The sequence below is a fragment of the Aplidium turbinatum genome, chromosome 4 (genome assembly GCF_918807975.1).
Source record: "Aplidium turbinatum chromosome 4, kaAplTurb1.1, whole genome shotgun sequence".
Lineage (NCBI taxonomy): Eukaryota > Metazoa > Chordata > Ascidiacea > Aplousobranchia > Polyclinidae > Aplidium > Aplidium turbinatum.
In genome coordinates this window covers 15019480-15232414 of record NC_137475.1, presented here as the reverse complement: position 1 = coordinate 15232414, position 212935 = coordinate 15019480, and the positions used below count along the sequence as shown (strand labels likewise).

At 37.6% G+C, this 212935-nt stretch overlaps 4 protein-coding genes and 1 non-coding gene across 6 annotated transcripts; all 5 read right to left on the bottom strand.

Moving 5' to 3' along the window:
• Window positions 1-12743: 12743 nt before the first annotated feature.
• On the bottom strand, window positions 12744-19810 carry LOC145768227 (uncharacterized). Its single transcript, XM_082579711.1, has 9 exons — window positions 19560-19810; window positions 18809-18923; window positions 18141-18236; window positions 18008-18065; window positions 15425-16792; window positions 14982-15152; window positions 14305-14475; window positions 13997-14149; window positions 12744-13838 (listed from the first exon to the last, which is right to left on the bottom strand). Exons 1-9 carry the CDS (start codon window positions 19808-19810, stop codon window positions 13462-13464), a joined length of 2760 nt encoding a protein of 919 aa, XP_082435837.1. The 3' UTR covers window positions 12744-13461.
• Window positions 19811-28169: 8359 nt separating this feature from the next.
• Window positions 28170-41223, bottom strand: LOC145768934 (uncharacterized). The gene is made up of 7 exons (XM_082580536.1): window positions 40992-41223; window positions 39758-39905; window positions 35397-35506; window positions 34923-35040; window positions 34561-34663; window positions 33442-33589; window positions 28170-29821 (listed from the first exon to the last, which is right to left on the bottom strand). The coding sequence occupies exons 1-7, from the start codon at window positions 41221-41223 to the stop codon at window positions 29658-29660; spliced, it is 1023 nt and encodes a 340-aa protein (XP_082436662.1). The 3' UTR covers window positions 28170-29657.
• A 21634-nt stretch (window positions 41224-62857) lies between these two features.
• On the bottom strand, window positions 62858-133831 carry LOC145768607 (uncharacterized). 2 transcript variants are annotated; one of them, XM_082580142.1, is made up of 8 exons: window positions 133509-133831; window positions 121624-121771; window positions 121543-121548; window positions 105857-105966; window positions 104450-104567; window positions 104083-104185; window positions 66223-66370; window positions 62858-65546 (listed from the first exon to the last, which is right to left on the bottom strand). In XM_082580142.1, exons 1-8 carry the CDS (start codon window positions 133741-133743, stop codon window positions 65368-65370), a joined length of 1047 nt encoding a protein of 348 aa, XP_082436268.1. In that variant the 5' UTR covers window positions 133744-133831; the 3' UTR covers window positions 62858-65367. The 2 variants fall into 2 exon arrangements, with proteins under 2 accessions (XP_082436268.1, XP_082436267.1); XM_082580141.1 differs by lacking the exon at window positions 121543-121548.
• A 45421-nt stretch (window positions 133832-179252) lies between these two features.
• LOC145768933 (adenosine receptor A3-like) lies at window positions 179253-192046 on the bottom strand. Its single transcript, XM_082580535.1, has 9 exons — window positions 191992-192046; window positions 190863-191024; window positions 189809-190046; window positions 186579-186760; window positions 186223-186314; window positions 185403-185621; window positions 184833-185021; window positions 183720-183819; window positions 179253-180205 (listed from the first exon to the last, which is right to left on the bottom strand). The coding sequence occupies exons 1-9, from the start codon at window positions 192044-192046 to the stop codon at window positions 179949-179951; spliced, it is 1494 nt and encodes a 497-aa protein (XP_082436661.1). The 3' UTR covers window positions 179253-179948.
• Window positions 192047-206754: 14708 nt separating this feature from the next.
• On the bottom strand, window positions 206755-206861 carry LOC145769717 (U6 spliceosomal RNA). The gene has a single exon (XR_014289043.1). It is a non-coding gene; the product is annotated as a U6 spliceosomal RNA (small nuclear RNA).
• Window positions 206862-212935: the final 6074 nt, after the last annotated feature.

Genomic DNA, 212935 nt, shown 5'->3' with positions numbered 1-212935 from the left:
TTCTGGAATGGCTGGAAGAGCCCTTCTTAGAACTACGCCGGGAGCCCAACTCTGATCGATATTCAGCTAAAACTACCTCTTTACGTTGTTCAGCCCTCAACTGAGCGTCTTTGAGTGCGAACTCAGCAGCTCTCGCTTCGGCTTTCGCGGCAGCCTCAGCTCGTACGGCCTCAGCTCTCGCGGCAGCCTCAGCTCTCGCCGCGGCCTCAGCTCGTATGGCCTCAGCTCTCGTGGCAGCCTCAGCAGCTCTTGCTTCGGCTTGTATCTGGAGCTCCTCTCGTCTTAGCTGTAGGTTAATTTGTGCAACTATCCGTGACGAGCTCTTAGACATCCTAGTGCTTACATTTGAGGCATTATCCTCAGGATGTATGTCAGCATCCAACATATCTGAAAACTCACTTTCTTTTTGTTCGAAGTTATTTTTTAACGATGTAAATTCGGGATCTACCCTATCACGAAGTTCTGCCAAAATTGCAATTTGAAAATTTTACTGAAAAGAGCATGGAAATGCCGTAATTCCTCTTCTAAAGTAGATAAGTTAGATCGAAAAATTAACAATTCCTGCTTACTCAAAGAACCTAGGGCTACAAAAAGTTCCCCAATTTGAGTCAAAATATCCCTTCTAAGATGCCGGGCCTCTCGAACTGACTTAGCTTCATTGTTACTGGATCCCTCCTCAAAATGGCCTGCCCGACCACAAAGAACATCATCAGGCTTAAACTCAGTCGAGTCGACGGCGGTCGAGTCCCTGTCGCTACCGAGTGTAGACATATTAAATGTTGGGGCTAAATTTAACAATTAAAAAATTAAGTTACACAAACACACAAAATATTACAGTAGTTATAAAAAACTTAACTGCAAAGACCGTAAAAATACAAAAAAAATTTAAATGCACAATACCGTAGTTGTAGGGAATGTAGGGGTATATGAAGTCCTACCACTTCTGGAGACTTCCAATCTAGGTTATTGAAAGTTCCACAAAACTTGCTTGGATTCGCCACTTCAATCTTCAAGCACAGGTCGATCTTTCTTGCCAAAGAATGTCAATGTTGTTTTTCTTCAGAACCAACAAAGAAACGTCTGTAATTTTTAGCTTGAAGTTCTTCTGTACCAACTGAGAAGAAACGTCTTTAATTTTCTTTTGTGCTTCTGGAACTGACAACAACACGTCTTTATTATTTCTTGTGCTTTAAGTTCTTCTGTAGCCCACCAACCAATAAGAAACCGTTTTTATTATTTATGGTCACAACGGTAAACCATAGGCTAATCTCTTCGCGGGAACATTGTAACATAAATTTCTCGGATCCGTTCGTCTGTATACAATGACCGAAAGAAACACTCTTCTGAAAACGTTTATTCAAGAATTGTATTTCTGTAAAAATAGCCCCAAGGCTGTCGAAGAATGGAAGAAACACCGTACCCACTAAAACTTGTCACTGCAATACAAATTACTGAGATAAAGACGGAAATTTCGTCCAGTTGGCAAGCACAAATAAAACCGTTTTAATATGCGACCAACTTTTCAAGCAACAATTTTAAGAATATGAGAATAGATTGAAATATTCCAAACGCACGTAACCATCTTCTGTGACGTAATAATGATAAGCATTATGAAGCTATTCAAGCACCTGTTAAATTTGGCTTACACCATATCTTGTAATTCAAGATTTAACGATTATGTAATGTTTCACAGGTGTGACAAAGGTGATGCAATCTTTGCTTATTTCTAGCAACAGTCCATGACGTAAGACGTCAGGTTCAGTAGACAACGGTTCTATGTGATGTTTGATTTGAAGATTGTCCGTAACAAACTCAAAACCTGCCATGCAAGCAGGCAAAATATTTGCTTTGCAAGATTTTCTGTGAAACATGGCAGCTCCACTTTTTTCATTAATATCTTGACTTCTGTTCTGTGGAGACAGATCCAGTTGTTTGCATTAACTTGACCTGCTTTTTCTGGTTGCAAAAAAATGTTGGCAAGCTCCATGCATAGAAAGTTTTTCTTGTGATGATGTAGAAAGCATATGTTTATAGTTTTTAGCTCAAGCATTCAACAAATGGTTGAAATCAATGCTAACACCTGGTGGTTGAAGATTTAGATTAAGTGGACGGAAGGCAAGGAAGCCAATCTTCATGTCCACCTTCAGGCATGCCTTTAAGTGTCCTGCCAAATACACAGCTGCATGCTCTTGAGCGGTGTCGAACCGGCGCCCTTTCGATTGCCGTTCCAGGGCTCTCACCACTCGGCTATGCAGCCGACTAGCCGATTATTCTGTCAAACCAGTTGATAAATAAGGCAGTGGAGAAGACTATCGTGTCCTGGTCATTCTTCGCCAGTTCTGACCCCGGTTCTGTCCAGGAATGTCGCCGTCAGCATGGACGGCTGCATATGAGCGCGCGAGTTAACTGCCGCGTCCGCTACATATTTATGGTGACCCCGACGTGATTTTGCTAAACTGTGAATTAATAACGTGATTTAACTGTGAATTGACTGACTGTGAACTGATCATTGGTTGCACTGGATTATTCTGGAGTACATCACGGATTACAACAAGCCTTGCCCTTCATCGGACGCTCCTTCAACGACGACGCCGTGGAACTCAAGTTAAGTGACACTAATTAATGATGGTTGAATATTCTTTTTACATTATCGTAGTGGTCATACGCCTTTTAATCTCTCTCGCCGTTGCCGTCCTTGGTCGTCGTCTCACTCGTAGCTCGCGATCGGGGCGTCTTGACAACAGTGATGACAACGTGTTTCGTCCCCGTCTGGATGACTCTCCCCAGACACTGGACTGTGATGCCTGTAGGTACCCCAAGCTTTTCTGCCCATTCACTAATTAACTCACCGTCCTGGGCACGACGTAAAACTGCATCCATCCATTCCATCTTTCATTAGCTAGGCGCCGTTCTTGCATACAGTTATCGTATTAATTACAGTAGTCTCCGTCCTGGGCACGACGTGAAACTGCATCCATCTTTCCAATCTTTCCTTTAAACGCCTTCATCATCGTTTTCGTGAGTTTGCTAAGTCGGATTTCATCGGATTTTCAACTACTGCTTCCACTGGACTTAGCTTAAGTGTTATAGTTATCTGTAGCTTAACATGTCTAATCGCACCCTTACCTGTGGCCCTTGTGCCCGACCATTGCGGTCACTGTAGAAATTTTTCTACCATAGACGTTCACTGACTTTAGGCTTTACTGACGTTAGTCTGATGTAAGTCGACATGCTGCTTGCGACTAGCTTGCCCGTCGCTTTCTGCCTTTTTGGCCTTGTCCTTCCACTGCTATCGTTATCTAGCTGTCATAGATATAAGCCGACATGTTGCTTGCGACTATAGCTTACCCGTCGCTTTCTGCCCTAATGACCTTGTCTTGTTATAGCTGCTCGCATTCACTTGTCCACCGCTTCCTGCCCTGTTGGACCGGTTCCCCGTGCAGTCGCTTCGCATAGCTATCATGCTTTCAGTCTATCTATCTTTCAATTCCTGTATTTGCAGGTTGTCGTGAGGCTGGGCAGTGGGCACTTCAAGTCTCGTCGCTTCCCCTGGTTGTCTGCTGGCACTACAGTCCTGGTTTGGTTTCATTTAAAACGTTTGTCCTTTTTTTCACCTTCCCCGTTTAGTTAGTTTCCTCATCCTGCTGTCACGACGCTTTGCTCTCGCGCCGCGCGGTGTGGCAGTTTGGGTAGTTGCTTCGTCCGGCCGCTGTGCGATTTGCTTCCCCGTGTCGCAGAGGGAGGACGCTCTGTGCCCTCTGACATGCTCCGTCAATTTTCACAACTTAAGCCTCGTGCACTGTACTTAGACATTATCTGTTTCCGCAGTATCAACCTGTGATAACATTGGATTGTCATTGCGTAGCATTTAGATTGTGTTTCTCATTGTCTATAATTGTAACCTCCCACATTTTTTGTGCTGTTTAGGAATCATCGTGGCCGGATGTCCACTGCACGAGACCTCTGCTTCAACCGACCGTCAGAGCCGACCAGCCGCTCTTCAAGGACAGAGGGACTGTTAGCGCTCGCGCCGTGCGGAGGGGATCCGACCCCGTTCTTGTTTTCAGTGCATACCGTGTTATCGATTTAATTTAGACATCACCCTGTTATATATATACATACTGTGGCTTGTACTTGCACGTTTCTTCCGCCTCACATGTTTTTGCGTCAGGCACCTTCATCAGAAGCCAAACGGTTCGCCCCGTTTTCTTTCTTGCGGGGGTGTCTGTGGCACCCGAGAGCTAATTTTCTCTGACGCAACGCGCGTCACTTCTATGATGTCAAGCCGTATTCTAGAACATTGTCTGTGGCGCTAGAGAGCCATTTTCTCTGACGTAGCGCGCGTCATTTCCATGACGTCATGTCGAATTCTAGAACTTTCCTTTCCAATTAACAAATACCGCGTGCTCTAGGAATGCAGTCTTGTAATCAATTTTTGCATTGTGCCTGAATCGCAGTCCCACCGTAATTCATCGACACGTAAGTCCACCGTTATATGAAGTTAGATGGTCGCATGTAGAATTGGCAATGCCTGTGGATGCGCCTGTCCAATTAAAGCTAGAGTTCTTTTTAAGAAACTGCAACTATTCACTATTCACTATTCAAACTATTCGGGCTACTATCCCATTTTGTAACCAAGCTGGTTGGTTGGTTTCTGCGGCTTCTAGAATGTAGCCTAATTTGTAAAAGGTAATATGTAGAATTCTATTCTCTGGAAGATGCAGTTGTAAACGAAGTTCCTTTTTACCCCGAAGTTGAAGTTCTTTTCGTTGTGATGGAGTTTATAATGTAATACGCCAGCATGCTAGTGTTTTGGTAGTGGGATTGTCAGTGGTTCGGTGTTTTCATTTTGATGTGTGCGGATTCTGTTCTTGTGAAGCTAGAAGTCGAGCTAATAAATAACGCAGTCTTAAAGAATTCTACCTTGCGGTCAAGTAGCCTATTATTCTGTCAAACCAGTTGATAAATAAGGCAGTGAAGACTATCGTGTCCTGGTCATTCCTCGCCAGTTCTGACCCCGGTTCTGCCAGGAATGTCGCCGTCAGCATGGACGGCTGCATATGAGCGCGCGTGTTAACTGCCGCGTCCGGTGTAGCAGTCCAAGAGTTACTGCATGCCAAAAGTTACAAGAGTTGCCAAATATTTCATTTAAATTTTATTTAATTTTGTTTCAAAAAAAATAATTAAATTTTAACCTCTCAAAAGGTCAGATTAATAAATACAAGTATTTTGTAATGTTAACTGAAAAGCTTGCATTAGTTTGAGAGCAATGAATTCATTAAATTCAGTTAAAACAATTTTCGCTTTTCTATCGATTGTGAAAACGCCTGGCACCGCTGGTAACTTTTGGACTGACAGTAACTTCCAGACTGCAACGCCGCAGAAGCAGTCCAAAAGTTACTGCTATTGTAAGTGGGTGTGCTTTTTCGAAATTCTTTTGGAAAAACTTGTAAATGGACTGAAACTTCAATTGGTCAGTAGATTAAACCCTCTGCAAGTGTGCGAAAGATGAATCCCAAGGATAAATATTCTCACCACGAAACCATAATTCTAGACTTTTAAGTTTCGTGCCACGTGTTTTCGATGGGAGTCCAACGGAAATTCATTGGAATCTCAAAGTGTTCAACACTTTCGTAAAAGCTAAAGCCTTCCCCGCGTGTGAGACTGTGATAGCCTACTCACTGAAGGTTGATGGCGTTTTGACTACTGGTTGGCCTACATGTAGCCTAAGTTACTTTATATTTCTTCAAAACGGTAGTTATGAAAAACCAGACCAAAAATAGGCTCAGTGCTTTATTCACTAGAAAACTTTGGTTTTAACTTTCATGAAATAGGCCTGCATAAAATATAGTCAAAGACTATGTTCGTCAACTACAACTCAAGATCAGCGGCTAACAAGTCAGCCTTCAAATGCAAACTTTGTACGATATATAAATGCCACCGATTCACGTATAGCCCGATTTAAACTTTGAAATGTTTGGAGCGATGATCAATTAAATTATTTGTTTCAACAGAGCCATATAGCCTACAATGAGTCAATAAAACACTCATAATACTACATTGTGAATCGTAGGTTGCATTATAGCACAATCAGGATGACAGCAAAAGACTATAGGCTAAGTGGTCATCTAGTCAATCACCTCCTCATGCAAATTTATTTGCCAACGCACGTAAAGCTGGGTTTAGACTACGTGCGTTTTCCGTGCGTAAGCACTCCGACAATACGCATCGCTCGATCCATCACACACAAGTGATTGGGACCGTTTACATTGCGCACGTATTTCGTACGTTCGGTCTCAGACAATCGCAAGCCGTCGCAAGCGATCCGAACTGAGTGGAAGCTGAAGCTGTCGCAACGGATCCTAGGTCGCGTATTTGCTAAGTCAGTCTAGGTAGTTTGCGAAAAAACACCGAGGTAGCAGGCGCGGATTTATGGGGGGGGGGCCCAGGGGGCCCGGGCCCCCCCCGAAATTTTGTGAGGAATTGTTGAAATTGTATGTTTCCGCAACAAATGGTTTGATATGCTTCTAAACAGCTGATGTTAGTCCCACGGCAGACTTAACTTACCCCGGGGGGATAGGTTTTTGTTATTATAGTTGAAATTATCCATCGATCAGACTCCGTTATTTTCTTTCATACAACTTCAAATACATTTTAATAGTAACATTTGTTGGAGCTGAAACCAACGCTGAACCAAATGGCGTCAGTTGCAACAATCTGAAACCCCTGAATGGCCCAGTGGCGTAGCCAGGGGGGGGGTTGAGAGTTTCAACCCCCCCCTTTTGGCACGCGTGTGACGTCACGATATTGAGAATGATGCTTTCAGTCTCTTTATGTCTCTAAAACAAAGTTTATTTAACTTTAAATGAAACTGCATTAAATGAGCGAGTTTTGCCAATACCAAACATTCAAATATCTCAGCCAGGAATTAGCAACAAGAAAACATAGAGACTTAGCTTTATTTCCGAAAAATGCCGAAGAAAACATGATCTTATCCTTTTGTTATGCCACCGGACAGCACCATTTTATAGGAATATTCATACCTACATTTTTGTTGAAAATGCTCTCAGAATGCACAAAATTTAAAGTAAATTTTCAAAATTTTCTGGGGGAGGCCCCCCAGACCTCCGCTGCTGGGTGTCGTCTTAGGCGAACACGCAGGCGGGCTTTGCCCGCCCGACGTCATAAAAAAAACTTTCAAAATTTCTAGCCACGCCACTGGAATGCCTGTTTTATAGTTTTTAGTCTTCTTTATAATTTCAATCAATTACGTATACTGTATGCCTGCAAACATAAAATATATCCAATTGGTCATGGATACTCCATGCAGGGTTGTAAACCAGATTTCAAGTTTACTTTGCATGCTTAGCAATTTTTATTGAAGCAACATTTATTTTTTAAACATTCACAATTGATGAAAATGGCTATTTTAATGTCTATTTTATATCATATCTAGGCTATATGTCGTAGTATCATTATTGTTCATATGTGCTTTATCTTTTTCTTTCTTTTTAATTGATTTTCAAATTTTCTGGCCCCCCCCGAAAAAAACTCCTAGATCCGCGCCTGCGAGGTAGGTTAGTTTTTTGTGAAGTATTGATAGAAAAATTGCTTTTTACATCAAAAGTGACTTGTTGGGCAGATTTTGCTGAAGTTTAGACTTTTTGAAAGGGTTTTATTGTATTTTAAGCAAGATAGATGCCTCTCAGTAGTGTTTTTCTTGGTCAAACTTAATTAATTTTTCATTCTTCAAGGTTTAGGCCACCGTTTTGAACTTTATTTTCGATAGATTGTTGCACATAAAAAAAATCTAGGCTATGATTATGAAACTTATGAAGTAAAACCAACCAATCAACCAGTGATCACCATGCTTATGTCATTATGAGAGGCTATCATAACCAGAAGGTGGGTAAAATGACTAGTTGACTATCAAGTTCCTACTACCTAAATGTTATTTTAAAGTATGAAGCTAATGATCATACCAAATAGCCTGCCTATTCTATATTTGGAAGTGCTGATTATTTCACTGTAAACCATTATGGTTTTGCCACCTTTTCTTTTTGCTGGCTTTATTGCTGTTTGGTTTGGTTTTTGAATCTTTATCCTCTGACTGAAAAATCCTTGATAGGTTGTTCCTGGTAGTTTCGCATGCCGGTGCTTGTAGAGGCTTTTGACACAATATCGCTTGATTTGCGTTTCAACAAAGAAAAATGAATTCAATTGAAGGCATAAAGTCATCGAACATTTAAAAGTCATCGCAAACACACAAACATGCTAGGTATGTCCAGTGGCAGATCTATAAAAATATTTGGGGGGGGACACCAAAATTTAAAACAAATGAAAATTTGTAATACAACATAGACAATGCAAAAGTTCTGGGATGCTTGCCCTCCATAAAAGTTTACCTTGCTTTGGTGACGTTTCGTGCACTTTAAGACCTAATAATGTATATTTTGTATCAAGACACACACTTTATTATATACGGTATTTGACGAAGTTCATTAAAACTGGACTTCTGTAGAAGTTTGTATCACAAATCTTGATTTTAAATTGAAGCTTTGTTTTAAACATTATATTTTTATCATGGCCACAAAGAATGATTGGTGTTTTGAAAGTTTGTATTGTGCTGTGTTGGCTTTCAATAGGCTATTCTTACAAGCACCACTCAAGCATTACGTTTGACATCAATATGCGCTCATGCGTGATCTGGAGCTGGTATACAAGTCGCCAACCTGGTTAAAAAGGCGATGACGTCACAGAGGAGGAATCCACCAAAAAATGGTGTAAAAGTGGGGTGAAATCAGTCAACTATGACAAAAAAAAGCATGCAGGTGTCCGCCTTTACTTAGAAAAGAGTTAAACTTGACCAAGTTTAACTATTTATCCGAAGAATACTTCTAAAGATACCAGCATTTAATCAAGAACATATCTCTGTCGTTTCTGCTTCGATTTTTACAATTGAACCATTGCTGGAAAGCACAAGCTATCGTTTATCCAAATGAAGGTCAGCCAGACTCTAAAAGTTAAAAATATTTCCTAGGTAAAGAGTTAAACTTGACCGAGTTTAACCATTTATCCCAAAAATACATTTAGAGATACCAGCATTTAATAAACGCTAATCTAAAGAACATATCTCTGTCTATTTACAAGCAAAAGTTGAGGTTGATAGCTTTTTCACAAAGCGAGCAACCGGGCTTCAAACACAAGCAAATAGCGCCCGATGACTCGTTGCATTTCCGAATCGAAGCAAGTATACAAGTCTCCCCGGTCTGCAATCATTATATGTCTTTATTAAATTAGTTGTAAGTTGCTTGTTTCTGCTTCGATTTTAACAATTGAACCGTTGCTGGAAAGCACAAGCTATCGTCTACCCAGATAAAGGTAAGCCAGACTCTAAAAGTTAAAAATATTTCTTAGGTAAAGAGTTGAACTTGACCGACTTTAACCATTTATTCCAAAAATACCTTTTAAATATACCAGCATTTAATAAACGCTAATCTAAAGAACACATCTCTGTCTATTGACAAGTAAAAGTTGAGGTTGATAGCTTTTTCACAAAGCGAGCAACCGGGCTTCAAACACAAGCAAATAGCGCCCGATGACTCGTTGCATTTCCGAATCGAAGCAAGTATACAAGTCTCCCCGGTCTGCGATGATTATATGTCTTTATTAAATTAGTTGTAAGTTGCTTGTTTCATCTTCGATTTTAACAATTGAACCATTGCTGGAAAGCACAAGCTATCGTCTACCCAGATAAAGGTAAGCCAGACTCTTAAATAACCAATGCACTATGGTATTTCCACTATAATAGTGGAAGTACCATAGTGCATTGACTATTTACAAAAAGTGAATACCGCACATGTTAAACAAAAACTGTACATATTTTGAGCACAGCACAGTAATTGTTAGGCCAGATCATCACCCATGTGTCCCTCCTCTCCTTGCCTAGATGAGACCTGCCATTTGTCCTCGCAACCCTTTTTGTTTCCCGACCAAACTGAGAAGTTTAGAGTTTCGTTATTTGTTGGATGCAAATAGACGCATGCTTACATTTTTGACCACCTTAAAACACTAAACCAGTTTCTGCTCGACATAGCCTACAGTGTTCAATTTTTGTCCCAGGAATCAACTTTTCAAGCAATACTTTCCCTACTTTGTGTGCACTAACATCCTAATTTATATGCCATTGTTAACAATTGCGATATTCGTGAATTCATTTGAGGCTTTGGGTACCGGAATCAATATATTTGAACTAGCAAATTCAATCCACAACACTTTCCACAAGGCTGTTACTTAACACTAAGCACGCATATGCGCTGCGATTTGTGGTCGTGTTAGAAACTGAAAAAAACCTTGGTGTGAAGATCACAGAATTGTTCAAAATGTGAGCTCAGTAGCCTATTAGGGCAAAGTGGGGCGTGTTGTCACAATTTTTACAAATCAGCATATATCTCGTTCTGTAGGCTACCAATAGTATCGAGATGCTAGATAGTGCAATTGAGAGAGGTATCATTCGACTTCTTTTTGCTACAGCTAAAGTTTTTCTGGATTATTTCGTTTTTACGTAAATGCATGTTTAATGCAAGTGAATGGGCTGTGACAACACGCCCCACCCCGGGGCGTGTTGTCACAGAGCATGGGGCGTGTTGTCACAAAATTTCTGCACATGCTTTATGACTAAAATATGACAGAAACCAACAAAAAATGGTTTTAATACAGGCTGAACGAATAAAAAAATATACGAAATGCAAAAAAATTTAATTTCAACATATTGGTAAAAATTTTATGCCCATTGTCAAAAACAATAAAAATGTCATCTTGAGAATTATTTGTCACTATCGAATATATGTGTGTATCATTATCTAATATTAATTTTTATTACCTAAAAAAGCGTTGTATTTTAACAAATACGCATATTACCTCGTTGTATAAGCATAAATAATTTTTATGTTTCTTAATATTAAAAATGCACACCACGGGGCGTGTAGTCACAGCTGTGACAACACGCCCCGTGGTATGAAATCACGTGGTTTCAACAACCATGTGTACATCTCTACTTGCATGTCTTATCTGTTTGGTATGATGAAAAGAACAGGCTTAAAGCTAACGAATGGTACCTTTTCTGATCAGTTATGATCATAGCCCTTAGTTTGCCAGACCATTTTTTAGTTTAGTTATAAAACCTGATTTTGCCCAAAATTCAATGGTACTCCTCATAATTTCTGCTGTGGTGACAAATTTATTAACCTTCACTGCTTGTACGAAAGAGAACTGAAAACTATGCCTTCCATTGAAAACTTGTGGTTATACGCTTAGCTTATCACATGGAAATCGTGCTGTGACAACACGCCCCTGTGACAACACGCCCCACTTTGCTTGCAACTGCATGGTGCTATCAACGTGCAAAACAACTCGGCTCCAGGTCCCCTGCGGTCACAGACACGCATATTATCCCTGAATAGGGGGGTATCGCGTTTGCCAATCGCTCATTGTCGCCTGGTTTGATTGCAAACAAGTCTGTTCTATGTAGTTGCTTTCTTCATTGCGTCCAGTATGTCAGCACAATTGCTTTATCATCGCGAACGCCATTGTCACTTTTCCTCATCCACCTTTCCCAGGCTTGTTCGCGATGAAAGGCACAGAGTAACACGTAGCAATCTGCGGAACAAGAAGTCGTGGGCACTGAGTGGTAAAGTACAGTAGCAACTTAACAGTGACGACACAAATGCATGAGCAATGGAGACAGCACACAAGCAACGAAAATGTTAATGCAATTCACTAACTTGAAAAAACGCTTTCGATGGCCTTGATTTCCGCCTCACATTTATCGGTCATGAAAAACGAAGAGTTCCAGTTTTCTGACCACCCTTTTACAACAGAAAGTGCTTCTGCTATGTCCGAAGCTTGTTCATTTTGGATAATAAACGTAGCAACAACCTGGTAACCAACATTCGTTCTGACGCAAAGAAAAAATAGAGGAAGGGAATACTTGGACGTCTTGTAAGTTGCATCCAAGAGGCAAATGCCTTGGCCGTAACGATGCAACAATCGTATTCTCTTCATCTAAGATGAGTTACAATCAACTAAATTTTCATCTTATGATAGTAGCCTACAGAAATAATATACGGTACTGTAGGCTACGTAACATTGAAAACCACCAAGCCTACTACGTGAATATGGTAAAAAATAAATTGTCTCAAAACAAACATTGGTTGTGACCCAAACCCTGCCTTTGGTTACTGCTGGACATGTCACTTGGTCCAATCAATAACACCACATAGGCGTATGGATTTGGCAAACTAGATGGAAAAAATACAAAAGAGGTCAGTGAAGTAGGCTAGGCTAACTTTGAATCAACAAAGCTTTTACACCTGAAAACTGCGTGTCTTTAAGAAACGAGATGAAAAGTTGATGAAACAGAACACATTTACATATGTTTATAGCATTTTTTGCAGTTAGTAAACCGTTTCCTCTTTTATGATGCCTAACCTCTACTTTGGTGAAAACACTGTGCTTTGCAGAAACCTTTTCAGAATCTTTGTCAACAAAGAAAAGGCTTATTATTGTAGTATGAATATCAACACTTATTACACTAGTGAATTACAATGACAGGATGTTAAAAATCAACATTAACAGCGTATGCTCGTTTCTGAACAACAAGCTTCGTTCCTGCTTTTGCTTCGTACTCTTCAATGGATCTCATGGCATCTTCAACTGAAGCCAACCACTTCAACAATAAACAATTGATTTTTTATTGTTATAAACTTATGGATCTTCATCACCCATTTTTTGCCATAAGAAATCAAAGCATTTATGCCATAGCCTAAGATTACAGTGAAGAAATGTAAATACTACACACATGCAACAAATCTGGATTTAGCGAGTATAAGGTAGCTGATAGTTTGAAGCTCCAGTTTTTCTTCTTTCCTTCTACTATAAATAGACTATTTCACCACATTTAGGTTTGTTTTATTCTGATGACAGCTCCTGGTGAGTCAGTCAAAAAAAAAAACTGCAGCTTCGAGCTACCTTTTACTTGCTATTTTCAAGTTCTGTATCACCATTTGCTATGAAAGAGTTCAACATATACTAATTGTGTGAAGTTGGAAACAGTAAAATAGTTGAATATTGGTGAACTGTTGAAGGTCTTGTTGGACCGTAGTATATTGCAGCAACTACATTACAAACCTGTACTAGTCCATGACTTTCAGCCAGCTCTCCCAAAGAATGTTAAATGTCCTAATGAATCAGAACTTTTAATGCCAGGATTGGACTCATTAGTCATTCAAGAACACATCGTTAGCGTTTTATGTGAGGACCATTGAAGAAACGATTTTTATCAAATGTTACAAGTTTCAAGCATAACGCGTCAAGGCCAATAAGTCTTTTCGTAGGTCACGGTTTACATATCCTTGGTTTGATTGACAAACCGAGATTGCAGTATCACCTGAACATTCAATGTCACTTCTCCATAAGGTTGCATTTCCTGCAGAACCAAGACTTCGTTTTTGGCGGCATTGTTCTACCAAGACATCTCAGATGGTGCCAATCCAGACACGAGTCGCACATGCTGCTGTCGCCTGCATCAAGATCTAAAAAACAGGAGGTGCACAACCAGCGGCCTTTATTTCGCAAAGTGGTCAGTAGGTTCTCCATCAACTTCCAACCGTCAAAAGAAAAATGTCTTCGCACAGAAGCAATGGCAATGTTTTCATCTAAACACTTCATTGGAATTCTTTCGGGCAATGTTTCAATTTCATTTTCTTCGATCAGTCGATCGCTGAATGGACGCAAGACCTCTTCTATTACCTCAGAATCGACAAACCAACTGAGTATTGCTGAAAAATATGACCATGGGTGACTTTGTTTGATGTAGCCTACGTACGCTTTGACGTAGCCTATCGGCTAGGCAGGCCCACAGAAGTCAAAGTGTAGTTTTTTAAACTAACGTAGGCTATAACAAAAATGAAGTCACACAAACATAAATGCAACAAACCTGCTTCTTTCTGAAAAGACGACTTCAGTCTGAATGGAATTGGTCCGCTCTTTTTTTGTCTCTTGCGTGGTAACCCAATGACTGTCAATCCAGCTCCTTTTGGCCTGCCACGTTTCGTCATCTTTGGTGGAAATTTAATTGATCCTGCATCATCTGTTAATAAACACAACGAGAATCGAATATAAGCTACAACGTAGAAAACATCACTATTTCAACGTTTTTATTAAAAAATTAATAAACATAGTGCATTATGCAATGCAAGAAAAAAACAACTAATCAGAAATGAATGTTTCAGAAACAGCACATACTTGTAAAAGACTGAATAGAACTGGACGGTGTCTGCATCATAATCGCACTGGTATCAACGGTCGACAAGACGTCACCGGGTGTGTGCTGTGAACTACTACTTGAGACTGTAGGAAGTGCAATTCCAGGATCATTGCTGGAAGATGTTGCAGCAGCACTTCCAGTATCAGTGCCTGAAAAGGATCACCTCTGAGCAATGAAGAAACAATAGAAGCGTTGCACGAGTCTTTACTGGACAATTATTGGATATGTTGCACTGTTGCAATGGGGACCAAACTGACGAGGTTACGGTCCTGGGCGGAACATAATGTCGTATAATCGTAAATACGTGCACTGGCAGTAGATATTGTGGTATACCGTATTTTGAGTTGGAAGCGAGCACTTGAGGTGTCAACAAATCTACATTAACCTTTTGAAAACAAGATTTTGTTGCAGCCAAAACATGCTTCTGGCGTGGTTACCGAATGCCAACCAATCCAGTATCTATCAAAATCTGCTAGGTGTTTCTCGATGATTATTTGCAGAATGCTGCATCACCTGTCAATAAACTTATTAGTTATCAAATAATGCAGACCGTGCTATAATCTTAAGAAACATGAAACGTAGTGTAAGCGCAGCATGCAATGCAAGAAAAAAAAGACAACTAATCAGAAATGAAGCTTTCAGAAACAGCACATACTTGTAAAAGACTGAACAGAACTGGACGGAGTCTGCATCATAATCGCACTGGTATCAACGGTCGACAAGACGTCACCGGGTGTGTGCTGTAAAGTACTGTTTGAGACCGTAGGAAATGCAATTCCAGGATCATTGCTGGAAGATGTTGCAGCAGCACTTCCAGTATCAGTGCCTGAAAAGGATCATGCAGTTGTTCACAAAAGCAGAATTACTGAGCATCTGCAACCTTGTATAATCGTAAATTAGTGCGCATGCAGTACATATTAGCCCACCTATTGGATAGCTCAACGCCATAAAAATCATTGCTCAAAAAAGAATTGACTGCAAAAGTGCAAAATCACGACGCAAGTTGCAGTAACTAACCCATATCTCTTCAGATATTTGAAAAAGTAGTCTAGCTTTTCTGATTTAGTAAATAGTGCTAGCATATAATTATAGGCCTACCTTTCTGAGTTTGACCCAAAAAGTTCACAACTTGGAATTTCTTTCCTTCCTGCAAGAACTCTGCAATTTGTCGTAAATTATCCAGGTTGTATTGGAATTCATCCATTCCTTGTTCAGATATCATTAACGCAATCTTCTGGGAAATATCTTGAACCCGGCGATACTTTTGCTGTTCTGATAAAACACATCTTCTTTGAGGCTTGTTAAGAATCTCAACAGCTGGTAATGTGGATGCAGGACCGTTGTCCAGTGAGTTTCTTGTCAGGCGATGGGATTTAAGAAAATATTGCATTGTCCACCGTTCTGAACAAAGATTGGGATTGTACTCTGACATATGGAGCTGCCTTCTAACTGCCAAGACATGCCTACAAGGTAGCAGCATTGATGATGTGAATCCACAAGGACATGCTGTTGTTGTGACTGCCAATTCCCCATGGACACGAGATTTTACTATGGCAGAATCATTCAAAATCTCTGACATGACAACCTTTTCCGCTAACTTGAATTGTTGTTGCACATGAATATATGCAAATGGTGTCAGTAGCTGTTGGTATTGTCTCTCTGCCACACTTGAAATCGCATCCATTGGAACCTTAAGGAAAGCATTTGACGCTTTGTGGTCACGTTCGGTGGAAAGAGATTGGATACATGCCATCAGATCTTTAAAAAACATGGTCATTCCTGAGTATCTTGTTATGACACTTTTCAACTTTCCATTGATGGATTCCAGTCGATTATTAGTTATGTTCAAAAAATTAGCTTTCAAGTTGCTCAGTCCATCCACCCATTGATGTCGAATAGCATGCCAGTTATCGTTATAATATGTTGTGACAGCAATTGGGACTGTTTCAACGAATTGGTTATACATTAACTTATAAGCTGACTCATTTTTGGCATTTGCCAGTTTTCCTAAAATTTCAAGTGATACCTGCCTTTGGGCTGAAGAAATGCCTAATTTTTCCATGGAAACTTCTGTACGAAAAGTGCAAAGGGTATGAAAATAGCAAATTAAAATTTTTGCAGTAGGTAGCATTTTCATCATGGCATCCCGCTCTGTCATGTCTTTGTCAGCCATTACAACCTCCACTTTATCCCAAGCTGGATTGTGGAGTTTAAACTGAGTTAACAGCTTGCTGATAGTCAGTTTGTCTTCAGTGGCTACAAGCCACAGACACACAATTTCCCTCTGACCTAAGCCATCAACATTCAGCATAACATATAATGGCATTCTCAAGTCATTAAGTTTGTAGGTTGCATCAATCAGCAGCATTTCGGGATATGCCGCAAAGGTTTCCCGCATGTCTTTCGTTTGAAAGTATATCGCCTGCAATTGTTTGTCATCATCTGCAAACACATCTACTGCGACACCTAAAATGAAAATAAACTGAGGATTAGTATACCCTACAAAGCAAGAATCTTGGCAATCCTGGGCCAGACTACATCAGATTTAAAAGCAAAAACATCAACTTTTAGTGAAATTTGTTTTCTATTCTATGTTATTCTAATTATTGGCCAGAGGAAGGATGTTTATGCCTTTGGTAATATTTACATCATATAATCAATGTTCCAACTGAGCGGTTGTATACCACTCTCACCCAATTCTCTAAAAGATGCGGCAGATGCCACATGGCAATGCTTAGGGTCCGTTAAAAGGATCCATTAGGAGTAAACTTTTACGTAGATTTCAAATTTAGCAATGTTTTCTATTTCTATCCACTCAATGTAGAATTGTTTCAAGATATTGAAGACCTTTGATTGAATTCCTTGATCCCGCTTTCAATCTTACAATCCCCATAGCGCCTTATGTTGCAACAAAAATTTTTGGAGCATGAGGTTGGGAAAGTAGAATGAATTCTTGTGAAGAAAATGAAGCAAAAAATACTCTCAATTGACCCTTTATAGCTCAATGTTGCAAATTTTCCACACGTTGTAGGGTTCTGTGTTGGTTATACTAGACAAACGTTTTCTGAATAGAAAAACGTCTGAAAATTAGATATTTTTCTTGTGTAGCCTACTATGATGTGCGTACTGGTAATCCGCAGTTCGCTGCAGTAGACGAAGTCTATTGACCGGTAAACCAGGCGGTCAACACTTTAAATTGAACTAGCAATGGGGGGAATTGAACCCACGTCATCGAAATAATTCATCTGCAGTCTAAACCATTACAGCGAGAGGTCAATCGCGAATTGCTTAATTGACATTATATCTGAAATGGTTCAAGAAGAATGCTCACACACAATATCATGTGACAATCAATCTGCAGCAGCGACCTATAGATTGCAAATACGCCTGCGGTGTTGACCAATGTTACAGGCAACCTGGTAGCCTATTCTTGCATTGCTGCAGTACTACAATGATGCAAAAAAAAAAGATTTATCCAAGGTCATGACCCTGACCACAGCTTGCACACACACCTCCGGCTCTAGGCCGGAGTCACATCACCTCCAGCACGGAGCCAGAATTTGACCGGAACCGGAGCTCATTCTATCACTACTTATCATACTGCACATGGAAAGTCATCTCTACTATTTAGCATGAACATATCTTGTATAACAGACAAAAAAGTTTTGTCTGTCGACTAACCTTTTTCTTTCTTCATTTCATTAATAAGTTCATCATAGGTGTTTTCATACAAAGGTCTCTGTTTTGCGGCAATATTATGCAGATCTTTAAGAATAACTGTTTTTCCTGTAGAAGCTGCAATGTGCTTTTGTACCAACTTTTTATTTGCTTTGGTGGCAAGCATTTCTCCGATCACACTGCTTTCTGTTTCATTTAATCTTCGTTGTTTAGGCATCAAATTAAATGCATTCTGAAAAATAATTTATATGCACATAATCAAGAAAACGACATATCATTTGACAGGTGTCCAACCCACAGAGATGGGCAAGATCACCAGGTTCGGTGAATCGACGGCTTGAATATGACCAGTTTCGCACAAACTGGTCATATTCAGCATGTGCGTAGTAATGCGCGCAAAGTGAAATGACCACTTTACCGTGTCTTACGATGAAGTCAAGATCAGAAAATCTGTCTTGCAACATTTTTAACGTGTTTTAGTACAGTAGCAAACAATATTTGAACTTCAAGTGTCATAATCAAAATGCAATTGTACACGGAAAGTAATTTTTTGGATAGAGGGGGGTTTTGGACGGAAATTTCAAATTTTTTTTACTAGAGTTCTTAGAATGTACTGTTGTATCCTAAAACCTCGGTTAAAATTGAATTTGAAAAAAAAAGCCGATTAACCCCCCCCCCCCTAATGTTATTGCTCTTTTTTATCCTTCACATAATTTCTGATGAAAGCCTCATCATATACAGAGCTAGTGTGACCATAGCTCAAAGGCTATGACTACTACCGTACAAAGGGTTATTTCCACTTACTTCATTGAAATCATGATTATGATCATTGACATTACTAATCTCAGTGATGCATAGCGCTTTTCCATCTGACGTCGCATTTACTTTGATTCCAAATGGACAACCTTTTATAAAAGTACTGAAAAACAACAAAGATGAGGTGACATAGGCCGTGTTGAATCACCCATAAGTACACTTGAATTAGCCATAACTCACGTTGAAGTAGCCTACCTGCAAGTCATGTCGAATTGCCCATAAGTTGCATCCAATTACCTATAAGCCCACCTGAATTACCCATAAGTCCGGCTGGATTACCCATAAAGTCACGTTGAATTACCACAAGTTCAGCCAAGCATTCTCATAAATCTAGTCGATTTACCCACAAGTCACGTCAAATTGCCAAAAAGCTGCGTTGAAGACCCATAAGACATGTCTTTATGGATAATTCCATGAGACTTACGGGTAATTCGACAAATTGTGCTGATGAGAAATTCGACGTAACTTATGGGGAAATTGACAAAACTAATGGGTAGCCTACGGTAATTCAATGCAACTTAGGAATAATTCTGGGCATGACAATTCAATGGAAATTACAATAGACAGCATGCGGGAATGGTTCAGCAGAATATATGCATTTTGCTAAGTTCTCAGCATTCATAAGGAATGTAGGCAATTTGCACTTATGCAAAACTCAATCTATTAGCAAAACTTATGCATATAGGCTACATGAGTAGCTCAACCTATGGGCACCAAGGACAAAACCATCATTACTTACCTTTGATTTGGTCTTTTTCCTTGACTACATGATTTGGGTGTTCTTCCTCCATGCACACAAGCATACTGTATTGTACGATACTTCAACTGTTCATTCCAGGTTTTTGTGGATGTAAGTGCTAGACGTCGTTTTGCGCGTTCAATTGTTATGGAATTTCTCACATAAACATTGACAAAGTTTTCTTTTTCCCATTGCTTAATAGCCGAAGAAAGTGTCTCAAAACTGTAATATAATGCTCCCTTCGTAATCATGATGACGATGGATTCAGTTCAGTTCAGTTCAGTTCAGTTGTTTTTTTATTTCTGACCATCATATCAGCAACTACCGCGGTCCACTCTGCGATCAAGTGTGCAGCACAAGCCAATACGCATGCGCGCGAAATTACGTATGAGCGTCGTCGGATGAAACGCCTGAGCGCATTAAGGTCTTGCTCGAGTAAACAACGTCTTGCTTGAGTGGTGCTTGTAAGAATAGCTTCAGAGGCTAGTTTTACAATATGTTGTAAGAATAGCCACTTCGATATTTTTATCATGGCCACAAAGAATGATTGGTGTTTTGAAAGTTTGTATTGTGCTGTGTTGGCTTTCAATAGAATTTTGAAAATTTGCTAAGTGGTCCAAACTTCCCTTATAGTGTAGGCCTGCATGGCACATTTCACCTCATACATTGAAATAGGCCAAATTAATTGTCAACTAGTTGAGTGAGCAATGTGTTTGTAGATTACTGCTATGCCGTACCTAATTATACAACCTAGTTTATATTGGTTTGTTGTAGGATGATACTTCGGCCCCAGAACCTCATACAATGATGATCTTATTCCAAATGCATATATATCTTGAGCATACTGCATAAAAACAAAGTGTAGCTGATAGTTGATACAACTGCCATTATTACCAAACAGTGTGAACGCTATTTTGGCTTGTCCATTGTTCTTTGTAGACAAAATAAAGTAATGTTCCTTCTCAGAGGTTTATAGGCTATGTCTCTCAGTCACATTTTGCTATGAACATAAAAACTGCATTTATGTGTATCTTCGTTGATTGTAATTTCATTTGTTTTGCAGATATGTTTGTGGTCTTATCGGACTCATGATGATTCTTCTGCTGTTGAAAGTTGAAGTCTTGCACTTTCTACATCAATATAAAGTCCATGATAAAGAATTTGAACTGCATAATCATTGTACTGTCATAGACATATACTATATCAGAATTAATACATTACACCTATTCTAGTATGATACAATATTTCAAAAGTATACATGTAGACTTGAGGTGTATATTTGCTTATAGCCTATTTCATTTTGTTTTTGTATTTCAGTTTTGAAGTTATGGGTTTTTATGGTTACTTTGACTATGTGTTTTATTACAATCACTTTTAAAATTAAGTATTCTGAAGTCATTTGTTCTTATGATTACTTTGGCTGTGAATTTCATTACAATCACCCTTAAAGGAATTTGGTGGTAAGAACACACACATAACATATCATGTTATAGTATGTGTTCTTAGGCATTACAATTGATTTGACAAAAGTGTAATATTAACTGACATTATTCCATACATGTGTGACACAAACATGTCAATATAGAATATTGTAATTGCCATCATTATGCAGATTAACACAAGAGAATTTGTTTACTGAAAATTATTTGTTGTGATGAATAACTGGCATTGCTGGCCTATAGATTTGTTGATAAACAGCCAAAAATTGTCAACTATAATGGTGATTTATTATTATCAACATTGCTATTACAAAGAATTCTTTGTCCATATTTGTCATTGTTGTGACTTTGCAACCTTTTTAATTCTGTTAGTGCTATTTTTATTTGCTTCTACCAAATTTGTAGCATCTACTTTTTTCATTATTTGTGCATAGCCTATAAACAAGTATAGCCTACAGAAAACTGCCAACATGCAAAAATACTATGTAAGTTTTGATTCGCTGGTGACAAATAAAGTTGAATTGCATTCAGTTTTTTTTTGTTTTAGCCTATTAATAGTTATGAAAGCAGAAAATAAACAGCTATTAAACTATAGCCTGTCATAATATCAGAAAATTTAGTCCATCACAAATGGTAGTGATCTGTGAGATCTCATACACCCTGTATTGTATAGTGTATATTTACACAAATATGCAATTGCATTGCTCAGTGGTTTACATTGCTGGCATTTTTAGTGCTCTTTATGCTGAGTGCATATAGGAAAGCAATTTTTAGCAATAGACTTGTGGTATAGTTTCAACTTTTAACATTTAAATAAAGAAACCAATCTACTAAAAAGCCAACAAAGAATTCAAAGTTATTCCTCAAAGGTTATAAAACAAGAAAGGTTGTTGAACAAAGATACCAAGGTCAAGGGGCAAAATGGTTGGAATGCAAGGTCAATGTAATCAAAAAATATATAGCCCAGAAATAGACAGTTTAGTTTTCGAAGTGTTTGCTAAACATGAGTTTAGAATCCAAGGTTATTCTAAAAACATAGCCTGTCTAAAAATTCCAGTGGTACACTCTTGGTGTTGGTCCACATGTAACAAAGTTTATTTTAACACAAGAACCCACTCGGTGCAATCAAATGTATCTGGCATTGCTTTAAAAATCTGGATGCCACTCTGCACTCCATATTGATAAGTAATTTTTTTTTGGCTTTTTCATTCGCAATATATGACCCTCAAAAGTGTTCTACTTTGATATCATTGTGTGCTAATAGCTAGTGTAGTCTAGAGTTCAATTACTTGTGTTATGAGCTTGTTTCTTTCTGTGAAAGTCATTTGTGCAGAGGAAGTAAAACTCAACATGTATTGTAATGATCGCATTGACAGAACTGAAGTGATGTCAACTAGATCAGCTGATTGACATCAATGTAGGGGAATAACCTATATTTTCAAAATGACGTAACACTGTACGCATGAAAACCGCAAGTAGTGTAAACGCGAGCTGTTTGAGACAACACGCACGTAAATCGCAACGCAACAAAACCGCACGTAAAACGCACGTAGTCTAAACCCAGCTTAAGGCACGGACACAACTTCAAATGGTATAATACAAACAAATCAGGTTAAAATGATATCCTACGTAAATTGTTAGGTTACAAATTCAAATTTCATTCCAAAACAGCAACAATTTCTGGTACAAAACTCATCTTTTAACTTTCATCTTATTTTCGCTTCATTCCCAATTACGTTTCTGCTGTAAATCATTTAAGATGCAATGGTGGATAAGTCTTCAAGTTCAACATGTTTCCAATGTTGAAATCATTTATACAAATCTGCTGCAAGCGTCAAATCTGAAAACCCTGTTTTAGTAACTTCTGAACTGGCAGTAACTTTCAGACCGCGTATACGCGGTCCAGAAGTTACGGTAACTTTCAGACCGCAGTAACTCCTGGACCGTTACACCGGTACAGCTCCTTTATCATAAAGATAATAATGATAGGCTAGTTCTTAGAAACTCCGCTTTGTTTCGAAATGTTTTTCTTGTTTTAGATATGGTAGTAGTTAAGCTAAATTTCTTCTAATAAAAGTTAAAGCTTGTAAACTTTTTGGCAGGTTATTTAAACTATTTACCAAAAATCCAAAAATAAGATTTATAAACAATTTGCAATCCTTCGGGCTTGAACAAATTCTGCTGCAAAAAATTGGATATAATTAGGCCATCATTGCTAGGTGTAGAAGTCGGCTTATACAACAATATCCACAATTAAACTTCCCATTCCTTTTTCCTGCTTTTTGTAAGAAAACAAATCAATAGATTTTTTTGTAAAGTCTGAACTTGCATTTGACCAGGCTAACACTCACAATAGTATTACAATAAAATTTAATTTATTGACACGTTGACACAGTTGACACGACACCTGACTTCGCCCGACGGACTTACTTACATCATTTACATGTGTTGCTTGTGAATCGAATTGAATTTTTTTCATTGAAAATGACAAAAATTACTGCATTTTCTGAGTAAATTGCGGGCCCTGTGCGATCGCACACCCCAAAGACCGGCGCTGCTGAAAGCGAGTAGCCTGCTAGCAGGAGCGCCGTTCTTTTGGTATGTTGTAGAGCAGGGGTTCTTAACCCGGGGTCCATGAACCTCTAAGGGGTACGCGAGACGTGTTTTTAGGGGGTCCGCGAAATTTTCCGAATTTGCAGCATGATTGATAAATTACGACATTAAAAAATTAGTTGTGCTTTATTTGTGTATTTACAATGATTTTCAAACTGTACCACGCAACGGTGTGGTGCGTCGTTTGAAATTTCAAAGGGCGTCGCACTAAGTCTCGGCTTTCCAACTAAAAAAAATTCATAAAAAAGACTAAAATATTTTCATAAGGCTGTGCAGGTGTGCATGTTCAACTTAATTCTTTTGTGACAGCAGGTTGTTGATCAATGCTTAATTTAGAAATGAAAACGTTAGTCTGTAGCCTATTAGCACTCACGGTGTTTCTATGGCTGTGATTACAACGAAATATTGGTAACAAATAAAAAAAAAGAGAGAAATTCTTTGTAAAAATCGCAAAAACTCTATTCATCTGCGATTAAAATTTGTAGAAAAGCATTTAATCAGCATATAGAATAAAGATTTTTGATCTTGAGCTCACAACATAACTTCGTTAATGTCATCATTCGTCATAAGTGCGTCGCGAATTCAGCAGATTCTTCTAAGTGTGTCGTTTCAAAACTTACGAAAAACGAGACGCGATATGCTATAATTTTTTTAGGGGTTCGCGACCGCTTCGAGGAAACCAAAGTGGTCTGCCAAGACAAAAAGGTTAAGAACCACTGATGTAGAGGAATCGTGAGCGCGTTACTTTCAAAATAGCGGATGCCCACGTCTATTACCGTACTATTCAAAACAATTACGGTAGTTATAGTTGACCATAAGCTGTGCTCTTGTTGATTCTTGACATGATAATGACAAAATACAAAGTGGTAATGATAAATACGCTTGGACTGAGGATAAAGATTCGCAGTCAATTGCTATTGTAAACCTCACATCCACTTGATGCCATAAAATTGTAGCCCAGTGCTCGACATATGCTAAGCCAGACACGAGCGCTGCTGAAACTCACAAGCAACTGACCCAGGCCCGTAGCCAACCGGGGGCCAGGGGGGGCCTCGCCCTCCCTGAAAAAAATTTCGCCCCTCCCTGGCAAAATTCCAACATTCTCGAGCAACAGCTACAATTGTAATGATTTTGCCCATCTTTCCCGTTGCAGAGCTCCAACCTAGGCCCAATTAACTACAATTGTTTTGTTTAGTTAACAGCTAAGATGATTATACAATTTCGCCCCCCCCCCCCCACCCCCTCCTTTGGCAACCTCAACATGTTCAATTCAACCAAGGCCAACACGTGTTAGGTTGGTAGAAAAATTGTCAGAAACTGTGCAAAATAAAAATGTTTTGAGAAAGAATGATAACCTAACAAAGAGGGAATGGTTTTCCAGCAGGCCTACAAACCGGTACAAATTAGGCTATTTGATATCAGCTGTCGCTATTCTCGGTACCATATTCTAAGGGTCAGTGATAACCAATTTGTGCACTGATAAACCAAATTTGTGCAGAGATAAATCGCAAAATGTGCAGAGGTAAAGCAAGTGGTTTTTGAAGACAACGCATACAAAATATAAACCGTAATCTTTTAAGCAGTGTTTATTTTTTCTCTTCAATCAGTGTAAATAAATTTTGTTTCTAGTTTTCTAATCTGTAAAGTGTTCAACCTTGCAGCAGATATTGCTACATTTGGATCTAGCACTGCCGTTTGTGAGTGTGGATTCTCAGTGTTAACAAGGGTTGACGCTCCCACTAGACCAGTGGTTCTCAAACTTTTTCAAAAAACTTGTTAAACGGTCCCCTTTCGATTTTATCAACGACTCACGGTCCCCTCCAAAAACTTATGGCAAATTAGCGCAAAACCGGTTCATCCTTCGAAACGGTAGGCTACCCTTCGAAAGCCATCTCACATGAGAGTACAACAAGAGAGTTACAAATTCGGAATCACTTTCAATGCACAAATAGGCCTACACGAGAATTGAGTGCATTTGCTTTGATAAAGTTCACTGCCTTAATCAGCTGAAAATTGTCAAGGACATTTTTCAGCTGATCAGGCAAAGTTTTTGCTATGAGGGCTTGGTGACGAATAATGCAATGCGTACCAGCAACATCAGGAGATTGTTCGTTTTCCAAAGTCTGAAAACCGGAGCGGCAGCCAAGCATAGTTAGAGCACTGTCTGTGCAAACACCGATAACATGTTTCCATTTAAGGTTGTGTTCGTCGAAAAACTGGTTCACGAAATTGAAAATTTCTGGAGCAGTTGTTCTTGTGGTGAGTGGACTACAAAACAAAAATTTCCTCCAAATACCTTTTGTGTATGTAGCGTTCATAAACACATAGTTCAGCTAAATTTGCAACATCCGTTGTTTCATCAAGCTGAATTGCAAAGAAGCCAAACATTGACTATGTATCTTTGACACTACCTGCGACAAAATGCTTTCCGATAGCTCAGATATTCTCTTACTCTAAGTGTCGTTTGACAGAGAGACTTGCTTAAAGGCATACTAAATGAAAATATCAAACCGGAATTAAGCATTAAAATGAGTAAACTGAACATTCAAGAATACATTTCAAAAACAATTACCGAAAAAAATTTGTTTTCAATGGCGCTGGCAAGGCCCAAAGTCCAGTATTTCATTTATTTTCATTTTTTTCAAAATGACCAAAACGTGCAAACACTGCTCGAGAATACGTAATAAAAGACAGCAATAACAAAAGCCACGTTACCACATCTGATGTTTTGAGCAAACTGTCTGCTGTTGTGATGTTGATATGTGCTGTTTTGATGTACATACATACATAGCCTACAGTCAAATCGCCCGTAGTAACAATTATTGCGTGATCGGTTGATTGCTAGTCTTTTGTTACGTAGACTGTACAGTCGCACGCTTCGTTGCTCAGGCCCAATCTCGTTTTGAAAGCTCTGACAAAAGCACCCGCACAATCGCACAATGGTGGTCAGACCGCAATGGGGCAAAATTTTATTGAAAATCGTTTTATGGTAGCATGTTAAACACAAAGAACGTGGAAAATCACCAAGTCAGGTTTTTCCTTTAGTATCCCTTTAAGCTTTTGAACTTCAGAGTTCAGATTCTCCCAAAATGCCTGAAAATTTTTACTTTGCACAGTTTTTTTCTTCGGGATCGTGTTAATTTTTTTGAAAGGTGCCTCGCGGTCCCAGAAAATTGTCTCGCGGACCCCAAAAGGACCGCGGACCCCAGTTTGAGAACCACTGCACTAGACGGAGCATGTTACAACCAAAACAGGCAAACTTGGTGCTTATGGCCTTTGAACATTCTGTATCGAAATCTATCGATTTAGACTTGTTTGTGAGACGGTTTGCATCCAAACATCCGCGACTGCAATAGACTAGCTCACGGGTGTATAGGCGGAATGTAATCATATCTATCAAAATCCTCGGCACTAGCTTCTTCGAGCCAGTTAAAGTTTTTGCTCATAACCAATGGCGTAGCCAAAGGGGGGGTCTCTAAAACAAAGTTTGCCTAACTTTAAACGAAACTGCAAAGAGCGAGTTTTGCCATTACCAAACATTCAAATATCTTAGCCTGGAATTAGCAACAAGAAAACATAGAGACTTGTAGCTTTATTTCCGAAAAATGCCGAAGAAAACATGATCTTATCCTTTTGCTATGCCACCGGACAGCACCATTTTACAGGAATATTCATACCCACATTTTTGTTGAAAATACTCTCAGAATGCACCAAATTCAAAGCAATTTTTCAAAATTTTCTGGGGGAGGCCCCCAGACCCTCCGCCGCTGGGTGTCGCGACAAGCGAAACTCGCCGTCAACCACACCCCGTTTCAAAACTCCTGGCTACGCTACTGCTCATAACAAGTAGCCTAACGCTATTTAAACAACAAGTCAACAATTGCTGTGTTATGTTGGTCATTGTAATATGGTTGCCGTGATTTAACTAGCGGATAAAATAAGAGACCAGTGTTGGGCTTAACACTAATCTGATATATTGCAATTTTTGTGGATACCGGTATTTAAGAGGTTAAAATGCCAAAATCATTTAAATTTTTTTGGCCCCCCCTAACAAAAAGTTGGCCCCCCCTAGCTCTGCGGTCTGGCTACGGCCCTGAACTGACCAGTTACAGAGTTTTATTTAACCAATAAATGGTACGCCCATTTGTATTTAGCCTTAAAACAGCTAGTGATAATTATTTTCATGTCATAAGCACAATTTAAGACCAGTGCAATCAGGTAGTCAACTATACAACGTATAGATTTAAGTCGACAGCATACTTTGTCATTGCAATGATTCACTACATATATATTAGTCCATTTGCTTTGATTTTGTGTCACAGTCAATTTTACCAAATAGCCTCGGTCAGAACGCGCGGAATCGATTGTGATTTGTGAAGAATTCTTCGATCCCTAATACTGTAGTAGGTTAATGCTTGTCCCGTCGGCCTGGGCTTTTTTTAGAGCCTTCACGTGGTAACATAATCTGTCAACCAAACTAGCATCCGAATGATATTGAAGTATAACACTTCCTTCCTAAAATATTTGGATTTATTGGAAAGGTCAAAATTTTGCAGGTTATAGTAATTTTAATGATCGTTTCTTGTAGAAGCAACAATGAATTGAAGTTACAATTTATTAACTAAAAAATGCAGCTAATGTGCAGTGTTGAAATATGTAACGCATGCGACATGCCTGAAAAACATAGGTTATACTGTACTGAGACCACGACAGATTATAAACGACAGATCACCAGACCGACAATAATCAAACAAAAAAATAGCCTACTCAAAATTGTACTCCGTGAAAATTGCACAAAAACAACCACCCCGTAATTTTTTTTCCTTTTTTAAGACATTCAGTTCTTCTACGATAAAACCTTGCTCCGAAAACCTTAAAATCAAACGTCATTTTCGATAAATTATGATTCGCTGAACTGTCGTTTTATAAGCTGCTAGGTCACGACTGCATTGATGACTCATCACATCAAACACAACTATAAAAACACACAACTGTAAATAGTGATGATAAACATCATGGTGCCAGCGTTGTACAAATGAGATTCACTTCGCCAAAAGAACTGTCCACCGTTTACCATAGTCGATTGCCTCATATCGTGTTTCAAACATCAAGTTACTTTTCTAATCATTCAAGCAAAGAATCTTCTCAGCTGTGGGTGTGAGCTGGTGTGGATGTAAACATATAAATTGTGCAAACATCTTCAAAAGAAATTAAGCTAAAGTACGTAGGCAGACGTTTCAAGCAAAGCAATTTGTACAAGAGAATTAAATGTCGGATCGTTTCTGCAGCAAAATCAACGCAAAAAATAATAAAAGAAGTTGAATGACCAATTCAGTCAAGACAACGTAACGCAACTCATTGCAAAAAGCAGAAGCAAGATAACACCGCTTTTGGCAGTTTTATAATAAGCAACGTTATACCAACGTTCGACACCATTTCTAAGTTACAAGCAGTTTGCCAACGTAAAAATGGCATGTTTCATTGTAATTCACTTTCTGACAGATTTAAAATATACTGCATTGGCAAGGTTGTTCCTTCCTGGACAGCAAATCAGTCATTTTTACATTGATTCAACGTCTGTAGACGTTTCTGTTGAATTCGTTTGAATCTGAAGTTTCTGTTGAATAGGTCTGCAGACGTTGAATCAATGTAAAACTGACATATTTTGCTGTCTGGGTTGTTCGCACTTGTTTGATAGGTCTACATTTCTTTCTAGTTAACAAGCAATAACAAGATACAAAAAGGTCCCATGTAATTCAAACAAGCGCAGACAAATATCGACATAACATGCTTAAAAATGGTTTTGCCTCCGAAGAAAGCATATGGGCTAAATTGTGTAACTGATGTGGCAACTAGCAACAATAAAACAGAGGAAACTTTGAAAAGAAATATATTGTAATTTACTTTATTCTTCCATTAATTGGCTTAACTTTTATATAACACCAGAATAGCAATTTCTAGTGCTTGACGTTAAGATTAATTCAAAATCGTAGCCAACACAATAATCCAACTTCAACTCGACACCAACTTTAAAGTATATTGAATTTTATTTTCGAACTGTGCGAGTTTCTGTCGTTCGTGTTACTTTCACTCGTCCGGATCCTCCGGCAGGTGGCGCTGATGTGCGGACAAACCACACGGGGCGATGTGATCGCATCTGGTAAGCATCCAAAGCAAATAAGATGGCTGCCACAAACCCGCATATGTCACCTGCAACATTGAACAATAATGTACAGCTAAACACAGGGCCGGATTTACCAATAGGCTAGGCAGGCTGAAGCCTAGGGCCTCAACACCCAGGGGCCTCGAAGTTCGGTTTCGAAGTTTGTAATTCTTTTAAAAACTTGACAAGGTTAAACCCTATCTAAAGTATATATATATCAAGCTTTTTAGAGTAGAAAATTCTATGCACAACTGGTTTCAACCACGTTGTAAATTATCATTATCGGGATATTTCAGCTTTTCTGTGGATTCTACTCCCGACAGTTCACATACCGATCAGTTAACTTTGATTTAATTATCAGATACGTGTCTCCTGTAAACGCTTTACCAAGTGAGAAATTTATAACTTTCCTTGAGCTGAAAGACCACTCTGGGGTAGGCATGGCAGATTCAGTTCATAAATATCTCACTACTGAGCTTCAGCTTGATTTTAATAAATACCGAGGGCAGTCTTATGACAATGCTGCAAACATGACTGGTAGGTAGGCTACAATGGTATGCAGCAACAAATCCTAGAAATAAATAAATTTGCAAAATTTATTCCAAGCGCAGGTCACTCCTTAAATTTGGTAGGCCGCTCAGCTGTTGATTGCTGTCTTGATGCAGTGAACTGTTTTGGCATTCATGGCAATGAAATTTACACCTTTTTTCAGCTTTCACAAAAAGGTGGGCAGTTATAAAATAATTTTTGCAACCTCAATCAAAAGTGCCAAAACATTTGTCAGATACTAGGTGGGATGCACATGCAAAAGCCACGGAAGCTATTTTAGAAAGTTACAGTGCCAATACCAATGCTCTCAGTCATTTGCACTCCAATGTAAGTGAAAAGGGTTACACCAGACTTCATGCTAACAACCTTTTGCAAAAAATGGAAAAATTGGAATTTGTGTTTAGCCTATGTTGCATTTTTGGTCCACAGTGCTAGGTCGTTTTCAAAGGGTTAGCAAAGCCCTTCGAAATCTGAATTGTTATTAAGTACTTGTGCCGAATTGTACAGTTCACTTGTAGACTTTCCAAGTGAAATTAGAGATGCGTTTGACGAGTTTGATCAGCAAGCAAAAGCAACCTTGCCGAATATTAACTACAGAGCCGTCACTAGGAAACAAAGAAATGCACCTTACGCTTTAAGTGAACTCTCTTCAAAGGAAAGGTTTGAAATAAATTCCTTTATCCCTCCTATGCTCGACGCACTTGAAGTCAATTTAAGAAGAAGAGCTAATGTGTACAGTGACATTGCAGAAATGTTCCTCTTTCTTGCTAATCTGAAAGCAACTAAGGTAGAAATTGTAACTTACGAGGCGTAGAACTTTTAAAGGAAGTGTATCCGGAAGATGTTGATTGGAAACTTACTGATGAATTTCTACATTTTCATTTGTAGCCTACGTGGGACAAACACAAAACCAAGGGCTTACCGGTACAGAAGAGCAATCTATTTCCTTGTCTCATGGAGACCTTTATGAAATTATGTGCAAGGAAAAAATTAACACTGCCTTTCCTAATGTGAAAGCAATAGTAAGAGTGTTTCTAGGCTTAAATGGTCACTAACTGCTCAGGAGAGAGATCTTTCTCAAGGCTCAAAAGCATCAAAAATAAACTGAGATCGACAATGTCTCAAGAAAGGTTGTCCGCACTGAGCTCTGTGCATTGAGAGTGACAAACTTAAACAGATAAATTTTGATGAACTTTTGCATGATTTTGCTTTGACCAAAGCTAGAAACAAAATTTGGTAGCCTAGTCTTAGGCTACTCTATTTCATGGCTGTAATGTAACTAGGCTATTTCTTATGTCTTCGTACATAAACTTTACAATTATTGTAACGGTTGTTTGATCAAAGAAATTAAAATTAAAAGCAAAACTGCCTTAATTAAATTTTTATTCTTTTAATAAACAATTTCCACCCATAATGTGGAAAATGAAAAGAACGAAGAGTTTAATGCACTTTTAACACTAAGCAATGACATGTGATGTTGTTTAGAGAGAAATTCCGAGCTCAAAAATAGAGAGGGGCCTCACAAATTGAATAGCCTAGGGCCTCTCATGGTCTAAATCCGGCCCTGGCTAAACATAAGAACAAGTAAGGAAGCTGAAGAACATCCAGCATGGATGATTTATCTGGAGGAAGACCATTGTGAACATGTTTAGAGCGGGGGTGTGGAGTCAGATGACAAACATCGGGTAAAGCGGGCAAGTCAGGTCACATTTCGGTATTATCATCGATATCTTTACAAAAAGGTTAAAATATCTAAACCCTCCAATTCCTGGGCCATAAAATTATTGGTCACTTAGCAGCGATAAAATATCGGTCTGAGAAAGTTGTGCTAACAACTCTAACGATACAGTGCCAAAAAAAGCTTCCATTGAACAGAGATGTCAAATGTTAATATTCATGTAAATTCGCATGCAATGATATCCATTCCAAACTATTTCTTTGATATGATAATAAAAGTAATAACTTTTAACCTCGAGAAAACAATCCTATAGGCTAGGCACAAAAGCAAGTCATAATCGAGTTTAGCCTACCTAGTTTCAATTTTTTACTGCTGGAAGACTGTAGTCTCATGTGTATGCTATTGTAATATTTTTATTATTTTTTCCCTCGTTAGTGAAGTTATACTTGTGTCAGACGGTGAGGAGCTAAATAAGTGCAAGGAACAAATGTCATAAAAATTAAATTGTATGAACAAGCTTGGCAGGGTTTCATTCTATGCAGAATTATCCATAAAGCTAAACAAGCTAAAGCTTTACGCCCACGAAAATTCAGCCCGCCTAGATAAGAAAGTTAGGCTAGGCTACTCATGAAAAAATGGTTAAATATTTGACAATGATGTGCTTAATCTGGTGTAACCACTCGTCGTTTCAACAATGTTGATTGTTGAGGTAACACTTCATGGTTACGAACTGCGTATGAAAACGTTCATTTTCGGTTTTGATAAAAATTGGACACTATTAAAGATCAAGCGTGGGTCAAAGCCGTTTGGCAGATTTGGGAGAGCTTAGAATAGAAAGTGGTTGCAAAATTGCTTGATCTTGACAATATTTGTTACGATTTTGCCACTGCTTAAAAATCGAGAAAGTTCACCGTCTTGAAATTTTTTAGGCTGTAATTTGTGGGTATGCATATGAATTGTAATTGAAAGTACAGTATTAAAGACTTATTTAACTTGTAGGCTAAATCACTTTGATGACTTATTTCGCTGCGATGAGAGTAGACTACCAATACTTTGTGAAAACTAACTGCTTGTTCGAGTCAACTAAACAGAGATAACTGTCAGTGTTTTGTACAGTTTCTTCAATAGAAAAGTAGGCTACCTTGTCTTGCATAGGAGTTGAACTAAGATTGGAACCACGGAAGAAAACGGAACTTGAATCAAGTACAAAACTTATGTCCATTCACATAGCTTAATAGCGGTCGAATAGCTTGTCAGCGGTTTGGTTAAAATAAGTTTAATACTTCCATAATCCATTGCAAGCCAAAATACGTTTTGGAAGTTTTACGCACATAAAAATAAGCCAACAAGTGATTTAAGCTTTAGGCCTACAATACCGATAATCTGGCACTGGTTACATTCACTGAAAACACAAAAGAACGCAGTGAAACAGCTGGCTACCTGCTAAACGCGCTCTACATCTGAACCTTCGAAACTGCGAACATGACAAGAACCCGGCCAGCACTGCAGCTCCAACCAGATAAAGCAGAGATGAGAATGCTGACCAGAAAAACTCTATCGCACTGAATCTGTATTGGCCATTTGCGCTCTGAAAATAATATAATTAAACCGCATAAAAAATGTAAAGATTTCATGTGAGAGAAACATCATGAAAACGCTTGGACTACACTTGGTGCAATATTCGCAAGGGTGTTGAGGTTTGTAAATGTTGATAATGTAGTAGTCTGATAGCCTATAGCCTACTTACTCTATGCACATCGACTCAATCTCGGCACCATTAATTTGGAGATTGATCGAGGACGTTCAAGTTTTGGCTGCTCTCATGCAAAAAAGTGACAATTTCGAGTTTCATTTTGAGAATAACTATCGTGCAGTTGAGATAAATTATAACTAGCTTATATGCATAGCTGTATTCAACTTTCTGATGATAGAAGACGGGTGCCCAGTTGACATAAGCAAGCTGCTCCAGAGTTTTAATTTTACATGTGAGGTAAACTCCTATACTTAGCTGCAGGACTGGGGCGTCAGTATTAGTCCGAAGCAGAGGCTGAATTTTTCGTAGTTTCCTATGACTGTGCCGTACAGTGAAGGCTCTACATTTGTAAGTTTCGTTTCGCATTTATAGTTCAGTTGTAGATGCTACACACAGGATGGGGCACGGTGAGTTATTTTCCGTCAACGATCCTAATTCCTCTTATTATTGTGGAAAGTGGTTCGATATAGCGTGTGCAGTTAACTTTACAGTGCATAGTACCAGCAACTAACAAACAATCAAACCATTAAGTGTACTCCTTTGAGATCCAAGTGATAAAAAAGATCATGAAAAAGCTAAATATTTGCTTTGATAAAAGAACCCTACTCGTAGTCTGGAAAACCACATTAATATCACCAGTTCGTGCAAACCACGTCTTAAAATACAATTGAAGCTATGCGAACCGGTTGTTGGATCATAACTGGTTGTTGTTGCAGCCTACCTAGAGTAAGTTCTTATACTATATTATATTTCATGAGAATACAAAGAGAGGACATTTTGGCTCATACTATAAACAAAACACTTACTGTTTTGGCTTGAATTCCGCAGATATGTAAGAGATAGAACAATGCGGACACAGACCAGGCTACAGTCCAAGCAATAAGCACAAAGGTACGAGCATTTGCACAGCTGGAATAATAAATAATTTAACTGTAAACAACATTGAAATCATGAACAAAGACTCTCGATGAAATTCTTTATTACATGTCGTTCTTGTAACGTTTAAATTAACGTTTGTTTTAAACAAAAGCTTGCTGCTAATGTTTGTGTTGGAATATTCAACAAACTTCACCACCACTTAGCCACTTCTATTCGAGTAGATCAAAAACATCAGTTATGTCCTGAAATTTCTTTAAACGTGAATCTTCTGCAATGCTGCAACCGGTACCCTCTCTTAGAGCCCCTTTCACAAATAGAATATCCAGTTTCCACAAGAAGTCCAAAAGCTGCTCCTCCGATCACAAGCACAAACATTCGCCAAATACCTCGCCAAGATGTTCCATAACCTGGATTAAAAAAATTCGATTTAAAACAAAATTAAATTAAATTTAAGTTTTACAATTTCAAATCCTCTTTTCAACCAAGCTTTATTTTTCCTGTTGAGGAAAAGCTGTTAAGCCAAGAACTATAAACTATTCTACTATCTTGTAGCTATTTAGATCTATTACAAATCAAAAAAGAGATAAGTTATACGTAAATTATTTCAGTGGCAAACATATGATATACCGCACTTTACTGTACCGTACTTTGTTAAATTACTGAAACTTTTTTTTAACACGGGAGGCACAGTGCAATGTCTCCCTGCGTACGCTACTGAATACTTTTCTATTGGGTATTACTGCATTTATCTATACGCACATACTTGTCCCGATTGGAGCGTATAGTCGCAAGTGTTGCGCCTCAAACACATACACGATAGCGGTCAACAATCCGATTAGAAGAGCTGTTAGTTCTTGGACACACGGGCAAAAGCTAAATAAAAACATTAACACATATTTGGTGAGGTTGATGACGTTTAGTTCAACACAACTGTTGAAGGCTTAATCAACTAACGATATACAATATGTAGACCATTGATTTTCACCCGGTGTTGCGTAAGAAATTTATTAGTTTGACTGGTGTTACATGGAACTCCGGTCGACAATCAAAATCACAAGAGCTTCGCGTTTGTCTTTATGCAATTTCTGCCCCAATATCAACTTTGTGCTCATCTAAGCAGGCTTATTTATTGCACTGAGAAAAACTGAAAGCGAATTGTTATGCTGTTTGTTTTATTGCATCATTATAAAATTTCGCTTGGTGTTCTGCAAGATTATTTTAATGCATAAAGTGTTCCGTGGCTTAATAGAGGTTGAAAAACACTGATGTTGGCTGCGCTGGCTGTGGCCTAGCGGTGAGAACTTCTGCGAAGCACTTGAAAGGACGTCGGTTCTACACCACTCGAGCTAACGGCTGTGTTTCGACAAGACACTTTTAAAGAAGATAAAACATAGCCCATCTTAAACGCCGGTGAAAAATGTGGTAATTTCCATACCAGGCAGTGACGATCAGTGAGGGAAAGCAAGGAAAGCAGTGCTTACCTGAGCGAAAACTATGCAAAATATAATGACTGAATTCTAGGTTTAATTTCTTCTTATTTTTATCACGTCTATTTTAACTTGCAAATTACTGTGTTCGTGACTAGAATTACTCGTAACGCTTGTGAGTAGTCTAAGTCCTCACCAAACCGCATGTCTTGCCTATAAATGCCAATTAACGCAAACGCTCCTGTCAGAAACAATCACTGAGGCTCCAGTATACGTTTTTGTACGTGGGGAAAGCAACTTGGAAAGTTGATTTCCCCACGTACAAAAACGTCAAAAAACGCCTTCGTTTTATCCAATCCTCACTCGTTTTGCAAAACGTCACCAGCTGCTTAGCCAATCAGATGTGTTGTGGTTAGAGTTGCTTTCCCAGTGACGTCAATGCGTACAATGGCTAGACTAACTCGTCATACGCACAGAATGGTCTCTCGTCACGGTACACAGCACAGCATCATAAAGGCGAAAAGATTGTTGCTGTTTTTTGATGTCTCCTCGCCATGTACTTTAGCCTACTAGCTTTCATAGTCATGCCTTTGCCCTTTTTACAGCGTTGATATAACGTTACTTCGCCAATGAACGTTCAGGTGCGGATGCAATATTTAGTTCGTTAAGCTTCTATACGCAGGAGGCAAACTTATCCAGCTTTTTGTACAAATTGCTTGCGGTTGTAATGTTTAGGCCTAAGTGCTAGTTTTTGTAGTGTAGGCCTAACTGAATATCTGAGAATGAACACTCATGACGAATTAAATATTTAGAAAACTATTATTCCATGTCTAACACTGGATTTTGGTCCTGCAACGTTAAAATTAAGATTGTTCATGACTTCTAAACGTTAAATGGATGTATGATCACGACATAGGCGAAGCACAATTTTACAGATTTTTATTTTTGATTTGTTTTGGAAATGCTCTCAGAGCGCACCAAATTGGAAGCGTTTTTCAAAAATTTCTGGGGAGGCCCCCCAGACCCCCTGCTGGATGTGTTGCCTTCGGCTGGAAGTGTTGGAAGTGTTGCCCCCCGCTGGAAGTGTTGCCTTCGGGCTTCGCCCGACGATTACGCCCTTCGTGCCTACTACCTTGCTGCAGCATATTTCCAAGTTGCTTTCCCAACGGTTTAAGCCACCGAACGTCACTGATACCAGGTAGTCAATTGCAACAAAGCAGAGTTGCGAAACAATACTGATTAAGCAATCATTTAGACAATAAGCAAGAAGCTGATCTATTGCACATCATTAACTCGTAACTCGTAGGATGACATGGGACATTTAGACCTCCACAAGATTATATCAAATTGTCATAAATGAGACACAGAATGTAGTGAGAAGTTCTTGAATCTTCCCCCACATATGTTAGTAAATAGTTAGTTCTTCTTGAACATAGGCACTTTTCATCTCAACAGTCCACCCCGCTAGCTCAGTGGTTACGCGCCCGGTTCAAGATTACGAGGCGCTGGTTCGACTCTCGGGGTGTGCGCTTGAGAAACGCATTTAAGGACTGCCCTCCATTCAGCAGCACCCAGTGAATGGAATAATTCTCCGCAAGACCACTTCAAAAATCGGAAAAACTTCACTCTGCCAATCTCGGTAACCGGCCCTGCGTCAAAGAGCCTCTACAGGTATGCGAAACTACCAAGAATAACCTATCAAGGCTTTGTCAGTCCGAGGATAAAGATTAAAAACCAAACCAACCAGCCAACCAGTCATGTATGATGATAGTCATTCACAGTCAATCTAAAACATTGCCGTATTGTTGGTCACAGCGGTAAACCATAATCTCTTCGTGGGAAAATTGTAACATAAGATTCTCGGATCCGTTCGTCTGTATGTAATGACCGAAGGAAACACTCTTTTGAAAACGTCTATTCAAAATTGCATTTCTGTAAAATTAGCCACCTGGCTGTCGAAATTGGGATGCAACACCGTACACCACTAAAAACTTGTCACTACGATACAAACTACTTAGATAAAGACGGAATTTTTGTCCAGCCGCCAAGCACTAAGCAAACAGTTAAATATGCGACTAACTTTCAAGCAACCATTTTACGAATGACTAGAATACATTGCTATATCTCAAACTCACGTACGCGGTTACTGTGACGTCATAGTGAAACATTGTGAAGCAATTCTCAACAGGTGTGATACAAGTCTTACGAACGATGGTGCAATCTTGGCTCATTTTTTAGGAAAAATTCCATGACGTAATACGCTAAGATTCAGTAGACCTGAACGGTTTTATATGACGTTTGATTTGGTGAACCATTGTCGGGAACAATTGTGTGCTGTAATTAAATGATTAGGGCCTTCTTTCGTTATGTTACTTGTGTCAAGTTAACCACCGCCATTTAGTTGGATATCTTGTCAAAATAAAAATAGACAAAATAAGAGAGCATTCAGGTATACCAGTAGGACCATAGTTAGTAGCAGTTTTCAAAGCTTTTACCACTGATAGCTGTGTGTGGGAGCTTTTATATTATCATATTGCACAGGTGCTCCAATACCAAACTGCATGTTCGATTGTAGTTTGTACGTTAGTTATTGCACTCATACAAACAAGCAGTAGCACGTAAGTTGTTATCATCTACCCAGCAATTATACGACAACAGATGAATACATTGATGTTAGGAGGGAGGGTTAATCGTTTTTTGTTTTTTTAATGGCAGTGGCTATTTGACCGGCTCCGGTCTTTGAATCTGAAACACTATTTGACCGGTCATGACGTCATTATACATGCACTTTTTTCTTTTTCTCTTTCAAAGCAAAAGACGAGAAAAGAAAAAAGTTCCTGTATAAGTTCTAAATTCGACAATCATATTCATTGACCACTGTCCGTCTTTTGCGATGAAACCAAAACCAGAAAAACTGTTTGCGGTTGTCTTGCAGCATTATTAACCCGTTAAGCTTAAGCTTAACAGGTTAATAAAGTTAAAAAAAAAATTAACAGATTAATAAAGTTTAAAAAAGTTAAGCTTACTACATTTTTTTTTTATTGAGTTTAAACGTTCACAGGCTGCTAAAGCAGATCAAGCCATTTGTCTTTAAGGAAAGATTTCAATAAAACACAATAGTGTAGGTCTACATTAAGCTGACCTTACAAATACACCGTGAATACGCCGGTCAGCTCCGATAGATCAGGTGGTTAGCGCGTGACTTCGTTCAAGATCAAGCGGCGCTGGTTCGAATCTCCGGATGTGAGCTTGAGCAACGCATTATAAGGACTACTCTCCATTCAGCGGCACCTAATGGATGGAATTGTTCCCCGACAACAACACTTCAACAATCGGAAAGCTTCACTCTGTCAATCTCGGTAACCGGCACTGCGTCAAAAGCCTCTGCAAGTATGTGAAACTACCAGGAATAACCTATCAAGGCTTTGTCAGTCCGAGGATAAGTGTTCGAAACCAACCAACGAACAAAGTTAATTTTCTGTGTTGTAAGGTAGGGCAAATCGCCCCCCACCCTCTTCTTGCATCCGCCACTGCTAGGCCCATTGAAAAAATTGTTAAATTATGAAAAATTACATCAAAAGAAATAATGGAATTTTCATAGGCAAACATTTTAATTAATTGCGGTAAAAAGACAACATTGGGTTCAGAGTTATCATAATCGAGTTCAATTCTATATTGTCGCAAACTGAGATCTTACCTTCCTCTACATATGGCTGGATCGCAATTGAAAAAGCAAGCCAGTATCACTGAGCAGGACAAGAAATTAAGACAGGAAATCCATGACCAGAAGTAATCAAAGGAATCAAACGACCAGCAACATGTCAGATTGAAGTGCATGTGAAGACCTGAAACAAGGATTTAAAACAATTTTTAGGATCGTACCAACCAGTAGTACTTGCGGACCCTTGCTTTACAATTGCCTATACGGTACTATTACTATATGTCGAATTATTGGTGTTTGTTCTACTTTGTATATTCGTCAACAAAACAAAATAAACTGAGCTGTGTAGCTACTATACTGTAACTATTATGGCTTTTGCTACCATTAGTATTGCTACTGTAGGCCATGATGATAATTTTTAGCAATGACTATAAGATGGATTTTGATAAAAGTATTAAAATGTGTTTTTCTGCAAAATAATTAAACCATTAAATATTAGATGAGTGACGGTAGGCTACAAGGAAAAAAGAAATATTGTTTTTGTACAAAGCCGACGAAAATAAGCCAATAGCGTACCAAAACAGCACTCAAAAATTAAGCTTTTGTTTTAGGCATGCGAGTTTTGCGACGCTTTATTCTTTATATTGTACAATTTAAAATGAGCAGAGGCACAGACTAAAATATTGGTTCCAATGCACTTAGCATCTGGAGTGAGAAGCAAAGCGCTATAAATAATTCAAAAAGGCCCAAGCGTTGTACTAAGTGCTTCGTAAAGAATCGAAAATACTTCATACTGCAGTGATTGCAAAACAGAAAACAGGAAAAACTCTTTTTAATAATTATAAATTTTGACTTGACTCCATTCAAATTACTCAGACTTATAGTCACTGGTAAAAACGTAAAGATTAAAAACATTTTTTTAAAACTTTAATGTGCTGCGTTTGATCTTTTATGTCGTAGGTAAATGCTATCATTTACGACACTCGCATGCGAAAATCACACCCTTAAAAGACAGGATATGACGTCACGTGGTGAGTGCTGGCCTACATGGTGCAAAACAAAATGATGTTTGGAAATAGCGCGCATAATTCTAAAATCAAACACCACGTTTTTAAGCCTATACAGTAGTTGTGTTTAGTTTTCGCTAACATTCACTTGACAAGCGCCAAGGTGAAGAAAAGTCAAACTGAAATTAAAAAACCATGCAAAGTAAAATCATTATAAAGTTTCAAATCTACAACTTGAAAAACTGCACAAACCAGTTACTTACCAGTTAATTTAAAAAAGAAAATTAGTAAACTCACACCCCATGATATGATTTGGGCTGCCAACACATAAGTCTTTACGTTAGGGCTGAGATATCTTTCACTGCTTGTATATATTGCAAAGGTAGCACAGCCACAAATCAGTACGACTATTTTCCAAATACCAGCTTTTGAACAAACGTAGTCGCCACACCCACGATTGGAAACTTCTACTCTCTCCACTCTTTCAGTTGGCATTTTTCTTATCACAGGAAAAAGCACAGTAATGAATAATTATGATAGCCTACTAGCACGCCAACTGTGTTAGATTGTCGTACAAAAATACAAAAAAAAAAACATTAAATTTCTTCACTTGCTTACAGTGCCAACTGCTTCGTACAAAAATTTCCATTTTTTGTTTCTCTGACAAAAAAGGTTGAAGTGAATGGATAATTTTGTTGACGGATATCTGACCAAACAGTCACTTATTTTTGACGAATACTGAATGAAACATTACATGCAGCCCAAATACAGCACTGACTAAGTTTGTTTTCACATTTTAAGGGTTTGTTTACTTTTCTCGACTTGCACCACACAAAACTGTTTCGACAGTTTTTGTCAAAATATGACTAGAGTTTATATTGGTTTCGATCTTTTACTGCACAATCTAAGAAATTTCGTTCAAACATTCCTAATACAGGGACACACCACTAGGGTGGCTTAAGCCCTGTAAAACTTTTCGATTTTCTTTTCAATTAAGATAGCAAAGAGTCTTTGCAAAAACGAGGAGACAAATCAAACATGCCCAATATGCCTTGATATCTAAAGTAACATGCTTAGGTAGTCCACTGACTCACTTGCACTTTCTACACACAGAATCTGAGTTCTTGCTTCTCAACAAATGCAACTTCAATTTACTTAACACCGCATTATTTAACAACTTTCATTATCCACAAATTAGTCAGATTCAAATCATTTAGTTTATTTAACAAGTTCAAGCACTTTCAGAAACGGTAGCGTATAACTAACTACTGTTCCTTTGTAATCTGGACTTAGAAATAAATTGCTTGAAAAGCTGCAACCTTACAATTTTGCAGTTCGCTACAACAATCATGTGGCTGACAGACACGCAGTTAACTGCTGCTGTTTTCCAAATGTTTCGGCAAGTTGCATTCTCTCGGTCCCACCCTATGCTGCAGCATGGTCTGGTGACGTAAGCCTTTTCTTCATAATTATGGTAGGCAAAGCACTTGCAATTTGGCGTAACCGACTGACGTATCCTGCCATTGCATTGAAGCCATGTATACAGTGGGAAAGCCCAGCTGGTATTTTATATAGATTTTAAGTACAAATGTTTGACAGTTGGAATTGTTAGATGTCGGCGATTTAATTAAAAAAGGTAATTTTTATTTTTTTGATGGCGCATTCAAATAAATTTTACCTCAAATAGCCTATATTCTAATATTGAAATAAAATGTGAATGGTTTTAAACCCACAACAAGAGCCGGGTCCAAGATTGGATGGACCTGTCCGGACCATGTAGTTTTTGCAAATTCCTTATTCAATATAGAATCTAACTTGGAAATGCAACCTGCTGATGTGCTGCTATAGTTCCATCATTCTCGTAGGTTAATGATCCGGCCCTGTTAAGAAAGTATAGGTTAATTCAGGGGTTCCCAAACTGTGTGCCGCGATAGAGTCGCAAGTGTTCGGCCAAAAACCCCCCAATTTCCCAGTCAACAAAATTTGCAGACATTGAGTCAATGTAAAAATGACAGATTTTGCAGTCTGGGTTGAATGTTGCAACCACAAGCGCAAACCTGCGAAGTGCGAAGTGTCAAATTAGTTTAGAAGAGAGTATCTTAAATAGCCTACAGGGTAATAAAACACATCTAGTTTAAGTTAATCTTTGTTAGGCTTTAATAAGCTGGTTGCAAACTTAACACTATGGAACATAAAATAGAACGATAATAAAAGTTGCGCTCATACTTCGCAGCATGCAACGCTGCCTAGCCACTTCACTACAATGTGAGTAGCAGGCTCATCGAGTGAAGCAAAGTCACGCATTAATCAGCCAGCGCAAGCAAAGTATGGGAAACGCAATAGCAATAATAGTAACGCAATAACAACGCCATTTCACAACATTCTCCCCTTCAAACAAATGAGAGCATAATTTGAATCACCGAACTAGGTATTTACATATAAAGTACAACTTCGAATTGATCCACTCTTTTTCGAAGTCTAGTAGATCGACGCGGTTCTTGAATGAATCTTTCGGAGCATGCCGGCTGAGAATTGTTGGAGGGTTGATCTGCTGATCGTTTCAACAAAAGCATTTGAGTGCTCTTAGGTAGGGCCGTTTTCAACAGGGTGATTGTGGCTTTGACCAACACTCGTACCGCTGGAGGAAACGCTTTCATTCAGAGCAGGCTCTTCCATTCTCGGAGGAATGTCACGTAAAAAAACAGTAGTATCCCGTCCACTTGGCAACCGGACAATCATAATTTGGCGTAGTGTGACATTTTTAAAGTCTTCGGTTTGACCCTACCTGGAATCGATCTTAGATCGACCAGCACCAGAGCCGAAGGCGATCACTCCGCCACTGTGCTGGTCGCACAAAGCACTTTTGCACAAAATTGCTAATGAAACTGATTTTTTTTCAAGCCGTATGACCATTTAAAAGTGTGTGTTGACGTAAAATTACCGTAGCCTACAATCAATTTTGAATCTTTAAAAGTAAAATCAACTACTTATACGTCGCCAGCTCAGTGGTCGAGTGGTCATTGCCTTCGATTCTAGTGCAGTAAGATCAAAGATACATTCCAGGTCGGGCACATCAAATACTTTTAAAAAATAGTACCGATTTTGAACCAGCCCAGTGGCCGGGGGATTTCGATTTCGGCTCTAGTGCTGGTAGATCTCAGAACGATTTCTGGTCGGGTTATACCGAAAACTTTAAAAACGGCACCGATTGTGTTCTTTCTGGCATAACGCAGTGAGTATAAGTCGGGTAATGCAGCGAGGAGTCAGGTAATGATGTGATTACACCTTATATCTGATATAAAAATTCGCCCAGTTGCAAAAAAACTTTAGCAGATGTGAAGCGACAATAAATAAATCACAGCAATATTATTATTATTGAGAAAGAGCGATCTTCCTAGCGTCAGCACTACTTGACTGACTGCGGTACGAGACGGCACTACCTGAACTGACTGACTGCCAGCGGTTGAGAAAAGGGGCTCCGAGAGGGGGGAAAGTCGGGCAACTTTTCTCCCCTAGCATAACATTGTAAAGGAAAAAAGAGTAGTTTTTCGTTTTTTTTAAGTTTGAGTAGGGGGCCATTTTTACCACTAAAATAATAGTGCACCAACAAAATAAATAAATTTTTAAATGAAATAGGCAGTTTCAAGTATTTTTTGATCATGGTAGATTCTAAAAACGCCGTGAAGTTTTTAGGCAATTCGCGTTGACGCTTAAGCCGTCAATTTATTTTATTGACGCGTACAACACTGTGCTGTTCTAACAACCCCATAAACATTGGTCGTGAAAAACACGTGAAAAACACATGAAATTCTGAGGAAACTCGTGTAATACACGTATATTTCTCGTGTTTTTACGAGCCAATGTTTATGGGGAATAGTAGCAACCACCACTAATTTGTATAGGCTACATGAGGCCTACGTCTGGACATGGCCTACAACGGAGCTTGTCATTAAGCTTTTCACAGTGTCTAAAAAAGTTTGGACAGAAATTTCAATTTTTTTCAGAGGTCTTAGAATGTCCTGTTGTTAGAGGCTCCGAGAGGGGAGGGGGGAGTCGGGCAACTTTCCCCCCTAGCATAACATTGTAAAGGAAAAATGGGTAGTTTTTCGTTTTTTCACGTTTGAAGGGGGCCCATTTTCGCCACTAAAATTATAGTGTACCAAAATAAAAAATAAACAAATTTTTGAATAAAATAAGCAGTTCCAAGTATTTTTCGATCATGGTAGATGCTACTTGAGCTGTTTCTCATCAAGAACAAATCATTCTCGTATTAAGGTAGGCTATGTTAAACAGCTTCAAGACGTAAAATTTGATGCTGTTAAGCCTACTGATGTCTGCATCATTAAAGCGCAACTGCACGATGACTTTGACCGCACTTTATCTGAAAAAGCATGTTTCAATCTATAAATACCAACCTCGCCCTTACTTTTTTAAAAGCTATATTTATCTCAATAAAAATTGTCAAAACTATGGTTTTCCACGCGCTTGTATTTTTGGCCACGTTCCTACAATGGCGGATCGCATTGCGCAACACGCGGATTATGACGTCAGTTGGAATCAAACCGAAGCGACAATCGTTTTTGCAAGTCCTTTAGTTGTGTTTGTCCTAGACCTAGAGGAAGGAGTTTTTTTTCGCTGCTTCGATCTTGTTGCACGTGCTTTTTATGTGAAGGCAGGTAGTATAGGCTCTTTGCAATCTCGAGTTTGAAAAAATAAGCTAGGTCTGTTGGCTTATCCATTAAATTGTTGGTTAAGGGACAGACCAAAGCTGTCGTAGGCCCATGCGAGGTAAGGTACGGTCAGTGTTGTACGCGTCAATGAAATAAATTGACGGCGTCAGCGTCAGCGCGAATAGCCTAAAAACTTTACGGCGTAAAGTACTGCGTAAGCTCTCAAAGAAATTGACGGCGTCAGCGCTAATTTCTAGCGCTATTTTAGCCGGGGCCTCACTAAACGGAAGTATTTCAACCAAGTTTAGGTTAACAATAGCTATGAATAAAGATCAGATATTATGTTTTAAGACTGTATTGTAAATAGCTGCTTAGTTTATTAGTTATTTCTTTGTAGAAACACAAGCATTTCAAAACGATTGTCTGACAATCTGCTGCGTTTGGGATGCATAATGTCCTTCCCAAGCGAAAACATGCGTTCCACAGCAGCGCTGGATGGTATTGGTGTGTTGTATTTCAAAAACAAGCCTTGAAAAGTTTCACTCGGAAATGTATCACTGTTCCAAGCGTGCTGTGATGGTTTAGCATATATAAATCTTTTAACGAGGTCCACTGCAACAAAATCGCTCTTTTCAGGGGCATAGAGCTCTTGAAATAAAGTATCTTCAACCTCCGCGATGACATTCATTGATTTTTTGCTTTCTCTCTCTGATCTCTCGTTCTCGATAGGCTACTGCTCACGATATGAGTGATCACCATTTGGCAAACTTCTTCCGCTTGTATTCCAAGTAGCCATTCCAACCAATGGGAAAGCGGGTAGCCTAATTCGGTTGCTAAATACATTGTGAAACTCTCATTGTGAAACGAGATAACAACAAATGACGCATAGCGCTTGACGCTTAAAATCGGCAAAATAGTTGACGGTGCTATCACTTCCGTCAATTAAAAACAAAAATGATGGCGCTAGCCTCAGCGTCAACAAAAAGTTGACGGCGTCAACGTACGACACTGGTACGGTACGTCGTAACCAATGTTATGTAACATTCTTGTAAGCTTCAAGTCTTTCGTTCAAATATATCTTTACAAACTTTTAAAACAAAACATTTCTCTTGCAACTTCGTTTCTTAGATTATTGTAGTTCTGAGCCAAACATTTAAAATGGTGAAAGTTTTCTCTATCTATCACACAAAATTTGTTTCTGGTGCCAAGGTGACATTTTTTGCCTTCCCTAACGATGAACGTTTGCGAATTAAGTGGTGCAAGTTTGCTCACATCAAGTCCGCAAATGGAATGGACCCTTCCCTACCAGTGTTATCTGCTCAAATCACTTTCTTAAGCAGGATTTTGAAAAATATTTTGAATTTAATATGGGATTTTGCAAACGTTACATTCTGGAGAAATCTGCTGTTCCCACCATAAAATGCATTTCTGCTACGTCTGATGCTTCTGCTTCTAAGCTGGATAGAGATCATCGAATGCAAAAGCGGAGAATGCGGGGGAATGTGTTTGCTGCCACGAAATCGAGCAGTGTGCAAGGGTGCTTAACGGCATGGCGGAGAGCATCTTTTGCATCACTGTGTTGGCCGACTTTAATGGAACGGTCAATCCAGCAGTCCTACAAACCTTCTTCAGGGTTGATAGGAAGAATTGGGAAAAAGATGGCAAGCCCAGAGGACGCGATGGAAAGTTGTCAAATGAGTGAGTTTACTTGAGCTTGTTTACTGTTCAACAGCCTTTCAAGAGCTGGTTGCGTAATTGTTCCATTCTTTATTAAACGAAGCTGTTATATCTCCCGGGCAATTCAAGCTGGTAGCTTATATAGGCACGTGCTAGAGTGGCTGTTGGATGGAGAAGTTCTGGGCAAGTCGAACAGAGTCGTGCTGCCATCCTGCTGTTACGGACAATTTTTAAATCAAACGTCACATAGAACCATTGTCTACTGAACCTGACGTCTTACGTCATATGGACTATTGCTAGAAATAAGCAAAGATTGCATCACCTTTGTCACACATGTTGAAACATTACATCATCGTTAAATCTTGAATTACGAGATATGGTGTAAGCCAAACTTAACAGGTGCTGGAATAGCTTCATAATGCTTATCATTATTACGTCACATAAGATGGTTACGTGCGTTTGGAAGATTGCAATTTATTCTCGTCATTTTAAAATTGTTGCTTGAAAGGTTGGTCGCATATTTAACTGTTTTGCTTAGTGCTTGCCAGCTGGACGAAATTTCCGTTTTATCTCAATAATCTGTATTGTAGTGACAAGTTTTAGTGGCGTATCGTGTTGCGTCCCAATTTCGACAGCTTTGAGGCTATTTTTACAGAAATACAATTCTTGAATAGACGTTTTCAGAAGAGTGTTTCTTTCGGTCATTACATAGGCTACAGACGAACGGATCCGGGAATCTTATGTTACAATTTTCCCACGAAGAGATTATGGTTTACCGTTGTGACCATAAATAATAGACGTGGTTTGTTAGTTGGTAGGCCAAGAAGAACTTAAAGCACAGAAATAATAAAGACGGTTTGTTGTTGGTTGGTGGGCTACAGAAGCACAAGAAATAATAAAGACGTGTTGTTGTCAGTTGGGACAGAAGCACAAAAGAAAATTAAAGACGTTTCTTCTCAGTTGGTACTGAAGAACTTCAAGCTGAAAATTAAAGACGTTTCTTTGTTGGTTATCAAGAAAAACAACATTGACAGTCATTGGCAAGAAAAAAGATTAAAGACAATCGATCTGTGCTTGAAGATTCAAGTGGACGAATCCAAGCAAGTTTTGTGAAACTTTCAATAGCCTAGATTGGAAGTCTCCAGAAGTGGTAGGACTTCATATACCCGTACAACTACGGTATTGTGCATTTAAATTCTTTTTGTATTTTTACGCTCTTTGCAGTTAAGTTTTTTATAACCACTGTAATATTTTGTGTGTTTGTGTAACTTAATTTTTTAATTGTTAGTTTAGCCCCAACATTTAATATGTCTACACTCGGTGGCGACAGGGACTCGACCGCCGTCGACTCGACTGAGTTTAAGCCTGATGATGTTCTTTGCGGTCGGGCAGGCCATTTTGGGGAGGGACCCAGTAACGATGAGGCTAAGTCAGTTTGAGAGGCCCGGCATCTTAGACGGGATATTTTGACTCAAATTGGGGAACTTTCTGTAGCCCTAGGTTTTTTGAGTGATAAGCAGGAATTGTTAATTTTTCGATCTAACGTATTTACTTTAGAAGAGGAATTACGGCATTTCCATGCACTTTTGAGTAAAATTTTCGACTCTGCAATTTTGGCGGAGCTTTGTGATAGGGTAGATCCCGAATTTACATCGTTAAAAAATAACTTCGAACAAAAAGTAAGTGAGTTCTCAGATATGTTGGATGCTGACATACATCCTGAGGATAGCGCCTCAAATGTAAGCACTAGGATGTCTAAGAGTTCGTCTCGGATAGTTGCACAAATTAACCTACAGCTAAGACGAGAGGAGCTCCAGATACAAGCTGAGGCCGAAGCAAGAGCTGCTGAGGCCATCGCGAGAGCTGAGGCTATACAAGCTGAGGCTGCCGCGAGAGCTGCTGAGGCCGTAAGAGCAGAGACCGCCGCGAGAGCTGAGACCGAAGCGAGAGCTGCTGAGTTTGCATTCAAAGACGCTCTGTTGAGGGCTAAACAACGTAAAGAGGTAGTTTTAGCTGAATATCGATCAGAGGTGGGCTCCCGGCGTAGCTCTAAGAAGGGATTTTCTAGGCATTCCAGAAGTGAACATCATTCGCGGTTTAATTTAGATAACCTTTTCCAGACGCCCGTTCAATCCGTAAGTGGACCAGTACAATCCACATGTTTTCAAGCTGTTTCAGGAGGTCTCGGGGCCGCGGCTAAAGGTCTTCCGAAGGCTTAGAGCCAAGGCCTGCGAATTATAACCTAACTCCGCCCCCAGAGCGTACAGGTCACGGGGCCGCCATCAGAAGTAATGTTTTGCCCTCTTCACAGTTTTCTGCGCCGTTAGTTTTTGATCGCCCTGCTACACGTAATTTGCGTGATTGTGAGAGGCGTATCGCGTCTACTGATTTTAACGTTTGTGAGGATCGTGATCGGGTTGTGCATGTGACTGAGCCCACTCAGCCCCTTAAGGGATATAGCTTGTCTTCTCCCGCTAAATCGAGTTCTCAACGGCAGGATTGCTTTTTTGAATACTAAAATAGTAGGACTTTTTTCGATAAGGCGGCCTTGATTGGTTACGATGATAATATGCCATTTATCTTCTTTAAAAATCTTATTACGGCCTTGATGGCAGCTTCGCCCTTTAACCCTTAGGCGGTTGGGCTCCTGGAGTCTTGCTCAGTTTGGGGGGGGGGGAGGGCTGTCGATTCTTCTTATGCTTTAGGAGTGATATCTCTGTTATTTTTTAAGGCACGGTTTCAAAATTTGGGATTCACTTTGTAAAACTATTCACGCAGAGCATATCCGAAAATTAAAACTATGTAAATTTTAGAACTGCTTATATATGTTGAAATGTTGATGTGACTTATGACGTTTGAATTATTTGGTATTTTTTGATAGAGTAATGAAAAACATGCATTGCAATGTTGTGATTAAATTTTTTTTACATAATCTCAATTTAAATCATTTGATTAACGAGACATGGGCCAAATTAATTGCTTTCATCCAGCTGGTGGAAAAATTTTGAACAATAGAATATGAAATATTTCAGAGGATGTGCTGAGAAATGCCTTATATCTCTCAATTTATAATCTTTATTCGCTCAAAATTTCAGCTCAATAGAGGTGAATAAAAGTTAGGAAAAGTCAAGAAATCTCGTAGTCGCAGCCTCAGTGGTTTTAGAGATACAACTGTTGATACAAAAAAGTTGAATTGACAGCCCCCCCAACCTTTAAAGGGTTAAAGGGACTCCTTTGACTTTGTTACAAGCAGCTTGTGTTAGAACAGCTGCACAAACGATTGCTAATTTGGTTTCTGACACTCCTGGCTTGTCAGAGGAAGACAGGATAGAAATGTCGTTAGATCGCTTGTCCCAACGTTTTGGAGTTCGTGGAGGTCTTTTCGCCGAACCAGAAATTAGAAAGTATCGCTATGGTAGCAAATTGACTTCGATCTCTTCTAGTGATTTGAAAGAGTTTAAAGATAAATTGCCGCAGTGTCTGCTTTACGCGCAAGCTTATGGTCAGCGCGATAAATTGGAAGGACGTTTTGTTTTGGATTTGGCTAAGCGACTCCCGTTTGACGCTTCTTCTTCTTCTTGCGTTTGAGGCCGCCACAGATCATGTTGTTACATCCAGGCGCAGCAGCCAATGGATTGTGTATTCATCGAGCGTTGTTAGGTCCACATGTCTATCTTGTGGTCGATATACAGGACATTGGTAGATAATGTGGTGTGCAGTTTGAAAATCTGAGCCACACGCACAAGATGGTGAATCGGCGAGGCCCCACTGGAACATGTTGCTGCTGAAACGGCCCACTCCAGTCCGCAGGCGATTGAGCTTCACCCATTCCTTCCGGGGTAGTTCTGCTCCAGGTGGTGTGTTGGTATTGGGAGGGACTGTGAATTGGGTTGGTCTCGCAACTTCTCTCCATTCACTGTTCCAAACTTCGGAAATGTGGAAATTGGATTTGCAGATAGCTGCAGCATGTCGGGAGAACGGGCGTCGAGATTTCAAGCGCTGGGGCTTTTGGGAGTGCGAGTTCAGGACAATCTGGTTGAGGAGGTGGTCATCCCTTGACATAGCTTGTAAGACCAGACTACGTACGTGGTTTTCCCTACGAAGTCTACTTGGGGCATTGCCTGATAGTACCGACAGAAAGTCAGTGGGAGTTGGAAGCAGGCAACCGGTGATTATTCTCATGGTGGTGTTGAGGGCAGTGTCAATTTTGGAAGTGTGTACGCTGCGGCACCAAGTGGGGGAAGCATATTCGGAGGTGCTGTAAACAAGTGCAAGAGCACTTGTACGGAGTGTGGATGTACTAGCACCCCAGGATGTTCCAGCTAGGCATCTCAGCAAGTTGTTGCGTGCTGATAGCTTAGCATGAAGGGCTTCAGCATGGTGTTTGTAGGTTAATTGTCGGTCGAGCTTCACTCCTAGGTAGGTGGGACACGGATTGTGTGGGAGTGGGTTTCCGTTCAGAGAAACTGACAATTGGCGCATAGATTCCATGTTGCAAAGGTGAAAAGGTGTGACGGTGGTCTTTGCCAGGCTCAGTTTCAACATCCACACCTTCAGGTAGTCTGCAATTTGGGCCATATCATCTGTAAGTGCTTCCTCTACCACATGCCAGGACTTGTCAGAATTGAGTAGTGCCAGATCATCAGCATAGCCGTACTGGCGTGACGTAGTCTCTGGCATGTCACTAATGTAGATGTTAAATAGTAGGGGTGATAAGCATGATCCTTGCGGAACACCGTTTTTTAAGCGGCGGGGCCGGCTGCACTGCCCGTCACTCGTCTTAAGCAAAAAGGTCCGATTTGCAAGAATATTTGCGAGAAATCGCACTACCTTTTTGTCTGGGATCATGCGGAGGAGCTTTAGAGTTAGCCCTTGGTGCCACAATGTGTCATAGGCAGCAGTGAGGTCCACCAAGATTACTCCTGCTTTGTTGCCCTTCTCGAAACTTTCCTCAATATCCTCGGTCAGCTTGACTGCTTGATGAGTCGTACAGCGTCCATGCCAAAATCCAGCTTGTTCTTTTGGTAGCTGGGGATCAACAACTGGCTCGAGTCTAGTTAGCAGGAGCCGTTCCAGGATCTTGTATGGGACGCAGAGTAGTGATATTGGGCGATAGCTCTTGAGATCATCAGCTGGCTTATTTGGTTTAGGTACTGCCACTACAGTTGCTTTTCGCCAGATTTTAGGTATGGCCTGGATGGTCAGGCAAGCAGAATAGAACCTTTTCAACCATGCCAGACATTTGGAGCCACAGTGCCTCAAGAATTCTGGAGGGATGTTATCGGGCCCTTGTGCTTTCCCGCTTTTAACTTGTTTGATGGCAGACGCAAGTTCTCTGGTGCTGAAGGGGGCTGACAGATGGCCATCTGCGCTTGGGGCGTTCCAGAGCCTGCTGCATTCCTGCTTTACTGCAAGGGCGTGCTTCTTGTTTGCCACTTTGCATTTGCCATTGGCTAGGAGCTGTTGTGCTATGGCGTTAGCGGTTACAGGGCATCGTTTAGGATTGGAGGTGCGGCCTGTAAGGCAATTGAAGGTTTTCCATGCAGCTCTGCTTGAGTGGGTGAAGTCAATGTCTTGCACTGTATCTTCCCAACGCTGCTTACGTTTCATGTTGAGGTGTTTCAACAGATCAGTGGCAGTCATGGATGTCTCTTCACTGGTTTTTGAGGCCAGGAACGCATCATAGCGTTTGTTGCATTCTTCGTCCCATGATGGTATAAAGTGACGACGGAATCCACGGGGGATGGACTTCTTTGCTGCCACTAGCAAGGTTTTGCAGAAGGCTTTATAAGACTTCTCCAGCCCATCAGAAGTTGGTTCTGGGAGGTGCCGGGTTTTCTTTTTAACCAGGAGTGTGAACTTGGTCCAGTTTGCCTTGCGAAAATTCCACCTCTTCACAGGTTTGCTTGGGACTGGGTTGAATGGGTTTTCAGGGGTGATGAGCGATGGTCAATGTTGGGACTTAGGAAAGGGGCTAAGGATGGTACGGTTTGGTAAAGTTTCTTTTAGGTTGGCAAAGGCCAGATCTGGATTGGTTGTTGTTTTCCATCTTCCTGACAAAAAACTGTCTGGTTGTTTTGGGTTGAACATTAATTGGATACCAGTGACAGCTGCCCATGATTCAAGCCCTATGCCGTCTGCATTTGAGTAACGGTAGCCCCAGGTTGTGCTGTGGGAATTGAAGTCTCCGGCATATATGCATGGTGGAGCAAAGGCGAGAATGGAGTTAGCTTGCAGACGTGTATTTGGTGGTTTATACACGTTCATCACAGCTGTGCCTTCGATTTCAGTGGCTGTCCATTCAACTTCACAGTCAGGGTTGGATGAAGCAATCGGTATCCACTTGGCAGAGTTCTTTACATATGTGGCTATTCCATAAATATTGCTATTGGTACATGCTGCCAGGGTATATCCACTGATCTTTGACTTCGATACTTTGGTGGTGTGGGTTTCTTGCAGGAGTAATGCTGTCACGTTATGCTTTTGTGTGAGATGTTCCAACATGTCGCATTTGGCTTTGGTAAGGCCTTCAACGTTTAGCTGCAAGATTGTTACTCCGACAGGAAGATGAATTTCTCTCATTGGACACTGGGGCCGAGGGTTTATCCTTTTACCACCCCAGGTGCCCTGTGAGTTGCGGTCTCTGATTGTTGCCATTCGCTTCAATAATTTGAATTACCAGGACTCACCACGAGGAGGTTGGCAACATGAGTCCGTTTGACGCTAAACAACGCTATCTTGACTTTTTAGGTGATCAGTATGGTAGCACTGATGAGCCTACTTTTCAGAGTTTGTTCGAATTTGTAGTACGGGAGGAAACGCGCAAGTCGACTGATTTTAGTATTATGCTAATGGGCGATTCTGGTGAGTCGCAGCAATTTAAAAAGTTTGTCAAAGGAAAATTGCCTTCATGTCCGGTTAGGCAGACGTCGGTGAAACCCCATGATAATGTCATGTCAGGGAGTTCGCAGTATTCGACTGCTGTTGGCGCACCGCGCGGTGATGTGGCCAGACGAAGAGACCTACCGACATGTATTTATTGTTCGTCACGTTGTCAAGTTGAATATCATTTTTTGTCTAATTGTAAAGATTTTTTGCGCTTGACAGCTAAAGATCGGAGAGATGTTATTGTGAAAGCTGGCAAATGTTTGAATTGTTTGCCCCAGCATATGGTTAAAGACTGTAATCATGCAAACAACTGTCGTCAATGTGGGCCTAACAACGATAGGAAACACTTTTTTCTTCTGCATGATTTTTATGTGACGTCACGTGATTCTCTGGATTCGATCGGCAAAGATGATGCTGATGCCAGAGTTCTTGTGCGTAATGTTAAGATTGGAAATGTTAAAGCAGCTTTTAACCGCGTTACTGCTGCTCGTGTTTTGAATCCAATGACTGGCAAATCGAAGTTGGTGTATTGTCAGCATGATCCTGGTTCACAGTTGACATTTGTTTCAAGTGATCTGGTGTGCGAACTTGGCCCTAAACCGTATGATAAAGCGTCGTTTAAAATGGATACTCTGGTTGGTCAGAAAGCTACTTGTGCTGACCTTGTTAAACTCAACATCCAGTCGTTAGAGACAGATGAATTGTTTTGTGATGTATCCTTGGTTGTTCACCCAGCTTGGGCTGACGATGTTAAAACTTTACCGCATAAGCAGAATTTAAGTGGTTTCCGTCATTTTCATGACGTGAATATGTTTCATTTGAATGATTGTAGTATTGTAGATGTACTGATTGGTAACGACAACGCTTATTTGATGTGGGCTAAAGAAGAGCGTGTTGGTGAAAATCGCAATGAACCACATGCTTTACTCACTCCTCTCGGTTGGTTGGCTTGTAGTGGTAAGTCACCCTTAGATGAAAGCGTTGCTAACGTGTGCAGAGTGCAGACGTCTTCAGAGTCGGATGTCATCTCTAGCTTTCAGCGTAAAATTGAGTCTCGTGATATGGAAATAGCAGACCTGAACAAAGTCATTCAGGATTTGACGTTTCAAAATGAAACCTGTGAATTGTCTCCCAATGACATTGTGGCTAGAGAACTTGTTGAACCGAATAGTAAGTTGAAAGATGGTCGATTTGAGATACCTGTACCGTTGAAGGAAGACATTGATCTACCTAAAAATTTTGTGTTGGCGTCAGATAGAGCTGCTGCTTTAAGGAAGAAGGCTTTAAAACAATCTGAACTTCGTGATTTCCTTACTGACACCACGAAAGATCTTAAATCTAATGGTTATATCGAGCGTGCTGGTGAAGCAGGAAATGTAAAGAGATTTGAATGGTATTTACCTTACTTTGTGACGTCACAATTAAAAAAGCACATTATTTACGATGGCAAGTCTGAATTCCGAGGAACTTGTGTTAATGATGTAATGTTTTCGTGCCCTGATTTGTTAAACCCTCTGGCATATCTTTTGGCTAGATTTCGGCTTAATAGATTTGGTTTCATGGCCGATGTGATTAAATACTTTTTTCACATTTTGGACGCTTCAATACGTAAGCCCAGTTTCATTGAACTGCTTACGTACACGAGCAGTGCCGTTCGGATCGTGAACGAACGCCCTTTGGTACCTTTGAGTGACGATCCTAGGGATTTTACTGTCATCACCCCTGCCTCACTTTTGACCCCATATTTAGACCCATACTGTGCTGTCGGGCAACCACATGATCGTGACCAACTAAAAAGGGATTATCGGTTCAATTTATCACTTTCTCAGCAGTTTTGGAGTAAATGGATCGATTTTTACTTGCCAGGGCTTCAGGGCCGGAAAAAATGGTTAAAAATGGCCGAGAATTTGGAGCCTGGTCAACTTGTAGTGGTGGGCTCTCTCCAAGACATTGGTAAACGTGAGAGGGTGCATGAGGTAGTCCAACAAATTAGGAAAGGGAAGCTTGTGGTTCGGAGAGCTAAAGTTGCCGTTTGCAACTATGATGACAGTACGGGGGAAGTGAAAGTAGACTACGTGTTGAGGGATATTTCGTGCCTCGCCGCCGTAAAGAACACCTAAGTGTTAGGGTTTGAGCCTGGTTCTGTCTGCGGTGGTCGACCCTTGTCTGAGCCCAGAACAGTCGGTTATTATTGCAACCATTGTATATAGCGTCATTTTAGCGTGTACCTATGGTACCAATTTCATGTATCGTCGCGTATTATTCTTATTGTTGTTCATTCTTTGCATGCTCTTTGTATTTGCGTATTAACTTAAACGTGAGTGATTCAAACAATTTGTGTATCGTGTGTTTTTATTTATTGGCTCAAAATTGTCCTTAAATTCTTTTTTAGTTTTGCCATGTTAGACTGTCATAACTAGGGTGCGCTATGTTACGGACAATTTTTAAATCAAACGTCACATAGAACCGTTGTCTACTAAACCTGACGTCTTACGTCATATGGACTATTGCTAGAAATAAGCAAAGATTGCATCACCTTTGTCACACATGTTGAAACATTACATCATCGTTAAATCTTGAATTACGAGATATGGTGTAAGCCAAACTTAACAGGTGCTGGAATAGCTTCATAATGCTTATCATTATTACGTCACATAAGATGGTTACGTGCGTTTGGAAGATTGCAATCTATTTTCGTCATTTTAAAATTGTTGCTTGAAAGGTTGGTCGCATATTTAACTGTTTTGCTTAGTGCTTGCCAGCTGGACGAAATTTCCGTCTTTATCTCAGTAATTTGTATTATAGTGACAAGTTTTAGTGGCGTATCGTATTGCGTCCCAATTTCGACAGCTTTGAGGCTATTTTTACAGAAATACAATTCTTGAATAGACGTTTTCAGAAGAGTGTTTCTTTCGGTCATTACATAGGCTACAGACGAACGGATCCGGGAATCTTATGTTACAATTTTCCCACGAAGAAATTATGGTTTACCGTTGTGTCCACCTGCATTGTCTCTTTCATCCGCAGAAAGTAGCCTACCCAGCGACGATGAAGGTTATGCTGGGTTCCGAAGACCAGTGTTACCATTTTAGTCTTTTTAAAACCAAATCTGGTTCATTTGCAACCGTTTGGTTTATTTTTTTCGATTTGGTGTGTTTTTTAGGTTTGTTTTCGATTTGTGTCTCGTAATGCGATTTGTCATCAGTATTGTATGTTGGTTTATTCTTTTAGTTTATTTCTGCTTCAATTTGGTTTATTCTGGTCTTTTTTGTTTAGCTTCATCTCTAGATTATATTAAAAAAACCTAGATGTCAACACTGCCGAAGACAGTCCCAATGAATGCTAAAGCGTTATCGCATTATAGTCGACTGTACTATGTCCTACAATACAATACAAAATGTTTTCAGTATAACCAAGTTTGGCTGTTGTATTTTACGAAACTAGCCTTCGGCGATGGGCTTCGCAAAACCACTCCTGGCACACAGGCATGAACAACTAAATTTGTATAATGCAGGCTGAAAGATGCGTCTTCATTATGGATGCCTTATAAATTTGCGCATTCACTCGCAACCAAGCCTATCTCGGCTAGTTTGGTCTCCACTAAGTTCGACTCCAACTGACGTCATATCACTAGGTGGCGTTGACGAGTTGAGAGTTGACGAGTTGAGAGAGAAGCGCTAGAGAACGTGGGAAAAGGGTCGGTTTCTCGGCTGTGGGCCTCAATTGTAAGGAAGTGAGTTTTTCAACAGGTACCAGCAGTGGTGCCGAAGTTAGTTGAGGATTGGGGGGGATAAATCAAAATTTTATCAAATTTTAGACGATTTTGAAAATTGGGGGATGCATATTTTGTACACAATTTTAGTGGTAGCCTACCGGTAGCCTATTAAGTTTATTAAACAATCACCAGACCTCGGTAAATTAGCTGATAACAGTACAATATACAGATAAGAAATCATGGAGATAAAAGTGATACCAGTGGTCTTGTGAATGACTGCTGCAAAATGAAGAAACAAGCAAAGAAAAATTGGTAGCTCACCTCTAGCGGGATTCGAACCTATGACCTTTCAATGAATACTTAGTTTTTTCAAAAAAACAGAAGTTATACTTTTCTTCTTGCCCCCTCCTTCACTAGAATCACTACAAAACTACTAAAGGACCATAGGACAAAGTCACTAGTCGCAGGAGACTGAAAACAACCGAAGCTACCGAAGAACATCTGCAAATTTACGACAAAAATAATAACTTTCAAACACATCACAAGAACTTGTTACAACCGAACATATTGCGTCTTATGGTAGTGCGCATTGAAAACTCATTAGCACTGTCATTTATGCTGATGTCATCAAGATTATTTTGGTGAATGTTGCAAACAATGCTAGCATTTAACTCTTCTTGTCCCAAAGTATTTCTCAGTCAGGTTTTCAATCTACAAAGATTGGAAAACGACCTCTCACAAGCAGCAGAGCTTACCGGCCAAATTAAGAGGATCTTAATCAGCTGAAGTATTTGAGAATAGAGAGGTTTTTCCAAGGACAATGCCTGGTAAGCTCTTTTAGCATCGTACAGAGATTTTGCTCCTGTTGCCTTTCTGAATGAATCAATTTGATAACTCATCGATTGTCTATTCAGCTCTGGATAAATTATGACCATTTCAGGAACTAAGCCGGTCTTGAAAATTCGTGCAAGTTCTTTATACTTTGCCGAATCGGAATTCAGGCTACTTTCAAACTGTTCGGTCGGTTCAGAGTTCGGTCACTCGGTCCATGAACTGATTGTAAAGTATTTTATAATGCAGTTGAGTGTCTGCAGTAGCTGCTATCGAGCCTCCACCCAATCTTTGAACTCTTCTTTGCCGTGGTGCTTGCAAAGGCGTGATAAAATTAGCAGCAAATTTTTTCCGGAAGTGAAACTGCATTTTTGTAATTGTTCTCAAACTTTAAATCACGATATTTTTCTAGAGTGATTTTCAGGGTCTGAAACAGCTCTTCACAAGAGTCAATGTCAAGCTTTTCTCCTTGCAACGTGATACTAAATTGCTCCATAAGTGCCAAAGGCTTCAAAATCAGCACATGTCCCAAATATGTTTCTGCAGTTTCTTCGTTGCCGCAGTGCCGTGACCAGTGGCCTAGTCCAACTCGTCCTTAATAGGCCTACCTTCAATAAAGGTCATTCATTGTCTAGCGTCAAATTCAAGACAATTTAGAACTGTGATCAAACATCAATAAAAGAAAAACAACAGCAATTCGAGATGCTTGCAAACAACTAAATCGAAGTAAGCTACAACTTCAGAGCAAATATTTTTTTCTAAATTATTGGGGGAGATGCTGCCAAAGTATTGGGGAGATATATCCCCCTCATCTCCCCCCTACTTCGGCATCACTGGGTACCGGATGTCTTGGCAATGGATTCTAGCCAGTGTTAATTCGATCGTGCAGTTGCACTTTAATGGATTTCCTTCGTTTTAATTTGAAAACTGGTGCTGCTACTTTTGGCTAAGTGTGTATTGTACTATTTTTGCTTGACCAACTGAACATTGACTTCAAAAACTGCGTTGGCCAGGCATATTGATCCAACGTGTCTGGAAAGATTAAAAATGTTAAAGCAAGATTCAATTTAATGAAAGTAAACCCTTTTTGCCTATTGTCTGCTTATGAATGTCATTGCTTGAATCTGGTTGGAGTTCATAGTGTTGTCCAGATCTTATATCTTTTTGGAGTAATTGATCGACTGTAGGCTAATCTTGTGTCATTTTCAATTGTAACCGGGCCAGACAGGAAATTCTAAAGAAAGCTATCTCATCCAAGCAGCCTAGCCTACTTGAGCAGTTTCAAATCTACGCTTCTCTGCATTTTGTGAATTAGGCCAGTAGTCCTACAGTTCTAAAGAATATTCACTCGACTAACCTACTCATACAGCAATAAAGAACTGTTCAATGGATAGATGTCCGCCCCAGTAGCTCAGTGCGTGTGCTTCGTGAACGAAGAAGCTTCATAGCAACTTTTCACATATAAATTAGATGGGCAATTACCTACCTAGTCCCTTTGCTTGCCCCCCTAGTTTGAAACTAGGTTGGCAATTTTTAAGACTTAATTTTTGTTTATGTTAGATCCAAGTTAAAGAATGAACAGCTAAATGGAAAGCTTCAGCATACATTTAGAACTTATATGAGCCTACCTTTGACCTCACTTATAATATCCTTAATGTTCCATTCAAGCAGATTAATTAGCAATTTATGTTGTGAGTAGGCCTACCTTAAATTTTGTGTGAGATTCTAAATGTCTGAATCACCGAAGTTTGTTTCCTGATTTTTATCAAAATAAAATACCAGCTCTTTAGAATCATCTAATTCTGCAAAGATTCAACTCATTATAATATCTTAACAGTTGTGTTTCATATATTACCATAGTTAATATTGTTTCTTTTTATTTTAGTAGGCTACGAGATACTTCTGCAACTAAATATTGCTAGATTAAATTTTATTACATTATTATTTATAAAATATTGTGGGCGGGGATGAATATAGGAATCAAGTAGGCCATGGGTCTCAAAAGTTTAGTCTAAGTATTAGGCTATGTCTTTTTATCCACAATTTGCCTGAGACATCTACATTTTTAAGCTTAGGCCTAGGCTACATGTTTTACGATCGAGACAAAAATGCCCTTTTTCCCATCATTTACGCTCGAAAAGTGCCCTTTTTAACATAACTCTCGCGCTAAAAGTTCCCTTTTTTGAAAATTTTCCCCCTTAGTCCCAATTTTTGAAAAGATGCTATGAGAAGCTTCGAGATCAAGTGGCGCTAGTCCGACTCTGTGAGTGTGCGCTTGAGCAACACATTCTGAGCTCTCAATTCAGCGGCACCTAATGGATGGAAAAATCAGGGACCTCAGAATCTACTTCAGAGATCCCTGGGAAAAATTCCCTGGCAACAACACTTCAATAACCGGAAACTTTACTCTGTCAATCTCGGTAACCGGCCCTGCGTCAATAGCTTCTACAAGAGCGCGAAACTACCAGGAATGATCTATCCAAGACTTTGTCAGTCCGAGAATAAAGATTCATGGGCGAAACACTTGCCTATCGCTGTCAATTCTTGCTACACTCGATTGCCGAGAAATATTATTATTGCCCCGACATTGCCACACTACGTTTATGTTGCGTCTTTTTTAACAAAAGCTTGTTATCATTTTTTAGTAAGTTCCGTAAAGAACTGCAGCCCAGTCAGCAAAAGTTGAGTTTAGGCTAGGCTATGTTGTTTCAACGTAGCCTATAGCTACACTGAAACACATTAAAATAATCTTTTTTTATGTTTGCAAAACAGTTTCCACAAAACGGATGATTAGAACCGTGTTACCTACTTCCAAAGAATGTGATCAAACTATTTTTTTAATAAGAAAATTATTTTTCAGATGAATAGCCTAAATGCAAAAAAATGATTTGCCACCTTGGTAGGCCCAAGCCATAGCTGCTGTATGTTTCATTCGTCTCGAGAAACATAGGCTACTACTCTGCATCTTCAGTGATTGCTCCCCAGTGGAGAAGCCATTAGTGCAATTTATCACAATAACCTCAAAACCGCTTTATGCAAAATGAATAGGCTATGAAAAATATTGTATTTATAGCAAGAAAAAATATTTTGTTTCAAAATATTGTTTTTGAATGTTTGCAGAGTATGAAAATTTGAACGAATAAAATAGTCCATAAAATGTTTAAATGACAGCAAAATTCGTGCTTTTGTGCAGCATATTGTTTCGAACATAAATGCATTGGACCATGTGCAGGTTAATTCTTTGAAATGTGCGATATAGCCTACCGGCTGAGTTAGAATTAGCAGGGAGGTATCGTCTCGTGCTTTTCGATTATTTTCTGAGCGAATGACAGATAGAGTTAAGTGACCGATGACCCCTCTACCCTTGATATTTCATAATTTACAAAAATAGTAAAAACTTTCAAAAAAATACTGTAACGTCAAAATGATTAAAGGGACAAGTGCCGCCCCGTGGCAAAATTTTTTTCCCACGAACTTCCTGTCTCATTTGCATATTTCTGTAAGTGCAGCCACTACTGGTTACCACGCGGCGCGCGTAGCTATTTTTACCGATTTTCGCCCTCCAGGTCCAAATCTAAACATTGAACTTGAAAAATACGTAGCCTGGAGACACACCTAGTCTAGTCAAGTTTAAAAAAGTTCAGAAAAGAAATTGATTGTGGTCACTAGGCTATAGTCTTAAAGTAAGATTTTCCAGAAATGATTAAGAATTAACCCTAACCCATTAGCCCTAACCTTAGTTTCTTTGAAAAGTTTTTGTGCACCGCAAAAAGTAATGTCGGCCTAAAGAAATAAAATGACTTCGATGGGCGTGGCGAAACCACTGAACCAAACGCACCAACGAAAAGTGATTGCATTCACACGGTATAAATACAAACTCTATGCGAAGTACAGTAGCAAAAAGTTCGTGGGAAAAAAAATTCGCTGCCCGGTGCCCCTTAGACATTACGCTACTGGATTTTAGTTGATATTCTACTTTGTTATTGCATTGTTTTATAAAAAAAAAAATTGTATTTTATTTGCTTTGATATTGTGCCAATTTTAAGTTTATCAAATAGCCTAGGTCAGAATGCACGGAATCGATTTTGATTAGGCTATTTGAAGACTCTTCAGATCGCTAATAGGCTACTCAATACTGTAATGCTTGATCGTTCGGGCTTGGCTTTTTCGTAAACCACTCCTTCTGGCAACATCATCTGGCAACCAATCAAGCAGCATCCCAATGAGCTTATACGCAGTTTTTCTTCTGGCAACATCATCTGGCAACCAAAGTTGGTTCCATTGAAAAAGCCAGAATCTTGCGAGCTTTAGTAACTTAGTGATTATTTCTTGCAGAAACAACATTGAAATTACAGTTTATTAACTAAAAACTTACTGCTATGATGTTTAACGCTTAACATATGCAACACATGCTTGAAAAACATACGTGTGCTGTATTGGTAAGCTACTATACGGCATATTTTAAACGACAGTTCATCGAAGCGATATAATTTATCGAACAAACAAATTACTCACAGTCGTATTTCATAAAAATTGTACAAAATAACGGTGCAATTATTTTTCATTCTTTCGCACCTTCATCATTTTATTTTTTGTGCTGTTTTCTTTCAGCTTAAATGAAGATGATCTAGCTGCTAGAGAATCCAAATCGATTTTTAGCTGTTTAATGTTTATGATTAAACTGATTCGTGTGAGAATAAACTCGTTTGTATTACAAGACATGTAACCGAGTCGTTCATATCAAGCATTGTTGTGGGTTTGAAGATATTTTATTTTTTTGATACACACTAACTAATAGCCTACTTAATTTTTTCCCTTTCTCTTGAATCTTAAAAATCGCCTTTTTTCCAACAAAACAAACTCGCTGGGATAAGTCTTCAATCAAACGTCATTTTCGATAAATTATGATTCGATGAACTGTCGTTTTATAAGCTGCTAGGTCACGACTGCACTGATAACTCATCACATTAAACACAACTATAAAAACATACAACTGTAAATAGTGATGATAAACATCATGGTCCCAGCGCTGTACAAATGAGGTTCACTTCGCGAAAACAACTGTCCACCGTTTACCGTAGTCGACTGCCTCATATCGTGTTTTAAACATCAACTTATTTTTCTGGTCATTCAAACAAAGCGTCTTCAAGTTGCAGGTGTGGTGGATGTAAGCTGACAAACTGTGAAGAAATCTTGAAGACAGAAGCAAAAAAAGACGTTTCTGACAAGTTGACATTAGTCAAGTTTATACAGTAGAATTCGCCTATAACGGCACCCCTAGGGGATTTGCAAAAACTGACGTTATAGCCGAACTACCGCAAACTATTTCAAAACTGTCTTTTGATTAAAGAAAGAGGTGCATAATCCAGTCAGGTTTACTGTGTACCACCAAACTGACAAAAGTCACGCAGAAAATACAGTAAACAAAGAAATTGTTTTAAAAAAATAACCTTCAGCGAAAGGTAGGCTACAGGAAATTTGCGCAATAGGCCTACAGCTCGTTACATACAGTAGTAGAGAAGTTCATTGTTTATTAGCAAAAAAGGCATTGATCTTCAGCTGTTTCGTTTTAACGCGGATTTCTCTACCACATAGCGTTCAGCTTTTGCTAAATAATGTAGGATTTGCTCGCTATCGTCGTGACTTCGGATTTTTTCACGCGGAAAAAAAAGTTAATTCAGTTAATTAGTTTATAGCCTACAGTACTGCACGTACAACTGTTGCTTTGAGTTGCTTAAAGGTCAGCTGTAAAGCTGCTTTTTACAGATGATAGTTTTTCCAGCGAGAAAAAAGTTAATTCAGTTAATTAAAGTCCCTGCTGCGAACGACGTAGCAAAATAAAGGGAATACATTTTGCAAGCAGCAGCGCTAACTGGATTAAAAGACTGACCGTTCCTGGTGAAGGTGATGGCTTAAAGTGACGTTATAAACGAACAAAAGACGTCTGGGGACCAATAAAGGGTGCTGTTACATGCGAATTGACGTTATAGGCGATGCTGTTGTAGCCGAACTACAATGTACGCAAAAGATAGGAATTCTGCCGGGACCGAGCAAAATGTGACGTAATAGGCCAATTGACGTTATAAACGAAGCCGTTATAGACGAATTCTACTGTACAAACGTTGAACACCTTTTTTAGGCTGCAAGCAGTTTACCAAAGTAAAAATGACATGTTTCATTGATGTATTTCACTTCATGGTATCCCTGTGGGGGTGGGGGTATTCCATGGGGAGCACAAGTTGCAAATACGGACAGGAGCAAACAATGCAACATCTACTCGAATGCCCTGACTTAAAAGCAAGATGCTCTGCACAGGATTTGGCCAAGTTCAACGATAGAGCAAGAGCTTGCGTGATGCTCTGGGCTACGACCGTGTGGCACACGATAAAGAAGAACTTCATGGCAGATTTAAAACACGCTGCATTCAAAACGTTGTTCCATGTTGGTACTTAATGGCAAGTCTCCATAAATTTCTTACCCGTTAACAAGCACCGGATAAAAATAAAGATTCCCGATAATTTAATCATGTTCGATGACAATGTGTAAGGAGTAAGGAGTAACATAGACAAATATGTATCGAAAATATAGTTTTGCTTCCGAAGAAAGCATATGGGCTAAATCGTGTTATTGGTGTTGCAACTGGCAATCCAGTAAATTTGGTCTATATTAGCCGATGAAAGCAATAAAATAAAGGAAACTTTGAAAACAAAACTATCTGACTTATTCTTCCATTAATTTTCTTCTCGTTTAAATAAAACCAGAAGAGCAATTTCTAGTGTTTAACGTGAGGATTAATGTAAAATGGCAACTTATACTTTAACCTAGACTAATCTAACTCGACACCAAATTTTAAACATGTTAATTTTTGCTGTGCTTTTGGACGATGCGAGTTTCTGTCGTTCGTCTAACATTGTGCACATGTTCAGATTGTGCGGGAGGTGGCACTGTTGTGCGGACTAACCACACAGGGCGATCTGCTCGCATCTGATGAGCATCTACAGCAAACAAGAGGGCGGAAACAAATCCGCATATGTCACCTGCAATATCGAAAAATAATGTAAAGCTAGAAAAAGAACAAGTAAGGAAGCTGAAGAACATCCATCACGGACGATTTATCCGGAGGAAGACCACGGATAAAAAATATACGACTCCAATTCCAGCAAAATTTCGGTCTCCAGTACTTCACCAGACTTGGATTTTAGCCACAGAAAGTAGGCAACTGGTTAATTAGAAAACGATAAAACATCGGTTAAAAAAAGTTGTGCGAGGAACTTTATAGTTTCTTATAACAAGACAATGCCATAAAGAAGCTACTGTGGAATAGAAATGTATGTTGTCAAAGGTTAATATTAATTCACATCGCATGCAATCACATTTATTTCAACCTATTTCCTGTATATCATACCAAATGGTTATGTTTTTTACCAAGAGAGAATAATAGGAAATAATCTTGCATGTACACAAAAGTCAAAATCGAGTTTATCTAGCTTCAATTTCTTAGTAGGCCTACTGTAGCCTCATACATATGCTATTGTAATATTTTTTTACTATTTTTCTCCTCATTATTGAAGTTATATGTGTGTCAGATTGTGTTAAGCTAAAGAAGCTCAACGGACAAGTCTCATAAGAATTAAATTATATGAACATTGAACAGGCTTGATAGGGTTGCATTCAACTCAAAACACAAAATAACGTAATAAAATAACTTGTTACTTGATAAACGCGCTCTACATCTGAATGTCTGAAACTGCGAACATGACAAGAACCCGGCCAGCACTGCAGCTCCAATCAGATAGATTAGAGATGAGAACGCTGACCAGAAAAACTCTATCGCACTGAACTTGTAATGTCCATTTTCTGTCTGAAAATAAAATGATTAATTAAATAATAGCCTACAAACAGGGGCTCCGAGAGGGGGGAAGTCGGGCTACTTTCCCCCCTAGCATAACATTGTAAAGAAAAAACGAGTAGTTTTTCGTTTCGTCACTTTTGAAGGGGGCCCATTTTTACCAATAAAATAAAAATTTATCAACATAAAAATAATTAAATTTTTGAATGAAATGCGTAGTAACAAGTCTTTTTCGATCATTGTGGATCAGGGGTTCCCAACCTGGGGGCCATTGACGCATTTGAAAAATAATTATTTTTTTAATTTATCATCTTTAAGTCCACTCCAACACTATGTAAGAAAAAAAAAAATCAATTTAAATAAAAATACTAGTAGGCTACATTTTGCCCAAATATGTGGGTTTTCAACAATGTTACTTCTGAAGACAAAGCAGCGCAGTGTCTTGGATGTTCACTATGACATCTGGCATGCTCTTTCCACCACCAAACCAGCAATTAAGACATTGTCCGAGCAAAAACAAGCTCAACCATCACATTAACTGCATATGTAATAACTAATTAATGTACTATCATGTTTATTGTGTGTTGTATTTATATCATTTTATCATTCTAACTACCGGTTACTCGGTACTACGGCAGTTTATCGAACGACTATTGATCGAACGACAGTTAATCGAAACGACAGTTTATCGAATGACAATTAATCGAACGACGGTTAATCGAAACGACTGTTTATCGAAACGGCTGTTCATCGAACGAAAATTAATCGAACGACTAACCCTAACCCTAGATAAAATTTGTTTCGGGAGATTTGTCGTCCGATAAACTGTCGTTTCGATAAACAGTCGGTTCGAATAACTGTCGTTTCGATGAATTGTCGGTAGATGAACTGTCTTTCGATAAACTGCCGTTCAATTAACAGTCGTTCGATAAATTGTTTTTCGATAAATGGTCGCGTCACGCAGTTACTCAGTAACCGTTACTGTACAAGTTCTTTTAATTAAAATGACGTTTCTTAATTTTTTCAAAAGGTTAGAAAAAATAGGGGGGCATTGATTTTTCAAAATTTTCAAAGGGGGCCACGGTGTAAAAAAGGTTGTGAACTCCTGTTGTAGATGCTACTTTAAATGTTTCTCATCAAGAACAAACTATTCTCGTATTGAGTCCGGCTATGTTAAACTGCTTCAACACGTGAAATCTGTTGCTGTTAAGCCTGCTGATCTCTGCATCAATGCACGTTTTATCTTGTTCAAACTTGAAAACTAGTGCTGCTTTGGCTAAGCGTGTATTATGTTTGCTTGACCAACTGTAGCCTACCTTGACATGAAACACTGCGTTTGCCAGGCATATAATAATGAATCCATCATATTTGAAAAAGTGTCCAAGCAAGATTGAAGGAAGTAAACCCTTCTTGCCTATTTTCTGCTTATGAATGTCACTGCTTAAATACACTAGAGTTGGAGTTCATGGTGTGCAGTGTTGTCCAAATATTATGTCATTTTTGAGTAGTCTGATTGATCGACTAAGCTTATGTTATTTTCAATTGCAGCCAAGCCAGATAGGAAATTCTAAAGAAAGCTTTACCATTTCCAAGCAGCCTACTTGAGCAGTTTCAAACCTGTGCTTCTCTGCATTATGTAGATCACAGTTCTAAGCGAGATTCACCCACTAACCTATTTATGCAGCGATAAAAAACTGTGCAATATTTTTCGTTCCCAGAGGAATGCTCACACGACGACGAGGAATGGACAATAAGCTGATGAAGTTAAAGGAAGATGTAATTAAAGTTACAGAAAGCTGAAAAGTAGGCTACTCGCAAGCTTAAGTTGTTATAGGAACTATGAATTTAAAAAAAGATTTTATTTTTCTGGGGACGGAACACTCCAACAACTCCGCTTCACCAGCTCAATCTTACAAACGAAATTTATTCTACTGTAGGCCTACGCTATGTTGCAAAGGATTCGCTAGCTGTTGGTAGTTTATTCACAAACGTATCAACAAACTCAAAGATATCGATAAGTTTGAAGTCCTATGGAAATATCATTGTATGTCTGATGTGTAGTTGCAGGCATGTGGAACAAATTTAAACAAGTTGTACAGCAATGACATTTTGGATGAGTTGGCAGGCTACTTTTGAAAGAAAGCTATCTAGCAAACTTGAGCTGCAAACCCTAACGCATCACCCCATGATATCTACTCAAGGAAATTATTGATTGCAGCTCTCGAAACACTTTTCCAAATATTTTTGTTGCTCTAAAAATTTGTTACGTAAACCAGTACCTTCAACATTTGCAACTTAAAAACGTGGTTTTAGCACACAGAAATTTGTAAGAATTGTTTACGCACCACCACGACTCAAACCGAGTGAACAGTTTATGCATGTTGTGCATCAAATTAGACCTTGCAAAATTTTTATTATTTGATGCTATGATCCGTAACTTTGCATTGCAAAAGGTTCGGAATCGATTGAATGCTTTGTTGAGCTATTTTCCTTGCCCGCATTGTGTGTTTACATTTGTCCTCTGTCTTACTATAGGTTATACTAAAATTGCCACCTATAACAATGTCGATTCTCAACATGACTGGAACCAATGCAGACGCAGACTTGTCAAAGGAGGAGACGTTATCACCGACCTGCGGCTCTTCCAGGATTCCACACAACAAACAGACAAGCACACAGCAAACACACCCACACTGCCCAAATACCAGAGAGTTTGCACAAACTACTGCATTCTTTGGATATGGTGCATTTTTCTTGGAAGTGTCTTTGTTTAGGGCCAGAGAATCATTATGGTACGGGACCTAAATTCTCCTCCCAACGGCCGTGGCCAAAGACACCATGAATGAGATGTGCATATCATATAACTTCACTGCAATTCTTTCAAGAAAAAATATTGAGCAACAATGGCAATTTTGCTGCAAGTGTAGTGGAGTGATTTTCATATTGAAAATAGAAAGTAGTTTTTTCATGTTTAAAATCGAAACTTTAAAGAAATTCAATTTCACGATGAGGAAAGTAGCCAAGTTCGTCTTAAGACACATGCTGAAAAATCTTTTTTTGGGGCCCACTTTTAGCATTGTTTCCCGACCAGTCATGATTTCTCTCAGAGGCCCTGCCTACAAACAACATATTTTTAAATATTATACTCATGGCGACCTATGTAGGCTACTTGAGCCATGCCAACGTGCACTTGAAGTTTGGCTGGATCTGCTACGCTTGATAGTGCTCAGCCAAAATCGCTAGCATAGTTGATAGTTGCGCTGTAATTCATTACATATAGTCTTTTGTATTGTGTGTGATTTGGAGCTACTTTAATACATACCATACAAATAATAGGCTAATTTTGGCATTTGTGCTGGAAATTCGAAGAGCATCTGGCAAGTCTAGTAACAAGAAAAAATGTTATTTTTAACGTGAAACTGGAAGGTTTGCAGTGATTTGCGATTAACCTATCAAACTTTGGACATTTGGATTCTCAAAACTATCATTTTAGTGATATTTTATTTATGTATTTGCTTCAGATATGCACGCATGTTGCACATCCATGTGGAGTTACAGGAGAGAGAAAAAAGAGAAAAATACACATAGGCCCACAGGGGAAAGTCTACAAACACCTTAATTTTCCTTGTACAACAATTTACAAGCAACATCATAACATTTCGACTTTAGATCAACATCAGTATTTTACACAGTAAGAATTAGGTTATTTTAGGAGTCTGAGAAACGTAACAGAAAATTTCACACATGTTCTTCTTTATAAAGCACCGATAGTTATCACAGGTAGTTAGAACATCACAACGAACTTAATGAGTGCTCACACTTTCCATGGTACTTATGTAGAACAAGGGTCTCAAACACGAAGCCCGCGATAACGTTTTGGTGGGCCAGTGATGCATTTTTGAAATTTCAAGTATTCAACAATTACAATTTAGGCTACTCTTATTCACTGTCACTTCTTTCTATTTCTTACCAGGAAAGAGACTTGGATCGATTGATGATGTAGTTTATTGGGATTAAAACAGTCAAATAAAGGATCGAATAATACATTGAATTATACATTGAGATGTAAAAAATCGTTTTTTTTTTGTTTCAAAAAAACGAGCTTGTTTTTTTTTGTTTTTTATCGTTTCTTTTTTTTTTTTTTTTTAATCGTTTTTGTTTACCTATTTTGACATGAAATGTCACAATATGCAGCTATTAGGGTAAACTCATTGCAATAGCGTCTCTTTCAACAAACAACCGGTTTCATAACTCGTATAACTTACTTCAAATCAGACTATAAGTCTGATATATATTTTTTCATTGCAATTTTGTAGATCTCAAATCTCGATACACGAGCCATAAAAATTTCTCATCGTCTCAAATAGTAGTGACAGTGTCCTATGGTTGGCACATCTCAAGATTTGTCTGTAATTTGGTCCAGCCAGTTGTTAAATGCAGTACCACACTCGTGTACAGTTTCGAAGCGACCTGGGATTTTGGTTAATGGGCAAGTTAGGACCAGGTGGTCAGTGTCATGTTTCTCTACTTCACAATGTGGGCATTCAAATGTCTTAAATAATATTGATTTGACCTATTGCCAGTATTTCACACATTCATGGTATGTAAGAACATGTACAGTGTACATGATTACTAATGTAATGTAATGAATCCAGTGTAATGTATTATTCATCAATCATTACTAATGTAATGAAGATTGATTAAAACTTCTGAAAAACAAAATCATCATAGCAGGATAGGAATATTATTACAACTCTTAAACCTACGAAAGGAAGTGGAGAGGCACCAAAACTCGTATTTGCAAGCCAGAACCTCAAACTGACGCAGTTGCTTATTTCCACCAGTGACAAAGGCACTTTTGACCAGCACTCCACACCTTTTCCAGTACAACGTCAAGAGGTCGTTCCAGTTGATGTGCATTTGCCAACAACCAGCAGAAGAAGCCCTTTAAAATCCAATAAAACATGCAGCAGTGATAGCGACAGTTCTGATATTGAGTCAGAGTCAGACTCCTTCACATCTTCTCACATTCCTTATGCTAACACAACAGATTATATTCACCTGAGGACTCTGATCTTGCATAACTACTTCGTAGCAAGCAAATAGACTCTTACAACATCAGATTTTTGTTAGTTTCATTAAATTTGTTCTTGTTCCCAAGCAAAATAATTTTTCTTTTTTTTATGTTTGTTTTGTATCTTTATCCTGCACTGAGGGAATATGGGTAAAGCTTTATACTTGTCAGTTGTCAGGAAAAGTATTATGAAGCATTAATTCACTATGTGAACACTGAGCAAAATATGCACACATAAAATTTACATTAAGCACTAGCAGAAAGCAGTAGGCTAACTTAAACTAAACTGCAGAGCTTCACAAGAATATACTCACCATTGAAAACAAAAGAAAACACAGTTCCCTGATCTGTTCTACAGTATCTGTATCAAAACAAACTGAATGTTGTGTACCCTAACTTGTGTTTGTTACTAAGACTATTTCTTACTGTGTCAGTTACAGTTACTGTAGCTTGAGAAGAAAGATCATTTTCTAAACTAAAGTTGATAAAAAATTACCTTCGCTCTATAATGAGCCACGAAGGCTTGGTTAGACTAGCTGTTGTTTCAATTGAGCACAACGTGGGCAAAACATTGGACAATGCTTCTCTTATTAAAGAGTTTGCCGCAATAAAAGGTAGAAAAGTGCATTTTGTGTAAGTGCTGCAGACGGGTGGTGTAGGACTCGGAGGGCACTGGGTGTGGTCAGGCCGGATTTAGGGGGACAGAGGGTGCAGGGGTCCGGCCCCCCTTTTGAAGGGCCCCCTTACGTGGAAAAAATGTGATTTTGTGTTGTTTTTTTCTTCTTTCAGCCTTTGAAGTTTTTGCAAAATGCTGGATTAATGCTACTGTAGTAGAGGTGATTTTTCGCAGCAAATATTTTTTTTACACGGGAGCCCCCCGATCTAAAAGTGCCCTGAGCCCCCTATCTGCTAAATCCGGCCCTGGGTGTGGTGGTAGGCCTACAACACAGCATCAGAGTGATGTGAAGAAGTCACAGCATGAAATACACCTGTCTCTCATACCATTGCTGTTTGTTGTTGTATCATGTTAATTCCTTTTTGCGTTATTGTGATTTATGGTTATTTGAGTTTACGTACTTTAAATTGTCGATACCGGACTGTAGGGGGCCCACATATTACTTCTTACCCAGAACCCACAAAACCTTAAGGCCAGTGCTGTATTCGAGGGTATATGGCGGTATGCGCAGTATACTCTATGCTGTTTCGAGCAACTAACAGTATATGCCTACCCTCTGGTTTTCCAAAGAGAGTGCCTATGCCATCCTTACTGATTCCTAATGTATGATGTTCTGCAAGAATTATCCATGTTATCCATTGAACTTTAGTCTCGAAGTACAACTTTACCTAGAACTGAACTTTTAATAAAAAAGACAATACGAATTATTGAGAGTTTCGAGAAAAATCCCGGAGAAAAAACACAGTTGGCTTTAGCAGCGAAGGATAGTTTAATGTTTAAAAATATTCCTCTGATACAGAATTCTAAAATGGTGCCAATTAACGCGAATCAATTCATTCAGAGCAGTGTTAACAGAATACAAATGAGACATTGCACTAATGCCGACACTGACAATGGTCACTATTGGTAGTTTACTCGCTGATATTGCTAACTTGCAACCTGATAAAATGATAGAAGGAAATTTGGTTTCACGGAGAATTTGTAAACGGAGAAGTAAAATCATGGAGAAGCAGAGGCAAGAAGAATTTGTAAACGCTTTGACATTGATGAAATACAGTACAGTCAATCCAAAGATTAAGAAACTTTAGTGAAAAAGTTGAAATTGTGCCCAATAATTTGAAGTCTTTCTTGACAGCTATTTCCACTTTACCTTATTCGACAGCAGAATTTGAAGGTTTCAGTTTAATGAACAATATTATTATTATCACAGGTTTAAAAGCATCTTTGCTCATTAATAATGTCAGCTGTTTGATGTTTATTAATTGCAATGGACCATCTGTGGCTCAATTTACCACCAATAATATGTAAGATCCTGGCTGCTAAACCACCTATATCAGCAGCTAAGGATACTAGATCCCAAATTTGTAAAGAGGATAAAAATGTATGTTCCTCTTGGCAGGTTGTTTGGAATATATTCATAGAAGAACAAACAATTTGGTACCTCTCGTCCAATTTTGATGCTGATAATTCATGTTATGGCAGAATAAAGATTAGTATTTTGTAAGTTGTGTATTATTTATCGTTTTGGCAAATCTGACAGTATATCCTGTGCTCTTTTTACGAATAGAGCACTGCTAAAGGCCACCACTGTTGGGCGTTGGCAATAGCTTGCATTAGTAAATTACCACAAACAAAGTAATGTGTGTTCTGAATACTGCCATCTTGTTTTTGCCAAAATTTTGTCAACCCATTGAGTGTGTACAAGAATAACCAGTACCGGTATACTAACATCGTAAGCTACCTTCCATAAAGGGCACTTCCATAAAAGGAAAAAGAAATTATCTCATCTACATTATGTCATGTATCAAATTGCATTAATTCATTGTTTGTCAGGTCTACTGCCACAAACATGCCTGAGAATGAAGAAGAAAGTGAAACAACGTAAGACTATGCAAAAAACATATGCTGCCAAACACAACACTTAAGACTTTCAGCAAACCAATAAAACCATTTTTACTAATTTAATGTTTTTCAAAAGCACTATAATGAAACTAAGCTGCAAATTGTAAAAAATTTGTAACTTTTCCAGAAAAAGGCTAAGGCCTAAGAAAAAGGCCCTCAGGCTAATTACAAGTATTCACTTGGCCCTCAGTGTAAATTGAGTTCAAGACCCTTGACGTAAACTCAGGCCCGGATTTAGGGGGCGAGGCAGAGGGTGCCCCGGGCCCCCTTTTGTAGGGCTCCCCAACATGAAAAAAATGTGATTTTGTGTTAGGCTATCATTTTTTTTCAGACTTTGAAGTTTCTGCAAAATGTTGTGCAGTGCTGGATTTAGTGCTACTGTAGACATATTGATTGATTGACATTTATTTTGTTGCGAGTACAAATACACATATTTTAGTCAGGTTCGTTATGTAATTTCGTTCAAAATTTTTGGAGATTAGCAAACCTATACATTTTCGGAAAGCTTAGACTATGAGGACTCTGAAAAACTTTGATTACATTTGCAGAGATGTCCCCATGGCCGCCATTTTGAATTTTCAAAATGGCCGCCGCAAAATATATATTTTGATATATCTTGGCTCCTAATAAACTTAGAAACTTTATCAAACATGCTAATTCTATGTTTTAAGGGTCAAGAAATCCATTAGAAGCATACCTAGATACCAAGCATTAACCACTTTGCAATTATCCGCCATATTGGTTTTCAAAATGACCGCCGAAATTAGCCTCTGAATCGGTTGGCATGGGTTCGATACCTTGTCTGGTCATACCAAAGACATTTTTTAAAATGGTACTGAATTTCATTCCTGCTAAGCACTGAGCAATGGAGTGGATTCGGGTAATAATGTACTCAGTTGCACATCTATACGGCTGCATTGACACTGTCTGCTTTGTAAAGCGCTGAGGAGCAACGCATTCGGCGTTGGATACAGCGCTATATAAAAACTAACATTATTATTATTATTACATTACTACTTATATACAGTGTTACGTCGTATTTGTCTGCCTACAAAAAAGTATTTGTCCGCAATTAAGTATAAAAAATGAAAATAATGAAATAAAAAAAGTGTTTATTCGTATTTGTTGTCCGCCTACTGGAAAGGCACCACACATGGAACAATCACTGCAGTGTATCAGAAAGCAAATGCTTCAGGAGAACTAGTCGCACCAAAGCTCGAACTTACTGCAGCTAAGAATTTATCAATCCTTCCATATCATGTGCCCATTAAGCCATGTGCCAAGCCAAAACCAGAACTTGACAACAGAGCGAGGAGATTTGAGGCCAACACAACAGGTGTTGCTCAGTCATATGAACTGACCCAGTTAGGGTAGGTCACAGCATCTACTTTGTCCAGAGCAAGAGAAAATTATGAACAGAGCAAGATCCCCGGATGGGCAGGATACAAGTCACTCATCGCATCTTGCCAACAACTCACTCGCGTTGGTGCACTACCCCTGCTACCTGAAGTTGCTCATGAGTGGCCTACTGTGCTGACTGTGATTCTACAAGTATCCCAGCTGAAGACGTTAGTCGTTGGTCAGGGGTACCCAACTGTGATAACCTTCGACATGGCCCTCTACGAAAAGGCAGTGCAGTTGCTAGACGCACGGGTCGACCTGAAAAGAGAAATTGTTTCCAGACTGGGTGAGCTGCATGCTGTGATGGCTGCACTAAGAGCTCTCGGAACTTCCATAGAGAACTCTGGGATTGATGATGCCTGGATCGAAGCCGATGTGTATGGATCTGCGACCACAAGACAAATTCTCAAGTGTGCGCACTACAAGAGAACTCTTCGTGCACACATTCACACTTACATAGCTTTGTATGAACTGGCCTTGGATTATTTTTTCACAGAGAAGTCACATCTGAAGATTATCTGCTCAAGATCAGCAGATAAGGTCCAGGAGGCATGTACATCGTTATCTGATAACAGAAACATTACTCCTGAATCCATCTCGACTGCTCGTGACCATCTGGAACGAATCCTCATAGATGAAGATGCGATGCAGCAATCGAAAGCATGGGAAACGGAGAAGTCCTCTAATGCGATGTTCAAGTCAATGATGAACTATGTTCACGGTGTGGAAACGATCTTATTCTTTGTCGAGGCATCCCGGAATGCAGATCTCAATCTCCATTTGCAAGCTGGTGAGGAACTGAATAAGCCCTAGATTGGAAAAGTACAAGCGCCTTTGGCCACGATATATTGCAGATATGCATGACCTGAAGATCAACCACCCAGAGACTTGGTGTGAACTTCAAGAAGGCAATGTGTCTGTTACCAAGGGTGAGATCTCATTTGTGTCCATTAGTGCAGATCGTGCATTAACAAGTAATATTCGACAATATTACTTGTTATTTTTCGGGCTACGTTTAGAAATATTTTTGCTACAATTTATCAAAATCCGCTACAAGTCATAAAATATCAAGAAATATGAATATTATAGACATTGCTTTAATAGAAACAGGTAAATATCCATTTGGCTTTTTTTATCTAATATTTTCCTTGTTTGGCTTTTTTTTTTAAGTTTGCCCCAATAGCTCAGTTGGTTAGCGCGTGACTTCATGAACGAAGAAGCTTCAAGATCAAGCGGCGCCGATTCGACTCTTAGGGTGTGAGTAGTAAGAGATGTGGTTCCATTGCCTCGTGTATTGACGGAAGTGGTATTGTCAGGTAGTGTCAGGTATTGACGGAAGTGGGTAGTGTCGCCTTACGGGTATTGACATCTTGTGGGTATTGACATATTATATAGGTATATTCGGCGCGTGACATCACTCTATGATAGTATTGGTTTATTAAATACGATAAATAATGATAGTTTTTGAAATACGTTTTCTGCAGTATGAATTCGATTGAGATTAAAACAATTTTAGAAAATGATGCGTTTGCAAATGCTTACTTCAAAGGAGTACTTGCTAGAGATGAGCTTTTAAATTTAGATATTGAACGTCATGAATTCTTAGCCAGTTAACATTATCCAGTTTCTCTCTTGTGGATGTACGGTATGAAGATATGACATAACTCAGCCTGCTTCCTGTACTGGATAGTGGATATGTTCAGAATAGCCTAGCAAGCAGCTGGTGCAATGCACTCTTAGTCAGTTAACATTATCCAGTTTTTTTTGTGTTGTTAGATTGTCAGAGTATGTTAGTAAAGTTTAGATGTAATAATTTGTACTGAAATATGTTAGCAAAGTTTAAGATTGAGTTGGATATGGAATAATTAAAGCTGAAACATGGCCCAAGTTGAATTTAATTAGACGTTGAATCATTATAAAAAAAACCAAGAAGGTTAAATAAAAGCAGTTTTGGTTACTTTAGCGGATTACACTAAAAAGTCAGCGAGTAATGTGATCGTCGGTGTTTCTATAACTGTAAAGGACGTAAAGTTTATAGATCGGTTAATATGCGGGGTTTATTTAAGTTTATTTTATAAAGGTTTTGTTAAATTTTTGTCGGTTTGGGTGTAGCCATGTTTTTCGCAAAGGTGTTTTCTTGTAAGAATAGGGTTTTCACTATTGATTCTAGTGGGTGGGTCTATTGGCTCGATTCCAGATCTTTCCAAATGCTGGGTTTTGTTCTTGGTGAATCTGTTATTTCGGTAAATCAATGAGGTTGCACTGTATTTTGGCTTGTATAGATTAGTTAATTTCGTTATACACTTACTTTGATTCTTTTAATAAGTGGCTAGCTTTTAGTTTATTGTAAAGTAAATGGTCAAAGGGGTGCTTAGTTGCTTATTAGTTAGTTATGTATATTATAATCTATGTCTTGCTCAAAAGCTTAATAATAATAATGCATTTTGGCATCTCCATTTTGGTTAATCTTTGTTTCGGTTTATGTTGGTTTTGATAAACCTTTATTTCTTTAGGTCTACGTTTCGCTAAAACAGTGGTTTAAGGTAATCATTGATAGTAATTTTGATAAATGTAACTAATCTGGAAAATTATTTGTGTTGATATACAGTATCGCTTAAAGATTGTAAGAAGAATGGCTTGGTTAAAACAACGTAACTTTAGCCTTTAGGTTTATCATGCAGGAATAAATTTTACATCTTTTTTTAGATGATGCTAATACCAGCTAAACAATCAACATTTCTTTTATACAATGAGAACACCCAACTGAACAGCTATAGAACAAATTGTTGCAACATATACTTCTACAATCTGAGGACTGGAAAAAAAAAATCAACAAACCTAGCGCAATCTACATCATAAATTGTTACCTTAAGACAAGCATGAAACAATGCAAACTCCAGCAGAATGAGAGCACAAATTTTGCAACACGTAATGACACCTACTGATAAAAGCACACAAACAAACCTCCAAACACAGATGTTAACGTTACAAATTATGCAACAGAAACTTGTGATATTTTGTTATAGTTTCTTAAGCTTGTAAAAATAAAATTGCAATTTGTTGAATATATTTTTTTAGTTTGTAAAGGAAAACTTAAGTTTGTGACTTAACATAATTTTTCATGTGTATGTTTTCAGAGGTAAACTTTCAGATTATAATTTGTTAAAACTATTTTTTTATGTTCAGTTTGTAAGTTATGGAACTTATAAGTTTGTAGTTTGTTAAAACTATTCTTTAAGTTGTAAATTATGGAACTTAAACGTTTGTTAAACCTAATTTTCAGTTGTAAATTATGGAACATAAAGTTTGCACCTCGTTAGTTAATGTTTTTTTTTTAATTTATCAATGATACAAACTGAAAGTTTGTAGCTTGTTAAAAATTATTTTTTATGTTCAGTTTGTAAGTTATGGAACTTATAAGTTTGTAGTTTGTTAAAACTATTTTTTAAGTTGTAAATTATGGAACTTAAACGTTTGTTAAACCTAATTTTCAGTTGTAAATTATGGAACATAAAGTTTGCACCTCGTTAGTTAATGTTTTTTTTAATTTATCAATCATACAAACTGAAAGTTTGTGGCTTGTTATTTTTTGGTTGTTGGTTTGTGCAATTAAAAAATTGTGATTTGTTAAAAAAACTATTTTTCAGTTTAATAAAAGTTAAGTTTGTGATTAATCTAATTTTCAGTTGTAAATTATGGAACATAAAGTTTGCACCTCGTTAGTTAATTTTTTTTTTAATTTATCAATCATACAAACTGAAAGTTTGTGGCTTGTTAATTTTTGGTTGTTGGTTTGTGCAATTAAAAAATTGTGATTTGTTAAAAAAACTATTTTTCAGTTTAATAAAAGTTAAGTTTGTGATTAATTTTTCGTGTTTATGTTATTAGAACAAAACTTTCAGTTTACAATTTGTCAAAACTACTATTTAGTTTGTAAAACAAAACTTAACTATTTTTTTTTATTTAAAATAATTTTTCGTGAATATGTTATTAGAATAAAACTTTTAGTTCACGATTTGTCAAAACTACTTTTTAGTTTGTAAAACAAAACTTAACTATTTTTTTTATTTGAAATAATTTTTCGTGTGTATGTTATTAGAATAAAACTTTATGATTTATTAAAATTATTTTTTCAGTTTTGTAAGTTGCAGAACTAACATTTTTAATTTCTTAAATTTATTTTTTTCGTGCTAATGTTTTAAAAAGTTTTAGTTTACAGTTTGTGGAAATAATTTTGTTTTCGGTTTTAAATTATGGAACTTAAAAGTTTGTAGTTTTTTAAAAGTATTTGTTAGTTGTTGGTTTTTGCAATGAAAAGTTTATGATTTATTAAAATTATTATTTCAGTTTTGTAAGTTACAGAACTAACATTTTTTAATTTCTTAAAATAATGTTGTTTTTTTTTGTTGTTTTTTTGTGTTAATGTTTTAAAAAAGTTTTAGTGTACAGTTTGTTGAAATAATTTTTTTATTTTTCTCAAGAATAATACATCTGCTTATTTTTTTAAAGATGAGGTATTTCCAGCAACCATAAGCTTACTCCCAGCAACCTTAAGCGTATTTCCAGCAACTTAAAGCACACTTATGATTTGCAAACTCTTAAATTGTTTTTATAATCTTAATCTAAAAAGCATAAAACACTTTTGATGTGTCACATGAGACTTTTAAATGACAACACTGTTTACTTAGGGTTTCACCTCCATTCGGTTCTGAAGGTTGTATTGTTGAGCTGTTGGATCCGTGATCAATCCCACGCTTACATTTATAAAACGTATTAGTGTCTTGTTTATACTATGGTCACAAGTATTTGTTTTCACATTTTCAACCCTTGTTATAAACACACGCATAGTTTACTTCGTAGATGCTAAAAATTTTATACTAGTAGTTTTATGAAGCATATATTACTTAAAGTGATTTATATTTTCTACCTAACTACAACTGCAATTTAATTTCACATTCATTCTTAGCGATTTAGAGATTACTTATGTATATTCTTCCTATTCCATATGTACAATTCATCTGTAAAGATAATGATTACATATAACTTACTGTTTTGAAGTAACAACACAATATTTTTTGAATCGTGGTAAGTTTTATTGCATAAATCAGTCTTAATGTTGTTTTATTAAAAACGTCTTTGGTAGGCTGCATATGCGTTGCATTTTGCAAACTCCAGAACCACTGCACAAGATTGTTTAAGAAACAGAGGAATTCACGAAGTTGTATTGTTTTGATGAAATGCTTTGAAGGGTAAAACTTTTGTAGTATTGACGTAAATTTACCATTCAAGGGTTGGTAGTTTATAAGTTTGTAACACAAGATTCACTTTATTTATAGCTTAAGATTCACTTTAGTTTCCTTGTTGACTTGCATAAGTAACTAATCAATGTTGTTTTATGAACTTTCATAACAGGTTGCTGTTTCGTTAGGGTTCTTCAGTTTTATAACGCTCAGTGCTTAAACTGTTTTGTAATTATATCTAACCTAATATTTAACCTCTAACAGATATACTAAACTATTTTATCACATTGAAAGATGCTTTTCTAGTAACCCATTGTTTTACTCGTTCTATGTGCTTCTAACTTTACGTAATGATTTTTCCACATCTACTTATAACCTAATTTCAGTGAGGTAGGGTATATTTAAACCAACAGCTTTCTATGAGTATCAAACCACAGCTAAATTTTTTTCACTTTAATTCATTGCTGGGTGAAAGCACAAAAAACAGGTCTTGGAAACAAAAATTATTTTATACCAGTACTAATACATTGTCTTGTATTGCATCCAAACTACAAAATTTATGTGTTACACTGATTGATTTGAATAAAAACGAACCCATATTTCCTTGAGTCCTATCAAATTTGCCTAACAAAGTGTATCTTACAACTTAATCGCTTCCCTTAATTGGATGACACCCTTTAATAAACTGCTATCAACTCCTGTTTGAATAGCTTAGACACCTGCTATAGCACATAATTTCATGATTACAAGTTTTCACAGTTGAATTATGACATGTCTTTGTTTTATCATAGTCAAAACATTTTTTAAATGAAATTGCAATAAACTGTTTTATGTTGTTTAAAACAGACGTAATGAAACAATTTTTAGTTTGGTCATGCGTACTGAGTACTTAGTTAAGGTCGTAAGTAAAAAAAAAAAAAAAAAAAAGTTAAGGTGTTGATCTTAAGAACCAATGAACTAGCGTCTGCATGGAGTCGAATCCCACATCTAGTATTTCGATTTCGGGTTAATGTTTAGCACTTAATTCTGTTTGATTTTTTTCTTAACCTCATGTCAGTTGCTTGTACACACGGTTGGGATTTTTCTTAATCACAACAAGATTCACTTTTTCACATAAAAACATAGAAATCTAAAAATTTTCCAACAAAGTTACCTTTTGTTTGCTCAGATTTCAACATAAATAGATGAAAAATCTCTTTGCCTTTGTTCTATTTTACTATTGTCTGGCAAGCATTCAGGTTTTGGTAACACTTTTGCAACCACTTATTAGGTTTTTACTTATTTTCTAGCTACAATTTACTTATCACGGGTTTACTTATAATCGTCGTCGTTGTCTGAGCTTCTGGGGCCGAGGGTCTATCCTTTCACCACCCCAGATTCACGATGTTCCCGAACTACACTGGAAGGTTGCTAGAGAGCAGCCAGTCTTTAGTTTCATCATCCATAACGCGCGGACCTTCCACTCCGTTAGGTGTCTTAAAGATGGTACAGTCATTGATGATGTGGTCTGCGGTCTGTTTCTCGGCACCACATTCACAGGAGGAGGAAGAAGCCATTCCCCATTGGTGCATGGTTGTTTTGGTACTTATAATAAAAACGGCGGATAAAAATAAAGAAACTCAAGTTAGAATGGTGTAACCTTCGTGATTTGCGATAAGTTTGTACCTATAAAATGTCAATTTTGAAACTGAACCAAAGTTAAACACATATTACGATAACATTTTACTTGTTTGTATACAGAAATGCCAAAAGTATTAATTATTCCCAACCATATAACACCACCCATTCGTTTAGAATCGACAAAACCCATTTTTTTAAACAAGCCTGAACACGATTTATATGAAATTAGCGGTTTATTTTAAATCGATCACAATATCGTTTCAAATTGATTTTGTGGCAATTAAGGTTTTATTTTAGTTTTCGGTAAATGTTTATTTATTTACATCATGTTAAAGAATCGAACAAGATTCTATTTGAATAAGAACTGAAGATGCTCATTATGTAGCGAAATATATATTCTTTTTAAACATGAGGCTGGTTGAACTTTATTTTAATAATTCTCAAACATCATGTTAAAGGTACGATTTTTTTTTTTTTCATTTCACTGGGTTATTGTTTTGTAAATTTTTGTTAATATCTCAGCCTTTTGTGTAACTTTAAGTGTTTTGTAAGATCTAAACAAAAACCAAGCAATATGATACATTTTATGGTAACTTTTAAACAGGTCTAAACCGGTTTTGATGAAAAGATGCTTGAAAACACATGATGGTGCTTTATTAAATGACCCACATGTATCACCACGAGCCAAACCAGTTGCAATAATTTTGTTTCACGACATCAAAAAGTTTTGTGTTCGTAGATTTTAATAATTGTTTGGTCTGTAAATGACTTAACCGGTTTGTTTACCATCAACTTACGTTTAAACATAAGAAAATTACTTGAACGTTCTACTTGGATACATAGTACCATAGCATTTACGCGTGATGATTACTTTTAACAACCGCAAACCAATGACGCCAATTTATTCAACAGATCCATTAAGTAAAGATTTGTTTATCATTATCCGCAACTATTTCTATTGTCTTTTCACCGTTGATTCAGTTCCTTGGACTTTCTTTTGTCGTATGTTGTGTAATGTTTAATTCTTAAAAATATGTTATTTGAAAAATTTTCCGCTTTTATGCTTATCCTCATCTCAAACAGATTGCTTGTGAAGACCGTATATTTTAATAGTTTCCATATTTTAGTAAAGATTTCCATGCTTCATTTAACTCTTTTATCTTGTTCCTACATCTAAACTTATTGTTTGGTTCCTCCTGAACTGTCTTTTGGTCACATGTTCCTGGTGCTTCATCTTTATTACCCTATCTCACTTAGAATACACTGGTTTGTGGTTAGTCTATGTAATTATGACGTATATATACACTTTGTACTAGCTTTTACTTCCAGACAGTAGATTCATCCTCTTTATCTTCACTTAATCTTACAGTACAACTGCTTTAATTTCTTCCAAACACCTCTTCTTTGGTCTTTCTCTGATCATATTGGATCAAAACTTAATAAGTTTACCAACTAGTTTTTCTGTCTTTACATATCCATCGTATTTTACCACCACTTGTATGTTTTTTCACAGATATTAATCCAAAGGTAAAGATTTAATTTTGTGTAACATTTTCAAAATAAACTCAAACGATTATTTAAGACATGTACGAAATATCATAAAATTATCTTTCAACCTAAACACAAGAAGAAAAAAAAAATGTATATCTATGCAATACTTTTCACTAAACACAGATGCAAAATTGTTAAATCACTCAGTTTTGATGATCACTGTCTGTTACACAATAACAATCTATCTTTTGCTTGAGAAAAACGTTTTTTTCTTTTAGATAAGTCACATATCTGTACACACCTTTCCACAGTGATTGTCTAACAAAGTGGTGCTCCTTCCACAACACTTACTCGAGAAGTTTGTGGTGACGTACTTGCATTTAATATGATTAGGTTATGCTAACTGTAAGCTATCAAAAAAAATCTAAGACACTGTAAATCTTTCACCAAAGCGCATTTGTCAAGAAAAATTAGAATATACTATATAGAAAAATACTTTAATATATTCTATATAATTTTTAATAGGTATAATATGATATATATATATAATAAGAATATAATAGAAAGATATAGTTTTATAGGATAATCTAGTTATAATATGCTTTTCTGCAAAGACGCTTCGGTGAAAGATTTACAGTGTCTTAGATTTTTTTTGATAGCTTACAGTTAGCATAACCTAATCATATTAAATGCAAGTACGTCACCACAAACTTCTCGAGTAAGTGTTGTGGAAGGAGCACCACTTTGTTAGACAATCACTGTGGAAAGGTGTGTACAGATATGTGACTTATCTAAAAGAAAAAAACGTTTTTCTCAAGCAAAAGATAGATTGTTATTGTGTAACAGACAGTGATCATCAAAACTGAGTGATTTAACAATTTTGCATCTGTGTTTAGTGAAAAGTATTGCATAGATATACATTTTTTTTTTCTTCTTGTGTTTAGGTTGAAAGATAATTTTATGATATTTCGTACATGTCTTAAATAATCGTTTGAGTTTATTTTGAAAATGTTACACAAAATTAAATCTTTACCTTTGGATTAATATCTGTGAAAAAACATACAAGTGGTGGTAAAATACGATGGATATGTAAAGACAGAAAAACTAGTTGGTAAACTTATTAAGTTTTGATCCAATATGATCAGAGAAAGACCAAAGAAGAGGTGTTTGGAAGAAATTAAAGCAGTTGTACTGTAAGATTAAGTGAAGATAAAGAGGATGAATCTACTGTCTGGAAGTAAAAGCTAGTACAAAGTGTATATATACGTCATAATTACATAGACTAACCACAAACCAGTGTATTCTAAGTGAGATAGGGTAATAAAGATGAAGCACCAGAAACATGTGACCAAAAGACAGTTCAGGAGGAACCAAACAATAAGTTTAGATGTAGGAACAAGATAAAAGAGTTAAATGAAGCATGGAAATCTTTACTAAAATATGGAAACTATTAAAATATACGGTCTTTACAAGCAATCTGTTTGAGATGAGGATAAGCATAAAAGCGGAAAATTTTTCAAATAACATATTTTTAAGAATTAAACATTACACAACATACGACAAAAGAAAGTCCAAGGAACTGAATCAACGGTGAAAAGACAATAGAAATAGTTGCGGATAATGATAAACAAATCTTTACTTAATGGATCTGTTGAATAAATTGGCGTCATTGGTTTGCGGTTGTTAAAAGTAATCATCACGCGTAAATGCTATGGTACTATGTATCCAAGTAGAACGTTCAAGTAATTTTCTTATGTTTAAACGTAAGTTGATGGTAAACAAACCGGTTAAGTCATTTACAGACCAAACAATTATTAAAATCTACGAACACAAAACTTTTTGATGTCGTGAAACAAAATTATTGCAACTGGTTTGGCTCGTGGTGATACATGTGGGTCATTTAATAAAGCACCATCATGTGTTTTCAAGCATCTTTTCATCAAAACCGGTTTAGACCTGTTTAAAAGTTACCATAAAATGTATCATATTGCTTGGTTTTTGTTTAGATCTTACAAAACACTTAAAGTTACACAAAAGGCTGAGATATTAACAAAAATTTACAAAACAATAACCCAGTGAAATGAAAAAAAAAAAAATCGTACCTTTAACATGATGTAAATAAATCAACATTTACCGAAAACTAAAATAAAACCTTAATTGCCACAAAATCAATTTGAAACGATATTGTGATCGATTTAAAATAAACCGCTAATTTCATATAAATCGTGTTCAGGCTTGTTTAAAAAAATGGGTTTTGTCGATTCTAAACGAATGGGTGGTGTTATATGGTTGGGAATAATTAATACTTTTGGCATTTCTGTATACAAACAAGTAAAATGTTATCGTAATATGTGTTTAACTTTGGTTCAGTTTCAAAATTGACATTTTATAGGTACAAACTTATCGCAAATCACGAAGGTTACACCATTCTAACTTGAGTTTCTTTATTTTTATCCGCCGTTTTTATTATAAGTACCAAAACAACCATGCACCAATGGGGAATGGCTTCTTCCTCCTCCTGTGAATGTGGTGCCGAGAAACAGACCGCAGACCACATCATCAATGACTGTACCATCTTTAAGACACCTAACGGAGTGGAAGGTCCGCGCGTTATGGATGATGAAACTAAAGACTGGCTGCTCTCTAGCAACCTTCCAGTGTAGTTCGGGAACATCGTGAATCTGGGGTGGTGAAAGGATAGACCCTCGGCCCCAGAAGCTCAGACAACGACGACGATTATAAGTAAACCCGTGATAAGTAAATTGTAGCTAGAAAATAAGTAAAAACCTAATAAGTGGTTGCAAAAGTGTTACCAAAACCTGAATGCTTGCCAGACAATAGTAAAATAGAACAAAGGCAAAGAGATTTTTCATCTATTTATGTTGAAATCTGAGCAAACAAAAGGTAACTTTGTTGGAAAATTTTTAGATTTCTATGTTTTTATGTGAAAAAGTGAATCTTGTTGTGATTAAGAAAAATCCCAACCGTGTGTACAAGCAACTGACATGAGGTTAAGAAAAAAAACAAACAGAATTAAGTGCTAAACATTAACCCAAAATCGAAATACTAGATGTGGGATTCGACTCCATGCAGACGCTAGTTCATTGGTTCTTAAGATCAACACCTTAACTAAGTACTCAGTACGCATGACCAAACTAAAAATTGTTTCATTACGTCTGTTTTAAACAACATAAAACAGTTTATTGCAATTTCATTTAAAAAATGTTTTGACTATGATAAAACAAAGACATGTCATAATTCAACTGTGAAAACTTGTAATCATGAAATTATGTGCTATAGCAGGTGTCTAAGCTATTCAAACAGGAGTTGATAGCAGTTTATTAACCCTTAGGCGGTTGGGCTCCTGGAGTCTTGCTCAGTTTGGGGGGGGGGGGGGTGTCGATTCTTCTTATGCTTTAGGAGTGATATCTCTGTTATTTTTTAAGGCACGGTTTCAAAATTTGGGATTCACTTTGTAAAACTATTCACGCAGAGCATATCCGAAAATTAAAACTATGTAAATTTTAGAACTGCTTATATACGTTGAAATGTTGATGTGACTTATGACGTTTGAATTATTTGGTATTTTTTAATAGAGTAATGAAAAACATGCATTGCAATGTTGTGATTAATTTTTTTTTACATAATCTCAATTGAAATCATTGGATTAACGAGACATGGGCCAAATTAATTGCTTTCATCCAGCTGGTGGGAAAATTTTGAACAATAGAATATGAAATATTTCAGAGGATGTGCTGAGAAATGCCTTATATCTCTCAATTTATAACCTTTATTCGCTCAAAATTTCAGCTCAATAGAGGTGAATAAAAGTTAGGAAAAGTCAAGAAATCTCGTAGTCGCAGCCTCAGTGGTTTTAGAAATACAACTGTTGATACAAAAAAGTTGAATTGACAGCCCCTCCCCAACCTTCAAAGGGTTAAAGGGTGTCATCCAATTAAGGGAAGCGATTAAGTTGTAAGATACACTTTGTTAGGCGAATTTGATAGGACTCAAGGAAATATGGGTTCGTTTTTATTCAAATCAATCAGTGTAACACATAAATTTTGTAGTTTGGATGCAATACAAGACAATGTATTAGTATTGGTATAAAATAATTTTTGTTTCCAAGACCTGTTTTTTGTGCTTTCACCCAGCAATGAATTAAAGTGAAAAAAATTTAGCTGTGGTTTGATACTCATAGAAAGCTGTTGGTTTAAATATACCCTACCTCACTGAAATTAGGTTATAAGTAGATGTGGAAAAATCATTACGTAAAGTTAGAAGCACATAGAACGAGTAAAACAATGGGTTACTAGAAAAGCATCTTTCAATGTGATAAAATAGTTTAGTATATCTGTTAGAGGTTAAATATTAGGTTAGATATAATTACAAAACAGTTTAAGCACTGAGCGTTATAAAACTGAAGAACCCTAACGAAACAGCAACCTGTTATGAAAGTTCATAAAACAACATTGATTAGTTACTTATGCAAGTCAACAAGGAAACTAAAGTGAATCTTAAGCTATAAATAAAGTGAATCTTGTGTTACAAACTTATAAACTACCAACCCTTGAATGGTAAATTTACGTCAATACTACAAAAGTTTTACCCTTCAAAGCATTTCATCAAAACAATACAACTTCGTGAATTCCTCTGTTTCTTAAACAATCTTGTGCAGTGGTTCTGGAGTTTGCAAAATGCAACGCATATGCAGCCTACCAAAGACGTTTTTAATAAAACAACATTAAGACTGATTTATGCAATAAAACTTACCACGATTCAAAAAATATTGTGTTGTTACTTCAAAACAGTAAGTTATATGTAATCATTATCTTTACAGATGAATTGTACATATGGAATAGGAAGAATATACATAAGTAATCTCTAAATCGCTAAGAATGAATGTGAAATTAAATTGCAGTTGTAGTTAGGTAGAAAATATAAATCACTTTAAGTAATATATGCTTCATAAAACTACTAGTATAAAATTTTTAGCATCTACGAAGTAAACTATGCGTGTGTTTATAACAAGGGTTGAAAATGTGAAAACAAATACTTGTGACCATAGTATAAACAAGACACTAATACGTTTTATAAATGTAAGCGTGGGATTGATCACGGATCCAACAGCTCAACAATACAACCTTCAGAACCGAATGGAGGTGAAACCCTAAGTAAACAGTGTTGTCATTTAAAAGTCTCATGTGACACATCAAAAGTGTTTTATGCTTTTTAGATTAAGATTATAAAAACAATTTAAGAGTTTGCAAATCATAAGTGTGCTTTAAGTTGCTGGAAATACGCTTAAGGTTGCTGGGAGTAAGCTTATGGTTGCTGGAAATACCTCATCTTTAAAAAAATAAGCAGATGTATTATTCTTGAGAAAAATAAAAAAATTATTTCAACAAACTGTACACTAAAACTTTTTTAAAACATTAACACAAAAAAACAACAAAAAAAAACAACATTATTTTAAGAAATTAAAAAATGTTAGTTCTGTAACTTACAAAACTGAAATAATAATTTTAATAAATCATAAACTTTTCATTGCAAAAACCAACAACTAACAAATACTTTTAAAAAACTACAAACTTTTAAGTTCCATAATTTAAAACCGAAAACAAAATTATTTCCACAAACTGTAAACTAAAACTTTTTAAAACATTAGCACGAAAAAAATAAATTTAAGAAATTAAAAATGTTAGTTCTGCAACTTACAAAACTGAAAAAATAATTTTAATAAATCATAAAGTTTTATTCTAATAACATACACACGAAAAATTATTTCAAATAAAAAAAATAGTTAAGTTTTGTTTTACAAACTAAAAAGTAGTTTTGACAAATCGTGAACTAAAAGTTTTATTCTAATAACATATTCACGAAAAATTATTTTAAATAAAAAAAAATAGTTAAGTTTTGTTTTACAAACTAAATAGTAGTTTTGACAAATTGTAAACTGAAAGTTTTGTTCTAATAACATAAACACGAAAAATTAATCACAAACTTAACTTTTATTAAACTGAAAAATAGTTTTTTTAACAAATCACAATTTTTTAATTGCACAAACCAACAACCAAAAAATAACAAGCCACAAACTTTCAGTTTGTATGATTGATAAATTAAAAAAAAAATTAACTAACGAGGTGCAAACTTTATGTTCCATAATTTACAACTGAAAATTAGATTAATCACAAACTTAACTTTTATTAAACTGAAAAATAGTTTTTTTAACAAATCACAATTTTTTAATTGCACAAACCAACAACCAAAAAATAACAAGCCACAAACTTTCAGTTTGTATGATTGATAAATTAAAAAAAACATTAACTAACGAGGTGCAAACTTTATGTTCCATAATTTACAACTGAAAATTAGGTTTAACAAACGTTTAAGTTCCATAATTTACAACTTAAAAAATAGTTTTAACAAACTACAAACTTATAAGTTCCATAACTTACAAACTGAACATAAAAAATAATTTTTAACAAGCTACAAACTTTCAGTTTGTATCATTGATAAATTAAAAAAAAAACATTAACTAACGAGGTGCAAACTTTATGTTCCATAATTTACAACTGAAAATTAGGTTTAACAAACGTTTAAGTTCCATAATTTACAACTTAAAGAATAGTTTTAACAAACTACAAACTTATAAGTTCCATAACTTACAAACTGAACATAAAAAAATAGTTTTAACAAATTATAATCTGAAAGTTTACCTCTGAAAACATACACATGAAAAATTATGTTAAGTCACAAACTTAAGTTTTCCTTTACAAACTAAAAAAATATATTCAACAAATTGCAATTTTATTTTTACAAGCTTAAGAAACTATAACAAAATATCACAAGTTTCTGTTGCATAATTTGTAACGTTAACATCTGTGTTTGGAGGTTTGTTTGTGTGCTTTTATCAGTAGGTGTCATTACGTGTTGCAAAATTTGTGCTCTCATTCTGCTGGAGTTTGCATTGTTTCATGCTTGTCTTAAGGTAACAATTTATGATGTAGATTGCGCTAGGTTTGTTGATTTTTTTTTTCCAGTCCTCAGATTGTAGAAGTATATGTTGCAACAATTTGTTCTATAGCTGTTCAGTTGGGTGTTCTCATTGTATAAAAGAAATGTTGATTGTTTAGCTGGTATTAGCATCATCTAAAAAAAGATGTAAAATTTATTCCTGCATGATAAACCTAAAGGCTAAAGTTACGTTGTTTTAACCAAGCCATTCTTCTTACAATCTTTAAGCGATACTGTATATCAACACAAATAATTTTCCAGATTAGTTACATTTATCAAAATTACTATCAATGATTACCTTAAACCACTGTTTTAGCGAAACGTAGACCTAAAGAAATAAAGGTTTATCAAAACCAACATAAACCGAAACAAAGATTAACCAAAATTGAGATGCCAAAATGCATTATTATTATTAAGCTTTTGAGCAAGACATAGATTATAATATACATAACTAACTAATAAGCAACTAAGCACCCCTTTGACCATTTACTTTACAATAAACTAAAAGCTAGCCACTTATTAAAAGAATCAAAGTAAGTGTATAACGAAATTAACTAATCTATACAAGCCAAAATACAGTGCAACCTCATTGATTTACCGAAATAACAGATTCACCAAGAACAAAACCCAGCATTTGGAAAGATCTGGAATCGAGCCAATAGACCCACCCACTAGAATCAATAGTGAAAACCCTATTCTTACAAGAAAACACCTTTGCGAAAAACATGGCTACACCCAAACCGACAAAAATTTAACAAAACCTTTATAAAATAAACTTAAATAAACCCCGCATATTAACCGATCTATAAACTTTACGTCCTTTACAGTTATAGAAACACCGACGATCACATTACTCGCTGACTTTTTAGTGTAATCCGCTAAAGTAACCAAAACTGCTTTTATTTAACCTTCTTGGTTTTTTTTATAATGATTCAACGTCTAATTAAATTCAACTTGGGCCATGTTTCAGCTTTAATTATTCCATATCCAACTCAATCTTAAACTTTGCTAACATATTTCAGTACAAATTATTACATCTAAACTTTACTAACATACTCTGACAATCTAACAACACAAAAAAAACTGGATAATGTTAACTGACTAAGAGTGCATTGCACCAGCTGCTTGCTAGGCTATTCTGAACATATCCACTATCCAGTACAGGAAGCAGGCTGAGTTATGTCATATCTTCATACCGTACATCCACAAGAGAGAAACTGGATAATGTTAACTGGCTAAGAATTCATGACGTTCAATATCTAAATTTAAAAGCTCATCTCTAGCAAGTACTCCTTTGAAGTAAGCATTTGCAAACGCATCATTTTCTAAAATTGTTTTAATCTCAATCGAATTCATACTGCAGAAAACGTATTTCAAAAACTATCATTATTTATCGTATTTAATAAACCAATACTATCATAGAGTGATGTCACGCGCCGAATATACCTATATAATATGTCAATACCCACAAGATGTCAATACCCGTAAGGCGACACTACCCACTTCCGTCAATACCTGACACTACCTGACAATACCACTTCCGTCAATACACGAGGCAATGGAACCACATCTCTTACTAGTGGTGTGCGCTTGAGCAACGCATTCTAAGTGCTCTATTCAGCGGTACCTGATGAATGAAATAATTCCCCAGCAACAACACTTTAACAATCGGAAATTTAACTCTGTCAATCTCAGTAACCGACCCTGCGTCAAAAACCTCTACAGGTATGCAAAACTACCAGGAATAACCTATCAAAGCTTTGTCAGTCCGAGGATAAAGATTCAAAACCAAAAACCAAACCTTTTGTATTATTTTGGCTTTAAGACATTTTCATAGTTTGGCATCTCTGCTTTTAAATGCTGATATTCAACAAGAACAAATCCAAGCTCGGATTCTGGCACATTGAGTCACGACTTACAATACTTATTTTATCTTGTTTGAGTTTGGCTTATTTTTGGCCTCTTTTCTACCTATTTGGCCTCAATTTGGCCTCTATTTTTTTATGAGTTTGGCCTTTTTTTCAAATTTCAGTCTGGCAACCCTGGTTGTAGCAATACTAACCTAAGTAGCCTATTTGTGGCAGTCTCAGTCAGTTTTTCAAGGATTTTGTTTTTTTGCGCTTTTTGTGAGTCGGTTGCAGGATTTTTGCTCCATTTTTTGCTTTTTCGTCTCTTTGTTCTCACTATACTATTTTTGCGATCTTACTACCTTCTTGGTGCGTTCTTACTCTGTTATTTTGTTTATTGAACTGTGATGAACTCCTTTACAAGCATCGATAACTCAAGGGTACAAAAGAATTGACACGACGAAAAGAGCACAATAAACATAGCCAGGTCAGAGACTTCAAAGAACAGGCCTACCACACCCACGGCGGCAGGGTGGTTTACTTTACATGGTATGCTCTCTGATAGTTTCAAAGAAACTTAAATGCAATTAAAAGATTGAATGCTTTGTAACAAAGCCAACTCAAGAGATATTTGCGTCGCAGTTCCACGCATGGCAGCGCTCAGTAATCCTATTAATTATTCGTATACTGTAATTTAAAAACAAAAGAACTAGCTACCAGCAAGCTAAAATATCAGAGTATCTGATGAAAATCATGTCATGTCTCTAAAACTATAAAGACAATAACAACGCCATTTAAAGCGAAGTAAATACTTGAATAATTTCAAAGATGTTGATCGCGTAGTTATTTAGTAATATTGCTTTGAAAAGTACCAAGCCCCCACTGACCCCCCACAGGACAAACGGTTAAACTTCTTTTTTCAGTTAGCAGAGATCGATCTACAGGTGTGAATTATAGAAAGGCATGCAATGAGCTAGCAACACAGCTCGTTTTATATTCACACTGCAATGTTTGACAAATAAAGGCACGTTTTGAACAGCACAATACAAAGTTCTGATTTGTCTTTTTGTATCACTATCGTCACACAACATGTCAATAAGCAAGAAGCACACCAAGATACTTGGTTAAATGCGCAAACTCAAATTGCTTACCTTGAAGAGTCACTATACAGAATCAAACTGCAAGTTTATGCATTTATTGCTGAAGCAGAATTGCAGTGTGTCTTTGATGTATTAAACATTACACCGTGAGACTTGGTATATTCAGAGCAAACTGACTAAATTACTTGGAGACTTCAAACTAGGGGAAAAACAACATATATCGTCAGGAAATATTTGTTTGTTTGTTTGTTTATCTTTATCCTGCATTGCGGGAAAGCGGACTTGAGCGCTATGCATCGGTGTACGCCTTCCGACGTACACCTGACCCACGCTGCAGCCGACGACAATGTCTGTTTCCGGTTGTCTACTCTGCTTATGACTTTAATTTGGAACTACCCATTACTCGAAATCGATCACTGGGTAGAGGCAATTATCGTAAAGTTTCTTGCCCAGAGAAACAACAGCAGGTGCGGGTGGCTGGAGTCGAACACGCAGGCTCTCGACTGTGAGCCCAAAGCGCTAACCACTCGGCCACTGCTGCCGACAAAGATTGTTTAACCATGCATGACCGATGTGGCAGCCTATTGGTAATGTATTTAGTCGCTTTGTTAAGTATTCATTTATTCTATATACTGTGCCACAGTAGACAGTCAAAAGATAAGGACTTAAGATTTCACCCTTTCTGACGCCAGTTGTAACTAAATAGGAGAGGGTAGATCTCCATTGTATTCGCATGTGTTGGTTGCGCACCAATAACTTAATAATTGCACAATTAGTCTGGAACATTTTTGGGACATATTAAGCACATTTAGTCTGAAGTGGTTGGCACTGTAGCTTTCAAACTTTTTTCCTTTCGAAGTCTTTAGAAAAGTTTGCCGGACTAGCGACGCACCCAGCGATAGAAATTTAGTAGTTTTTACTTATTTGTTTGCGTCTCCAGTCTTCAGCCTTCACTTGCATCACCACGAAGTGAATTAGAATTGTGCTATATGATTGCAGAAAAATCCAGAGTCTACACAAGAAAGCGCCACTTACGCCATCTTAGTTTTGAGCTAAGGACGTCGCATTACGGGACGCAAAGCTTCGCTTTTCTGGCTACACTACAAGGGTCATTTTCCAATTTGAAAATTTTCTTTCACCTTGATAAAAGCTTGCTTTCAACAAAAGCTTAAGTTACTTTATAATTGCCTGCCTGAACTACACAGTCTGCATTAACATTATATCTTTTTTCATTCAAATGCATTGCATAATTGGATATTACGTGTCATAACCACTATTGTTACAAAAACAGCCATTCAGTCCATAGCATAGAAATAACTAAAACATATAGGATATAATAGGCTAATGCAATTGATCAATGATCATCATTTGTCAACTTAATGCAAGCTTTGTAGCCTATACCTTGTGAACAGCATTGTAGCTCATGCATTTTTATCTTTCTAACATTAAAAATTTTCAACACAGCATGTTGCAGTAAACATGCAACAAGCAAAACTAATAGTTAAAATTTGGAAAAAGTATGATCTTCCATCAACTTCGACTCGACTACAATCTCAGTGTTGCCACAAACGCCTTAGATTAAAACTTTTCCAGGTTTAGAAATGTTGCCAGGAGTTTATTGAAAATCAAAATTTAAAAAAAGTCATGCAAATTTAAGATCTGGATCCAATTTCCATAAAAAAAAAAGATTCAGACCCGATGCGGATCGGTTGAAAAACAGTAAGATCATAGTCGAGATTCTGTTTCTGTACACCTCTGGGGTTTGTTATGCAAAAGTTTTGCCAGATCTCTTTTATGCAACTAGACAAAATGGTATTTTTAGTCACGTTGCTCAAAAATAAACCATTGCTATTAACGTTAATCCAAAGTGATCTCAAATGAACTCATCAAACCCTATAAGCTTGGATATGACATAAATACATTATATCGGTGTAATGGTGTACCCTTTGTCCTGTGGGGGGGGGGGTCGGGTGGGACTTGGCGCTTTTCAAAGCAATGTCATTAAAGAACTACGCAATCCACACCTTTGAAATTTTTTGACTTTTCCTAAAAATTATTCAAGTATTTATTCCGCTTTAAATGGCATTGCTATTGTCTATAGTTTTAGAGATATGACATGATTTTCATAACATACTCGGATATTTTAGCCTGCTACTAGCTAGTCCTTTTGTTTTCTAATTATAGCCTACGGATTAATAGGATTACTGAGCGCCGTCGTGCGTGGAACTGCGACGCAGATATCTCGTGAGTTGGCTTTGTTGTAAAGCATTCGACCGTAATGATTCCGCCTTTTGTTTGCAAACTCGAGTTTTGAGTTGCTTTGATTAATCTTTTAATTACATCTGGGTTTCTTTGAAATTATATCAGAGAGTAAGTATACGATAAGCCATGCTGAAAAAGATGTAATTTTACATAGTTTTCTATGGCCAATACATTTTGTTTCTAACTTATAACAAGAAGCCGTACGAAAATTTCTTGAAAAAACTCAGTCTATCTCACAAAACAAACAAACTGATGTGGGAAGTTTTTTGTTGATTTCTTGTCGGAAAGCAACAAGGAGTGAGTTTTTGACCCGCCAATAAACTTCTGCATGTACCGGTACACTTATATTCACATAAATATTTATGGATGTTGTTAAAACGTTTTTATAAAAACGAGAGATTGAAGGATACTGAAAAGAACTTGACATCGTCTATCTAAACTGCTCTGCTTTTGTGGAAAAACACGCGCAGCGAAATTGTTGTGCTTTGACAAACATTGCACATACTGTATTGTCAGCAATGAATCTTTACCTAAATGGTAATTTTGCAGTTGCTTGAGAGATTACAAAATTATTTTTTCTCTACGAGGATTGAAAAGTTTGATATATCTCAGCAGAAACACTATTAGGACCAACTCAATAATTTCAAACTTTGTTTTCAAACGTTGATCTTCAAAAGCTTACCTCAAAAAGGTGTAGGCATATATCATTTTCTCAATAAATTTGGATGTTTATGTCATTTGGAGCAAAGTTGTTTGCTTGGTTGAAAGAATCTGAAATCAATGCCTTGTTTTTGTAACGTATCGCAACGTAACCTATCAGTCAGCCGCTTTTGAGCCTTTTTGTTTTCGAATACATTTCCGTGACAAAAGATTGGCTTTTGTAATAACGCCATCAACCGCGAAGTTGCATTCTCTGACTGCATCTAAAACGCGATACCATACTCAGCAATTTTTCTAAATAATTGTTGCACGAAATACATATCTGACAAAATAAGGGAAATATGTTGAATTGAATTATTTTTTATACGGATTGTTTTCCTTGTCTCCTAAAAGTAACTAAAAAAAAATAAAAACGATTTTTATCGTTTGGCATAAAAATATGATATTGAGGTTCACCTTGGTTTGCATGATGAAAAATGAAAATCATAAAAAAACAATTGTTCGAAGTGATTTTCACAGCTATTTGATCCTTCGCGATGATATCAATTGTAGTTTCTATTACATGAAACCTGTTCAAACTATTTTTTTTTAAAACTGTGGTTGATTCAAGAATATAATACTTTGTAAATATAACTTACTTTATTTTTGTGTTTTTACTTCGACATTTTCACAAGCAAGACTTTACACAAAACAACTTCAGTGTGAGCCTACCCAATAATGTCGATAAGTTATTTACAACGTGAGTCGATTGACCAGAGTAGCCTCAGTGGACCAGAAAGCTGTGGCCAAAACTTGATTACTTTTATCAAAAGGTTTGCACATTGGGAACAGCAATCACTTTGTTTCAAATCAGCAAATCACTTTTTGTCATTGGTTCAACGTCTGAACTAATATACAACAAAATTGGTTTTCTGGGTCTTTGGTTCGGAAAAACATCATTATGATGTATTGTTACGTGGTCTATCAGCCAGCAGTAGTTTATGCGCCTTTTGTTTTTGGTTATGTATCAATTACAAAAGATGGCTTTTGCAGTAATGCCGTCAACAGCAAACTGCATCTAAAATGTTATTTCAAAATTTGAAGAGAAAGAAATTTTCTAATGCGTAAGAAATAGCTTGACACAAAATGCATGTCCAACAAATTAGAAAAACATGTAGAAAACCTTATCTTGCAAATCTAGTTGACAACATAAAAAAGTCGTTTCAATCGCTTAGACACAAACGTGCATTTTCAAAATATCAAAAACCTTCAATTTTGCCGAAGAAAAAAGTCAAAATTTTAGTGATTTTTTTGTATGATAATAACAATCAGCCTAAAAAAGATTTTTTTTGCAAGATTTGATATCTTGCTAAATGTATTTATTTTTCCTATCGTTATGCCACGACTTTGAGTTTGTCACGCAGAACGGGAGTTCCCTTTGGCAATGTACAAACGACTTCTTCTATAGCCTACCAATACGATTTGACTAAACGATTATTGTCACTTCACTTTATCAAAATTGTTGCAAAATTATTTCATTCAAAGTGATCATTGTGGGTAGGTATGGAAACATATCACTTTTGTAATGCATCGTGACATAGTTTATCAGTCAGGAGTTCTAGACACTTTTTGTTTTTGAAGTGCATGAAGGTCCAAGTTGGAACGAGCTCCTATCGAAGCAAGTAACTACCTTTGGATAGGTTGTGGTTCAAACACCATGTGACACCAATAGGCTAACTTACTTTTCTGTATCAACCGCTAGCTAGAAAGCAAATCAGATACTTTTTACATCGATTCAACGTCTCTAGACGTTGAAACAATGTTAAAAACAAATAAATAGCTCCCTGGGATGTGCTGTAAACTGCAAAGTGTTTCTTGATCATGTATAACCAAATTGGACAGTATGAGTGTGAAAAGAAAACTGAACTGAACACAATTGTTACAAATAAAATGTTTACTAAAGCTCATTGCTTGATTTAGTTTTAATATCAAGCGATGACAGTACATTTGAAAATGTGTAGACTATAACATATGGCTCAAAAGTGACTTGAAACAGTATATTTTGCCGTGATTTTGTCTCATTCTCTGCAAATGTTGAGACAAAGCGAAAGATTTTTGCAATGCCTCGGGCAAAACAACAAGCAAACGCAAGTCAGACGCCAATTACGATTTCATTGAAGCGTGGACGACGTCCACGCGTAAGAGATTAAAATCCAACACAATGGAATTATCCCGTCACACTCAATTATAAAGTAATTAAGAAACGATTTCTCAAGTCAAATAAAAAAAATATGACCAACCATCAAATTATTTGATTTTTCAAGTTACTCTGTTGAACAAATTGCAAAAGATTTTCGATGCTATGTTGTCAGATAAATTATCTGCATCATGTGAAAATTTGATTGATCTATTTTGCGTGGTTTTTGAGTTACACGAGCTGAAAGTGATAGTGTCGAACCGACCCCCCCTCCGCAAGTCAACTGGCCAAAATACGTCACAGGAAATAGGGTTAACTTAGGCTACTTAGCCCTCTAGAAATTCCCTTAAAAATAAATCACAATCTGCACAAACTTTGCACTAAAAACTTGTCTCGTACAGCGGTGCTACCTTGAAATGAATGGATGAATTTAGGCTGCAGAGGCTTATTTGTAAATTTGTATTTTTCAGGCTGTAACCTAATTTCTTTAAACAGTTTCCATTTCCAAATGCAGTTGCAGTGAGAAGTTGATAAATTAGATTTGTGAAGTTTTGTGAATTTTGGAATAAATGTACTAAACCAGTGATTCTTAACCGGAGGGGCGAGCCTCACCAGAAAGGCGTGAAGCATCTCTCAGGGGGGGCGCTAGCTCTACAACAATTTCAGTTTTTTTTAATTACTTTAATGGCTTTTCGAGTAGCACTAGCGTACCTCGTGGACATCTTCGAAGCATTGAATACTCTCAACCTTAAGCTTCAAGGGAAAAAACATCAACATCATTAAGCATCACGACATCATTCGAACTTTCATAGCCAAATTCGACCTCTGGAAGAGTCGAATTAAACAAGGAAATCCAGCGAGCTTCAGTAACTTGGATTCTGCTCTCAAAGATGGTAAACATTGAATCTGAGTTGAAGAAACAAATAGAAACCCATCTTAATGAATTGAAAGCGGAGTTCATCAAATACTTTCCAGATCTGGATGAGAAGTGTGAAACCTGGAAGTTCATCAGAAACCCGTTTCAATGCGAAGTAGTTGATATTTTCGAAGAAGGACTAGAGGAGTTTTTTGAGATGAAGTTCAACTCCACAGCTAAAGAAGACTTGAAAGAACTGGAACTTGAGACGTTCTGGGCCAATTACCTTCCTGTTTACCCTCTTATCGCAACTCGGGCTCTTCGAATTCTAACAATGTTTGGATCCACGTATCTTTGTGAAGCTGCATTTTCTGCTCTCGTTGTTATCAAAACCAAGTACAGAAACATGCTGAGAGTTGAAGGAGACTTACGTTGTTCACTCTCTGGAGTTAAACCTCGCATTAAAAATCTAGTCCCTGAGAAGCAGTGTTAAGTAGGGTGGGTCGATTTTCACATAAAATTGTCGGATTGTCGCATAAATCGGTATTTAGGTGAGGCTTGCCATACTAAATAAAGTGTTAAAATTTCAATGTGATGGTGTCCTCCAAACCACTTACCCCAGGTGGTATGGAAAAATACAATTTTCTACTTCACGGTAAATTATATTCAATAGGTAGGCTACAGTGAAAACGAAACACAATTGAAATGTAATGAGTTAAAGTCACACCTAGATCGGGGCCGGATTTAGCTGATGAGAGGCCCGGGGCACTTTAGATCGGGGGGTCCCCGCGCAAAAAATGCTTCGCGCCGTAGGCGCGAAATACCACCTCTACGTCTACAGTACCATTAATCCAGCACTGCACAGCATTTTGCAGAAACTTCAAAGGTTGAAAGAAAAAAAACAACAACATAAAATCGCATTTTTTCCACGTAGGGAGACCTCAAAAGTCAGGGGCCCGGGCCACCTGCACCCTCTGCCCCCCTAAATCCGGGCCTGACCTGGATGTTAAACTAAACAACACAGTCTTTCTTTGATTTAAATATAGGCCGCTGCTTCCTTGCATCTAAGATAGAGTGAATCATAGAGTTCCTTTTCTCCTTTCCGACAGTTTTGAGGCTGACCTCAGCGACTACACGAATCATTCTTTCAACGGCTTGAGTCTGTGGTGTGTATGACGATTTTACTGGGACTGACTTTATTGCATCCCAAAGTTCATCTTCACTCTTAGATAATAATAATGGTGGTTCAGTAACGTCAATCTGTGTCCAGTCGATCATATCAATATAATCCATTGCATTAAGATTAAGTTGATCAGCAGGGCGATGGAATCTTCATATATTATTGTAGATGAAAGCTTTCGTGCTTTTAGAATTCGCCTAACAGCTACTTCACGAATGACAGGTTTATTGTCATGAAACATGGCATATAGCAAGTTTTCGGGGTGAGCTGCATAACAATTTTGATTGATCGATTTGTCGATGACAGACTGCACTTCTACTGGCTCAAGTCCACGACTGAGTTGTATCATAAGGAAAAGTAGCCTACTGCTGGAGCATCGCTGATGTCTGTGGCCATCTTAGTGCAAACCATACAGACTCATATACAGTTGCAATGAATCGTGTCAATGTCTTAACAGCTTCTGATGGATGGGTTTGACTAACATAATAGCGGCACATTCGATTTGCTCCTGTGAATGATTATACTTCCCAGGATCTCTGTGTAAGAGTGTTTCAGAGCATTCCCCAGAACTGATTGCATGGCAGATTTTCAAAAAGTACACTTGGTCTGTGCTTAGATCTTTAAATTGTCCAATCTTGGCAAATGGGGAGTTTCAATTTTATCAAACAATGCGATCTCCAAGGCTATATGGTTTGACCACAGAATATCGCCAATTTCACTAATGAATGTTTCTGGACCAGATGTCTTTCCAAATAATCCAAATAGATGCTGCAATGGTAACTCATTGATGGGCAGCATAGGCCAACATATATTCCACTGAACGACCAAAAAAATGTCAACTGAACGACCACTTGGTGTTATGACATGAAAGATGTAGATGACACCAGGTTGTGTCAGTAAAACGGAATGGTATTCTTTTATTTTTCTCCTGTGGTGGTAGTCATCAAAGACATATGATTCATCCTTTCTCCCATCGAAATAGAGCGATATAAAATTATTGACGACATGTTGGGTTGGTTTCAATCTAAGTACGGCACTTGATTCGGCTATGTCTCACTTTCCGTGGGTCAATAATGATGTCTGTGGAGAAGACTTCTCCTAACACATACTGCAAAGTAGAAGTGGCAATAGCAGCAACTGTTTCGCCAGATACCTTCTTTCGATCGGCTTCCCTTGCAACACAAGGGATTGGGATGGTATTGTAGGGGCACTACTTGTTGAAAAACTCTCCGTGAAACTCGGATCATTATCCGATGAATAAGATAAAGAGTCAGTTTCACAAAGTTTTTTTTGTGGTGTGTTAAACCGCACAACTATTAGAAGTTCGCTCACTGCGCAGGATTGCCGGATTGGGCGAAAAGATGAGGTAAAATGACAAAAATTTCCGCAACTTTTCGCCCAATCTGGCAACCCTGTTATAGAAACAGAGGGTCGTTGGGGTAATGGGTTGCTGTGCACAAAACGATTTTAAACTTTGAAGAAATGTTTAGAAGGTAAAGCCGCACCTATGTTCAAATTTATATGATAAATGGAGAAATCGACCCACCCTAGTGTCAAGTATCTCACTGATGTGTACGATGAACAGACAAAAATGCAATTTTTTTGGTATGGTACTTATTTAAAATCTAGGGGGGCGCGAGGCACATGACCAGTATTGAAGGGGGGCTTGATAGAAAAAAGGTTAAGTTTATTTAACGTAGGCTACCCTACTCTGAAAAGGGAGTTTTGCATGCCATGCTTCTAGAAATCTCTGTTTAGGCTAATTGTTTACAAGAATTTTGCAATAATTAGTTCGAATGCATATCTTATTGGATAATAATATCTGTAAGCATTTTATTATTTAATACAATTGAGTTTAGATACGAAACAGATTCATTGTGCGACGCCCTTGGAAAATTGAACGATGCATCAGGGCGCCGTGATGCACAGTTGGTTAACCACTGGGTTAGCACGTTGGCATGGCCGGTGGGTGGTGTATATTGATCGTCATGGTTGTGCCATGACAATACCAAGCAGGTAAAGACATCGCATGGACCGTAGCAAAAAAATCTCAAGTTTTCACGGGAAACAAACACCTTGAAAAAGCTTAGGCTACCCTTGGTGTAATAGCCTATAGCAGGGGTGTGCAACCTTTATTACGGGAGGGCCAGATATTAATAACTGGGTGAAACCGCGGGCCGCATGTTTATTTAATAATTCATTTCTAGTTAGTTGCAGGCACAAAAAAGTATTTTTTTTGTTATTCATGTTATTCTTATGGCATGATTAGGAGTTATCTCCTTGCAGAAATAATAAGTTAAGACGCATAAACTTCTGAAGAAAACTGTTATTCCAATTTATTATCACACAGTCTTTAAACGAGTTCAGTGAGAAGTTTGCAGCTGGCTTCTTTTCCCGACGGCTTTTTCCAAATTTACTTTAATGGAAGTGCTGGCAATTCGAAGTCCATTTCCCAAGTGTTCGTCTGTCAGAACCGATCGATAGGGAGATTTCATGACGCCCATTTTAGAAAAAAAATTGTTCGCACAAATACGTTGAGCCAAAAAGAGCCATTTTTGAAGCAATAGATTTTTTCAAATGTGGAAAGTCATCTTGGTTGAGATGTTTTCGGTAAAAATCGCCAAGATTCATTTCTAGATACTTTGCTTTCAAATCCGTTTTCTCTTGAAGTTCAATCAGTTCAAGCTGGATATCAGATGGTGCTTTGTCAATGTCTGTGTCTAATGGCGAAGAGAATATACCAAACAAATAATCATGAGATTTGAAGTCCTTGAAGAGCCAAAAATTAATACCACAATTTTTCAAATTTAGGTTTCTTCTCAGGATGCATTCCATAGTCTCTCAAAGTTGGAAAGTGGAAAAGATTTCCTGTCTGTATGTGAGCTTTCCAAAGTCGTAATTTGTTCATAAAGCCTTTTATGTGACCATACATTTTTACGTTCCAGATAATTAAACACAATGGATTAGCGGTGGCCGCTGGGAGATTTCTAAAATTTTTAACAAAAGGTGCGAAATCTATAATAATCCACTCCACAATGAATTGTTCACACGTACTAAACTAAATCATAAACACGTTTCGCGGGCCGCACGCAATTCAAAATTGGCACATCTTTGCGGGCCGCACAATTTTTCTTCGCGAGCCGCATTTGGCCCGCGGGCCGCACGTTGCACATCCCTGGCCTATAGTTTCATTTTTCCACACCACTGTAAACGAACACTTACTGTTTTGGTTTGAAATCCGAAAACGTGTAAGAGATACTGCAATGCGGAAACAGACCAAACTGCAGTCCAAGCAATAAGCACAAAGGTACGAGCCGATGTACACCTAAAATAACAAAGCATTTCAACTGTAAAAAATGATCTAAATGTTTTCAAATCATAAACAGAGTCCCTGGATGAAACTATTCGATGTTTGTCGCTGCGCATTTAAATTAACGTGTTTTTTTAATTAAAGCTTGCTGCTAATGGTTGTTATAATACTCAACAAACTTCACCACCACTTAGCCACTATTCGAGTATAGATCAAAAACATCAGTTATGTCCTGAAATTTCTTTAAACGTGAATCTTCTACAAAGCTACAGTACGCACCCTGACTTGGAACCTGTTTCACAAACAGAATATCCAGTTTCAATAAGAAGTCCAAAAGCTGCTCCTCCAACGACAAGCACAAACATTCGCCAAATACCTCGCCAGGATGTTCCATAACCTGAATAAATAAAAAATTAACGAAATTTAAGAGCCACTACATTCAACAAGTTGATAAATATAGACAACAAAGCTAAACTTTATCGATTTGGCCTTGCCGCAAAGTGGCAGACATAGCAAGGGTTCACTACCCTTTGGACCATAAAACCTTGTTCAACAATTCCAACCTCCATATAACAGAGTAGGCTATGAATATTAGACCACAATAATAATAATCGTGCTTTTATTTGCGCCCATTGCGATACATACAGTACACTGCGATCACAGATGCGATACAACAGACGACAGGAAGCAGCGAAGTGACATATAGTCTTCGAGTCAGCTGCTCCCCTTATTTTGGCTTGCCATTAAGTGTCTTTGCCGAGACACAGCGGCGTGCTCTGGAGCGGTGTCGAACCCACGTCCTTGCGACGCGCCGACGTTCTCACCACTCAGCTACGCAGCCGATCACACAATTGAAGAAGTTTATAACTATGTTTCAATGTCAGCAATAGACCCGACCACCTCCTCCACAGTACATTTCAGCGCCTACCTGGAGGACAGCAGCGACTGAAATCAAGACGCCCATTTGTGCCCGCCGCACGACAGCTTCTGAACAACGTTGAAGATCTTGGAATAAGTGCGGCACACTGGACGAACTACACATGGAACATGGAGTGGCAAAACAACACCTCCCGACTCCGTGATTTCCTACCCGACGTCGATCCCCACCCTCCGGGAATGTCCCTCGCAAGACTTGCGTGGGTCCGGCTTAACCGCCTACGAACCGGCGTCGGTCGCTTTCGTTCAGACATGTGCAAATGGGGCCTTGGCTTCCTCACCGGGATGCGAGTGTGGCGCCACAGACCAGACAGTAGATCATGTCGTCCATGACTGCCCAATCCATCAACCACCACATGGAGCGCCTGGACTGAAGGCCCTGGATGACGAGACTGTCGAGTGGCTGATGACATCATGCCCAAACATATAGTCCAGAAGAACAGCTCATACGACGAAGAAGAATGTCAGCATTTTATAGCAAAATTAGGCTACAATGTACCATGGAAATTAAGAATTTGACTGCTTTAAACTATATTTCAACGTAACTGCTCTTTAGAACTGAGCCTTATGTTGCGATTACAACAGAAATCTATTACATCAAAAACTTGACTATTCTTAGATGCTTTTTTCAGCTATAAATGAAGCTAAGATTTATATAAACTAATTCAACCAACAGTTCAGCATATAAAAGTTTAAATCAAAGTTCGAATGAGCGTGAGCACCACAAAAAAATTATCATTACACACATACTTGTCCCAATGGGAGCGAATTCTTGCAAGTTTCGAGCCTCAAACTTATACACGATAGCGGTCAACGCCCCGAGCAAAAGAGCTGTTAGTTCTTGAACACAAGAGCAGAAGCTGAACAAAAACATTGATACATATTTGGTGATATTCATAAGGTTTGGTTCAAAATACCTCAGGCAATATTCTTGCATTGATTCATCATCGGCAAATGACTTGCTGGCTGGCTGCCTGATTCAAACACACTCCGTCTTCATTTTATTTGGTAGCTTTCAAAAGTGTATAACCGCTATTGCTATATTGCAAAATACAATTAAGCGGATTAAATTGCGTACAATATTGCAAGAACTTAGTGAAACGCCATTCCTCAGTTAAAACCTTTTTTCTGGCCTTGTTCTACAAAGGAAACAAAGTTTTCGGTGCTGTTTAAACACTTTTAATATTTAGCATAGACAATAGCGTACGCATGGGGGGACCATTGGGCCGTGCCCCCCCCCTCCCCCCTTAAAAATGTTTTAGTAGTTAACGACGTAGATTAAGACATTTAATATGTTTTGGATTGCACTGTCAAAGCAATTAACAATGTTGTTTTTTTGACTAAGCCAATAAGAAATACATGGCCCAATCCACCTACCTCACCCCAGGTATGCCAATTTAGCATAGCGTTCTGTAAGCCTATTAGGCCTATAGTGAAAAAGAAATGGATAAAGTCTAAACTAAAACCATACTGGGATATCATGAAGACGTCTGCTAGTGATCTAGTGATTTCTATGTGTTTTTATCCTACAGTCATCATCTTAAAAAGTTGACTTCTTACATTATGACTTTCTATGACTTTCTAAGATTTTCTAAGATTAAACAACAGAGAATCCTGGAAACTTTTCATACACGAGGCAGTCAATGCTTGGAATCAAGTGCGACAATAAAAGAAGAAGACATCAACGGAAGTTGGCTAGGTAGGCCTAATTCCTTCAGATCTGAAATGTGCATGGTTTGCTTTGAAACATTACATCCGCATGATTTTTTAGCAAATTTGCTGTAACATTAAACCTTGTTGCAGGAGAATGCTGCACATTGGAACCCATGATTTGTCTATTCATGTTACGTTATAAAGATGCTTGTCTGAAGAGGACCTTGATTTTCATGTTTCCGTTTAATTTTTATTGATTTTATATCTTAATTTTTTGCACAAGTTTCTTGTCTTTTTTGATACCAACACTTCCGTATCCAATGCAATAAATTACCAATACAAGCTACATGAAAGTGTTTAAGCTGAAAAGTTGGCCTAACAAAGCGGCCGATTCATTGAACTATGCGTTTTGAAGTACGATCTGGGCAACCCCAAATGTTTTAGACTCCTAAAATGCCAAATTTCAGATTTACATTACAAGAATTGAGACATGAAGCGCAGTACTACTATTCACGATTATTTTCGACCCAAAAGACCTGCCTCTTCTGCTGAATCGATATCAGTGAATAGAGACAGTAAAGATCAAGAAAGTGAGTCATATTTTGCTAATTTTGATCAAGCTTCTGCAAATGAACCAGTGACAAGTTCCACTTGCATAGCCAGTGCTGATCATTTTATCGCCCTACTTAAGATCTCATGCAAACCGTTTTGCGTCTATTGTAATTCAAGTTTGTTTATTGTCTGGTAGGTCTATGGGCCACCATAAATATCCAAAATAACTTTTATAGGTAATCTAATCAATATAATCTCGCATGCCAAAAACGTATTACATTTATCGAAATTTAGGTGTATCAAAGCTTGAAATAGGCTAATAATATGATATGAAATTTCATGGGTACCGGTAGGCTACGCTTGGAGAGAAACCAGAGTTGAAAGCAACATTTCTTGAGAATGTTCAAGTTTTCAATTGTCCATTGAATGAGTTATTAGCTTTACATACTCTTAGTCTATTACTGAGCGTATTTTTTCAGCTTTATTGTGATTGTGTAGTGTAAATATGTTATTGCTTGAGGGTGGTTTAGGGTAGGCCTTCTTTTTCGTTCTATCCAAATGAGTAAACTAGCCGTTGCAAATTAAAACATTATCGTCAATGCAAGCTGAGTACCTATGCCAGTAACCTATCGGCTATTATTAGCAAATGGGCGTTTTTTTAATTTTTTTTGTTTCGATCATTTTCAATGCCCCCCCCCCCCCCCCCTTCTTGAGAAAATCTTGCGTACGCCACTGAGCATAGACATTGCAATTCATTTTGTGCATTGTGCAATGGGTGTCGTCATGCCTTTCTGACCAACGTAATAAAATTTATCTTGCTTATACGAAAATTTCTACAAACGCTAGTTTCATGAAAATTATAGTTTCCGGGTTATAGGTAAAGCTGTGAATCTTTTAAAAAAAATTCTTATACAAAAAAATCTGATATAAGACTGATGGGGGGTAAAATTTAGCTCAAACATATTAATTTCTTTTGTGGAACAACGGCAGTTTACTGTACACATTTTGCTAGTGTTCAATAGCAAAGTCTGACTAAGTACAGAGATCTTTGCCACTCTGGAATGAAAAAGTAGGTGCAGTAGTTTTCACACAAAATGGTACAGCTGTGTTTGCAAGTTAATGAAGTCAACTTACATTTTACCTGTTGTAGGACTGTTTTATTGTTACGTATGTAAATTGTTTTCGTGTATTATAAAAACTTTAAAGCTCTCGTTGTTTCTCAACTTTAATCTAGCAAAGAAGCAGTATATTTGAATAGTTTGTTTCCGGCACAGAAGCAACATAATTTGAACAAAGCTGAACATGTAAATGGAAATACTGTTCATGGTGAAACAAGGGAAGCCCGAAACGCCAGTGACGTTGCCAGGGGGTTCAGGGGACACTCTTCAACTAAATGGGGCACTTGTGAATGATTTAGGAGCCCAAAACCTTTCCAAGGGCCCGGGTGTTTAAAGATACCACCGGTGTTTTAAAGAAACCATTGGTTATGGTGCGTTTTTTTTTACAAGTGTCTTAAATTGGGGCCCCACGATCTTTTTAGTGCCGGGCCTAAGTTATCCTCTCGATCCTGCAAGTAGCAGCAGTAACGGAAGTTCAAAAAATGTATGGAGGATTCAGAGCAAGCTTGAAGCCGGAAAAAAAACGTACCGTATCTTGATTTTAGAACACGTAACTGTGCTTGCTAAACGTTCAAGAACACTGTGTAACAGCAAGTAATGTTGATGTACGCTTTTATGATCTACCCTACCTACACCACTTCCTACTGTTAGCAGCAACCCAAAGTAGGTGCGACAGGTGCATAAAGAAAACAGGAAGTATGTGCTCAAAGTGCAATATCCTTCTCTATAAAGAGCGTGGCAAAACTTGTTTACAAGATTATCATACTCGTCAGTGCGAAATCACAAAAAATAGGCCTTTTTCTACTAACTTGTTTGTTTGTTTGTTTATCTTTATCCTGCATTGCGGGAAAGCGGACTTGAGCGCTATGCATCGGTGTACGCCTTCCGACATACACCTGACCCACGCTGCAGCCGACGGCAATGTCTGTTTTCTGTTGTCTACTTTACTTATGACTTAAATTTGGTACTACCCATTACTCGAAATCGATCACTAGGTAGAGGCAATTATCGTTAAGTTTCTTGCCCAGAGAAACAACAGCAAGTGCGGGTGGCTGGAGTCGAACATGCAGGCTCTCGACTGCGAGCCCAACGCGCTAACCACTCGGCCACGGCTGCGGCCACGGCTGCCGTAGGTAACTTGTAACTCTTACCAGGCAAATGTGGTTCTAAGTCACTAGACTAAAAGTTGAACATCTTGCACGGTAAACTGCCATTGTTCCACAAGGGGAACATGACGTAATTTCCGTTAGAGACATGTTGCGACCCCAAAAACGCCACAAAGCAACTTTTTATCACAACAACCAAATATCTAAAACTTACTAGTATCCGATGTGTGAAACCATGCAAAAACTGGTTATGACGGGGGCGACTGGTTTTCAGCACAAATGCGCGATTTGCAATAATGTTAGCGAGAAAGCGAACATGGCGTTTCTTAAAGGCATATTAAATGAAATGTTCAAACGGGAATTAAGCATTAAAATGCGTAAACTGAGCCTACAACAAGGGTCACCAACTGGCGGCCCGCAAAAGGTATCAGCGAACAAGTATAACCAAAAATACTTTCTTTGAGGAGTTAAAGAGCATGAAGGCAAAAAATACTTTCCGGGAAGCATATTTTTGCTTTGCATACGATTCCACCGACCGACCAATCAGATTGTAGTTCCAGGTGGGGTCGCTTAAAGTCATTCCAATGCGATGTCCAGCCACACTGTCCCAGTGGTTGATTAAAACGTCTTTTTTCGAATTTCGAAATTGTCTGTGAGCATAGGGTTGCTTATTGCCTTATATTAAGTTTGTAAATGTCATGTGAACACTATTGTGCGTTTCACCGTTATTGTGTTTCACCAGCAGTGTTCCCTTTATGCAAGTTTTTGTTGGCAAAATAGGCCGATGTGCCAACTCAATTTATAATAAATTAACAAAATATTATACATAAATTTAAAGACTTTTTCTGGTTGTAATATGAAAATATTTAGCTTAGTAGGCTACTGCAAAATGTTGCTAATCAACAATTCTTGCCATGCTGATAAGCACCGCAAGTGACAGTTGCCTAATAATCAAAGAAAGACGGTTTTATAGACTCTCACAAAACAGATTAAAAACCAACTTATTGCTTTTGAAGGGAAGACTGTTCATGAATTACGATAGAAATGTTTTTTCGTTGCTTTCCAGAAGCGTTTGTTTCATGGTGCCTGGTTTCTTTCTACCTGTTATTTGAGCCTATGTTTTGCTGATATGTTTGCAGGTCACTATTGTTGCCTGTATTGCGATGTGTCAAACATTTCCATGTTTACTAAAACTGTTAATTGCAAGATATCTTTTGTGAAGCGAAGTGACAACACCACTTTTGCTTGGTGATGAATATTCTGATGAAACCGTTCGCCTCGCTATAAATGCGCAAAAGTCAAAAGTTGTAAAAAGGAGCTTGGCCTGGCAGTAGCGTTGTTCGATTAATTTTTGTGCGGTATTCTAACATAAATATGAACAACATGTAACGCTGGATACTGGATACGAAATGAGTTGTTTTCTAGCATAAGAGTCAACCTACCTAACATTTTATTAGTGCGGCACGCCACAGCTCTCCTTTGTGCCAAAGTGGCCCGCATGCAAAAAAGGTTGGTGACTCCTGGCTTAGTCGATTGTAGGCTACAACGCTGGGGCGGAAGCAAGCTTGTTCTATGGAGAGCTGCGGATCAATGACTGGTTCAAGGCGGGTCATAATGAGTCGCTCAAGAATCTTTTTGGGGATGCAAAAAGAGAAATAGGACGATAGCTTTCGGCGTAGTCCAAAGTTGTTTTTTTTTCGGTTTGGTGGGACAACCACGTTGGCCTTCCGCTAGTTCATAGGGATTTTGTTGTGTTTGATACAGATTGAGTAAAATCTGCAGTGCTTTAGGAATTCTGGTGGGATATTATCAGGTTCAGTTCAGTTTGTTTTTATTTCTGACCATACCAACGAAAAAACAATTATGACAACATAGCAGTGGCGTATACTTAGGGTGTTCAAGATGTTCACTGAACACCCCAAAAAATCCAGAAAAAAAGAAAATTTTCATCGGTTGTCAATGGACTTTACTTTCATGATATTCTAACATCTTGCTGCATGCTGATTGCTTTCTTTTCAATTGCAAAACTCGTCCCCTTCTAATTTTAATACTTCAACGTTTGAGGTCATTGCCTTTAATTTTTTTCGGTCATTACCTTTAAGCTGGGTGTGCACTGACAGCTTGGCGAGTGCTATTTAAAATAAACAATTAAGAAAAATGACGTCACAAGGCAGCGAAAATAGCAATGGTTTTAGTTCAGCCAGGCTGTTCACTCGCTGATCTGAACACCTTGGCGCGTCATTGGGGGAATCCGAGGCAATAGCAAGTTTTAGCTTGTTGGATTAGAGTTTGAGGTGATCAGAGTTGGAAACAAGATAAGATAAAATGTTTTTTATGCACCAAGTGCCAGTAAATTAGGACTAGCTTGTCTGAATCTGCAACAAAGCTTATGGCAACAGCTTTCTTTTCTTGTTTATTATCGAGTTGCTTTTCTATTGTTTTTTGTTTTAACTTTCACCTGTTTGTTTTTAATTCGCTTGTACATTTCTCAAGGTGTTGCGACCGTGCCTAATCCTTGCATGAAGTAAATCATTTCCATCTCGAGCACGCTTTAACTTTCGCGTTTTTTCAGACTCTTGCTGTGTTATGGCAAGTAATATTGTTCGTTTTGATGGTCGGAAATAAAAACTGAACTTAAGTATGTGACTTTAGAAATGCAACTTAATGTTTGATATTATTAAGTCTTTCATTGAATAAGCGCTGTCAAATAAATTTCTATTTTGTATTCTTCTCCATTCCGACAACATTATTTTTGTCAGTTCTGTTCATGTTCAGAATTTGTGCTGAAAATGCTCTCAGAACGCACCAAATTCAATGTTAATTTTAAAAATTTTCTGGGGGATGTCCCCCAGACCCTCCGCTGTTGCTTTGCCGTCACTGAACACCCTGTCAAAGTGGTCACGGTACGCCACTGAAACATAGCAGAGGTCTGGAAAAAGGTAGAAGCGACAAAACGCGGTATAAAGGCTTAGCCATATTTCAGATGTTTCATCGCGAAATACAACCCTTCGGATGAAAAGAGAGCTGATAAAATGCCATCAACGCTTGAGGCATTCCAGAATTTGCCACATGTCTGTTGCTTCCAGTGTCAATTGCAGTGTGACAGAAATGTTGGAGTAGTAATGTGATTACTCAGAAAACAGTAGTTCAATATTGACTTCTCTGAAACAATCAGAACAACAAAATAAAACAATAACTACAAAACAAAATTAAAACAAAAGTCTACTGTGCTACGAGCTGAGGACTTGCCCAACGCTCTAGAACAGGGTTTCCCAAACTGTGGTCCGCGGACCATTGGTGGTCCGCGACGACTGCACAGTCCGTGGCGATATAACAAGAAATTAAAAAGTCACACATATACGTTGTACAAGTACAGTACGTACCCTGTCAAAGATAATTGCCGCAGTTCTTAATTAATACAGAGTTGATTTTCTCTGACGTTAAACAACATTTGGAATTGCTTTCTGCACATTTCAAGAAGTACTTTTTAAAAGAGAAATATGAGAATTTTGACTGGATTTTAAACCCTTTTGTTGTTAGAAAGACTGGTCTGTCAGGACGCGAAGAAGAAGAATTAGCCAAATTATCATCTGATCGAACTTTAATGCTTAGTTTCAATCAAATAGCTATTGCATGTTTCTGGTTGAGTGTTGTGGAGGAATACCCATTGCTATCGCAAAAGGCAGCTAAAATTTTATTGCCTTTTGCCACGACTTACATGCGTGAAACAGCATTTTCAGCTCTTACCAACATGAAGACAAAATATAGGTCCAGACTTTCCGTGGCGTGGACCCTGACTTACGAGTTTGCCTTTCATAAATAACTCCGAGAATTGATGACTTATGAAATAAGAAGCCATCTCACCTGTCCCATTGATGTTGTCAGTTTTTTAAATTTAAACAAAATTCGGTTTTATTCAATTTTACCGTTGTATTGGGGGCTGCAAATAAACAGATTCACAAATAGTGGTCCGTGGTCCAAAAAATTTGGGAAACCCTGCTCTAGAATACAAAAATGCGACGAAAAAGACTGGGAGTTGCCAAATTAAATGGCCAATGAACATTAACGCGAGTTGCTAAAACTAATTACGCACTTAATAGATTAAATAGGGTACTCGTTGTAGTGGTTTGCTTTTACTTTGCGACAGAAAAAAATAGATCAAAGATGATAAAAATCTCCACATACCCTGTGATTATGTCAACCGAACCACTCAAACGGAACAAAGTTTTAAAACACGCTGTGTCTTGTTTGAAATTCTCCGAACTGAAAGTAGTCAGTGTACCATAAACACTTTTTACGCAAGCCTGCCCATTTTTTACTTCATGATACTTTCTGCATTGTAATATTTTCATGCATTACCTAACAATACATATGTCTTTAAAGCGCAAATCGAAATCAAAATGCTGCGATCTCGAAGCGAAAATGAAACTTTCGTCAAAATGAAAAAAAAATTGTTTGAAAACGTTTCAACGTAAAACTAAACTTATTGTTGTTAATGATCTGTCCCAACAAACAGTTGCCTACTAAAAAATTAGGCATCCACCCAGGGCCGGATTAAGGACACTGTAGGCCTAAGGCTGTTTTCTAGAGAAGGGCCTATTTTTGCAAACCAAGCTACAAAAAGTAATAAGAATACATACATGAACAATTGAAATTATTTACTGCAAAATAACATAAACATAACAGAAAAAATAGCTCATGATGGCGCGTAATTGGTTTTGGAAACAAACGCAATTTTTAGTGTTAAATTTGAAGCAGATGGAAAAGATTTGAAAAGAAAGAAATTAATAGTAGGTACCTGTGGTAATACTCTACCTAATGACACTCTAAACCAGGGGTTTTCAACTTTTTTCCCACCGTGACCTCCTCAGAGCAATCAATGCTGTAGTCTTGCGACCCCCCATAAAATTATTCAACAAATGAATAAGTAATTTGATGCAAAATTTAAACAAATTTGATTCATGCCGACATGCAGTTATGTTTAGTTTTGCTGTTCCAACGTAAACTTCCGAAACGAAAGACGTTTTTTGCGATGTTATCACGGCTTTTATTACATTTCCTCCGATTGTTATTTCCATTTTCTATCAAGCTTAGCTAGATAATAGGAGAAAAATTAATGAGAATAATCTAACTTTTCGCACTTTCACCGGTTGAATTTATTGCAATCTTTTATGGATTTATTTAAATCAATTTGAGTGAGATGGTTGGTGTTGCATATTTTTAACTGTTAAGTTTGTCAATGCGTACACCTGTTGCTTAAAGAACTTTCAAACAAAATAGCCGACACTAATATTTTCAATGCCATTGGAAACGATAGGCCTACTGAGAAATCTATATTTTGCATAGGATTCTACATAGTTTTTCTTTTTTACCATAGCGTGGTTACTGGTTGTTCCAGACGGTTGTTCGCCTGGTCAAACGTCATGTAGAAACCGTTCGGGTCTACTGAATATTACGTCATGGAAATTCCTAAAACATGAGCCAAAATTGCACCATCGTCCGTAAGACCTGGGTCAAACCTGTTGAAACCGGTTTAAACATGAAATGTTGCGTCGCCTTTGAGTTATCACAAATTTTTCTGATTCATTCTCGAAGTTGTTTGTTGGAAGTCGGTCGCACATTTAACTGGTTTATTTGGTGCTTGCTAGCTGGACAAATTCTCCGTCTTTTATCCAAGTAATCTGTATCGTAGTGACAGTTTTAGAGGTGTAGGCATTGCATACCCATTTCGATAGCCGCGGGCTAATTTTACAGAAATACACTGTTTGAAAAGAAGTTCAAGTGTGTGTTTCTTCGGTCATTATATACAGACGAACGGATTTGGGAATCTTATGTTACAATTTTCCCACGAAGAGATTATGGTTTACCGCTGTGACCATAAAAAATAAAAGACGAGTTCTTGTCAGTTGGTAGTCAAGAAGAAATTAAAGCAAGAAAAATAAAAAACGAATTTGTTAGCTGGTAGGCCAAGAAGCACTTGAAGGCATAAAAATAAACGACGTGTTTGTTGTCAGCTAGTGCAGAAGAACTAATTAGAAGTTCAAGAAATAATAAAAGAAGATTTGTTGGTTGGTAGTCTACACTCTTACAGAAGCAAAGAAAAGTAAAGACATTTCTTCTCAGTTTGGTACTGAAGAAAAATAACTTTGACATTCATTGGCAAGAAAGAAGATTAAAAGACAATTCATCTGTGCTTGTAGATTCAAGTGGAAGAATCCAAGCAAGTTTTGTGGACTTTAGGACTTCATACCCGTACAGCTACGGTATCGTGCATTTAAATTCTTTTTTGTATTTTTACGGTCTTTGCAGTTAAGTTTTTTATAACTACTGTAGCCTAATAATTTTGTGTGTTTGTGTAACTTAATTTTTTTAATTGTTAATTTAGCCCCAACATTTAATATGTCTACACTCGGTGGCGACAAGGACTCGACCGCCGTAGACTCGACTGAGTTTAAGCCTGATGATGTTCTTTGCGGTCGGGCAGGCCATTCTGGGGAGGGACCCAGTAACGATGAGGCTAAGTCAGTTCGAGAGGCCCGGCATCTTAGACGGGATATTTTGACTCAAATTGGGAAACTTTCTGTAGCCCTAGGTTCTTTGAGTGATAAGCAGGAACTGTTAATTTTTAGATCTAAGTTATCTACTTTAGAAGAGGAATTACGGCATTTCCATGCTCTTTTGACTAAAATCTTTAACTCTGCGATCTTGGCAGAACTTCGTGATAGGGTAGACCCGAATTTAACTCGTTAAAAAATAACTTCGAACAAAAAGAAAGTGAGTTCTCAGATAGGTTGGATGCTGACATACATCCTGAGGATAGCGCCTCAAATGTAAGCACTAGGATGTCTGAGAGCTCGTCACGGATAGTGGCACAAATTAACCTACAGCTAAGACGAGAGGAGCTCCAGATACAAGCCGAAGCCGAAGCGAGAGCTGCTGAGGCTGCCATGAGAGCTGAGGCCATACGAACTGAGGCTGCCGCGAGAGCTGAGGCCATACGAGCTGAGGCTGCCGCGAGAGCTGAGGCCGAAGCGAGAGCTGCTGAGTTCGCACTCAAAGACGCTCAGTTGAGGGCTGAACAACGAAAAGAGGTAGTTTTAGCTGAATATCGATCAGAGGCGGGCTCCCGGCGTAGCTCTAAGAAGGGCTCTTCTAGGCATTCCAGAAATGAACATCAATCGCAGTTTAATTTACATAACCTTTTCCAAACGCCCGTTCAACCTGTGAGTGGACCAGGGCAATCCACACGTTTTCCAGCTGTTTCAGAAGGTCTCGGAGCCGCAGATAAGGGTCTTCCGAATGCTGTAGAGCCAAGGTCTGCGAATTACAACCGAACTCCTCCCCCAGAGCGTACAGGTCACGGGGCCGCCATTAGTAGTAATGCTTTGCCCCCTTCACAGTTTTCTGCGCCGCTAGTTGCTGATCGCCCAGCTACACGTAATTTGGGTGGTTGTGAGAGGCGTATCGTGTCTCCTGATTTTAACGTGTTTGAGGATCGTGATCGGGCTGTACATGTGACTGAGCCCACTCAGCCCCTTAAGGGATATAGCTTGTCTTCTCCCGCTAAATCGAGTTCTCAACAGCAGGATTGCTTTTTTGAATACCAAAATAATAGGACGTTCTTCGATAAGGCGGCCTTGATTGGTTACGATGGTAATAATATGCCATTTGTCTTCTTTAAAAATCGTGTTACGGCCTTGATGGCAGCTTCGCCCTTTAAAGGAACTCGTTTGACTTTGTTGCAAGCAGCTTGTGTTAGAACAGCTGCACAAACGATTGCTAATTTGGTTTCCGACACTCCTGGCTTGTCAGAGGAAGACAGGATAGAAATGTCGTTAGCTCGCTTGTCCCAACGTTTTGGAGTTCGTGGAGGTCTTTTCGCAGAACTAGAAATTAAAAAGTATCGCTATGGTAGCAAATTGACTTCTATCTCTTCCAGTGATTTGAAAAAGTTTAAAGATGAATTGTCGCAGTGTTTGCTTTACGCGAAAGCTAATGGTCAGCGTGATAAATTAGAAGGACGTTTTGTTATGGATTTGGCTAAGCGACTCCCGTTTGACGCTAAGCAGCGTTATCTTGACTTTTTAGGTGATCAGTATGGTAGCACTGAGGAACCTACTTTTCAGAGTTTGTTTGATTTTGTAGTACGGGAGGAAACGCGCAAGTCGACTGATTTTAGCATTATGCTAATGGGCGATTCTGGTGAGTCGCAGCATTTTAAAAAGTTTGGCAAAGGAAAATTGCCTTCATGTCCGGTTAGGCAGACGTCTGTAAAACCCCATGATAATGTCATGTCAGGAAGTTCGCAGTACTCGACTGCTGTTGGCGCACCGCGCGGTGGTGAGGCTAGACGTAAAGACCTGCCGGCATGTTTTTGTTGTTCGTCACGTGGTCAAGTTGAATATCATTTTTTGTCTAATTGTAAAGAATTTTTGCGCTTGACACCTAAAGATCGGAGAGATGTCATTGTGAAAGCTGGCAAATGCTTGAATTGTTTGCGCCAGCATATGGTTAGAGACTGTAATCATGCAAATAACTGTCGTAAGTGTGGACCTACCAACGATAGGAAACACTATTTTCTTCTGCATGATTTTTATGTGACGTCACGTGATTCTCTGGATTTGGTCGGTAAAGATGATGCTCGTGCCAGAGTTCCTGTGCGTAATGTTAAGATTGGAAATGTTAAAGCAGCCTTTAACCGCGTTACTGCTGCTCGTATTTTGAACCCAATGACTGGCAAATCGAAGTTGGTGTATTGTCAGCATGATCCTGGTTCGCAGTTGACGTTTGTTTCGAGTGACTTGGTGTGCGAACTTGGTCTTAAACCGTATGATAAAGCGTCGTTTAAAATGGATACTCTGGCTGGTCAGAAACCTACTTGTGCTGAACTTGTTAAACTCAACATTCAGTCGTTAGAGACGAATGAACTGTTTTGTGATATAACTTCGGTGGTTAACCCAGCTTGGGCTGACGATGTTAAGACTTTACCACATAAGCAGGATTTAAATGGTTTCCGTCATTTTCATGACGTGAATATGTTTCATTTGAATGATTGTAGTACTGTAGATGTACTGATTGGCAACGACAACGCTTATTTGATGTGTGCAAAAAAAGAGCGTGTTGGTGAAAATCGTAGTGAACCGCATGCTTTACTCACTCCTCTCGGCTGGTTGGCTTGTGGTGGTAAGTCACCCTTAGTTGAAAGCGTTGCTAAAGTGTGCAGAGTGCAGACGTCTTCAGAGTCGGATGTCATCTCTGGCTTTCAGCGTAAAATTCAGTCTCGTGATATGGAAATAGCAGACCTGAATAAAGTCATTCAGGATTTGACTTTGCAAAATGAAACCTGTGAATTGTCTCGCAATGATATTTTGGCTAGAGAACTTGTCGAACCGAATATTGAGTTGAAAGATGGTCGATTTGAGATACCTGTTCCGTTGAAGGAAGATATTGATCTACCTAACAATTTTGTGTTGGCGTCAGATAGAGCTGCTGCTTTAAGAAAGAAAGCTTTAAAACAACCTGAACTTCGTGATTTCCTTACTGACACCATGAAAGATCTTAAATCTAATGGCTATATTGAGCGTGCGGGTGAAGCAGGAAATGTCAAGGGATTTGAATGGTATTTACCATACTTTGTGACGTCACAATTAAAAAAGCGCATTGTTTACGATGGCAAGTCTGAATTTCGAGGAACTTGTGTTAATGATGTAATGTTTTCGTGTCCTGATTTGTTAAACTCTCTGGCAGATCTCTTGGCTAGATTTCGGCTGAGTAGATTTGGTTTCGTGGCCGATATGACCAAGTACTTTTTTCACATTTTGGACTCTTCAATTCGTAAGCCCAATTTTATTGAACTGCTTACGTACACCAGTAGTGCCGTTCGGATCGTGAACGAACGCCCTTTGGTACCTTTGAGTGACAACCCTAGGGATTTTACTGTCATCACCCCTGCCTCACTTTTGACCCCATACTTAGACCCATACTGTGCTGTTGGGCAACCACATGATCGTGACCAACTAAGAAAGGATTATCGGTTCAATTTGTCACTTTTTCAGCAGTTTTGGAGTAAATGGATCGATTTTTACTGGCCAGGTCTTCAGGGCCGGAAAAAATGGCTAAAAATGGCCGAGAATTTGGAGCCTGGTCAACTTGTAGTGGTAGGTTCTCTCCAAGACATTGGTAAACGTGGGAAGTATCAACTTGGGAGGGTGCATGAGGTAGTTCCACAAATTAGGAAAGGGAAGCCTGTGGTTGTTAGAGCCAAAGTTGCCGTCTGCAACTATGATGAGAGTACGGGGAAAGTGAAAGTAGACTACGTGTTGAGGGATATTTCGTGCCTTGCCCCCGTAAAGAACACCTAAGTGTTAGGGTTTGAGCCTGGTTTTGTCTGCGGTGGCCGACACTTGTCTGAGCCCAGAACAGTCGGTTATTATCGCAATCATTGTATATAGCATCATTTTTGCGTGTACCTAATACCTATGGTACCAATTTCATGTATCGTCGTGTTTATTCTTATTGCTGTTCATTCTTTGCATGCCCTTTGTATTTGCGTATTAACTTAAACGTGAGTGATTCAAACAATTTGTGTATCATGTGTTTTTATTCATTGGCTCACAATTGTCGTCAATTCTTTTTTAGTTATGCCATGTCAGACTGTCATAACTAGGGGCCGCTATGTTCCAGACGGTTGTTCGCCTGGTCAAACGTCATGTAGAAACCGTTCGGGTCTACTGAATATTACGTCATGGAAATTCCTAAAACATGAGCCAAAATTGCACCATCGTCCGTAAGACCTGGGTCAAACCTGTTGAAACCGGTTTAAACATGAAATGTTGCGTCGCCTTTGAGTTATCACAAATTTTTCTGATTCATTCTCGAAGTTGTTTGTTGGAAGTCGGTCGCACATTTAACTGGTTTATTTGGTGCTTGCTAGCTGGACAAATTCTCCGTCTTTTATCCAAGTAATCTGTATCGTAGTGACAGTTTTAGAGGTGTAGGCATTGCATACCCATTTCGATAGCCGCGGGCTAATTTTACAGAAATACACTGTTTGAAAAGAAGTTCAAGTGTGTGTTTCTTTGGTCATTATATACAGACGAACGGATTTGGGAATCTTATGTTACAATTTTCCCACGAAGAGATTATGGTTTACCGCTGTGACCACTGGTTAACTTTAGTCTGCACAAAGCAACGTACAAGATCTTAGTGAAAAATATCGAATGCTTTCCTGTAGTTAAAGTCTTTTGCAACGTCTAAAATCTTAAACAATATAATAACCTCGAGTAGAGGAATGGTAGATTGCAAAAAAAACACAGTTTTTATTCTTTTCTAGCAAACAAAAATTGAAAAGAATACATTGGAATTTCAAGCGCCTCGCTATTCTCCAAAAAACGGCTTTGATCTCCAGGTTGAAAACCCCTGCTCTAAACTCAATTTCGGTTAAAATGGCGCCTACGTGGTTTTGGAAATAGGCTCTTCATATGTATTGACTCAACTCAGTCATTCGTTTTTAAGCAAAAACTTTACTGTACTGGATCTGTATCACTATCAGCCTTACAAAAAATTAACTTCAAAAAAAATTGAGGGCCGAATTTTTCCAGGGCCTAAGGCTATAGCCTTATTAGCCTAATGTTTAATCCGGCCCTGCATCCACCCCACCACCAGCATAAAACAGACCGGTTATTCACGTAGGTGATTAGCCCGGGTAAGAAGGCCTGGATAAGAAGCTCTGCTGTAGGTTTAGGCTATAAACAAAACAAAAAACGTTCCTTAAGCAAAAATAAATTAAAACATTTGATACCAGCTAGGCTACTTTTTTTTATGCCGTTGCAGGTAATTTCTTGGGTATAATTGCTATATCACAAAAATACGTGTCCACTAAACTCGAAACCATTAATTAGTCTGGTTGATGAAGAAAAATAGAGGATATACGCATAAAATAATGTCATGGCAAGCAAAAACACAATCAAAATATTTAGATATTAAGCTCAATGGGGTTTACACCCACCCCCTCCTACCTCCTGGTACATTGGGTGCAGAGTTATCATAATCGAGTTCAATTCTATATTGTCGCAAACTGAGATCTTACCTTCCTCTACATATGGCTGGATCGCAATTGAAAAAGCAAGCCAGTATCACTGAGCAGGACAAGAAATTAAGACAGGAAATCCATGACCAGAAGTAATCAAAGGAATCAAACGACCAGCAGCATGTCGGGTTACATTGTAAGTGAAGACCTGAAATAATCTTTAATTTCAAAAACTTGCGAATAAAACATAAATAAGTTTTCTTGCTTAGACTTAATTTTCAGTGAACTACCTCTCAGATATGTAAAGTGATGTAGGGCAGAAGCTCTTAACCAGAAAGAAATTTTGAATTTTTTGTGAGCGATCGTAACAGAGTGAACGTCAATTTTTATAATGGTGCAAAACCAGTCGTTCTGACCAAACTTCCTTTTTTAACATATCATTAGTGCAAGGGCCATTCTGCATTTTCATGCATGTGTCGACGCTCTATATCAGTGGTTCCCAACCTTTTTGTTGTCACGGACCCCTTTAGACAAATTATTAATTCTGCGGACCCCTACCTAAATTTTGCCTGAAACTCAATTAACATACTATTGACTATTGCAAAAATTATGCTACTCAACTACTGTATTGTGTTATATTGCATTCGTGCCATATTTTTGCCATTTAGTTCACATATTTTCCATAACTGTAAGCAAGCCTAGGCTGAGTGTCATGCACAATCTGCCGTACAAGTACCGGTATAGGCATATTTTAAGCCTCAAAACTTCACACTTAATCATTACTAAAAATTATTCCTCTTCCTTATTCCTCATTTCTATTTTTTATTTGTATTTGTATCAGACAAGATTGTCCATATTAAAACCAAAACACAAAAAGACAAGACGTAAGGAGTCACTTGGATGACATGTGCATTGTGCAACATATGATTGTAGTGCTTAAAATATGTCGTTTTATAGAAAGCGTCTGAGGACATTAATGCTATGACAAGAGAATTGAGAGATTTGTAACAACGTTGCACAAAGGCATAAACTGTTTTCCGCAATAGAGCATCAAAACTTGTAACATTTGCATTAACTTGACATTCACGTGCACTAGTAAAACGAGGCATATTGTGTAGACTTCGAAATGAATCATTATAGGCAATTTTAATAGGATTGATCGAAGAACGGCGATAATTGTGCCAAAGTTGACCAGCATAAAAAGATGTACAGTAAGAGCGAAACAACACATTTTTTACTCTTCGTGACCATGCGCTATATTTTTTTTAAATTTGTTTACAGTACAATAAAGAGATTTAACTTGTCGCAGTATGTCCTTATCATCTGATAATAATATGTCATCTATTTAACTCTATCCTGGTGTTTTCATTCAAATATTGACTATGACTGTGCATACCACTCACCTATACGCTTACCGGTACATATCTACTGGCCTACCAGTACAGCGTAGTCTCCAACTGCAAGCAGTAGTGTCGTTACCGCCACTATGAGGTAAACTTTGGTTGCACCGCATGCTTTCCATTAGGTTATAGACGAGCTAATCCTGATTTGACTGCAATCGACATGCGTTGTGGGAGATGTAGTTTAAAGTCAATGTACACACTGTAGGCAGCAGCATAGATTAATTTTAATGCATACTGGTGCAGATTATTCTCGCGGGCTTGAACTTGACACATTTGCATTTATAGAGAGAAATGAAAGTAAAAAGATCGCTTTTCGTTTTTTTTCCATCATCAAGGTAATCAGCACGGACCCCCTAGTGCTTTCTCACGGACCCCCAAGGGGTCTGCGAACCCCAGGTTGGGAACCACTGCTCTATATAGACTCGGTGCCAGACCAATGAATGTACATTGTACAAGGGCTAAGTTGTTAGCTGGGGACCAACATTTTAGACCAATTTGCAGAGTGCATATTGTGCACATTGGTATGATACATCGCCATGCGCCGGCTTCTAAAACTCTTTCATCTCCAATTAGTAAAGTTTTTGATCAAATTCCAATGGTAAATTTTGCCAAAGGAAGTCTTTTTAATACGATTTGAAAAATATTGGAACACAAATACACAAAAAAATGAGCAATGGAAAAGACTGGTGGCAACGAACAACCACGTAAGCTTTCTAACTTAGTCGAAATGCGACTGTTTGAGCAACTTTGCACTGACATGAATGCAGGCGATCAGTTCCTTTTTCTCCAACTAAATACTTGATGCGAGGTAAACTTAAATTTGTACCAAAGAATTAAAGCGTCTATGTCTTTATTAAGACACTTAAAGGCATGCCGTCGATTGCGAAGTGGCTCACCTTCGATAATAATAGCCCATAACTTCTCTCATGATTATGAACAGTACGCTGCTCCAGAGAGAAATGTCTACGGTCCTTATGAAGCTTAGCTTCATGTTGCAATGTTTGAAGAAATATTATCGATTTTGACTGATAACGATGAAGAACAAGTGCTTCCTTATTTTGAAAAATAAAAAGATTTTTCAACACCTGGCAGCACTGGAATCAAAATTTATCCGATATTTCGTTAAATCAGTGAAAAATGAGCTTGATTAAATACGAAATCCATGTATATTTGTTATATGCTGTTGTTCACTGATTTATTGTATAGCTAGAGAACCTACACATACTTTCCGCTCATGATACATCACTGACAAAATGTACATCGGGATTGCTTTACGATGGCCATCAAAAGGTAATACCGCAACGGGTCATAAACACGGCATCGTATACAACATTTTAATACACTACAGCAGGGGTGGGAAGAACAGCCACCTTCACCCAGTTGTATGTTGTGTGTGTAGGCTTAAACTTTGAGAAAGTTTTGTTGGTAATATTCCAAGACGAAGTTATATTTCAAATCTAAGCAATAAGCGCCTTTTAACTAATAACTTATACTGAAAATGTCGAATTAATTTCTGACAGCTCTAGAAGCAGTGTAGGTGTGCTTGAGGATATGAGTGATACAGAAGATTGCGAATTGGTGGTTTTACCACCAGGAAATAAAGGTGACGTTACAGATGAAGAAAATGGCGACGAAGACTTGCTAGAAACACATGTTATACAAGAGGTCGCAGGAGAAGTTGAGGTATTTCATCGAAGGCTGAAAAACGAACACTGGGAGGTGACGTTAAAGTATTTTATCCGAGCCTGAAAGACGAGCAACATCGCTTCAAATTCGAACCAAGCAACACAGGAAAATAGAAACGAAGGAAAGTTGCCAAGATAACGAGGCCTACTAATACTATTGAAAGTTGAAAAAGAAACAAAGGTAGACCAAGAATGATTTGGACATCAAACATCACTAAATGGACAAAATTAAGTTATGAAAATGCAGTACGAACAGCTCATGGTCGAGAACAATGGCGCATTGTATCCAACCCTCAATACGAGGAAGGAACGTAATGATCATGATGACCAGTGAAAGAAAATGGAAAATTTTCACAAGCAATACCTGAAGGCAAACCTCAACAGTCACAGGAAACCATAACATTATTAATATACATATAGAGTCTGTTCACAAGGCATTTGAAACATAAAATGACTTGTGTTCTTCTGGTGACTATACAAGGTTACTACCTGATGTTATTCATGATACCCAGCTTTTATTTTCGACGTTTCGTCAGTCAGCACGACTATTATCATTATTATTGTCAGTTCATGCAGTTCCTGATGTCAGTTCATGAAGTTCCGTTCATGAAGCTTTTATAACTCGAAGCAGATTCTTGTGCAAGAGATTTATTTAAAGAACAATCAAACCTTAAACGTAACAGAGACAGCTATCCGAAGAATCTTTCCACTTGTTTCAGCATCCTCATCCAAATTCGGTTTTGTCTCCGCTAGTGGGGGTGGCCGATTCTTTCCTTGCAGCAATTGCCTAATTCCACTCTTATTCTCCATAGTCAGTTCACTCTCTCTTAATATCCATGTATCGCTGCCATACAATATTGCAGGCTGCACACAACTTTGATAGACTTTCCTTTTCAATTTTAAAGAAAACCTTTTTCCATATAACAGTTCCCTATATTCCTTAAACTTTGCCCAACTCATCCTTGCCCTTCTTGTCACAGCTGTTTCGCATCCACTGCTTCTATTTATTTAATCGGAATGGCCCGTTTCGGTGAGTTTGATTCGGTGAGTCCGATCCCTATTCGGTGATTTTTTCAATTTTTTTAATTAAATTATCGGGTACCGTAGCCTAATTATCACTGCCGTTTTATGGTTAGGGGTTAGGGATTAGAGGCTAGGAACGCACCGAATCGGAATCACCGAATAGTAGCAGACCCTTATTTAATCACCCAAATGACAGAAGTTGGTTACTGTATCAATTCCATAACAGAATCTTTCTCCGCAATCCTTAACTAACTCTTTTCCTTTATTACATTTCCCACAAATAAAACAATTTTCCAGTCTTGCTGTTGCTCTTCTCGTATTGACACATCTTGCATGTACGCACTTACTACACACCTTGCATTCCATCGAACTTTTCATGAGTCACCACTCTCTTACCACATATTGCGCATGGTTCGACTTTGCTCTATACAACTATACCTTCCGCTCTAGGCTACTCACCATCACTGTCGTTTTCTCTCAATTTATCTTCATACCCTTTGTCTCAAATGCATCTTTCTATTTTGCAAACTTTTTGTTTTAGTCCCTCCATACTACCACTGGTCAACACCAGGTCATCCGCATACAAAATTTTACTCAACAACCCCCCCCCCCCCTTACCCCTTCAGTCACATCAACCACGAAAGCAAATACAAGAAGTGATAGCACCGATCCTTGATGTACCCCGACTTTCATGTCTGTGTGTATTTGGTTTTCCAACTCTCTTGCATATGAAGGTTAACAAAGAAATAGACTAGATTTGAATAACAACATAAGTCGTACCTTTTCAATACCGGTACTCTTACACGCATTAATAAAATGTAAAAAAATCTTAAGTTTTCAAGTGACTGTTAAAATTCAATAACTGTTTTCAATACAATATACTCTTTTCGAGAAAACAGCCTTCTGCAAAGTTGATTAGCTCACTATTAATTATAGTCAATCAATCAAAGTCAATCAAAACTCAGTCAAAGCTCAATCAATTGCATTCTATTAATTATATTTTAATGTACAGACAAAAACCCCAGTATCACGGTTCTTGGTTCTTTCTATCTCTTACCAGAAAAGAGACTTGAGAAATATTAATGAGTTAGTTTATTGGGATATCAGGGTAAAACAGTCAAATCAACGGTCGATCAGTATTCAGTTCTACTTCTGAGATGAACCATAGGCATACGAAGCCGAGCAACGTGATCAAGTTTAACATCTTCAAGTTTATTACATTTGCATAAACATAAAACTACGCAACAAATTAAGTATCGAACGTTTTCGACATCACAAGATGTCCTCTTCAGGAATAATATACATACAACTTAACTACATCTGAAAAAATACAATGGTTAACTAAATCAATAAACAGAAAAAAAAAAAAACTGCACAGTACTTCTAACTAGCTCAAACTCCAGAGGCAGATCTGAGTATCAAACTAAGATCTTGGAAGCCTTGTACATAAAACGTCACAATCCACTTTTGAACAGACAATTGTATGCTTGCGGCTCGTCTTTCATGCTCTCTGTATTTTAAAATTAGTTTTTTCGCACCTTGCCTTTCTACCATATCATGTGATCTGTTTAACACCTTTTGATGCAGTTACTTTTGATTCTCGTGGAGCCTATATCGTTGAGTTTGAGCTAGTCAGAAGTACTGTGCAGTTTTTGTCTTTTTCTGTTTATAGATTTAGTTAACCATTGTATTTTTTCAGATGTAGTTAAGTTGTATGTATATTATTCCTGAAGAGGACATCTTGTGATTTCGAAAACGTTCGATACTTAATTTGTTGCGTAGTTTTATGTTTATGTAAATGTAATAAACTTGAAGATGTTAAACTTGATCACGTTGCTCGGCTTCGTATGCCTATGGTTCAACAAGACAAACTCTTTACCGAAGCTCTATCACTTCTGAAATGATAAATGAAACTTCTTGAAGGACTTTAATGACAGGTTCAGCACTTCCAACAAATAATCAAATATAACTGTGAACAGCAATAGATTCCAACAAACGTAACTCTTACAATCGACTTCAACGTACTACACTCACAATTTCTCATACAACTCTAATCTCGATTACAACTTCTAATAGCACCAACTTTCATCTACTCGTATTCAATAACTTTAACTTCTATCAATTTAACTTCGTTTTTTCATTTCTTTGCACTTTCATCATTTGAATTTTGTGCTGTTTGCTTCCAGCTTAGCTTAACTGAAGATGATCTAGCTTCTAGCTGATCGAAATCGATTTTTAGCAATATATGATTGAACCATAGACTCCTTAAGTAAAGGACTGGAAACTGACGATCTCGGGGTTTTTAACTTGAGTCTGAATGATCAACTTGAGTCCTGGCTTAAATGACTTCTAGAGAAGCTAGAAACACTATCTTGGATTTCATATTAGGGTTTTTGAGGATGGCGAGTTCAATAGTGTTATTTTCAACAATACCTGAGGTCATTTTCAAGGTCAAAATATCATATTTTAAGGTCAAATTACAGAATTTTGGTCATTTTTGCCCATTTTTGCGTCTAAATCGTAAAGCAAAACTGTTTGAAAGAAGTTTGTGACAAAATATGCTATTACATAAACATCATATGTATTTTTCAACACTATGGCTATTACCTAAAAGAGTCAATGATTACAATATAATACACAAATTGACAATACATAACAAGATGACACTATACCGTAATAGACAATGTCTATCACTAGTTGGAAAGCTTTTCTTGCCCCCTGAGGCATCCCAAAGGCTTTTCTTTGTCACTTACATTGAGGACATAAGCTTTCAATTGAATGTTAGCTAAAGTAGTACAAGCAGCATTATACTACTAGCTAAACGTGCATCTACAAAGGATAACAACTCAGCAAAATGAAACCGGCAACGCATTTCAGTCTTGCCATGCAAATTACAGCTTTGATTTCAATAAATTGTTACGTCACAAAGGCTTGGAACCGCAATGTTTTGCTAGGGCATATGAAATCACCAAAATATTTCCGAAAATAAACAAAAAGAACTTCAAAGAACTTACGCAGTGTAGAGAAAATATCTTACACAATAGATGCAGTAGGTGCACAATATCATATTTTGTCACAGACTTCTTTGAAATAGTTTTGCTTTACGATTTAGACGTAAAAATGGGCAAAAATGACCAAAATTCTGTAATTTGACCTTAAAATATGATATTTTGACCTTGAAAATGACCTCAGGTATTGTTGAAAGTAACACTATTGAACTCGCCATCCTCAAAAACCCTAATATATAATCCAAGATTGTGTTTCTAGCTTCTCTAGAAGTCATTTAAACCAGGACTCAAGTTAATCATTCGGACTCAAGTTACAAACCCCGAGTATGGGAGGTTCCAGTCCTTTACTTAAGGAGTCCATGGATTGAACTGACTCGTGTGAGAATAAATTTCTTTGCACTTTAACTTCTATCAATTTCAATGATAATCTCAATAATTAATTACACAAATTACCCCGCTATTTATAGCCGGTTTGTTTTGACTAATAACTTCCAGAAAGTACGATAATATTACGTCATAAGAATTCATTGTTCTGGTCAAGTTTTACAAACGTACACATCTTTGTGATTTCATAATAACCTACTACCTGACAAAATGCTCGATTTAGTCCGAGAACCTTCTAGTCTTGCATGTATGCAGATTCTTCTAGAAATACATTACATAATAAGGACTATCACTATATGATAGTAACCGATAGTAACTTTTCAAAAGAATTATACAATTAAAACAGTAGGCTTGGTCAAGACACATAATGTAGTCCGTCGTGAGGCTTCGCACATTGATTGTGACACCCAGGCGTAGCCCTTGTGTACTCTTCATCAGAGTACTGTGCACCAGCTTGGAGCCGCAGTGTTCACAACCACAACATTGACGCTGCCATCAACAGCACCCTGCGCACAGTGACCGCATGCCTTGCTGACGACGCACCTATCAAGACACCCATTCAGACCAGTCGTTCAACTTCCGTATAACGATGCTGATAAACAAAACATCTCTGCGGCTAATTGGGCGGACAAAATGGCAATTTAAATGTAAGTCGAGTACCACCAGACTTCGTTCGTTCATCTCCGGCACCGACAGCCGCCCAATCGTCCTACCTGACGCTCCCGAGACATGCGTGGGTGCACCTCAACTGTCTTCGTATGGGTTATTGGGTATCATTCATTTCCACTCAATAACGCCTTTTTCTTGTGAATATGATGCTGATAAATGGACACGCAGATCACATCGTCAACGGTTGCACCATCTTCAACCCACCTGATGGAGTAGAAGGTATGCGTGCCTTGGTCTCTTGGATGATGGAACCAAAGACTGGCTGTTTTTAGTAGCCTTTCAGTGTAGTCTGGGAAAATCTGAGATGAACCTGGGTTGGTGCAAGATAGATCTTCTGCCCTAAAAGCTTAAATATAATATACCATAAGAACAGCACTTCAACATAAAACCGAACATGACGCAATGCAAGAATGCTTAATTTTTTGGTTCAGACTCATTGAACAATTGAAGCAGGATGATATCCTTCGCCACGGTGAAAGTCAAAATTTTGTTTTCTTTTTTGTTGGCTTGGTTTGTGCAAGCGACTATTAGACCCACAGCATGTGAATGATATGAAAATAATTTGGCAAACAATAAGCAATTTCAGATAGGCTTTCATGTTTTATTCTGAGGTTTTGCATTTTAATAACCCTATCAGTCACGAATTATTTCGTCATTCTATTTTTTTAACTTCATTGAAATTTTCTAACTGACTGGAGTGCACTGAAAAAAATGAAGGGAATTGCTGAAAAGTTTGCGTCAGGCAGAAACGTTTTGTATCATATAATGATACATTGTGACTATATGGGTGCGAAAACGGCAACATCGAAAAAGAGCTGTAAACTTTGAAAACTGTAGCCTATCATAATACAAGGTGAAGCAGGTTTAAACAGCATTGCTTTATTGTTGTAGTTGTCTAGTTGACATTAAGTATATTTTATACAGCCTACACTCTACAGCATTGTCAGAGTCACTGCAAGGAGACCTCATGCGTTTCTAGTACAGATGTTAGAATTGATTGCATTCGTACTTGCGCGTTGCAATCAGTCAACGTTTTGTACCATTTTTTCATCTACAACTTCTGTGTTTCTTTGAACGTAATCAAAACTGTCCGCACGTTCTACTTTGTCACCAACTCAGTGACCAAGTGGTTTCGCCCTCGGCCACTGCTAGTATGCCTGAGATCAATTCTAGGTCAGGTCATACCGAAGACTTTAAAATGGTATCGATCGTGTACTTTCTTGCATAACGCAGCGAGAGTAAGTCGGGTAATAATGTGATGACGTCGTGAACCTGATATAAAATAAAATTAGGCCTGTCGCTAAAAGACCCTGGCAGTTGTAGAGCGACAATAAATAAAACCATCGCCATAGCATTAATACTTTGTTAATAATTGTCACAGTCAATATGCGTAGCTCCCACGATAAGCTATGTTTTTGTTCCAAGAATGGGTAGGCTAAACTATTTTATTGCGAAATTGTGTTTTGGTTTTTCGACGATCACTGACCGATAATAACTTTTAGTTACGCAATCTGTTATCAAGGCCTATGAGAGGGGGTTACGGATGGTACGGCGTACCCTTGAGGGCCCAGGCCTGTGTTTTTTGGGGGCCCCCGAAATTGTGGTTTTATAATTTACGCGCAAAGATGTTTGGTTAAAACCATCCTAAACGACTGATTTCAAGCATAAAAGTCATAAAAGTGATTTCAAGCATTCTTTAGTCCTGGGGGGCCCGTAATCTAAAAAAGGGCCCAGAAAGGTAATCGAGTGCTTTGCGAGCAAATTAGGGGTCCAAAGTGGTAATTTAATGCTTTACGTGCAAAAATGTTCTGATAAAAGCACCCTAAATTAAATCATAAAAGTTAGTTATTATCCTGTCCGGGAGGGAGGGGCATAGTGCAGCAAAAGCAGGTTTAAGAAACACCCGGGCAAAAAGCACGGGTGTCTTTGGGTTTTTTTGTGTTTTTTAAAACTATTTGACAAAGGTAGTTTCACGCCTATTTCACTTCAAAATGAATTTCGGAGTTAGAGCAGTAACCGGAGAATACTTTCGGAGCAGGACCAGAGCCGGAGTCAAAAAAAGTGACTTCTCTCGTTCACCTCTGCTAGTGCTGGGCATGTGGTGAATGCAAAAGTTATTGAAGAAAGGTTAGGATTGGTCAGATGATTGACTTGATAATGTTTTAACAAGATGTTATGTTTGAGCCTTTGTAGAGAGCTTGGCTTGTACCAGATACATATAACACTCAGTAACGTTAACTGATTTATCATTAAACACATAAAAAAAAAAACATAAAAAAAACTATTAAATCCAATGTTTTCGACACCACATAGTGTCCTCCTCAGAAATAATTATAAGCTACATCTAAGTCTAAGAAAAATAAAAAAATGAATTTAAAAATTTTACATTTAAAGATGTACAAGGGACACCTCTCAACAGCACCATCAACAACTGACACACGAATTCAATGCAGGATACACAAATTGGCGAGGGACAGATCACATGATCTGCACAACACAAAATAATAGTTTTATTGCAGCCTGATACTATTATTGCGCACAGATGTTCAATTCTGCAGTAAAATGTTGTGTGGTGTGCAATACGCCTAAGCAAACACCACACTTTTTGCCCAAAACAAAGGGGGCCCGGAGTGAGAGGGGGGCCTGGAATGACTCTTCGTACCCCTAGTGAAAATTTCTCTCGGAGGCCCTGTCTGTTATTGTGAATCTGCTTCTAGAAAGTTTCTGTGTACGCGACATTCTGGAAACTTCTTTAACTTGTTAACCAAAAGAATAAATTCTTGTGATATAATATTACCCTAGTGGCCTAGTCTCTAGAATCTTCTGGTCCAAGGCACACCTGTTATAAATAGCCGCGTGATTTGATTTTTATTACTAGAGTTGTGTTGAGATGAGAGTTGTGTATTATGAGGATTAAAAGTTGTAACGAAAACTTTATTGAAAACGATTGTAAAGTTCCAGCCGATATTGAATAGATTCTAAAGTGGAAGTTATTGCTAATTGGAAAGTAGATGTTGCAAGAAGTATAATAGTGCATATTTATTTTGAAATAGAAGACGTTTGCTGTTCAGAATTTGATTTCTTTATGTGCTGGAAGTGGTGAACCATTCGTCAGCTTAAGAATTTTCATTTATCATCTCACAAGTAGAACTATTCAACAATTTATTTGACTGTTTAACATTTGATATCCCAGAAAAATACGTCATCAATCTTTCCAAAGTCTCTTTATCTAAAAGAACTAGAAAGAATTGTGACCATAATACTGTGTTTAACACATCGACGCCAGTCTGCCATTGCTACTTAAACTTCTATTTGGCAAGTGCAAAGGTTCGTTGGCATTGAAACTTTATCCTTGAGCTAAGAAAGTCTCTGGCATAGGCTATTCCTAGCAGTTACGCATACTTGTAGTAGCTGTAAACCCTTGACTCAGACCCGGTGCTGAGATTGACAAAGTAAAATTTCCGGTTGTTGAAGTATTGTTGTCTGTGAGTTATTCCGTCCACTAGGTACCGGTAAATGGAAAGCAGTCCTTAAAAAATGGGTAACTCAAACGCACACCTCGAGAAGCGAACCAGTCCTGCTTGATCTTGAGGCTTCTTCGTGCAGAATGTCAGGCGCTTCACCAACTGAGTTATCGGGAGGTGAAAGAAGTAAAACTGAATACGTAAAAGTAGCTTTGCAAACACGTATCGTAGAGCTTAAAAATGCCATTCAAAATAAAACAATTATGAAGTTCTACAACTTGACAAACTGCACGAAACTTTTCTACTTACCAGTAACTTTGAAAAAGAAAATTAGTAAGCTCACACCCGTTGATACAATCTGGGCTATCAAGGCATAGATCTTTATGTAAAGGAAGATGTATCTTTCACTGAATGCGTATATTGCTACGGTAGCACAGCTACAAAGCAACACGAATATTTTCAAAAGACCTGCTTTTGAGCAAATGTAGTCGCCACACCCAGTAGTGGAAACTACTTGCACTGTCTCCACTCTTTCTATTGGCATTTTTGCAACAATTAACTTAACAATGGGAAAGGCACAGTAACAATATTAGCACGGCAAGTGCATAAAATGGGCTATTGTCAATTCTTAATCAAATTCTTCAAAAACAATAAATATACGTTAAATTTTTAGCCTACTAACTGCTTCATATCAAGATTTCTATTTTATGCACTTTGGTGTTGGTTGGTTTTGAATCTTCACCTTACTTCACTAACAAGATTGAACTCAGTTCAGTTTGTTTTGATGTCTGATGATCATCATGAACAAGATACAAAAACCGTATGCCAAACATAGCTGGCGTGCAGGTAGAAGCGACAAAACGCAAATATTGTGACGTGCTTAAGACAGAAACAAAATAATTAGTTTGAAATTTGGCAAGGTCGCAACACTGTAGAAAAATGCTAAAAATTGAATGCTGTTGGTTTAATAAGATGAGACGTTCTTCTTATTCTTCTTGTGTAAGCTAAACTATCACACATTGTTTTAGTGTGATAATCTGCTTTTATTGTGACGTTTCGTCAATCAGACACAATTGACTTCTTCAGACAGCTAAGTGTTGATTTATTGCCTCATCTAACTACACTGTCTAATACTTATCCACACTAGTATAAGTTTAGCTGATTTTCTGAGTAAATTGAACTTTCAATGCTGTCTTCAAAAGTTGTAGTTATAGGCCTACTCTAGTTCATCGAGTAACGGGTAACGGTCTAGTCCAGGGCTACTCAGCTAATGTTAGCAAAAAAATTACTCTGGTTGCAACAATTGGGAGATGTTGCCTGAATTGCTGCCTCATAAGCAAGAAGAAGAAGCAAAGGTCCATTTTGACAAGTTGAATATTTTTGCGGTCTGGTGAATATTTCATAAGCAACCACGAAAATTAAACAACCAGTAGCCTACGAGCACTGAAATACTTTTCAGCTAGTATGTAACACGACTTAGATTTTTGTCTGACACAAAAAAGAAATAAAAAAGGAAAAAGTGTATTGTGTTTCTTTGTAGTGTTGCTGTGTGGATCGCACATCAGAGAGAACGGCAAAGCGTTGGGTGGTCTGGGGGCGAAGCTCCCAGCTCCTTGGATAATCACAAAAAATTGCTTTTCCCTGTTTGAAGAGGCCCTAAAATGTGACAATGGGGTTATGCTTCCAGAAGCCCGAGGTCCACCTTCAACACCCAGAAGGTCCGGATTCGGACTGCGGTCCGCCAGTTGAGTAGCCCTGGTCTAGTCTCTGCCTCAGCGTTGCCAGACTTTCAAAAAATACCTTGCAAAACTTTTTTTTTCGGTCATTGACTGATTTTTTAGCAAAATGTCCGAAAAAAATATAGTCAATTTGGTCAAAATGTCCGAAAAAATATATAGTCAATTCGGTCAAAATGTCCGAAAAAAATATATGTTGTATCAGCTACTTGAAAGGAAATATTTTCATCAGAAAAAATGACCGAAATAAATAAAAAATGGCCGAATTTTTTCAAGTCATTTCGGACAAATGACTGAAAAGTCTCAGCGAAAAAAAAACCAGCGGTACAAAACAAACTTAAAAACTGCCAAACTTTTCACGGCTATTGTAGTTAAGAAACGGTTATATTTATAACCATGTTGGATGCACCATCAGATACAAACCTAACACAATTTGCAATACTTTGGCCACGTTTTGTGATACTGTTTTCAGTTAAGTTTATCAAATTTTCATCTGTAGCCTTTGTCACTGCAGCGAACCCAAAATGTAGTTTTACCGGTAGCTGCTTTGTTGTTGTCACTAAAATAATGAACTGAAATTCATATAAGCTTTGGTGTTGATAAAGGCAACAAAAGGCTTACCAGTAGATTCATCTATAAGAGCATATTTCTTTCCATGTCGAGTTTTGCTTTTCAAGCAGGTAAAATCACGATTTTGTTTCTTGAATACCGTATGTACATTTGGTTTGGTAAAGCTTCAACCTTTTTAGCGTAGGCTACTTCCATGTTCATATGCAACTATAATGTTGTTCACATGGTCCACAGCACAAATTGAACAATGGCAAGAAATACAAACCACAATTTGTATTTCTGCTGTTGTTATTTCATCAGTCACCACACATTTCTGTTATGGTGTTTGTACCGAGGTATAGCCTTATGATTTTGGGTGTCACCATGATATTCGAAAGAACTCAGCGTCTCAGCCTTGCGGAAACATTGCAAAGACAAAGCATCACCACTTCTATCTATCGCTTGCTTGTTTAATCCATACAAACTATTGTTCTCACTAGCTTTCATACTTACGGTTGCCAGAATGCTACACATTTTCAATGCAAAAATAATATTACAATTTAATGGCAATTACACTTATAAGTGAAAAATGTTGAAAAAAAGCTTGCTGAAAGCGGTCGCTCGAAATCTTGAAGGTTTCACCATGTAGTGCTGCCAACTACACATTTAATATCAGGCCTAGTTACTGTTTAGGATATTAGCTTATTGATCATCTTTTCACCGTTGTAAAACAACTTTTTAAAAATGGCCAAATTTTCTAAATTCTACCAAATACGTTTTGAAAAAGTGCAAAAATTCTGCCAAACCGTTAGTTTACCTACCAGGTAAAAAAAGCGACTTTTCAAATCTGGCAAGAAAACTGCTAAACTGGCAGCTTTGATCCGCCTCTGGTAGAAGAAGAAACGTACTTGATTGTTTATTATTGTGATGTCATATAATAGTGTGAGAGGTGATGATGGCAATCCCTCGTCTTGAGGATGATAGCCTTCGCAATAAAAATAAAAAGTTAACGGCTGTAGCGCACCCAGCATGGGGCTAAAGGAGCTAACGCCCCCCCCCAAACCCGCCACTAAAATGAAGTTTTTGTTTGCTCCTCATTTATACATTTTGCTTAGCCTACAGGTTAGGTATGAATAAGACACAACAACAAAGCTGCGGCTGAGCATTATAACAATATATTTTACATTATTTAACTTACAAATAGTTTTAACACTTGAACGTTTTCGGTTTAACTTAAGCCCTCATTAGGAATCGGAAAATATTTATAAAAATGCAATAAATTTCAACTTCTTGAAGGTAAAGTTACATTAGAACAGTGGTTCTTAACCTTTACTAACCTGCCGAACCCTTACGCTAATCTGCAAGCTTTCGTTGAACCCCAAATTTTCGTTGAATTACAAAAACGAAAATCTACCACATTTAATAGTAATACATTGCTGTATCAATGAGACTTCTGTTGATGCTTTTCTGGGACCAATAGTGAGATTCGAAGCTTTGTCTCGGAAACAGCAAATTCTCATGTCATTTTCGCATGCAAGCCGGTTTCGTTTTTTTTTTTTTTTTTGCTTTAACATCCACCAGAATAGAAAACGCATGCTTGAATAAAGAAGTGGTTACGAATGGCATGAGAACTTCAAGGTCAACTTTTGTAATAAGAAGATAACTTTCCATTTGTTGGCACCAAAACGTTTGAAAATTTGTTGTGTTGAGGTTTTTTTTGCATCTTGTTATTTTGAAACTCGATAATGTAATCCTAGTAGCCTATGGACTGTTTATATCTGCTGTTGTTGAAAAAAATTGAAAATAGAACTAAATTTCCTTAAACTAAGGAAGTTTCCTCAAAAGTGAGAGCCCTGCTTTTGCCATTCCATGCAAATAGCAAGCGTGAAAAAATTCATGCTTTAAGAAAATAAAGTTTTTCATACCGATTGTTTTTACAATGCTAGGTAAAAATATAGTTTTTTGCATTCTGTGTTACACGCAGATGGCATCATTACATCACGCGTCAATCACACAGATGTTTATTTACCATCATGTAAGCCGCAATCAAGTTTCGGCTGGACAATATTTTCCAAAAATATTCTCTGATAATACCATTCAGTAGGCCGTGTGTTAATGTTTCAGAGGACGTTCGCGCCGAACCCCTGAAACAGTTTCGTCGAACCCCAGGGGTTCGATCGAACCCTGGTTAAGAACCGCTGCATTAAAAAAAGGCAACTACATAAATAACTACGAAAAAATGTGCTCCACAGGCAGGGCCGGATTAAGGGCACTGTGGGCCTAAGGCTGTTTACTAGAGAAGGGCCTATTTTTGCAAACCAAGCTACAAAAAGTAATAAAAATACATACATAAAAAAAAAATTGAAATTATTTACTGTGAAATAACATAAACATAACAGAAAAATGGCTAATGATGGCGTATAATTGGTTTTGGAAACAAACACAATTTTTATTGTCAAATTTGAAGCAGATGAAAAAGATTTTGGAAAGAAAGAAACGGATAGTAGGTAGGCCTACATTATAGTAACACTTTACCTAATGACACTCTAAATCAGGGGTTTTCAACCTTTTTTCCACCGCGACCGCTTCAGGGCAATCAATATGGTCTCGCGTCCCCCAATAAAAGTATTCAACAAAAGCATATTTAATGTAAAATTTTACAAAATTTTATTCATGCCGACATCTAGTTATGTCTAGTTTTGCTCTTCCAACGTAAACTTCCAAAACGAAAAACGGTTTTTTGCGATGATATCACGGCTTTTAAGCTTAGCCTATTGCATTTCCTCCGATTGTTATTTCCATTTTCTATCAAGATTAGCTAGGATAGGAAAAAAATAATGAGAATAATCTACATTTTCGCACTTTCACCGGTTGAATTTATAGCAATCTTTTATGGATTTGTTTAAATTAATTTCAGTAGAGATGGTTGGTGTTGCATATTTTCAACTTGCGTGCACCGTCAATGCGTGCACCTGTTGCTGAAAGAACTTTCAAACAAAATAGCCGACACTAATTTTTTTCAATGCCATTGAAAACGATACTGAGAATTGAGAAATGCAGCCTATATTTTGCATAGGATTCCAAATAATTTTGCTTTTTTACCATAGCAATGTTACTGGTTAACTTTAGTCTGCACAAAGCAACGTAGCCTACAAGAACTTGGTGAAAAATATCGAATGCTTTCATATAGTTAAAGCCTTTGCAACGTCTGAAAGCTTAAACGATATAATAACCTCAAGTGGAGGAATGGTCGATTGTGAAAAAACACAGTTTTTAATCTTTTCTGGCAAAAAAGAATTGAAAACAATACACTGAAATTTCAAGCGCCTCTAGAACCTGCGAAAAACGGCTCGCGACCGGCGATCCCCAGGTTAAAAAGCCCTGCTCTAAACTCAATTTCGGTAAAAGTGGCGCCTACGTGGTTTTGGAAATGGGCTCATCATATATATTGACTCAACTCGGTCATTCGTTTTTAAGCAAAAACTGTACTGTAGGCCAGTGCTACTCAAACTTTTTTATGCCGTGTACCGGCTGAGCACCTTCCATCACTTGGCGTCCCGGTCAATTTGCGAAAAAAAGACAAGAGCAAAGTCATTATTACTTTTGTACCAAATAGGCCTACACAAAAAAAAACACAAGTAAAAAAACACTTTTATTAATGGTCTAGCGAATTTTGATGCGAAGTGTGCGCTTGCTTATTTGCAACCAGCTTATCCAATTGCGGTTAAATGGAAGACAATGCTACTCGAAAAGGAGCATGGATATCCAACGCGTTTCTGTGTTTTCCCTTTAAACAGCTCATGGTAGAAAAGCCGGCTTCAAATAGATATGTAGAAGGGAATGGAAGCAGTGTTTTAATAGCCATGGTAGGCTACACAGTCTCGGATACTCTGCTTTTATTTTGAGCCAGAAGCTTGCAAGGGAGTTTGATTCAAAAGGTTTTCGCAAACCTTCATCAGCAGACAGTGCCGGATTAATCATTAGGCAAAGTAGGCACGTGCCTACAGGCCAGTCAATAATCCAGGCTACTTTAAAATCAGTAAAAATTTAGTCATGTTTTCAAAATAATTATTTTCTAAACTTATAAGTATTTATCGTAATAGCTCTGTTTTTCCAGATGAATTAAAGGCTGCAAAAATCGTTATAAAAAGACGAATTGAAAAAAGTTGCCACTTCCTTTTTGATGTTTTTAAAAATTCGCATTTCCGTTGAGTGACGCAACGAAACAAACGTGACGTTGTGGCAGCAGCATTTATACATTTGAAAGTCGGCGAGCACCAATCACCAAAGCGGCAGAAGCATGTCAGTGATGGAGCTGCTACAGATGATATGGAAGGAATGTCGGGCCAGCAAAAATTTTAAATCAACACGTTTTATGTGATCATCGACCAACTGAAGAGTGCACTACAGAAACGTATCGATGTATATTCCATGGTGCTGCAGAGGTTTGGGGTTTTGACTGAGTACGACTCCATGTCTGTTAAAGACATCGATGTTGCTGTTGCAGGTCTGGTTGGTGTGTATTCAAAGGACCTGTCTTCCGACTTCCCATCAAAATTTCGTCAGTTTATGTGCTGGTATAAAGACTATAAAGAGCAAAGACGCGATAAAACAGAAAGTGCCCAGAAGATGTTTAAAATGATGCACACTAATTAGTGTCTATAATGCATTTCCGAACACTGAAGTAGCACTTAGAATATAGCCTACTTGTCTCTAATGGCTACGAATTGCTCGGGGGGAACGCTCGTTTTCACAACTGAAACGAATTAAAGACGTTAAAAAAACGATCAACAATGTGTCAACAACGTCTTGGTACACTGGCACTTTTGTGTATTGAAACCGATCTACTCCGTAAGATTGACCTCCAAAAACTAGTTAACGCGTTTTCAATCGCAAAAACGCGCAAAGGTGTTATTTAGTTAGGCATATAACCAAGTTTTTGCACGGTACCCTGTGTTATAGTTGCAACAACGATCTTTGTGACAATGATTTAGCAACACTGATAATTCTGATTTTTTAGTTGGCAACCCTGATTTTCGGGCCACTTATAAAATGTGCTTACAGGCCAGCAGACCCTTAATCCGGCACTGTCAGCAGATAGATCCAATAATTTATCTTTTAAATCGACACTTATATTTACTCTTCTACGTTTACAGTTGGTGCAAATGGATTTCGAATCCATTCATTTTCTCTTCGTGAATCTTTTTGTTCCGGCAAATAATGTTGAATACGTTCCACCAAATTTGATAAATGTTCTGTGACAGTATCTTGAACACATTTTACGTCCAAATTGTCTCCAGCATCGTCAATAACAGTAGCTAACTTAGGAAACATGTCGTAACAATTGTTCGAGACTCGAATCTTCCATGCTTTCAGCTTTCGTTGCATGCCGTCAATTTTATCTGCTGTTGCAAAAAGTGAAGCATTTTTTCCTTGCATTTAAGGCCATTTATAACAACGAAAATGTCAGTTACGTAAGCTTGCAAAGCAAGCCATTGTTCATCTAGAAATAGCTTCGCCCAATCTGGCTTTCTGTCACGCAAAAATACTGCCAATTCGTTTCGGAGCTCATATACGCGTGATAAAACTTTTCCCCTCGACACCCAACGCACACTAGAATGAAATAATAGTTGCCTGTGATCTGCTTGCATATCGTCGCATAAAAGGGCAAATAGTCTAGAATTAACTGCACTTCCTTTGATATAATTAACAATTTATAGTCGTCATAGTAGCGGGCCACCAAACAGTCTATAGCTGGGAAAGCAGATGGAACAATGAATATTATCGTTGCCTAAAAATTATTATATAGACGTTCTGATCAACATAAAACAAATTACTCAATTTTCAATTTCTCCTAACTGACCGCGTACCAGCAGCCAAGTGCTCGCGTACCGGCACCGGTACGCGTACCGGCGTTTGAGTAGCACTGCTGTAGGCTACTGTTACTGGATCTGTATCACTATCAGCCTTTCAAAAATTGAGGGCCGAATTTTTCCAGGGCCTAAGGCTATAGCCTTATTAGCCTAATGGTTAATCCGGCCCTGTCCACAGAGAAGGTGATACATCAAGTAAATGTTGAAGAGAATAGACTCTCCTCCAGCAAATAATTGTTTGTTTAAATTTGAGTTATAGCGTTTGATTTAACAGTGCTTCCTAAATTTTAGTGTCAAACTGGGATTTGTCTTTGCGTAAAATTTTAAATGAGTCCGCAGAGAATTTTCGATCAGAGCAAAAAGAACACTCCATGTTCATGATATGGTCTTTAATGGCATTTTTCTTTAACTCCCTAAAGTTCAGATGCTTCTGTACTCTCGTGGTCAAATGTCTGGTGGACATACGCAGTGGCTCCGAGAGGGGGGGGGGGAAGTCGGGCCAGTTTCCCCCCTAGCAAAACATTGTAAAGGAAAAACGAGTAGTTTTTTGTTTTTGCACTTTTGAGGGGGCCCCATTTTTAGTACTAAAGTAAAAATGTACCAACTATATAATCAACAAATTCTTTAATGAAGTGCGTAGTTCCAAGTATTTCTCAATCATTGTAAATGTCACTCTCGATGCTTCTCATCAAGAACAAATCATTTTCGTGTTAAGGTAGGCGATGTTGAACAGCTTCAAGACGTAAAATCTGAAGCTGAAATGATTTCTGTATCACTGTGAACGGTTTCGATTATATTGATAATTTCAACTTGAAAACTGGCGCTGCTTAGCTAAGCGAGAACCATTTTTGCTTGACAACTGAACCTTAACTTCAAAATCTGCGTTGGCCAGGCATAGGATGTTGTACCCAACATAAGTTATCTGGGAAAGTTAAAGGTAATAGTCCAAGCACGATTAAAGAAAGTAAATCCTGTATATTTTTTGTTTATGGATCATCATCAGTCATCATCTCCGCCTGCAGCAGATTGCGCATCAACATGAGTTATTTGCTTCCAAGAGTGGCGATTTTGAGCCAGCTCGCCCAGTGACGCCAAGTTGAGTCCGGTCCATGATTGAATGTTGTCTTGCCATCGTTTTGGTTGTCTGCCACGTTTTCTTTTTCCTTCTACTTTTCCTTCTGTGCAAACCTTGCTGATTTCGAATTGTGATCTTTTAGTGTGGCCGAACAGTTTTAAAACTTTTGATTTTATTAACTTATTGCTGCAATTGGATGTAATTTTGTCACAGTTAAAAGATCTTCTGTTTTCGTGTGGTCAAGTGGCCTTTTGTTGGTCATGCTTCTCATGATGTGATTTTGGAAGGTAGTGAGTTTTTTCTTTATTTGAGTTTTTTGTTTATGGATGTTGTTGCTTAAATTTAGTTGGAATTCATAATGTTGTCTACAGACAGCATTGTTCAAATGTCTTTTCATTTTTGGAGTAATTGATTGTAAGCTTGTGGCATCTTTAAAGTTATAGTCCAGTCAGAGGAAAAATTCTGAAAAATCTAAAGAAAGCTGTCCTATCATCTTGCAAAGAAAATTGACTTCGAGAATGTAATCAAGGCGTGGTGCAGTCAAACCCAATGCTTTACATTACCCTTTTGCAATTGAAGCTCGAAAGACGTTTCTTAAATGCATCAAGTTGCAATCAACAAGAGCTTGATCGGAAGCTGAGTCAATGCTAAAGTAGCCTACATCTAGCAGTTTTAAATTTGTGACTGCTTTGCATTATGTGGATTACGGTCCTAAACAAGATTCACTGATGAATTTAATGAAATTAAAGGAAGGTGTAATCTAAGTAAGAGAAAGCTGAGAAGAGTAGGCTATTACTCGCAAGCTAAAGTTACAGTGGCAATTATAAATTTAAAAGTAAATAACTTTTTTTTCCTGAGGACAGAACGCTTTTATAACTCCACTTAACAAGCTGAATCATTCGAAGGAAATGTATTCTACCGTAGGCTACATTGCAAGGGATTCGATAGTTGTTGGAATTGACAAATGTATCAACAAACTCAAATATATCGTCGATGAGTTTGAAGTTCCATGAAAATTTCATCGTATGTCTGCTGTGCAGTTGCGGGCATGTGGGACAAATTTAAACCATTTGTAGGCTACCGTACAACAATGACATTTTTTAAGACATTTTGGATGAGTTGGTACTTTTGACAGAAAGCCACACAGGCACAGCAAGCTTTAGCTGCAAACCAGAACGAACCACCCCATAATCTCTACACAAGGAATCATTGATTGCAACTTTCGAAAGGTTTTTCCAAATAGTTTTGTTATGATTTTTTGTGTGTTCTGGTAGCTACCTCCAACGGTTGCGCTTTGAGAACGTGGTTTTAGCAATTACTGCAATTTGTAAAGAATTGTTTGCGCTCCAGTAGGCCTATGACTCAAAACCGATTGAAAAGTCTAACTATACATGTTGTGCATCAATTCAGACGTCGCAAAATTTTATCATTTGATGCTGTGATCCGTAACTTTGCATTGCAAAAAGTTCAGAAAGGGTTGAATTAAATCAGGGATGCCCAAAGTCCAGCCCGCGGGCCAACTCCGACCCACGAGACGTTTTCGTATGGCCCGCGCCTGCTATCATACAATGTGTTATTTTTGGCCTGCAGACACACAAAAATCATATAAATTCAACTTGCAGTTTTCAGAAAAATTATTGTGGCTGTTGGCCCGCGAACTCTTATTATCAAATCTGGCTCGCCTGGAAAAAAGTTTGCACACTCCTGAATTAGATGCTTGGTTGAACTATTTTCGTTGCCTGTAGGCCTATTGTGTGTTTACAAAGCTTTCTAGACAAAATAGTTTGCCTCAATGGCATTTTTGCTGCAAGTGTAATCCAGTGATTATGATGACTTTTACGTTGAACGAAGTTCTTTTCATGCTGAGGAAAGTAGGCTAATTTCAGCTTAACACGAACATGCAACGCATTATTTGCTAAAAATATTATGGGGCCCATTTTTCGTATTGTTTCCCGACCAGTGCTAATTTCTCTTGGAGGCCCTGGACATACGTACCGATGTAGCCTACTGCGCGTCAACGCCGAATCACACGGACATGCAAAACTGTATACGACGTTTCAGCAGAGAGACGAAGGCGTCTGGGACTTTAGTTAAAAATATGAACTAAATTTGAATGTTTTGTAAGTAGAAAAGACGACCACGTCAAATCTATTGTTTACAAAATTAGTGTTTTGTTTCAAACTGTTTTCGCGCTAGTTATTGTTCTCTCACTTAGTTGTGTTGGCAAACGGAAAGCTAATTCTATTTTGTCATAGGCTACATGACGAAAAAGTCGAGATCTATAGAAGATTGCAAGAGTGGACGTAGGGATGAGGAAGCTGATGGTGCTACTAGCATGAGGTTCACTAAGCCAACTTCTAATCTGATTGAGAGAACGAATCCTGATGTATCGGCAACCGGTGGGTTGTGGGCTGTGAGCAGAGGCGTAGCCAGGGCCGGATTTACCAGTAGGCTAGACAGGCTGAAGCCTAGGGCCTCAACGTCCAGGGGCCTCGAAATTCGGTTTCGAAGTTGTAATTCTTTTAAAAACTTGACCAGTTTAAACCCTACCTAAAGTATTTATATATCAAGCTTTTCAGAGTAAAAATTCTATACACAATTGGTTTGACAGACTTTCTAAGCGAAATTAGAGATGACTTTGATCAGCAAGCAAAAGCAACCTTACGGAATATTAACTACAGAGCTGTCACTTGGAGACAAAGAAATGCACCTGACGCTTTAAGTGAACTCTCTTCAAAGGAAAGGTTTGAAATAAATGCCTTTATCCCTATACTCGACGCACTTGAAGCCAATTTAAGACAAAGAGCGAGTACAGTGACATTGCAGAAATGTTCCTCTTTCTTGCTAATCTGAAAGCAACTAAGGTAGAAATTGTATGGGTGTTCCAGCCAATTGTTCACCAAATCAAACGTCATATAAAAACCGTTATGGTCTACTAAACCTAGCTGGCATTTTACGTCATGGAAATTGCTAGAAAATGTCCAAATATTGCACCATCGGTCGTAAGACCTGATGAAATATTGCATCACTACCTTTGAACACCGGTTTGAATTGCGTGACAATGGGTTTCACTATTGCGTCACAGTACTGCGTACGTGAGTTTGAGATATTGCTATCTATTCTGGTCATTCGTGAAATGGTTGCTTGAGAGTTAGTCGCACATTTAACTGTTGGCTTAGTGCTTGCTAGCTGGACAAAAATCCGTCTTTTATCCAAGTAGTTTGTTCTGTAGTGACAAGTTTTAGTGGTGTACTGCGTTGCATCCCATTTTCGACAGCCAGGTGGCTAATTTTTACAGGAATACACTTTTGAATAGACGTTTCAAAAGAGTGTTTATTTTTCGGTCATTACATACAGACGAACGGATTCGGGAATCTTATGTTACAATTTTACCACGAAGAGATTATGGTTTACCGCTGTGACCAATGGGAGATACAGGACCTATTATACAGAAGGACTTATTATACAGCGCAGTATTTTCTTTACTTCAAAATGAATGTTTTCGGTTTTTATGGTTTTGGATCAAGATTTTAGTCCAACTAAATTGTATGAAGTTTCTTGTGATAAAAGCTTTCGGTTCAAGAGAAACACAGGATTTTTCAATTTGGGGTCAAAATGTAAACTTTTGGGAGTTCAGCAATAAGGCGATAAATTTTGTTATTGAAGCTCTTTGCAAAAGTTTGCATTTATTTGCAGTTGTATGGTAATTAACCTAAGTTGTCACAAAATTTCAGAGTGATTGCTCGTGTAAATATTTATGTATTAACTAAGACTTAAAAATGAATCCTCACAGTAACGTCTAGGACCTATTAAACAATGAGTTAAGGCACTTGAAGAATTAAACTTTGTATGTTTTGAAAATAAACCTTACTTTTCTAGCAACATTATATTGTCTCTGTTACTTTGGCAATTAAAGTGTTCATAAATATTAAGTATTATTATTTCACATTTTTATGTGCTTGTTTTTGCAATGAAAGTGAAAAAACATGTTGTTTTTTCAATGTTTGCTTGTGTATAATAGGTCTTTCATGGGCAGGACCTATTATACCTACACTTTTCAAAAAAGTTTGTATAAGTTTTAACTTCACAAAAATAAATTCGATTCCCAAGATATTTACATAGTCAATAAATATTGACCTGAGCCGTATTCTCTAAATATTTTGTTTATATTTGATATGAGCTGAAGAAATGAGAGCAAAAAAGAAAAAATATGTATGATAGGTCCTGCATCTCCCCTACGAGGCGTAGAACTTTTAAAGAAAGCGTATCCGGAAGATGTTGACCCGAAACTTGCTGATGAACTTCTACATTTTCATTTGTACGTGAGACAAACACAAAACCAAGAGCTTACCGGTACAGAAGAGCAATTTATTTCCTTGTCTCGTGGAGATCTTTATGAAATTATATGCAAGGAAAAAATTAACACTGCCTTTCCTAACGTGGAAGCAATATTAAGACTGTTTCTAAGCTTAATGGTCACTAACCGATAGCTCAATTGGTTAGCACGTCACTTCTGGAACAAAGAAGCTTCAAGATCAAGCGGCGCTGGTTCGACTCTCGGGGTGTGCGCTTGAGCAACGCACGTTAAGGACTGCTCTCCATTCAACTTCACTCTGTCAATCTCGGTGACTGGGCCTGCGTCAGTGATTTAAAGCCTCTACAAGTATGCGAAACTGCCAGGATTAAGCTCTGCAAGAAGCTTTCCCAGTCCGAGGATAAAGATTCAATCAATCAAACTGCTCAGGAGAGAGATCTTTCTCAAGGCTCAAAAGCATCAAAAATAAATTGAGATCGACAATGTCTCAAGAAAGGTTGTCCGCACTGAGCATTCTGTGCATTGAGAGTGACAAACTTAAACAGATAAAGTTTGATGAACTTTTGCATGATTTTGCTTTGACCAAAGCTAGAAAAAAAATTTGGGAGCCTAGTCTTACTCTCGGCATTTAACATAATCCATTAAAATTGAACATAAACTATAAGCTTCAAACGTTTTCGGCCATACACACGTTAGCCCTTATCAAGTAACAAAAAAATAACTGCTTATCATATCTACAATGAAAATGAATAACTGATCTAAACACTGAATTGAATTTAAACGCCATGTGATGTGCCTTTCTCCTATGCTCTGCCGTTTCATTTTGCATTTCGTTTTTCAAGTCAGTGTTTAGATCAGTGGCGTATATTTAGGGTGTTCAAGGTGTTCACTGAACACCCCAAAAAATCCAGAAAAAAAGAAAATTTCCATTGGTTGTCGATGTTCTTTACTTTCATGATATTCTAACATCTTGCTACATGCTGATTGCTTTCTTTTCAATTGCAAGACTCGTCCCCTTCTAATTTTAATACTCCAACGTTTAAGGTCATTGCCTTTAATTTTTTTCGGTCATTAGCCTACTTTTAAGCTGGGTGTGCACCGACAGCTTGGAAAGTGCTATTTAAAATAAATAATTAAGAAAAATGACGTCACAAGGCAGCGAAAACAGCAATGGTTTTAGTTCAGCCAGGCTGTTCACTCGCTGATCTGAACACCTTGGCGCGTCATTGGGGGAATCCCAGGTAATAGCAAGTTTTAGCTTGTTGGATTAGAATTTAAGGTGATCAGAGTTGGAAACAAGATAAGATAAAATGTTTTTTATGCACCAAGTGCCAGTAAATTAGGACTAGCTTGTCTGAATATGCAACAAAGCTTATGGCAACAGCCAATATCATTGATGCAGCATTCTAAAACAACACATCTAATCGTTTTGTAATTAGAGTGTTTGTATGTTACTGGTATTGTACCTTATTGCTGAAACACCTTAATTATGTATTCAATAGGCTTTCAAACATTCAACAGGCGCTGTCAAATAAGTATCTATTTTGTATTCTTCTCCATTCAGACAACATTATTTTTGTCAGTTCTGTTCATGTTCAGAATTTGTGCTGAAAATGCTCTCAGAACGCACCAAATTCAATGTTAATTTTAAAAATTTTCTGGGGGAGGCTCCTCAAACCCCCCGCTGTTGCTTTGCCGTCACTGAACACCCTGTCAAAGTGGTAACGGTACGCCACTGGTTAAGATCAGTTATTCATTTTCATTGCAGATATGATAAGCAGTTATTTTTTTGTTACTTCATAAGGGCTAAAGTGTGTATGGCCGAAAACGTTTGTAGCTTATAGTTTATGTTCAATTTTAATGAATTATGTTAAATGCCGTGTGGTTGCTTTGTTGTATATGTCTGTGGTTGAAGAAAGTGACCTCTTTACCATAATTGTAGTTTTACTCTATTTGATGGCTGTAACTATTTCTTATGTCCTCGTAAATAAACTTTACAATTATTGTAACGGCTGTTTGATCAAAAAAATTAAAATTAAAGGCAAAACTGCCTAAACTAAATTTTTATTTTATTAATTAAAAATTTGCACCCATGAATGTGGAAAATGAAAAGAACGAAGAGTTTAATGCACTCATATTTTTAACATTAAGCAATGACATGTTTAGAGAGAAATTCTGAGCTCAAAAATAGGGAGGGGCCTCACAAATGGAATAGCCTAGGGCCTCTCATGGTCTAAATCCGGCCCTGGGCGTAGCCAAGGGGGGTGGGGGGGGGGGGTTGGAGGTTTCAACACCCACCCACCCTTTTTTTTGGCACGCGTGTTACGTCACGATATTGAGAATGATGCTTTTAGTTTCTTTATGTTTTTAAAACAAAGTTTGCCTAATTTTAAGCAAAACTGCATTAAAAGAGCGAGTTTTGCCAATAACAAACATTCAAATTTCTCAGCCAAGAATTAGCAACATAAAAACATAGAGACTTAGCTTTATTTCGGAAAAATGCGAAGAAAACATGATCTTATCCTCTTGCTATGCCACCAGACAGTACCATTTTACAGCAATATTCATACCCACATTTTTGTTGAAAATGCTCTCAGAATGCACAAAATTCAAAGCCTTTTTTCAAATTTTTTTGCGGGAGGCCCCCCAGACCCCTCGCCGCTGGGTGTCGTCTTCTATCATATGGAAGACATTACTGTAAGGAACACGCAATTGATTTATAGAAGTGCAAGAGTAATAGCACCAAAGGTATGATGCAAAAAAAAAATTAACATAGGCCGATTAGAATGTAAGTTTTTGAACAGATTTCAAGCACTTTGTTCGTATATTCATGTAATTTTTATATACAATAGTTTTGAAAAACCAAATTGCCAATATGTGAGCACTAAATTTTAAATCATTTTAAAACTTCTGATTTCACAACTGACAAATCTTTTTATATTACCAGCGTTGTCAAACGCTTTTTGGATTTTCAGCACAAGTTACAAGATTAAATATTTAACTTATTTCATGGTATCAGCAGCATAAAAGTAGCTAAAAATGACATAATTATTTAAAACAAAAAATGAGATTACTCAGATTAGCAAATTCCAGCGATTATAATTGCTATGAAGCTCAGCAGATTGGCCTTAAGTCAAATCTAAAACTTTCTACTGGTTGGAAGCAATCTTACTGAAATAGACCAATTTAATATGTTTCAATCTGGATTCTATGTGCCACCTGAAATGTCCATACAACATTTGTCATTACTGCAGTCACTTTTCTATGACTTTACCTAAGTCAGTCTCTAAATCATATTTTCATTTCATTTATTTTTTTTTTATCTGTCATTTTTTTGCTAATGAATGGAACCATAACCATGAATGGAACTCAAATACACTTTTTATCTTGTTCTCATGTAGCCTATTGCTGCATTTTGCGGTGTACTGAATCATTTCTGTTGCATATCAATGTTATATTCAATTCAATTTTATTTTTTGATGGTGGCGCAAACATGTACAGAACGGCAAAGTAAACATACGAATTTGACACCAACAAAAGGGAAAGATGGCAAAACCCAAAGGTTTAAAATATACATCAATAAACCAGTGTTACCACTATCATAAAATTGTACAGCCACCAAACCTAGAAGCAAAATAGGAAAAAAAAATTTTTTTTTGTTTTTGTAAAATAGTCCTACAATTACAATTAACACTTGCAAGTGCAAGGGCGATTAAACTTTATAACACAAAGAAAATTTTCAAAAGGTGTCAAGTTTCCTGAACTTTTGCTTTGTGAGTCTTCAAAGGCATCAAAGGTTGCTAATTCCGTAAAGAAGCCATGATTTCCCTTGCTCGTCGCGCACTGGACCCCGACCACCTCTTCCACAGTACATTTCAGCACCTACATGGAGAACAACAGCGACTGAAATCAAGACGCCCATTTGCGCCCGCCGCACGACAGCTTCTGAACAACGTTGAAGATCTTGGAATAAGTGCGGCACACTGGACAAACTACACATGGAATACGGAGTGGCAAAACAACACCTCCCGACTCCGTGATTTCCTACCCGACGTCGATCCCTACCCTCCGGGAATGTCCCTCGCAAGACTTGCGTGGGTCCGGCTTAACCGCCTACGAACCGGCGTCGGTCGCTTTCGTTCAGACATGTGCAGATGGGGCCTGGCTTCCTCACCGAGATGCGAGTGTGGTGCCACAGACCAGACAGTAGACCATGTCGTCCATGACTGCCCAATCCATCAACCACCACATGGAACGCTTGGACTGAAGGCCCTGGATGGTGAGACTGTCGAGTGGCTGATGACCTCATGTCCAAACATATAGTCCGGAAGAAGACAGCTCATACGACGAAGAAAAAGAAAGGCATTTAAAAAAAATTGATGTTATAAAAGATTCAGCAAGGCAAAATTACAGGAAACCGGCTCAGTGTGACCGCACGATCTCAGTTTTACAACAACAACAAAAAAACGTGCATACTGTACAATTTTATTAAGTTATTAACACTTGCCACAAGGGCGATTTAAACTTTACCAAATTCAAGACGTGAAAAGTTTCTCAAGGTTTTAAATTATGAAGTCTCAAGACAATGAACAAAATGAAACTGTGAACTGTGGTGCCATAAAGGAATGACTCAGAGAGGCAAAAAGTTACATAAAACTGGCTCAGTTTGACTATATGAATTTAAAAAAACAAAATACCGGTAGTAAAAAATGAGATATAATTAAGCAAAATAAAAAAATATATAGGTGCTATTTATTTATTTTTAAATAATGTTGGATTAATCAAATTCAATTCAAAATTTTAAAAGCTTAATAAAAATCACAAATAAAACAAGTTTTAACAATTTAAATCGATTTGCAATGCCACCAAAAGGTAGCCTTAAGCGATGAAAAGTTAAAAACAAGTATTTAAAAGCAAATTAAAAAAAAATTATTATTGTAACAGTTTGCACAAAAAATTAAGGTACAAAAAGCAGTTTCGATGATACAAATTTCAGTGCATTAAAATTGATCTAAGCACGTCTGGCAACACTACTTTAAAAAAACAGTGAGGCTAGCAGTCAACCTTTCTATTAGTGACAATTTAATGATAAAAATTTAGTATAATTTAAAGTTTTATTTTAATAATGATCAATTGAAAATTAGTCAAGAACAGTTTACTTTTTATAAGAGTTAATTTCCATTTGTAAGCCCACTTCTTTTTTCAGCAAATTTCTAACGTTTCTTCGAATCGCATTTTCTTTAGCAATTCCTGATCAATTTTGAAAAAAATTTCTTCGCAGTGACCACAAACAAACTCTTTTATCAAATTTTTTCAATTTGACGTGTCTCCAGGCCTTGAGTTTTCATTAGTCCATTTTTCTTTAAATTGGACCTGGAGAGCACAAATTCAACAGACGACTTTGAAAAGCGTGGGAAGAATTATAACTTACAAATAAGTAAAACACAACTAACATTGAGCAACGTTGAAGGACTATTGGTCAATACAGCATACAGCAGGCCCGTAGTTGCCGGGGGGGCTTGGGGGGCAATGCCCCCCCAAGCTCAAAGCTTTTAGTTATTTCCTTGTAGAAACATAAGCATTTTAAAACGTTTGTCTGACAATCTGCTGCGTTTGGGACGCATAATGTCCTTTCCAAGCGAAAACATGCGTTCCACAGCCGCGCTGGATGGTATTGGTGTGTTGTATTTCAAAAACATGCCTTGAAAACGTTTACTCTGAAAGATATCACTATTCTAAGCGTGCTGTGATGGTTTAGCATATATAGCCTAAATCTTTTAGTGAGGTCCACTGCACCAACATCGCTCCTTTCAGGGGCACAGAGCTCTTGAAATAAAGTATCTTCAACCTCCGTGATGACATTCATTAATTTTTAGCTTTCTCTCTCTGATCCCTCGTGCTCGATACTGATCCCTCGTGCTCGATACTGATCCCTTGTGCTCTTTGTTTCAAAGTTCTAAAAATCCACATTTTCAACTGCTTAAAATTTTTATTTTTTGTCCTGAAAACACCAGGAATGGCGTTTTAGAGCATATAAAAGTGCAAAATTTTCTGGGGGAGCATGCCCCCAGACCCCCCCAGGAGGCTCGCGCCTTCGGCGCTTGTCCATTTCTGTTACTTTATGACGTCATATTTAACATCACCATTTACAGCACCCCCATGGCCAAAAGTCACGAGCCGCCACTGGTGCATAGCCTTTTACTTCGCAACAGCTTTTGAGCCCCCCCCCCAAGCTAAAATGTATAACTACGGGCCTGGCATAGAGGAAAATATAGGATGTCGTAAGTCAGTTGAGCATTTTACTAATTTTAGTATGACAAACTCAAATACACATTACTTTCTTTTTACCATTGGAAAGAGTATGTTGAAACCTTTCATATGATACTTTACCCGAAAAAGCTCGCCCGATAGCTCAATTGGTTAGCGCGTGACTTCTGGAACGAAGAAGCTTCACGATCAAGCGGCGCTGGTTCGACTCTCGGGGTGTGCGCTTGAGCAACGCACGTTAAGGACTGCTCTCCGTTCAGCGGCATCTAATGGATGGAATAATTTCCCGGCAACAAGACTTCAACAATCGCAAACTTCACTCTGTCAATCTCGGTGACCTGGCCTGCGTCAGTGATTCAAAGCCTCTACATTCTACAAGTAGGCGAAACTGCCAGGATTAAGCTTTGCAAGAAGCTTTCCCAGTCCGAGGATAAAAATTCAATCCATCAGATATGGCCAATTTATTTATAATCGGTCAAAGTTGCGTCACGGATGAACGATTACAAGAAGTAAACTTAGAAAAGTGTGTGGGAAATCACTCAGCCTTGACCAAAGTTGCCTGAATTTGCATAGAATAATTATGATGCACTAGAATCAAGTTGATTAAATTCACTGTATTTAAGTTCGAAATTGTGTCTGTTATAGCAATTGACTTTTTCAATTTTTTTTTAATTTCATGCTTGAGTGAACACAAACATTCTCCGTTTTCTAACGGCCATAACTTAAAAACTGCTTACCCAACTTTTCTCAAATTAGTCTTATTTTGTTTAAATTACTAAGTAGCCTACTACAATTGTATAAAATTTCATGAAAAATTTGTGACTATAGGTGACATGGTTATAGGCAAATTGTTCGTAAAGCAATTGTTCGTAAGCAATTGTTCGTAAAACAATTGTTCGTAAAGCATTTCTTCGTATACATCAAATTTTAACTGCATGCACGAAAAAATGCTTTAGGAAGAAGTGTTTTACGAAGAATTAATTTTACGAACAATTGCTTACGAACAATTTGTCGGACACCAGGTGACATGGCCTAGATGATTTCACAAAAAATGACCCTAGACTCTAACTAGAGCAATGTCTTGAAATGCACAGCAAATAAATGTGCTGCAGTAACCTTACATGTGTTTTACATGAAATTTAGGAAAAACTTTTTTTAATATTTATTTTGGCATTTATCGATTAAAACCAAAACTCTTCTTTGTGGTCAAGTTTGGTTTGGTCTGGTTTTCAATCGTGACTTCAAAACAGACCGAAAATGCAGTTCTTTTATTGAAGTACTGTAGCCTACATGTATGAATGTTTGGGTAATGCTATGTAGTAGTGCCGTTTTGTTTGAAAAGTTGCCGCAGTTGCCTGAATTCCAAATGGAGCGGTGGTTGCTCCAACAATTGGATGTTTATTGTGGTAGGTGGCCAAATGTAACATGAAAGGGAATGCTCCCTTAATTTGACACTTCCCACTTTTGCACTTTGTTTACAATATTCAAATCACTTAACTTTCGACACACTTACGACTCTGTAGTGCAGGACTACTCAACTGGCGAACCGCGGTCCGAATCCGGACCTTCTGGGTGTTGAAGGTGAACCTCGGGCTTCTGGAAGAATAACCCCATTGCCACATTTTAGGGCCTCTTTAAACAGATTTCCATTAGGGAAAAGCAATTTTTTGTGATTATCCAAGGAGCGCCCCCAGACCCCCCAACGCTTTGTAGTTTTCTCTGATGTGCGATCCACACAGCTACACTACAAAGAAACACAATACATTTTTTCCTTTTTTATTTCTTTGTTTGTGTCAGACAAAAATCCAAGTCGTGTTACATACTACCTAAAAAGTGTTTTGGTGCTCGTAGGCTACTGGTTGTTTAATTTTCGTGGTTGCACTTGCATATGAAATAATCACCGGACCGCAAAAATATTCAACTTGTCAAAATGGACCTTTGCTAACATTAGTTGAGTAGCCCTGCTGCAGTCGCACCAGAGATGCCGAAGTTAGTTGAGGATTGGGGGGATAAATCAACATTATATCAAATTTTAGACGATTTTTGATATTGGGGTGATGCATATTTTTGTACACAATTTTAGTGGTACCGTTGTTAAGTTTATTAAACAATCACCAGACCTCTGTAAATTAGCTGCTTACAGCATAATATAGAGAAAAGAAATCATGGAGATAAAAGTGCTACCAGTGCTCTTGTGAATGACTGCTGCAAGATTAAGAAACAAGCAACGAAAAATTGTTACCTCCCTCCAGCGGGATTCGAACCTATGACCTTCCAATGAATGCTTAGTTTGGCTGACTCACTGACTGTTTCGATGCAGTCTAAACTTCAAACTTATTCAAAGCACACTGTTTCAGACTATACTTGGTGTCACGACTCACGTGTTGAAGCACTGCAGCACGTATAATGATACAAAACACGCATGTAAGTTAACTAGACGGAGTTGTTGATGCGATTATCGTAGAAGTAGAACAGTAGATACTATAGTTACGAGCTGCGATTAAACGCAGGAGATTAATCCATTGCATATCAGAGACACAAGGCCTGCATAGGAGATTAATACAATGAGTCCCCTCATAAGCATTACTGCAGTGCCATGGCCACTGGCCAGTGGCCTTGTCCAACTCGTCTTTAATACCTTCAATGAAGGTACTTCATTGTCTAGCGTCAAATCCAAGACAATTTAGAACTGTGATCAAACATCAATAAAAGAAAAACAACAGCAATTCGACATGCTTGCAAACAACTAAATCGAAGTACAACTTCTTAACAAATAATTTTTTCTAAATTATTGGCAGGAATGCTGCCAAAATATTCGGGGGGAATATATCCCCCCCATTCCCCCTTACTTCGGCACCACTGATTGGCACATAGTTTGGTAAACGTTAAGATAACCTATCACAAAGTCTTTCAAGTGATAATTTGTATTTGTTTCGAAGTTTCGTTTTTATTTTGTCGTATCCAGGCTTCACCTGGTGGCAGAAGATTTAGATTAAGTTGACGAAAGGGCAAGGAAGCCAATCTTCGTGTCATCTTCAGACATGCCTTTAAGTGTCCTACTAAAGACACAACCTCTAAAAACTCAACTGCTAAAGACACATCCTGCTAAAGACGCAATGCAACAACTTAATCAAAATTTTAAAAATTAATCAAGCACTTGAGAAATTATACTATCAAGAATCTAAGCCTGCGGTTGCCGCTTGTAGAAAACAAACAATTGACTAGTCCCCCATTGAGAAAATTCTGCGTAATGCCACTGGTAACAGTTGCATTTAAAGCGTCAAAAATTTGTTATTTTAATCTTGAACTTTGTAGTGATAGATTACCTGGATTAAACTTGTTAAATTTCATTTTAAATAAACATCGCAGACCTATTTGCTTTCATTTAATTATTTTTTAAGTCTGCATTATTATACGGCTTTGGTAGAGAGTTTGTCTTGTTGAACCATAGGCATACGAAGCCGAGCAACGTTATCAAGTTTAACATATTTAAAGATTATTATATTTACAAAAAAAACAAAAAAAACTAGGCAACAATTAAATATCGAACGCTTTCGACATCACAAGATGTCCTCTTCAGGAATAATATACATACAGCTTAACTACATCTGAATAAAATACAATGGTTAACTAAACCTATAAACAGGAAAAACAAAAACTGCACAGTACTTCTGACTAGCTCAAACTCAACGATATAGGCTCCACGAGAATCAAAGGTAACTGCATCAAAAGGTGTTAAACAGATCACATGATATGGTAGAAAGGCAAGGTGCGAAAAAACTAATTTTAAAATACAGAGAGCAAGAAAGATGAGCCGCAAGCATACAATTGTCTGTTCAAAAGTGCATTGTGACGTTTTATGTACATTGTACAAGGCTTCCACATTTTCTAGAGTTTTCAAGCTAGAGGAAGGTTGTGAGATTTCTTCTAGTAAGCATAGCCGATTTTTTGCCTGCGAGTTGCCCAGAGAAGCAAGTGTTTTGCGTGGTGCAAAACAAGAAGGAAGGTGCAGTTTGAAATACAAATTTGAGCTTTCAATTTTAAATCAACTCAACCAAACTGGAGACAGACGACCCAGAAAACAAGAAGGAGACGCCGTCTCTAAAAAGAAAACGAATGCATTCCGAAGAGGAGTACCAAACGGAAAACAACCCAGACGAAAATGGCAACAATACTACTACAGTCATATTGAAATCGAACCAGCCGGGAGAGCAAAAAAAAACATTAAAAATGTATTCGCCGATACTGATCGACCGATGTCTGCAATATCTAATAGGCGAATACAAATCCTGCTCAGCAAGACAAGATGGAGGACTTCAGATAAATGCAAACCCAAGCCAGATAGAGGTTATCCTCAAAACCAAGACACTGACGGATGGAAACACCATCAACATTCCGATCACCGCCTACGCCAAAAGACCACCTGGAGCAAGTGGAGTAATATATAATGTTCCTCTCGGCATGGAGGATGGAGATATTCTTGCGGCGCTGAAGGATGCGAACATAAGGTCGGTTAAAAGGTTTAATAAAATAAATTCTGACTCGTCTGAACTAATTGCATCTACCACTGTATTATTAATCTTCAATAGCAAATCACTACCAGACTCAATAAAAATAGGTTATCAACGTTTTAGAGTCTCGCAATACATTCCAAAACCCTTAAGATGTTACAACTGCAATCGATTTGGACACATAGCAAAATTGTGCAGATCTAAAACCTTTACGTCTCCGATGCGGTGAACAACACAGGCATGATGAATGCTCAAGTATAGCAGTAAAATGCTCAAATTGTGGTGGAAATCACGTCGCTATTTCTAAAAACTGCCCCAAGTACTTGAAAGAAAAAACCATTCAGAAAATGAAAACCACTAAGAACCTAACATATGCTGAAGCCTGCAAGCAGCAAAGAGCTGTAAATACAGAAATGCCAAGTTATGATCTGGACTTCCCTCCTCTTGTAGCAAGCACAACTCAAACAAGCCAATTGAATAAAAATCTATCCTCTAACCAAACTAATGACGGTATAAATATAACTCCAGTCACAATGGAAAAACCCGGACCCTCTAAACCAGTGGTTCTTAACCTTTTTTTCCCCAGCGCCCCTTTTCAGAGATTTCCATAGTCTGGCGCCCACCATAATATAAGGGCTGTAGCCTACTAATGACATTTTCTTCCAAGACTATAAGGCTAGCCTACAGCCAGTAGTAATTAGTTATTAGTTAGTAAGAAAAAACTAGTTTAAGCCGATGTTAGTTTTAATACTAAAAAATCAGCACAGATGTGCCTTAAGGCTCTTAACTTAAAAGTCTTAAGGCACATCTCTGCTGATTTTTTAGTAGTTAGTAAGAGTTACACTAATAACCATTATTGACTGACTATTATTATGACCAGTCCTTATGGTTTGCTTGCACTGCCTGCCCGCTGTCCCTGCCAAAAGCTGACCACAAAATGCCATTTACTTACTACAAGGAAAGGGAAACAATGCCCATTATCAACAACAAAGGCCATGCACAACACCATCCGACGTTCACGCTTGTCGGATGGTGTTGTGCATTGTGCTGTATAGGCCAACATAGAATGCTCTGAGAGAGAATCACTACTTCCCTTGTTAAACACAATCTCTATACTGTATATAGCTCCTCATCTTCGGTGGATTCTCGTACCCCCAGCAGAACTACTAAAGCAAATTTGCAGTGAGGAAAATATCGTTACACCTTCTGAATGTAGCGCCCCCTATAACGCCCCCTGAATATTTCCGCCCCTCTAAAAGTTAACAGCGCCCACTAGGGGGCGGTAGCGCCCAGGTTAAGAACCACTGCTCTAAACCAACCAATGTAGGAGACGAGGGCGGCCACTTTATAAATAACCCAATCTTATTTCTTGCCTTTTTAGCAGAAGTGATTACCAAGACAACGTATGCTCAAAGCCAAAATAAAGAAATTGACATTTTTCAAATTATCGCCGATGCAGCAGGTTCTAGAATGGGATTTCTAACAAACTCGGACATGTTAAAATCACTAATAATTTAATGTTCCTCACAGTGTGGCAGTGGAACTGTCGGTCAATTTATAGGAAAATCCCGGAATTGAATCAATTAATAGCAAGCTCACAAACCCCACCGGATATCATTTGCTTACAAGAAACACACCTAACTCCTAAATACTCCCCTAATATTAATGGATATCATCTCTACAGAAAAGACAGACCTGCTTACTTGGGAAAAGGAGGTGGTGTCGGAATCTGCATTAAAAGAAATATATCCTTTACAGAGCTACCCATCCCGGATGCAGACCCACGGCTGGAAATTATTGCAATTGAAATCGAACACCTAACTGTATGCAGTATATATAACCCACCCACCAACGCATTTGCAGGTGACCAAATAAACTGTATTTTCAATAACCATAGTAAATTATTAATTTGCGGTGATTTCAATGCCCACCATGTCATGTGGGGGTGCAACAACAATAATAATAGAGGGTATGCTCTACTTGAACTAATTGAAAATCATGATGCAGTAGTCCTCAACACCACTGTTCCCACCCACATGTCTTTAAATAAGCCGGAAATCCGATGGAACACTCTAGACCTCACTATTGCTTCTACTTCCCTTGGGCACAAATGCATCACCGATGTCACCAATGAATTTTTGGGTGGTGACCACTGCATAGTCGCTACTACAGTCAATGTTTCTTCTCCAGATAATGCAAAGTTTGTACCATCATGGGCATTCCAAAGAGCTGATTGGGCAAAGTATTCCAAATTATGCCAAGAAAATCTAAATTCTTCTGTTGTCTCAAATGATATAAATACATTTAACCAAAACCTCTCCGAAACTATCCAACTCTGCGCGTCTATAGCAATTCCTAAAACCAAACCATTCAAATTAAATGGCGTTCCATGGTGGAATGACGATTGTAAACGAGCAGTAAGGAACAAAAAAATAGCACTACAACGTCTTCATCGTACCAGACACCCAACAGACATCCAAGCCTTTAAACGCCTCCGAGCAATTGCCAGAAAAACCATCATCCAAGCAAAAAAAGAAAGCTGGAACAACTTCTGCTGTTCCCTCGATAGTAAAACAAAGCTTGACAAAGTGTGGAAAATTATTAAAAAATTTTCAGGCATAAAGGAAACCAAAAGAATTCCCACTCTTGCCACTAAAGCAGAAAGTGATACCAACAAAGCCAACATCCTTGCAGATCAATTTCTCTCAGTTAGCAGCTCAACCAACTATTCAAAAACATTCCGTGAAAATTCCACTCGTTCAATCTCGAACAATCTACAATCAAAACTGGCAACCCATTTCTACAATAAATCTTACAATTCACCCCTGCAAATGAACGAGTTGAAGACAGTCCTAAAAGGTAATAAAAACACTGCCGCAGGAGCGGACGGCATTTATTATCAAATGTTATGTCATCTACCCGCTTGCAGTTTGAATATCCTCCTCGACTTCTTTAACTACGTCTGGTCAACAGGTACACTGCCACTCAAATGGAAACATTCAATCATCATCCCAATTCATAAGCCAAACAAACCAACGGGTATACCCTCCTCCTACAGACCAATTTCTTTAACCAGCACCCTTTGCAAAACTATGGAGAAAATAGTAACTAATCGCCTCAGATGGTATCTAGAACAAAACAATCTACTCCATCTTCAACAGTCTGGATTCAGAAAAAGACGTCGAACGACAGATCATATTATCAGACTCCACGACACCATCCAAAAATCTTTATCTTGCGGTGAATCAGTACAAACAGTATTTCTTGACCTTGAGAAAGCTTATGATATGGTCTATCACGACGCAATCCTCCTAAAACTATATGACTTAGGGATTAAAGGAGCCATGCTATCTTGGATCAAATCTTTCCTGTCAAATCGTACTTTTCAAGTCAAGGTTGTCAAAGCTTTATCTACCACAAGAAAACTAGAAAACGGAATTCCTCAAGGCAGCGTTATTAGTCCACTACTATTCAACATAGCGATCAACGATTTACCAAACTTAATTACCTCTTCTACAGCACTTTTTGCAGATGACTTCTGTTTTTGGAAAACAGGTGAAGACATCTCAACTCTGTCTAATATAATCAAATCTGACTTTTCAAAAACCAAAGACTGGTGTGATAAATGGGGCTTCAAGATCTCCGCAAACAAATCAGCGGTTGTGCTCTTTACAAACAAACGTAAATATGATCCGTGTACACTCGAAATAAAAAAATCGTTAATCCCCATCAAAAAAGACTACAAATACCTTGGAATCACATTTCAGTCAAATGGAAAGTATAGCATCCATGCTAAACATGTTGCAGAAAAATCCAAATCAAGACTAAATGTTCTTCGTGTACTGAAGGGCACAAACTGGGGAGCAGGAAAATCAGCACTGCTTTGCATCTACAGAGCCATAATACGATCGGTTATTGAATATGGTATGGAAGCATATTTTGCCACAAACAAAACCACACTCCAACCAATTCTGACATTACAAAATGAAGCTCTAAGAATATGCTCCAGAGCAATGAAAAGTAGGCCTACCCCAATTTCAAACCTACAACACTACTGCAATGAATTACCCTTGTCACTTAGATACGAGCAACTTTGTCTAAACTACAAAGCCCACATTCTGACATTTTTACGCCACCCAGCACATGACATCCTTGAGGAAAGTTTGCCAAGAAATTTGATCAACACAAGTAACTACCAACCACTCCATTCCCTCACCGAGACAATAGACACGAATATTACCGTAAACCTCATCCAAGAACCATCTATCCCACCCTGGGAAGTCTATATACCCACAACTGACGACACCCTTGTAACTGAAACCTACCAGCTTGACCATCCAAATGCCATCTCTGGTATAGTCGCTGAGCACCTCACAAAAAATTACTCAGAATTTCTCAACATATATACAGACGGATCCAAGACCAACACGAAAACCGGATCTTCCTTTTTTGTAAACCGCCATGGAATAAAACGCTGTTTCACAATTAATAGATCCGCATCTGTGTTCAGTGCCGAACTGTTTGCAATAAAGGCTGCACTTATATGGATAAAAGAGACCAAACAAAGTAAATCGGTCATCATTAGCGACTGCTTAAGTGCACTACGGACGATTTCAAATCCAACTTGGACAAAACACAGCTTAATCAATGACATACTTCTGCTTCACTCCAGCATTATATCAAATACAACAAAAGTAAAGTTTTTATGGGTTCCTAGTCATGTAGGCATTCCTGGAAACGAAACTGCTGATTTCTTAGCAAAACTTGCTGCAGGAGCCATACCAGCAATACCAACATCAGCCATTACCCCCATCTCCGCAAACACAAAACTCAGCCTAAGTGAAGTCAAAAACCTCACCAAAGATCTAGCTCTGCAAAAATGGAATAATCAATATATAAACAGTACCACAGGCCAACTCTACAAATCTATATATCCTGACACCAAAAGTGCAGGAACAAACAAAGTGCCTGACCATCCAACCGTTTTTAGACTCATCACCGGTCACTGTCGTTTAAACCAACACCTCTTCAAGATCGGATGCCACACTTCTGGACTATGCGACACATGTATGACCCCTGAGACTGTGAATCATTTTCTATTTCATTGCAGTAAATATGCAACTCAAAGGAAGTGTCTTGAACAAAATCTGAGCAAGCACGGAATAAACATATCGGTGAAAAATTTTGCTGAAAATCGTCCAACTACTAAACATCTGCTGGCTTTTATAAACTCCTGCAATAAGCTCATTTAAATTATTGTTTTAATCATTGTAATCATCCATGTTATACTGTAGTGCACCCGTGTCGTGTCTGCTCCCAGCCAGAGATCGATCGCTTTTTACATTGATTCAGCGTCTTTGGACATTGAATCAGTGTGGAAGGCGATTGATTTGCTGGCTGGGCTTTCCTTATTTTGTTTCAGTTTGTAACACCAAGCGTGCAATTCCAAAGAAGTACCTGACTTTCGTGGGCCTAACCTCCTACAAGAATTTCTTTTCCACTAATGATGTGTTTAAACTATTGTATCGTATTATGTTGTGTTGTGTCGTATTGCACCCTTCACTATGCCCTGTTGTGTTCTAACTGTGCTAAATAGCTATTATAATAATGACTGTCGCTAAAAGACCATAGATGTTGTAAAGCGACATAAAACAAACCATAACAATCAATCAATCAACAAGGCTTCCAAGATCTTAGTTTGATACTCAGACCTGCCTCTGGACATGATCTCAAATTGCTTCATAGAGACGTTGTTTTGACATTCTGTACATGAGAAAATGTGATCTTTAATTGCGCTTTTCTGTACAGAATTCATTAGGGAAATTCTGGTACTGTGAAAAAGTATTCTGAATTCTGTACAGAAAAGCGCTATTAAAGATCACATTTTCTCATGTACAGAATGTCAAAACAACGTTTCTATGAAGCAATTTGAGATCATGTCCAGAGGCAGGTCTGAGTATCAAACTAAGATCTTGGAAGCCTTGTACAATGTACATAAAACGTCACAATCCACTTTTGAACAGACAATTGTATGCTTGCGGCTCATCTTTCTTGCTCTCTGTATTTTAAAATTAGTTTTTTCGCACCTTGCCTTTCTACCATATCATGTGATCTGTTTAACACCTTTTGATGCAGTTAACTTTGATTCTCGTGGAGCCTATCTTTGAGTTTGAGCTAGTCAGAAGTACTGTGCAGTTTTTGTTTTTTCCTGTTTATAGATTTAGTTAATAATTGTATTTTATTCAGATGTAGTTAAGCTGTATGTATATTATTCCTGAAGAAGACATCTTGTGATGTCAAAAACGTTCGATATTTAATTGTTGCGTAGTTTTGTGTTTTTTTTGTAAATATAATAATCTTTAAATATGTTAAACTTGATAAAACGTTGCTTAATACTTGATAAAAGGCGTTAAACTTGATAAAACGTTGCTCGGCTTCGTATGCCTATGGTTCAACAAGTCTATATATTTAGTCGCCTTTTCCGCCTGAAGCAGACTGCGCATCAACACGTGTCATCTGCTCCATTAGTCGCGGTTTTGAACTAGCTATTAATTCTATTAAAATTAATATCTATTTAATTTCTGTTTTAATTTATATTGTCTCGTTGAACTAGTTTCCTGCACCCAAACAGGTCACTAGAGTGTCAGTCAGCCAATTCTTTAATGACAAAACAATGAAATTTTTGAAAAAACAAATCAAAATTTGTTTTTTTTTTTTTCAGTCTAAACCAGGGATCGGGAGCATATGGCTCTGTTGAAGACGGCATCTGCCTCGCAAAAAAAAACAATCTTCTAAAGTGCAAACCGCAAAAGTTTTATCTTAACTTTAGAATTTAGAGCTGAAAATGAGCTCAGAATGCACCAAATTAATTGTAATTTTTCATTTTTTTTTTGCTGGGGAGACCCCCCAAACCGCCCGCTGTTTTTCTCCTCTTGCTAAGACGCGTTCCCACTTTCAAAACTTCACCAGTGCCATCACGTGTTAATTATATTAAGTGTTAAAACATGGTTACAGTATAACCTCTCACGGAGATGTATAACCTCTCACTGCTCTCACGGAAATGTATTTCCAAAAATGTAGCTTTAATGGCTCTCTTACTCAAAAAGGTTCCCGACCACTGGTCTAAACAATCATCTGGCCAGTATATCACCCACCACAGTATTTCAAGAAAATTTACGTTGCAGAACTGGTTTTCATCCATTAATTAAGACTCATCAGTAGCCTACAACTACTGTAGTATCAATCAAAACGAAAAAAAATACAATACAAATAGATATCAGTACAACTACTCCGAAACAAACTGGGCTTGACATTTACACGAATAAGTCACATCCAGTGGGTTTTGTGATGTCGGTTATCATTTGGTATGACTGAGTCAAATCAACGAAACCGGAAAATGTATGATTTTTGTTAGACTTTATAAAAAATTAATAGCCCTACTCAATGGCGTATTTAGAATTTTTCTTATATTAGGGGGAGGCCAAGACATTGTGTCAGTCAGCCGCTTTGCGGCTGACTTTGCGGCTGGAGGCCAATGGGGGTCGCGGAGTAGTACACACGTGGTAGTCTTAACGGTAGTACACAGAAAGCTCAAATTTTGTGAAAATGGATGCTGGCTGTTAATTGGTTCAAATATTTTCTACTTGGTTTAAAATTAGACTTCTTCGACCCTTTGAATAGGGGGGGAGGGATCCGGGAGGGGTATACTAAAATGTCATTATGATGTGTCACGAACGGGGGACGGGGATTATATGAAACCGTCAGATAGGGGGGAGGGGGTCTAAAATCAAAGAGAATCCGCAGAAGTAAGTTACTTTACCAATCAATGAACCAACAAAAGATATCAAACACTTCAGAACATTAATAATAAGTTAGTCCTTCCGACCTCGAATACCTTTTGAACATTCTCGGCGATCGATAATTTACAGTTCAATGCGATGGCTGCGCTTGGCAAATATATCAATGACTGCATCATACTCGAGTACAATATCCTTGTTTAAATACATCTGAGCTAAACCATCTAAATGTGGCTCGGTCATTGTCGTGCGGTAATAATTTTTCAGGTACTTTAGTGAACTGAAACAGCGCTCATTGGAGGCAGTTGTAACTGGAAGCGTAGCAAAGATTCGAAGTAGTTTATGGATAATCGGATAAGTGCCGAGTTGTTCAGCAGCTTGACACGCATCCACAAGAGTCGCAGATCGTTTATCCACAGAAACTGCAAGCCAATTTGCTCTCCATCTTCGCAATTCAATAGTAGCTGCAAAGCAATTGCTTGGTTCAACAGCCAGCATTTCATGGTAGAAGTCGAAAATCTCGTCCATCGGGCAGTTCTCATCTTCATGAATCAATGAAGACAGAAATGTGCTGACTTCAAAAGCTAGCGAGCAGTGCTCATTGAATCCCTCGTGAATTTGTGCCATGCAATTGTCAGGAAAAGGAAGAAAAACTGTTCGTTTGAAATAGATCTCCCCAGGTTCAGCTGAAATTTTTGGTCGATGTTGTTGTTGAGGTGCTCTCTGGGGCATTCAGATTTCTTCGCCAAAGACTGAGCAAGCCTTCCCAAAAAGTTGGTGAAAAAGCCTATTATCGCCCCTTAGGTCTTGCAACACAGTTGCAAAGCTTCTAACATTCATCATTGCAGAGTTCAACGTATGTGTAAGTCCTTGTAAGAGCTTTTTTGTGGTGTTGCAGCACTACAGCACCATTAGACGAGCCGCCACTGTATGCAGTGTATACTAGTGATTGTTTGCTTAATTAAATATTTGTAACTTACTGTAATCAAGATTAAACTACAGTAGAAGTTGATTAGGAAACTCAGAATATTATTGATAAATTACATCGCAAAAAGTATAGCCTACCCCCTTCCTCGCGCCGGGATGAAACATCCAAGCAATTATGTCTTGCGCTACAACTTTTTTTTGCAAAATTTTTATATATTTTTTTCTTTACCTGATCATTAAAAGGGGGGGGGGGGCATTGCCCTTTATCCTCCCCCCTAAATACGCTAGTGTGTTTATCATCTCGCTTTCTTGAAAAATGTCTTACTACGGTTGATAGTATAGAACTTGTCACATTGCACGCTCGTGAAAAGGCAAAGAATTTAACATGTTGGGTATTAGCAACCAGTAGCTTTGACAGGATATGGTCGAGTCGCAGATACATTTCCTGCAGGCCTGGGTTAGAAGATTTGGTAATTAATTAATTAGTGCTTCAAGTAGGCGGCTATATTGACGTGGTGTAAAACTTGTCTCATTGACGTCACTGACATCAGTCGTGAATTTGTGTTCATGGCATTTTAAGTTGAAACTTTATATACTATGGTCCTAAAACTCGTCTAAATGTTGCAAGACAGTCGAAAACAATGTTTCTGGTCTTGGCTTATTGCTTCCTCGTGGAGTCGTGGTGAAGTTATTATTTCGATTGGTGCGCGTGGCTACACGCTTGCGTAATTGCGTGATGGAAATACATAAATTCCGTATATAAACAAAAAAGAGAGTAGGCTACAGCAGGGCTTCCCAAACCTTTTTGCTCGCGACCCCTTTTAATCTCATAAAAATTTTCGAGATCAGCACTTACGATTAACACAACGAACAGTGCGAAATATACATTTGTGATATTTATTGAAAAGCTTAAATCTAACTAAAACCAAAAACAAGTCACCGTTCTCAGTTCAGTTTGTTTTTATTTATTTCTGACCATAACAACGTAGCCTATGGGCAGCCTAATGGAAACAAAACAAAAAAGAAAACACATTTATTCAGTGTGATGGGTGTGACTGCTTTCTGCCATAAAGCAAGTCTAGCCGTGGCTCAGTGTTTGTTAATGCAGGTCTCAAGGCAGTTTCAATGTTGTTTAGGCTGGAACGGTAGGCGAAGTAAGAACATTTCAGATAAATCATTTTGAAATTTTGTTTCCAGATGTTCAATCTTTTGACGAACGCATCAAGTTTAGCTTTCAATGCAAAATATTGATGTTTTCTCCTGGGAGGGACAAATTAAATTAGTTCAGTTTTTCAAGCAAATCTGAATAGGATATTTGGCATAATTCCAAAAGCTAGATGTCATTGCGAAAATGATGGACCAAGACTGAATTTTATTCTGTTGAAAAAATCACGATTTCGGTTTTCAACGTTAATTGGCTAGCCATTTTAATTACTTGCCATTTTGTTACTTGATAAGGGCTAACGTGTGTATGGCCGAAAACGTTTGTAGCTTATAGTTTTGTTCAAGTTTAATCGATTATGTTAAATGCCGTGTGGTTGCTTGGTTGTATATGTCTGTGGTTGAAGAAAGTGACCTCTTTACCAAAATTGTAGCCATTTTAAAGCTTTGACTTTTGAAAGCCACCTCACTTCACGATGCAGTAAAAGAGTTTTTAACTCCGATTCCATTTCACCTCTAACATTTTTAAAAATACGGGCAGCCTATTGAGTTGCCGACTCTTAATAAAGTTAATAACTGTTATAGCATCTGGCACAGAAGTGTTAATATGCAGTACCTTGTGCCAATTTGTATACTTTCTGCGACCTCTGAAGTTCGTTACGCGACCCCCAGTTTGGGAAGCCCTGCTTTAAAGAAACATTTATTTTGGGGCTGAGATAGCTTGCTACAACTTATTGATCTCTTTTATTCAGGTACAGGTCTGTGGTTCACATTAACTCGTACGATAAATACTTTTCAAACAAAAGAGTTTTTGCGATAGCCCTTTGGGTATGGTCGTTTCTTATCTTTTCTCCAACTCTCCTAGGTTGGAGCAACTTGACGTGAGTAGGGTAGGCTACAAAGTAGCATTGTTGAAGTTGTTTTTTTAAGAAAACTAAAGTTGCAGCGAAAACGCTATCCTCAAAATCTCATGCGTTTATAAAAGTAACAAACCACACAACAAATAAAGCGACTCTTGGCATATCACAGCGACAAAATAATGCAATGTTAGAACTTTTGCTGTTTGGATGGTGGGTGCACGCACACCTGTTTTCATGAATTGTTTTGAAAACAAAACAATATTACAATAGTTTTTCTAAAATAAACATGTTTGTCAAAAGATTTCCGTCTTAGCAAATGAAAAAAATAAGCTATGTTTAGTCTCGTTGAGAAGTTTTACTCAATCAAGCATTTCTACTGTACAATCTTATCGTTTGAACCTTGTGCAAATTGGTATACGTTCTGCGACCCCTGAAATTCGTTGCGCGACCCCTTGGAGGGGCGCTACCCCCAGTTTGGGAAGCCCTGGGCTACAGCATTTGCCAGACAAGTAGGCTTATCGCCTTCAGTACCGGTACATACTGTATTCTTACCAAAGCAGAACTTCAAATCTTCTTTTTCGATGACATAAATATATAGGCTAGTTACTAACGAAGCCAGACTTGTGTAGCAAAAGCTTTACAATAGGCTACACTAGCATTTATCAATTTAGTGTGGTATACTACTTTCTATTTTTTGATCAATATTTCTTGTACTACAAATCTATTTGGATCATTGATAAATTCAAAGAAACATTTTTAATGAAAAGTTCAGTCACAAATTTTTATTTTGAAGTGTAATATCGAGCTAAATTAATAAATATAACGAAAAAAATAAATAGACTTATAACGCATTTATACCTAAAAATTTACTTCATGTCAAAATCACTGACGGTAATCACGTTTAGGCTACAGCAGGCAACTTTCAAACCTTCAGTGGTGCTGAAGTAGGGGGATATATCCACTTAATATTTTGGCAGCATCCCCCCCCCTAGTAATTTCAACAAGCAAACTGACAATTTAACAAGCAAATTGCGGCCATTATGCCCAACGAGATGGTTGTGCAGGGTGACACCGATACGGTCACAGTGGTCAACTATCATGTTATCACAAAAACTTTGTCAGAAATTGTTGCTTCTGGTCTACTGTCTACTCTTAGAAGCAAAAGTAAAAGCACAAGGAATTTTAACAAGCTTAGTTAAAGCTGAAACATATTTTGGACTTCTGCTGATTTTGAAGCCTTTGGCTCTTATGGAACAGTTTAGTATCACGTTGCAAGGAGAAAAGCTTGATATTGACTCTTGTGAAGAGCTGTTTTCAGACACTGAAAATCACTCCAGAGAAATATCGTGATTTGGAGTTTGAGAACAATTAGCCTACAACAGGGGTCACCAACTGGCGGCCCGCAAAAGGTATCAGCGTACAAGTATAACCAAAAATACTTTTTTTGAGAAGTTAAAGAGCATGAAGGCAAAAAATACTTTCCGGGAAGCATATTTTTGCTTTGCATAGGATTCCACCGACCGACCAATCAGATTGTAGTTCTAGGTGGGGGTCGCTTAAAATCATTCCAATGCGATGACCAGCCACACTGTCCCAGTGGTTGATTAAAACGTCTTTTTTCGAATTTTGAAATTGTCTGTGACCATAGCGTTGCTTATTGCCTTATATTAAGTTTGTAAATGTCATGTGAACACTATTGTGCGTTTCACCGTTATTGTGTTTAACCAGCAGTGTTCCCTTTATGCAAGTTTTTGTTGGCAAAATAGGCCGATGTGCCAACTCAATTTATAATAAATTGACAAAATATTATACATAAATTTAAAGACTTTTTCTGGTTGTATTATGAAAATATTTAGCCTAGTAGCCTACTGCAAAAGGTTGTTAATCAACAATTCTTGCCATGCTGATAAGCACCGCAAGTGACAGTTGCCTAATAATCAAAGAAAGACGGTTTTATAGACTCTCACAAAACAGATTAAAAACCAACTCATTGCTTTTGAAGGGAAGACTGTTCATGAATTACGATAGAAATGTTTTTTCGTTGATTTCCACAAGCGTTTGTTTCATGGTGCCTGGTTTCTTTCTCCCTGCTAAGTGCTATTGGAGCCTATTTTTTGCTGATATGTTTGCAGGTCACTATTGTTGCCTGTATTGCGATGTGTCAAACATTTCCATGTTTACTAAAACTGTTAATTGCAAGATATCTTTTGTGAAGCGAAGTGACAACACCACTCTTGCATGGTGATAAATATTCTGATGAAACCGCTCTCCTCGCTATAAGTGCGCAAAACAAGTGGTCTCGTATATTAGGCATTGTTAAAAAAGTCAAAAGTTGTAAAAGGAGCTTGGCCTGGCAGTAGCGTTGTTCGATTAATTTTTGTGCGGTATTCTAATATACATATGAACAACATGTAACGCTGGATACTGGGTACGAAATGCGTTGTTTTCTAGCAAAGAGTCAACCCACCTAACATTTTATTTGTGCGGCCCGCCACAGCTCTCCTTTGTGCCAAATTGGCCCGCATGCAAAAAAGGTTGGTGACCCCCTAATTCAATCATTTACTCTGAAAGACAAGACCTACAATTTATAATCGAAGACTGTGAAAACATGTGGATAGAGCTATCTCATAAAAATTCTAAAAAAATTATCATAGGCGTTGTATACAGACATCCATCTTACAGTAATTTTGAAGTTTTCTTGGATAAATTCAGTGATACTTTACATATGATTCAAAAAGAACGTTGTGACTTCTTCGTTTTGGGTGATTTCAACATTGATTTGTCCAAATCCAACAAAGAATCCAGAATTTCTTCTTATTTGCAAGCTGTAACTGCTTTGGGATGCTCAAACTTGATTAATGTGCCTACCAGAATTACCGAAAGTTCGTCAACATTACTTGATCACATTTATACAAATAACAGTGAAAGTGCACAAACTAATGTACTGACTTATGATATATCTGATCATTTACCAACATTTTTATTAATCAAAACTGTGCCACACAAAATGAAAAAACGTCAGTATCTAACAAGAAAAATCGAAGAAAATAAAATTGATGGTTTTTTGAGTGATCTTTCAGATGAGCTTGAAAACCTAAAATTAACAACAAGCTATCAAAATATTAACGACAGCACTAATAAATTGATACTTATAATGCAAACACTAATCAACTCTCATTTCCCATTAAAAAAACTCAGTAGGAAAAAGTCTGGATTGTAGGCTACAATAAACCATGGATCACAAAAGGAATTCTGGTTTCAATCAAACACCAAAATAAATTATTCAAACTTTGCTACAAAAAAAATTGTCCTGAAAAAATAACTTTTTATAAAAAATATAGAAACAAATTAGCTCACAAATGTCAAAACAAAACTACTTTAAGCATCGCTTCAATGAATCGAGACACGATTCATCAAAAACATGGAAATCTATCAATGAACTTCTTCAAAAAAAGAAAACTAAAGCGAATACTCTTCCCAATGAACTTATTGCAGAAAACATTTCATTCAAAAATCATGAACAAATATGCAACCAACTTAACTACCACTTTACACACATTGGCGAAAAACTAACTTCACACTTACAGCAAAAGTCAAACTTTGATTCATTCATGGGGCCTCCTTTAAAACAAACATGTGCGGTATATGAAACTGATGAAAGTGAAGTCGAATGCCTAATAAACAAACTGGATGTTAAAAAATCGGATGGACCAGATGACATCTCTTCTCGAATGTTAAAGTTATCAAAAAGTATTATTGCACCTCATTTAACTAAACTTTTTAATGCATGCTTGAAACAAGGAATATTTCCTGACGCTCTAAAAATTGCAGAAGTTATTCCTGTTTTCAAGAAAAACGCAAAAGCAGATCCAACTAATTACCGTCCTATTTCCTTGCTTTCAAATATTAGCAAACTTTTAGAAAAAATCATTTACAAACGCTTGGTGAGCTTTCTTGACAAATTCAATGTTATTAATGATCAACAATTTGGATTTAGGGAAGGTCATTCTACAACGTTAGCAATAAGTAATCTTTATGAAAGACTAATTGAACTCAAAGAAAAAAATCATTACGTTTACCTGTTATTTCTTGATTTAGCAAAAGCGTTTGACACCGTTAACCACCAAATACTTCTAAAAAAGCTGGAGTGTTATGACTTGAGAGGCTTGATGGGAGGCCTTATAAAATCTTGCTTACATAACCGTAAACAATATGTTTCTGCTGATGGCTTCAAATCGAAGCATGAAAATATCACATGTGGTGTTCCTCAAGGATCTGTACTTGGACCATTGTTTTTTCTGCTTTACATAAATGATTTGCCTCTTATAACAACTTTCGATTGTCAGCTATTTGCTGATGACACTGTTTTATTTACTTCAGCAACATCTATTTTGCAATTGCAACAAAACACTGAAATTGAGATGCAGCGTATCTCTGATTGGTTCAATGCAAACAAATTATGCATCAACTACTCCAAGACGTTTTACATGCTACTTGAACAAAAAGGGGGATCAACTTCAAAACTAAATGTAGTCTTAAACGACACAAAAATTCAAAAAACAAACAACATCAAATATCTTGGCATATTTCTTGATGACAAACTAAGTTGGAATTATCACATTAAAGATCTATCTGGGAGATTGGCGAAAATATCTGGAATATTTTATAAAATTAGAAACTACACAAACAAACACAGCATGTTAACACTGTACTATGCTCTTGCACGCTCAATAATACAATATGGCATTTTATGTTGGGGTTCAAGCACACAAAAACTGTTCAAGAAAATTTCAACAATGCAAAATCGAATCATTCGTACAACCTTTAGCAACAGAAGAGCAAAACTTTCACTACTGTACCAAGATCTCGACATACTTCCTATCAGTAATTTGCATAAATTAGAAATTTCTAAATTTGTTTATAAATTTAAAAATATGCTATTACCTGGCTACTTTGAACCTTACTTTCAGGAAATTACTAAAGTACATTGCCATGGCACGAGAGCTTCTCAAAAAAATAACTTTCATTTACGTAGTGTCAGCTCAAGAAAAGGTCAAGGCAGTTTGAAGTTCTTAGGCCCAAAAATATGGAATGATTTACCTTCAGAAATAGTCGGGGCTACGAGTATTAAAACTTTCACGAAAAACCTCAAAATTCATTATATGAATAAACTTGATCTGTGACTGTTTTTATTGTCACAACATTGACGACTGTTTCGCAAATTGTTTTGGTTTGATCATTGTTGGTAACCTACTACGTAGGCCTACTACTCACGAACTGGTGCTACGTAGGCCTACTGCTTATCAACGGCTGTCATCTTATTTACTGTACTCAAGTCGGCTTATGAAATGACTGATTTTATTAAAGTATTAAGATGTAAACTATGATTAGGCCTACTTTTAGTGTTTTTGCTTTGTCCTTTATGCTAGCAGTTAACAGTTGTTGTTTTTGCATAGGTGTTTTTTTTTCCTCATACTACTTTTGTAGGGCATGATACTTTTGATGTTTGAATAAAACCACAGGAATTCACCTTTTTGTTTTCATTTTCACGGAACTAAAGCTTATCTTGTTTTCAACGTAATGCCGATGCTTTACATTTGTCACATTAAAAACACAGGAAGCAGCTGACTCGATGACTAATATAGTCTTTCGCTGCTTCCTGTCTGTTGTTGAATATATATATATGTTTGTACCGTATACTATTTTTTGCAACAGACAAAATAAAAGGTTTCTCTCTCTCTCTCTCTCCCTGGCCTACAAAAATGCAGCTTCACATCCGGAAAAATTTGCTGCTAATTTTATCACGCCTTTTGCAAGCACCACGGCAAAGAAGAGTCCCTGAAAGGTTGGGTATGGAGGCTCGATGTCATTGGCAGCTACTGCACACACTCAACTGCATTATAAAATACTTTACAATCAGTTCATGGACAGAGTTCTCTCTGAACCGACCGAACAGTCTCAAAGTAGCCTGAAAACCGATTCGGCAAAGTGTAAAGAACTTGCACGAATTTTCAAGACCGGCTTAGTTCCTAAAATAGCAGTGGCGTATCCTGGCTGGTTGAGCAAGGGAAGCAATATAACTCGTGGGGGGCTAGAGCGTGCCGAAGGCACGTGTATTCTAGGGGGGTCCGGGGGCATGCCCCCCCGGAAATTTTTTTGCAAAATTACACTCAAATAATGGATTATAATGCTTTCTAGAAATACTTTTAGGGTAATATTTGTATGAAATTTATTAGCAGATAAACAGCTATTAACTTATTAAAGGTAGCTCTTACACACAAACGGGCAAAATATGCTGCTAAAATTAGAGAACACCAAAAACTTAGCTACAGCTACCTACTGCTGAAGTAGCTTAAGCCAGAATTCATTTCAGTCAAGTTAATTCTAGCCTAGATCTCACATATCATGTCTTATGCCAAAGTCTACCCAGCCAAGATAACAGTGTAAAGCCAGCATTTGGCTCAAACGTTTGCTTACTAGGCCGATATTATAACCATAACAGCGCCTTAGATTTTCTCATTACCTAGCGTTCTAGCATAGATATCTTACATAATATAATATCTTACATAATATCTTATGTAAGATATCTATGGTTCTAGAATCTAGCCCACTGACACAATATCCAACAGATCAGAATTGCCAGACTATGAAAAGGTCTTAAAGCCAAAATAATACAAAAAAGGCCAAAACAAGGAAAATATTAGACAAAAAGGCCAAAGGGATATAGGCCTATTTACCTGTTTCCATTAAAAATTATAAAATGTAGGCTACATATGTTTTATGACTTGTAGCGGATTTTAATAAACTGTAGCAAAAATAATTCTGAAAGTAGCCCAAAAAATAGCAAATATAAAAAGACTGTAGCGGATGAGTTTTAATCGGCCACATTACGAGTATAAACAAGTATAGAACATGTATTGAACAATGTTGAATATGGTTTTATCTGGTAAAGTTACGACATTTAAGAAATATTGATTATGCATTTTGAAGAGTTAATTTAAAAAAAGCCTAATTCGAGGAATTCGTCCAATCTGGCAACTCTGGAAGCAATTTAAATATTGCTTTCATCGATTTGTTAAAAGAAACATAAATCTCGCAAACTTTGCGCTGCTTTTTTTCCTTTCTCTCTCGCTTGTTTCTCCTTATAGCAAAAACGAGAGTAAGGGAAGCGATACAATTTTTGCATCCGTAAGCTTCCAACTTTTTTAAAATTAAAACCGAGCTGAAATCATACGGGGACGTGAGTTAGAAACTGTTCTAATTTATATTCAGGTAAAGAAATTACGAAATCGTTTTACTTAAAAATATCATCTTCTCTTTTTTCAATTTTGGCAGGGGAAGCAATGCTTCCCTTGCTTCCATTGAGGATACGCCCCTGTAAAATAATCAACAATTTTCCAGAGCTGAATAGACAGTAGACAATAAATCAAATCGATTCATTCAGAAAGGCAACAGGTGCAAAATCTCTGTACGATGCTAAAAGAGCTTACCAGGCATTGTCCGAGTTGGAAAAACCTCTCTATTCTCAAATTCTCCTGCTGATTAAGATCCTCTTAATTTGGCCGGTAAGCTCTGCTGCTTGTGAGAAGTCGTTTTCCAATCTTCGTAGATTGAAAACCTGGCTGAGAAAAACTTTGGGACAGGAACGGTTTAATACTAGCATTGTTTGCAACATTCACCAAAATATTCTTAATGACATCAGCATAAATGACATTGCTAATGAGTTTTCAATGCGCACTACCGTAAGACGCAATATGTTCGGGTGTGACAAGTTCTTGTGATGTGTTTGAAAGTTATTATTTTTGTCATAAATTTGCAGATGTTCTTCGGTAGCTTCGACTGTTTCCAGTTTCCTGACTAGTGACTTTGTCCTATAATGCACTAAGTGTAGTCATTCTAGTGAAGGAGAGGACAAGAAGAAAAGTATAACTTCTGTTTTTTTTTTTTGGAAAAACTAAGTATTCATTGGAAGGTCATAGGTTCGAATCCGGCTGGAGGTAGGCTACCAATTTTTCTTTGCTTGTTTCTTAATTTTGCAGCAGTCATTCACAAGAGCACTGGTATCACTTTTATCTCCATGATTTCTTATATAAAGGCTGTATTATGCTGTTAGCAGCTACATTACCACTTTACCGAGGTCCGGTGATCGTTTAATAAACTTAATACCGGTAACCTACCACTAAAATTGTGTGTAAATTTATGCCTTCCCCCAATGTTCAAACTCGTCTAAAATTTAATAAAATGTTGATTTATCCCCCCAATCCTCAACTAACTTCGGCACAAGTGCAGACCTTAAATAATTTTGGCACAACAACGTCAAACTTTCCATGATAAATTTTGTGTGAAGATTTTTTTAAAACTATAGTGATTTAATTGTCTTAAATGTTGAAAAAAAAAGCATGAATTTGTCATCTAACAAATGGACGATAACTGAAATCTAGTTGTTACCTGTGACGTTAATCTCAGAACAGACAAATAATAATATTGCAAAGTCATCATGCAAACACAACCCACAGCTGTATTTATATTTCAGTGCTTCTAGCTTGTTTTCTTCTCAATTTTAATTTTTCAATGACAACACTTTATTGATAAGCATAATGCTGTTTTTAACAACAGAAATCACACCTGCAGTATTGACAAAAACGTGACCGTGAGAAGATAGAAAGCCTAAATTATTATTCTTTCTGTAGACGTAGCCTACATGTTTTGGAAAATGGCGAAGATAAGTTTGTTAGATTTTTGTTTGTGATTTCCAACTAAAATGATTTAAATACACACAAACCTGTCATTACTGATCTTTGCAAAGAAGCTGTGACTCAGCAACCAATTCTATTACGCCACGATTACAAGCGTGTAGCTGTAGATTATTGACACATTGCTCTATCGCTAACATGCAGTATACTGTTGCAATGACCAAGATGTTTGCTTATTTTTATTTGATTTTCTATGTAAATTTGAAGCACAAGTGACGATGTGTTATGTAACCTGAATAACAAAACACTACAGATACTTGTTTTCATGAACCCAGTGACATACTATATTTATTGTTTTATACTAAACTAAACAGAATGAGATAACTAAAGCACACTTTTTACATTCCCTAAGCGTCACACAACATTTAACCAACCCAACAACATGTTTATCCACGATACTAGTGACGTACGTATAGCTGTGTGGCAAAACGTTTTCTCTGCAAGTAAAACACGTACAGGAAATAACACCAAGTTTGTTCGAAAGAAAGCAACAAAACCAACTCACCGATATAATCTAAAAGCCGAAACAAACCAAACCAGAACAAAATAAACTGCTCAACGAGATTTTAAAGCGACCATATCGAAATGCGTTTAAGATTGAGTTGAATACGGGTAGCCCACAATTGATTTTTGATGATCTTTGTTGAATATAATAAACCTAATCATATCTATACTTATTTTTTTTTTAATTGTTAGCAGTCTCCAATGAGTTCTGACTTAAGCGCAAACTAACAAATTTTGCTATGTAAAAAGCGCTTTGATATTGATGACAAATAAAAAATACAAGTTTACTGTATTCAATGTTTTATTGATTTGTTATTACAGTAAAATAGATTAACTGTCAAAAGTTTACAAAATAGCACGATGCAAATTTTTTTTACTCGTCTATTTAAGTTTGTTCCTTTCAAACAATACCAATAATGCTACTGGTGTGTGGTAAAATTTCATAAACGTGCCTGATGCAACATTGAGTTGTTTTCAATATCACTAAGATGTAAATCGTGAAATGTTGCATGAGGCACGAGCCATAGACTTGTGGTGTTTCTGGCTGCACATCCAGTATGTCGAACAGTACATTTCCCCGTAATTCTTGCCATGCTAATCTTATGAGTGGTGAGAGGTAGTGAACAGTAGGCCTACACTAAAAAAGATCAATTTTATTATTAATTCGACGAAAGGTAAAGTTACTTTTTGTGAAAAATAATAACATAAGTTATTGTACATTACTACGGAACTGTGTTCTCAAAACTAGTGACAAACTGCTGCTACCATTGCGAAGCCGCAGCATCAGGCTAAAACATGTCGTTTGTATCTACATTTGTGATTGTGAAGTGAACAACACTGATGCTGCTGAGAGCAAAACTCAATCTATTTTATAATAAAATAAGTGTGACAATAAACCTTCGACGTTGTAGGATTAATATTAATAAAGTTTTAAAGTCAAAAAAGGTAATTTTTTGATGTAGGCTATTTCAATAATTATTATTTATTTAACTAAGGCAAGTTGGAGAGCTGGAATACAAGCTGAGAAAGACATGCCTTAAGTAGTTGGGTCACGTCGTAAGATAAGACAAAATTTATGCTGGACGAAAAATGGACAGTATAGGTAGTGGGTGAAGACAATTGGAAGTAGGTAAAAGAAAGTGAGAAAGGCCGAAAAGAAGATAGAAAAATTGCATGACAGAAGATATGGCAAGAGTAGGAGTGAAGGAGGAAGATGCTGCTAGCAGAATGATGCGGAGGATTGCAATTTGCACCGGTAACCCCACTTGAAGTTGGAATAAAACCAGAAGATTTATTGTCGTTATTGGTTACCGAAATTTCTTGCCAAAAAATGAACCAGTTTGTCTGTGCCAGAGGAATATTTAAGCACTTTGGTACTCAGAGCTATTATACGTTTTCTTTATTTTTTGTTTCGTCAGAAGAAGTCTATCAAGTTACTTTAAAAAAAAATTATACTTACTTTAGTTTTTTAGGTTACCAAAAATCCCCTCAACTGGACAATTGTCATCACCATCTTGTCATCTTGTCATCACCAAAACATTTTTAAATCAGCATTAACAAATCACTTTTTATTAGAATGTGCCTAAAATCGAATCTACTTTTCTAACTTTGTTGGTGTCATTTTCTGTCACTGAAAATTAGAGTCTGTTGAACGGTTCCTTCAACAAGTTTACCACTTTGTTTTATGATATCAATATTTATAATTTTTCAAAGAAACCGTTGCAGTAGATCAATTGAAAATTAATTTTAGACAAAACAATCAACAAACGAAATAAGGCCCTTTGTACAGAATCAATCTATAAACTTCATGTAAAATATTTCGAATAAAGATCGAACGACATTTGGATTGAAACACGATAACACAGTGAGAACTGAGAACAGCGATCTGGGTTAAACACCAGTGTTGATCAGACAAAACAAGCAATAAAGGTTTCTCAACAACTTTCAAATAATGTAAAAATAAGAGACAAAGTGTAATAATGTTTATAGCTGCATAATAGCTTACTGCTTTTTATCTCTTGACTTTTGGTAGCAAAATATGAAACCAATTTCACATACTGTATTTATAGCGTCATAAATTCTATCAAAAAATATGGTGCTTAACAAACTATTCAGCTTATAGTGCGCGAGTTTTAACAAATATTTTTCAAGAGGTAAAGTTGTTTTTCATTAAAACTTTTTCAGCACGTCGAATGCATGCAATTACAGTAGTTGCAACTGAAAGTCCCGATCAACAAATATGCAGCAACACCCAATCCTCAAACAACAGTCTCAAAATGTTCCACACGGTATCAAAAGCAATTCATAAGATTTAAGGTATGATATCCCTCACAGGATGAAGTTCCTGTAAGCTTTACGTGCATCTGCGTTATGTTCATCAATTTTCTATCTTGAGAGTGATTGTCCTTGCCCATGTGTCTTATCATTCTAAATCGATGATGCTGTTTCTGTTAATAGCAGCCAAACTAACATCTGCATTTAAAGGAAGAAATTCGTGATTAACTTCTTTTTTATCCGTCTGTTGCTCTGGATATACGTTTTTCATAAGATTAGATGCTTTTTGGTCTAGAGGAGATATATCAGATTGATCCTGAGTAAATCTTTGGAGAAATCCATTGATGGTTTGAACAAGTCTGGAGGAAAATCCATCGGTATTTCTTGGTTCGTCTGGAATATTTTCTGCACAAAGTTTCTCAGAATAAATAAAACTTTTAACTGCGTTGTTGCTTAAAATCAAAATGTTTTCTAAACAACAATGAAAATCGGAAAAAAAAACTGTTGAGACAAATATGACTTAAACCCAATCTTAATTCGAGCTGTTTTCGTACGCGGAATGCACGTCACGGGCTATCTTAGCCCCGTGCTAATTAATCGCTAATAACGCAGCTATGAAAATCGCAGAGCCAAAATATTTTACAAGGTAATAGCCATGTGTATTGTGCGTAAAGAAATTAAATTTTTACTTAACAAATTTATCGAAATAAAGTGTTTGAGATGAAAAAACGTCAGAAAGCTGGTTTTTATTCTAATTTCCCAAAAATAGCTTCAAAATTGAAATTTTTGAATTATATCTAAACTGAACAAAAAATTACTTCTGGTCATTAATATAAGGCATTTTTGAACGTTTCTACATTTCAAAATAATTGCACTACCATTAACATACAGTATATATAACTAGCATTGCACGAAAATGTCTAGTCACCTGAGATGAAATGCTTATTGTAAAGGGCAGAAAGGTAGAAAAATGACCAGTTTAGGTGTAGAAAATTCGCAATGAATAAAAACTAAGTCAAGAAATTTCACATTTCTAGCATATTTCCTTCTGTGAAATATTTCACTAATAGAGTGGGGCGTCCTCATAAAACCCCGTATCGCTACAGATAGGATTAATAAGCTGAGCTAAAGTTAACACGTAAGAAATTCACGGATTTGACTCATCACTTTATACCAAGATACCAACCTTACTTTTTAAAACTAAACATAGGAAATTTTAAACGAAAAGGATTACTTCAAGCTTGAGTAGGGATATGTGAAGCGTGCAAATTTTGTGACACAGTTACCACAGACAAAATTGCTGGAAAGAAAACTTTAAAATCTTTTTGTTTTGCTGCATATGATCTCGCTACATCCAGAGATGGGCATGATCACCAGTATTGGTGATCTTGAAGATCAAGATCAAGATCACCAAGAATAGGTGATCTTGAAGATCAAGATCAAGATCACCAAGCTATGTGATCTTGAAGATCAAGATCAAGATCGTGATCTTGAAGATCAAGATCACTTTCAAGATCAAGATCGTGATCTTGAAGATCAAGATCACTTTTTGTGTACTTGAAAAAAAATCAAGTTTTTGATCAATGATGTTGCATAAAATAATTACTATAAGCAACCTGGGTAAAGGTAGGCTATATAGTTAGTATTGCTAGCTTTTACTTTTAACTACTCGATCGCTGGCCTAAGAATTGTAATCAGTTAGTGACTGTTGCTATTAGGCCTATTAATTGTTGACGTAGGTTGCGTAAAATCGCAACGTCACACCCAAGGCCGAGGTTAATTACAGTAGTACTAAAAAAGTCACAAAATTTGCAATTAGTTTTATACTTTTTGTTTATAATAAATAAATGAAAATAAATTTTGAACTGCATCATTTTTTACCAAATGTTTGTCTGGTCCGTGTGGGAGCTTTTATTCGTGTTACTAAGTAGCTTTAACTTTCACTGTATTATGTCAATGTTTATTGCACTATTTACGGATCTGGCAACATTGATACTGTTGTCAGCTATCAAAAAAGTTTAGAGGTTTGCGGTCAGACAAACCGCTTCATACTCAGACCCTAAACAAGTCTTGGTTTGGTTGATTTGCTGCAATAAACCACTTTACATGACCAAAGTCGGCTAGAGTCCAGATTTTTTAACACCGCCAATCTAGACTTTTGAAACATCTAAAATTGAGTCATAGAAAGCAAACATTTCTTTAAAATTCACACATAGAAATTGTGAACAAAGTTAAATCATTTTTTATTATACGTCAACATAAAGTACACAGAAGTTGACTTCTTTATTATGACCAACACAGAAAACTTTTTCAATTTTGAAACGGCAACACTGACCAGATTAGATGGAGACTTTAAATTGTCTTTTGTTGGATACATATCATATTAACAGTGGCTTAATGTTAGTAGTTGCCACTAACTACTTTGTACAGTACGAGTTCTAAAAAAATGACTCTATCTAGTAAGTAAACTTCAATTTTAAAGTGATCTTGATCTTATTGTTCTTCAAGATCAAGATCAAGATCACTCAAAAAAAAGTGATCTTAGATCAAGATCAAGATCACCAAAAAAAAAGTGATCTTGAAGATCAAGATCAAGATCCCGATCTTGATCTTCAAGATCACTTGTGATCTTCAAGATCAAGATCACGCCCATCTCTGACTATAAGCAACCTGGGTAAAGGTATATAGTTGGTATTGCTAACTTTTACTTTTAACTACTCGATCGCTGGCCTAAGAATTGTAATAAGTTAGTGACTGTTGCTATTAGACCTATCAATTGTTGACGTAGTTTGCCTAGAATTGCAACGTCACACCCAAGGCCGAGGTTAATTACAGTAGTTCTGAAAAAGTCGCAAAATTTGCAATTAGTTTTATACTTTTTATTTATAATAAATAAATAAAAATAAACTTTGAACTGCATCATTTTTTACCAAATTTTAGTTTGGTTCATGTGGGAGTTTTTATTCGTGTTACTAAGTAGTTTTAACTTTCACTGTATTATGTCAATGTTTATTGCACCATTTACCCATCTGGCAACCTTGATACTGTTGTCTGCTATCAAAAAAGTTTAGAGGTTTGCGGTCAGACAAACCGCTCCATACTCAGACCGTAAACAAGTCTTGGTCTGGTTGATTTGCTGCAATAAACCACTTTACATGACCAAAGTCGGCTAGAGTCCATATTTTTTAACACCGCCATTCTAGACTTTTGAAATATCTAAAATTGGGTCAAAGGAAGAAAACGTTTCTTTAAAATTCACACATGGAAATTGTGAACAAAGTTAAATCATTTTTTATTATACGTCAACATAAAGTACACAGAAGTTGACTTCTTTATAATGACCAACACAGAAAACTTTTTCAATTTTGAAATGGCAACACTGACCAGATTAGATGGAGACTTTAAATCGTCTTTTGTTGGACACATATCATATTAACAGTGACTTAATGTTAGTAGTTGCCACTAACTACTTTGTACAGTACGAGTTCTAAAAAAATGACTCTATCTAGTAAGTAAACTTCAATTTTAAAGTGATCTTGATCTTATTGTTCTTCAAGATCAAGATCACTCAAAAAAAAGTGATCTTAGATCAAGATCAAGATCACCAAAAAAAAAGTGATCTTGAAGATCAAGATCACGATCTTGATATTCAAGATCACTTGTGATCTTCAAGATCAAGATCACGCCCATCTCTGGCTACATCCAAGGCTCTACAACATCCAAGACCGCTTTGAAATGTGAGCTGGTAACAGTATGCCACTAATGATAGTACACGCAGGATACAATACAATGCAGTGAGTAAGTGATCAGGATAGAGAATAACGGATTTCAATTGCCACCTCCAATTACAAGTTATGACTGTATTTAAAAGTAGACAAATCAACAGATTCAAGCATGGCGTGAAATAAAATCATCATACCTGTGATTGAGCTAAAGTGAGAAGAATAGCTGGATTTGGACTCTCTGGTAGAAGCAGTTTGTTTTCTCTCTTTACCGGTATGAGAAGTAGACTTGTTTCGCTTAAATATGATGTTGAATAAACGTTTGCTTTCTTTTTAAGCAATGTTTGGTATGAATTGAATGATGACGTTAGAGAAAAACTCCTCAAGCTTTTTGCCAAACGTTTGATGAAGAACGTTCAAGTTAGTGGAAATATTAGTTGCATCCATTTGTAAATAGAAACAGATAAATGTATGCTACTGTAACTCAAGTCTAAAAGTCAACCTGCGTATTAGAAAAACAGCCTAATTACGTAACAGAATATTGCTTTTGTTACTTGAAAAAAAATCTAAAAGTGCGTGCCTTTAAAGCAGGGGTGGGGAACCTGCGGCCCGCGGGCCGAATGTGGCCCGCGTGACTGTTCCATGTGGCCCGCGTCAAAATTTCTTTACCCAAAATATATTGAAACAACAGCTCAAAAAAGAGTAGGCTCTGCATTCTCGGTATATTGCGAATGGCCGTCGATGAAGAAATGAAACGAAACGAAGTCGATCAGTTCATGAATAATCAGGGAAACCATGTCGTCGAACTCACTGATAGCCAATGGTTGTGTGACCTAGCGTTTATGGTTGACATTAGCGAGCACCTCTCCGAGCTCAACGTCAAGTTGCAGGGACCGAATCAGCTTTTGAACTCCTTGTTTGCAAAAGTGAAATCATTTGAAGCTAAACTACATCTGTGGAAAGTACAACTTGAAAACAATAAGATGTTCTTAATAATGATGTTCCTAATAACTTCCAACATGAAATAGTAGATCTCCAGAATGACGGTACGTTGAAAGCGATGTACCAAAACATTCCACAGCTCAACTTTTATCAAAGCTGCATAAATGCTGGTGATTTTCCAGTCATGCGGGAACATGCTTTGAAATATGTGTCTCTGTTTGGAAGCACCTACCGCTGCGAATCAGTTTTTTCTGTAAATAAAATTTCGAAATTTTTAGTGGCCCGCTTGTGTTATTTCTCATTTTATGTGGCCCGCAATACTGAAAAGGTTCCCCACCCCTGCTTTAAAGTTATAAAATATAACTTACCGAGTCTAATGCCGACATAATCGTGATTTTTTTCCCGTGACCATTTCCTCTTGTCTGTTTCTTTAAATTGGTTGACTCGCTGTAAGATTCATTCGAATTACACGAGCATGAACACAACCGCTTTCTAATCAACGGTATCCTGGCAGCATAGATGATAGGATTGAGCATGGAATTGAAAATAGCTGGGCTCTGAAAACAGCAAGAAGTGAAATCGCTGGAAGCACTGTTTAAATGTCCAATAAAGGCTATTATATTTTTGCATACAGAAAAATATGTTGTGTTAGTGCTGAAAAAAGCTACCATGTTTGAAACATACTCTTTTGTGGATATGTTAATTTTGGCTGTAGCTAACACTCTATAAACCTATTTAATTTTTAATAGCTCAGGCTTAACTATCTCAATAACTTTCTATTCTAAAGCAGCTTATTTCATGTTTCTTTATACAACAACTACTTTACAGTTAGGTTCGTACATTTCTTTCGTACAGGAATAAATTGTATTATATATTTTATAATGATTACAATACAGCGATAAACATTGATCAGTTGCATATTTCATAACTTCACTCACCGACAAAGCCAAGACAATACTTTTTTCTACTGAAAAGTTTCCACTGGCAGCGTAATCGATCACGTAAAGAAGCATAAGTGGACTCCAGCATGCAAAGAAAGCAATTACCACTATTCCCAGCGTCCGAGCCAGTTTAAACTCACGGCGCATGCGCGCTGAGCGAAGCCGGGTTGATGACTCTCCTGAGTGGCTGCGGACGCGGTTGGAGTGCTGACGTACCTGGCCATTAATATTACTGAGATTAAAGTTGTTTAACATTTTATTTTATCAATGATTTTTTTATGAGGGTAGTTTACAATATCTAGCATGATTGTTCATCAGAGTTTGATTTTATTTCTGCACATAAAAACGGAAACAATAATACTTGTCAAACATGACAGAAATCAAGAAAAAGGATAAAGCGACAAAGCTTGGAAAAAGAGACGTGTTGGAGACGGCAATAAGATGCTAAGCAATATAGATTTAATAAGGTCTCAAGATCTTTAACAACTGCTGCCCACCTTGTTTGATTGAGACCATTTTAAAGATTTGATTGATTTTGTAAAACAATTCCAAACATTTTTTTGAAAAAAGTCCATTTTTAGTTGTGGTAGCTTACTATACTTACAAATACTTAAAGCCTCTCGCAACATTAATCTCAATTAACAGACTCTGCAATTATGAAATAAAAGTGTAATTTTTGGACGGTAGAAACACTTTGTTATTGAACGCACACAAAGTTGCGTTCAATTGTGCGATTGCTGTGCAAGTGTGAGTAAAAAGGCGTTTGGCAAGTGAGATGGCAACGAAGAAAGTTGTTTTATCCGAAATCGCAACTTACCTTCCAGAACAACATGATGTAAACGACCGTGATTGAAATCAACATGAATAAAAAATAGAAAAATAATCCAAATAGAAATGCTTTCGAGAAACCTGGAAAAAGATTTTTTTATTAAAATGATGCACCACACTATAATTCTTCAGAAAATAAGCCAATTGCTTTCTCAAAGTTTATTTAGTTTAACACTTTAACTCAACTCAGGTTTTTAAAAGGGTTAGGCTAAATTACGTGAAAAACTAGGATTCTTATTTATCAAGCAAATTAATCCATAACAAACTACAAAAATGCCAATCAAACAGAAAAGTCAAACATACGTATCTACCTAATCACAAAATGCAACTATTGTTATGTGTCACCTGAGTAAACAGTAGAACAACTTCTATTTGGGCATGTCATGTGCTGGTCTTTATAGCACAGACACAAATCCGCACAAGAACCGATATTTCCGGCAAACAATGGCAACACTGGCAGCAACCCAATACTCCAACATAAAATAATCAATACACCAATCTTGCGTTTCGTCATGATCTTGTGGTACCTTGAAACCAAAAAGAACTGACCAGAATAATTAGAATACAAAACTAAAGCGTACGCACCAACAAGGCTTCACTTCTTTACCAGCTTACGGTTTCAGCTCATTTGTTGAACAGACGTTTAAAAGTTGTGTTAAAATAATGCCATTCAAAAAATAAACGTTAACTAACGTGCATATTGAACACAATTTTTCTATTATTGTAGGTTAATGCAGTATGTACAAAAAAGATTAATATACACTAAAATACAGCTTCTACACAAACCAGGGTCTTACAAAATGACAACCTGTCTATAGTTTTACACTGCAGCATTAACTGAAGGGTCCATAAATGAAACCATACAAAGAAAGAGAAAATGAAATGCTTTGACATCTCTTCTACACCACTGTGTGTTGAAACGGTACTACGACAGTTTATCGAACGACAGTTCATCGAACGACAGTTTATCGAACGACAGTTTATCGAAACGACAGTTTATCGAACGACAATTCATCGAACGACAGTTTATCGAAACGACAGTTTATCGAAACGACAGTTTATCGAACGACAGTTTATCGAACGACAATTTATCGAACGACACAGGGCCGTAGCCAGACCGCAGAGCAAGGGGGGCCAACTTTTTTTAAAGGGAGCCGAAAAAATTTAAATGGGCAAAATCATTATAAATGTAGCTGTTGCTCTTGAATGTTTGGATTTTGCCAGGGGGGGGCGGATTTGTTTTTAAGGGGGGCGAGGCCTCCCTGGCTCCCTGCTGGCTAGGGGCCTGGAACAACAGTTAATCGAAAACCTAACCCCTAAAACCTAACCCTAACCCCAACCTCCAACCCCTAACTCCCAACCCCTAACCACTAACCCCTAACCCCTAACCGTAACCCTACCCCTAACCCTTAACCCCTAACTCCTAACCACTAACTCCTAACCACTAACCACTAACCCCTAACCCCTAACCTTAACCCTACCCTTTAACCCCCAACTCCTAACCCTACCCTTAACCCCTACCCCTAACCCTTAAACTCCAACTCCCAACCACTAACCCCTAATTGTAACCTTAACTCTTAACCTCTAGCCCCTAGCCCCTAACTCCTAGCCTCTAGCCCCTTCGATGGATTGTCGTTCGATGAACTGTCGTTTCGATAAACTGTCGTTCGATGAACTGTCGTTTCGATGAACTGTCGTTTCGATAAACTGTCGTTTCGATGAATTGTCGTTCGATAAACTGTCTTTCGATAAACTGTCGTTCGATGAACTGTCGTTCGATAAATTGTCTTTCGATAAACTGTCGGGTCACGGTTGAAACAAGGTGGTAAACAATTCCAGTCAACAAACTATCTTTTTAAAATACATATTATTACTTAAGTTATTTTGGCAGCCGATTGTAGCATCGAATAGACAGCGATAGACACGTGTTTCGCCCATGAGGCTGGGCTCATCAGTATCGCACCGTATTCTTGCCACTTGAGTAATCGACAGCCGCTTTACCAGTCAGTTTAACTCTTATCTTTGTGGAAAGAAAGAGCCAACAAAACCAGCAGGTGCCAGGGGTAGGTCAATGTGAAGAAAGGCGTTCTTCCCGGCTATCAGCACAAGGCTGATTACTCACTAGCACAGCGAGCAGCAATGAGTAATCAGCCTTGTGCTGATAGCCGGGAAGAACGCCTTTCTTCACATTGACCTACCCCTGGCACCTGCTGGTTTTGTTGGCTCTTTCTTTCCACAAAGATAAGAGTTAAACTGACTGGTAAAGCGGCGGTCGATTACTCAAGTGGCAAGAATACGGTGCGATACTGATGAGCCCAGCCTCATGGGCGAAACACGTGTCTATCGCTGTCTATTCGATGCTACAATCGGCTGCCAAAATAACTTAAACGTTTAATTGGAGGTCTCAATGGCTAGCGTGGAAGCTACACCGTTCTGGTTTGCGAAGCGTTACTGCTGCTCGCTGTGCTAGTGAGTAATCAGCCTTGTGCTGATAGCCGGGAAGAACGCCTTTCTTCATATTATTACTTATTTGCGTCAGACAAATTTGTCGATATCCAAAACAAAACAACGAAATAATACGCAAATTGCAAATGCACAAAGGTCACAGAGAGCCACTTGGATGTCGTCAGTTTAAGAGCTCACTAAATCTACTGTTACAAATTTACATAGAATGAGTGTTGGAAGAGTTGAAAGTATTCAGAACGATAAAAACAATCAGATGACATCAGGTCTGATCAGGGCCGGATTAAGGTTTTGATAGACCTGGGGCTATATGGTAATCTGAGGCCTATATGTCATTCCCCTTATTGTACCAATCACAATTAAAATTAAATAACAAAAATTATACCCAAGTAGGCTATAGTATTTACTTATTAAACACATTCAAATGACAGGTTTTCTGGATTTAGACGAAGCAAAGCTGTTAATAACATCATCGGTGTCTATTTTTTCCAAAATTTCGTTTTCAATGCAGAGTAGAGCTAAGGAATGTAACCTTTTCTGGCGCATGGATGACCGCGGTTGATTCTTTAGCCTACTCTTTTAAGCACTGAAAATGAGCGCTCGCCTGAACAATTAGAAATCATCAGACAAAGATACATTCTTAGTAGCCTACAACAGATACGTTAGGAAATGCGTACACAAACTCATTTTCATTGATGAATCAAAACATTTGAGTTTCTTTGCTGCATTCGCTGTTAAAATGGTGTTGTTTTAGCAGTGCAGAAAAAGGAATCATCTCTTCAGACAGCTTCTTATTCAGCTAATTCTTACACCAATGGTTCTTAACCTTTGCTCTATCGCGCCTCCCTTAGCAAATGGTCCATTGTTTCAAGCCCCCCTGAAGTTAGCATTTGTTCTATGATTTTCGTCCTTTATTCTTTCGATCCTGATAATAAGCATGCCAGTTGCTCTTAGTAAGTTGCTATCCGTGGGTCTATTTTTTTAGTGGGCCTGGGGCTGCAGCCCCGTCAGCCCCCGCCTTAATCCGGCCCTGGTCTGATATAAAGGTGATATAAAATATGACAATAAAACAAAACAAATACTGCAATCGTGTCACAAACCATCTGACAAACCTTCTGTTGTAGCCGATAAAGCAAAGCCTGTCCAGGGCTATGACTAACAGGAAATTGACCGAAGCATTGAAACATACACTGGTGGTTGCGGTCAGAAGAACCCATTTAGATGCAGAAAACTGGAAATTTCCAATTGATACAGCGCTGAAACACACCAGGCAAAGCGCAAGAAGCATGTCAGTGAAAGCTAGAGCGACAATGAAAATGAATGCCGGTTTCGTGTACACTTTTTTAGGACCTGAAATTGAAGAGGAAAACATGGATTGAAAAGTTCTGTAGAAAACAGTCAACTGTTTTTGAAAACAACTACCATAAGTTATAGAAAAAATTGCATTCTGTATTAACTTTGTGCTTATACTCAGAAGACTATTTTATAGTAGCTTATTTAGACACAAACGTTTCTGTTCATGCACGAAATGATAAATAATTTTTAATACTAATGATTTTACATAGAAATGCATCCATCCCTGATATGCGTTGCTCCCTGCACTTCAGCTTTTATAATGTCAGTGATTTCTCTCTATCTGTATCTTCCGTGATTATGTATCACGGAAGATACGCAGCTCGTGAAATTGTATTTTTGGTGTAGACTACGTTTGAATGGTTTGAATGGACCATGGATAGGCCTATTGACGGTGACCTGCTGGTCACAAAGGTTAACAGTTGAAAGTTTCTTTTGGTAGTTGAAGCATTGTTGCCAGTAACAATCCTTTTCCATATTGCTAAATATCACTAAACATAATCAATGCTTGAAGCCTTTTGGTCAGTCGTACAGGCCAATAACGACTTAGGCTACTGTCTTCCAACTGTTGTGAGTATTGATCTTAAGTATAATGTACTGTAACTTACCACCAGTTTGCATATGTTTAATGTTTTTACGTTGACAACTGAATAGTATTCTTCGTCTACCTGATAAGGTAAAACTTGCCATTTTTTATAAGTTATAGGAACTAAAAGCAGACCTATTACTGAAAACAAGTTCCTAACACACGAATTCAATGACAAACTTTTAATAAAACAAACGGAACTATCCATTCTTTATAGGCCTACTTACTTGTCCAAATTATAGCGACAACCATAAAATTCAGAAGAATAATGACAAAAGCCATGAGAAGCTGAGCAGCAATGGCTGGCGGGGAATTGTCGAAGCTGAAGCACGTTGAATTGTCATTGTCGATTTCTACGCTTGCAAGCAAAGTTGAGGTCGCAGGGAAGTCTACAGAATAAAACCAAGTGACGACCAACATTTCATTTATTGTATGTTTTTTCATTGTATGTTATTTCATTGTATATTTGTGGCAGGCTACAACAAAGCGAGCTCTCTACCAAAGCTTCATATTTCATTTATCTTTGCACATGTTTTTACAGATTGCTTTTTATCTTTGAACAAATTTAGTGCAATAATAATAGATGGGCATTGAGCATTAACTTTGGGCGGTAAACTCTTTCAATGAAGGTGAAACAAACACTTTATTGCCTTCATTTCTGCAAAGAATATTTCCTCTCACATTCTCTAAAAATATTTAATATTGCAGACATTTGACAATGCAGTAATTTGAATTACAGTCTGTTAACCATAACCATTTTTGTTTTAGTTCTGCTCATGCTTCAATTCCACAACTCTGTAGCAGTATTCCATATTTTTTTCAAGTAGCCTATACCCAGAAAACGTTAGACAAACTAAAAAGAAGTGAGCCCGCCGGAGCGCGGTGACACCACTGCACTAAGTGCACTAAGGACCACTAAAAGCGCTAACTTGTACACTAATTGTTATGCACAAACTTACGAATAGACATATTATTTTAAAAACGTATCGAAATTAAATCTGCTTCATATCGAATTACTCGTTAGACTCAGTTTAAGTAAGTTAATCGCATCTTTAAGTTACTAGTTTCATTACAGTGTATTTCTCTCAAACATATTTTACTTCGAACACCATTATCAAGTTGGTTGATGCAGTATAGAACAAAACAATTGTTTATTATATATTGCATATGCACAAAATAGCTTGATGCTCGTTTTGAGTAGAAAAGTGATTAATTTGCTGTAAATTGATTTTCTATCGGTGCTAATTGAATCTGGCTTTATGTTCCACTAGTTACGGAGTTCTGTGTCTCTAAACGGCCTGACATTCTGCAGTAATGCTGGTAGAAAGCGATATTACAGCATTATAAGAGACTTACATGGTGACGAGAGAACATCAATATCGTTGCTTTGCTCAACAGGAATTGTCGACATTATGGCTTTCGGAATTTCTATATGCTACAATTTGTAAAAACGCCACATTTTTAACCTAATTCTGCAACAATTTGAAGAAAGTAGATGTTGTACTTTTTACTCAAAGTAGCAACCGTCCAGACGAATATGAAACATTTTTGGGCAATAAACAATCCACTAACAAAACGTCTAAATAAGCAGCTTACAAAAAACATGATTACAAAAACAAAAAGCAGACACACATTTGTTTTGCTCTGCTATCATTGTATAAACAAAATTATAATTTTCTCAACAATGACATTATGCTGTAAACAACATTTGGCAATGTACTATATTGCACATTTGTTGGTTGGTGCTTTATTTTACAAATTTTTATTGCTAAGTTTATACAAAAAAGCATTCAAATTTCTTCACAATAGTATACAATTTTGCGTGTGAGCCTCAACTGGTCATGTCTTTTTACGTGTCCTTTACCCTAGTCAACTGTCATAATTGCACCTTTTCATTATGACAGATGGTGATTTCATAAAGCAATGATATACCAAATGGTTTGTGTGACAAGCCAGTTTCCGTCGATGACGTTGGCATCCGGATTAAGCAACTTCTAATAATTCCCACAGCACATTGCAATTGAAATATTTTACAAAATGACAACTGACTCACAAATAAAGGAGGCTTTAAATCTATTTTTAAAAAGCTTTAAACGACCGTCAATAAAACACCATGCAAATGACTGTTAATGGATACAAATTAAATGTGCTAAACTTATTTGAAAAAACTTGTAATAAATTCAAGTGATTTTCTGCATAGCCTACTGTCTCCATTTTATTATTGAATAATAGGCTTTTATATTTTTACACACCTTCGAGCTAGACATTGCAATTTTATGAGTTTGTTTCAGTCCGTCAACTTATCTTGCTAATGATTTTAAAGGTTTACAACAATCAATGCTCTGTTAAGGCAGCTTGACACTGGTTAGCCTACTGTTTAAACTTCCAGTTATCGCTGTTGGCTACCATCGAACCTGAACCGTTTGCCCGCAAAAACGACTGTCCGAAATCACTAAAATTAGCAAAGCTAACTTTTTTTTGTTAAAAAAACAACAGAGATGGCATACCGGTACCTTACCTAGGCTACTTAAAATAAGAAAGCACAAAAAGTTGGACAAACTGATAGACGTAGACACGGTATGGAAACGAAAATCCAATCGTTTATTAATAGTTATATCGCTTATTGTTATTTTGATATATATATATTTATTTATTTACAAAAACAATTTAGCAACAACACGGTAGCTTTTTCTTTTACGCAATAAACCCAATACAAACAGCAAAATACCGAGAATCTTGGAAAGTTATTATCCAAAGGGTATAGTCAATGCTAGAAATCAAGTACGGCAATGAAAAAAAAAGAATAAACGTGTCGCACATTTGCGAAACCCGTAAAAATTTGATATGGAAAGTAAACTCTAATGCAGGTTGTTGGAATGATGACTGTAAGGTTTTACAGAATTTCTGATGATTGAAGAAGGTAGACTATTTTAAGATAATCGTTTTACATTTATATGAATTCTGTGTTGAAGTATATTTAATGAAGCCACGACCAGGGCCTCCGAGAGAAATCATGACTGGTCGGGAAACAATACTAAAAGTGGGCCCCAAAAATCATTTTTCAGCAAAAATACAAGTAACGAATTTGTATCATGCGTTGCATCATGTGTCTTAAGTCGAACTTGGCTGCTTTCCTCATCGTGAAATTGAATTCCTTTAAAGTTTCGATTTTAAACAGCGTATATAAGTTATTTATATGAAAAAACTTCTTTCAAAATGAAAATCAACAAAATCACTCGACTACACTTGCAGCAAAATTGCCATTGTTGCTCAATATTTTCTCTTGAAAGAATTGCAGTGAAGTTATATGATGTGCACATCTCATACATGGTGCCTTTGGCCACGGCCGTTGGGAGGAGAATTTAGGCCTCGTACCAAAACGATTCTCTGGCCCCAAATAAAAACACTTCCAAGAAAAATGCACCATATCCAAAGAATGCAGTAGATTGTGGCTGTGCAAACTCTCTAGTGTTTGGGCAGTGTGGGCGTGTTTTCTGATAAATTCTTGTCTGTTTGTTGTGTGGAATCCTGAAAGAGCCGCTTTTGGGTCGGTGATAACGTCTCCACCTTTGACTAGTCTACGTCACTGCGTCTGCGTTGGTTCCAGTCATGTTGTGAATCGAAATTGTTATAGGTGGTAATTTTAGTATAACCTATAGTAGATAGAGGAAGAATTGTAAACACACAATGCGGGCAATGAAAATAGCTCAACAAAGCATTCAATCCATTCCGAACCTTTTGCAATGCAGTTACGGATCACAGCATCAAATAATAAAGATTTTGCAAGGTCTAATTTGATGCACAACATGCATATACTGTTCACTCGGTTTTGAGTCGTGATGGAGCGTAAATAATTCCTACAAATTTCTGTGTGCTAAAACCACGTTTTCAACTCGCAACCGTTGGAGGTACAGGTTTACGTAACAAATTTTCAGAGCAACAAAAATATTTGGAAAAGTGTTTCGAAAGTTGCAATCAATGATTTCCTTGAGTAGATATCATGGGGTGATGCGTTCCGGTTTGCAGCTCAATTTTGCTGGGTAGCTTTCTTTCAAAAGTAGCCTACCAACTCATCCAAAATGTCATTGTTGTACAACTTGTTTAAATTTGTTCCACATGCCTGCAACTACACATCAGACATACAAGGGTATTTCCATTGGACGTCAAACTTATCGATATCTTTGAGTTTGTTGATACATTTGTGAATAAACTACCAACAGCTAGCAAATCCTTTGCAACATAGCGTAGGCCTACAGTAGAATAAATTTCGTTTGTAAGATTGAGCTGGTGAAGCGGAGTTGTTGGAGTGTTCCGTCCCCAGAAAAATAAAATCTTTTTTTAATTCATATTTCCTATAACAACGCTTGCGAGTAGCCTACTTTCCAGCTTTCTGTAACTTTGATTACATCTTCCTTTAACTTCATTAAATTCATCAGCTTATTGTCCATTCGTCGTCGTCGTGTGAGCCTCCTCTGGGGCCGAAAAACATTGCACAGTTCTTAATCGCTGTATAAATAGGTTAGTAGAGTGAATCTCGCTTAGGACTGTGATCTACATAATGCAGAAAAGCACAGGTTTGAAGCTGCTCAGGTAGGCTGCTTGGAAATGGGATAACTTTCTTTAAAATTTCCTATCTGACTTGGCTGCAATTGAAAATGACAGATTAATTAGACTACTCAAAAATGATATAATATTTGGACAACACTGCATACCATGAACTCCATTTAAGCAATGACATCCATAAGCAAAAAATAGGCAAGAAGGGTTTACTTCCTTCAAACTTGCTTGGACACTTTTCCAAATATGTTGGATCCATTATCATATGCCTGACTAACGCAGTTTTTCATGTCAAGGTACAGTACTGTTGGTCAAGCAAACATAATACACGCTTAGCCAAAGCAGTACTAGTTTTCAAGTTAAAACAAGACAAAACGTTCAGTGATACAGAGATCCGCAGGCGTAACAGCAACAGATTTCACGTGTTGAAGCAGTCTAACATAGCCGGACTCAATACGAGAATGGTTTGTTCTTGATAAGAAACAAGTAGCATTTACAATGATCGGAAAATACTTGTAACTACGCATTTCATTCAAAAATTTGTTTATTTTTAAGTTGATAAATTTTTATTTTAGTAGTAGAAATGGGCCCCCCTCAAAAGTTACAAAATGAAAAACTACTCGTTTTTCCTTTACAATGTCATGCTAGGGGGGAAAGTAGCCCGACTTCCCCCCCCCCTCTCGGAGCCACTGGCCACGACTCAACACAACATAGGCCAGTATGAAATCACAAAATGCAGCACAAAAAGTGGAAGCAGTGAAAAACTATCCGCTGAGTACACAGTCATCGAATCAGGCGCTCCAAACACAACATCGTCTTTTCGAAAGTTGTGCAAACATTTTTACCAACTAGCTGTCAATAATTGCGACAACCAATTGAATAGCATAATGTCGCAGCCTTTTTCTACAAACAGAATCCTAGGCTATACCTTTGTCAATCCAAGTGTTGGGTGCATTTTCAGAGGGTTTTTGCCTCCGATTAAGCAGTCAACCTCCATTCGGCAGATCATTGCTCAGTGATTTGAATTACTGTTGGGGCACACAAAACATTTTTTTCTAAGTTAGTCAGCAGATCAGTTTAATCGGTGAATTATAATTTACTGTTTGTGCAACCAACCCAAAAAGTACAACAACTAGTTAAGTGTCTGTCATGGCTAAAAAAAAATGGCTGCGAACTCAAACCTGAAGCCTCGCAGCCAGGCTACAGCCTGCTTTGAACGGTGTGCAATTGCAGATAGCCTAAAACACCTCAAGCCTACCATCGCTTTTATAACACAAACGTCAAAATATCAAATAATAAGTTTAACTTTCCCAAACCTTCTTTGTAAACATGATAAACATCCAATAAATGCATAACTCGTATCACAATAACTGAATTTAGAGCAATGATAACTGCTATTTAAACGATGCGTTCGTTGCTCAAATTGCCTCAATTGATTTCAAGGTAAAAATTGGCCAACGTTTTGCGAGTAGCTTATTAGCCTACCGAGCAGCCGGACTGTGGAGTCGGAGTCAAAGGGATTTTGGTATTTCCGGAGTCGGAATCGTAAAAATAAACGACTTCGACTCCGGCTTGGTACAAAACAATGAACAATAATTTTTTTTGTTAGCAAACTTGTTCAAAATATTGCTTTTTGTTCTCTGTATTCCGCTCCAAAACTTTACCAGAAAATAGAAGTGATTGTGCTTGTCAGATTTTGTGAAAGTTGTCGTTTCAAGATCGATCATAACTTTAGTGAAATTTAATCTTAAAATAAAAAAAAATAAAAAAGTGTCAATTTTCAAAAATCTGGCATCACTGAAGCTGGAGACAACCTGTTAGTCGTATATTTTTCGCCCGACTCCACAGCTCTTCCCAGCAGAAGTAGATTTAGTGAATGCAACTTATGTTTGAAGCGCCTAGTCACTTAGAGACAACGCTACTGACACGGTCTCAAGTGCACGCAATGAAACTCATGTCATTTCATTACTTTTAATTCTCTCTGGAATTAACTATGCCAAGGGTATTTTTAGACAATGCTACAAAAAGGCGTATAAAATTTGACAAAAAGCGTATAAAAATTGGAGTAGCCCTTTTGAAAGCTGATGCCTAATGTGTGACCCTCAGAAGAATACCTACTACCCCCAGCTGGACTCATAAGTAGGCTATCTTAAATTTTATCACTACAAATAAACTTAGTAGTTGTGGACATATTTTCCAGATGTTTTCAATTTTTGTCTTCCAACTACTCTAATGGTAGCGGACTTTCAAAACTTACAGTTGTAAATAAAAAGTACCTTTTTAACCTACAAGCGATTTTATAGGTAACTCACAATAACGCAAACACGCACACGTAGACACGACGAAAATTGCTAACTGATAAACAACATCTTTCTTCCATAATTTATTTCTACTACTGCATACATGCCACGACCCATGTTGTAACAAAATTTTGAATAAAATAGAACAGGTGTATTTTTCACATAAGGATTATAATTTTATTAATGGTGTAAAAAGTAACATGTGCGTGGTGTGGCACATATCAAAAAATACCTTTTAACCAATGCAGTTATTACTTATTAGTTATTACTTACTATTAGCTATTACAGTTATTACTTATTTATTAGCTACTTTATATTGCAACCATAAGCTCTAAGCTGAAATTCAAGGAAAAAGTAGGCTAATTGGAAGTAGGCCTACTATGTGGCCAGCCAAGAATCAAAATTAGCAAAATGGCACCGATGCATAGAAATCTTTGCGCATCCCTGATTCACATGGATGGATGTTCGATGTCCATGTTTCAAACTGTTTCCAAAAACGTACGATATCGATGTCATGAAATACTGTTTTACTGTAGTTAGAATTTCATTAAAGTGAATGAGCTTAGCTTAGATTGGCAAAGTGCCTCATGCATCTAAAATTATGCCCATTGCTAGAAAAACTTTTTGCATCAACCACTGTTAAGTAGTGATGTTAGTCATGAGAAACTCAATTGATTGCTCTTTTTAAAAGTGCTAATTCTACGTTTTTTTAAATATGACGTCGCTACAGTGCTTGTGATACAAACCATTTCATACACAAAATAAAATAAATAGATTTATATCTGTAAAAACATCACTGACTGTTACTTTAATTTATATTTTTCTATACTCTTAGCTATTTGTTCCTACGTAGCTTTCTCCCCTTCCATCAAGAACTTGCACCCCATTTGCTTTCTTGAAGAGCAAAATAATGTCATTAGCCTATTAATTTTCTATCGCTCTACAACTGCAAGATTTTTCAGCAACCGTTTGCAGCTTTTTGGCAATACTCTTTTATTATTTTATAACTTTGTATCATATTTGCTTTGCGACCCCGTGTCATTGACCTGTCATAACTGCTCTGCACAAGAAGAAGAATAGAGTAAGTCTGACGAAAGTAAGCACATTGGCTTGGCAATAATTTGTTGCAACCGCAGTACTTTTTTGCAAAAACCGAGTACCCAGCTTTGAACACTCTGTGTTCAAATGTGCTATTTGCTATCTATTCGTTGCAATCTTACAACCCAGATCTGGAATTGTACCCAGGCGTCTCAGCAACAGTTCAGAGGAAAAAGTACTCACAATAGCCTACACCTCTTATTGGTAATTATTATGAGAATCGAAACCAAAACAACCTCAACATAAAGTTATATAGCCTAATCAAGAAAACTGGTGAGAATGTGCGTTTCTTATTGACTGAGTCACAATCATCAAAGGATAAAGTTGTAAACAATATCCCTGGTTGTGTGAAGCAACCTTACCACACTGCTGATATGCTAAGTTACAGTAGCCTACTCTCATTCACGCACGTGGCACACCCGTTCTTAGAACTTTACTGTTTGTCGGCACAGGCCTAATATTACAAAATCACACAACATAAAAGTTGCAGAAAACAACAAGCACATGCCACGTGTTGTTCATCAACTGATCTTATCTTTCATGAACGGAAATAAAAATACATTTCTAACAAAAGGACAACTTAGAAATAAAATCATTTCCTGACCAACTGAAGGATACCGACGCTATAGTCACAGATTACTACTGTTAGACTTAGTCATTATTTTCAATGTTATGTAACGATTGAACATGTCATACCTAGTAGCTTATTAGGTGATAAAGATTTGTATGATCCAAACGCTTAGGCAAAGACCCCAATTTTTGTGTCCATACTTGCAAGCGTGTTCTTCAGTGTTTTGCGACGACATTGTCACGTGATCTCGCTGGACGTCCAAGCGAAGTTTACTCACTCATCCAGCCAACCTGACTTTAAGCTTTTACCCCAATAAAACTGCTGCAATTTATACCTATTTTTGGCATAAAGTTTCTTTCAACGCAGTGCGATTGCTGAATAAAAAACAACTTCAATTGATTTTACCCCTATGTAGCCTACGAGAGCAAATGTTTCCAAATCGGACAGTAGGATAGGCTACGCGTCAATACACTCTCATGCGTCATATTAAAACTGCGAAGCATCACAATCTTGCATGGGCTTTCCTATCATTCACTCATTCATTTTATTTTTCGTCATTATCAAGATGTCACGATTACAGAATAATATACACTACACACATCCAAGATTTTCATCTGGTAAATCCGAATTTTATGCACCCTCGTCAGCTCATCCCATCAACCCCCAAAATCTTGCTGTACGAAGGTGCAATGTTCAAGCTACGAAACCTACGTTATGTTGAATTTCTGAATCAACTAACTTCTACAATGCGTTATTTTGAGATTGCGTGCGAGATCGGAGCGTTGCGATTTCACGCAGGGCGGATTTAGCCTAAGTGCTGCCCTAGGCAGATGAGAAAAGTGCCGCCCCCCAAAAAAAATTTTGATGGTGATTTTCGATTTTTCGATACAACACAGGCACTTGTTCTCATTTGTCCTCAATGCCGCCATTTTTATAAAACTTCATGAAACTAAAGTTCTTTCGTATACTAGTCTTACTTTTTGGCTTGTTTACATACTCTAAGCATCAAGGCAAGTACACAAAATAGCCTGCAACTTTTCCATCAACCTAACATTGACTAAATACATTTTTTCTAGGCTCCTTCAAATTTACTAACAGTGAAACAAACCGAACAAAGGTTAATAAAAAGTGCACAGACAAAGCCTAGTCCTTCATACTAAGCGAGACAGATAACTAAAAGAAGCGCTAAGCAGCACATATTGTTGAAAACCAATCAAGCGTGAAGTACTCTAAAAGCGATGACTTGCCATACATGACTTGCCGCACTGTTTATAAATGTGTGTGATGTGATAACATATTTATTAATTGCTATATATCCGAATATATCTGTTGTGAATTATTATATTCACGTATAATTTATTATAATTGACAATGAAATTATAATTGACAAATTATAATTGACAATGAAATTATACAAAAAGTAAAATCTTTTTCATATCTTGGTTATTTAATAACTGAAGATGTGTGACCATGAAATTCTTAGACGGATAGAAATTGCAAGAACTACATTTGGAAAAATGAAAAATATTTTAACCAATCAACGTTTAAATTTATCAATTCGTCTCAGGATCTTAAAATGCTATATCTGGTCGACCCTATTATACAATTCTGAAACTTGGACAATGTCACAAAAAATGGAGAAACGGATCGATGCCTTCGAGCTCTGGGCATACAGGCAAATGTTAAAAATTTCATAGAAACAAAAGATCACTAACGATGAAGTACTCTCCAAATTCAATTCAAGCAAAATGCTCTTACAAACAGTCAAAAGAAGAAAATTGAAGTATTTCGGACACACAATAAGGCAAAATTCATTACAAAGATCATTAATAGAAGGGAAGATAAACGGTAAAAGAAGTAAAGGCAGACCAAGAATGATTTGGACAACAAACATCACAAAATAGACAAAATTAACTTATGAATGTGCAGTACACACAGCTCATGGTCGAGAACAATGGCGCATTGTATCCAACCCTCCATACGAGGAAGGAACAAAATGATGATGACAGTATTATCAATGTAATAACTTATATTCCATAATATTCGTATATTTTGCTGCCCCCAATAATTTTCCGCCCTAGGCAACTTCCTACTCTGCCTACTGGTAAATCTGGCCCTGATCTCACGCAAGTTAGAAACTATTGCAGCCTGCTACATTCTGATTAACCATGTTATAAGTTTATGCCGTGCTGAGTTTTAACCTTTTTCTAAATTCCAGAGTTGTGTTTTAAAAATCATGTTGGTAAGAAGAAATAAGTGTAGAAAAATTCAACAACCTTTGATCTAAATTCTTATCTCATCAAAATCATCTGTTTATGGTCATTATTGTATTTTAAAACCTGTTTTACTTTTGAAAAATCAGTGTGACTTTCTTTCTTGGGACATTTTTACTAGCACTGGAGCTATACGTTGATGCAAATAAAACATAATGGTATTTATACAAACATCATTTAATTCAACTTCAAAAGTACAATGTTCTATCGTAATCACTGTTCTATCGTAGTTACGAAGGGCAAGGACCGACCGTTTCGTCTCAGCTAGCCCTTTGAGGACCATAAACTTTTGAGACATGTTTTATTGAAATATTGATGATTTTTACTACAAGTTTATCACTTTAAAGAGGTATTTGACAAAAAAAAATTTTTTTTTTTTTCAAATAGAAGTTACGCTGTGGTACATATGTGTACCATTGGTTCTTAAGGGTAATGTGTTTAGTATCATTGCTGGTATGGTTTTACACAGTGGCGGCTGGTGCTGTTTGTGAGAAGTGGGGCTGCAATGAATGGTGGGGGGAGAGCGAAGCCGCCGCTGAGTTCGCCGAAGGCGAACGATTTCGCGGGAGGGTCTGGGGGGTCTCCTCCCAGAAAATTTTGAAAAATCGCATTAAATTTGGTGTGTTCTGAGCATGTTTTTAATCCAAATTTTGAAAAAATGCTTTCAAACTTTGTTGAAAAGTTGATATTCTTAAGCTGTATTGAAAAAAAACTAACAGTATTGCTTTAGAGACAAACTTTACTAGCATTGAGCTTAGTCTTGACTAGCCTAGCCGTTGCATACAAGGTTCAAGTAATTTTGAGATGCCCTAGGCTGGACTAGCACTTCCTATAACCTGTTGAATACCCTAACTCTACAGCTAAGTAACACTTCTACATTCATGGCTCATCGCTACTCTGCGAAATAAAAACTAACTTGAACTAAACTAAAAATTTGATGAAAAGTTTAGGAACGAAGCTTTGTTTTGTAACTTCAAAAAGTCTGTAAAGTTATTCGGTTAGGTGGGGCTGTTTTCAAAGGCTCACACGGCGGCGACGACGAAAATCATAATTGCTTGTAGCCTACAGTATTGACATAATTCGCGCCAAATTATTAAAAAATTTTCAACCGGAAGTAATGCTATCAGTTAAATTTACCTCTGCATGTAGATCTAAAATACATTCCTAAAATATTACGTGTTATTTATGTTAAAATTTCACAACAACAGTCTTAATTTTTAAGTTTTTCCCACATCACTATATCCCTCCATTAAACTAATAGAATTTACCCTTCAGGACCTTTGGTACATATGTGTACCACAAAAGTTTGGCATTGTCTAGCAACATGTTTTTTAATTTTTTTATGGTTTTACTGATGGGAGAAGTCAGATTAATCACTAAACATTGATGTAGAATAAAAATTATATTTTTTTTTTATTTTTTACTTGTCTTGTTGATCTTTCAAAGTTTACCGCTTCAAACCCTGACCAATTCACCAAACAAAAGCAGTTAAAGCAAAGCTAAAACAAAATACAATTTCCAATTTTTTTTTATTTATAAATAGATTATTCATTTAAGAAGCGTTTAGAGACAAATACTTTTTGATAACTACAAGAAAATGATTAGACATCGTGGAAAAAGTTCATGGTACACATATGTACCAACGGTCCTCAAAGGGCTAGACAACTGGATTCAAACCAGAAATCGTAAAAAAAATAAAATTTTAGATTTAATTTAAACAATGGTCATTTTTATACCAAGAAGCAAAAATAAACAAAAGAAAATTTTTATGAAAAAAGGTTTTGCGGTGTGCCACTATTCTTGTTATCACATCATTGCATAGGCTACATGTTGGATTGTTGGTGTTTCATAAATATCTTTCTCATCCCCATCGATAAAGAGCAAACTTTTATGCTATCTCTCTTGATCGACATTATTATTAAAATTAACTGATTTAGGTCAACCAAAGTCGAATTACTGTACGGTCTCATTACCAAAGCTGGCGTGTTTAAAACCATCTTTAAACTGCAAAATACGGAACTTTTTTCTTACCAGGGGTTAATCAAAATGGTGGGATTCAATCAAGTTAGCAACCGGTTCACTTTGACTAACATTAGCCACATCTGCGTACAGTAGGCCTAATTGTATTCGGTCCACTTGAAAAACTTGACCAAAAATCGGTTCTGGACGGACGAACCCCACCAGCCACCACCGCTTAACCCCTTTGAAGTCCACCCCGATAGCTCAGCTGGTTAAGCGCCTAGCTTCATGGGTGAAGAAACTTCGTGATCAAACGGTGCTGGTTCTACTCTCGGAGCGTGCACTTGAGCAACACATTTCAAGGACTGCTCTATATTCAGCGTCACCTAGTGGATGGATGAATTCACAGACAACAATCGGAAACTCCACTCTGTCAATCTCGGTGACCGGGCCGCGAATTTTTTTCCCACGAGATTTCTGTCTCATTTACATATTTTGGTAAAAGTTTGTATTAAAACCGTGTGAATGAAACGTTTTCTCGTTGGCACGGTTGGTGCAGTGGTTTCATCCTCTGCCTAGTGTCCGTGAGAACGAGGGTTCGACGCCCGTCGAAGTCAAACTTTTTTTTCTTTAAACTAATTTTTGCGGTGCACAAGAGCTTTTAAAAAAAAGTAGGGTTAGGGAAGGCTTATATTTTGTTATCATCGCAGAATTTTATTGGCAAATAGTTATTTCGCAATCTGAATCAACCAATCTCTCAAAACACTTTCGGAAAATCTTACTTTTAGAGTGACTAAAATCAATGAGTCAAAAATCTCGTGGGAAAAAAAATTTCGCGACCGGGTCTGCGTCAGTGGTTCAAAGCTTTTAGCCTACAAGTAGACTATCGGAAACTGCCAAAATTAAGCTCTCAATGACGTTTTCTCAGTCTGAGGATAATAAGTTTAGTCTGGCAAATAGTTATTTTGGTACGTACGTAATAGTTATTTTTGTAAGTGCGCAGTAACAAAATTGCTTTCAGATGAAAATATCACTTATTCCAGTATTTCCAGAATAACACATTCTCTTAAAGTAATTATTATTTATAAAATATACAATAAAAAAAAATACATATATAAAAGCAATAAATCGGAAATACCTGAAAAGATATTAAATATTATAACTTTAAATTTAATTTGCAAAAAAATCATCAGAATTACACCATCAGTTGCCACAAAAGCCTCAAGTCCAGAAGTCCAGATGGAAACCAAGCAGATTGATACCAACACATGTGGCGTCACAAAGAAGCAAAATGCAATAAAGATAAGGTAACCTGTAGTGAGTGAATAAAAAAATAACAGTAACCTTTCTGCATGTAGCCTAGCTCCACATAAAATTGAAACTTGCATGACTTTTGACTCTTTTTTATTTCTTTGAAGATAATGTCTAAAAAGACATTATTAAAAGTAACTACGGACAGTGACCAGTGTAACCTGTAGAAATCAAATTAAATTTATGTTATTTTGAAGTAGTATTTGGGTTTAAATTTGTTGCGATGACAACATTTACCCACCAGTTCAGAACGCTTGTTCATAAGGTGGCTACAATCGGCCTTTACAATGGCCCGTTTTTCAGCAAGGCAGAGCCACAATTATTGCAACCACCTCCACTGTAAGGCCGAGCATAGCTGTGGATGGACCTAGATATTTTAGGTTCATCACCCTTGTCTTTAAGGCCCCAAACCGCTTTAGATAGTTCTGTGCTATTTCGTTTAGACCTATCCATGAAGGAACATTTGTTGTTGGAGATACATTTTTTAAAAGTCGTTTTACAACAACCAATGTAATTTAGAACCTTTGGGCTGTTATCAATGGTGGCTTTGTAAATAATGGCCTTCTGAGAGTACGGTATTGCCCATTCAAAGGACAATCTGGTTTCATCTTACAATTGCAACCAGGCTGACGTGATTCATTTGCAGCGTGCAGTATTGATTGTTGTGGGTGGATATGATGCTTGCAACATTCGGAGAAATGAAACATTCAAAGAAATGAAAATGTCCTCTAAAGACTTTTCAGAAGCAGTTTTACTTCATATGGCATAATAGCCTATCCAACTACTTGTGGCCAACATACCACGTCAAACAGTAAGTAGTTGTCGTTTGGGTTGATCACGGCGATCTGTTCCTCGAGCATTTCTACTGATTTAATTATTGCCTTGGTTTGTAACGCGTCTTCGTTCTGCGCTGGTTCAGCTCTTGTAGCGTGGTGCAAGGAAGCTAATAGTGTAGGCCAGGGGTCACCAAATGGCGGCATGCGGACCGCCACGCTGTATCGCTGCGGCCCGCGGAAGGCATCAGCATACAAGTATAACCAAAAATACTTTTCTTGAGAAGTTAAAGAGCACAAAGGCAAAAAATACTTTTTGGGAAGCATATTTTCGCTTTGCATACGATTCCACCGACCGACCAATCAGGTTGTAGTTCTAGGTGGGGGTCGCTTAAAGTTATTCCAATGCGATGTCCAGCCACACTGTCCCAGTGGTTGATTAAAACGTCTGTTTTCGAATTTCTAAATTGTCTGTGAGCATAGGGTTGCTCATTTTAACTTTGCAAATGTCATGTAAACACTAGTGTGCGTTTCTCCTTTTTCTGGGCTCCCCTTTTTTTTCTTTTTTAATAATAATGTTATGGTTTTTTTTATTTATTGTCGCTCTACAACAGCTAAGGTCTTTTAGTGACAGGGCTCATTTTCAATTTAATATCAGGTTTACGATGTCACCACATTATTATTTACCCGACTCATTCTCACTGCGTTATGCAAGAAAGAACACAATCGGTACCGTTTTTAAAGTCTTCGGTGTGACCCGACCTGGAATCGATCTCAGATCTACCAGCACCAGAGGCGAAGGTGAAACCACTCGGCCACTGAGCTGGAAAGAAACCTGTGTGGAAAGAAAACAACTAAACCAACTGTCGCCAAGGATACGCACTGTTGAAAAGGAGCGATCTTCCTGGCGTCAGCACTACAAGGTAAGAATTCAATTGACTGACAAAAACAGCGGTTGAGAACTATGTGGCAGGAACTAGTGGTGCGGTACTGATGAGCCCAGCCTCATGGGCGAAACACGTGTCTATCGCTGAGTTCCTGCTACACTCGACTGCCGAGAAACACAGTGTGCGTTTCACCGTTGTTGTGTTTCACGAGCAGTGTTCTCTTTATGCACACTCTTTATGCAAGTTTTTGTTGGCAAAATAGGTCGGTGTGCCAACTCAATTTATAATAAATTGGCAAAATATTATATATAAATTTAAAGACTTTTTCTGATTATATTATGAAAATATTTAGCTTAGTAGGCTAGGCCTAGTGCAAAAAGAATTTTTTTTTGAAATATGGAACGCTTTACGATTTTGCGTGTCATCCTTGCGCAGGGGCCATGCTAATCTTCTCTGTATCGTTCCAATTTTAGTATATGTACTGCTGAAGCAAGTACTGCAAAATGTTGTTAATCAACATATTCTTGCCACGCTGATAAGCACCGCAAGTGACAGTTGTCTATAATAAAAGAAAGACGGTTTTATAGACTCTCAAAAAAAGGATGAAAAACCAACTCATTGCTTTTTTAGAGGGAAGACTGTTCATGAGTTACGATAGAATTACGATTTTTCGCTGATTTTCACAAGCGTTTGTTTTATGGTGCCTGGTTTCTTTTTCCCTGTTATTGGAGCCTATTTTTCGCTGATAAGTTTGCAGGTCACTATTGTTGCCTGTATTGCGATGTGTCAAACATTTCCTTGTTTACTGAAATTGTTAATTGCAAGATATCTTTTGTGAAGCGAAGTGACAACACCACACTTGCTTGGCGATGAATATTCTGACGAAACCGCTCTCCTCGCTATAATTGCGCAAAACAAGTGGCCTCGTTTATTAGGCATTGTTAAAAAAGTCGAAAGTGTTGTAAAAGGAGCTTGGCCTGGCAGTAGCGTTGTTCGATTAATTTTGTTGCTGCGGTATTCTAACATAAATATGAACAACATGTAACGCTGGATAGGCTACTGGGTACGAAATGCGTTTTTTTCTAGCATGAGAGTCAACCTACCTAACATTTTATTAGTGCGGCCCGCCACAGCTCTCCTTAGTGCCAAAGTGGCCCGTATGCAAAAAAGGTTGGTGACCCCTGGTGCAGGCTATCCTACTTTTGTTACAGATGTAGGCCGAGTTGTGTTTATTATACTGTATTTTTATTTATTTGCATCAAACTCAGGTAGGGTTGCCAGATGTTCACTATTTTAGTAAACAAATCACTATTTTAAGAAAATGTTCACTGTAAACTATTTTGCTAATAGTGATAGTGAACATGTTCACTATTCTGCTATTCTTAACATTTCTGTCGACAATTGATTTCTGTCAACAATTCTGTCAATATATTTTAGCCAATAGCCATGGATTAACCACTAACTATACACTTCTGGTGCTTAGAGACTAAAAGCACATAGTCTGGTGCCTTGGGGAAAAACCCCTACTATGCTACCACAGTGCAATTTCGCCAAAGCCAGGCTTGGCCAGCACGAAGTCCAACAATGGAGTGTACACTGTACAGCTATTTTATTGAACGCTTAGTCAAGCAAACAACTTTCTAAAAATCCCACAAAGCAACAAAATTCAATGCTTCAATGTTATTTTTTAATATTTTATGCTTCAATGCTGCATTAGATAGCTTCAGCTGTATGATTCGCATGGGCTTTTGTTTGTTGTTTGAAAAAGAAAGTTTATTAACTGATTTGGTGTTTCCGAGCATAATGGTCGAAACATTTCGTCAACTTGAGCAAAAAGGATAGAGCCAAAAAAAAGAAGAAAGCAAACGCTTAAACTGGAAAATTAAACTTAAAAAATTAAACTGTCTTCAGTGCAAGTACTGTTGCTCTATCCTTTTTGCTCAAGTTGATTTGTTTTTATTTTTACTGTTGTTTGTTTCGATTCTGCGTAAGATAAGTTCAACTGTGTGGGTTTTATTACTTTCATCTGCCGTTTGTTACTTTTCATGAATAATATCTTGAGTCGCTTCTAAAACATTTCATAGTAGGTTACGATTAAAAAGTTGTGTGGCCCGATATCTCATGTGTAGCCTAATTGACAAAGTGGCCGCGACCGCAAAAAGGTTCGTCACCCCTGATGTAGGCCAGCTACTCAATCATGTGTGATGTCTGATGTGGCTAATAAGTTAAGATCATCGCTGGAAAAGTGGACTTCTTCGTTTCAGAAAGAAACTGCATCTAACTTGTTAAAAGTTGTCCAGTATGCAATGTCTATCCCTGTATCTAATGCCAATGTTGAGAGAATTTTCAGTGTTATGGGTAACATATGGACAGATGAGCGAAACCGTTTAGCTGTTGATTCTGTTAAAAGTGAATTGTGTGTATTCTTCAACATACCTTTTAGCTGCTTAGAATTTAAAGAACAAATTTCTGCAAACAAACCTTTATTGAAGGCCGGACAGTCGCATGAAAAGTATGTTAAGTGGATAAGCAAGTAGGAGTGTTCTAAATTGCGCTTCTACTCGTGGGTCTTTTTTCTTATCATTTTAGCATCAGTAGGTAGCCTACATGCTGTGTACACTGCAAGATACTAGCTAGCCCATTACCTGGATTGAACCTGTGATCAGTTGAGCACTATGCTTGCTAAAGAAGATCAAGAAAGTAAAACTTTATTAATTTTCATCTGTGGTATCAGTATCACTTATGAACTAAGTTGTTGTATCAGACAATATCACTCATAAAATTGCAAGTTGCAACAATTTTTTGCCTATTATGTAATAATTCTTTGCATATTTGGGCGTGGTTGCATACATTTAGGCGCGTGGCGTGCGTTAGAGGGTGCGGTTGCGCGTATTTTGGCATGTGTTTGAGAACTTTGAGGGTGCAGTCGCACGCTTTCAAAATGTTTACTATTTTGAGGAAAAAATCTGGCAACCCTAAACTCAGGATGGTCCATATTACAATCAAACATAAAAAGTAGAAACAAAGCAGATACTCAACTCCGAAGAGCTGAGTCGTAATGTACCAATACAAAAATTCATAGTAAGGGAACGTTCAAATATTACGTAACGCTGTTTTTCCGAATTTTTGACCCCCCCTCCCCCATGTGACGCCAACGTAACGTTTTTGTCAACCCCCCTCCCCCACGTGACGCTTTTCCATTACAAAGCCCGTTTTACCAGTTTATATCAAAATTATGACGTGGAAACACGTGCTGATAAAATATCTTGGTTTGTATGCAACTAAAGCTTACGTTTGAGACATGAAATTTTAGCTATATTCTTTTTTTGGAATTAAAACGTTATGTACCTACTGAAAACGTTTAGTCGCCCACCGTCCAAAATGTTTCGATCCAAGCCTTTCATTGTTTGGTTATGTATTGAAAGAGACATCACAAAAGCGCAAAAGAAACCGCAAGGAAAGCTAAGCATCTTCGAATTGGGTTTTGTGGCCGTGCTAACTACTGATATATAGCCTACTACATAATTTTTCATTCAGGCACGTTTTAAACCTTTCAAGGTTTTGCCATCTTTTCCCGTTCGTTAACGTGCTGGTAGGTTTATATCGATTTTGGTAGTTAGTATCTTTTTCGTCCCGGACGCGTTAATGACGAAAAATAAAATGATTGATGATTGATTGAATGGGGTCGTCAATGCTTTAAAAATGTTTCTATATATTGGAGCAGTACTCTCGCTTGTGTGGTTCCTGGTTTGAACTTACAATGATGTAATATTTTGTGCTGTCACAGGCGATCAAGGTCACAATTAGATCGTTGTTCTATTGCAGACATGTCATGCAATTCCCGCCACGTTCTGCTGAACAGTCTGCGTGACGCTCAGCATGATGTTGTTCAGGGTTACCAGATACTCAAGCTATAGTAAGGCCAAATTCATTATAAAATAAGGCCAAAAAAAGGCTAAATTTTTTATTTACTTCTATTAAGGCTAAATAAACGCTAACAACTTAATTAAAATATTTTTTTTGTGAATGCCATTTAATAATCAAGCACAACAGAAAATAATTTAACCCTGTCAGAGCATAATCTGTTTAATAAACAATTACTGTGGTAGCAGAAAAACTAGAAACCATTATCACTTTAATTCATCATCAGTATGCCTTACTTACTGTATACTTAGCCCACTTATTTTCAATACTTGGGAAATAGGCTATACCTTAACCTTTCAAAAAATGATTAAAATGTAACTGTTTCTGATAAAATTGGTTCTTTCTATTATTATTACTATTACCCTATAATCAGCAGGTCTATGAAGTTTTTAGATGGTTTACAGAATCAGTTGCTTAGCCTACACTTTACTATGCTGTTGGTACTATGTACTGACTGCTGACTAAGCTAAGAGACTTCACTAATTAGGCTACTTGGCAATAGTCCCGAAACCCGGTTCAACTCAATAGAACCACCCTGTCCACAGCTAACACATTCTCTACTCTCTATGTCTCTACTTAGTAATTAAAACGGATATAGTTTAGGCTTTAAGTGATAGGCTACTTTTATTTGCAATTTACTTAAAATAATACTTTCTAAACGGTCAAAATTTGCAACCATAAAAAGGACCAAATAAGGCCAGATTTTCTGGCCTTATTTGCATCAATTTTTTTTAAGCCAACTGCAATTTAAAAAGGCCAGATTTTTGGAAATTGGCTTAAAAAAAGCCATCTGGCAACCCTGATGTTGTTCACTCACATCGGTAGCCACTTTAACAAGTCGAAATTCTGCCACTGAAATTGATTAGAATGCAACCGCCAACCAATCAGAACGTGTTATAAGAGGCTACCGTCCAATTGTGACCCTTCTAGCACTCATCCAGAGAGTTAATGCTTGTTTTGAACTTTATTTGGTAATTACAGAAGAAAAAGAGCAATAGCAGTGGTGAGAATCGAACACGCGTCAATGAAGTGACTACTTTCTATCCCTAACCCTAACCCCTAAGCCAACGAGCTGACAAAAAATCCATCACTTAATTTGCTTTCTATGATCTTCTTTTCGCCATTTTTTACGTCACTTAAACCGTAGCTTATGATTGGTTGGCGGTTGCATTCTAATCAATTTCAGTGGCAGAATTTCGACTTGTTAAAGTGGCTACCACTCACATCAAAGCAAGCTTTGTGATGTAAGAATGCTGCCTTGCAATTTCGCAATGCGAGGTTTTAACAGTGTTTCCACTTTTAGGGAAATTTCCCTAAATTAGGGAAATTTGGAGTAAATTTTTGGCTGTAGGAAAAGTTTTAAGGAATTGCTTGTTTTAGGGAAATATTTAGGGAAATTTAAATTTTACAAAACGAAATCAATTTTTTTTTATAAATTAGAATTTGGCTGGTAATTTAAAAAAAAAAGCTTTAAATTTAGGCTTTTCAATTTTATTTTGAAACACTGGAATTTCGCAGGAAATTTTCAGGCCAGGAGTCAACAAAGTTGAAAATTTAAATGGCCTTGCACTGATTCGCTACGGTATAGAATTTATCGAAGCTGGCTGCTGCGAAGTGCCTTCAAAAGTTCAAATTGTGTTTTAGGCAGCCGTTTTTGAAAACGTGTTTGTTTAAGTATCACTTGTATTTTGTTGTAACTTTTTATTTGGTGGAGTTAGGGATATTGGACTAGGTATGACTGGGTGGAGTCTTCTCTGACATCAAAATTCATTTTTAAAAATGCCCTTAAAATAAGAAGTTTAGAAAACTTGTTATATTTTTAATTTCTTTTCAGTTTTATTTTTCATTGCTGGCACAAACATGTAGTGAACAGCAAAGTAACAAAAGGGAAACTAGCAAAATAACAAAACGTAATTTGCCGATGCTTGACATTTGTCACATTAAAAACAGGGAAGCTGACTCGATGACTGATTTCTTTTGTTGCTTCCTGTCTGTTGTGGTATCTAGATTGCTATGGTGCTATCTTATTCATATTGTATATATATAATTGTACTGTACTACTCTCGCAACAGACAAATTAAAGTTTTCTCTCTGTAATATCGATGAATTGATATTAAATGGCTCACACAGTATGAAGAAGCAAGAGAACTCAGAACAAAATTTTGGCTGGTTTGTAATTGTGTATATTGTAAATGCATAATTGTGGCAGTAGCAGATCCCGAAACAATTGGATAATTTTAAAAATTTCTGTTGATTGAGCGAGATTCTTTTGTTGTTTCATTTTTTGCCATTTTTTGTGTGCTTATCAAATTCTCATGTGTATCTATCATTCGTTTTTTTTTTATCTGTCGCTACATATAGAAACCTGGTTTTTTTGTGCTTTTTTCAACACATATTTGTTCTTTTATTTTAGGGAAATTTTTAGGGAATTTCAAGGTTTGATTTAGGGAAATTTAAGCAAACTGTACACTAAATTTAGGGAAATTTGAAAGTGGAAGCACTCGGTTTTAAGCACTTAGAACCTGTCTGGAATTACGGGAATTACAGTACCGTAGTTGATACTTGATAGAGATTTTGTTGGTGCTGAATAGGTGCTGTTGGATATGATTTCAGCTTAATTTAGTATCCAAACGACGATACCAGCCAG

Excerpts from the sequence above, each read along its gene's own strand:
- LOC145768933 (XM_082580535.1), bottom strand. The coding sequence starts at position 192,046 with ATGTCGACAATTCCTGTTGAGCAAAGCAACGATATTGATGTTCTCTCG. Across the intron at positions 186,761-189,808 it reads TTTATCGGCTACAACAGAAG|GTACCACAAGATCATGACGA; the intron begins GTTTGTCAGATG and ends TTTGGTTTCAAG. Across the intron at positions 180,206-183,719 it reads TCACTTTAGCTCAATCACAG|AAAATATTCCAGACGAACCA; the intron begins GTATGATGATTT and ends AACTTTGTGCAG.
- LOC145768934 (XM_082580536.1), bottom strand. The coding sequence starts at position 41,223 with ATGCCAACTGAAAGAGTGGAGAGAGTAGAAGTTTCCAATCGTGGGTGT. Across the intron at positions 33,590-34,560 it reads GCGGAATTCAAGCCAAAACA|AGCGCAAATGGCCAATACAG; the intron begins GTAAGTGTTTTG and ends TATTATTTTCAG. Across the intron at positions 29,822-33,441 it reads ATGTAGAGCGCGTTTAGCAG|GTGACATATGCGGGTTTGTG; the intron begins GTAGCCAGCTGT and ends TCAATGTTGCAG.
- LOC145768607 (XM_082580142.1), bottom strand. The coding sequence starts at position 133,743 with ATGCCAATAGAAAGAGTGGAGACAGTGCAAGTAGTTTCCACTACTGGG. Across the intron at positions 121,772-133,508 it reads TTTCTTTTTCAAAGTTACTG|GTCTTCACTTACAATGTAAC; the intron begins GTAAGTAGAAAA and ends AGATTATTTCAG. Across the intron at positions 65,547-66,222 it reads ATGTAGAGCGCGTTTATCAA|GTGACATATGCGGATTTGTT; the intron begins GTAACAAGTTAT and ends TCGATATTGCAG.
- LOC145768227 (XM_082579711.1), bottom strand. The coding sequence starts at position 19,810 with ATGATTACGAAGGGAGCATTATATTACAGTTTTGAGACACTTTCTTCG. Across the intron at positions 18,066-18,140 it reads CCAAAGCAAATAAAAAGTTG|AGACCTTTGTATGAAAACAC; the intron begins GTACAAAAGCAC and ends GCCGCAAAACAG. Across the intron at positions 16,793-18,007 it reads TGAAATGAAGAAAGAAAAAG|GTGTCGCAGTAGATGTGTTT; the intron begins GTTAGTCGACAG and ends TTTTCATTTTAG.